At 38.6% G+C, this 288,358-nt stretch overlaps 1 protein-coding gene across 3 annotated transcripts; it reads left to right on the forward strand.

Annotated features, from left to right (window-relative positions):
* The first annotated feature begins 30,988 nt into the window (after positions 1–30,988).
* Positions 30,989–224,876, forward strand: LAMA4 (laminin subunit alpha 4). Of its 3 annotated transcripts, none has more exons than XM_036893544.2 (38): positions 30,989–31,573; positions 80,580–80,681; positions 89,089–89,213; positions 93,871–93,951; positions 106,405–106,619; positions 108,616–108,711; positions 116,754–116,905; positions 118,522–118,632; positions 130,506–130,617; positions 133,851–134,018; positions 136,302–136,495; positions 139,510–139,626; positions 164,327–164,475; positions 168,409–168,550; positions 169,154–169,250; positions 173,356–173,472; positions 175,054–175,233; positions 183,904–184,043; positions 186,184–186,360; positions 187,047–187,192; positions 187,684–187,846; positions 188,672–188,805; positions 189,282–189,453; positions 199,300–199,431; positions 200,552–200,694; positions 202,269–202,407; positions 202,872–203,009; positions 204,606–204,739; positions 205,660–205,824; positions 206,593–206,746; positions 212,740–212,927; positions 214,190–214,379; positions 215,153–215,308; positions 216,535–216,694; positions 218,455–218,585; positions 219,768–219,861; positions 220,396–220,515; positions 224,300–224,876. In XM_036893544.2, the coding sequence occupies exons 1-38, from the start codon at positions 31,367–31,369 to the stop codon at positions 224,443–224,445; spliced, it is 5,487 nt and encodes a 1,828-aa protein (XP_036749439.2). In that variant the 5' UTR covers positions 30,989–31,366; the 3' UTR covers positions 224,446–224,876. The 3 variants fall into 3 exon arrangements, with proteins under 3 accessions (XP_036749439.2, XP_036749440.2, XP_036749442.2); XM_036893545.2 differs by having other exon boundaries at positions 108,616–108,690; XM_036893547.2 differs by lacking the exon at positions 80,580–80,681.
* Positions 224,877–288,358: the final 63,482 nt, after the last annotated feature.

Below are 288,358 nucleotides of genomic sequence, written 5' to 3' on the forward strand. Positions count from 1 at the left end.
TATTGAAATAAATTGAGTTTTACTTCATTGAATTATATTAACTTGAATTAGAACAACTATTAGATACTGTCCCTATACTTAAATCTCCAATCTAGCTAAATAATTAAAACATAAATGCATGAAATTTTAAATAATGCAATAATGAATAGTAATATTCTATATACAACTACAATCTTATTTAATTTGAAATAATGGTAAACACATAGGAAGTTGCAAAAATGTTACATAGAGTCCCATGGACCCTTTACCCAGCTTCCATAGTCTCATCCTACATTTGTATTATACTGATAACTAGATTATAGACTGTATTGTTTTCAACTGTTTGTATGTGCCACTCAGTTGTGTGTGTGTTTGTGTGTGCTTATGTATGCATGTAGTTCTATGCAATTGAATCCCCTGTATAGAGTTGTATAACCACTACCATGATCAAGGTACAGAACTATTTCTTCATCACAAAGGGACTCCTTTGTTACCTCTTTGTAATCATACCCACCCCCTTTCTGTCTCTGACAAACACTAATCTTTTCTCCATTTGTAGTATTTTGTCATTTCAAGAATGTTATATAAGTAGAATCATATAGTAGTTGGCTGTTTTTCACTAAACATAATGCCCTTGAGATCAGTGTAAGTTGATGTATGTGTCAATAGTTTGCTCTTTTTATTGCTGAGTAGTAGGCCATGATATGGGCATACCAGTTTTGTTTAACCATTCACCAACTAAAGGAACTTGGGTTTCCAATTTGGAGTTATTATGATTTAAAATGCTATACAGAGCCATGTATAAGTTTTTGTCAATCTAAGTTTCCATTCATCTGAGATAAATGTCCAGAAACACAAATATTGTGACTAATGGTAGTTGCATAGTTAGTTCTGTAAGAAATTGTCATACAGCCCCACCAGTTATGTATGGAGAGATTCAGTTGGTCCACATGCTCTCCAGTATTTAATTTTAGTACTATTTTTATTTTAAACTTCAGCCATTCTGGCATGTGTGTAGTAATATATCATTGCGGTTTTGAATCTGCTTTTCCTCAGTGTACAACTACAATTTAAGAGATATTGCAAGAGAGTTAATTGATTGACAAGTTATATGAACTATCTATTTTGTTAGTTCTTGGTATTCACTTTATATTAAAATCCCCTAGGAAGTTTTAAAACCATCTCAAATTCCAGGCCATTCCTCAGATCAAACAAATATGATTCTCTTAGTATAGACTCAGGCATCATTACTTATTTGTTAAAAATACCCTGATCATTCTAAATGCAGATAAGGTTGAGAACAAGTGTTGAATCTAATTTCTGCACAGACACCAGAAATCTAGTCATCCTTACAACCCTTTGTTGACTCCTCATAACCTTTATTGAAATAAAACCCAAGCTCATTGGCAAGCTCCTTCATACCTTGCTCCCTGTTTATTCCTCCAACCTCATCAACCTCCACTTTCTGTATCACATTTTATGCTCTAGTAGTAATAAATTATTTGTAGTTTGTCACACATATCATTACATTTCATGCAAAATCTTTGCAGTTAGAACCTGAGAATGTGCAAGTATTGCAGTGATCCTGATGCATAGCCAAATGATAATATTTGAAGCATACAATACTTCTGCCAATTGCAAAGTGATTCACTTATTTGTTCATTCCTCTACTCTTCATTTATTCATTCATCCAACAAATATTAATTAAGTACCTAGTATATAACAGGCACTGGAGACAATAGCTTATCGTACAATGGTGGAAGGTCCTGCAAAACAAGTAGAAGAGTGACAAGTGAGTAGATAAGCACAGGAGTTCAGGTAACTCACAGGAGTGGCACCCCACCCAGCCAGAGTTCAGTAGATATAGCTGGAGACTTGAAGGATGAATAGGAATTAGGCAGGCAAAGAAAAGCAGATGAAGGACAGTTTTTCTAAAAAAGAAAACAGCATGTTTAAAAGCTAACAAAAAATTACATGCTTGTTCAGAAAATTTTAAGACCTTTGTGGTGGCTAGAGCATGAAGGAAAAGAAATAAAGATAAACATCCAGTATTCAAGTGTTCTAATTATATTACTTTAATGTCTCTAAAAAGGTAATATCAATAAATGAGAATCAAGGATTATGACTGGGTGAAGTCCTTTTTCTTAAGCAAAGAGTATTAATTGCAGCTTGAACGTCTTTTGAAGATTCAATTGGAAATAGCCCTCACTACTAAGAGCAATTTTTAAAGCTTCTGACCCTGTGCAGAAGAGGTTGACCTCAACTTCAGGGTCAAGAGAATTGCTTCAGGCACTTATTTCAGACCCTGACTTTCATGGGAACTAAGTACCCTCTCCTCATCCAAGTGTTCATCTCTGATGGAGGAAATTGCTCTGCTCACTAAATGGCAATAACACTTACTTTTCAAATATATGTCAACTGTGCTGCTGAGCATCAACAGCAGATGTCATTCTGCTGCTGCCTGCTGCCCTCCAGCAACATGTGTGACTTTGGGAGGGGGTGGCAGGGATTAAGACATAAAAATCCAAACCGAAGCACTTTAAATTACTAAAATTGCCACAAAACTACACTGGAACCAAAAGGAAATACATTCTTCAATTGAACTGCTGGAAAGTTACCAAAAAACTGAAGAGGGAAAGAAAATAAGTAAAATTTCATTTTCAAAGATTAACTTCACACACACACAAAAAGGGCAAGTCTCATCTCACTGGGGAGCTTTGTTGTTCCAGAATAATTTTAGGTTCACTTAGGGATATTTTAGCTTTCTTCGTGTTTGGCAAAATTTATGAGCTGCAGATCATTTCCTGAAAATAAGACATTCACAGTCACTGCCAACACCAGAGTAAATTTCACTTTATGCAGCAAATCTGTTCAGGCTCACAATTAAAAAAAAAAATCATCCCATATGCTGTAGAGGGAATTTTCTCCTTCTTCTGGGTTGCTGAGAATAACAAACTCACAGTATTCACTCGTGGGAGCAACTTTGCCACAGGTGACTCTGACCTGCTCATCCCCACAGACCAGCTATGAATTAGAACTTTCCCCAACCATCATCGCAAAGCTTTAAATAAGAACCTTTCTGAACATGAGGCCGTGTAATCAGATTAGCCATGGGGCAAGTTATCTGGAAAACTTGAAGGTATTTGGGGAGAACCACAGAGCAGAGCATCTAAAATCAGGATTGTCTTAGAAAATCTAGAGCATATATATTCATGACTCCTACTGAGACAGGGACCATGGGCTTAGAGTACGGTGAGGTCCTCGGGAAAAAGCAAGGCAAGACATTTACAGTCAGAGCAGTGTAACAATGTAAAGTCCCTATCAAAACTCTGTGTTCAGCATTATGCAAAATCAAGGTCCCACTAATTCTCTAGGGTAAAGATACTAGACTAGGAATACAGACATCTTCAGTGAGATCAGTTAAAGGTCAAAAGTCCTGGAGCAACTTTGCCTGGAATGTTTGAGTGTTCCGCAAGGGTATCTCAGCATAACCTGTGACTTCACTGTAAACAGCCCTAGCAAACAGACAATAACCCAGCCCACCTTGAGGGCAGAGCAGGTGGTACAAGTCCACACCCTAAGCCCTCAGTTCCCAAAAGTCCTCAACTGCCTATAAATCCCCTAGACAAAGCACAACCCTGGGCTCTCTTGTCCCCTCTTGGAGCAAGCCAGGAGCTCTGTCTTCTCACTGTATCTCTCAACAAAAGTCTCCCTGGCTCTCCTACCTTGACTGTTTGCTAAGTTCATTCTTTGACTCCACCAACAAGAACCCCAGCATCACTACCCTCAACTGGCTTATCATCTAAACCATGTTGACATGGGTGAAAATGAGGCCAAAGGAATAATAATAATCCTTGAACATGTAATAAGCATGGGTAAGAATTTATATTCTTAGCCAATTCTTTTTTCACTACCAGCAGCTTGCAAAACCTTTGCAGGCTCAGAACTATGTAATGGAAGGGGGCATCAAAGAGACCCCACTGTCAAGTTTCTCAAGCCACTCATCTTTGCCACTTTCTATAACAAGACTAAAACCAAAACTCTCTCTTGACCAGAATTCAAGTTAGAGGTGTGTGTGTTGGTAGAAGCCAGAGCATGAATACAACACTAAACAGATTCAACCAGGTGTTTATAAAATATCTTATTTATGACTGCTCTCTTCGGAAGGTAACTCTGGGAGAGGTCAGTTCTCAGAATATCAGCAACCCTGGTACTTCCCTGAGGAAACCCTGGGAGTAGCAGGGGCTTTCTCTGCTGTCATCAGTCCATGTTCAGCCAACATGGGTCCTTTGGTTAATGGAGCATTCAGTATGAAAATAAATAATAATATCCTCCAAATTACTGCCAACATTGAGGCAACTTGCCTTCCCCCAACTCCTATATTATGTGTCTCTTCCCCACCCATCTCAAAAATGAAATAGGACAGGCAGAGGAACAGCAAATCTCAAGCTAGTTCTTTCCTCCCTTCCTCCTCCCCACTGTCCAGTCCTTGAGCCTTTGTCCTCTGCCCTAAAAGCATCTTGTTTTCCACACCCTTGTCATCTGGCAGCCAAGAATATTGAATGTGGCTTGAAAAAATAACATCACATTATGGAAACATCCTTTTATTAAGACAGCTGACAACATATGTTAGTGCATGTACTCATTCTTTAGATTGCTATGCCATTTTTAGAGCATTTGGATGCAGTCTTCATGCTATTTTTCAAAGTTCATGTGCTATGGAAAAAGGCAAAGCTTGCCATTTTCCATTTTTGCATGTTTATGAGGATTAGGGAATATTTTCTCCACCCCATGATTTAACATAACTTTGGGAATTGCCTGTTAACTCCTAAAAAAGCTTGACTATTGTAAAGTTTTAATAATCTCTAAAAAGAAAAAACAAACTTATAAACTAGCTGTTCCTCCCTTTCCCTTCCCTCCTTGTCTCTTTTATGACCCTAACACTGCTCTTCCATAAGAACTAAGCTGCAGGATGGTAAAAGGAAATGATTTCCTCTGGGTTTAGATGAGAAGAGATGTAACTTTAGTCCCCAAATCCTGTAAATCAAATATGCTGTACAATAAAAACAGCTGCCAAGACTCAGGCTGAGCCTCCATAAGTTCCAGGGCCTAGCTTCCCAAGGGAGGGAGTCCCACGGGGTAGGGAGAGGGAAGAGATGGCCAAGACTTTCATCTTCATTATGTGTTAATAATTCTCCTTATCCTGTAGTTTTCTTCTTTTATTTTAACAGGAACATTTCTCTCTAGAGGTCTAGATGTTGCATGTTGCTCTTGCTTTCACAATTTATCTCCCCAAAACTCTAGAAAGAGGTAAAAAGACAACTAATCTACTCTACCTTGGATTGTACAAAATATCTATTTCTTAGATCATTGCATAAAAGGCTGCCTCTGAAAACTAATCTAGAAGCATATTCAGAAAATAAGATGCTTTTTAAAACTTGAATTTAAGAATCTATCCCAAGTCAGAAAACCAGTATTTTTTCAGGGGGAAAGGATATTGTAAGGCATGGACTAACTAAACTTATTCTTGCTCCTCATGTCATTCTCTATCTCCAGAGAGATTCACAGAAGAGGATATGCAGAATACACTGAAATGGCCTGGGGTTTAAGATCACAATAACACCCAGAATGGATGTTGGTGGGCTTCCAATTTGCAGTAGGGGAAATGGAGTCATCCTCTGGATTTATCAAGCCAACCTTCTTGGGAACACAGATTTGGGAATAGCTATGAACTTCCTACTTTAAATACTGATTTTGTTTGTGTGTGCCTGTAAATCCTCTCTGGTTGGAAATCTTTGAATATTTGCATATAACTCTATCTTCATAAAGAGAGGACGTTTGAATTATTTGAATTTTTTGATTACCAATGTCTTATTTTAAAAGTTTACCATCTGACCCACCTCTTTCTGTCAGCTCCTTTCCTTTTAACTCTCAAGGTAGAAGGCCTTGTTAAACTAGTCTATCCAATCATAGGATATGTACTGGGCTACCATTCAGTAGTAGGCAGAGTAGTTCTGTGTTAACACAACCAGGGTCCTTGCATTTCTTACAGTCTCTCTAGGGCTCTGTCTAGATGTATTTTCTCTCTGTCATTCTTAATCCAAGTGTCTAGTAAGAGGGTGCCTTAAATCTACTAGCTGGGCACTACATATACTATCCTAATAGATTTTATCACTAAACCTTCCTGGTAACTGATAAAGTATGTACTATTATAATTTTCATTTTACAGGTAGGAAAATTGAGTAGCAAAGAATGTCAGTAACATGCACAAGGTAAGTAGGGCACCAGCATCTAAAAGAAGGCAGTCTGTCTCCAGCCCTTGCTCTTGACCTCTGAACTATGCAGCATTTCTGACCTCTGAACTATGCAGCAAATTATCCCCAACTGCTGGGCTTTCTACATGAATACTGATATCCTGCCAAGTGTGCTCATGCCTAGTACTCCCAAGGAGGGAGGGGATGCTTTAACAGGCCACAGATAGCTGTGTTCTAAGTGGAAGCAGGAAGGAGGCTATGATCATGCACTTGGTTTTGTGCTGTCACGTGAGAGCCAAGCAACCAGCTCAGGTACTTGTCTTTTAAACTTCCTCATGAAAACTATCCTCAGCTCTACAATCACTGATCTTTCTATGTGCAAGTTACACATATGTGGAGCCAGCATAGGTACCAGTGTCAGAGGAAGACTCCGAGCCCTTCCTTCCCACTCTTTGCATGAAGGTACCCTTGCAAATTCACCTTCCTGGGTGGAGGTGGGAGAAGAGGGGTGTTAAAGAATGGATCTCATATAAATGGACTGCTGGACCTCTCACCTGCTAATTTACTAAAGATTTTCCCCTGATCCTCCACTGGCCTTTAGGTACAAAGAAATGGGTTCATTGTAATCATGTTTCATGACATATTCTCACCATTGATATATGTGTGTCCTGCATTTGGTGATCTAATTACCTATTTAATTAAATATTTTAAATTATTTAATAAGCATCTATGAAACTACCACCCCAGAAAAGCTAGATCTTTATAAATAACCTACATTTATCCATATGATTCCTCTTCATCCCCTCAGCCACCTGACACAAAAGTAACATTACCCTGAATCCAATGATCATTCCCTTGCTTTCCTTTGTAAAATAGTTTTATAACATTTATACACATTCTAAAACATATATTTTAATTTTATTTACTATACTATTAACTTTAGAGAAGGAGTATCATACTATCGGTAATCTTTTAGGACTCAATGTTTTTAACTTAATATTAGGTTATTAAGATTATTTCATTCATTTAAACTGTAATCTTGCCTCCTAAGAATAGACATAGTTTATTCTCCCTGACTCCTATTCATGGCATTTGGACTATTTTTGTGTACTCCCTGTTGTGAGCAGCACTGCCATGAACATACTTGAGGACATGTACTATTGCACATTTCTCCTGGGAATGCACAAGGGAGTGGAGTGACTGACAAATAACTTTGTAGCTCTGTGTGGGGATGGATGGTGTGTGGTGATGGACATTAGACGGATTTACTGTGCTGGTCATTTTGCAATATATACAAATACCAAATAGTTATATTGTATACCTGAAACTAATATAATGTTATGTCAATTATACCTCAATTAAAAATTAAATAAATAAAACTTGCTCCTGACACACACATACACAAAAATAAATACTTATCTTTGATATTTCCACACATTTTAATTTATTAAATTCTAGAAATCTTCTTTGATATGAAAAGAAACATAAAGTAATGCTCTAGTAGCAGTGAATATTGTTTCTGGGCCATAATTTCAGAGCTACATGCAGGCTAAGGCAGATATAACCAAACTCAGTTCTAGGACTTAAAGGAAACTGTAACATATTTGTTCATACATGTCAGTTTATAGTTAGCACTCTGTAAAAGCTGAATTTATCAATTTATTTGAATAATCTTGGAGCATGGTTTTTCCATTTTTTATTTATTATTTCCATGGAAATAATACCTTTCAATGGAAATTAGTAGATACCTCTTAAAAGATAACTCTTTGGTAAATCCAAGCAGGACCAGATTAGAGACAGAGCAAGATGTGTGGTGATTACTTAAAAGGATTCTGAGCCAGGGTAATACTGACTAAGCATGAAACTGTTTTTTCCCATTTTTTAAAATGCCTGTGCATCTGTAATTACTTTCACACTGATGAGGGAACTTGCCTGCAATAAACTGCATAGATGTTTAGTTTAGGCAATCAGAGATATCAGGCAAGAAGTCCACTACCCATTCTGCCTGGCTCTCACCAAACTTGGCCCTCTCATATAGCTCACTTCAGTGAAATGACACATTAAAACAATTGTAATAGAGGAGGAAATTTTTTTCTATGCTGATGCATTTGCCAAAATGTGTTGTTTCTTTACTTCCAGAGAGACCTCGATAGATTTTTCTTGAAAGAAGTGTTCCTTGGTCTAATGAGTAGAGAAATCCATAGGACCTGTGATTTATAATGTGTTAAAGAATGGACTCTGAGTATTATGGTTTAGTATTTTTTTTAACTTTGTTTAACCCATTATTCTGTAAGATGCTGGTTTGTAAATGCTGCTTTAGTAGAATCTACTGATGAAGCAATACATGGGAAATGAGGTTCAAGCAAAGGACAGTAGTAAAAAATTGTTGACATTTTGAGCCTGAATGACGGGAAGAATGGTGATTCTTTTAAGAAGACAGGAAAAATGAAGTTTTCCTGTGGGGGAGATGATGAGTTCTATTCTGAGAATACTGGGCTTGCTATAAAGGTCCCTTTTGGGGTATGACTGTCCATCAGTTGGAAAATAAGGACTAGAGCTTACTAGAATGATCCTGATCAGAAGTGAAGAATACACAATAATGTACAGAACCAATCATTAAAGCCATGGCAGTAGGTTAGACTGGGAAGAACTGATGAAGAGCAAGAAGGAATGCCAAAGGCAGAACATTTTCCTGGATTCAGGGATCCATCAGAAGTTATAGGAAAACAAGAGATGTATGTTTCTGTAAAAGCCAGGAAAGGAGCGAGTCATGACAAGAGAGAATTGCTGCCATAAGTTAAAAAGACTAAGACCTGAGATAAAGTGAATGTAGTGATTTGAGGTGACTGGGGACCTTACAAAAACATTATTGGCATTATGGTGAGGACTGAAACCTTAGGGAAAGGTTTAAAAATTAAAGGCTTGCAAAGAGAATGGTGGCCAGGAGCACTAACATTGGTGCTTGTTAGTGATGAAAGGAATGAGGAAGATAAGTTGGTTGGTGATTTAAGACTGACAGAATAGAAGGAATATTCACATTTCTAAGATGTAGGATGGCCAAAGCTTTGTAGGTAAACGAAGTGATTAACAATACATGTAAAAAAGAAGGCACTTATTAAAATTTCAGAGGCCGAGGACTGAGGTCAGGAATCTGATTGTTATTAGTAGAAGATAAATCGATACAGCCTTTTGAGAGAGCAATGTTACAATAACTATCAAAATTTTAAATGTGCGTACACTTTCATTCAAAAATGTCGCTAATATAATTCTGTCCCACAGAAAAACTAATGCAAGCGTGCAAGGTTATTTATTATAATATTAGTTATATATATAGGATATATATATATATATATATCCTTCAATAAAGGAATGTTTAAATAAATCATGGTAGACCTCTTCTATGAATACCATAAAACTACTAGAAACAATGAGGGAAATATGTTTACTGAAATGGAGTAAAGCTCAAATTATCTTTCTACTGGACTGTAACCTCAATGTTTCAGGAGCTATTTTTTTTCTCACCTTTATATACCCTTGCCCTAGCATAGAGCTTGGCCCATGGTAGGTGCTCAATAAAGACTTGTTGAATGGAATGTTGAGTTTTAAAAACATGTTACAGGATAACTTATCAAATGTGAAAAGATTCAGATTTGTTTCATATATACATATATGGATATATGTGTGTATATCTATATTTATATATGCATAGAAAAAATTCTGGAAGAATACTCAGCAAATTAAAGTAGTTATATTTGGAGAGTAGGTTTGGGTGGGAAGTGGAGGAACAGAAGTAAGTAAATTCATTTTTGTTTTAATTATTTCTGTATTCTTAAACTTTTACAAATGTGAATTTCTTTTGTAATTGTAATATGTCAATAAAAGATATAAAAGTACTGGAGAAAAGGGAAGAGTGCAGTAGGATAGATTAGTCTTGGCAACAGTCAAGCCCCTTTTCCTGCAAGACATTAGTGAATGATGGTGAAGTTACAGGAAAGAGGAAAAATAAAGAAAACCAATCATGTTTCTATAAAGTAGGAGCCAATGTCATCCATGACAGTGAGAGCAGTGGTGATAGCCTTGAATCTGAGGAATTTTGAGAAGATTTGAAACATGGACTCATTTTTAGAGCTGGTGAGGCCTTAGAGACCATTCAACACAATGACCCAGATTACACCAGGCCTTACCAAAGGACACACAATCTGGTGTCAGTCCAGTAGAACAGCCTCTAAAAATATGTAAAAGGAATTCAAAACATGAATAAATGAATTGTCAGGCATTTGTAAGGACCCTGATAAAGCAGAGAGAAAGGACTTTTGGTGTGGAGTCTGCACTACACTCTGACATTCCATGTCAATGATAGGCAACCTGTAAGCTGGAACAGAGGTGAAAAGCAGGCTGAGAATAAGCAAACCTGAGAGGAAAAACAGTGATGAATTCTGGGAGACCATCACATTGGTGACTGAGACTGGCCATTAGACTGACTCAAATGAGCATTAGTCTATTGAATTGCTACACTTTTATCAAAAGAATCATGGCTATGCTCATGTTACAATTAGGTAAGCGGACAGAAGTATTCTCCAATTGTGAAAACAGTACACACTGACTTAATGAAACGTGAAATCATGTCAGTGAATCAAAATGCCTGCCAGTTCCCAGAATCCTTGGGTTGGATCCTGACCTACCACTTTAAGAAGGTTAAGCTAGCAGCTTGGTCCTTCATTAAGGCAGTGGCTGATTAAGGCTAAACATCCTGGCAGTTGTTTCTGGAATAGAGGCTCAGCCACTAACCAGACTGTTGGATACCCTGTTAATATTGTGCCGTCTGCCCAGCTGTAACTGGCTTCTCCCAGACTGATGTCCCGCCACAGTGCAGTAATGGAATTGCCAGGATGGAGGGTAGACCACAGCATATGGTACTGTCTACTATTCCAAAAAAATTATCAAAGACAATTGTTTAAGTTATTAAAGAGGGAGGGGGTGAGGAGACAGAAGGCACAGATAATGTCCTGATCTTGTTGTGTTTGTTTTGTGTTTTAATGTCCCTGCCCTTTTACTTTTTCTTTATTTTTAACTATTTGCTTCTCTTTTGTCCTGTATTCTTTTCTTTTTATGATTTATCCTCATATCTGTGTCATACATGAAGTGACACAGGAAAGGCTGAGTTTGACTGTATCCTACTTTGATCATATGTGCTACTAAAAGCTACTTAATGATCTCAAATTCATTGCTGTTTTATTAGGTGAAACAAGAACATTTCTCATGAAAGACTGAGCTCTACTCAGTCTAAGTAGTAGATTACATAAAATCTGTGAGTACATAAAAAATCTACAAACCAAATTACATAATGTTAATTCTCTGTTTTCCTCAACATCCTGAATACAAACAGATGGTCCTTGTTCTACACAGCTCAGTCAGGCTTATGTCCATTCACACTTGGCCTTGTGCTTTTGAACTTCACATACATTTTGTCATAGTTTACCATTTTGCTTTTTACTCCTTGTAATGATACTTATAGCATCTTCATAAAGAGCAAGGATAAGATGATTGACAGATAATAAAAAATATGGACTAAGGAAAGGGAAGGGAATTCAACCTCACTGAATATTGTAACTCAATAAATACTTTTTAAATGGCCCTGCAGATGACCTAATGGCTGGAAGTAACTACCCAATTCTGCCAGGAGAGTCATAATTTCCTGTTGCAGTGTCCTGTTTAGTTTTCCTGGTCTTTTTCCATCTCCAGGATTACATGATTTGATGGCCTATTGTTCTAGGAGTATACAACATAGGGCAAGTGCAGGGCTGTATAACAGAGGGGAAATTGAGGACAGAAGACATATTTCCAAATTATTTTCCTTTTGTGATTCCCCAACAGCCTTATTTCTTTTCTAGCCTAAAGTTCTGAATCTAGCAGAGTTTAAAATAATAACATATTTCTTTTCCCTTTGTTAGTTTTGATTTGTTACATGAACTGTCCACAGGCTTTCCTGAGACATCTAAAATATAGCTTCAGGCACAAATTACCAGACCCTGGGCTTAATTATTCCAGCAGGGAAGGCCACAGAATATTCTTTTCAGCATTACTTTCTAAACCATCAATATTTTCTCAGTCATGGCCAGAACAGTCAATGTCTGAGGATAAATCCTTTCCTGGAACATGAGAGCCTTGAAGTTGAATGGGGACCCCAGGCTCATCTTGTCTCACTTTTCATTTTATAGAGGGAAAAAATGATGTCCAGGGAGCTTAAGAGACTAAGTCAAGCCTGTGAGGGGTGGCCCCAGAATGAGAATACCAGTGCTCCAGTCTCCAGTATAGAGCTTTTCCCCTCCTTATGGTCTTTCCTAGGCCCTCCATGGAGGTGCTGAGCATCACTCATCATTTCACCAGGTTAAAAATTGCACTTGACCTTTCCCAAAGGCTATCTAGCTGAATTAAGCACAGAAATATTATGGGCCCATCTTCAATAGCCAGATGGAAGAAATACTTATTTCAGGGTCTTTACTACATGCTTACAATTACTCAGAAGATCCTTTCCTTTAGAATACAAGCCTGAACTCTAGTAAGCTCAGTCCTTAAATTCTCTGCTCAGGTATCCCAGGTAATACAAAATGAGAGAGAATAATCTTTCATTTTTATCCAGTTGTTTAACAATGAAATATGTCTCTTTCCAAACATATGCTCCTTCTCTCCTCCTCTACCAAAATCAGTTTTTTGTCATTATTATTTTGTTTTTTTAATAAATATTAGTTTAAAAGTAATAAAGTGAATTTGTTTCTCAAAATCTGATGGACAGCAATCTTGAACACCATTCTTGCTGTATCCTTGCTGCCCGGCTAGAATTCCTTTGGGTTGTGCAAGTTGAAAATGTCAAAGGTTGATGACCCCAAGAGTCAGATGGAATGGGAAGAGATCCTGTCAGGATGAGAACATGAACACCAGCCTTTGGGTCACAGTTTGCTATTCACTTATGCTTCCTTCTGTCTCAGCTTCAAGTTAGATGATGATGATGCTTACTTCCCAGAGTTGTCAGGAGAAGTATTTAGCACAGTGCAGGTGACAGAAGTCTGCATACTCAAAATGATGAAAAATGAAAACCGATATAAAAAACCACAATTTTAAGAATGTTTGTAATTACAGAGTCTGACTTTGAGTGCCTGAGAATACCAGATGGAAATCATCCCCTAAATTATAGTCTAGTCCCTTAGAAAAGTCTGTTCAATTCTAGGCACTTATTCATAGGAAGTTTTACTATGTCTAAGTCTACAAATAAAAATTTAGATACAGAACTGAGTCAATTAAGGACATGATTCGTACTATGGACTGAAGAAGCCAAGTAATTAAGGACTGATTATTAGGTGCCATGAATTATCTGGAAAGGTCTAAGGGTTAGGATGCGACCTATAATGAAGAGATAAATGATGTCTTAGTTTGATAAGAAGACAATAACCATGTGATAGCCAGGGTAGCAGCTTCCATGAGAAATGTAAACAAGTATTAAACACTGTGTTGATAATGAATCATTTATAAAATAACTTACAGCTTCTGAATATTAAAATGACAAAATAAAAATACTTGCTGCATGGGGGGAAAAGATGGCGGCATGAAAAACAAGGGAGAAACCTCCTCCCAAAACAATACATAACAGGAAAATACAGCAAATACAACTAATCCTGAAAGAGCAACCTGAAGACTGTACAACAGACTGCATACAATTGGGGAAAAGAGAAGACCTCACAGAAAAGGATAAAGTAGCAAAGCCATGATCTGGCAGGACCCAAACCCTCTCCCGACCCCAACTCACAGGTGGGAGGAAGAGAAGATTAGTGGGGAGGGAGTAGAAGCCCAAGATTGTTAAACAACCATCCATGGAGTTCTGCTCTGGGAGCAGGAACCCACATTACATGGTTCTCTGGAGATTAGTGGGATTGGAAAGTAAAGACAGGCAGAATACTTGGAGAGACTGAGATTCCGACTATTTGTGGAGAACAGATATGCACAACCTGCCAGTCTGGGACAAAAGAAATGTGGGCACTTTAAAAGACTTCCCAACAGTGAGAGGGGTGCTAAATGGGCAAAGATCACACAGAGCTTGCTGCTCAGGAGAAAGAGCAGGTGGACAAAATCATCTCTGTATACTCAACCCAGAAGGTTGGGAACTTTCAGGAGCTTCAGACACTCATACCACTGGCTAGCAACACAGCCATGAGCCCCCCAACAGCAATATGCAGCACACCACTCCTTCCTCCCAGCAGGCACTGGCCCACACACCTGCTGCACCTGCCATGGCATCACTCCAGCCAGAAGGTGGCCCCGCCTACAGCTGCTATAGGGGCATAATGCAGAGGCTCCTCCATGCGTGCTAGGCCCACTTTACTAAGCAACAGAGACAGGCACTGCAGACAGGAAGCAGGAAAGAGCTTTTTTCTCACAGCAGGCAAAAGTGCCACTTGCCTGCAACCCCTGCCATTGCTCCAGATGCTCAGCAGCTCCAGGGAGTAGAGCTTCTGTATACCAGAGGGCACTGACTACACAGTCATTTTTCCACAGGAATCACTAGAAAAATGAAACGGCAAAATAATATTGCACAAATAAAAATTCAGCAGATGCCAGAAAGAGAGCTAAAGGAAACTGAAATCAAATCTTCTCAACAAAGATTTCAAAATAATATCATAAACACAGAGCTACAGAAAAATATTCAAGATCTTAGGGAGGACTTCAAGAATGAGATAGAAACTTTGAAAACTACAGTATCTGAAGTGAAACATATAATGGAGGGATTTAAAAGTATATTAGATGAGGTAAAGGAGATGATATATGAAATAAAAATTAGAGAATAAGAAAACAAAGAAGCTGAGGCACATAGAGAATAAACATTCTCTGGAAGTGAAAGAATAATAAGAGAACTGTGTGACCAATCCAAATGGAACAGTCTTCACATTACAGTGGTACCAGAAGATGAGAGAGAAAAGGGATAGACAGTCTCTTTGAGGAAATAATTGCTGAAAACTTCCCCAAACTGGGGAAGTAAGTAGTCTCTCATGTCATGGAAGTGCAGAGATGTCCAAAAACAAGGGACCCTAGGAAGACAACACCACGACATACAATAATTAAAATGGCAAAGATCACAGACAAGGACAGACTATTAAAAGAAGCCAGAGAGAAAAAAAGATCACATATAAAGGAAAGCCCATCAGGCTATCATCAGATTTCTCAGCAGAAACCTTACAGGCCAGAAGGGAACAGCATGATATATTTAGTGCAATGAAACAGAAGGGCCTTAAACCAAGAATACTCTACCCATAAAGATTATCATTTAAATTTGAAGCAGGGATTAAACAATTTCCAGATAAGCAAAAGTTGAGGGAATTTACTTTACATAAACCATCTCCACATTGTATTATAAAGGGACTGCTTTAGATGGATGTGTTCCTAAGGTTAAATAGCTCTATTGAGAAAAATAAAACCACAGTAGACTAATTAATTATGAAGTAGAACTATTACTAGTTCCATAACTAGAACTATAACTAATTAATAAAGACTAATTAATTACTAATCAAATGCAAAATTAATCAACTACCTCCAAAGTGAGTCAAGGATACATGAAGAGTACAGAATATAACACCTAATATAAAAGTAGTGGAGGAGGAAGAAGAAAAAGAAGGGAGGAAAAAGAAAAGAACCTTTAGATTGCATTGGAAAAGTGTAATAAGTGAGTTAAGTTACACTGTTAGGCAGGTGAATCTTTGGTAACCACAAATCTAAAACCTACAATGGCAATAAGTATATATATATATATATATATATATCTTTCAATAATTACCCTAAATGTAAATGGACTGAATGCAAGAATCAAAAGACACAGAGTTACAGAATGGATAAAAAACAAGACCCATCTATATGCTGTCTACAAGAGACTCACATCAAGCCTGAAGACATGCACAGACTAAAAGTGAACGGATGGAAAAAGATATTTCATGCACATAACAGGAAGGAAAAAGCAGGAGTAACTCTACTTATATCAGACAAAATAGATTTCAAAACAAATAAAGTAACAAGGGACAAAGAAGGACGTTATGCAATGATAAAGGCTCAGTCCAACAAGAGAAAACAACTATTATAAATACCTATGTACCCAACATAAGCACCTAAATATGTGAATCAAATACTAACAGAATCAAAGGGGGAAACAGACTGCAATGCATTCATTTTTTTTATTTTATTTTAAATAATTATTTTTTATTGAAGGGTAGTTGACACACAGTATTACATTACATGAGTTTCAAGTGTACAACACAGTGGTAGAACATTTATATACATAATTCTAGGTTCCAGCTATCACCCTACCAGGCTGTTACAATATCTTGACTATATTCCTTACGCTATACATTACATCCCGGTTACTAATTTATTTTACCATTGGAAGTCTGTCCTTCTTTTTTTTTTTTTTTTTTTTTTTGTGAGGGCATCTCTCATATTTATTGATCAAATGGTTGTTAACGACAATAAAATTCTGTATAGGGGAGTCAATGCTCAATGCACAATCATTATTCCACCCCAAGCCTAATTTTCGTCAGTCTCCAATCTTCTGAGGCATAACAAACAAGTTTTTACATGTAGAACAAATTCTTACATAATGAATAAGTTACATAGTGAACAGTACAAGGGCAGTCATCACAGAAACTTTCGGTTTTGCTCATGCATTATGAACTATAAACAGTCAGTTCAAATATGAATACTCATTTGGTTTTTATACTTGATTTATATGTGGATACCACATTTCTCTCTTTATTATTATTATTTTTAATAAAATGCTGAAGTGGTAGGTAGATACAAGATAAAGGTAGAAAACATAGTTTAGTGTTGTAAGAGAGCACACGTAGATGATCAGGTGTGTGCCTGTAGACTATGTGTTAATCCAAGCTAGACCAGGGCAATAAAACATCCACGGATGCAGAAGATTTCTCTCAGAACGTGGGGGTGAGGTTCTAAGCCTCACCTCTGTTGATCCCCAATTTCTCACCTGATGGCCCCCCTGCGACTGTGCCTGTCTTAGGTTGTTCCTCCCTTGAGGAATCTTACCCGTCTCTGGCTAACCAGTCATCTTCCGGGGCCATACAGGGAAATGTGAAGTTGGTAAGTGAGAGAGAAGCCTTATTGTTTGAAAAAGTTAGCTTTTTACTTCTTTGCATATTTATGCCCTGTGGCTTCTATGCCCAGCATTTGTCTTGAGGTATCTTTACCACTTGGAAGAATTATGATACTTGGTAAATTTGATATGAGGCACGAATTCTATTTAAGGGTTGTAATTAGGAAGGAAGAAGAAAAGCTATAGAAGTAGCAGGCGGAAGAAAACATGGGAAGATTGATTATTTCTTTGATATATCTTCTTGTAGAGTAACTTCAGCATGTATAGGTTTTAAGCTACTACTTAAATTGCACACACACATTAACATAATAGGAGTATAGTTACATAACCAAAGCATATCTGTAATTACCAGCCATCTGCAGTGAAACCAAGAAAACCAGTTAGGCACCCTAGGCATTTGTGAAAACCTATCCATGATATGGTGGATATTGTCCAACTGAACTTGAACAGTCTGAGAGAAATCAGACAAACTAAAACAACCCATTCCTGGGGACTGTTCACATGCCATATGTTCTTTTAACAGTAAATAGTTTGTAGTTGTAAGACTTTGGAGCGCTACAATTTGCACTTCTCCAAATTCTTGGTTGAGTTCCAACAGTATAGATCCAGTCCAATTTTGTTGTTTTACTGTATGCACAGGCCAGCTTAGATATCTCCTTCCTCATTCCCATGGCAAGTCCAGGAACTGGTGGGATGATTGCATCTACAGCTGTAGCAGTGCGTGGATCTTTGTTGGGGTTTTTTGATGATCATCTTCTGGCATGAGTCTTCCAGAGAGTGCAGATGTTGGAAGTTCTTTTTCATATCGTATCTTAGTTCATTTTCGGGGTAGCCCAATTAGGCTTTGATCCTCTGTATAAACACAAACAGACCCTTTGCCTACACTTTTATATGCCCTTTATACCCTTGTGTAGAACTCGTTGGAGGTTACCACACAGGAACTGCCCTTTTTTTTTTTTTTTTGCTATCACTAATCTACACTTACATGACGAATATTATGTTTACTAGGCTCTCCCCTATACCAGGTCTCCCCTATAAACCCCTTTACAGTCACTGTCCATCAGCATAGCAAAATGTTGTAGAATCACTACTTGCCTTCTCTGTGTTGTACAGCCCTCCCTTTTCTCCTACCCCCCCATGCATGTTAATCTTAATACCCCCCTACTTCTCCCCCCCTTATCCCTCCCTACCCACCCATCCTCCCCAGTCCCTTTCCCTTTGGTACCTGTTAGTCCATTCTTGAGTTCTGTGATTCTGCTGCTGTTTTGTTCCTTCAGTTTTTCCTTTGTTCTTATATTCCACAGATAAGTGAAATCATTTGGTATTTCTCTTTCTCCGCTTGGCTTGTTTCACTGAGCATAATACCCTCCAGCTCCATCCATGTTGCTGCAAATGATTGGATTTGCCCTTATCTTATGGCTGAGTAGTATTCCATTGTGTATATGTACCACATCTTCTTTATCCATTCATCTATTGATGGACATTTAGGTTGCTTCCAATTCTTGGCTATTGTAAATAGTGCTGCAATAAACATAGGGGTGCATCTGTCTTTCTCAAACTTGATTGCTGCGTTCTTAGGGTAAATTCCTAGGAGTGGAATTCCTGGGTCAAATGGTAAGTCTGTTTTGAGTGCAATGCATTCATTTTAGGAGACTTCAACACACCACTCACTCTAAAGGACAGATCAACCGGACATAAAATAAATGAGGAGACAGAGGCACTGAACAACACATTAGAACAGATGGGCCTAACAGGCAACTACAGAACACTCCAACCAAAAGCAGCAGGATACACATTCTTCTCAAGTGCACATGGAACGTTTTCATAGTAGATCACATACTAGGCTACAAAACAAGCCTCAAAATTCAAAAGGACTTAAATTCTACCAACCAGCTTCTCAGACCAGAAAGCCTGAAACTAGAAACAAATTATGCAAAAAAGCCAATATGCCCAGAAATACATGGAGCTTAACAACATGCTCCTAAATAATCAATGGATCAATGACCAAATAAAAATAGAGATCAAGCAATATATGGAGACAAATGAAAGAAACAACTCAACAAACCAAAACCTGTAGAATACAGCAAAAGCAGATCTAAAAGGAAAGTATATGGCAATATAGGCTTACCTCAACAAAGAGAAACAATCCCAAATGAACAGTCTAAACTCAAAATTAATGAAATTAGAAAGAAGAACAAATGAGACCCAAAGTCAGTAGAAGGAGGGACATAATAAAGATCAGAGCAGAAATAAATAAAAATAAGAAGAATGAAACAATAAAAGAATCAAACAAACCAATAGCTGGTTCTTTGAGAAAATAAACAAAATAGATAAACCCCTAGCCAGACTTTTTAAGAAAAAAGAGAGTGCACACACAAAAAACAGAATCAGAAATGAGAAAGGAAAAATCACTATGTACACCATGGAAATACAAAGAATTATGAGAGAATACTATGAAAAATTATATGCTAACAAATTGGGTAAGCTATAAGAAATGGACAACTTTCTAGAAAAATACAACCTTCCAAGGCTGACTCAGGAAGAAACAGAAAATCTGAACAGACCAATTGCCAGCAATGGAATTGAATTGGTAATACAAAAAAATGCATAAGAACAAAACCCCTGAACCAGATGGCTTCACCACTGAATTTTATCAAACATATAGAGAAGACATAATACCCATCCTCCTTAAATTTTCCATAAAGTAGAAGAGGAAGGAATACTTCCAAACTCATTCTATGAAGCCAGCATCACTTTAATACCAAAATCAGGCAAAGACATCACAAAAAAAGAAAATTACAGACCAATATACCTGATGAACCAAGATGCAAAATAAAAAATCATCAAAATATTAGCAAACTGAATTCAAAAATACATCAAAAAGATCATCCATCATGATCAAGTGGGATTTATACCAGGAGTGCAAGGAAGATATAATATTCAAAAATCTATCAACATCATCCACCACATCAACAAAAAGAAGGACAAAGAATCACATGATTGTCTCAAGAGATGCTGAAAAAGCATTTGACAGAATTCAACATCCATTCATGATAAAAACTCTCAAGAAAATGAGTATAGAGGGCAAGTACCTCAACACAATAAAGGTCATATGTCACAAACCCACCATCAACATCATACTTAACAATGAAAAGCTGAAAGCTTTTCCTCTAAGATGGGTAACAAGGCACAGATGTCCACTTTTCCACTTTTATTCAACATAGTTCTAGAGGTCCTAGCCATGGCAATCACACAACACAAAGAAATAAAAGACATCCAGATAGGTAAGGAAGATGTTAAACTGACACTGTTTGCAGATGACATGATGTTGTACATAAAAAACCCCAAAGAATCCATATTAGTTATAGAACTAATAACTGAATTCAGCAAAGTTTCAGAATACAAAATTAATACACAGAAATCTGTAGAATTCCTGTATACTAACAATAAGTTAGCAAAAAGAGAAATCAGGAAAACAATTCCCTTAAAATTGCATCAAAAAGCATAAAATACCTAGGAATAAACCTAACCAAGGAAGTGAAAGACCTATACCCTGAAAACTACAAGACAGACAGACACTCATGAGAGAAATTAAAGAAGATACCAATAAATGGAAATATATCTCATGCTCATGGATAGGAAGAATTACTATTGTCAGAATGGTCATCCTGCCTAAAGCAATTGGCAGATTCAATGCAATCCCTAGCAAAATGTCAACAGCATTCTTCAACAAACTAGAACAAATATTTCTAAAATTCATATGGAACCATAAAAAACCCTAAATAGTCAAAGCAATCCTGAGAACGAAGAACAAAGCTGGCAGAATTACACTCCCTAGCTACAAAGCCACAATAATCAAAACAATTTGGTACTGGCACAAGAACAGACCCATAGATCAATGGAACAGAATAGAGAGCCCAGATATAAACCCATGCATATATGGTCAATTAATATATGATAAAGGAGCCATGGATATTCAATAGGGAAATGTGGCCTCTTCAACAACTGGTGTTGGCAAAACTGAACACCTACATGTAAGAGAATGAACTGAATTATTGTCTAACTCCATACACAAAAGTAAACTCAAAATGGATCAAAGACCTGAATGTAAGTCATGAAACTATAAAACTCATAGAAGAAAACATAGACAAAAATCTCTTGAATATGAACATGAGCAACTTTTTCCTGAACACATCTCCTTGGGCAAGGGAAACAAAAGTAAAAATGAACAAATGGAACTACATCAAGGTAAAAAGCTTCCGTACAGCAAAGGACACCATCAGCAGAACAAAAAGGGATCCTACACTATGGGATAATATATTCATAAATGACTTATCCAATAAGGGTTAACATCCAAAATATACAAAGAGCTCACACACCTCAACATCCAAAAAACAAATAACCCAATTAAAAAATATGGATGGAAGACATGAAAAGACACTTCTTCAAAGAAGAAATTCAGATGACCAACAGGCACATGAAAAGATGCTCCACATCGCTAAGTATCAGGGAAATACAAATTAAAACCATAATGAGATACCACCTCACACCAGTTAGGATGGCCAACATCCAAAAAACAAGAAACAGCAAATGCTGGTGAGGATGTGGAGAAAGGTGAACCCTCTTACACTGCTGGTGGGAATGTAAAGTTCCACCATTGTGGAAAGCAATGTGGAAGTCCCTCAAAAAACTAAAAACAGAAATACCATTTGGCCCAGGAATTCCACTCCTAGGAATTTACCTAAAGAAAACAAGATCCCTGATTCAAAAGACATATGCACCCCTAAGTTTACCACTCATTTACAACATCCAAGATATGGAAGCAACCTAAGTATCCATCAGTAGCTGAATGGATAAAGGAGAGGTGGGACATATACATAATGGAATATTATTTAGCCATAAAACAAATCCTACCATTTGCAACAACATGGATGGAGCTAGAGGGTATTATGCTCTGTGAAATAAGCCAGGTGGAGAAAGAAATGATTTCACTCATTTTTGGAATATAACAACAAAGCAAAACTGAAGGAACCAAACAGTAGCAGACTCAACAGACTCCAAGAAGGGACTAGTGGTTACCAAGGGGAAGAAGTTAGGGAGGGTGGGGAGATAGGGAGGGAGTGGGAGATTAAGGGGCATTATAATTAGCACACACAATATAGGTAGGTCACAGGGAAGACAGTACAGCATGGAGAAGACAAGTAATGACTCTGTAGCATCTTACTATGCTGATGGACAGTGATTGCAGTGGGTTGTGGGGGTGGGACTTAATAATATGGATGAATGTTGAAACCACACTGTTGCTCATGTGAAACCTTCATAAGATTGTATATTAATGATACCTTAATTAAAAAATTAGAACTGATCAATAAGGAGGTGAAAGAAAATGGGTAAGAATGACCTAAAAGCTAAAGTAAGAGAAGAGAATATATTAAAAGAAAAAAGGAGTTCTAAAAATTACTTGCTGCATTGATTACTATAGATAACAGAATTCTATTAAGTTTATAGTTACCAACCTATCCCTCTGTTTTCTAGTTTCTACCAGAACACATTAGTCATATAGTAACAAATGATATTAATATCAGTAGTAATAATAAGAACAGCTAAAGTTTATTGAGTCACAATGTGCTGGGTATTATTTTGGGCAATTTATATGCATTATCTTATTTTACCCTCACAAAATCGCTTTGAACAGATTAACTTTCTGTTTGTTCAGATGTGGCAGCTGATGCTTTGATAATGAAATAACTTTCCAAGATCACACAGTTGGTAGGTAGGAAAATTGAGGAACACAGACAGATTAGCTGAATCTATAGACTGGGTTTTTCACAACTATATCTAACTTCTCTTTTAGTAACTGTGTACAGACTGAAAAACTAATGGAAAATCAATATATTCCATACATCAGTTTTGCTTTCCTGATGATCTCTTCCAAAATACTAACATTCCTACTCTGCAAACCATCTCCTTTTATTTCTCACTGATATATTCATCATAGTCTCTTTCAACAATCACATTTCTTAAATTTACATTGTTCTTGTATCAGAATAATTTTGGTTCTCAGTAATGGAAAATCTAACTCAAACTGGCCATAGAAGGTATTTCTTGGCCCATGAAATTGGAAAGTTCAGAGGTCAGTTTGATTCCACAGATAAACAACATCTTCCAGGACCCATTTTCTTCCTCTAAATCAGCCAATCTGCTCCTGCCCTTGCCTGAGAATGCATGTGTTTTTACATTCCTATACCTTAGTCTGTGTTGTTCCATTTGTCTGAAAGTCCCTTCTTCTTGTCCTTATCCCACCCATCTTTCCATGCCTCGTCCCTACACCTGTGTGAAGATCCACTTCAAATCTATAATGCCAACTCTTCTCTTCAAAATCAAAAGAATCCCCTCCTGCTTAAATCCTCAAGATATACCAATTTGTGCCCACCTTGAGGACCTACTAACTTTAATTATAGGTACTGCTATTACCTACATGCTCTAAACCTCCCTTTCTAGACTATAAGGTTGTCCCATAGTATCATCCATAGTATTATCCACAATGCCTTCCACATAGTAGATCCCAGTAAAAAGACAATTTGTACATTATGCATTATGTACTATGAATACATAATGTTTTAAAGACAAGTATTTTTTTTAAGGAAGGCATATAGTGTAAGGATCTGATCTAATAGTCATCTCAAAAAGAAAAAAAAAAAACTTGTCCCAAACTAAACCCTTCATCATCTCCATTCCCCTAAACTATTCTTCCCATTTTCCTTTCAATTTTATTAGTATTACCAAATCAATCATTCAAGTCTGCTCAGGCCAGAAACACAAATATCAGCTATGAGTCCTTTCTTACTCTCATTTCTCATACCCAGCAAATCTCATTTGTTCTACATTCAAAATAAATACAGAAACTGATGACTTCTCACATCTAATACTAGCATTGTAGACCAAGCTGCCATCACATCTCACCTGTACTATTTCAGAAGTCTCTAAAGGGTCTCCCTGCTTCTCCTTTGTCTCTTTTCCCACAGTCTGTTCCCCACATGGAAGATAAAACAAGTCAGATCATGTCACGTCTATGCACAGAACCCTCCAAATACCTTCCATCTCACTCAGGGCCAAAACCACTGTTTTAATAATTATTTCAAAGGTCTTACATAATCCACCCCACACAGTCCCTTAGCTTTCTGACTTCATCTCCAACTATTATTGACCTTAACCACATAATTCCAGCCTCTTCCTCAGAAAGGCGAGCACCCTTCCACCCCTGCAGCCTGCATGGCCGATCCCCCTTACTCTGCTTTATTTTTATTTTTTCCCACAGCACTTACATTTGATATATCATTCCATGCCTAATGTGTTCCTCGTGCTTGAGTGTTTATTCTCTCTCTCCTACTCTTGTCTCAGTTAGAATGTAAACTTCATTAATGCAGAAATTTTTCTCTGATTTCTTCTTTGTATTTCTAGAGCCTAGAAAAGTGCTGATTGCAAAATAGACATTCAAAAATACTTATTGAATGAATGGATGATGAATAGATCTTATTTAAAGCGTTAAATATCCAGGGGCTGCAGGCTACCGAAAGGAAATGGTGGACAGCAACACTTCAAAGTCTTTCTTCTAAAGGTCTGAATCTGTATATTTGAGATCTTATAATCTCAAATGCCTATGGTATCTGTTTTTTTTGTTTTTTCGGGGGGTTTTTTGGTCCATTACATTTTTTTTTCTGTATATGACTGTCTTTTGAATCCACATCTCTCCTCTGGAGTATTTTTTAAATAAATTTTTACAACAAAAAAAACACATCAGTTTCTCACTTGTTAGAGGAGCAATGACTGCACTTTGATTCTAAACTGTAAAGCATTGTTCAAATTTCAGGCATTATTATAATTATGCTCTTCCTAGTTCTGAAATTTTTTTCCAGAACCACTTGATTCCCAAAGTGAACATGTCCAGCATGCATTTTCTAGAGAATAAAGCAAGGGATGCCGAGCCAGATTACAGAGCTTCTGAATTAGAATCTTACAGATTAATTTCTGCAGTTGCTCACACAGAGAAGGTTAGAACATATTTTAACCTTCCACTCAGTTTATCAACCCACATGGTGACAAGCAATCATTTCTTCATCCTTTTCTTAAGGAATCTTCTCTATCTTTTGTGGTGCTAGGAGTAGAGTGTGTGCAGAGACACAAAAAGCCACTTTCTCAGATGTCCTCTTTTGAAAGCTGCTCAGTCCTCTTTAACTGTATCATTGCATTATCAAGTCCCAGAAGATCCTATTTTTTATTGATCTTCTCTCTGAGCTAAAGGACATTGACACATCTGTTCTTGCTTGATTATCTTGCCCCTAGACATCAATCACCTCCCTTCAGCCTGATGAAGTAATTATCCAAGTAGACCTAAAAGATGGCCACAGCCGCTGTGTTTGATAATTCCTGGTGTACCATTCTCTCTCTTCTATTTGCTTTACCTGTTTCTCCATCAAGCCAGCCACTTGGATCAGGATGATGTCCTTTTGCTGTTATCATTTCCAAATGCTTTCTGAGCCTTCCTCTTCACAGTAGGCCCCTTCCCATGGGGCTTACAGAGTCAGAAGGAGAGAAAAAGACTTCCCAGCCTCCTACAGGTCTCCCCTCACTGCCCTCTGGTCCAGGCCCCAACCACACCAGACCATCTTCCCAAAATGTGAATCTGAACACTGAGCTAATTCACAGTGACATATTGGAGTTCCATGGACATGGAGGAAAAGTTTTAAAATATTGTATGCATTTTAATTCACTTTTATAAGAAAACATAGATGGAATGTATAAAATGGAATATATAAAATATAAAAATAGATGGAATATATTAATACAGATGTAACAAAAGTCTGGAGGTATTTACCATAAACATTTTCAATGTTGTAAGTCATGCCCCAGAGTGGTACAATTCCTGGTAACTGTTGTTGCCTCTTTTTTTGATATCTGTAATTTCCAATTTTATTTTAATTATATATCTGGTACATTTTAAATTATTTAAGTGTGAATATGATCATGTCATTCCTAGGCCTGAATTTCTTCATTTAAAAAAAAGCAACGATTTTATGATGAGATTGTCCAGAGAAGCAAGCATGCTATGCCTGCCATGAGGTCTCTAACTGATAATCAAGTTGCAGAATGGAAAGGTGGAAGATGGTGTCTTTTTCTGACACTCCTCTCTTCACAGGCCACACTTCCCTATGAGGGGCTCTGCTGGGAGAGCAGGCCATCTGAGGAGGAGATGCAGTAAGTGTGTGAAGAAAGGACTGCCTTCTAAGTCGGTCTTTCTGAGCAACATTGTGTCTACAGACAACAACAGCACAGTGCACGCTGTACAAACAGTTAAGAGGGTAGATCTCATGTTAAGTGTGAAATTAAGAAGCTTTTTTATTTAAAAGAAGTCATTTTTCCTCCCATTAGTTTTGTCAGGCTTTCGTTCAGGACACAAAATGACTGTGAATAGCTCCCCAGTACACAGACTTGCAGGTGGGGAGGCTGTCTCTGTTGCGTACTGGCCTGGATCTGAGGGCAGAGAGACCTGTAGGAGGCTGGAAAGCCCTTTCTTGAGGCTTTGTCACAGACCCTGAAAGTAACGGCTGTGTGCTGTGAACTGGATATTCAAAGACCTTGGAAATCACATGACTTTCTCACCCATCCTGTGGCATGGGTTCCCTGATGCATTTTCCCCTCTGTATATGAGGATGCCCTGGAGTGCCATGCTTCCTCTCCTGCCATTGGTTATGATTCAGCACACTTGCCCCTTCTTCTGGAGCCTTCTCTGACTGCCTCTAGCCAAATCCCAGAAAAGGGTATGTTTGATATCTCTTCTTAGCAGTTTGTCTGGACTTGTCCTCTGAATATCTGTTAATCCCTTGGCATTCCTTAGAGTATCTTCTTGTGGTATGTCCCCCCAGACACTGAACACCTTGAGAGTAAGATCATGTTTTTTCCATTCTACCTTAACCAGCATCTACTTTGCTATACTGATATGTTCAATAAATGCTGATTAAATAAATGAATTAAGAATTGATTAATAAATAAATTAATTATATGATGGGTGGATGGATTGGAAAGGATGCCGGCAGCACATTCTAGAAGCATATGAGGCTATGACAAGTGTCATAGTCAAGAGAAGCATAGATAGCACATACTACCCACTTTTTGAACAAAAGCCTGAGAAAATTAATGGGAAAAAGAGCAACTTTTAGAAGGATGTCTTCTCCTAACACAATTGTGGCTTCTCTTCAGATAGCCTGCACTCTCAGCAGAGTCATTCACAGAGAAGCACAGGCTGAGAGGAGAGGAATGTCAGCAGAAAAGAAGCACCATCGTCCATGTTCCCATCGTGCCAGTTGATTATCAATTGGAGACCTCGTGGCTGAGGATAGCATGCTTGCTTCTCTGAGCAATCTCATCATAAAATCATTGTCACTAGTACACAGTCCTCACAACAATCCTCTGTCTAGTTATGTCTAAGATTAGCACCTAAAAATCCAAAATAGCATCTGACATAACTTTCTATTTACAGAGGGCACACGGGATGCATTAACAACACCCTCACTAGGTCCTTGGACATTGTACACAGGCCCACCAACCAAGTGCTGAAGGGAATGGGCAACCCAGATATTTATCTGCTGATAACTGCGCCAGGGGACTGAGAAGGGAATTTCAGAACCTTCTTTGATAAAGCCTCAAAACCACCAGATCTGCTGCTGTCAGCACTAAAACTAACTAGGTCTAGTTGGAAAAGGGTTAGTCTGGGAGCTGGAAAGGGTGGAGTTGCCATTGTGCATTAACTGGCTTAGTGTCCTTAACATTTAACCTCTTAGACTCTCCACAGGTTGGGACTTTCTTCTGTGCATTGGGATGATGGAGCCTCACTCCTTCAACCACGGGGCAGTGGGAGTCCCAAAAGAGGTAAAAGACCTGAAAGTATTTGGTGAATGCTCAATCTCAGGAGAGGGAGAGAGGGAGGGTTGTGGTAAGAAAGCAGTCACACTGGAGACACTCCCCAGTTGTAGTTTCAGCAAGAATAAAATCCTCCTTCACTTTGGTGGTCTGGGGTGGTCCTTTGGTGGGGAAATGATCCCATTTGTCTTATGCCTTCTAATTCACTTTAAAGTAGTTTGCCATGCTTCCTCCTTGCCTGCCTGCCCTGTTACTCTATGATCCATGACTGCCCCATTCATGGTTAATACAGGGAAGACCCAAGTAGCAGCTAGAAATGTAAATGGTTATTCTCAAAAAATGGGAGTTACCCAAACCACAGGATAAATAAGCAAGGTTATTTCTTGTCTTTAAAAATATTCTGTTCTTTTTTAAGACTTTAAATTATAATATAGTTAAATAGAATATATTGAGCACTGACTACATGCCAGCCCATGTTAATTTATTAAATTATTTCATTTATTATTCATAGAAATTCATTATTCAGAAGGATTAAGTTATGTGTCAAGCTTCCAGAACTTCTGTAAACAGACCTATAATTTGAACCCATTTTATTTCATACAAAACCCATGCTCCTGTGTATTATGCTGTTTTGCATCCAAAATAATAATAGTATCTGCAAAAAAAAAAAGAGGAGGAAGAGTTGGAAGCATATATTTAATCAAAAATAAAAATCCCATAGATCTTCAACAAATACACTCCTATCCTCACTGCTCAGGCTTCTCACTGAACTTGAACCCCTCTGCGGGGCAGGGATAAGAGGCAGTCGGTCAAATAAGAAGTGTGTGATTGATTGACAGTTAATGAAGAGCATGTTATAATTCTTCAGAAAACAAATGTGAATGGTTTTTGTGCACTAAAGGGCTCTATGTCTGAAATCAGAATATGAGATGTCCATTTATTATCATTACTGTCATTGTTGTTATGACTTAATGTTTTTCTAAAGGGAGAATAGGACAGGATGATTCAACGTTGTCTTTTCCTCTTTAGAGTCTGGCCACTTGTTTCCCAGCATTAGTCCCTTGAAGAACCAACCAAATCAACATATTTTTAGCTCTTTTACTTAATTTAGTGGGTTAACCAGTTTATGTGAAAGAAGATGACTATAATTTAGTTTAATGGTTCATTGCAATATAATTTTTATATCTTAAAATGGAAACACTATAAATACCTGAGGATATATTAAAACTTCTTGCTGCTGCCAGCTTTGGCACTTTCATATCATATCATTTTATTACTTAAACTGAATGACCTTACCATCAAACGTACCTGGTTCTAGTAGTACTTTTACCACTTTCCAATTATCAAATGTACACAATAATACCTACTTCAAGGGATTATATAGTGAAGATGAAATTGAATGAGATAGTTTATACAAATTTCTTGGTGAGGTATTCAAAAATTGGGAATGCCATCTCTTGTACCCTGAACACATGGCTTTTGTTTCATGAGTTTCAGTGTGGTGTAGATGTGAAAGATAGTTTTGAAATCAGCAAGACCAGGGTTCAAACCTCAGTTCAACTTTCTACCAGCTGTTTGACCTTAGGCAAATATTCTATTCTCTAAGAACTTCCTTTTCTCTTTTGTGAAAAGGAAATAAGTCCTATTTTCCAGGACTGCTGTGAGGCCTACAAATAACAAAGTATCTGACATACAGTAGGTTCAAAATAAATGACTGTTTTGTTTTTCCTTAGATAAAATGACTCTTCATCCTATAAAATAGAGTTAATGATTAGGCTTCATGAAAATGCTTCATTGCATGCTTGTGGGTGACTTCAAACATCCAGAAACTTATTTGGGTGTCCTTTTATGGTTGTCTCAGTTGTTTTTAAGTCATGTTTGGGTCTTGTGAGGATGTTTAAATCTCCATTACAAAACCAGTGTAAGCAACAGTACTTATTAACTGTAGTGGCCCCTGGCCATTCCAGTAGGGTACCCTGACATAATTGTAGCCCAACTTTGCTCCAAAGCCTTAGAAAGGTTACATGACTCAGACAGATGGAGAAGGCATACGATTACAGGCCAAGAGGAAGAAGTTGGGCTGTGGGCAGTGTATTTGACAGACTCACACACTGCAAGCCTTGTTCTGAGTCCTTACAAAGCACCTCTTTAAGATGAAAACAAGATGTTCTTTGTAAATAAAAGTTCATGCATTTGAGTAATGAAATCATTTTCCAGTTCTGCAGTGAAAGATATTCTTCTCCCAAGCTCTCTGTACGAGGACTATCCAGAGGAAGAGGGGTGGCCGGTCAGTCTCCAAGAAGATATAGTGCAAAAGGTGCAGCAGCCCAACTCTAGAAAAGGAGAAACTTTGCCCAAGAAAGTGGGTGCCCTACCCCTCTGCCTGAGACCATCTCCTTCTGGCTCCCACCCGTTTTTCCATTCTCTTTCCTGCAAACTAGTAGGGGCTACATAAAAGGTCTACATAAATATAGATAAGCCATCCGGCACCTTGACTAAGTAAATACGAGATGTGAGGAAGCAGTCACAAAGGCTGAGTATTCATCTGGGGCCCTTGGAAGGACTCCAAACCAACAAGGGGAGGGGAGGCTGAAAAAAGGCGGGACCTCGGTGTTTGGGAGGCCAGCTTGGACTGGGAGGGCCTGGAAGTGGAGGTAAAAAGGGAGTGTTGAGAATGGGCGTGGGAGGGAAGGAAGGAAAGCAGCCCTCAGTCCCCACCCGCCCCAGCAGGAGGGGCTGCGCTGGTCTGCGGGGAGGCCCTAACCCCGCCTGCCTTTGGATGCTCAGCTCTAAGCTGCATCCGTCTGCACGTCCTTCGCCAGAGCCTTTGGGGAGCGAGAGAGGGAACGTGAGAGAAGCAAAGAGGAAAGAAGGGAGACTGAGAGGCTCGATCACTTACTCTTCCTTTTTTATTACGTGGTGCTGGTTGGGTGGCCTTGAGTTCCCACATCTGGACACTGCAGACGCAGAGCAGGTTTAAAAAAAGCGAGGCACTGCCGCACCCGGTGGGGACCGACGGGGACCGACAGGGGCCGAGAGTTGCGGAGGCCCCGAAAAAGAGCCCTGGTGAATGTCAGAGAGGATGGTATTGAGTTTAGCCTGGCGCTCAGTCCTGCCTCTGTGGCTGCTCTGCGGAGCTGCCTGCGCTCGCGCGGCGTCCGGGGACGACAACGCTTTTCCTTTTGACATTGAAGGGAGCTCAGCAGTCGGCCGCCAAGATCCGCCTGAGAGGAGCGAGCCCCGCGTGGCCCCCAGAGGGCTGCCGCCTGCTGCCAAGGTACACTGTCCCTGCTTTTGTCACCCTGCTGGGGTAGCTACGCCCCGCGGGCTGGGTGTGCAACACGCGTATCCTTCTCTCTTCCCTCCTCTTTCCCTCCCCCATCTTCCTTGAGAGTTTACCCTGAACCATGTCAGTTCAGGAACTTGCAATAAAGAGTTTTACTTTGTAAGTTGGATTTGGACGTTATGATTTGAGAGTTGAGGCTTTGGAACATGTCACTATTCAAACGGACAAAAGTGCAGTGTCCTGGTACTCTAAGTGGGTCTGCCAGTGTCTCATCTATGATTTTCTGCTGCTTATAAGTTCTAGTAGTCATTTTGTCAAGCCACGACATTTAATGCATGTATCCTGTCACTGCTTTTCTGCTCCACTGTGATGTTAGGATAGTGGGAACAACACACAAAACCAATCCTTTTGTCGCAAATTACATAGAAGGTCCTCTAGGACAGGGAAGAGTGAGGGGGTGGGTGACAATGATAGGCACTATAGCAGCTGTTAGGAAACTGCAGAACAGATACCTTAAATAGACACAAGCAATTGTGTTCCAGAAACAAGTTACCATGAAAGTCAGGCTCCATCCCCAAAGTAAAAATGACCAGGATAGGCTGCTGCTGCTATGTTTGTTCAAAGAGCTGTTGTTTGAATACCTTACAATAGCTTTTATGCTGAAAGCACAACCAAAGTGTACAAATTGTGCAAAGGAGGGTGAATCCAGAGTAAGTGACTTAGGAGCGTCCTGAGCTGAGATGGACACATAGCACATCCAGTGCATGAGAGAAGCTAAGTAGGAGGAAAATGAAGTCACCTAAGTTCATGGGAAAGGAAGGAGCAATTGACCTAACAGCAAACACACACACGCGCACACACACACACACACACACACACACTCATTCACACATACACCCTGTATTGCAACAAATGAACCAAAGCAGGTGTGTGGATTGACACCATTTCTAACAGCACTGAAGTCTGGATTATTGCTATTAATTCTACTCTTTGTTAGTAACTGTGGTTATTAAAACTGTGGTTATTAATTATTACTGTTAAAATAATCTGCATGAAGATGGAGTAAACCCTACCCATGCCCAAAATAAGAGGAATGGTGGGTAAAGCCAGAGCATACCAACCTCCCATTGTAGTGCAAAATGTAACTCCCATTTACATTTTGAGAAAGAGGGGGCATGGCTTCCAGTCAACTTCAGATGCAGACTGGGGAGAAGCCAGAACAGAAGAGACTCCACACAATGGGAAGGATAACTTCTCTACACACTTAGAATTAACTCCCCCAGGAAGCATTATCTCCACCTGTTGCTTTGAGCATGGAAAGTCCCTGAATGAAATGTTTGACTTAAGGGTAGTGTTGTCAGAAAAAATATAAGATATCCAATTAAATTTGAATTTCATATAACAAATAAATGTTGGTTATGTCTTAAATCCTGCATGGAATATATTTTTACTAAAAAAATTGCTCACTGCTTTTTTGAAATTCATATTGTGTAGGAATCCTATATTTTTATCTGCGAATTCTTAAGAAACAGGTAACCATAACTTTTTGTAACTCTCATCCCACAAGAAGTAAGAAATAATTATTTGATTTCTGGGTAAGTTTAAATTTATTATTGAGACCCTGAGCAATTTCTTATATACTCATATACTCGGTGAAATAACAGGAAGGCTGCCCCGAGCATGTTTTAGATTGCAGGCTTTGCAACATTACACTCCCAAGTTTAAATTTCAACTTATCTGCTCCTTACCTTGGGCAAGTTATAGATGTCAAATTTGTGGATAAACTGAGACTTAGAGAAGTTTTTGATGTCTGCCTCATACTTCATACAGTTATTGTGATGAAATTAAATAAAATAAATAGAGTGTGTAACACAGTGACTGACATAGTATAGATGCATTATAAATCCTAAGTGGTATTATTATTATAAAATGTGTAGATGATTAGATTAAAGATGCTTATTTGGGAATATTTCTTAAAACTTTGTTCTTATGGTACTATTTTACTTAATAGTTCTATATTTATCTTTGTTTACATATTTCCGACCAGAAAGAATGTACCATGGTGAGTTAAATTTGTAATTCTGTCAGAGACTAATAGGTTCAGAATGCTAGTTGAGGCTTTTGGTTTAGGGAAACAGAAAGAAGCTATTAGTCATTCCAGGAGGGTCAAAGTATATGATGTAGACAGTGTGGGATTGGGGTAATTATGTTCCCACTACATAGTTTCACATAATGACTCCAGTTAGCCTGTGGTCCCACGGCAATCCCAAAGCCCCATTCAGGTTTCCCATGCTCTTTAGAGCCAGCAAGGAGACCTTACACCAAATACATTCTGGAGATTTAATAACATGGTACAACCACTCTACTGAATTGGTTCAGGAGATTGTATTTACATCTATGGAGAAAAAGAGACTATAGACATGTGATAACATTATTCGTGGGAGGTTCAAGATGTAGATGAGATATTCTAAATATATATTCATTTTATTTGAATTGGATTTATGTGAATGGTTATTTCTCAATTCTCCTTCAAAGGAAAGGAAGAAAAATACTAAGGCAAGCATGGAGCAGTGGAAGGCACTTGGCTGACAGCCTTCCTGAGACTCTCCCAAGCTCCTCAGCAGGGCTTGTGTCCTCTCCAGCCCTGGCTCTTCCACCCTCAAACAAACTCCAGTACACTGTGAGATTCAGTGTGAGTTTGGGGAGCAAATACATTAAATATGCACTGAATAGAAGAATAGAAAACATTCATCAAGAAGGAAGGCCCCTTCTCTCCTTCTAAAACCAGTCCAAGTCTCCCTAGGATGCAAAAAATCTTGAAAAGAGGAGTACCTGTGGATTACTGTGCTAGCTGGTAGGATTTTTTTCTACTTTTTGCTTTTTTTATAAGCAATCTACTGTGTCCATTACTGCTGAGTTTTTTTTATGAAAGCAATGATTCTCCGTGAGTGGGACAGGCAAAGGGGAGACTAGGTAGTTTCAAAAGGCATATTCAGTATTCTAATATTTCTCATTTAAGAAAAGAAAGTCATTATTTCATCATCCACACAAATGCAAGTAAAACTAGACAAAAGTCTTCTTGACCAGTATGGATATGCAGAAGAACTGGAGTGGGTGCAGGGATGGGATGAGAATAGTCCCTAGGGAGAGTATCAGTGTCCTCAGGAGGAGTGATGTTCTTGGCTGTCAAAAAGACGTAGGAGTTAAACAAGCTTGAGAACACTAGGTCAGAGGCTGACACTTCGTGGCTGAGAAGAAGCCGTGAAAGGAAAGTGGGTGGACCCTGCCGGACAGGCAAAATGGGAGGAGGTGCTGTTACTGCCTTTCTGGATAATCAAGAAAATAAGGGAATTGATAATATTGAGCAAACATCCCTGAGAGGGGAAACAGGAATTCCTCTCCTGGACTTTACTGGGTCCTGCTGTTGTTAGCTTCCTTCCAAGAGAATCAGTGCCCTATGACCCACATGTGCAAATGTACCCTACGCTGGACAAACTGACTTGCTTAAAAAATAGGACTACAAACAAGACTCATTCTGAGAGACTTTTCCTTTGGACTCTTCATCGCTGATACATGATCCCATGTTCCAGTAGGTAATTTCATGACCTCCCACCAGAGGACTGCAGAATATTTATTAAAGACAGTTAAGATCTCTTTCCTATCTGCTTTGCTTTTTGTTATGTCAGTCCCTGACTTTGAAAAAGGTCCTGTAGAATCACATTAAGGCCCCCAGCTACTGGCCTGCTATTCTGTAGTGTGACTAACTCCCTACATGCAGTATAGGGAGTTATTTAATTAAAGTGATATTTAATTCACTTAATATCACCCAATGAGAAGTTTGGAGCCATGCTATGTACAGAGCAATACAGCAGGCTCAAGGAGAGACAGGAAGAAGATAAAGTCACATCCCCACCCTCAAGGAGTGAGCAATCTAAGAAATAAAAATATGTACATTACCACTCTATAAAGTAGAATGAATTAACATTCTGAAAGAGTGGCTGAAAACTAAGTTCCATGGGTATAATGTGGAAAAAGTCCTACTCCTGAGCTAGACCAGTAGGTCACAATCAACTCCTTGCCAAACACCAAAGAAGGTCCCTGGTAAACATTATTTTAAAAGGACTGGAATATAATATTGGTAGTAGTAATAAAAATAGCATGGATTGTGCTAATATCATGTGCCAGACACTTTCCGTTAGTCATTTCCTTTAACCCTCATGGTAACTCAATTGGGCTGGTGTAGTTATTATCTCATTTGCAAACATGGAAACTGAGACACAGAGCATTTGCCCAGGCACCCTACCTGGTAAGTGGCACAACTAGGAAGGAGTTTGTGAAAGTAGTTAAATGCACAGGAAGATCTAGCAAAAAGTGGTTAGGTAAATAGAACCAACTGTAGGCATAATTTTAGTCAAAGTTTTGGGATTTTTCTTAAAATGAAAATGTATAAAATTCTATTCAAATTCAATTTATGCAGTGCTTACTAGATAAATAGTATAAGTTGCATAATTGGGATTAGTAAAAAATTGAGATAACCTCTGTTCCCTCTACAGTCTAATAACTACTTTTTAAACTATTCATAAAGAAAACAATTAACACTTACTGACTTCTGCTATGTCCCATGAGCCTACATGTATTGCCTTATTTAATACTCAATAGTAAAAGTTATACCTATTTTACAGATAAGCAAATTGATGTTTGGAGATTGAAAATACCTTGCCCAAGGTTTCCAAAACCCATTCTCTTTTCCCAGCATATCACTGGGTCTTCCTGATAGATTTCTTTCATTTTTTTTTAACTATAGAGTTTTTACATGTCCTATTTTCCTTTTATAAGCATATTCTACTATGTTCCCTCTATATGATGCTATGGTCTACATTTGAAGCTCCTGATTTAGATTAATAGGTAGAGAATTCAAAACAGCATCACCTAGAGAAACACATGACCTATCTTAGAGAATTTATTACAAAATTGTTGGAAAATAAAGCATTCCTTTTGCTACAGTTCTAGAGTTTTCTGATTTAACCAGAAGAAGGTTTTCCTTATTGTGGTAAAATATTGTCTTGCCAATGGGTTTCAGCCCCAGGCAAGTTCACTATGGATTCAGTGAGAGCAAGGAATGACAATCCAACATTTTTGGGGTAAAAGGGTTTATTATCTGGCTTGCTCTCCAGGCAATAGGTTGAGCACTAGAATTATGTCTGCATCCAACAGTCTGCACATCTATAATCCTTTTTCATCTTTGCATCCCCCCAGAGCACTGGGCAGAGCACTTTATGTAGTGACTCAGTCAATAATAGCTCATTGCCTAAGGTGTGGAAGCAGTGGCCTAGCAGCAGGCCTGTTACATCAAGTAGTTTATGTTCAGGTGAGGATCCTGGCCATAGGCACTTCATTTTCCCCACACCCCATTACCTTCTTCCCTCAGGCCCTGGCAACCACCGTTTCACTTTTCTGTTTCTATAACCTTGACTACTCTAGGAACCTCATGTAAGTGGAATCTACAACATTTGTCATTTTGTGCCTGGCTCATTTCACTTAGTATAATGTCTTCACGGTTCCAAATTTCATTCCTTTATAAGGCTGAATAATATACTATTGTATGTTACATTTTGCCTATCCACTTATCTGTTAATTGACATTTGGATTGTTTCCACCTCTTGGCTATTGTGAATAGTGCTGCTCTGAACATTGGTGTCCCCATGTCCATTTAAATCCCTGCTTTCAGTTCTTCTGTATATATATCTCAAAGTGGAATTTCTGGTCATATGATACAGAGAAAATTTTAAAACTCAGATTCTTATAGAGGTCAAACAAACAAACAATTATTGGGCAGTGAAAGGAATTCATGCTGTGAGTGGTAGGGATTCCAAGCAATAGGAAAGGAGGGGAGGCCTCTTCTAGAGGAGCAGGCACCTCTCAGCATTGCCAGATTTTCTATTTTTTCAAGAGAAGACAGAGTCTGGACTTTTAAGTGAAATTGCTGACTGAGCTTTTTTAGTGCACTGTTGGAAGTACATTTGATGGCAGGATTCAGCCTAAAAGCTGTTTATTTTCAGTCTCTGCTTTACATTTGAAATTCACCTTTCATCAAAAGCACAGTGTAGGCATCTAGTCAGTCAGATGTGCTGAGTCCAGCCCCATGACTTTTTAGCTGTTTGACTTTGGGTGAATTGGTTCATCTTTCAGAAGCTCAGTTTGTTTGACTGTAGAATGAATAGAAATGTATTTACCTTGAAATATTGTTGTGAAATTTCAGTGAATAATATATATAAACTGTTGAACTCAAAGTCTGCCCCTTCTGTGTCTCCCTACTATTCCTCCTTTCTTCCACTATCTCTTTCATCTACCTAAAAGTTAGGGTTTGTATTATCGGTCTCTTTTTATCTAAATTTTTACTTACTCTATAAAAGATACTTTTAAGCTTTTCTTACAAATTTGCTGATTGTTGGAGAAGATAATTAAAGAAGGAGACTGTAGTTCAGCTTTTATATCATTGTATCCAAATGGTTCTTTAAATAGTCTTACCTCATCAATAGGATGATCTGAATAGTTAAGAAAATGAATGAATTTTTCTAAATCCCAAACAAGCCAAATAAAAGGCCCAACACCTTTGATATGACAAAACTATAACCTTTTTTCCACAATAAATTCTCAAATCTGACTTGTCATAATTTTTTGAAATATGTGATTCCAAAAACACTCCTCTCCTTGCTCAAAGTAACCATGTAAATATAATGATGACCAGATGTAATTTTGAGACAGTTGATAATTAGATACCATTAAAATCAGGTACATGCTTTGACTTTAAAAACTTATCATTTCCAGACAATTACTTATTTGTTTTCTAAAACAAGTAAATCTGCTACTTCGTTGAGATATAGTGACCACATAGAAGAATATTTAAATCTACTCCAGTATTTGCCAAAAAATAGCATTCTTTTATCAACTGTTTTTCTTTTTTTCTCCTGGTGTGGTAGTTAAATTCTGGGAAATGGTTTACTAAAGGGAAGTTTAACCACAGATGTTTGTAATTCCAACTTAAGTTTCCCATCAAAGTCTTAATGAAATTCAGCTGCCAGAAGTTGGGCTCTGAATCTGAGTCTTTTTATCATGAGAAACTTGGGGAAAATAGCATTCCGAGGCTGAATAGTAGTAGGAAAATGTCCTTATTCAAGCCCAAATCCCCTGCATAAAGAACAAAAATAAATAAATAAATTCTGTTTTTAAAAAAAGGAGAGGGAGTGGGCAAATGTACTTTAGGTAAAATGCAGTATGACCCTGTTTTCACTTCCAGAACTTTCTTAGTTTGTGTGTTGTATTTTGGTGGAAGCTAGAGATCTAGTGTTTACTTAAATGGAGTAGAGCATTTACATTTATGATTCCATGAGAACTGATGAGTTGAAGAACTCCCATAACACTAACAGCTGCATTAGCACAAGTTTCTTACAGACCAGACCAGTAATCCATGTTGCATACCACAGCTAAAAGGACCTTTGAGCAGAGTGCAGACTTCGAGTATTAATATTTATTTTTTGAAATTATGCCTTCCATTAGATGGAGTAGCATGATTACTTTAAGCAAAATTAGGGCATCTACAGATCAGATATCCTCACTAAAACTTCCCTCAGACATGACTGTTACATCCAATACTGTTGTCTATTTACAAAGTGAATTGCCGTACAACATACTGAAGTAAGCAGCTCTTAGGCCAAATGTCAGCCCAAAGGAATACATAACATAGAACATCAGCAGAAAGCAAGAGAAATGTCTAGTGAGCCTCATACCATGGGATGTTAGGGCTGTAGAACCATCTAAAATCACAGCAAGGGCCAGAGTACAAATTTAGTGTTGGTCTCAGGCTTAAAATTGTGCTTGGCCTCTTCCATAGTAGGGTTATTCCATTGTGCCTTTCAGTCTTAGTGTGTACTTCCCCATAATGAACAGTGATTCAATTTGACAAGCTAAGAGGGCCCTAGTGTGTCCTCTCTTCCTGCCACTATCATGAGTTCTGGGAGCAGCAGAAAGGTTCTGTTGTCTGTGATTCTCAGTCCCCAGGTCACAGGTGAGGTGCTAAATGCCTGTTATTTGGAGACTGAACAGAATGCCTGGTGATGAGCCAGTGTTTTCTTTGTGGTGCATGAATAATTGCCTCATTGTGTATTGTTCCCTTGGAATTGTCTGTCATGATCAATGCCAGTGCACACTTGGAAATTCCATTCATAAGAGACAAGCCCTTTATGTCTTGTCTCTTATGTGTGAAGCCTTTATGGCAACAACACATAATTCAGCATCAAGGAGAATTGCTTGAAGGCAGAGCCAGTGGGTGGCTAGTATTAGATGTATAACTCTATTATACCTCACGGTGTAAACTGTAAACTCAAAGAGATCACAGAATGTTAGATCTAGAGGGGGAGTTCTGAGATTCAAACCTCTCATTCTGAAGGTGAGGAAGCCAAGTCTAGAGGCAGGAATGTGCTATTGGGACACAACACTCAAGGGCACAGAGCTCGAGTCAGCAGCAGGGGCACCAGGAACTTCTGACTTCTGGCCTTATGTTACTTTCAGATCATTTCAATAGACTTAATCATCCTTAGTTTTAGAGTTGGGGAAATCATTAAGTGAAAACACACACACATGCATATATACATATACATACATGTATTACACAAATATACACACACACGCTCCCATATTCATACATACACACACAATCATATACATACATATACACATACCCATATACATACGTATATATACATACACATACACACACCCATATACATACATACACACACATATACACTTCCAAATACATACATAAACACACATATTCCCATATATATACATATAAAACCCTCCCATATATATAGATATACACACACATTCCCATATACATACATATGCACACACACATATACATATATACACACATACATAGACATATACACACATACTCCCATATACATATATATGTGTATGTGTATGTATCTATATATGGGAGTTTGTGTGTTTGTGTATATACATATATGTATGTATATGTATCTTTAAGAGAAAAATTGTTTACTTCTAATATACCACTATTCACTTTATTCTTTATTTTCCGTTTATCCTTAAGCTGAATGATCAGTAGAGGAGTCTCACAGAGTTGAGTGGAGTGGGACAATCACTGAGCTGTGAGTCTGGAACTGACTTTCTGGCTCTTGGTCATACCACTGACAACCAGATCAACCTTTCCAGTTAAAGGAACCTGGGCAAGGCCCTTTACCTCCTGGGCCTCAATTTCTATAGCTTAAGAAGAACAAAACAAAACAAAACAAACAAAAAGCAAGGTTGCTTCTAGCCACAAAGTTCTGTGATTGTCTAATAAGTGGATCCAAATTTATAATAGTTGAAGGGAAGCTTGCTTAAGGAAGAAAATCACTCAGAGTCATAGCTGCTGCCCTAGTTCAAACCCCACAATTTAGGAGTCCAAGCCTGAAGGAAACACAGGGTCCTGAACTGGTGGAGAGATGGGGTGTGGGTGCCTTCATAGAGTCCTTTCCACTGCTTGCCCTAGCTCCACCTGTGTGGCCAAGAATAGTTTTCTGAATGGAGCACGGGCCCAGCCATAGACATGAGCCTTTCTGAGGGGATGGCACAGCCAAGGAGGAGGCTTCTCAGACAGCATCAGCTCCAGACACTCAAGTGTATCTGTCCTGTGGATGTCAGTAGTCTCCCATCGCAAGTTTCCTGAGTACTGCCACGTGCCCTATCAAGACCCTCCAGGTTATACACAGAGAAACAGGAAAGATGAAATGGGAGAGGTGAGGGACGTGGAGACCTACTGAGGGGAGGCTCATGTCAGTGCGGCTCATGGCAGCCAAGTGCCATGTGACAAGGGGATCCAAGAAGAGATGTATTTGCACTCAATGCAAAAAGAAGGGAAAGACAGTGACAATTATTGACTTGTTATCAATGTCAACTGACATCACTGAATTTAATATACCAGCAGAGCTGTGAACTGTGTTTTCATGATAAGGTAAAGAGGACACCTAATTTGATAACCTACTCTAGACTGGGCAAAACAACATTTAAAAGAAAATATTTTCAAGGACATTTCTAGAAGTCAGAATTGTCAGTGTGTGGGGACCCTGTGCTGGTGTGTGATTGCCCTGATTGTTGCTGGCTCTGGGAAGAGGGGTCTGAGTCATTGTCATCGAGGCATCTGGAGTTGCTGAAAAGATAACATCACTTCCTGAAATCATGGCCCCAAATAGGTGCTCAGGAAGGAGTTTTTAAGGAAAGACAGGAAATGTTAAGGAAGATATCCTACTTCCACCTACTTCCTAGCACCTGAAGCCTAGAAAAGAACTGCTGGAGACTCTGTGGCCTTGAGGGGAAGCGAGGAGAGACAGGAGGAATTTACTTATGAAATCTGCTTGAAAACAGGGTGTTGTTGCTCAGACTCTTCCAGAAATAGTGAGGTTGTAATATTTCTCTTGCTAACAAGAGAGGCTTTCTAATTCAGGATAACGTGTCTTCAGGGAGTGAGGAGTGTGGTCTGTGTTCTCGACTAGAAAGATAATGTTGAGAGATATGGAAGAGCTAGTTCCCCAAGATGAAAATTGCCCAGACTAATCCTCAAACTGGTACTTTTCTAGAGGGGTTGAGATCTGCAGGAAAGTGCTCGAGTCAGGGTCTGCACATCAGAGGAGGCATCTGCAACCTCCTGGCAGACCCCAGGTCAGCCCAGAGAGGGCCCCTTGCTATTTTATAATAGCAGCTCCAAAGGACAGCTATTCTCGAAGCCATCAAGACAGTTGACTGATTTTGAAGATCCTTTAGCTTTGATTTCTAAGCATTTGATGAGCATTTGCTGTGTCCTACGTGTTTTGGTGAGCACTTCATGTATATTGCTAAGAAAATTCCTCAGAAGATAATGAGGAAGAGATTATTAGTGGTACCATTTTACAGATTAGGAAACAGAGTTGAGTAACTTATCCAAGGTCACAGCTTAGGAAAACTGACTCCAAGTTCTTAATTTTTGTCTGATAATTACCCTCTAACATCTTTGTTTCTAAATCTTGGAGTGCCTTATAATTAGCTCAGCTAACAAAAGTCCCCAGGATCATCCAGGAATGCCAGAGTGGTCTTTGTAGTTGACAAGTCTATAAAGAATATTTAAATTAATGATATATTAATACTCTGACTTTTTTTAAGTTATAAAGTAAACTATCATCTCAGTAACAAACAGATTTTTCTTTAGACATAACAAGAATAAAAACTGACAATTTCTGAATGTATATGTGTTCATGTGTCTCCAGCTGTGCTAAGCATTAGTCATTTCAGTGGAATCCTGAGCTTTCTGTATGGACCTACAACTTAAAAGAACTTAATAGAAGGGTAAGGAAAGAACTTGAAATGTATTAAAAGCAGGACCTCAGGTGAAATGATTAGACAAAGTATGTCAGTCACAGGGAAACTGAGTGAAGTTTTAGAATAGTTTAATCTTTAAAAATTGTTCTCTATAAATGACAATATAAAAAGAATGGGGATTTGGCAACAGAAAGGATTCAAGTCAGACCTACAAGAAACATAGGCTGTTGACTCCTTTCCTAGAAATTTTCAAGCACTATGTAAAACAAGACATCTGAAAAAAGTGAGTCATTCATTCAGCACATAATGATCAAACGCTGCATGCTGAGAGGCACCCTGCAAGGCACACATGGCTCCATCTGGAGCAGATCCAAGTAGTCTCTGCCTCCTGGACCAGGAGAACAGCTGTGGGAGTGGCCTCTTGTGAAGTCCATTGTAATCCTGGAAGAAGGGAATGCAATACAGTGGGGGTCCTCCAAATTTTCACACCCTAGAATCTCTACCTTTTCTCCCACTCCCCTAGCCTCGTGTTTTGAAATAATTTGCTTACTGTATTCATTTGCTAGGGCTGCCATAGAAAGTATCACAGACTGGGTTAAACCACGGAAACTTACTCTCTTACAGTTCTCGAGGCTCAGAGCTTGAGATCAAGGTGCCATGAGGGTAGTTTGTGGTGAGTGCTCTCTTCCTGGCTTGTAGATGGCCAATTCTTACTGAATCTTCACAGGGCCGTTTTTGTGTGCAAATGCAGAGGTGGGGAGAGATCTGTGGTGTCTCTTCCTGTTTTATAAAAACACCTGTTCAGTCAGATTAGGGCCTTACTTTTAAGACCTCACTTAACCTTTATTATCTCCTTATAGGCCCTATATCCAAATGTAGTTACTTTGGGCATTAAATCTTCATCATCTGAATGGGGGCAGAGGGACATAATTGAGTCTGTAATAGCTACCAAATGAAGTATGTTAAGCAATAATTCATTTTTAATGAGGCCAAGTAATTTATAACTGCAAAAAGAGAGCTTCTGATAAAATAAAATACTCAGTGTTATTATTCTATAGTAATTCAGCCAAAAGCAAAAGTAAACACAAAATTCAGCCTTTCAGTTTAATTGTACATTCTATGAGTATGTCACAATTAATTTAATTAGATATTTTTGAAATATGCTATATATTATTATGTCAGGCCCTATATGGCCACCTGAATTCCTTAGGTGTGCAGGGATACTTGATTGATCAGCATTGATATCTTTGTTCTGTTACTTTTAAAAAGGTAACTGCTACCTCAGCAATTGTCAAGTGTGCTGCAAAGACTAATAAAACACTGACAAAGGGATATATGTCAAGTACACCAGTAGTGTAACACAACTACATTGGTATGTTATAAAAATTCTCAGATGGCTTATAAGGAAGGTTCACTCCTAGTAGAAAATTCAAAGGTGATATCATGGGAGAAGTGGAATTTGAGTTAGATCTTTAAAATTTAGGAAAATTCAAGCTGAGGGGACAAGATGAGTAAAGACAAAAGACAGAAGGTTTCCTCTAAAGAGGGATAGAGTCCCAGTTGGTGGAGTTGGAAAACAGGGAGACATTGAAGATTTCCAGCAGAAAAGAAACTCACTGAGAATTTTACCTCATCAGCATTAATCCGGAAACAGGCTATTCAACGAATCGGGCAGTGGAGAGCCTGGAATCAAGGTAACCTCCATCATGCATTGGTAATCATCCAGGAGAGAGTAAGAAAGGCTGGAATTTGGCTGGTGGACATGGTCTGGAAGGGAAAGGACAGATGCTGGAGTCACTGCCGATTCTATCAAGATAGCTTGTCATATGTTTCGAGAGCAAGGACTAGGGTGAAGTCAAGGTGATGTCCATGTATATAGAAACATATTACATCATGGGAAAAAAATCTAACAGACCTTTTAGCATAAGATTTACTGAATCAATGGCTTTCAAGCTGAGGTTTCATGGAAATACCTTGGCTATTACTTGGGGTAAAAGGCTGAGCAGCAGGAAGTTGGGGCTCCGCTTCCTTCAACCACAGCATCTTCTTTTTTGATTGTTTTATAGATGAATTCCATGTGAAAATTCACTGTGGAAAAAAAAGGATTTTTTTCTAAGCTCTAATTTGAGAACCATTATGCCGGGGACTCCTGAACTGATATTCTAAGTCAGGATAGGTCTCCAAAATGTTACCTAAAATCTCGTTCAAATCAGTGCCTCCTAGGCAGTTTCCCAGCAGTGCCAATGCCTGCCTCAGGGCCTTACCTGTGGCTGGCTGCATGGAGCTGCTCATGCTCTCAGCGTCACAGCACCAGCTCCAAACAGGAGCCAGAAATCTCTTAAACAATTGGTGCTCTCCTGAGAGATATTTTTATGCTTCCTGTTCCCTGTCTGATGATATTTTTGGACCTTTCCTAGGAAATTAGGAAATGCCACTTTTGTCTCAGTTATTACCTGAGAGTACTGAGGAAAACAGCAAAGGAGTTTTGGAAAGAAAATAAGGTGGTGATAGGTAGACCAGATAATTGTATCTTTTGATCCTCATAGGAATGGTGTTTGCTCAATTCTTATTTTTCTAAACCAATTATTTCATCATCATGAACACCATCTTATCCTAAAACCTAACCCACACTTTTTTTTACTTGCACCCTCAGCTAAAAAGATAGCTGTTAGTTTTACTCTTTGCTCCCTCAATGTGGAATTATACCCATCTCTGTTCCTTTATCTCCACAAGCCAAAGTACTTCCATATATATAGAAATTTTATATCTATTTAAAGGGGGAAAATAAATATTACAAACTGTATTTTATCTTTGCTTTTTCATTTGAATAAAAGTATGACACCATAAGCATTTCACAGTGTCATAGAGGCAAGCTGCAGCTTGTTTCATTTTGCCTTATGACACATATGCAGAACACTGAAGGAGGACTCATCTTCTGATGAATTAGGAAAGCTTCCTATGACTATTAACTCAGTTGAAAGATAATGTTAATGCTTCTAGAGCTTCCATGACTTACAAGGTATATTCCTACATATTTTCACCTTTATTTCTCAAAGCTATCCTACAAACCAGGCAGGCCAGTTGTTATTAGCCTAATATACAGAAACATGGAGATGTTAAGTGATTTGCTCAAAGTCTCATAGCATGTAACCTTATTGAGCCAACAGGAGTTTTATAGAATTCTAGACTGTTAGGATGGGAAGAGCCCAGAAATCACTGTGCCACTAATGTCATTGAATGAGGAAGAGACCAGAGCAACAAGTCCAGTCATCTCCTCGAGCCCCACAGCAGGTTTCCAGAACTAGAGCCAGAAGCAAGTTTGCTAGCTCTTGGCACAGTCCACTTGCCCTACCACATTGCAGCATGGATGCCAACTAACAGCAGGGGTGAGGAGCACCCGTGACCTGTGCACTGGAACACTGAACAAGGTGGATCAGACAAAACCATGTCCATAGTCACCTTCCTGTCATGTCCTATGTCACCATCCATGCCTTACTATTAAGTAATTCAACTACTACAACAATGTAAGCTCTCTTGGCCTTTTGGTCACTATATTTATCCCAATTTTTAAATTTAATTTATAATCACACCATTCATACCTTTTCTTTTACTTCAAGAATTTTTGCTTTGGCCCATATAACTATTGACCCACTAAGCTATGCTTTCAGTACCAATACTTGGAAAAAACTTTCAAGTGCAATAAAAATTCAGAATTTCTGGCCAGAGTTTTCTGATAGTCATATAAAAATAAACAACACATCCTGGATCTTAATAGGAAGAAAGAAAGCAAGATTCATTTCAAAAATGAACAATGACCCTTTTATTTTGAAAAACTAACTTAAAAAATTCCCAGAGCACGTCATATCTGCTTTTCCTCCTGTACATAGTCATTGTTCAGGTTTTCACATGACCTTAAGAAACTTCCCTGAAAGACAGAAACCGAGTAAGCACTGACTGTGCTACACTCGCTGCTCCTGGAGCAACTGCTTCTCTTTCTCCCTGTCACTCCACCATTCCTCTTTCTTTTCCTTTTATGTACTTGTTGTCCCTAAAACTTACTTAATTAAACCATGAACCATTATTTAAAACAAAAGAAACTTCCCTATCTTCTAGAAAAACAATTATAACATGAAACATGATAAATTAATGGAGAAGAAGTGTGTGATAGCAACAGAGTGGTCTACTCTGGCAATTCTATCCCACTGAGACCTTCCCAACCTGCTTCATAACAACTTTGAGCTCTAGCATCTCCATTTTATTTGTGGAGTTTTGTCACTAGTGGTTTCAAAGCCAAGTCACCTTTTTCCTCTAACAGCAAGGAAATATGTAATACCTGTTTCTCAACGAAACTCTGCCAACTCCCAGCAGAACTGTAGTTAGCAGAATCCAGAGACTACCCCACAAATATAGCATGTGCTTAGATGTGCCCTAGGTCTAATATATAAACATCAGATCACTCTTGTACACCTAAAACTATTATACCATTATGTCAACCATACTTCATTTTTAAAAAAGGAAAAGAAAGCAAGGCCCATTTACAGTGTATCAGGAACACAAAATACCTATACATGGAAAACTATACAGCCTTGCTGAATGAAACAGAAGAATATCCAAATGAAGGTAGACTGTGTTTATTTAAAAAAATAAGGAGAATTTCAAGGGGATGTGGTCAGCAAAATAGTGAGCTCTTTGTGAGGCAGGACAACATTAACCTGCTGGCCACCCAAAGATTCATTTTCAAATGAGGGATACATCATCCCTGTTCTCTCCTCTGATCTTTGATATGAGGAAGGTCCTCAGGATGTTGAGAGTAATATTGTACTTAAGGCAACAAAGATATCTTTGTAACGTCAGAGTAAAATAGTGCTTATGAGGGAAGGATAATACTCTTTGTAAGGTGCTTGAAATCTCTGGGTTTCATTAAATGGTTGGGCTCTTCCTACTCTCAGAGAGTGCATGTGATTATCTTGGCAGATGAAGCGCATTCTTCCTGGGACCTGTGTTTTTGGACCTGCAATATATCAAAATGTTCAGTGGAAATCAGTATTTTATTGTTTGATTGTCTCTTCTGTTCAGTTATCTTGGAAGCTAACAGGTGTGGGCCCCTTTTTTAGTTTTAAGACATTATATCTTCATCTCAATTATCCAAACTTTTTATTTTCTATCGACTACAATCTCTTTTCTTTAAATATGCTAACATAAGCTCTTATTCACTTAGAAAATGTACTTTCTCTTCAAATTCATGGGTCAGCATGGATTTCCTGTGATCTTGGTTCAAATCATCTAAGAAATTTATAATTTCCAAAAGAGGAAGAAAATGAAATAGTAGTTGAAGCTTTAAATGAGGAAAGTTTTTTGCTCTATTTCAGCTGCTAACTGACTGGGCTACTGCCAGTATTAAAAACCAAGTGCACCAAGTTCTCACTTTAATTCTTGATAGATTATAAGACAATTAAATCAATCTTGTAACTACTCAGCCACAGAACCAAGTATTTCTAGCACCATTCTTTTGCTTATCTCATTTTGGGCAAAATGCACTAGATAGCAGAATGAAAGAGGAGAAAATAAAAATATTCTCTTTTTATAGTTGAATGACATTATCCCTATGCATAAATTACAACTTGGAAATTACTATTAATTGCAAAATTCCTAACTTTTAAGCCACATGAGAGTCATTCATAGGATCCTGGTGACTACAAAGAATTAATAAGGCTTCTAGGCATACCTAACATTCATTTCAGGGATAAGGGCATGCCTCCAATATTATCTACAATGTGTTTGGAATGAAAGTGGTATCTCCTTATGAGTATACTGTAAGTCAGAAGGTTGCTGAACATGTCACACAAGTTTAATCACTGACATTAAACTAATTCTTCCAAAGAAGGCCCCAGAAAGTAGAAAGAAGAATCTCTTAATCTGTTGCTTTTATTGAAGATTACCAGGAGGGAAGGATGCCTGCTCTGAGCAATGAAACTACAGAAGGATTATAAATCTGAGCCTCTCTACTTTGCAAGGAGTGACTAGAAATTGCTCTAGGCTTCCCAGCCTTTAAGCTTCAGCTTTCCTCCTAGAAAACCCTGCACAAATGTTACCTTCTCCAAAGAACCATTCTTGGTCCCACCACTCACATTAAAGGTAATCTTTCCTTTTCACTCTCAGCATTTCTCTGTGCAGCTCTTATTATATTACAATTCTTAACACTCTCATATATCATAGTAAATTCTATATATACCTTAAATATTCTCACTGAACTCCTGGATTCAACAGTATTTTCTTGTACTCAAAATAATAGGTGCTCAAAAAAATAGTTTGTACATTCCTCAGCTATTTGTTGAATGACTGTTTTGTGCCACACCCTAAGCTGGAACTTGGTTAAACAGAGAAACAGAATGAATAAATAACCTGAAAGAGAGAAACAGAATGAATAAATAACCTTACCAAACATGAAAACGAAAACAGTGCTGAGTGTTCTGTTTGTGGCATGGGTACATTTTAACGTAATTCTGTTGTTCAGCTTGATATCAACAACAAACCAAGGTGCCCTAAGCTATTCATCCTAGCAGCTCTGCACTGTGGGTGAGCATGCCTTTTAAGAGCTAAAAGCTTTGTCTTTCCCACTGTATATGGAAAAATTGACCATGCACTTTTATGGAGAAGGTCTAGCTAAGAAATGTTTATATTGGAACAAGCCCCATCTCTAAATCTGGACTTGTTGCTGAATGGTATTTTGTTTCCTTGGATCAGGGAAGGGGTCTGGAAACATCTGTAACTAAAGTATTGTTTTAAAATCTGCACAATTTTCCCCCTCAAATGACAGATAACAGAGTGATTTCAAATCAAACACTCTCAGCCTTCTTCTCCATCACTTCCTTTCATAAATGTACGTTACTTTGTTGTCATTAAAATGGCAGTGCATAGAACAGATTTGCAGCCCACTAGGCATTGCCATCTCTTCTGCTGTCATATTCTTTCACATTAGTTTGTATATTTTACCCTGCCTTTTATAAACATGTTCTAACAGAACAGTTTTTTTGTTATGTAACAGTTATTTGGGGGAAAGATTTAAAAGTTACAAATAGAGGACATGAGATTATAAAGTGATTATGAAACTATCTTCAATAATTTTTACTAAAAAGAAGTGCACAGATAATTTATGCCACTTATAAATGTAAAATTGAATAAAATAAAGATTTTAATGAAATAATATTTTACCAAAATCACAAAATGAAATCTTCAGGGACGAAAGTTAGGGAGAAAAATAATGGGAAATAATCCCACGTAACAAGAAAACAATGGAAATTTTGTGCCAATTTTGAATATCATTTGTGTTCTAAAAATAATAGAAGTAGCTTATGAACAGTTCATAATATTGTAGCTAAAATCTTGTTAGTATAGATTACCACTTGTTGGGAATTTTTTTTTAATAATTGGCTCCCCAAATTAAAGAGTTAAATGTTCAGGATTGCAACTGCCTTTCTTGTTTTCTGTAAGTGGTTGGTGTTTGGTATATTTATTTATAAACTCTTTGAAAATAGCCCTATTATCAAAGCCCTTGAACAGTTCTTACCACTCTAAAATACTTTGCTCTTGACCTGAAGATTCATTCTTTGAAGACTTTTAGATGCTTGACATATAGTAGAGATGTAAAATATTTGATTAATGAACTCTACTGCTCACTTTTTGCAAATAAGAACACTTGGGGTAGAGTCTTGTTGTCATTTGTCTCATGAAGTACGTCAATGGCAGTATGTAGGTTCAACATACAATCCCAGGTTTTAAGCCAGTCACAAATCCTTTGTGTGATCTATCCTCCTTACTATTGAAGGACAGTGTTGGTTTCATGTCTCAGTCAAAATTGTAGTGATGATATTTTATTAGTACAGTTTATGGGTCATAGTTTTCCTGTTAGGTTGAAAGCAGACATATGTCAAGTTGTCATGCATTCTGCCTAACCAGACATCTGCTTCTGATTCATAAGGGGAAACACCTGCACACACACAAAGGGGCATCCATTCCCATAGCCCATTGTCAGATCCTTCAAATGGAACAGGGGAGGTGTCAGGAACACAGCTGGATTGTCATACGACCAGCTTCTAACAAGAGTTGACCTCTCTAATGAGTAATCTACAGTTGATTTCTACCTGCACTACATAGAAACTGCTAAAAATTGAAACACCAGCTATAAATTACCTTATTTAAATTAAGAATAATTGCCATATGCCAAACCAAGTAATTGTGGAGGGATGATGGGCAATATTTCCTATATTGACTGAGCTATACACTCAGAGAAAATATGAGCAAGGCTTAAAAGTGTTCTTCCCTATCAACTGTCCCCACTTATTCCTCCCACCCTACCCCTACCTCCATGCCTGGGGACTGGTATTAAGACCTTTTGATGAAGGTACTCACCTGTGAAATAAGGAAGATGGTAAAATGGAAAAACTTTAATGAGGTTCTTGATAAATCTGATAACCATGGGCAGCATTTATTTTTATCCCAGATATACCTGGCAAAGGCCAAGGTGGGCCTGTTTGCAGCCCCAGAAGAGGTAAGAGTTTCAGCAATTCCCCCTGCAATTCTCACCATCATTTTCTTCATTATCATCAAGAAATGTGGTTTAGTGGAAGGAGCTCTAAGAGTTACATTATCATGCTCAATGTAAAGGACTTTTGATTAGTCCCTTTCTTCTCTAGGTCTCAGTTTTACCAAATTTAAAATGAGGGATTAGACAGGGTAACCTCTGAAATCCTTGCCAGCTCTGGAACCCTGTGATTCTGTAACACCAAGATAAATCCAGTATGTATTCATTAAGCACCTGGTATGCAAAGTACTGAGCAAACAGTGATAAACAGATGAACCCAGTTTCTGTTCTTGGGGAGTTAATTCTTCTTGGGAAGACAGACAATGAACCAGTAACATCAGATTGCTGAGCTGTGTAGCATAAAAGCTCACTGAAAGTTACCAGTTAAAACAGATAACCCTGGCATAGACATATCTAAAAAGAAGGGAGAATGGTAATAGCTCTTGAACCCCTTATGTGGGACTTTAAATGCACTATATTAATTGATCTTCACAATCTCTCTAGAAGATAAAAGTGGTGATCATTTCTATTTCTTCAGAAAGAGAAACTGAGACCAAGAGTTAAATAACCTGAGCAAGATCACCCAGTGATAGAACTAGAACCAGAATCCTGATGATCTCATGCTTTCCACTGCTCCAAGTTGTCTCCAAAGGGCATACTCCTAGGGAACTGTGGCTGCTGTAAGGAATAGATTATAGTGTATCAAATCAATGAACATGGCAGATAAATTGTTGAGTTCTAGAAGCTGGGGGTATCCTAAGTGTAAGCATATTTGAAAGAGAAAATGATTCATTCCTTGAACAAATATTTACTGAACAGCTGCTAGATGCATAATTGACAAATGGGGACTTGAACATGGATACACATGTATGCATTTCTTAAAGTGTCAAAGAGTAGATTTTCATCATTTTCTGACCATTTAGTTGCAACTTCTAAAGAAAAATTACTTAGATACACATCACTGGGGCCATGGCTGCAGGAAAGGATTTGTAAACTGTTGGAAGAATAAGAAAATAAAGAAAACACATTTGAAAGGAAAATTTTCCCCCACCTATGAACTGTTCTTAATTTCCTTGATATAATGATTAATTTACTGCAATTATATTGAGAAACCTATCAAAATTAATTACTTGAAAGGGTTTCCATCTTTGGATACAAGCCCTTTTCCATTTGGATTCCCTAAAAATACACTCCATCAATTGAATAGGGAGAAATTTTGTCAGATTATTATAAATTATGATAGAAAAGTCCAAATATATGAAGTGCAATCCATCTTCAGATAGCACAATTTCAATCCCCAGGTGGATAGAATTCAATTTGTGATTTCTCTTCAGTCTGTTATTACTAGCTGTTCCAAAAACATGTCTTGTAGAAGGGGTTTTTGTATTCACGATTTTTCCTGACCTTGGTCCCTAATGGGGACACTTAAAAATCTGTTGTCACCATCAAATTCATGTTTAGAACAATTACAGCTAAAAAGAACTTTCCACTTCAACAAAGAATAGTTCTCTCCCAAGGGATGGTTACATCTATATGGATTGTAGAGAGTTGCTTTCAGAGTGTTGAAGGATAATGGGTGTTGTTATGGCTCCGTCTGTTTTCAGAAGCTTGTGCTGAGGAAGAAGGCTATCTAAGGAGGTGGGAAACACAAAGGAGATGCATGTCTCCATCAGAGACACAGAGGAGGGGGGCCACAAGGAAGGTATGATCAAAAAGAAGCTGGAGATTAATAATCCTAAACTTTTGGTCTAGTTGTAGCTCTGTCCATGCAGCCACAGAAATTTTTGTTATCATACTTAATAATCTTCTAACAGAAGCTGACTTTGCTTCTGTTCTAGGGTTTAAAATCATCCTGATTGGTAAATTTACACTTTTTAATGAGCCTTCAAAGATTTGGTAAAGGTGACTTAATAATTTGAAAGGGGTCTTGACTGAGGACTGAGAAAAATCAATCAGATGTCATTTTATACACCTACTGGGACACTGAAGAGTCCCCACATGAAGAGCTGGCAGATGAACAGTGTCCTGCTGCTGTATGAATTCCTCCTCCTGCCACATACCCTGAGGTGATGGTGTGCTGATTCCCTGACTCCCGCCCATCCTAGCTGGCCTTGCCTGCCTGCCTGGCTTGGCCCCTGCAGGGCCAGCTCCTGGGACTCCAGCACTCAGACTCTTTGGCTGAGCCAGAAAGTAGGAGAAGGGAGAGGTGAGGTGATTCTGCCTGTTTACTCTCCTCTTTAGCACTGCTTCTTGGGCAGAAGCTGTGGCCCCCATTGTGGCCCCTCCTCCATAGCTCTGGCTTCTCCATGGGTTACTGTAACAAGCTTTCTTTGCTCCTTGGGTCCTAAGAATGGTTAACTTTTGCTCCCATTGCCTGTCCATTCCTTGCTGCCTTTACCTGTCCACACTTCATTTAAACTGTCTGAAGTGAATTCTGTTTTTTGCTGGGCCCTTGTTTGACTGTACCAATGACAGACCCTCTGTTGAATGTCATGGATTTTTCCATTTCCTTTCAGGCGGGGGAGCACTTTACAAAAAAAAGCATTTGCTGCAATTAGCTGTTTTGATTCACAATTTTACTTTCATGTAAGGGAATAATGGAGAAGAGATTATATCAAAAAATGAGCAAACTGCAAGAGCAGAATCTTAAATTCCACAATTCAGATTCATTTGGATTGAATCATTGCACCATCTTCCCTTTATCCCCCTTTTCAACTCAAGGCCCTCTGGGAATGACAACCTTTAGCCTCAGCTTGTGGGTCACTCTGCCCTGTTTTGGCAATCTAAACTGACCAGAGATGGTTGGAGCTTCCACTTACCAGTTTAGTCCCTGAGGAGTTAGGGCTTTCTGAGTTTGGGCCCCAATTTCCCTCTTACTTGGATTTAATATTTCTCATTGAAAATGGTAGTATTGTGCACTAATTTGGAGAATCTTTTTCCACTGCCTTAAATTAGGAAGTCCCAGCTAGAATTAAATAAGCACCCTACAAGTCCCCCAGGTTGCACAGGTAGCTTGGTACATGTAGCTTTACTGCTAGAATGAATTAATAAGTGGAAGTCAAATGCAGCAGCCGTTTAAACATTTTAGAAGAATCTAGAAGCTAACACAAGCTTTAACTGAGACATGCATACAGACTCATGAGAGGCTCCAATGTGGGCAGAGATAGCTGCTGGCTGCAAGGTGAAGATAAGTAAGGAATATTCTCATGTTTATCTTTTAAATTGCATATAATGATAATGGTACATGCAGTGAATAACAAGGAAGTTAAGGAAATTATATATAAGCATCTGAATCTATTGTCAAGACCACATTAGTCATTTCCTACAGGTGATGTTTTAGAGACCTCACTAGGTCTAGACATAGAAATCCAGTATCCAGCCAGCCTAAATGGGATCTTTTTCTTTCCTCTTTTCTTTCTTCCTTTCTTTCTTGCAGTCTTGATTTCATTCTTTCGTGAGCATTTGTATCCTTTTTGTGTAGCCAATAAAATATTGCCAATATAGTTGAAGCCCACATATCCTTCCTTAATCTCATTCCCATCCCCATCCTTCACCCTTAAACGGCCTGGTTCTGGAGATTCACATGCATTTCTTAAACTATTTTTTATATGCATATATCCTTAAACAATGTATAGCATAATGCTATTTTGAATGTTCTTAAATGCAATATAAACGTACTGTTTCTATTTTGCAGTTAGCTTTTTTTCCTCAATTTCGTATTTAAAAATTCATGATTGAATATCTTCACTTGTGAAGTTTGCCAAATTGCTCTTCAAAGTTTTTACATGATTTGCCCTCACTTGGTTCATTCTTTACAGATTCAAATCCATTTCTTGAAGTAACATATTTTCAGCATCTCCTTGCTATTTGCTAATCACTCTAACAAGTGATGAGGATACAAAGATGAATGAGATGCCATCCCTGGTCTCAAGGAGCTCATGGTGATTTCAGAAAAATAAGAGTGTAAATTAAAAATTATAACATCATGCTCCATGTGCTGTAATGAGGTATGTGCAAATTGCCTCATGAACACAGGAAGAGCAACTGAGTCTGATACCGAGGAAAGGACTCATAGCTGATAAAGGAAAGAAAGACCCCTGAAGCCTCTTTACGCAGTATGTGCAAAATCAAGGTGGCCAAGAGAATGGTATATTTGGAGTATGGGGGCAATACATAGTTTAGTTAGAACAGAAGGGGCAGAGGTTGGTCCTAAAGATATATGTGGGGCTGGACTGCGAAAGAGCCTTGTATGTCATGCTAAGGATGTCATACATAAAGATGTATGTCATGCAGGCAGTAAATGAAGAGCCACTGGGAGTTTTGAGGTAGAAAAGTAGTATGGTGAGGTTTTTTTAAAAAAAATGGTAGTATAATAATCTGGCAATAATAATGGACTGAAAGGGAGAAAGCCTGATGAAAGTAGAGTGGAAAGTAGAGGAGAAATCATGATTAATAATCCAGGAGAGAAATGCCAAGATCCTGAAGGGGTATTGGGAACAAGGAGGAAGAATCACCTTGGAAAACATCTTAGAGAAAGAGTATCACCTCTCTGAAGGAAGAGTGTACAATGGGCAACAGCAGGTGAGAACAGTCTGACCCAAGTGGAGGCAAGGAGGGGCACGTTGTGTACAGAGAATTTTAAAACAGTAAACTTACCAAACCAAAGACAGTCTTCTTTTCATTATCACCATGTACTAGCAATTCTAAACAATATAAATGACAAAATTTTCCTCCCTGAGAAATCTTTTGTTGTTTAATTCTAAGCAGTTGCTGTGGTTACTGTTGAATTTTAATAGTATAATAAATATGTAAGCTTCAAATTAGCACATTCCAATCACTTAACTTTTAATAAAACATTGTATTTTACACAGAAATTAATTTGGGTAACTTCTAGTCTTGCAGTCCAATCCCAGATAATAATTAGAAAGTAACAGATAGAGATAATAGTTTAGAGAGTAAATTTATGACAGAACTGTTCAAAAGTTCAAAAGTGTGTATGATTATTTCTGATTTGGGACTCTAGCCTCTGTGGTACTTCATCTACCTTATTTAAACCAAAGATTTGAGTGAACAGTGACAGCTCAGTGATTGTGGATGAGGACAAGTAAGACTGGAAAACAAAGCCACGAAGACCTCATCCAGAAGCTCCCTGAATGCCCCTCCGGGCCCTGTGACAGATTTTCAGTGGCACAGTGGATGCAGAAGCCAGACAGTGGGTAGGAGCATGGATAGGCAGGAAGGAAGCAGTGCCAATGTGCCCACTCACAAAGTTTGACTGGGCAAGAGAGGAGGAAAATAAAGGGGAGGCAGAGTTGAGGGAAGGTGTTCTTAGAAACTGACACCAGTGACAGAAGTCAAGGCTCATTCAACCATCTTAAGACCCAGCATGTAATTGTACTCTGCCTCTCCTCATCCCTGTGGGTGCAGAGATAGATGGTGTGTGAGGGAGGGAGGTAAAGGGATGGAAGGCTTGTCTCTCCTAAGATGAGGAGCGCTGTTGCCAGGCAGCTGGGTCTGTGAGTCTCTCCCTGTGCACCAGGTGAAACCTCAACCTGAATGGGGTAGAGTTCTTGACTCTGAATGAGAAAGAATTCCCCAGCAGGTTGGAAGAGTGTAGGTAAGGAAGGAATTTAATAAAGTGAGAGTAGCAGGGAATGGCAGCAGCCTTGCAGGCAGCTAAGGGCAGGAAAGTGCAGAGGGAGAGAGCGAGAGGTTGCTGAACTTCTCAGCACAGGGAAGTCTCCCTGGCCAGCTCCTGAAGCCAAGGTCACCTGGAGTCTCGTGTGTGCTTGGATCTGCATGTCATGGGGTTAGCCCCTACCACCGCAGGATCTGGGGAGTTGTGGAGCATGGAATAGAGGGAGATGATATTCTGAGAATTTCCCAAAGAAGGGAGATTTTCAGGCAGGGTACTGTACCTGCAGGTCTCTCCGGGTCACTCAGGTGATGAGAACTTGCAGGCCCAAGTCTGAGCTCTCAGCAACCCTTCACTACTTACTGGAGTGAAGCAGAGGCTAAGTGAAGACATGGAAATAAAATGAAATAACAAAGAAACAAAGACACCATTGGAAAAGCACAGAGAGGTAAAATACAAGTAAGTTGAGCAGTGAGAAAGCTTTATTTGAAGTTATGCATTTAAAGAGAGATAAAGTGCAGGCGCCCTCAGAGAGGACATGCACTGAACAGCTGGGAGTTTCCTCTTTTAAGGATTTTTTCAAAGGGCGGGGTGGGGGGGTATAAACTTGTAAAGTGGTTTCAAAATGCTTATCTCCAGTGAGAGACATTAAGTCTCTTCTCTTCTATTATCAGTCCTCTAGGTAATTCTGTGAAATTAACTTACCAAAAGAAATTTACTTATCTGGTTCCTCCAGAGGATAGCAGGTTCCCTCTGGAAACATATCCATCAAGACTGCCCACCCTCCCCCCAACGTGGTTTGAGTTATTGTCTGTTTGGTAAAAAATATATTAGGAATCTTCCTTTGTAAGTTCCTGGTTTTCAAAATGGAATCTTAGCCTTAAGATGAAATTTTTCCTGTTCTTACCATACTGTTTATATCTCAGCTTTTTGGAAAACTAATCATGGTGCTTGTCTCCTGTCTCTGCCATCCATCACTACCTCCTCTGAAATGAGCAAAGGACATTAGTATGAGTCAAGATAAAATGAATTTTGAGAAGTGAGAGAGATACTGAGATTTTTCTACTCAATGATCTCTATTTTCTCATTGAAAGAGGAGACAAGGTTGTCTCCTGAGGTTCAACATGCATTTCTCCTTTCCTACTAATTCACAATAGCATTTCTTCGGTTATACATAAACCATGGAACAAAAGGAAAGAAAAACATATCCGGCCAGTCACTTTCTGCTTTATGTACTGAGTGATGCAGGGTGGGGGAAATACTGTAGTACACTTCAAGGCAGAAGCAGGCATTTACTAGCAATGGAAAGTGGTGAAACACCCCAATGTAAGAACTTGCCCAATTGCATTGCTGCCTTCCCTGAACACACTGAAGATAAACCATTGTAAGTTTGCAGGCAATTAAACCTTCCAACTTCTTGTAAAAAGAAAAGGCAGTTTACTAGGACATTTGCAAGACTGTGGGACGTTAAATGGTGATAATCAAATTGGAATATCTATAAAAACCACTTAGCTCAGTGTGTGGCATCTGTCAATAAATATTAGCTATTAGACAGATTCAAGATGGTGGCGTGAGAGATGAGACAGAGAACTCCTCCCAAAACCACATACAGTATGAAAATATGGTTAATACAACTAACCCTAAAACAGCAACTAAAAGAAGGCTGCACCAGACTGCATGCAGACCACACAAACAGAGCAGACCTCACAAAACAGGGTAATGTACCAAAGCATTGATCCGGTGGGACACAGGCCCTTCCCCTACCCCAGCTCACCTTCGGGAGGAAGAAAAATGGAGCAGGGAGGGGGTGGAAGCCTAGAAGTGCTGAAAACCCAGCCCTGGAAGTCTGCTTTGGAACACAAACCTACATTGTGTGGTGCTCTGGAGGTTGGTGGGCTGGGGAGCTGGGACAGGTGGAGTGCTTGAGAGGCTGAGATTCTGGCTGTTTGTGGAGGATGGCGATGCACATCTGGCCGCTCTGGGACAAAGGAAAGTCAGGTGGTCTGACAGACTTCCTAGCAGCGAAAGGGCTGCTGAGGGGGCAGGGTTTGGATGTAGCTGGCTGTGCCGGAGATGGGATAGGTGGACAAGGTAGTCAGGGCAAACTTGGCCCAGCAGGTTGGGAAGTTTGAGGAGCTTCAGGAGCTGCATTCCCCCTGGGTGGCTACTCAGCTCTGAGGCCCCCCACAGTGATATACTGTGTGCTGAGCCTTCCTCTAGGCCTGCCAGCACCAGCTCGCAAACCAGCAGTCACTGTGCTGGTGTCAGGCCAGCCAGATGGAGGCGCTGCCTACAACAGCTACAGATGCAAAGCATAGCAGCTTACATCTGTGTGCTTGGCCCACAGGCTCTGATACTACAGACAGGCACTGCAGCCAGGAATAAGGAAACAGCTTTTTACACCCCCAAGGCACCAGTGCGCTCTCCTACAAAACCCAATCTCACTCTAGGGGCTGAGCAGCTCCAGAGAGTGGGCCTCTGGGCACTAGAGGGCACCACATAGAAATATGAAATGGAACCTGGTTTGGACCAAAATCTCACAAACCCAAGAAAAAGAGCCAAATGAAACTGAACTCACCAATCTTCCTGAAAGAGAGTTCAAAATTAAAATCATAAACATTCTCGTGGATGTACAGAAAATGTTAAAGAACTCAGGAAAGAATTTAAGATGGAGATTCAATCATTGAGAAATTCCATATCTGAAATGAAACATACAATGGAGGGATTTAAAAACATATTAGATCTAGTAGAAGAGATGGTAAATGGAATAGAAATTAGAGAAGAGGAATACAAAAAAGCTGAGGTACAGAGAGAAAAAGAATCTCTAAGAATAAAAGAATATTGAGAGAACTGTTTGACCAATCCAAACGGAACAATATTCACATTATAGGGGTACCAGAAGAGGAAGACAGAGAAAAAGAGATACAAAGTGTCATTGAGGAGGTAATTGCTGAAAAATTCCCCAATCTGGGGAAGGAGTTAGTCTCTCAAGCCATGCAGGTGCACAGATCTCCCAACATAAGGGACACAAGGAAGAGAACATCAAGACTTATAATAATTAAAATGGCAAAGATCAAGGATAAAGACAGACTTTTAAAAGCAGGTAGACAGAGATAAAAGATCACATACAAAGGAAAACCCATTAGGCTATCATCAGATTTCTCAACAGAAACCTTACAGGCCAGAAGGGAGTGACATGATGTATCCAATGCAATGAAGCAGAAGGACCTCAAACCAAGAATACTCTACCTGGCAATGTTATCATTTAAACTTGAAGGAGGGATTAAACAATTTTCAGATAAGCAAAAGCTGAGAGAATTTCCCTCCCCCAAACCACATCTACAGTGCATTTTTGAGGGAGTGCTATAGATTGAAGTATTTCTAAGGCTAAATAGATATCACCCAAGGGATAGACAAAGAGTACAGAATATGACACCTAACATATGAAAAATGGAGGAGGAAGAAAAATTTGGAAAAAAAAACCTTTAGGTTGTGTTTGTAATAGCATACAAAGTGAGTTAAATTAAACTGTTAGATAGTAAGGGAATTACCCTTGAACCTTTGGTAACCACCAATCTAAAACCTGCAATGACAGTAAGTACATACCTATTGATAATCACCTTAAATGTGAATGGTCTGAATGCTCCAATCAAAAGACATAGAGTCACTGAATGGATAAAAAAACAAGACCCATCTATATGCTGCCTACAAGACACTCACTTCAAAACCGTAGACAAACACATACTGAAAGTAAAGAGAAGGAAAAAGATATTTCATGCAACTAATAGGGAAAAAAAAGTAGGAGTTGCAGTCCTTGTATCAGACAAAGTAGACTTCAAAACAAAGAAAGTCACAAGAGACAAAGAAGGACATTACACAATGATAAACGGGTCATTCCAACAAGAGGATATAACTATTATAAAAATCTATGTACCCAACACAGCATCTCCTACATATGTGAAACAAACTCTAACAGAATGAAAGGGGGAAATAGAATGCAATGCATTCATTTTAGGAGGCTACAACACACCACTCATTCCAAAGGACAGATCAACCAGACAGATAATAAGAAAAGAACAACGTATTAGAACAGATCAACTGAACAGACATCTACAGAACACTCCATCCAAAAGCAACAGGATACACATTCTTCTCAAGTGCACATGGAACATTTTCAAATTCATAAACTATAGATCATAAACTAGGCCACAAAAAGAGCCTCAGTAAATTCAAAAATATTGAAATTGTGCAAACCAGCTTCTCAGATCACAAAGATATTAAACTAGAAATGAATTACACAAAGAAAATGAAAAAGAACACAAACACATGAAGGCTTAGTAACATCCTCCTAAATAATCAATGGATCAATGACCCAATAAAAACAGAGATCAAACAACATATGGAGACAAATGACAACAACAATACAATACCGCAAAATCTGTGGGATGCAGCAAAGGTGGTGCTAAGAGGGAAATATATTGCAATACAGGCCTACATCAGGAAAGAAGAACAATCCCAAATGAACAGTCTAAACTTATAAGTAATGAAACTAGAAAAGGAGGAACTAATGAGGCCCACAGTAAGTAGTAGGAGGAATATAATAAAGATTAGAGAAGAAATAAATAAAATTGAGAAGAGTAAAACAATAGAAAGAATCAATGAAAGCAGGAGCTTCAAGAAAATTTAAAAAATAGATAAACCCCTAGCCAAACTTAGCAAGAAAAAAGAGAGTCTGCACACATAAATAGAATCAGAAATAAGAAAGGAAAAATCACTATGGACACCACAGAAATACAAAGAAGTATGACATAATACTATAAAAAATTATATGGTAACAAACTGAATAACCTAGAAGAAATGGACAACTTTCTAGAAAAAATACAACCCTCCAAGGCTAACCCAGGATGAAACAGAAAGTCTGAGTATACCAATTACTAGCAAGGAAATTAAACTGGTAATCAAAAAACTACCTAAGAACAAAACCCCTGGACCACATGCATTCACTGCTGAATACTATTAAAAATTTAGTGAAGACCTAATACCCAAAGTTTTCCAAAAAGTAGAAGAAAAGAAAATACTCCCAAAATCATTCTACAAGGCCAACATTACTCTAATACCAAAACCAGGCAAACACACCACAAAAAAAGAAAATTACAGACCAATATCCCTGATGAACATAGATGCAAAAATACTCAACAAAATATTAGCAATCTGAATTCAAAAATATATCAAAAAGATCATCCATTGTGATCAAGTAGGATTTATTCCAGGAATGCAAGTATGGTACAACATTCAAAAATCCATCAACATCATCCACCACATCAACAAAAAGGACAAAAAACACATGATCATCTCCATAGATGCTGAAAAAGCATTTGACAAAATTCAACATCCATTCATGATGAAAACTCTCAACAAAATGAGTATAGTGGGCAAGTACCTCAACATAATAAAGGCCATATATGACAAACCCACAGCCAACACACCTAACAGTGAGAAACAGAAAGCTTTTCCTTTAAGATCGGGCACAAGACAAGGATGCCCACTCTCCCCACTGTTATTCAACATAGTACTGGAGGTCCTAGCCATAGCAATCAGACAACACAAAGAAATAAAAGGCATCCAGATTGGCAAGGAAGAAGTCAAACTGTCTCTGTTTGCAGATGACATGATATTGTACATAGAAAACCCTAAAGAATCAACTCTGAAACTACTACATCTAATATCTGAATTCAGCAAAGTTGTCGGATACAAAATTAATATACAGAAATCTGTTGCATTCCAATACACTAATGATGAACTAGCAGAAAGAGAAATCGGGAAAACAATTCCATTCACAACTGCATCAAAAAGAGTAAAATACCTCGGAATAAACCTAACCAAGGAAGTGAAAGACCTATACTCTGAAAACTATAAGACACTCATGAGAGAAATTAAAGAAGATACCAATAAATGGAAACACATCTCATGCTCATGGATAGGAATAATTAATACTGTCAAAATGGCCATTCTGCCTCTAGCAATCTACAGATTCAATGTAATCCCTATCAAAATACCAACAACATTCTTCAATGAACTAGAGCAAATAGTTCTAAAATTCATATGGAATCACAAAAGACCCCAAATATCCAAAGCAATTCTGAGAAGGAAAAGTAAAGCAGGGGGAATTATGCTCCCTGACTTCAAGCTCTACTACAAAGCCACAATAATCAAGATGATTTGTTACTGGCACAAGAACAGATCCACAGACCAATGGAAGAGACTAGAGAGCCCAGATAAAAACCCAAGCATATATGGTCAATTAATGTATGATAAAGAAGCCACGGATATACAATAGGGAAATGACAGCCTCTTCAATAGCTCATGTAGGCAAACTGGACAGCTACATGTACAAGAATGCAACTGGATAATTGTCTAACACCATACACAAAAGTAAACTCAAAATGGATCAATGACCTGAATGTTAGTCATGAAACCATAAAACTCTTAGGAAAAAACATAGGTAAAAATCTCTTGGACATAAACATGAGCAACTTCTTCATGAACATATATCCATGGGCAAGGGTAACAAAAGCAAAACTGAACAAGTGGGACTATAACAAACTAAAAAGCTTCTATACAGCAAAGGACACTATCAGTAGAACAAAAAGACATCCTACAGTATGGGAGAATATATTCATAAATGACATATCTGATGAAAGGTTGACATCCAAATTATATAAAGAGCTCATGCAACTCAACAAACAAAATGCAACGAATCTGATCAAAACTCTGGCAGAGTAGCTGAACAGACACTTCTCCAAAGAAGAAATTCTGATGGCCAACAGACACATGAAAAGATGCTCCACATCACTAATCATCAGAGAAATTCAAATTAAAACCACAATGAGATATCACCTCACACCAGTTAGGATGCCACCATCCAAAAGACAAACAACAAGTGTTGGTGAGGATGTGGAGAAAGGGGAGCCCTCCTACACTGCTGGTGGGAATTTAAATTAGTTCAACCATTGTGGAAAGCAGTATGGAGGTTCCTCAAAAAACTAAAAATAGAAATACCATTTGACCCAGGAATTCCACTCCTAAGAATTTACCCTAAGAATGCAGGAGCCCAGTTTGAAAAAGACATATGTACCCTTATGTTTATCACAGCACTATTTACAATAGCCAAGAAATGAAAACAATCTAAGTGTCCATCAGTAGATGAATGGATAAAGAAGATGTGGTACACATACACAATCAAATATTATTCATCCATAAGAAGGAAACAAATCCTACCATTTGCCACAACATGGATTGAGCTAGAGCATAAATAAGCCAAGCAGAGAAAGAGAAGTATGAAGTGATTTCACTCATCTGTGGAGTATAAAAAGAAAGCAAAAACTGAAGGAACAAAACAGCAGCAGACTCAGAGAACCCAAGAATAGACTTACAGTTACCAAAGGGAAAGGTACTGGGGAGAATGGGTGGGAAGGAAGGGATAAGGGGGAAAAGGGGGCATTACGATTAGCACACACAATGTAGAGGGGTTGGGACATGGGGAAGGCAGTATAACACAGAGAAGACAATTAGTGATTGTATAGGCATCTTACTACACTGATGGACAGTGACTGTAATGGGGCATGTGGTTGGGACTTGATAATAGGGCAAGTCTAGTAACTATAATGTTGCTCATGTAATTGTACATTAATGATACAAAAATTAATTAAATAATTAATTTTAAATATATATATATTAGCTGTTATTGTTTATAAAAACTGAGTTGAAATGTCTGTCATCTTACAAAACTGATGCCTCCTAAGTGGTTAAGTAGTCATATAAAAAGTCCCCTTAATGCCAGTAACTCTGAAGTCATTTCTCTTTACTCACTGTTATAGCTAGTCCCTGTTGTCCAGATCTCTTCCTTTCTTGGAAATGAGTCCATGGCATTTTCCCCAGTAAATTCAATAAAACTGAGTCAGTTCAGATATTAGAAAAATATCTGGCAGATGCTATGTTGTGTAACCACAGCTTGGAATGTGTGGAGTGAAAAGAACAAGCCAGTTACATGAGGTGATGTTAGAAGGACCCAGAGCAAAAAGCCAGATGTTAAAAAGACTTTTTCCCAAGAAAAATCAAAGGAAAAAAGGCACCACTAAAGCCCCATTATGTTATATAAGTAGCAATTTCTACTATACATGAGCAACTTTTAAAAGTGTTTAAAATAACTTTTCAAGAAGAAAATTAAAGAAATTTTCATCACTATTAATGAACATAATCATCCCAAGTTCAGTAGTTCAAGAGGAAAGTCTTTATGGCTTTTAGGGCACTACACTTTCTTGCTTGATCCTTTTAGTTATACAACAAAAGAAAGCTATTTATTAGCAAGTGCATAGTACTTCATCATAGCCTGAGTCTATTGGTATCTACAGTCCAAATAAGCATTTGATCAAGTGCAGGGTTTGGAAATAGTTATTTGAGATCTTTGAATGGAGCACTGGTTTCCACACACAAGAGGATACCCACAAGGCCCACAGTGTGCTGTGGGATAGCCATATTAAATGCAAAATAAATGGCAATATCTCTCCACTCTTCAAAATTAAAAGACCTGGCTTAATGGTGGTTAAGGTAGCTCTGTGCTCCTCAGAGTTTCTCAGGATCTAGATTGTCTCAATTCCTTTGGTGATTAAATTGAGAGCTGGAGAGTTTTGCAAGTTAGCCAAGGCATAGCAGACATAGGAACTATAAGCAATAAGCACAAAGGTAACTCTAAAAGCCAACTAGGAGAAGCTAACACCATGGTTTGTATTTAGCTTTATTGTGCCTATCATAAGAAATACCTTTAAACTGATTAAACTCCTGAGGAATGCTGCAACCACTTTCCTAATAAGCTATGCTGAAATCACTGTCAGAATTTTAAAATTAATTTCTCCTATTGAAATGTGGAGAATTTCACTTACACAAACAAGAGTTTAAAGAGACCCAAGGGAGGACACATGGGTGATTCCATCCATATTCAAGGCAAATCAATCAAGAAGGCAACTTTTTGCTGTTACACACTGCATAATGCATTTCATTTATTTTGGCACTTTGACTATAGCTTTGTATATGAACAACAGGACATGTTAAGCCCTATCTGAAAAAAATACAGAAGTAAAGTTATTCATAGATTAATTCATGACTGCTTCCCATCCCAGATACTTGATCTTTTATTTTTATTTATTTATTTTTTTTGTAGATAATTATTTTTTATTGAAGGGTAGTTGACACACAGTATTACATTACATTAGTTTCAGGTGCACAACATAGTGATTCAACATTTATATACATGATAATTCTAGGTACCAGCTATCACCATGCAAAGTTGTTACAATATTTTGACTATATTCCTTATGCTATATATTACATCCCGGTTACTTATTTATTTTACAATTGGAAGTGTGTACTTTTTTGTTTGTTTGTTTGTTTGTGAGGGCATCTCTCATATTTATTGATCAAATGGTTGTTAACAACAATAAAATTCTGTATAGGGGAGTCAATGCTCAATGCACAATCATTAATCCACCCCAAGCCTAATTTTCATCAGTCTCCAATCTTCTGAGGCATAACAAACAAGTTCTTACATGGAGAAAAAATTCTTACATAGTGAATAAGTTACATGGTGAACAGTACAAGGGCAGTCATCACAGAAACTTTCGGTTTTGCTCATGCATTATGAACTATAAACAGTCAGTTTAAATATGAATACTCATTTGATTTTTATACTTGATTTATATGTGAATACCACATTTCTGTCTTTATTATTATTATTTTTAATAAAATGCTGAAGTGGTAAGTAGATACAAGATAAAGGTAGAAAACATAGTTTAGTGTTATAAGAGAGCAAATGTAGATGATCAGGTGTGTGCCTGTAGACTATGTGTTAATTCAAGCTAGACAAGGGCTATAAAACATCCACGTATGCAGAAGATTTCTCTCAGAACGGGGGGGTGAGGTTCTAAGCCTCACCTCTGTTGATCCCCAATTTATCACCTGATGACCCCCCTGCTACTGTGCCTGTCTTAGGTTGTTCCTCACTTGAGGAATCTTACCCGCCTCTGGCTAACCAGTCATCTTCCGGGGCCATACAGGGAAATGTAAAGTTGGTAAGTGAGAGAGAAGCCTTATTGTTTGAAATGGTTAGCTTTTTATTTCTTTGCATATTTATGCCCTGTGGCTTCTATGCCCAGCATTTGTCTTGAGGTATCTTTACCACTTGGAAGAATTATGATACTCGGTAAATTTGATATGAGGCACGAATTCTATTTAAGGGTTGTAATTAGGAAGGAAGAAGAAAAGGTATAGAAGTAGCAGGGAGAAGAAAACATGGGAAGATTGATTATTTCTTTGACATATCTTCTTGTAGAGTAACTTCAGCATGTATAGGTTTTAAGCTACTACTTAAATTGCACACACACATTAACATAATAGGAGTATAGTTACATAATCAAAGCATACCTGTAATTACCAGCCATCTCCAGTGAAACCAAGAAAACCAGTTAGGCACCTTAAGCATTTGTGAAAACCTATCCATGATATGGTGGATATTGTCCAACTGAACTTGAACAGTCTGAGAGAAATCAGACAAATTAAAACCACCCATTCCTGGGGAATGTTCACATCCCTTATGCTCTTTTAACAGTAAATAGTCTGTAGTTGTAAGATTTTGGAGCACTACAATTTGCACTTCTCCTAATTCTTGGTTGAGTTCCAACAGTATAGATCCAGTCAAACTTGTTGTTTTACTGTATGCACAGGCCAGCTTAGATATCTCCTTCTTCATTTCCATGGCAAGTCCAGGAACTGGTGGGATGAGTGCATCTACAGCTGTAGCAGTGCGTGGATCTTTGTTGGGGTTTTTTGATGATCATCTTCTGGCCCGAGTCTTCCAGAGAGTGCTGATGTTGGAAGTTCTTTTTCATATCGTATCTTAGTTCATTTTCGGGGTAGCCCAATTAGGCTTTGATCCTCTGTATAAACACACACAGACCCTTTGCCTACACTTTTATATGCCCTTTATACCCTTGTGTAGAACTCATTGGAGGTTACCACACAGGAACTGCCTTTTTTTTTTTTTGTATCACTAATCTACACTTACATGATGAATATTATGTTTACTAGGCTCTCCCCTATACCAGGTCCCCCCTATAAACCCCTTTACAGCCACTGTCCATCAGCATAGCAAAATGTTGTAGAATCACTACTTGCCTTCACTGTGTTATACAGCCCTCCCTTTTCTCCCACTCCCCCCATGTATGCTAATCTTAATACCCCCCTACTTCTCCCCACCCCTTATCCCTCCCTACCCACCCATCCTCCCCAGTCCCTTTCCCTTTGGTAACTGTTAGTCCATTCTTGAGTTCTGTGATTCTGCTGCTGTTTTGTTCCTTCAGTTTTTCCTTTGTTCTTATATTCCACAGATACCTGAAATCATTTGGTATTTCTCTTTCTCTGCTTGGCTTGTTTCACTGAGCACAATACCCTCCAGCTCCATCCATGTTGCTGCAAATGGTAGGATTTGCCCTTTTCTTATGGCTGAGTAGTATTTCATTGTGTAAATGTACCACTTTCTTTATCCATTCATCTATCGATGGACGTTTAGGTTGCTTCCAATTCTTGGCTATTGTAAATAGTGCTGCGATAAACATAGGGGTGCACTGATCTTTCTCATACTTGATTGCTGCATTCTTAGGGGAAATTCCTAGGAGTGCAATTCCTGGGTCAAATGGTAAGTCTGTTTTGAGCATTTTGATGTACCTCCATACTGCTTTCCACAATGGTTGAACTAACTTACATTCCCACCAGCAGTGTAGGAGGGTTCCCCTTTCTCCACAGCCTCGCCAACATTTGTTGTTGTTTGTCTTTTGGATGGCAGCCATCCGTACTGGTGTGAGGTGATAAGTCATTGTAGTTTTGATTTGCATTTCTCTGATAATTAGCGATGTGGAGCATCTTTTCATGTGTCTGTTGGCCATCTGTATTCTTTTTTGGAGAACTGTCTGTTCAGTTCCTTTGCCCATTTTTTAATTGGGTTATTTGGTTTTTTTTGTTGAGGCATGTGAGCTCTTTATATATTCTGGACATCAAGCCTTTATCGGATGTGTCATTTTCAAATATATTCTCCCATACTGTAGGGTTCCTTTTTGTTCTATTGATGGTGTCTTTTGCTGTACAGAAGCTTTTCAGCTTAATATAGTCCCACTTATTCATTTTTGCTGTTGTTTTCCTTGCCCTTGGAGATATGTTCAAGAAGAGATCACTCATGTTTATGTTTAAGAGGTTTTTGCCTATGTTTTCTTCCAAGAGTTTAATGATTTCATGACTTACATTCAGGTCTTTGATCCATTTTGAGTTTACTTTTGTATATGGGGTTAGACAATGGTCCAGTTTCATTTTCCTACATGTAGCTGTCCAGTTTTGCCAGCACCATCTGTTGAAGAGACTGTCATTTTGCCATTTTATGTCCATGGCTCCTTTATCAAATATTAATTGACCATATATGCCTGGGTTAATGTCTGGATTCTCTAGTCTGTTCCATTGGTCTGTGGCTCTGCTCTTGTGCCAGTACCAAATTGTCTTGATTACTATGGCATTATAGTAGAGCGTGAAGTTGGGGAGTGAGATCCCCCCTACTTTATTCTTCTATCTCAGGATTCCTTTGGCTATTCAGGGTCTTTGGTGTTTCCATAATTTTTTGAATTATTTGTTCCAGTTCATTGAAGAATGTTGCTGGTAGTTTCATAGGGATTGCATCAAATTTGTATATTGCTTTGGGCAGGATGGCCATTTTGATGATATTAATTCTTCCTAGCCATGAGCATGGGATGAGTTTTCATCTGTTAGTGTCCCCTTTAGTTTCTCTTAAGAGTAACTTGTAGTTTTCAGAGTATAAGTGTTTCACTTTTTTGGTTAGGTTTATTCCTAGGTATTTTTTTTTTTTGATGCAATTGTGAATGGCATTGTTTTTCTGATTTCTCTTTTTGTTGGTTCATTGTTAGTGTATAGGAAAGCCACAGATTTCTGTGTGTTGATTTTGTATCCTGCAACTTTGCTCTATTCCGATATCAGTTCTAGTAGTATTGGGGTGGAGTCTTTAGGGTTTTTTAAGTACAGTATCATGTCATCTGCAAATAGTGACAGTTTAACTTCTTCTTTACCAATCTGGATTCCTTGTATTTCTTTGTTTTGTCTGATTGCCGTGGCTAGGTCCTCCAGTACTATGTTAAATAACAGTGAGGAGAGTGGGCATCCCTGTCTAGTTCCCAATCTCAGAGGAAATGCTTTCAGCTACTCACTGTTCAATATAATGTTGGCTGTGGGTTTATCATGATGGCCTTTATTATGTTGAGGTACTTGCCCTCTATTCCCATTTTGCTGAGAGGTTTTATCATGAATGGATGTTGAACTTTGTCAAATGCTTTTTCAGCATCTATGGAGATGATCATGTGGTTTTTGTCTTTCTTTTTGTTGATGTGGTGGATGATGTTGATGGACTTTCGTATGTTGTACCATCCTTGCATCCCTGGGATGAATCCCACTTGGTCATGGTGTATGATCCTTTTGATGTATTTTTGAATTCTGTTTGCTAATATTTTGTTGAGTATCTTTGCATCTACGTTCCTCAGGGATATTGGTCTGTAGTTTTCTTTTTTGGTGGGGTCCTTGCCTGGTTTTGGTATTAGGGTGATGTTAGCTTCATAGAATGAGTTTCAGAGTATCCCCTCCTCCTCTATTTTTTGGAAAACTTTAAGGAGAATGGGTATTATGTCTTCCCTATATGTCTGATGAAATTCCAATGTAAATCCATCTGGCCCGGGGGTTTTGTTCTTTGGTAGTTTTTTGATTACCGCTTCAATTTCGTTGCTGGTAATTGGTCTGTTTAGATTTTCTGTTTCTTTCTGGGTCAGTCTTGGAAGGTTGTATTTTTCTAGGAAGTTGTCCATTTCTCCTAGGTTTCCCAGCTTGTTAGCCTATAGGTTTTCATAGTATTCTCTAATAATTCTTTGTATTTCTGTGGGGTCCATCATGATTTTTCCTTTCTTCTTTCTGATACTGTTGATTTGTGTTGACTTTCTTTTCCTCTTTATAAGTCAGCCTAGAGGCTTATCTATTTTGTTTATTTTCTTGAAGAACCAGCTCTTGGTTTCATTGATATTTGCTATTGTTTTATTCTTCTCAATTTTATTTATTTCTTCTCTGATCTTTATTATGGCCCTCCTTCTGCTGACCTTAGGCCTCATTTGTTCTTCTTTTTCCAATTTCAATAATTGTGACATTAGACCATTCATTTGGGATTGTTCTTACTTTTTTAAATATGCTTGGATTGCTATATACTTTCCTCTTAAGACTGCTTTTGCTGTGTCCCACAGAAGTTGGGGCTCAGTGTTGTTGTTGTCATTTCTTTCCATATATTGCTGGATATACATTTTGATTTGGTCATTGATCCATTGATTATTTAGGAGCATGTTGTTAAGCCTCCGTGTGTTTGTGAGCCTCTTTGCTTTCTTTGTACAGTTTATTTCTAGTTTTATGCCTTTGTGGTCTGAGAAGTTGGTTGGTAGGATTTCAATCTTTTGGAATTTTCTGAGGCTCTTTTTGTGGCCTAGTATGTGGTCTATTCTGGAGAATGTTCCATGTGCACTTGAGAAGAATGTATATCCTGTTGCTTTTGGATGCAGAGTTCTGTAGATGTCTATTAGGTCCTTCTGCTCTACTGTGTTGTTCAGTGCTTCCGTGTCCTTACTTATTTTCTTCCCAGTGGATCTATCCTTTGGGGTAAGTTGTGTGTTGAAGTCTCCTAGAATGAATGCATTGCAGTATATTTCCCCCTTTAGTTCTGTTAGTATTTGTTTCACATATGCTGGTGCTCCTGTGTTGGGTGCATATATATTTAGAATAGTTATATCCTCTTGTTGGACTGAGCCCTTTATCATTATGTAGTGTCCTTCTTTATCTCTTGTTACTTTCTTTGTTTTGAAGTCTATTTTGTCTGATATTAGTACTGCACCCCCTGCTTTGTTCTCGCTGTTGTTTGCTTGAAATATGTTTTTCCATCCCTTGACTTTTTGTCTGTACATGTCTTTGAGTTTGAGGTGAGTTTCTTGTAAGCAGCATATAGATGGGTCTTGCTTTTTTATCCATTCTATTACTCTGTGTCTTTTGATTGGTGTATTCAGCCCATTAACATTTAGGGTGACTATTGAAAGATATGTACTTATTGCCATTGCAGGCTTTAAATTCGTGGTTGCCAAAGGTTCAAGGTTAGCCTCTTTAGTATCTTACTGATTAACTTTGCTCGCTTATTGAGCTGTTATATACACTGTCTGGAGATTCTTTTCTTCTCTCCCTTCTTATTCTTCCTCCTCGATTCTTCATGTTGGGTGTTTTGTGCTGTGCTCTTTCTAAGAGTGCTCCCATCTAGAGCAGTCCCTGTAAGATGTCCTGTAGAGGTGGTTTCTGGTAAGCAAATTCCCTCAGCTTTTGTTTGGGAATTGTTTAATCCCACCATCATATTTGAATGATAGTTGTGCTAGATACAGTATCCTTGTTTCAAGGCCCTTCTGTTTCATTGTATTAAATATATCATGCCATTCTCTTCTGGCCTGTAGGGTTTCTGTCGGGAAGTCTGATGTTTGCCTGATGGGTTTTCCTTTATAGGTGACCTTTTTCTCTCTAGCTGCCTTTAAAACTCTTCCTTGTCCTTGATCTTTGCCATTTTAATTATTATGTGTCTTGGTGTTGTCCTCCTTGGATCCTTTCTATTGGGGGTTCTGTGTATTTCCGTGGTCTGTTCGATTATTTCCTCCCCCAGTTTGGGGAAGTTTTCAGCAATTATTTCTTCTAAGATGCTTTCCATCTCTTTTCCTCTCTCTTCTTCTTCTGGTACCCCTATAATACGGATATTGTTTCTTTTGGATTGGTCACACAGTTCTCTTAATATTGTTTCATTCCTGGAGATCCTTTTATCTCTCTCTATGTCAGCTTCTATGCATTCCTGTTCTCTGGTTTCAATTCCATCAATGGCCTCTTGCATCCTATCCATTCTGCTTATAAACCCTTCCAGGGTTTGTTTCATTTCTGTAATCTCCTTTCTGGCATCTGTGATCTCCCTCCGGACTTCTTCCCATTTCTCTTGTGTATTTCTCTGCATCTCTGTCAGCATGTTTATGATTCTTATTTTGAATTCTTTGTCAGGAAGACTGGTTAGGTCTGTCTCCTCTGGTGTTGTCTCTGTGATCTTTGTCTGCCTGTAGCTTTGCCTTTTCCTGGTGATAGGAATAGTTTGCAGATCTGGGATGAGTGACGGCTGGAAGAACTTCCCTTCTTGTTGGTTCGTGGCCCTCCTCTCCTGGGAGAACAGCGGCCTCTAGTGGCTTGTGCTGCGCAGCTGCGCGCAGACAGGGTTTCTGCTTCCTGCCCGGCTGCTATAGAGTTTATCTCCGCTGTTGCTGTGGGCGTGGCCTGGCTCGGGCAGCTACTCCAAAGTGGTGGAGTCGCGTTGGAGCAGGAGCGCCTAGGAGGCTATTTATCTCCGTAAGGGGCCTCCCTGCTCCTTGCAGCCCAGGGGTTAGGGTGCCAGAGATCCCCAGATTCCCTACCTCTAGATTAAGTGTCCCTCCCTGCCCCTTTAAGACTTCCAAAAAGCACCTGCCAAAACAAAACAACGACCACAAAAAAAAAAAAAAAAAATTGAAATTAAAAAAAAAAAGTGGCCGCTCGTTTTTCTTTATTCTCTGGCATCAGCCTCAGTCATCTGCTCACCGGTCTTGCTGCCCTGTTTCCCTAGTATTGGGGTCCCTATCCCTTTAAGACTTCCAAAAAGCGCTCGCCAAAACAAAACAGCAAAAAAAAAAAAAAAATTGTCTCTCACTTTTCTTATGTCCTCCAGCGCCCAGCCTCCAGTGCCCACTCACTGTTCTTGCTGCCCTGTTTCACTAGTATCCAGGGCCCCCTGGGCACGTACTGTGTCTGCACTCTGGCCCCGATGGCTGGGGCTGGGTGTTCAGCAGTCCTGGGCTCCGTCTCCCTCACGCTCTGCCTATTCTTCTCCCGCCTGTAGTTGGGGGGATGGGCGCTTGGCTCCCGCCGGGCTGGGGCTTGTATCTTACCCCCTTTGCGAGGCGCTGGGTTCTCTCAGGTGCAGATGTGGTCTGGATATTGTCCTGTGTCCTCTGGTCTTTATTCTAGGAAGAGTTGTCTTTTTATATTTTCATAGATATATGTGGTTTTGGGAGGAGATTTCTGCTGCTGTGCTCACACCGCCATCTTCCGATCTCCGATCTTTTATTTTTATAGAGACAGAAAAAATGGCCTGTAAGATGTCTACTCAAGTAACTAATTCATACATTCTCAGAAGTGATTCCTTTCTAGCGAAGGCTAAATTGATATTTTTGAATTGGTCTCTTCTAACACATCTCTGAGTACAATCTGATTCTTAAGTGTGCCAATGTTTTAAGCAGATGAAGTTAGCATTGTGCAGGACCCATACACTCAGAGGAAAGGCACAAACCTTTTAAATATTATGCTCCTAAGCGAGTATAATGTTTAATCTTAAGGTGACTTTTATCATTTATTTAAAAAAATAGGATTCACTAAAACAAATGAGTTAAAATCAGTGTTGCCTGGAGGCAAAGAAAATGTGGATACTATATACAAACAAAAACCTAAATGGAATGAAAATTGAGTGTGGGTGGTTGAATTTGAAGACTATTAATTTGTAAGATAACAATAAATCTGAATACAAGTGAATAAATTTGGAGAGATTTTTCTGTTTTGTTTTTAATGCTTTCCACATTGAGCCTCAATAAATTAAAACAAAGTTAACAAATTAAAATTCTAAAAGCCTAATTCAGAAAGAAACATGAGTCAATATTTATAAAATGGTTGTAAATGCTTGGTTGAAGATGCAGTTCAAATATCTATTACAATTACAGGTCAAATCCTATTAGAATAGGCACCAGGGATATAGAGTATGCTCTTTGAAATGCAATTTTATTATAATTAATTTATTGTCATTTGTTGGAGCTGGAGTTAGGGTCTGATTCTCTTTGGGACATAAGTACCTCCTTAGAGATCTCAAGATGGGTCTCACCCCCTCACATGACAACTTCAGACTCCTAAATCCAATTGCTTTTTGCCATTGTTAGTTTAATAGGTGATAGGGGACCTAGATTCCTAAAGAATGCTAGTTATTTAAATTTTTTAGTCAACCAGGCTTTCAACAGAAATTTGGAAGGGCTTGGAAATTCAGCCTCTATGCAAAAGTTGTATCTTGTGGCCAATTAATTAGCCCCTTTGTGGCAGTATTTGGAAAACACAGTGAGATTTTCGTGAAAGTTTTAAACCTAAAATGTTATTGCTTTTCTTGGTACTCGCTTTATTTACTAACTCCAAGTGACTTTGATAGGCGTGCTGCACACAAAGGATGCACACTGGACTATATTGCAGCACTGTTCAGGAATTTAGAAAAATTCAAAAATGTTCTGTGTGATGGCAGTATTGTTGGTTTAAGTCTAGGTCCTAAAGGGGACATCTTCAATTAGCATAAAAATGATCAATCAGCTATATAAATGTCACCCTTTTTGTTAAGAAACAGTCTTACATCACTATAATAGTATCTTATGAAACAATTCATATTGTGATTATATGGGACCTCTGGAAATAATGTCTCTGCCATGATACCAACATATTCTGTCATTCCCAGTTCCTTTAAGTCTAAATGTCATGTGGTAACACCATCCTAAATTACTTCTAAAGTTCCAACTAGTTCTTATTCCTATAAATGTACAATTAATCAAGTATACATACATTGAGTTTTACCCCAAGCCAGACATCACACTGTTCAGAACAAAGTAACCAAATGGTAATTTTGACTTTTATTCTTCAAAGGCAGAAGTAAATGTTACTGATTAGTGCAATCTTAGTGTGAGAGCAAGAGGCTAGCTGTAATGACAGAATGACTTAATAATGGAAAGCTTAAAAGGTTTAGAAATGATTTAGTGGAAAGTAATTGGTCACCAAATAATAAATTGCTTAAGAAGTAAATATTCCCACTTAACAGTTTTCATATATTAATAAAATCCATATTTTTTAAGTATGTATCTATTTTTAAGATTTTTTTTCTGGGTTATAATGGAGAGATTTCACGTTTTTATATCCACTTCAGCCCACTTTGGATTATTTATGACAGCAAAAATTTTGAAATAGCCTAAGGGTCCAAAGAGGGATTTGGTTAATATATAATAATGGTACACCAGATGGTTAAGAGCTCAAACTTGGGAGTCAAAAAAGGCTCTAAATCCTTGGTGCACTATTTTTATCTGCATTACTTGGTCTGGATAACAAATCCTGTAAGCCACAGGACTCATCTGAAAAATGAAGGTAGCAGAACCTACCTTACAGGCAATTGTGGGGTAAAATGAGAGAACTATACAACATGATGAAAACAGTGACTTAACACGGCAAATATTTATGTTCAGTTAATTAAAGGTTCAATTAAATAACTTTAAAAGCCTTTTTATCTATATTTGTTTATGAGGGGCAGCATGTTAGAGAAGGAACATGTTAGAGTTTGGATCAGTCTAAACCTCTTACAAAGCTGCGTGACACTGGATACATTTCTTATGTCCTCTGACCCTCAGTTTGTTCATTTCTAAAATGTGGAGAGTTATACCTAATTCACAGCATTTTTATGAAGAGCAAATACCACAATATGGATGATGCACTTACCATAATACTTGGTTTAAAGGCCCTTAATAAATGGTAACATTATCATAATTATCATCATCATCATTATTCTTATCCTTTTATTATTATTAATTTTTTTAAAGGCCATGCCACCATCCCAGAAGGTACAAATCCTTAGAAAACTCTCTAAAATCAGCCACCTGTGTGTTTATGCTGCAGTCTGCTGTGGATCAGTTTCTCATGTGGACAAGATGCAAGTGTGGCATCTGAAAATTGATTGTAAGACTTCTCTTGCTCAGGCACCACACATATATACATAAACACCATCTCTGTTTAGTAAATTTTGGAGAATATTCCAAAAGAAAGAAGATAGACACTACTTCCTCTGTGGGAAGACCATTCAGCTTTCACAGGCTTCTAAATAACACAGATCATAACATTACTAAAGCAAGAGGTTGTTAACCAGGAGTAAAGACTAAACAATAGCTCTCCTTTCATTCTTGAAAATATCTCCCTTTTAATATTATAACAAAGGTAATTTTAACAGTTCCTCTAGAGTTTCAAGAAGAAATTTAGATAAAAATTAACAGAACTTTCTGGAGCCATGACAAAATGTTTCTATATAAAAGAAACAACATTAAACAGTATCCTCTTCCTTGAGGATACTCAAACTTCTCTCAAACCACTTAACAATTTACCATTTCAAGGGATCCTCCAAAGTCCTACAACACAAGGGGTCCAAGGTATGCAGTGCAGGTGCTCTAGTAATGGCATCAAAGCTCCCCATGCCCAGGGCTCCCATTAGCCTACATGGTGCCTTTATGTGAATTTGAAAACATGATGCCTCCTTTTGGGATAGATGTATTAGGAAATATAATCCTTGCAGGTGTACAAAGTCCAGCAGAAAAGTCATCCAGGTGTCTACCTCGCTTACCCTCAGCAGGGGACCTAATGTCTACTCCATACAACCCTATCCCTGCCTCCCTTTTTCTCCCCATCTCCCACAGAGTGAGGATCTGCAACCAAGTTGCCCTTCACACAAGGGCTGAGCCTCAGCCTGGGGAGTGGGCGAGTGAGTGGTGACAGACTCTCAGAATGAAGTCTCCTAAACTTGGTATGACATGAAGATTTCATCCTGCATACAATCCAGCCTAGGCAGTGCTGCCTGGACTGTGTTGAGAAAGACTGGAGACCAAATCCAGCCCAATCAGAGAGCAGTGGCTGGATTAGCAGTATAAACCAGTGGTTTCCAGCAGCACATATGCCTCTGATTTCCTTTCCTGGCCCAAACCATTCAAAGCACAAGCATTAATTGAGCAATTGGCATGTACAAGGCACTGTGAAAGATGCGTTGAAGCAGTCCTTCCAAACCTCATCACAGATCGGAATCTTCAGGGGCTCTTAAAAAATACAGGTCCTTCATGATTTTTCTGTAAATTTAAAGCTATTCTAAAGTACGGAATTCATAAAACTTTTGTTGGGCTTTTTGGTGTTTTTCTGTGTTGTGATTATTTCATTTTTGTTTTCATAAAATAAGTCTCTTGATTTAGCCAGGGCCTCAGGGACATAAGGTATTAACTCTTGTCATACTCAAAATGATGCATTTATTCAGGGACAATCTTACTTTTCTTTGCCTTCTTCAGAAGAAAGAGCTGCAGAAATGCTTAAAAGACTTGAACTAATATCAATTTAAAACACTTTTACTGAAAATTGATTTCTTGGGCCAGAGGAAGATCCTTATTATCTGTAGTTGATGGTCAAAGGGTACAAACTTCCACTTGTAAGATTAACAAGTTCTGGTTATCTAATGTACAGCACCAAGATTATAGTAACTAATACTGTATATACTTGAAAATTGCTAAAAGAGTAAATCTTAAATGTTCTCACCACAAAAAAGAAGTGATAATTATGTGACATGATGACCATGTTAGCTAATGCTATGGTGATAATCATTTTACAATATATACTTTTATCAGATCAATATTTATACATTTTAAACTTAAACAATCTTATATGTCAATTATATCTCAGAAAAGGTGGGGGGTTAGAATTAATTGGTTAAAATAAATAAAATTTTAAAATACAAAATTATTTTATAAAAAATACATATTCTTTGGCTTCACTATTAGAACTACCTAATCAGAAGTGCCTCGGATATCTACAATATAGTCAGATCTTGGAAACGACGGTGTTGGAAGCTACTAAGATAACTAATTGTAGTTCCCTTGCTACTCTTGCTCATTTCTTTCATAGTTAAAACCCCCAAGTGTCAAACTTCAGGATTCAACACATTCATGGGTCTTCATATCAATTCTGTTTTATGATCAGGATACATTGTTATTTTGAAATAAATATTTAAAATATATTTTGAAAGAAGAGTGAAAAACATGTGAAATAGATTATCTAAATTAATGCTTCCAGCTACACTAATAGCACCTTTCTCTCTCTTTTTTCCCCTAGAAGAAACTGAGAAAAAGGCTTTTATCAACTACAACATAAACTCCTTTGTAAATTATATATAATTGGTGCCCTCTCAGCCTTACTTTTTGTCACTTAGAAAGTTGAAATTTCTTTGCCTTTTCTTCATGGGTAAATTTCATTATTCTCTATTAGACTTCCTCCAAGTGGAATATATTAGATTTCAGGTTTAGGATCCAAAAGCTAAAATGTTGTTTTTATACTGTGAATGGTGTCTAGTGATTCTTTCTTCATGGAGAAAAAGCAAGAGGAAATGAGTTTGCATAGTAGTCAGAAGGACTTTTCTGCCAGATACAATGAAAAATTTCCTGGTATCCAAGACTATAATGAGTCAGTTGTGGGGATGTGAAATCTACTCTGTTTAAGTTTGTGAAAACAACCCAGATTCTTATCTGTCTGGAATTATGTAAATCTGTCTGATGTGCAGGGAGTGGACTTCCAGACCTACATTTCTGTCTTGCATCATTGAGACATTCCAGGGAAACATAAAATGCATATTCATAAACCAAATCCCATGAACTAGAAACAATCTCCAAGTTTCTCACTTGGAGCACTAGTGACATTTGGGAAGAGCAGTCGTCATTGTGCAGGTCAACTGGTGCACTGCGTGAGGGCTTGACATCACCACAGTCCGCTGAGTACCTCTAGGCCTGATTATGTCATCACTAGAATGAGGGAAAATAATGTGTCCATCCCAGACTAATGAGGATAAATTAAATATGTGAATGGCGTACACAAAGGCCCTGATGAGCATAAGAACTCATTAACTTCCTTACCCTTCTTTTTAAAATTTAGGATGTGAAAAGAGAACTTTTTTAAGAGCCCAAGTTTATGAAAGACACATCTCTAAACTGTTATGCTATAGCTAATAATTTCTGAAATCATAAGTTTTTATAGGGAGCATGATGCAATTTCTCATCCTAATAGTCATGGTTTTGTTTGGTTTTGTAGGAAAACATTAGAATATTTCTTTCTCCTTTACTATTACCTAAAATCTTATTCTTTTTTGCAGCAATGGGACAGTGTTAAAGGTGTTACCATTCTCCTGAAAAGTGAAATAAGAGGGGGAAAAACAAAGAATATCGGGAATACATCACTTAATGGTAGTATAAATAGTTCATTTTAGCATGTTTTATAAAGAAATATTTAGACAGTTAATCATCTCTTCTTATTTGTCTCAGAAAACACTGACCAAAATTATCTTTTCCATAATGAAAATGCTTCTGTTGTATCTGTTCCAGAAATGTGGCACTGCATTCTTTCTCACCCAGTCAGGAGAATGTTTGCCCTGCAACTGTCATGGTAATTCTGACGAGTGCTTGGACGGCTCTGGATTCTGTGTGGTAGGTCAGGAGCATCTGTCACTTTCCACTTTATTTCCCCGGGGCCTTTGCATCTTGGGTGGGGACAAAATACTCCTCCTAGACATTTGAGTTACCTAGGAAGGAGCTAATTAGCTCTTGCTTTACCTTTCACTTTTCCTATAAACACCTCATATAAACTGCCTCTGACTGTAGGTAGCCACTACGTATACTTCTGAATGTGCATGTGCTCCTGAAGGTAAGTTCCTTCCCATCCTCAGCGCTGGTTTTCTGCTGCAGGCCAATGGTGATAGGACTGCAAAAAAAAACATGGAGGAGGAAATCACCCATCCGAATCCTTCTGTGATGGTGTAGTGTGCCTTATGTCTGGTTTCACTCCACATAAATCAGAAGAATAAAACAGTTGTTTCATAGCCTATTTCATAACTTAAGACAGGTCTATAGATCACAACTTGTTTAAAAAATTAGGTTTCAATCAAATAGCTAATAACAAAAAATAAGATTTGGCCTTGTGCTCTTTGTGATTGTGTGTTCAGCCGCCTGAAGACTTAACTGAAATGAATTCTCCAATACATTATTCTTCAGTGAAAACTGATAAAGGCTGAGAAGACTTGGAGCAAAAATATACTTGCTCCCTATTTCCCATTTTCACTGAAAGAACTGACAACTTAGTGAAAATGGGTATCGAAATGTTTACCAGAAGCGACTTCTGTATAAGTCGTGCGAGGCATTTTTAAGACTTATGTCCTAAGATCACGTTTTCCTTCATGAGCTGTACTACATAGCAGGAAAATAAGATTCTTCAAGTTAGTAGGAGGTAAAAGAGGCTTTTCAAAATTTAAAGAGTAGTTTTGCATAAACTATAAAAATACTTAATTATTTACCTCAAAATTAGTATAATTGTCCCCATTAAGTAGATAATTTAGATTATATGTGGTCTCCTAGGAGCACATGAAGGTATTATTTTACTCATGCATTACAGTAAGATGCAAATTAGAATGCTTTCATTTATTGTAAACCCAGCAGTTGTCATTTTTCTAGGGACAGACAGAATTAAGTGGCAAACACTAAACATTGCTATCTCTTTGCAGTATATGGCCTGGTGTTTGTGTGTTTCCCTCGCCCATCTTGAATGACTATTACATCCAGGATATCCTCTGTAGCCATGGGGGCACACACAGCTGCCAAAGTCTAACCCCTGCTAATGCTTCCATTTCCAGTTTTCTGTTGATTTAAACCCAATGACATTTGAAAAGAAAATCTCATGGATACACTGGAGCTAATAATGTACATCTCTGATCATTTGAACAATTAAAGACTCTTTGTTATCTGGTTTATTTTATTATAATAACAGACAATTGAGACTGGCAAGCCCATGAACTCCTGTTAGTCAGACAGTCAGTAAGATGGAGACTGGAATAAATTAAAAGGGAGCAAAGTCCCTCCTGCCAGCTCCTAGGGAGACCTATGATACAGACTCTTCCTTAAAATGACATTGTCAGAATAGGAGCTATCATGGTTTTATCTCTCCCCTAGTCTTGAGCTTCTGAGGGGGATAGTTATCACATGATTCCTTCACACTTTCTGGGGCATATGAGGTTCTAATAAAAGTTTAGGGGTAGTGTAGGATGTAAACTTATATATACACATTCAGAGAAGTTGCCAATCTTCCTGCAATTAATTTATTCCAAGAGAGACATTTAAAAAAAGAAAGAAATAACCATCTTAGTCATTTTAATGGTTCCCACAACCCATTCTACCCAGAGGGAAATACTTTTATTTCCCTGATGAAAGAAATACATGCTCAATGTAAAAGAAATAATAAAACATAAAAAGAACAATAATACTTATATATATTGTACGTGAAATTCAAAGTGAAAATCACTCACAGTCTTTTCCCTTAAAGTCAAATATTTATAGCTATATTCTTATCATTTAATTTAGAAAGGCCAAAAAACGATATAATTTGTATTTAATTAAATGTAAGTGAGGGAGCAGAAGCGGTTTGCCAAATTAGAAAGAATATCTTGTCACTTAGTTGGTAAATGTATTATCTATGGTGTCACACTAGAATCAAACTTAAATTCTTCTGTTTCCTTTGGCATCTCTCCTTCAGCCTACTGGTCAAGCAGGGCAAGTTCTTAGCTCCTGCCCACAGGCCCAGCTCGTTCTTGGTTCTCAGGGAGTCAGCAAAGCAGCAGCAGCTCCACAAGAACACTTCCTTGCGGTTTACTGTGGACACGAGTTTCAATCAGTTCCTACAGTTTGTCTGGCCTAATTTCTCCCATTTTCCATAAGCAAACAAAAATAAAAGGCCTTTTTAAATCTCATTTTGTTTTTGTTTGCTTTTACTTCGAAGGCTTATAATGCCTCTGCCTTATCCTTCCCTAATTGTTTCTAATTCTTCCTTCATTTCAACACACAATTTCAATTTTACCTTATATTTTACAGACTGATTTTAAAGAACTAAGCCATTTAATAACAAAATAGAGAGAGTAGACAAATTTATGCTACTGTTTTACACATAGAAACAAAGCTTAGCAATTTCTTCACAAGGGAAACACTACCTCTTTAAATGCAGAAAGGTGACTTGACTAATGAAATCCAACATGTATTGGGTATCTTTCCAAAGGGCCACCATGCATTTTATCAGAACTGGGAGGCATTAGGCAAGGGTCTTGGCTGAATCAGCTAGGCAAGGTCCCAAAGGTCAGGCAACTCTGATAGTCATGGCAGACTCTTCTAGGGAAGCTCCAGAAAGAGGCATGAGAAAGGGATCAAGGGGAAGAAACAGGTAGAAGCAGGCAGATGGCTGGCAGTAGGAATGCCTGATCACTGATAACCCATATTTTGTCCCAGGTCTAGAGGCTAGGTACAGAGAACCCAGAAGAAGCCATGACTAAGGTCAATTATCATCTAAAGAACTTGTACTTCATTATTGAGAGAAAGCCAGGATCCCACTGACCAGAACTAGAGTAAGATAAATCTGACTTGAAGTTCACCACTGGCACAGGTTCCTTGGGTTCTTTTGACCAAGGATTGGTTTATCTGTTGATTTCATTTATCCTTTTAACAAATAAGTTGAACACCACCTATGTGCCAGACAATATTCTAGATTCTGGGTTAAGTGGCTTCTACTGTGAGGGCTGAAGGGCTGTAGGGACAAAGTACCTCCTTGGAAATGCCAGTGGACATGACTGATGTGATAAAGCTCAAGGTACGAGGACCAGGAGAGCTTTAGAAACCCATATTGAAATCTGCATCTGCTCAGTGGTCATCAAATAAAAAATGAAAAAGATTTCAGGATCTGTGCCAGCATGGTAGAAACAGCATGGTAGAAACACAGATGGATTCTGGTTTTCTTCTTTTCATCATACCTGCCCAAATTTTCTACAACAGCCTGTAGTAATTTTATAACTAAAAAGATATTGATATTCAGATGGACATCTACCCCATCCTAAGCACAATGAGGAAAGTGAAGTAAACCAATATATTGAAGGCTGATGAATTTTTTATTACTCTCAAAGCCTTATCAAAACCTCACTCAGGAAAGCAAAGATAATTGCATCTTTAATTTCTGCAGACACTAGCATTTTTCTCATGATTTTCAAACTCTCATTTAATAAGTGCGTAAGGCAGAAATTAACCAATGGAAGTCCATGTAAGACTAATCATGTGTGATCAATAAACCCGCATTAGGTTTTTCCAAAAAGCAAGAAGAAATTGAGTTATAGAGACTTCTTTTGCCTGTTTTACTTGCAACTGTAAAAATTGTTATCTATATCAAGTGTAAAATTCTTATATTAAATTTTTGACAATTTTCCAATCTATTGCAAACTTGGAAAAAACCCAAAATTTGTGAATAGTGACAGGATTTTGTTCCATGCTAAAGTTTTGAAACAAAGTCAGAAAATTACATGTCAAAAGAAATTTAAGGATGGACAACTGAGGAGAGGTCTCTGAATGCAAGATTATGATGGGCACTAAATACAAATATATTCTCTATGCATTGTTTGGCTTCTTCTCCCAACCCTGAATGTGCTCCTCCTCTTATATTCCTCACTCCCGTGAATGCCAGCCCATTGTGCCAAACCCCCATGCTAACATGTACCAGATGGTTCATCAATTTCCTTTTCCTCTCCTGCAACGTTCAATTGGACACCAAATCTTGCCAGCTCAACCTAAGAGAAAGCCTCCTGTCTACTGTGCTGCCGCTCTGCCTTAATTCACACCCACAGCCTCCTTCTATGACTGCTACCATGGCTTCCCAGCTACTCATGCCCTGCTCCAGACTGTCCTTCCCCTGATCTGTCTCCCTCCTAGCGATGGAGTCATCTTTCAAAAACACAACCTGATCAAGGCATCCCCCTGGGCTTCTCACTGCCACCCAAACTAACTCTGTACTTTAATGCTCTGTCTGAACTTGTGTTCCCCTGCTCTCTACCTGGGGTTTCTTGCCTTTCCTCCAAGGCCAACTTCGACTGTCACCACCTCCTCTGAGCCTTCTCCAACTTTCTCAGGAAGAGTTTGAACCTTTCCCTCCTCTTTGTCTCATAGCAGGTATGTATTTTACACATACCTCAGTCTTTCATATCTTAACCCATACCTTAGCACCCAGCACACTGTATTATTGTTAGTTTCTCTGTTTCCTTCACAAGTCTGTGAGTTACTCAAAGGCAGGAACCAGGCCTTCTTCATAAAATGAAACATAATGACAAAATGACAAACAACCTGGTCTTTTCATTTTAATTACAGTCACAGCTCATTGTCATTATTATCACCTTAATCCAGGTTTGTTAAGTGAATTAATGGATAGGTTAATAAAATAACTAATTTAAATGCAGAAACCTTTCATCTTATAAATTACAAGACACTTGGGTCACTCTTTAGTGCAGTAAAATGTACTTTCTTGTTATGCTAAGAGACTCAGGGACTAATGCCGAGTAACTGGCAAACACTGTTTATTGCCTATATTAGGTGTTTCTCTCTAGACTCTTGCTTCTCAGAGTATAGTCTAGACCAGCAGCACTGGCCATACTTGGGAGCTTATTAGAAAAGCAATGCTCAGGCACTACTCCAGAGGTTCTGAATCAGAATCTGCATTTTCACAAAGTCCCAGGGCACTAGGGTGCAGGATGAAGTCCAAGCAGCACAGACCAGGGGTGTTCAAACTTGCTGGTCACATGAACCCTTAACACTCATAACAATTATTCAGGCTACCAAAGAGATTGTGTATATCTATCTGTATGTACTGCAATTGAAATTTAAAACTGAATTTTTAATAGTACTTTCTTATTGACTTATTTGAAAATAATCATAAACCCATTTCATGTTAACATAAATAAAGTTTTATAAAGTATACACATGTTTTACAAATTAAAAATATGTTTCCTTTCTGGCTTAATAAAAGGCATTTGGACCCCATATCTGACCCTGCATCAATCTGTAGTGATAGTTCCATGTTATGTAGCATCAGGAAAGCCCACCTTACATACTCGAAAGTGCAATGAAAGTGCAAAAGAGAAATAAAATCTCAGTATTGTTATGAAAATAGTTTTGATATGCCTGGACATACTTAGACAAACTCAGATTCTTCCCACATTATGCTGGTGCTGTGGCCAAGTAGTCCAGAGACATCATTTCTCATATGAAGGAGACACAGCTGGTGCCTAAAAGTCATTGCTAACTCTCATCTGCAATCAATTGTCTAGATGTAGCTTTCTTAATCACTGGCCAAAGATTCAGAATGCCCTTTTCATTTTTAGGTGGAGTCAGCTTATTAAAAAATAAATTATTTGTCCTCAACAACATAGTTAATTATTGTTGCCATTTTTCCTCCCTGTCTTTTAACTGTCAGGGCATTGAAGGTAAAGGTATATTTGCAATCTCAGAGTAAAAGATTTTCAGAGCCAGAAAAACCTTATAGGCCATATCTATACTGTCATTTCACAGTAGGAAATAGAGACCCAGAAAGGTCAAGTGACTTGTTCAAAGTTGACCAACTAGAAATCAGAAGAGCTAAGGACCTTTTTCCCTACCTCCAGCACAATCTCTGCTAACCTCCCAGATATGCATCAGTGCCTTTTAGGAAATTTCATAACAAACCCTGTTAAAGAAGGCACGTGAGGAAAGTCAGTATTTGCACTCTGAGCATGTAGAGGTTGGGGCTTTGCCTGCGAGGTAGTTGCTGCTCTGTGGCTGCCATGGCAGAATGAGAGCCCTGACAAACAATCCAGAGTGTCTGTTGATAGAACTGGGGACAGAATTGGCATTAGCTCATTTTTGCATCCCAATAGACACTTCAAGCACAAAGAATAGCCTAACATTTTACAACAGGCCTGTTTTTTCTGCACAGATGGCTCTCATCTGTTCAATAAGGATGTAGACAAATTTGACCCCAGTATCCGAACAGCCTTGCCAGATTGCTTATGGCTTAGATCCCTGGTAGTTGGGCAAGGTTCACTGGTTTTTCCTGGGAGGAGATCACCACCAGTTTGGAGCTGGCTTTGGGTGCATGTTAATTTCCTTTATTTGCTCCAGACACTAATTCACTGTTTCACCCTTTCCTACGCTTTCCTTCATTTTTTTCCAACAAATATTTAGTGAAAGCTGACTTAACACTAGACTCAATATTAAGAACCATGAGAGCAATATGTTAACACCCTGTTGTCTGTCCATCATACTTTATTTTTCAGTTTCTCATTGATCTGCAAGAAGTCTGAACTAGCCTCTAAATTCTATTCTGCTTGCATAATTCCAGTCAGGGACCAAAGATTGTCCATACATAATAGTTGCTCAAATGCCCAAAGTGTGCTCAACCATGATAGCTTGTTACCCACATTAGGACTCCTTCCTTTTGACTAGTATATATTATACTTCATTTGAAGCTCCAACTCTTAGTAGAATAGTCTGACCCCTTCTAATGCAGTCATCGTATGACTCCTTTGGAAAGGCCTTTTCTCTAACACATTGGAGAAGCAGTATAATATGGGATTAACAGCCTAGCCTCTGGAGCCAGAGTACCTCAGTTTGCACTGCACTTTTGACACACAGAAATGTGTGACTTTGGGTAATTTACTTAACCTCTCTGTGCTGCCTTCTTTTCATATGTAAAATGGGGGCAGGAAAGTAAGTTACCTTAGAATTATTATGATAATTAAGTTAGTTAATCCATGTAAAATATTTAGAACAAGATGTCACTATTACTTTATTTTGAACCTCAATATAGAACACAAAAATAAAGAGCTCAGAGTTCATATTACTACTGCTCCATCTTACATTTCTCTAGGTTCCATCTTAGAGCCCTGTTTGAAAAATCTGTGTGTGTTGGACCTCTTGTGTATGGATGTTACTATGGGGATTTATCAAACAGGAGGGTGCCTCTTCAGTGGCATGCTAATTCTAAGAGAAGAATTTTTCACTGAAAACCCTATTCAATTGTTATCCCACCAGTGAATGTAAAGTTGAAAATATCATAGCACTAATCCATTCTCATGTACCCCAGTCCAGGACAGTTGCAGAAAACTATCAGAATACTAGTATCATTGGCTCTCATAGAGTACCAGGAAGAAACTAACACCCAGCTCATCACTGCTGAGCACATGCTGTAGTCAACTTGATGGCATACAGATGCTGAAGGCACAATGTAGGAGAGGAGCTGGGAAGCTGGGAGCAAACGCTAATGTGGGTAGTGGAAGGAAGGGAGCATCAGGGAGAAATTCCTGGAGGTTTCAAAGCCTGGTACAGACCTTAAAAGGTCACCAGGCATTACAGGCAGAAGAGTCAGCCTGTTCTGTGCTTTTCGTCCAGTTATACTTACCACAAATGAAAAAAATCATACTGCTTACTATTTCTTGTATGTCACTATTATATGTCACTAAAAGTAATCCTGCTTACTATTTCTTGTATGTCACTATTCAAGATATCAGTTCATTTGTAGAATATTAGTTATCTACCTCCTACTCCATTTATTCTTCAATCTGACACATTTTGTTCTTCCAAGTCCATAAACCCTTAAATTGTTTTCATTGTCATGGGTAAGCACCAGAGGGATTTTATTTTTCATTTCATATTCATTCCAAGTCCATACACTGATGCTTCTAGAACATCCATAGTTTGGTCATTTTGATTATCATTCTGAACTGAAATGAATAACTGATGAATAATCCTCTCTTCATAGAAACTATGAAAAGCAACCCTAAGCTCTAGCATACACACTGGAGTCCAGGATGAGGTCATCCTCCATTGTGCATATTTTCTAACGTTGACTGGGGCCAGCACGGCTCCTTCATGCTGACCAGTACTGGCCATACCACCTGTTCTGCCAGGCTTAAAACCTCTTTGCTTGAAGTATAGCTCTTTTCTCATATTTTCTGTGTATAAAATTTCTTTTATGTCCTTGTCAATTTTCCTATCTTTTGTCTCATAGCACTGCAAGAAGAATACAACAGGAGAGCACTGTGAGAAATGTCTAGATGGTTATATTGGAGATTCCATCAGGGGAGCACCCCGGTTCTGCCAGCCATGCCCCTGTCCCCTGCCCCACCTAGCCAAGTAAGTCCCAAAGGAAGATGGTCTCTTCTACTGCTTATCTCTTTATTTATTCCAGAGTTCTAAGGTTTTTCTACAGTCAAAACTGAGTACCTTAGTTGAGATGAAACTGGGAAAGATATAGGAAAGGTCTCTAGCCTAAATACACTTTTAGGGAACTCTTGTAGTAGGCGATGACTCTGTTCCCTAAATATTAGGGTGCATCATAAGGTCAATGAAGTCTCCCAAATTTTATAAGCAAGGCTAGTCTCATCTTTTCTTGGCTACCCCTTGACCTAGAGAGATCCTCCTTTTTTTTTTTTCATTGTTGGTAATGCCAACAGACTCATTATAATCCAGTATTTTCAATAGCAGTATTTCTTCTGACCCTCACAGAGGGCATTTCCCTACCTGTGGCAGCCAACTAGACTTTTCAGTCAGAATTAGAACACAGATAACACAATACATACTTTAGGCTATTCAACTCACAGATTCCCAAGAAAACTGACACAACCGCCACCGCCACATCCCCTACCATGAAGTAAAAAATCTGTGTATAACTTTCAAGTCCCCCAAAACCTAACTATTAATGGCCTACTGTTGATCATAAGCCTTACCAACAATATAAACAGTTGATTAACACATATTTTGTGTGCTATATGTATTATATACTGTATTCTTACAATAAAACTAGAAAAGTATTATTAAGAAAATTAAAAGGAACAGAAAGTACATTTACAGTAGTACTACACACAGTACTTATTGAAAAGAATCTTCATGTAAGTGGACCCACAACTTGTGTTGTTCAAGGGATCAACTGTATATACTTGTTATTAAACTACAAGTGGAAAGAGAAATGAACCTAACTTCATATTCCTGCTTTGGAACATAATAGTTGTGTGATCTCAGACAAGGTGTTTTCTCTCTACATCTCGCTTTTCGTGGAATTTGGGGTCAAGGATTCTAGATTCAGATCTTGGACTTATTCATTGATTCCTGTACCTTCTCTAGATCTCAGTTTTTTCTTGAGTTAGTATAAGGATCTGCACCATAGGGTTCGATTGGGATGCCATGTGTGGAACATTGGGTTGATGCCCTATACATAGAAAGGTGTACAGTAGATGTTGGCTTTATTGAATGCATATTTCTATTTTTCTAGTACTTATATTTTGTTTACTCTGTGTCAGACACTATTTTAAGTGTTTGGATATAATATTTTGTTGACAGATATTGTAAAGACTAAATTAAATAATGTATATAAAATAACTTCAAAAAGACCTGTCTGCTCCCCCGCCACACACACACACACACACACACACACATACACACACACACCACACCACACTTTCTTTTACTGCAAAGAGAAGAGAAAAGGTGACAACCAAATCTCCCCTGAATTTTTTTTCTTAATTGAGCACCAATAACCATCAACATTTCATCTAAGAGCTTGTGATTTGTTCAAATCTCTGATGAGTTGGACAGTCAGTGAAGAAGTGAGATGTTTTACAGCCTCATCTTTCTTTAGGAACCATTAAATTGCCTCAACCCTTGTTTTGTGATTTTTCATGTCCAATAATGTGTGAAAATTGGTGGTGCCAAAAGTGAGCATTGAAAACTCAAACATTGAATGTTCTGTTATTTTTCACTCAAGTTTGTCCTGATTTATGGGCTCCCTTGGTCTCATAGAAGTATATTCTTTAATTATTAATTAATATTCTGCTCTCGAACATTAGTTTAACCATATCTGATGAGGTGTGCTGCATGACTCTCTCTGGCCGTGATAGAGTTCTTTTGTTAAATATATTTACCTCCAACTTTCTAATAATAGGTATCATTTATTCTCTGATATACACAACGATGTTATGTAGCATCATTGGTTTAAAACAGGTTTATAAGCTTTGAACTGCAGCTGCCTTAGAAACTAACAGATGAATTAGAAAGGCAATCCCTAATGTTTCTTTCTAAATTGTATTGTCCGCGTTTTACACTTTTTGCTCCATTCATATGACAAGACTTTCTTACCTAAATTATGTTTTGAGATATGAGACTTTTGGAAGATCATTCTATAGACTGAAAATAAAACCAACAAATATTTATCAAGCTCTTTTTATGTGCCGGCATATACTAGTCTCTGATCACAGCAGTGAATAAAATAGTCAAAAAGTCCTATCTCCATCAAAATGGTCAAAGTACAGCAGCATTTTGAGTCTCCTAAAGCAAATGACCTCATACCTTTTGAGCCAGATTATCCAGTATTTTGATTGATCAGGAAGCTCTTCTGAAGGTGTTAACTTTTTCAAATAATTGAGCAGAAACTTGCCAATTGGGTAATGAACATTCTGTGTTAAAAGAGGGATCAGTTGCCATAGGCACCAAGAAATACTATCTCCACCCATGTTCTTACTCTGTGGGTGAGCAGGTCCAGGTTCAAAAGAGCAATTGAAGGTCTTAGGGAATGTGCTCTGCAGTTAGGTACATATTCACAGATATGAAAACTGAAGTATAGACTTGAGGTTGAAAACTAACACTAAAGCAAAAATATACCACCGATAAGATCATATGGGAGTGTGGAGGAGTTAGGAAGGGTGCGAGACAATAGTTTTTGCTTTCTCTGTAATGACCATAGTTCTACTTCCTTAATACCCTGGGGGGAGTATTGGCTACAAAAAGGGGGTTGGGAAAGAGACTATTGTCACAGAACAGTACAAATTTGTCTGGATCCTATAAAGTTCTAGCCTTTTAGTATGGCCTTATTATTGACTTAGTTAATTTCAAATACTAATCAAATATCTTATCAAAACTCAAATGCCCATTGTCTTTACCAGTTTTTTAAATTCATACTGCCACTTTCTATAAAAATTAGAGGTTCAGGATTTTTATTTGAGCTCAGAAAGGCACCTAATATGAAATCCAAATTACACTTTGAAAGATCTTCTACTTAAGCCTATAGACCAGGATTTGGATTTCCAGTTACAATAGCCACATGAGAAAGCAAGAAAATAATGCCTGAGGGAGGTAAGCAAACAAACAGTGCTGAGTCTGTTTTTCTTCAGGTTCCATGAGGGTTTAGAAGAGCAAAAGCTTCCCTTCCGCTGGGAGAGGGAGCTGTGGTTGTTCATGTGGGCTGAGAAAGGCACAGTGTTTTCATTTCCCTAACCCAAAATAGGCTTTACCCTAAGACAAATACAATTAATGCTGGTAAGAAGCAAAAAAGGACCCTCAATGGCTGCTACTGCCTCTAAGTCCCCCTCCACTGAGACCAATGGCCACACTCATTCCCTGGGTCCATTTGCACAGAGTTCATTTATTTATTTTGGAGTTGGCCAGACATCCTCTATGTCTACTAGTAGTTATGGTAATCCCTCCAATTAGAAAATATCATCTGTTTGAAACAGCAGGACATTAGCTCAAGGCAGACAATTCCAGATGAACCGGCAGATGTTTTAGGCCTTGAAGCCGTGGGCAGGCTCCAGGGGGAGCGTCTTCAAAGAAATGGACATGAGGGTTTGTTCATCTTCGGGACTCTTAATTTACAGGTTTTTTTTAAAGTAGGCTAAAGAATAAGAACTGGGAAAATAAAGAGTTAAGACCAAAGAAATGTAATTTCATTGGACTGATTTTAGCCAAACTGTTAGAGACAATAAATTGTGAGGACTGCCTTTCACTGAGAAGCCCACATTGTTTTCTGACTGATTTTATAAACATCTTCAAACAAAGCAAACACACCCATTTGCTTTCCTACAGTGCCTGTTAGGGTAAAATTGTTGATACAGGCAGGAATGTGAGAACTGCAGGTCACACTCCATTGATTGTACAGTATCTTAGCCAAAACTAATTTGAAAGTCTTTAATATTTTTTCACACTCCTTTCATATGGATGGATTCATGTGTCAGTGTAGAATTTTCCAAATGTGTGGAGGGTAATATTGTGTTTCCTCTGCCTTAGTAATTAAGGTAGTTATTATCTGAAACAATATTTTATTACTTTTCTATCCTGTGTCCTAATTTCTATTATTTAAAAAATAATAGCCATGAGAGGGACCCATAGACTAGAATCATTTTGCTGTGGGTTCTATTTCTTACCTGAGTATTTGCTTTGTGACTTTGTTCAACTGATTCAGTCCCTCCACTGTTTATTCTCAATCTTTAATGTACATAAGAAAGAAATTAAGGTTTAGTGGAGATTATATAGTTTAGAATGGATTCATGACCTTGAAAAGTGGAAGGAATCTACTACAGAAAGAAAAGGGAAACTTTCAAATGTGTATGCAGAAAGTAGGAGGAAAAAGAGGAAATTCTCCTATAAATCTAAAATCACAGGCAAAATTTGATTATGTCTGTCTTTGAAATATGTGTTTTAGACTTACATATAATATATATGTGTGTGCGTGTGTGTATACCTTTGATGTTCTGTAAATTTTCACTGCTTCAAGTAAAAATAATGAAATATCTCTATGGAAAAATAAGTAAGGTGGACCTGGGAAATAGTCCTACCAGTGGACTGGCATTTTCTGTCTGAGCAGGCTGGTCTAAACTTTCCTGAAAGGAAGATTTAATTTAAATAAAGCAAGCACCTATTAGAACTTGACTTAGGACCAAGGTAGAGATGATCTAATCAAAAGTCAAGACAGTCTCTTCAGTAATGTATGAAATTAACTTCTAATATTCTCTTATAATTTTAGTTTTGCAGAATCCTGCTATAGGAAAAATGGAGCTGTTCGCTGTGTTTGTAAAGAAAACTATGCTGGACCTAACTGTGAAAGGTAGGCTAATAAAATACACTGTTTTCTGTGTAGGTCAAAGGAGACTTTCTGTTTCTTGCTTTCACTATGTTCCCATTCAGTAGGTCTCAAGAAGAGAGTGTCGGGGAGTTGCACATTTCAGAACCCTTGGGGAGCTTTCCCAAATCCCATGCCCCAGATACAGCAATCACAATATGCTCCCTAAGGGCCACATGTCAGGATAAATGGACAGGGAAAAGGGAAAATGAATATGTGCATTTTGAAAAGATTCTCTAGATAGTTTTGGTAACACTCCTCTCTCTCTCCATCTCAAGAACCAGTGGTGTAATTAATATAAAGAGTGAGGCTTCCTTAGTTAAAAAATTTTTTTAAAAGTGAATTCTATATCAGTCAACAGAGCAACACACTGAGAAAAAGATGAACCTATTATTTAGTCTATTCTTTACACAATCCCCTCCCCTGAAAAGTAAACAAATTCCATGAGAGTTTGGATTCTCTAAATTCCTGCCTGGCATTTACACCCAACACTCTATTTTAAGTTGTTCTGGGCTTTACTCAAATAAGAAAGGCTTTGGCAACTGAGGATGCAAACCTTCCCACTGAATGATTTTCTGGCAAGACATTTCCCATTCTCCCCACCTGTCAGCTGCTCACAGTTTTGTAAGACAAAATAGCTTTTGCCAAGAGTCTCACAGAAAGGTCGTCTTATTTTTAACATAAGTGTCATTAACACTGGCCTCACCTCATCATTGTGTTTAGGCAGCAGAATAAAGACAGGGAGGAAAGGTCCAGGGGAACTCCATCAAACTTCTGGTCCAACACTTGTGGCCTGCTCACGTTCAAGAGTATACTCCGCACTGCTCAGAGTGTGGCTCGCCAACTCAGCATGGGGCTCAACAGGCAAACCTTATATCATAAGCCATCTCATTTCCAAAGAAAACAACCTTCATTTCTCAAAGAGTAGCTCTGGGACTCTAAAAAGTCGTAGTGTCTATGGTACAGAGAAAATCTCTATACTTTGAGAGCATTGCTGTTATGATTATTAAATGTACAAAATGTGGCTTATTCTTTTACTAAGGAGTTGTGGGATTTTTCCCTTTTTTCCTATAAGGGAAGAGGGATCATGAAAGCTGAAGGCAATATGAATTTCCTCTTTTAGGAGGGACAGATGAGATGATCAGATTACTAGGGTTAATTAACATTTGTGACACACACATTCTGTGTTTCTTTATTTGGGGACCCAGGAATAAGGAACCTAATTTATTGATTTTCTGGCTCATTGGGGGCCTAAAGGGATTATTAATCAGCCAGGGTTGGAGGTTTTTCTCCTTAGTGTTTGAGGTTAAACCCCATTTAGTTTGATAAGGCTTGAGCAGTATCACCAGTTCATGGGCATTCAGAGCTCCTGGGTGGAAAATTAGTGGCTCTACGTAGAGCCCTGCTGACCAAAAGCAGGGCCTCCCAGAAGTGAGGTAATCTCTGTCCCTGGGGATTCAGTCCTACAGAATCACACAGGAGGGCAGATAAGGGTTCTGTCAGTGACAGCGGGGGCCCTGGCACAGGGCAGCCTGCCCACCTCAGACATGGGATTGTAGATGATAAATCTAGCCCAACTTGGAGGCTCCTGGGCCCTGCCATTGTTCAGGAAGGCTTGGCCAGATCTGGTGCTAATCCTGAATGCAGAATGGCAAGTATCAAGGAGAAAGCAACAGATTGGGAGGTGAAAGTAGTATTGAGGCCTGGCTGAGTTCCTATCTCAGCACTAGTCCTTTTTGAGCCTGCTGTGCAAGTTATTTGACCTCTGAGTGCCAATTTTCACATGTCCAGTGGAGAAAATGAAAATATCCACCTCACAGGACTACTGTGAGGTGCTGCTATGGAATGTATAGTATGGCACCTGCACTTAAGAAATGTTCAATAAACATTCCCTGTTGACAGTGTGAGTCATTGTGCAGTTTCCTCCATGGGCATAATGTGTGCCTGGGACATGCTGGCTCATTTCCCCAAATCTCAGTTTCCTTAGGAATTGTGGTTTTGAACTAAATAGAGCTCTTTTCTATTGTTCCCTGTGTCCTCCTTGCTTACATCCCTATCTCTCAACCTCATAACCACTCTGAGAGGAGGTCACATTTTATCATTTTGCAAATGAGGAAACTGAGGCTAAGGGAGGTCATGCGATTTGTCTGAAGTCACGTCACTGCTAAATGGGAGGACCAGGATTTGCAGTTTAGCTTAAAATTCTTGATTATTTCCCTGTTCCCATATTGCTTTTCCCAAATGTCTTCCTAAGCTTCTTCTACTTTAAACTTTAGCAATTATTGAATTAAATGAGTCTCTGATAGAGAAAAAATTTTAATCCATTACTAGATTCCCTTTGACAGGAGGCTGTATCTACAAAGGTGCTGGAACTAAGTGTCCCTTTTCAGGCCCCTCAGTCTGCACTGAGGGAAATGCCTCTGAGCAACTTTCTCTGCTCCATATCCTTCTCTCTCCTGTCCACCCTTCCTCACACTCTGATCTTTTAAAGGGAATGGACTGAGGTCTTTTACATTAGAAATTGACCCTGCAACCCAAGGGCCTTTACCTCAAAATGGAAAGGACCACACAAGCAGATCAGTGGAGGGAATAGGGATGCAGGACATCTAAGATATGGTCTTTGTCCTCACTAAAAGTAGAGGCTAGAAGAAGAGAGAAACTGAAAAACATTTATTAAAAGCCAGAAAAAACAGGAAATGCTAAATAAAAAGACAAGCCAAGGCTCTTCCAGAATGTAGCAGAAGGAGTGATTTCTTTCCCTTGGAGAGAGAGAGCTGGATCATCCAAAAGGAGGTGACCTAAGCTGCTTTGGATTTATGTTTCACCGTAGGACTGAGGGAGTTTCTGTTGTGAGTTTTAACAGCCAAGTTATTTAAGTTTTCCCAGTTAAGTGTCCTCTAATCTATGTTTTCAATGTATTTGTGAACTTGGATCTCTTCACAATATCTTTTCAAAATATGAGGCTGATTTGTTTGGGAATCTATTTCAAACAAAAATAAAAATTAGTCCAACCTAAGAGCACTCTAGTTTCTGTACTTAGGGGTCATCTAATCAAAGTGGATTTCAAATCTGACTATGTATATGTGTGTCCTGGAGACCACCGGATTCCTGAGCCCTCCCCAAATCCCTTCCATGCCCCACTGAAGAAGAACCTCTAGGGGTAAGACCTGGGACCTTTATTTTGATTCCCCAGTGGGTTTTCATGCCAGTCCTCTCCCTGCCTTGTGTCCTACTGCTCTACTTCAACCTTCAGTGCCACAGAATATAAAACAGTGTTTCTCAAACTGTGGCTTAAGAATCGCTGGAAACATTCTTAGAGGAAACGTTCTCAGAAACATTCATGGAGCTTTATGGGTTCTCAGTATCTTCTCGATTTTGTGTTTAATTTCAATGGCAAACTTGAGAAAGTTAACAGATTGACAGATGTTCTGGAATTTCTCTAGTACCACTTTATAATAAAAGGAGATCTGCCTCAGAGTTGAGGAGAAAATAACGACACACATTACAGACAATTTGGAGGCTGATGGGATTCACGTAAAAGCAAGCTGATCCTTCACACAACACATGACAGGATGTGTGCACTGAATTCAGGCAATCCTCTAACATATCATGTTGCAATTGGCCATTCAATCACAACACAACAATCCATTGTCTTGAATTAACACAGTTAATTTGAATTCGGAAAATTTATTTTGGTTTTCAAGGTGTATAAAAGTCATGGACATAGGGAGTTTCCAACTAGTTTTATGTTGGAAATATTTAAAGATTTAAATATAAGATAAATGAACACAAAAGAGATAGGCAATGAAAATGTTTTTTTCCTTTCACAGGAATTCACACTACATACAAGTTTGAGAAAGAGTGGTCTAAAGCATAAAATATGAACATCTTACTGTACCATGTAAAACAGCTCAAGTGCATTTGTGTTCACACAGAGTCCACATTTCTTAGCCTGCTCCGGCCCCTGCCTGGCTCTTTCCCAATGTCCTTCTCCCAACTCACAATTTAAATTCTATATGCTAGACTTGCCACTCCCCAATCTACTATATCATCTGTAAAGCTAACCACATTGTTAATGTCTTTAAATAATATTCATGATGATGATGACATTTGTCATTTATGTGCTTACTGTGTGCCAGGCACCTGTTGTAAGCAACTTACATACAATGATGCATTTAAGCCTCAAAAAAAAAAATCCTATGAGAAGCCATTTTCATCCTTCTTAAAGAAAAAGAAAGTGAGACATGGAAGTTAAGCAACTTGTTCAAAATCACACATTAGTTTTTAAAATCTCTATTAAACTATGAGCTTCTCAACAGAAGTAGCATCTAAGTCATTTCTCTATCCACTCTTCCCAGTCATCATATCTGGTGTGTGGTAGGCACTCAGTTATATTTGTTTGAGTAATACTTTCTTTTTTAACCAATAAACAATGACACTTTTAATTTACCCTTAAAAGGATATCTCTTGTAGTGATGAGAGTCAGCCATTTCTTGCCCCATTTGACCCCTACTTCCCACCCCATGCCAGGAAAATGCAGGTGGATGGCCCAGATTTGAGTGAGTCTTGTCACCACCCTCTGAATAGAAGTTGAAAATGGAAGTTGTTCTTCTGATGAAAATAATTGTAAATTGTACAAGCTTTGTAGGCAGGAATTTTGCAGTTCTCATTCTCATCCTAGTATGGCTGTCCCTCTTCTCCCAAGTTTTAAAGATGAGGATCCTGACATCCAGAGCCATGAGAAGACTTAATCTAAAGCTAGAAATAAGATTATGAAAGAAATAAAATAGGACCATGCTACTGGGCACCAGGTCTACAGTGCTAACTCTAAATCCAACTACTGGTCTTTTTGTATCCTTTTTACTAAGTTTTTGAGGGTAGAAATTGGATGCATTGGTAGCATTTGATTAATCATTTGTTATAGTCATTAAATGATTAATTAGTTAATTAATTAATTCCAGACTTGTGGAGTGGAAAGAGCATTAAATGTGGAGTCCAATAACAGGTTTGAGCCTTGTAGCAATAAACAAATCCTACGGCTTCTTTATGCTCTAGTTCCTTTTTTATTAACATAGGGGGCTATGGAGTGCTATGATTCAGAAGCCTTTGCATGCTCATTCTATAAAATCTGTAGGGTTGATGTGTGGACTATAACTTCAGAGTTGCCTGTGAACCTACCACCAAAAGCTGTCCTTAAAATTCAAAGGAAGAGGAAGAGCCAAGATGGTGGCATGAGTAGGGCAGCAGAAATCTCCTCCCAAAACCATATATATTTTTGAAAATACAACTACTCCCAACAGAGAGACCAGAAAATACAGTACAACAGCCAGACTACATCTACATCTGCAAGAACTCAGCATCTCAGGAAGGGGGTAAGATACAAAGACATGACATGGGATGTGAGCACTCCCCCCACCCCAGCTCACCCGTGGGAGGAAAGGAGTCAGAGTGGGGAGGGCGTGGAAGCACAGGACTGCTAAATAACCAGTCCTAGAAATCTGCACTGGGAACACAGACACACATTGCATGGTGTACTGGATATCAGAGAAATGGAAATGTAAAAGCTGCGAGCAGGTCCCCACAGCCGGCTTCCTGGGACAAAAGAAAAGCGAGTGCTTTTAGAAAGTCTTAAAGGGACAGAGGCTTAAGAGCTGGATGGAATCATCCCAGCACATTCAGCCTAGCAGGCAGGGAATCCTAAGGAACTTCAGGCACCCTAACCCCCTGGGGGGCAATGTAGTTTTGAAGCCCTTTATGGCAATAAGCAGCCTGCCATTCAAGCCCCCCAGCTGGTGCTGTCCTGCTGCAGTGGTCAAGCAGCTGGAGAGCGGCCTGGCCAAGGGAAAATGCCCAGAGTGTCCTCCCCGGCAAGCTACCCGGGCCAGACCCAGAGGCTGCCGCTGGCATGAAGATGCCTGGCGCAGACAGAGGAGGCTGGAGCAAGGTGAAAAGGGGCGCCATTATAGCAGGAGAGCACACCCGGTGCACCTGCCATGCCCTGCAGGGCTCTGGGCTACCCCGAGGGCTGCCTCACCATGGAAGCTCAGGGAATTAACCCGGAGGCTGCTCCTAGTGTGCAGGTAACCGAAAAAGGCAGTGGAGAAGGGCAAGGTGACCAGCAGGCAGGAAGGGACTTTTTCCTCCCAGCAGACATATGCACCACCTGCCTACGACTACCTCTATCGCCATGAAAAGGCAGAAGAATTTTGTCCAGTCGAGAACCAGGCAGACAACGCCCAAGAGAAGGCCTGAGGAGATAGATATAACCAATCTTCCTGAAAAAGAATTGAAAATAAAGGTCATAACTATGCTGATGGACCAGCAGAGAAATAGGCAAGAGCTAAAGGATGAAGTCAGGAGGGAAATTACAGAAATAAAACAATCTCTGGAAGGACTTAAAAGCAGAGTGGATGAGGTGCAAGAGACTGTTAATGGAATAGAAATCAGAGAACAGGAATACAGAGAAGCTGAGGCAGAGAGAGATAAAAGGATCTCCAGGAATTAAAGAATATTAAGAGAACTGTGTGACCAATCCAAACGGAACAATATTCTCATTATAGGGGTACCAGATGAAGAAGAGAGAGAAAAAGGGACAGAAAGTGCCTTTGAAGAAATAATTCCTGAAAACTTCCACAAACTGGGGGAGGAAATAGTCTCTCAAACCATGGAAGCCCACAGATCTCCCAACACAAGGGACCTAAGGAGGACAACACCAAGACATATAATAATTAAAATGGCAAAGATCAAAGACAAGGACAGAGTATTAAAGGCAGCCAGACAGAGAAAAAAGATCACCTACAAAGGAAAACCCATCAAACTTCTCAACAGAAAGCTTACAGGCCAGAAGAAAATGGCATGATATATTTAATGCAATGAAACAGAAGGGCCTTGAGCCAAGAACACTGTATTCAGCACAATTATTATTTAAATATGAAGGAGGGATTAAGCAATTCCCAGACAAGCAAAAGTTGAGGGAATCTGCCACACAAAAACCACTTCTACAGGGTATTTTAAAGGGAAACCTCTAGATGGAAGCACACCTAAGGCTAAATAGATGTCACCAGAGAAAATAAAATCACACCAAACAAAGCAGACTAACCAAATACTAACCAAGGCAAAAAAATAAAATCAACTATTCACAAAAGCAGTAAAAGGAAACAAAAAAGAGTACAGAATAAAACACCTAACAGATAATGAATGGAGGAGGAGGAATATAAGAAGGGAGAGAAATAAAGAATCATCACACTGTGCTTATAAAAGCTTAATAAGCGAGTTAAGTAAGATGGTTAGATTGTGAAGAAGCTACCCTTGAACCTTTGGTAACTATGAATCTAAAGCCTGCAAAGGCAATAAGTACATATCTTTCAATAAGCACCTTAAATGTAAATGGACTGAAAGCACCAATGAAAAGACACAGTGCAATAGAATGGATAAAAAAACAACACCCATCAATATGCTGCTTACAAGAGACTCACCTCAAACCCAAAGACATACACAGAATAAAAGTGAAGGGATGGAAAAAGATATTTCATGCAAACAATAGAGAGGAAAAAAAGCAGGTGTTACAGTACTTGTATCAGACAAAATAGACTTCAAAACAAAGAAAGTAACAAGAGATAAAGTGAAACAAATACTAACAGAATTAAAAGAGGAAATAGAATGCAATGCATTCATTTTAGGAGATTTCAACACAACAATCACTCCAAAGGACAGATCACCAGACAGAAATAAGTAAGGACACAAGGCACTGAACAGCACACTAGAACAGATGGACCTAACAGATATCTACAGAAATCTACACCCAAAAGTAGCAGGATACACATTCTTCTCAAGTGCACATACAACATTTTTCAGAATAGACAACATACTAGGCCACAAAAAGAGCCTCAGTAAATTCAAAAAGATTGAATTCTATGAAACAACTTGTCAGACCACAAAGGTATAAAACTAGAAATAAATTGTACAAAGAAAACAAAAAGGCTCACAAACACATGGAGGCTTAACACCATGCTTCTAAATAATCAATGGATAAATGACCAAATTAAAATGGAGATCAAGCGATATATGGAGACAAATGACAGCAACAGCAAAAAGCTGCAACTTCTGTGGGACACAGCGATGGCAGTTCTAAGAGGAAAGTATATAGCAATCCAGGCCTTTTTAAAGAAGGAAGAACAATTCCAAATGAATAGCCTAAAGTCACAATTATTGAAACTGGGAAAAGAACAAATGAGGCCAATAGTGAGCAGAAGGAGAGACATAATAAAGATCAGAGAAGAAATAAATAAAATTGAGAAGAATAAAACAATAGAAAAAATCAATGAAACCAAGAGCTGGTTCTTTGAGAAAATAAACAAAATAGGTAAGCCTCTAGTTAGACTTACTAAGAGAAAAAGAGAAACTACACACATAAACAGAGTCAGAAATGAGAAAGGAAAAATCATGACAGACACCAAAGAGACACAAAGAATTATTAGAGAATACTGTGAGAATCTATATGCTAACGAGCTGGAAAACCTAGAAGAAATGGAGAACTTTCTAGAAAAATACAACCTTCCAAGGTTGACCAAGGAAGAAACACAAAATCTAAACAGACCAATTACCAGCAATGAAATTGAAGCAGTAATCAAAAGAATACCCAAGAACAAAAACCCCAGGCCAGATGATTCACCACTGAATTTTATCAGACATATAGAGAAGACATAATACCCATTCTTCTTAAAGTTTTCCAAAAAATAGAAGAGGAGGGAATACTTCCAAATTCGTTCTATGAAGCCAGCATCACCCTAATACCAAAACCAGGCAAAGACCCCACCAAGCAAGAAAATTACAGACCAATATCCCTGATGAACATAGATGCAAAAATACTCAACAAAATATCAGCAAACCAAATTCAAAAATACATCAAGAGGATCATACACCATGATAAAGTGGGATTCATCTCAGGAATGCAAGGATGGTACAACATTTGAAAATCCATCAACATCATCCACCACATCAACAAAAAGGACAAATATCACATGATCATCTCTGTAGATACTGAAAAAGCATTCGACAAAATTCAACATCCATTCATGATAAAAACTATCAACAAAATGGGTATAGAGGGAAAGTACCTCAACATAATATAGGCCATATATGACAAACCCACAGCCAACATTATACTTAACAGCGAGAAGCTGAAAGCTTTTCCTCTAAGATCGGGAACAAGACAGGAATGCCCACTCTCCCCACTGTTATTCAACATAGTACTGGAAGTCCTAGCCATGGCAATCAGACAACACAAAGAAATACAAGTAATCCAGATTGGCACAGAAGAAATCAAACTGTCTCTATTTGCAGATGACATGATATTGTACATAAAAAACCCTAAAGAATCCACTCCAAAACTACTAGAACTGATATCGGAAGTCAGCAAAGTTGCTGGATACAAAATTAGTACACAGAAATCTGTTGCTTTCCTATACACTAATGATGAACTAGCAGAAAGAGAAATCAGAAAAACAATTCCATTCACAACTGCATCAAAAAGAATAAAACACCTAGGAATAAACCTAACCAAGGAAGTGAAAAACCTATACCCTGAAAACTACAAGACACTATTAAGAGAAATTAAAGAGTACACTAACAAATGGAAACACATCCCGTGCTCTTGGCTAGGAAGAATTAATATTCTCAAAATGGCCATCCTGCCTAAAGCAGTCTACAGATCCAGTGCAATCCCTATCAAAATACCAACAGTATTCTTCAATGAACTGGAACAAATAGATTTAAAATTCATATGGAACCACCAAAGACCCTGAATAGCCAAAGCAATCCTGAGAAGGAAGAATAAAGCCAGGGGGATCTTGCTCCCCGACTTCAAGCTCTACTACAAAGCCACAGTAATCAAGACAGTTTGGTACTGGCACAAGAACAGAGCCACAGACCAGTAGAACAGAATAGAGACTCCAGAGATATTAACCCAAACATATATGGTCAATTAATATATGATAAAGGGCCATGGACATACAGCCTCCTCTACAGCTGGTGTTGGCAAAACTGTACAGCTACATGTAAGAGAGTGAAACTGGATCACTGTCTAACCCCATACACAAAAGTAAATTCGAGATGGATGAAAGACCTGAGTGTAAGCCATGAAACCATAAAACTCTTAGAAAAAAACATAGGCAAAAATCTCTTGGACATAAACATCAGTGACTTTTTCATGAACATATCTCCCTGGGCAAGTGAAATAAGCCAGGCAGAAAAAGACAGGTATCAAATGATTTCACTCATCTGTGGAGTATAAGAACAAAGAGAAACAGAAGGAACAAAACAGCAGCAGACTCACAGAACCCAAGAAGGGACTAACAGTTACCAAAGGGAAAGGGACTCGGGAGGATGGGTGGGAAGGGAGGGATAAGGAGAAAAAAGGGGGGGCATTACTATTAGCAGACATAATGTAGGGGGGGTTGCACAGGGAGGGCTGTACAACACAGAGAGGACAAGTATTGATTCTATAGCATCTTACTACACTGGTGGACAGTGACTGTAATGGGGTATGTGACTTGGTGATGGTGGGAGTCTAGTAAACATAATGTTCCTCATGTAATTGTAGATTAATGATACCAAAAAAAAAAAAAAAAGAATAAAGCCTGGAAAAGCATATGCAAAATCTTGAACAGAAATTTTGCTAGGGTCTTGAGATTACAGGTGTGATTTTTTTTCATTTCTCTATTTTTCAAATGCTCTGAATTATGATTCTCTTACTTTAAATAGATGTGTGTTTTTTTTAATGCTGTGTCTTATTATTACTGGCGAGGTTTTCATTATTTCCTTGGGAAGTCCTCCCTTTCTTTCCACTTCCAAGGCCAACACCCCAGCCCAGGCCCTCCGTCCACCACACTGGTCTCTGCATTCCAGCCTGCATTCCACCCTGAACTCTGAAAACAGCACTGGTTTCCATCACTATCACTTTCACTGTGCTCAAAAACCTTAACCAGCTCTCTTTCTTTTTCTCTCATGTTAGAACTTACTCCTGTACCTTACCTTCAATCCCATGATGGTGTGACGGCACATTCTTTCTATTCACTAAGCATCTTCAGCTCCAGTTCTCCTGGCTTCCACACTAGCTTTGCATCCACAGCAGAGAGGAGGCAATAGGCAGTCAGCAAATAGGTGTACTTTGGCTCATACAGTATTCTTACAAAGTTTGAGCCAAACTTTAAAAACTGAGATTCCACATAAAACTCCAGATTTCAACTGCATGGAGAGGGCTGTGCAACACAGAGAAGACAAGTAGTGATTTTACAGCATCTTACTACGCTGATGGACAATGACTGTGAAGGGGTATGTGGGGGGAACTTGGTGAAGGGGGAGCCTCGTAAGCATAATGTCTTTCATGTAATTGTAGATTAATGACACCAAAATAAAAAATAAATTAAAAAATAAAAATAAAAAAAGGGAAGATCTGGCAATACAGATACTTCATTCCCTCAAGGCTACCATGTGGCAATGGTTGACAGGAGCCAACTAGAAGCTGTGCCTTAGATGAGGCCTGTAATCCCACATCACAGCAGAGCTTCTACTGGCTCACAGGGCATCTCTGGGAAAAGCAGAGAAATGCATTTTCTTCTTCTGGGCAGAGGCAGCCCCACCCAGAGTGCACAGCTTAGCAAGACAGGCAAAGGCTATATGGATTTCAGTCTCCACCCTCCAACTGGGCTGGCATCTCTCATTAGGGTCCCAGGCAGCAGGACCATAGTTACCAACTCTGCCTCCTCCACAACAAATGTAGTTAAGTGCCTGGCCCCATAGGATCACATGTCTAAAACTTCCAGGATCATGGCCATCTGGGCTCCAATTCCTTTTATCCATGCTATCTGCCTCTTTATTCACCTGCACATGGCACAAATGCCTTCCCACAACCTCAAACAGGAGCCCCAGGCTGTACTCTGATTGAATCACTCCTGAGCCAATCTATTTTGGCCAGAGCAGTGCCAGGCACTAATTGGCTCAGGTTTAGGTTATCTGAACACTTCACTATGACAAGGTGGGGGCTGGTTTATACCAATGTTTCCCAGTAAAGGTATTATCAACATTTTGGCCAGAACAAGTCATAGCTATGTCCTAGTGGCTCACCTCACTGCATCATATTTAACATATCTGGCACCACCAATCACATGCCAGCAGTGCACCCAAGTCACTGGGATGACGAAGATGATCCCAGATACTCCTGCATCTAGAGGTCTGGCTGAACTGAATGGACTACAATACAATTTGGAGGGGCAATTCCTTAAAAATGAAGTCTAGACTTACTAGGAAGATGGAAATGTGGGAATAAATTCTGGTAGAGCAATCCACATATATTCACAAAACTTTCTTCTTGTTAGCAAAGAACATGAAAACGAAGAAAAACTATGGCCACTAAATTTTTAACATATGATTCCCTTTCAGATGTGCTCCTGGTTACTATGGAAACCCTTTGCTGATCGGAAGCACCTGTAGGAAATGTGATTGCAGTGGAAATTCAGATCCCAACCTGATCTTTGAAGATTGTAATGAAGTCACTGGCCAGTGTAGGAATTGCTTAAGCAACACCACTGGATTCAAGTGTGAACGCTGTGCCCCTGGTTTCTATGGGGATGCCAGGATAGCCAAAAACTGTGCAGGTACAGTACTTTAAATTCTAAGTCAGCTACCTGGCCAACACACACTGAAATTAGATGGATTTACCTTGGGGAAATATTACAAAGTAATACAAAAGTACCCCTTGTCACTTTTCCAGAGCAATGATATCCCCAGGAATGTGTATCCCAAACTCTCCAGAGGCAGATATTATTTTCAAGGCTACTAATGTAACCTAGCTCTTGGGTAGAATGAACCAGAAGACATGGATACAAATGGACTTTCACCTTAACATCTTATATCCTTCCAATTTTGATCAAAGAAGTAAATCAGACTTCCATGGATTACCTATCATTGACAAGAATTCTGAATGAAAACTTGCACGGTTCACATCAGTTTTGTTATTCTGAAAGCTAAATCCCTCTGCTTAGTTATGTTTGGTAAACTGACATTTAAGTGAAATAGAATGCAAGCCAAGGGTACAGTTTAATCATCCCCCCAGTTCCTCAAATTGTCACAATAGGTATTCCAGAGATAGTATAAGAAATCTTTCTGGTTAAATGTCAGTTGGACTGAAGTATACAAATTTTGTTCATAATTTATCCAGTCCATTTGCTGCATAAAGTAAAACTCCTCAGAAGTAAAGCTAAATTGCCTTCCTCTAGGAGTAAAGGAAAGCTGAACGGAATAGTTCTTTGTCTTTTGTGTCTCTGAGACGGCAGGTGTAGAGGCATTGTGCTCCTGTGGCATGCTTCTATCAGAAACCCCCTTCCTGAGACAGATTCCCACCTGAAAAGATTTTAAGAAGTGAAGAGTTGAACATTGAAAAGGAAACATATATGATCTGCAGAAGTCACAATAAAAGTAAATGTGTCTTCAAAAACGTGAAGTGCACATTAACACTAAATATGACAGAGGAAAGAGGGGAGCCCTGTGTCCAGTCAGACCAAAGAAAGAAAGGAGGCATCAGAAAAGTGTTGGCAAAAAATCAAAGCCTTAGATGTTGATGTTCTCTGATTGGCAGAATATTTACTAAACTTCTTTTTAAGCTGCATAGATGCAAATCACACTTAGACAAGAAGCTAATGTTAGAAGCAACAAAGCGTGATCTTGCTGAATTGTTTAATGAATCTACATTTTATGGAACATTAAATAGCTGAAATATATTGTTAAATGTGTGTGTCCCTCTTGAAGCTAATTTTTTTATGATTATTCTACAAAGACAATTATGAGGTGGGAGGAAATTCACAATTCTGTTCTAGCTTATTGCTAGCATAGATGGTTTAGGAAATCCTTTTTAAGTATTTCAAATTGATTTCCACCAAGAAATTCAGTAGCAAACGAACAGTCTGTTGAGACTGGGTTTTGTTTTGTTTTGTTTTTTCCAAAAAGTATTCTTGAAAATAATCATTAGAGTAGTAATGGGCTCTTTAGTCCCCTAAATTCATGTAAATTTGTTCCTAGTTCTTTCCATGACCTTATTCCTAGCCATCCCACTGATCACTATCATTTAGAGGTTTAGAGTCAGCCTTGCCAAGGGTCAAGCACAATGGGAGCCAAGAATCATTCTTGGGCCTCCACACTCTCCATGGGCTACTCCTCCATCAAACCTGGCAATGATGAACCCTAGAACTGAATTAAACAGGAAAAGCTGTCTGCAGTGAAAACGTAACTTTAGATTGTAGCTGAATGATGGGCTCGATGATCTTTGTGTACCTTGTGAAATTTACCAGGCAAAGTCTTTTTGGACTGAAGTAGTCATATTGGAATCCAAAAATGTTGGGAGAGGAGTCCTAGAAAATTTAGATTCACTTTTGCCCCAGAATAATCTTTGAAAATCTCACTGGGCTGCGGCTTAATTGGGTGAGGGGCATAGTCTCTGGATCGTAAGGAAGATCATACGGTCTTAAGGAAGAATATAATTAATCCCCATTGAAGAATTATTTACTGACAGCCAGTATTTACAGAAACCAGGAAAGCATTGCCATATTTAAGCATCAATAAATTAATCCTTAATCTCTTTGTTTTTGTTTCCCACAGAGTGCAATTGTGGGGGAGGTGCCTGTGACAGTGTAACTGGAGAATGTTTGGAAGAAGGTTTTGAACCCTCTACAGGCATGGACTGCCCAACCATAAGTAAAAATAACACTACATGATTGATTGACCCCACTTTCTCTAATGTGCTGCAGCTGTAGGATTCAGAGGAGCTCTGCAATACCCTCTCTCTAGAAACTGCCTAAATCCCCTCTGGCTTTAACCCTGTGTGTGCCTCAACCAAATGGACCCTAAACAAAAGATATTCAGTGGTCTACTTGATTGCAATCAACAAATAGGTGATTTACATTTAAATAGCTCCATTTTAGAAAACTTATTTTATCAAGTCTTTAAATTAAGCATTCTACCCAGAAGGAAAGGCAGTCAGAAAAACCATTCCTAATGACTGAGTTCATTTTAGCTCCCTTTTCTATATTTTCACTTCAAGTCCTCAGATACTGTGATAAATAAACAATGCTGTACAGCACTGGGGAAACTGAGATACCAGGAGATTTAAGTGGGTTTTTCCAAATCTGAAGTGGTATCAGAAATAAATCATTCAGGATCTACAAAATGGAGCTGTTGTCACTCCTGTCAATCAAATCATAAGCAGTGCAGATGGTGCAAGAACTTGCCGAAACATTTTGAAACAAATATCCAGGGCTGTCTCAGTGATGTCTCAAGCATTCTTCAAGCCCTTAATCTAGAAAATCCATGATTAATTCTTAGAAAGACTTAAGAAAAGATTTACCTTAGAAAGCCTTCTATTAATAAGGTACCTAATATTTACTTTTAAGTAGAGTGGTTTAAAAACTATTTTAACATTAGGTATCCCGTCTCCCAAACCAAAGGATCTTGTCTTCTCAGTCCCTCTGGGCACAAGAGATTAATATTACCAATGACTCACACCTTGAGGATGGCACAGGAAGTGCGGCTCAAGCAGAGCAAAGCTTATACATTGATAAGTGAGGTCACTTTGAGGACAACAAGCTGCCTCCCTGGCCTTAGGCATTCCCTCCACCAGCTGTCAGGGGAGCCATTCCTTTGAGAGCATAGAAGTAAGACCACTGTTAAACTTCAAATAACATATTAACATATTAACAACGGTTAACACTTCTGTCTCTATTATCAGTTCTCTACAAGAGAGAAAAGCAGCTAATAATGTAGATAACTTACAAAAAATGAGAGAGAAGAGTACAGTCTGAGGGGGAGAGATTGGAAATGGAAACATTTCAGAGTGGTCAAGACAGGTTTCAAAGCATGGGCAGCTGTCCTTATGAGTGTGGTACAAGGGGGCACAGGGGCTCTGGGGGGTGAGAACAGTAGTCAGAGGAACTCAAGTGAGAAGTTCAGGGAGTAATGAGATCACAACCACCCTCACCACCTAACCATCTTCACCAGACATCAGGGGGCAGTGTTCACAAGTAGTGATATTCTACAGACTTCCTGCTGAAGTGTGCATCCAGACAGGTGGTCAGGCTATGTGGGGGTGGTGAGCTTCCTCTGGGTGAGGTGAAGTCAGGGCGAGAGGACCTGAATAAAGTGGGTAAAGCCACCTTCACCAGTGGGTAAAAGGCAAGACCCAAAGTCCAACATGAAAAGAGTTATCCCAAATGGCTGTCCTACCCGTGAAGAAAATTGAAGGCAGAGGGCTTCTCACCACACATCTTTCAGATGACTTGCCCTTTTGTGATTCCCTTCTTCATCAATCCAGCATTTAGTGTCCATGCCAACCTACTTACCCTGTCACAGGTGTTTGGTTTTTTATGCTTTTCTTATGTTTTTTTTTTGTATCATTGATCTACAATTACATGAGGAACATTATGTTCACTAGACTCCCCTCTTCACTAAGTACCCCCCACATACCTCATTAGTCACTGTCCATCAGCATAGTAAGATGCTGTAAAATCACTACTTGTCTTCTCTGTGTTGCACAGCACTCCCCGTGCCACCCCCCACATTATACATGCTAATCTTAAGGCTGACTGACTTCTTCCCCCCACCTTCTCCCTCCCTTCCCACTCATCCTCCCCAGTCCCTTTCTCTTTGGTAATTGTTAGTCCATTCTTGGGTTCTGTGAGTATGCTGCTGTTTTGTTCCGTCAGTTTTTCCTTTGTTCTTATACTCCACAGATGAGTGAAATTCATTTGGTACTCGTCTTTCTCCGCCTGGCTTATTTCAGTGAGCATAATACCCTTTAGCTCCATCCATGTTGTTGCAAATGGTAGGATTTATTTTCTTCTTATGGCTGAGTAATATTCCGTTGTGTATATATACCACATATTCTTTATTCATTCATCTACTGATGGACACTTAGGTTGCTTCCATTTCTTGGCTATTGTAAATAGTGCTGCGATAAACATAGGGGTGCATCTGCCTTTTTCAAACTGGGCTGTTGCATTCTTAGGGTAAATTCCTAGAAGTGGGATTCCTGGGTCAAATAGTATTTCTATATTGAGCTTTTAAGAAACCTCCATACTACTTTCCACAGCAGTTGGACTAATTTACATTCCCACCAGCAGTGTAGGAGGGTTCCCCTTTCACCACAACCTCACCAACATTTGTTGTTGTTTGTCTTTTGGATGGTGGCAATCCTTACTGGTGTGAGGTGATATCTCATTGTGATTTTAATTTGCATTTATCTGATGAATAGTGATATGGAGCATCTTTTCATGTGTCTGTTGTCCATCTGAATTCCTTCTTTGAAGAACTGTCTGTTCAGCACCTCTGCCCATTTTTTAATTGGATTATTCACTTTTTGTTTGTTGAGGTGTGCAAGCTCTTTATATATTTTGGATATCAACCCTTTATAGTATCTGTCATTTATGAATATATTCTCCCATACTGTAAGAAGCCTTTTTGTTCTATTGATGGTGTCCTTTGCTGTACAGAAGCTTTTCAGCTTGATATAGTCCCACTTGTTCATTTATGCTTTTGTTTCCCTTTGCCTGGGGAGATATGTTTATGAAGAAGTCACTCATGTTCATGTCCAAGAGATTTTTACCTATGTTTTTTTCTAAGAGTTTTTGGTTTCATGGCTTACATTCAGGTCTTTGACCCATTTCGAATTTACTTTTGGGTATGGGGTTAGACGATGATCCAGTTTCATTCTCTTACATGTCACTGTCCAGTTTTGCCAACAGCAGCTGTTGAAGAGGCTGTCATTTCCCCATTGTATGTCCATGGCCCCTTTATCGTATATTAATTGACCACATATGTGTGGGTTAATGTCTGGAGTCTCTATTCTGTTCCACTGATCTGTGGCTCTGTTCTTGTGCCAGTACCAAATTGTCTTGATTACTGTGGCTTTGTAGTAGAGCTTGAACTTGGAAAGCAAGATCACCCCTGCTTTATTCTTCCTTCTCAGGATTGCTTTGGCTATTTGAGGTCTTTGGTGGTTCCATATGAATTTTAAATCTATTTGTTCCAGTTCATTGAAGAATGCTGTTGGTATTTTGATAGGGATTGCATTGGATCTGTAGATTGCTTTAGGCAGGATGGCCATTTTGAGAATATTAATTCTTCCTAGCCAAGAGCATGGGATGTGTTTCCATTTGTTAGTGTCCTCCTTAATTTCTCTTAAGAGTGTCTTGTAGTTTTCAGGGTATAGGTTTTTCACTTCCTTGGTTAGGTTTATTCCTAGGTGTTTTATTCTTTTTGATGCAGTTGTGAATGGAATTGTTTTCCTGATTTCTCTTTCTGCTAGTTCATTGTTAGTATATAGGAATGACTCAGATTTCTGTGTATGAATTTTGTATCCTCCAACTTTGCTGTATTCTGATATCAGTTCTAGTAGTTTTGGAGTGGATTCTTTATGGTTTTTTATGTACAATATCATGTCATCTGCAAATAGTGACAGTTTGACTTCTTCTTTACCAATCTGGATTCCTTATATTTCTTTGTATTGTCTAATTGCTGTGGCTAGGACCTCTAGTATGATGTTGAATAACAGTGGGAAGAGTGGGCATTCTTGTCTTGTTCCCAATCTCAGAGGAAAAGCTTTCAGCTTCTCATTGTTCAGAATGATGTTAGCTGTGGGTTTATCATATATGGGCTTTACTACGTTGACGTACTTGCCCTCTATGCCCATTTTGTTGATAGTTTTTATCATGAATGGATGTTGAATTTTGTCGAATGCTTTTTCAGAGTCTATGGAAATGATCATGTGATTTTTGTCATTCTTTTTGTTGATGTGATGGATGATGTTGATGGATTTTCGAATGTTGTACCATCCTTGCATCCCTGGGATGAATCCCACTTGGTCATGGTGTATGTTCCTCTTGATGTATTTTTGAATTCAGTTTGCTAATATTTTATTAAGTATTTTTGCATCTATGTTAATCGGGGATATTGGTCTGTAATTTTCTTTTTTGCTGGGGTCTTTGCCTGGTTTTGGTATTAGGGTGACACTGGCTTCATAGAATGAGTCTGGAAGTATTCTCTACTCTTCTATTTTATGGAGAACATTAAGGAGAATGGGTATTATGTCTTATCTGTATGTCTGATAAAATTTCGAGGTAAATTAATCTGGCCCAGGATTTAGCTCTTGGGTAGTTTTTTTATTACCGCTTCAATTTCATTGCTGGTAATTGGTCTGTTTAGATTTTGTGTTTCTTCCTTGGTAAGTCTTGGAAGGTTGTATTTTTCTAGGAACTTCTCCATTTCTCCTAGGTTTTCCAGCTTGTTAGCATATTGTTTTTTGTAGTATTATCTAGTAATTATTTGTATTTCTGTGGGGTCCGTCGTGATTTTTCCTTTCTCATTTCTGATGCTGTTGATGTGTATAGATTCTGTTTTTCTTTTAAAAAGTCTGGCTTGCGGCTTATCTACTTTGTTTATTTTCTCAAAGAACCAGTGTTTGGTTTCATTGATTTTTTTCTATTGTTTTATTCTTCTCAATTTTATTTATTTCTTCTCTGATCTTTATTATGTCCCTCCTTCTGCAGACTTTAGACCTCATTTATTATTCATTTTCCAATTTCTATAATTGTGTCTTTAGACTATTCATTTGGGAATGTTCTTCCTTCTTTAAATATGCCTTGATTGCTATATACTTTCCTCCTTAAACTGCTTTCCCTGCATCCCACAGATGTTGGGGCTTTGTGTTGTTGTCTTTTGTCTCCATATATTGCTTGATCTGTATTTTGATTTGGTTTTTGACCCATTGATTATTTAGGAGCATGTTGTTAAGCCTCCATGTGTTCGTGAGCCTTTTTGCTTTCTTGATACAATTTATTTCTAGTTTAATACCTTTGTGGTCTGAGAAGTTGGTTGGTAGAATTTCAATCTTTCTTAATTTACTGAGGCTTTTTGTGGCCTAGTATGTGGTCCCTTCTGTAGAATATTTCATGTGCACTTGAGAAGAATGTGTATCCTGTTGCTTTTGGGTGTAGAGTTCTATAGATGTCTATTAGGTCCATCTGTTCTAGTGTGTTGTTCAGTGCCTCTGTGTCCTTACTTATTTTCTGTCTGGTGGATCTGTCCTTCGGAGTGAGTGGCATGTTGAAGTCTCCTAAAATGAATGCATTGCATTCTATTTCCCCCTTTAGTTCTGTTAGTATTTGTTTTACATATGCTGGTGCTCCTGTGTTGGGTGCATATATATTTAGAATGGTTATATCCTCTTGTTGGACTGAGCCCTTTATCATGTAATGTCCTTCTTTATCTCTTGTTACTTTCTTTGTTTTGAAGTCTATTTTATCTGATACTAGTACTGCAACACCTGCTTTTTTCTCCCTGTTGTTTGCATGAAATATCTTTTTCCATCCCTTGACTTTTTGTCTGTGCATGTCTTTGGGTTTGAGGTGAGTCTCTTGTAAGCAGCTTCTAGATGGGTCTTGCTTTTTTATCCATTCTATTACTCTGTGTATTTGATTGGTGCATTCAATCCATTTACATTTAGGGAGGTTATTGAAAGATATGTACTTATTGCCTTTGCAGGCTTTAGTTTAGTGCTTACCAAAGGTTCAAGGTTAGCTTCTTTACTATCTTACTGTCTAACTTAACTCACTTATTGAGCTATTATAAGCACAGTCGGATGATTCTTTATTTCTCTTCCTTCTTATTGCTCCTCCTCCATTCTTTATATGTTAGGTGTTTTATTTTGTGCTCTTTGTGTTTCCTTTGACTGCTTTTGTGTGTAGTTGATTTTACTTTTTGCTTTTAGTTAGTATTTGGTTGGTCTGCTTTCTTTGCTGTTATTTTATTTTTTCTGGTGACATCTGTTTGGCCTTAGGAGTGCTTCCATCTAGAGCAGTCCCTCTAAAATACCCTGTAGAGTTGGTTTGTGGGTGGCAAATTCCCTCAACTTTTGCTTTTCTGGGAATTGTTTAATCCCTCCTTCATATTTAAATGATAATAATGCTGGATACAGTATTCTTGGTTCAAGATCCTTCTGTTTTATTGCATTAAATATATCATGCCATTCTCTTCTGGCCTGTAAGGTTTCTGTTGAGAAATCTGATGATAGCCTGATGGGTTTTCCTTTGTCGATGACTTTTTTTTTCTCTCTGGCAGTCTTTAATACTCTGTCCTTGTCTTTGATCTTTTCCATTTTAATTATTATGTGTCTTGGTGTTGTCTTATTTGGGTGTCTTGTGTTGGGAGTTCTGTGTGCTTCTGTGGTTTGAGTGACTATTTCCTCCCCCAGTTTTGGGAAGTTTTCAGCAATTATTCCTTCAAAGACACTTTCTGTCCCTTTTTCTCTCTCTTTTTCTGGTACCCCTCTAATGCGAATATTGTTCTATTGGGATTGGTCACACAGTTCTCTTAATATTCTTTCATTCGTGGAGATCCTTTTATCTCTCTCTGCCTCAGCTTCTCTGTATTCCTGTTATCTGATTTCTATTCCATTAATGGCCTCTTGCACCTCAGCCATTCTGCTTTTAAGACCTTCCAGAAATTGTTTTATTTCTGTATTCTCCCTCCTTAGCTCTTGCATATTTCTCTGTAAGTCCATCAGCATGGTTGTGACCATTATTTTGAATTCTTTTTCAGGAATATTGGTTAAATCTATCACCCTAGGTTCCCTGTCACAGGAGGATGTGTGTGTGATTCTTGTCTGAATCAAATTCTGCTGCGTTTTCAAGGTGATAGAGGTAGTCGTGGGCAGCTGGCTCGTGTGTCAGCTGGGAGACCAAAGTCCTTTTCCATTTGCTCCTCGCCTTCCTTTCCTGGGAGAATGGTGACCCCTAGCGGCTTGTGCTGGGCAGCTGCGTGCTGACGGGGTCTCTGATTCTTGCCCAGGCCACTGTGGAGGAAGCTCTGTGTGGCTGCTGTGGGCGTGGCCACTCTCAGGCTGCTGCTCCACTATGGCGGGGCCGCGCTGGAAGAGGAATGGGCAGGAGGCTGTTTATCACCGTGAGGGGTCTCAAAGCTGTACTGCCGCCAAGGGTTTAGGGGGCCTGGAGTTCCCCATGATTCCCAGCTGCTGGGCTCAGTGTGCTGGTAGGCTTCCGTCCAGCTATGAGGCTTCTGTCCCTTTAAGACTTTCAAAAAGCACTCGCTTTTCTTTTGTTCCATGGGTGCTGGCTGTGGAAACCCACGCGCAGGTTTTACTGTTCCATTTCCCTCGTATCCAGCGCACCATGCACAGTGTGTCTGCACTCCCGGTGCGAATGACTAGGGCTGGGTGTTTAGCAGTCCTGGGCTCCCTCTTCCTTCCCGCTCCGACTCCTCTCCTCCCACCAGGAGCTGGGGTGAGGGGCACACTTGGATCCCCCTGGGCCGCAGCTTGTATCTTATGCCCTTCGTGAGGCGCTGGGTTCTCACAGTTGTAGATGTAGCCTGGCTGTTGTCCTGTATCTTTTGGTCTCTCTTTTAGGAATAGTTGTATTTGTTGTATTTTCAAAAATATATGGTTTTGGGAGGAGATTTCTGCTGCCCTACTCACGCCGCCATCTTGTCTTCTCCTCCAGTTTTTTAATGTTTTAAGCAAGGATAGTACCTTATGTAAAGTTTAGCTTATCTTTGGCTTTACTCTGCTTGGAGTGTAATAAACAGTTCTGTGATCCAGAACAGCACCTTAGGAAACAAAAATACAAATAACATTAACCAAGGAAGTATACATTATGATCTACTTAAAGCAGCATGCTTCCCAGCTGACTTCTGATTTTGAAGAAATGACATTCCCATTTTCCCTCCAGACTGTGATAAATGCATCTGGGATCTGACAGATGACCTTCGTTTAGCAGCGCTTGCAATTGAAGTAAGTAAATCCGGCATGTTGAGTGTGTCATCTGGTGCCGCTGCTCACAGGCATGTGAATGATATCAACTCCACCATCTACCACCTCAAGGTATGTAGAAATGTTCCTCCAGCTGCATTTTCACTCTGGTTGTTCAGGGTCACTCCTAGTAACTCGTGTCCCTTTTGGTATCTAGACCCATGGCTGTACTACAGATTCTTACACCTAGGAAAGTGTGAAAACTTGATTATAACCACAAGCTTCAGCCTAAACCAAGAGCTGCCATCTATAAAAGAAGTTAATATGGAAAATGAAATGACTAAAAAAACTAGTATCTATGTACAATCTATTGAAGAAAGAGAAGCACTCTTATTCCCCTTTGAAGATATACATTGGTTATTCAATTCTTTACCACAAACTTACCATTACCTTAGCCCCCTCCCCCACTCTAGCTCCTACCCTTGCTTTTCCTTCTCTCTGACTCATTCTTTCTTACTTTCTCACACTCACACACACTCAAATACAAACATTCACATGCTCTGTTTCTCCTTATAGGTTTAGTGGCTAATACCTAATAAACAAAGGCAGGCAACAGTCAAAAACAGTATACTATAACAATGCTTAAATATCTTAGCTTTAAGAGGGACTTTTTTCCCTCTATATCATGGGCTTCTGCACAACCAATAGATATTTTTTTAATAATAGTAATTAATTGAAAGGACAATATAATTAATACCAGCACACTTTTTTACTTTAGCATGATGGCTAAAAGCATAAATCTTGAAACCAGATTGTTGGTATTCAAAGCCCCGTTCTGACATTTATTAGATATGAGACCTTGGGTAAATTATTTAACTTCCTCATCTGGAATTGAGGATAATTATTGTACCTATCTCATGGGTTGAGAGAATTCAGTGAGTTGATATATGTAGAGCTGTTAGAACAGTCCCTAACATAGAAAGTGCTTATTTCTTTACTTTTTGGGGGTACAAATAATATCCACAGCAACTGGTCAAATATACTAAGTGTAAAACAAAACAAAAATGGCAAAATTGTAAAGCTGAATGGAAGCTTAGTGGGCATTCTATTCCAAATATAGTAATTGTTGTTGTCCAAATACATACGAAGTCTCTAATTCTCAGAAGGACACCCAGCTCAGGCCTCTCGACACCACTTGAATCCTCTCTCCTCAAAAGCACAAATTCAAGACAGGCACCATTGTAACCTACAGGAAGGCAGTGCTAGGACTGAAGGACGTACTACAAAGTAATCCAAGGAAATGCACATTTGGACCGACTGTCTCGAAAATGGTAAAGAAAGAACAAATGATCTGAATAAAAAGAATTGCTGTCTTTATACCAGAGGAAAATGAATTTCTAAATTCCACTTACATTGATTCAGGTGGATTGTTGTTTCCTCCAGGGCCTGCCAACACTGAAATTTTTAAATTCAGACACCCAAAGCCCCACCGGTCTTTTCTGTGCCTTTGTTTGAACTAGTGAAAGGTGCCCCTTCCCCTTGGCCAGTACATCTGGAGCCTGGGTCTCAAGTCCTGTAGCCCCCCTGGCAAATCTCAGCTTTCAGACTCATTTGCAGCAGAGTTCAGACCCCTCAATCTGGGGAACAGAGACACACTCTGAGTCCTCTTACATTGAATAAATTGTATGTGTACTTTTTAAAACCTGGTGTGCACATTTACCAATTATTTTCAAAACACTTTTTTACAGACAAAATTGTCAGAAAGAGAAAACCAGTATGTCCTAAGAAAGATACAAATCAACAGCGCTGAGAACACAGTGAAAAGCCTCCTCTCTGACGTGGAGGAATTAACTGAAAGGGTATGTATTCAGTTTCTGGGACTGCCTTCAGAAAAAGGATTTAGCTGGTCTGAGCCTGGCTGGTCACCAACTAGTGAGGCTTAACACAGGCCAGAAAAAAATGCAGTGACCCATGTGCCTTAAAATAAATCAAGACTCTGTGGAGAAAGTTACTATACTCTGGGCATTTGTTTTGCAATATTTCAGCAGGTTCTTGCACCACAGTATTATTGTCATAGTCAGAAGGATGTTATTTTTGGTCAGAATCAATGCAAACAGCTGAGAGTCCTTGGAGCTTCACCATTCAGCCTCCTGCTTTGGAGATCTGCTCCTGTTGCCCAGGAGACTCTTCTACTGTGATGTCACCTCCAAGCTTGTGTTATTTCCTCCTTACCATTTTACCATCTCTTACCATTTTGATTGGTTTCCTTGAAAAAACTATGTTTATGGGGAACTTCCACAGTATTTACTGCTGGTTAATATGGTTGATATATGTTTCAATTAGGATAGTCATTCATCTGTTTGCCTTAATATTCTATGGCTTAGAGGTATATAGAGCCTAGAAATAAACTTTACTATATAGATTATAAATTTAAATGTTTGCTCAAGGATGCATTAAATACCAAAAGGAAAGAAGAGGAATTGTGCTGAGAAAGCAATTTTGCAGTTTGGCAGGAAAAAAATCACTTTTCACATTCACTTTACACTATATACTAAAATAAATTCCAGACAGATTAAAGATGAGTTTAAATCTCAAATCCACAAGAAAACTGAACTAAATAATTATTAAACCTTGAAAGGAAATAGCAGTACACTGAAGTATAACATGAAGAACTACAATAGAAAGAGATAATAGATTTGACAAGATAAAATTTCAAATACCCAATAAAGCAATTAAATACATTAAGAGTCAACTAGACTGAAAAAAATACTGGGAGAAATATGACTTGCAAAATCTCTCACAAGTTAACAAGAAAAACATTAAACCATGAGCAGAGTCAATGTGAGAGTCTATTAAATACACTCTCTGAGAGCCTAATGGAAAAAATCCATCCTCTGTAATAAAAAAAATACAACTAAGCCACAAGGCACCATATTTAACATATTAAAATGCTTAACACATTTTTTTTCCCAATTACACTCTGCTAGTACTGTCCAGATGTTCTGGAATTTCTGCTTTCAGATACTGGTATCTGGCATTTAAAACTGTTAAGTTATCTTCAAAAACAATTGTCATTTTCTACAAAGATAAAGTTAAAATAATTCCGATAATATTTTTTGATATTGGACCTGTTATACTTCTAAGAGATTATTCTTTTAAAAATGGGAATTACACTAATTGGATCCTTGGAAGATTCAGCTACTCTGAAATGCATATGAAAATTGTGTCCCTCATTCCTGTGCAATGGTGCATATTAATCCAACCACAAGCATTTGAAGATCAGTGAGATCTATTAGGTTTCAAAGAAAATACCAAGAAAGAAATTATTGTAAAAAACATTATTTTGTTTTGTTTCATTTTCATTTCATTATCAGGGTTGGAACTTGCCTAAAGTGTCTCAATCCTTCAAGAAATGTTTTCACCAAGATTAGTTCCTCCTACAGCTCAGACAAGGAGTTACTGATCCTTTTGTTGTACAGTATTCCCACTTCCAATATAAGTTGAATGCAGACACTCATAAGAAGGAAATAACACAAGCTTGGAGGTGACATCACAGTAGAAGAGTCTCCTGGGCAACAGGAGCGGATCTCCAAAGCAGGAGGCTGAATGGTGAAGCTCCAAGGACTCTCAGCTGTTTGCATTGATTCTGACCGCAAATAGCATTCTTCTAACTATGACAATAATACTAGTGGTGCAAGAACCTGCTGAAATACTGCAAAACAAATGTCCAGAGCTGGTCTTAATGATTTCTCAAGTATCCTTCAAGCCCTTAGTCTATGATTAAGTCTGAGAAGGATTTATGAAAAGCTTTGTCTTAGAAAGTTTTCTATCAAGAAAGTAGCTAATATTTGACTTTAAGTAAAGTGAAGAATTTCACTGTAGTTTCCCACAGTGATAAAAAAAATCATAGTAATGTTGCTCACAAATATGAATATACCTCTGTTTGCAAATTATCTCTCACATGAATTTCATGTGACCCAAGTCTCACAATTAACAACCTAAAATTACCTGTTTTGTCTCAACAACCATATTAGAGTCCTCTAGCTTCCTTTTGGAAAATCCTATGGCCCCATCTGGGAACCCTCTAAAGGATGTCCATGAGTTTGTGTTCTCTGATAGCCTCTCCTCAAAAGGACCTCATATTTGCTGCTGCTTACCATGTCTGTAATGAAAGTACCAAAAACTATGTCAAGATTCCACTTCCCCATCTTCCCAAAGTCACCATGCTCAAAGTCAGAGCAGTACTAGAGATATATAGAGTGGCTATAAGAAAAATTAAAAATGGTGACCCTCTCTCTCTCAATCACTACTGCCAACTGGGTCTTAAAGTTACACTATGGAGTACAAGTACATGCCACCCCAGGCTCCAAGGGCTGGCACAGGAAAGTGCTGTACCACCCCCTCCACTTCTCTACCTCTTGCATTTCCTCCCTACACCTTTAGCCACAGCCAAAGCTCCCTGCATATCAATGCATCATATAGATCTTTAGGACTAGAGGAAAAGTCAGTCACCTCCATACATTAAAGGCATCTGAGCAACATATCTGATCCTGACAAAAAGGTAGGATAAAAAATAAGAATGTCTCAATTCCAAAAGCATTGATTAACACCTAGTGTAAAACAGTGCTAGGGGATTCAAGATGGCAGCATGAGAGGTGAGATGCAGAACTTCTCCCAAAACCACATACACTATGAAAATATAGTTAATACAACTAACCCTGGAACAGCAACAGGGGGGAAGGCTGCACCAGACTGCATACAGACCTCATGAAGAGAGAAGACCTAATGAAACAGGTTAACATATCAAAACCTTGATCTGCCAGGACCCAAGCCCTTCCCCCACCTCAGCTCACTGGTGGGAGGAAGAGAAATGGAGCAGGGATGGGGTGGAAGCCTAAGACTGCTGAATACCAAGCTCTGGAGGTCTGCTTTGGAACACAAACCTACATTCTGTGGTGCTCTGCAGGTTGGTGGGACTGGGGAGCTGCAACAACCATGTGCTTGAGAGACAGAGATTCTGGCTATTTGTGAAGGACAGGGGTCCACATCTGGCTGCTCTGGGACAAAGGAAAGTCAGGTGGTCTGACAGACTTTCTAGCAGTGAGAGGGCTGCTGAGGGGGCAGGGTTTGAACATAGCTGGCTGTGCGGAAGAAGGGATAAGTGGACAAGGTTGTCTGGGTGCACTCTGCCCAGCAGGTTGGGAACTTTGAGGAGCTTCAGCCGCTCCATCCCCCTGGCTGGCTACTCAGCTCTGAAGACCCCACTGTGACACTCAGACTGCTGTACCTTCATCCAGGCCTGCTGGCACCGGCTCACAAACCAGCAGTCACTGCACTGGTGCCATGCCAACAAAAGGGAGGCCCTGCTTACAACAGCTAGAGATGCAAACCACAGAAGCTTACACATGTGTGCTCAGCCCACTGGCTCTGACACTGGAGACAGGCACTGCAGCTGGGAAACAGGAAACAAATATTTCCTCCCCCTAGGCACCAGCACCGCTCCCCTACAATGCCCAACCTCACTCTAGGGGATGAGCAGCAGCAGAGCTTCTGGGCACTAGAGGGCACCTCATACAAATATGAAACGACAAAAGAGCCTGGTTCAGACAAAAATATCACAAACCCCAGTAAAAGGGCCAAATGAAACTGAATTCACCAATCTTCCTAAAAGAGAAGTCAAAATAAAAATCATAAACATGCTCATGGAGGTACAGAAAAATATTTAAGAACTCAGGAATGAATTTAAGATGGAGATTCAATCATTAAGAAATTCCATATCTGAAATAAAACATACAATGCAGGGATTTAAAAGCAGGCTGGATGTAATAGAAGAGACAGTAAACAGAATAGAAATTAGAGAAGAGGAATATAAAGAAGCTGAGGCCTGGAGAGAGAAAAGTGATCTCTAAGAATGAAAGAATATTGAGAGAAATATGTTACCAATCCAAACAGAACAACATTCGCATTATAGAGGTACCAGAAGAAGAAGAGCAAAAGGAACAGAAAGTATCATTGAAGAGGTAATTGCTGAAAACTTCCCCAACCTGGGGAAGGAGATAGTCTCTCAAGCCATGGAGGTGCACAGATCTCCCAACACAAGGGACCCATGGAAGACAACATCAAGACATGTAATTAAAATGGCAAAGATCAAGGATAAAGACAGACTTTTAAAAGCAGCCAGAGACAGAGAAAAAAGATCACATACAAAGGAAAATCCATCAGGCTGTCATCAGATTTCTCAACAGAAACCTTACAGACCAGAAGGGAGTGCATGATATATTTAATGAAATGAAGCAGAAGGGCCTCGAACCAAGAATACTCTACCTGGCAATGTTTTCATTTACATTTGAAGGAGGGATTAAACAATTTTCAGATAAGCAAAAGCTGAGAGAATTTACCTCCCCCAAACCACCTCTACAGTGCATTTTGGAGGGAGTGCTATAGAAGGAAGTATTCTGAAGGCTAAATAGATGTCACCAGGGGAAAGGAAACCACAGCAAAGTAGAACAATTACTTACTAAACAGATGCAAAATCAAATCAACTACCCAAAAAGTCAACCAAGGGATAGAAAAAGAGTACAGAATATGATATCTAACATATAAAGAATGGAGGAGGAAGAAAAAGGAGGAAGAAAAAAAAGAACCTCTAGGTTGTGTTTGTACAGCAAACAAGGTGAGTTAAATTAGACTGTTAGATAGTAAGGGAATTACCCTTGAACCTTTGGTAATCACAAATTTAAAGCCTGCAATGGCAATAAGTACATACCTATCAATAATCACCCTAAATGTAAAGGACTGGATGCACCAATCAAAGGACATAGAATCACTGAATGGGTAGAAAAACAAGACCCATCTATATCACATATAATGGATAAAAAAACAAGACCCAACATATCATATATGATGCACTTCAAACCCAAAGACATATACAGATTGAAAGTGAAGGGATGGAAAAAGATATTTCATGCAACTAATAGGGAGAAAAAAGCAGGAGTTGCAGTACTTGTATCAGACAAAGTAGACTTCAAAACAAAGAAAGTAACAAAAGATAAAGAAGGACATTACATAATGATGAAGGGGTCAGTCCAACAAGAGGATATAACTATTATAAATATCTATGCACTCAACACAGGGTCACCTACATATGTGAAACAAATACTAAAAGAATAAAAGGGGGAAATAGAATGTAATGCATTCATTTTAGGAGACTTCAACACACCACTCACTCGAAAGGACAGATCAACTAGAAAGAAAATAAGTAAAGAGACAGAGGCACTGAACAACGTATTAGAACAGATATACCAGACATGTACAGAATGCTCCATTCAAAAGCAACAGGATACACATTTTTCTCAAGTGCACATGAAATATTTTCAATAATAGATCATATACTAGGCCACAAAAAGAGCCTCAGTAAATTCAAAAAGAATGAAAATGTACCAACCAGCTTCTCAGATTACAAAGGTATGAAACTAGAAATCAATTACATAAAGAAAACAAAAAAGCCCACAAACACATTCAGGCTTAAGAACATTCCCCTAAGTAATAAATGGATCAATGACCAAATAAAAACAGAGATCAAGCAATATACGGAGACAAATAACAACAATAATTCAACACTGCAAAATCTGTGGGACACACTGAAGGTTGTGCTAAGTGGGAAATATATTGCAATACAGGCCTACCTCAGGAAAGAAGAACAATCCCAAGTGAACAGTCTAAACTCATATTAACAAAACTAGAAAAGGAGGAACAAATGAGGCCCAAAATCAGTAGGAAGAGGGACATAGTAAAGATTAGAGCAGAAATAAATAAAATCAAGAGGAATAAAAGAATAGAATCAATGAAAGCTGGAGCTGGTTCTTTGAGAAAGTAAACAAAATAGATAAACCCCTAGCCAGACTTATCAAGAAAAAAAGAGGGTCTACACACATAAACAGAATAAGAAATGAGAAAGGAAAAATCACTATGGACACTACAGAAATATAAAAAATTATGAGAGAATACTATGAAAAATTATGTGCTAACAAACTGGATAACCTAGAAGAAATGGACAACTTTCTAGAAAAATGCAACTTTCCATGGCTGACCCAGGAAGAAACAGAAAATTTGAATAGACCAATTACCAGCAAGAAAATTGAATTGGTAATCAAAAACTACCTAAGAACAAAATTCCTGGACCAGATGGTTTCACTGCTTAATATTATCAAACATTAAGTAAAGACCTAATACACAAAGTTTTCCAAAAACTAGAAGAGGAGGGAATACTCCCAAACTCACTCTATGAGGCCAACATCAATCTAGTACCAAAACCAGGCAAAGACACCACAAAAACAGAAAATTACAGACCAATATCCCTGATGAATATCGATGCAAAAATACTCAAGAAAATATTAGCAAACCAAATTCAAAAATACATCAAAAAGATCATCCATCATGATCCAGTGGGATTCATCCAAGGGATGCACATATGGTACAACATTCGAAAATCCATCAACATCATCCATCACATCAACAAATAGAAGGACAAAAACCACATGATCATCTCCATAGATGCCAAAATAGCATTCGACAAAATTCAACATCCATTCATGATAAAAACTCTCAACAAAATGGGTATAGATGGCAAGAACCTCAACATAGTAAAGGTCTAATATGACAAACCCACAGCCAACATTATACTGAACAGCGAGAAGCTGAAAGCTTTTTCTTTAAGATTGGGAACAAGACAAGGATGCCCACTCTCCCCACTTTTATTCAAAATAGTTCTGGAGGTCCTAGCCATGGCAATCAGACAACACAAAGAAATAAAATGCATCCAGATTGGCAAGGAAAAAGTCAAACTGTCCCTGTTTGCAGATGACATGATATTGTACATAAAGAATCCAAAAGAATCCACTCCAAAACTACTAGATCTAATATCTGGATTTACCAAAGCTGTGGGATACAAAATTAATACACAGAAATCTGTTGCATTCCTATACACTAAAGATGAACTAGCAGAAAGAGAATCAGGAAAACAACTCCATTCAGAATTGCATCAAAAAGAAGAAAGTACCTAGGAATAAACCTAACCAAGGAAGTGAAAGATCTATACTCTGAAAACTATAAGACACTCATGAGAGGAATTAAAGAAGATACCAATTAATGGAAACACATCCCATGCTCATGGATAGGAAAAATTAATATTGTCAAAATGGCCATGCTGCCTAATACAATCTACAGATTCAGTGCAATCCTTATCAAAATTCCAACATCATTCTTCAGTGAATTAAAGCAAGTAGTTCTAAAATTCATATGCAACCTAAAAGACCTCAAATAGCCAAAGCAATTGAGTGGGATTTGTTTGGAAGTAGTGGGAGAAAGAAAAATAAAGTTGGGGGGAGTTACACTCCCTGACTTCAAGCTCTACTACAAAGACACAGTAATCAAGACAATTTGGTACTGGCACAAGAACAGACCCATAGATCAATGGAACAGACTAGAGAGCCCTAATATAAACCCAAGCACATATGGTCAAATATATGATAAAGGAGCCATGGATATACAGTGGGGAAATGACAGCCTCTTCAACAGCTGGTGTTGGGAAAACTGGACAGCTACATGCAAGAGAATGAAACTGGGTTATTGTCTGATCCCATAAACAAAAGTAAAGTCAAAGTGGATCAAAGACCTGAATGTTAGTCATGAAACCATAAAACTCTTAGAAAAAAACATTGGCAAAAATTTCTTGGACATAAACATGAGCAACTTCTTTACGAACATATCTCCCCAGGCAAGGGAAACAAAAGCAAAAGTGAACAAGTGGAACTATATCAAACTAAAAAGCTTCTGTACAGCAAAGGGCACCATCAGTAGAACAAAAAGACATCCTATTGTGTGGGAGAATATATTCATAAATGACATATCTGATAAGGGGTTGACATCCAAATTATATAAAGAGCTCATGCAACTCAACCAACAAAAAGCAAATAATCCAATTAAAAAATGGGCAGAGGATCTGAACAGACACTTCTCCAAAGAAGAAAGTCAGATGGCCAACATGAAAACATGCTCAACATCGCTAATCATTAGAGAAATGACAATTAAAACCATAATAAGATATCACCTCACACCAGTTAGGATGGCAACCATCCAAAAGACAAACAACAAAAAATGTTGGTGAGATTGTGGAGAAAGGGAAACCCTCCTACACTGATGGTGGGAATGTAAATTAGTTCAACCATTGTGGAAAGCAGTATGGAGGTTCCTCAAAAAACTAAAAATAGAAATACCATTTGACCCAGGAATTCCACTCCTAGGAATTTACCCTAAGAATGTAACAGCCCAGTTTGAAAAAGACATATGCACCCCTATGTTTATCACAGCACTTTTTACAATAGCCAAGAAATGGAAGCAACCTAAGTGTCCATCAGTAGATGAATGGATAAAGAACATGTGGTACGTATGCACAATGGAATATTATTCAGCCATAAGAAGAAAACAGATCCTTACCATTTGCAACAACATGGATGGAGCTAGAGAGTATTATGCTTATTGAAATAGGCCAGGTGGAGAAAGGCAAGTATCAAATGATTTCACTCATCTATGGAGTATAAGATCAAAGAAAAAACAGAAGGAACAAAACAGCAGCAGAATCACAGAACCCAAGAATGATCTAACAGTTACCAAAGGGAAAGGGACTGGGGAAGATTGGTGGGAAGGGATGAATAAGGGTAAAAAATAAGCGTTACAGTTAGCACACATCATGTAGTGGGGAGGGACACAGGGAAGGCAGTATAACAGAGAAGACAAGTAGTGACTCTAGCATTTTACTATGCTGATGGACAGTGACTGTAATGAGGTATGTGTTGGGGACTTGAAAATAGAGAGAGTCTAGTAACCATAATGTTGCTCACGTAACTGTACATTAATGATACCAAAATTAATAAATAACAAATTTAAAAAAAACAGTGTTAGGTGCTAGGAATACTGCAATGAATATAAAAAGGCCTCTGTTCTCAAAGAGTTCACAGTCTAGCAGGAAAAGTAGCATTCAATACCAGAGGCATGGTACAGGCTAAAGAGATAAGTCTAAGGGAGAAATAACAGACTCTTTCACCAAGGCTACACTTAGGAAAGGCTCATTTCGGAGAAGGGTATTGACCTACATACTGTAGAATAATTAGGGGTTAATCTAATAATTCCAAGTAAGGAAAAAGTACCACCCTAGCAGAGAGATGTGAGACAACATGTTGAGTTACTGGGTCAAGAAGATCTTTGGTCTTGGCCTTGTTGGGTATTAATCATCAGCCAAAAAGCAGGAAATACTGCTGGAGAAGTTCTGGGAGACCAGGCCATGAAGAGCCTTGCCCACCATGCTCAGGATTGTGTGGACTTGGGAATATGCTGAAGCATTTACCTGTAATGATGAGCTGACCAGATTTGAAATTTCAGACACATTCCTCAATACTGTGGATGATAGATTGGCAAGTGAAGACTCTGAAGATACGGACACTACTTAGTTGATTGCATGGTAGTTCAGAAAAGAGTGGTTGGTTGCTACCTTCCCTTCATTTGAAAATAATTTGCAAGGATCATTTGAGAATGTGGTAGCAGGAACAGAGAAGTCAGGATGGCAAGTGCAAGAAAAACAATTTGTTTCCCAACTGGATATGAGAAGTAACAAGAAGGGAAGGTCTGGCTTGGAAAATGACAAGACTAAGATTACAGAAGGAATTACTCCGGCCATTTTAGAAGTGAGGTACCTGTGGATACCCATAGGGCAGCTAGAGATTTGAGTCAGTAGCTCAGAGGAGAGATCAAATCTGGTAAAGTATTTAGAAGTCCTTAAGCCATTTGTAATGTAAACCATTAACCGGTTTATAATTGTGAGGTAATTTTTTTTAATTTTAGCTTTTCTAAATGCAAGGTACACCTGTTTTACTATGTACCCATGTCATTAATTTCCTACCATAAGCAAAGTTGTAGAAAAAACAAAACATTCAAATAAGACATCACATTATATCTAGTAATTTTGAAATGTAAGGTAATAGATGTTTCATACAAGCGCCCTCTAGTGTTTATCACAAAGAAGAGGTTAGAGATAAGGCCTCCAGCTTTCATTGCTTCAGTTTAGTTTCCATATACAAAAATAAGTTAAATGAACACAGTAATAATAATGAGCCTTTTCCCTTGAAGGATGAAGCCAAAGTCATAAAAATTAGTGTTATGCTTTTGCAAATATAATTCACACTGAATCAATAATCAACTTGTTAAAATGTTTTAAATGTTTTTCACATTTGAGTCCACATTTTTTAAAAGCAGGGAGGAGTAACATCAAAAATAAGACACATCTTATTTTCTGTCACATAATTTTTAAATGACCACAAACCTTGTATCTCTGGGAAGCATAAGAACAAGCCAAGCAAAAGACTGGAATTAAAGGAAGGAGCATAGTGCTACTTGGAAGGTAGCAGACATTCAGAGAGCCCACCTTTCAGGGAAGGGCTTGACAGCCTCATCACTGCCAACATGGGGATCTTTGCACAAAAGGAATTTTGTACTTACTTAATAAAAAGGGCATGTGTTTGCTAATACCATTCCTGCATTCTCATCCTTGATTAAGGGATACTTGCTTAGGTTATGCCTGGGAAGTGTAAAAGCATTCCAGTAAAATCATAACATAACCCTCAACTAGAACACTGGATGAAAGGGAGCAACTTTGAACAGCTACTTTCCTGTCCTAGGAAACAAGTAATTCTGCCAGCGAGTGCTCTGTGGGCCACATCACCCCACTGTCCATTCAGGTACTACAGCTCTTTGTTTCAGAGCTGAGCCAAAAAAGTGCCATGAGGTAAGTGGGCACCTACCAAAAGCCAGACTGAAGAATTCATCATCCTCTTCCTAAATATAACCCAGGAGTCAATCAATTTTTCCAATGCCAAAAGAAAGTGATTATCCTCCATGCTATGTATATAGGCCAGTGTCCTAGCCTTGTACCATTTCTTAGATTAGCTTTTCTCCTTACACACACACAGAAATATGCACATACACATACACACCCACACATTCTTTCTTCAGAAGCCACAGTTGAGTTGGGATTTCATTTTGACAAATACGGTTTGGGAGCTCTGAAACAGAAGCTCTCAAGTTGAGAGAGTGAAGTTAACTCCTTGGAGACTAGCTCCATTCACTGTGAGCCAAATCTGCTGGAGCAATTATTTGTGCACAGGTGCCATTGATGTTTATGGGACTTTAGCCCAGGGAGCATAACCCTTTTAATCTCTGCAGTAAATCAGTTTTAGTACTGGTTGGACCACCCAGGTGCCACTGGATGCATGGAACATTTCAATATCTGCCTTCTTACTCAACAATTTTTCCTATGAAATTTTCAGCTCTTCAGTTCAATGTCAAACTGATCAGCAGACATATGTAATTTCCTAGTTTAGCATCTTGAGATACAGTAAAAATTTGAAGAGTAAATTACATATGAAAGTCAGTTGCTTTAGACTGAACTGGGACTGGTTCCATATGGATAATATCTGATTTTATAGCATTCTGTGATTCTAAAGCTGAACATCACATGCCTTCATGCATGATTTCTGGGACTATTTTATATGTTACAGAATTCTCATATGCCAATGAAATTTATGTTTATGGAATATGTTATGCCTATCTCCTCATATACATGTACATATACAACATTCCCTTCTCATAAATTCATGCTGGTGTTTCCATGGATTATTTATAGGAAACTCAAGTCTCAAGAAAGGGTGAACTGGTTCAGAAGGAAAGTATGGATACCATTAACCACACAACTCACCTTGTAGAGCAAGCCCACAATATGAGGGATAAAATCCAAGGTAAATATATTATCTTCTGACGCAGCTTAATGTTAAGGAATCATTCATGTTGTTAACAACAATAAAAATAATGGCTACTGTGAGTGCTTACAATATGCCAGGAATTATTGTTAGAGTATTGCAGGTTTAAACTTACATAAGATCCTCAAGTCCATTTATCTGAGATTTCTGAGCACTCATCCCTACTTACTCTCTGTTGATTTCCAAGAATAAATGTACAGAATCATTCCTTTCTCAGGCATTTCACAGAAGTGGAATGCCACAATACCTTTCCACAGAGGAAATTCAATGGTATATTGTCTTCAAAATGCAAGTATTGAGTAGGAGTCATGTTTTTCTTGATTATTTGCAGCAAAAACATTGCCTTTAGAGTGGCATTAAATTGCCCACTAATCCAAATTGTCATAAGCTGTCTCTATGATACTTTCCCAAGGACAAGGACTGGTCCCTAATCCAGAGGAAAAGTGGACAGAGGCATGTAAGATTTATTTGCCTTAAAGCATAATGGCAGATTTTACCTTGCCTCTTGGAGTATTGCTTATTTGTGCTCTAACTTCTGTTTAAGTGTATGTTGCATTTTGAAGACTATTTAATAGCCCACTGAAAGCCAGCCTTCAATTTACCAATAGAAAACAGGCAATTTCAGATAAAAAGAGTTTTCTTGGGCTACAGCCTTCTAAGAAGTATTTGTGTGTTTCCATACCTTTTATTCTCCTATATGCTAAGAGTCAAATGACAACAGTAAGTGCATCTCAGAGCACATTGGCAGTAAAAGAGACCCCACAGTAGAAGATTCTTATCTTTATACTGAGGTATGGGGAACATGTTCTAGGCAAAGGAGTTAAATTGAGCCAAGATTAATATCACTTGCTACTTTTCTTTGGTGTCTATCATACACAGCAAGAATAAATGGTACGCATTTCCAACACTCCTTAGTCCCATCCTCACTGTCTCGTCCCATCCCACTGTCTCATGCTTTTGCTTCTACCAATGAAATATTCTTTTCCTATAATATTTAGAGTTACTATTAATTTGTTCAAAATGTAAGATTCAACCTAGATTAGCTGATCTCATCTAATTAAGAAATAAATGTCCATCTAGGCAGCAAGTAAAGCCAACATTCTATAAATCCATTCAGAGAAAATAACTCACCTTTGCTATTGTAATGCAAAGAAAAATTTTGACTCGAAGGTGTTTCATTTGAAAAGAATCTAAGCCCTCTTATTTGATCCTTTAAACACAGAAAAAGATTTTAAACATATAAAAAATGAAAATGAAAAATGATTTTTATGTTATTACATTTTCTTAAATGTATGAACAGTCTCCAAAGACCAAAGGCAAAAATGTTATTGTCCATATTTCCTTTTTCTAATCTATACGAGACATGGTTAAAATAAAACAGGCCAAAATCTAACCATAATATTTGCATTAAAATGCTAAAGAATTAAGCATTCCAAGGGCTAGATCTCTGCTTAGTTTTTTCAGGAATTATTATTTTGAACTTTACTTGAAAAGTGAATATTTAATACCTTCATTAGACTTTTTTGAATTAAGGTATAATTCACATACAATCTTATGAAGGTTTCACATGAGTAACATTGTGGTTTCAACATTCACCCATATTGTTAAAGTCCCCCCCGACCACCACATTGCTACCACTGTCCATCAGCATAGTAAGATACTATAGAGTCACTACTTGTCTTCTTTATGCTGTTCTCTCTTTCTTGTGACCTACCTATATTGTGATTGCCAGTTATAATGCCCCTCAATCCCCTTTTCCCTCCCTCCCCAGCCACCCTCCCCCAACCCTCCCCTTTGGTAACTGTTAGTCCCTTCTTCAAGTCTGTGAGTCTGCTGCTATTTTGTTCCTTCAGTTTTGCTTCATTGTTATACTCCACAAATGAGGGAAATCATTTGGTACTTGTCTTTCTCCACCTGGTTTATTTCACTGAACATAATACCCTCTAGCTCCATGCATGATGTTGCAAATGGTAGGATTTGTTTTCTTTTTATCGCTGAATAATATTCCATTGTGTATGCCTTCATGAGTTTTTTAAGTATATCTTGGTTTCTCTATAACTTTTGAAGTAATATTTATAGCATTAACATCCTCTTCCCCTGTTTATCTCTTCTTTCAGAAGTCAAGTATGTTGCACAATACCAGTAGGGTGTCATTTCTTATTCCCAACCATGTTTAAAGTAACTACTGGTGAACTTTAAGCTATTATCCTTATAAAATACAAGCCCTATCCCAGTGTGATTTATATGACACCTATGTTTGTTTACCCATCTTGTCTGGCCAACCACATAGATCATAGTAGGCCACAGACACAATTTCATTTATGCCAGGAAGATAAGGTGTTTCTTTTAGGAGCTGTTGTAGGACAAGGTGGCAATTATATAGCTTTTGTCTGACCATGTACAGTAGGAAGAGGGAGTCAGAGAACTATTCAGCCCTGCTCATATTTAGATAATTCATCTAGTTCCTCTGAGCCCCAGCAGTCCCTCCAGTTCTAAAATTTGTGCTTTAACTTGTTAAGTGCAGGCTGTTAAGGGTTTATGAAAGTGGGGTGAAAATGACCCAGAGTCAAAACAGCCCACTCTTGACAATCAGTCACACTACTGAAGGCTGATAGCAATAGAAAAAATTATATACTAACGACCAAAAGCTCACACTATACTGTAACAAGACTTTTTATATCTAATCTATAGTATAATCTGAAAGACACACTTGAACAACTATCTGTATTATTTCATTTTGGCTTAAAACTTTGGTCATATTTGTAGCTAAAATATGATACCTCCCACACATCCTATATATGACAGAAGATACCTCAGAACATTTTCTCCAAGTTACATATTTAATATAAATTTTAATCAAAGAACTCAGCTTTGTGTGCCTTAAATATTAGCCCTCTGGAATCACTGTAGAAACCAGACACAGCTGGAGTCAGGGCAGGCTTTGTATTACTCCCATTCCCATTCTGAAAACACCAAATGGAAAGCAGAGTGATTTCTTCAGGTTTTACTTCTCCCTGGAATAGATGATGAGCTCTGATACTGACACCCATTTGAAGTGTGCACATCAGTATGCTGTCTTTGAATGAGACCCTTTCCATTTGGGGATCACCCCTGCCGTTTGCCCTCACTCACCCATATTTTTTTTGGTGGCATTACTAAAATGCCCAGACATCTCTCCCTGCTGCTTTCATTCACCATTTCCTTCCTTTCAGAGATCAATAACAAGATGCTCTACTATGGGGAGGAACAGGAGCTTAGCTCTGAAGAAATCTCTGAGAAGCTGGTGCTGGCCCAGAAGATGCTTGAAGAGATTAGACACCATCAACCATTCTTCACCCAACGGGAGCTCGTGGATGAGGAGGCAGATGAAGCCCATGAATGTAGGTGTATTCAGTTCCTAGTGTCCAGCACAAGTCTACTTTCTCTGTGGTCCAGGAGAGGACACTGAGCTACAGGGCAACATTTGGTCAAAGCAACCAATTCCCAATATCCAGAGTTATTTGGAATGTATCTGTGGCCTCAGGGCTACTTGACTGTACGACCAACATATTTAGATCCAACATTTAGAGCTTTTGAGAAACAGCTGAAATCCCACAAGGAATCTGTAGAATTTTACTCCTGAGGAGAAGAAATAGGAACTCAGCAGTTGGTAAAAACATATAAAGCAGGGGAATGAAGGGGAAGGGGAACCGACTCCCACAGCTATGGCAGGAGAATCTCACTGGGAAGGCAGTAAAAGAACAAGCCCAGAGACATTCACGCACTGAGGCCTGTGAGTGACTGACTGTTAATTACTTTAAACCTCCAACAGAAATTTAACCATTTCCTTTAATGTTGAAAGTAGGCAACAAACTACAGCAGTATTAGTGAACCTATGACTTGATCACTTTAGCAGTTATCAATTACTATCTAATAATCCCCACCAAAAGGATTCATTTAAAACAGTAACCATTTATTTGCTCATGATTTCAAAGGTTGGTGGTTTGGGTTGGGCTTAACCTGGGCAGCTCATCCCTGGTCCATATGGCATGTGCTGGGCTTATGCATACATCTGTGGCCTTAGCTGAGATGGCTGCATCTCTCCCTCTGTGTAGACTCTTGCCCTCAAGGAGGCTAGTCTAGGCTTGTTCATATGGCAGCAGCCTTCCCAGAAGGCAAAAATAGGAATTACAAAATCTCTTGAGGTCCAGGCTGGAAACGCAATGATTATATCCATTCTATTAATCAATGTAGTTATAATCCATTCTATTACAGTTATATCCATTCTATTGGTCAAGACCAGACCAGATTCAAGGCGTAAGGACATAGACTCCATTCCTGATGGGGAGAACTGCAAAGACTACCATATCATATTCTAGCTGTTTCTCTTATCTCACAACATTAAGTTCATCAATAATTCAAAATTATAGTAATTATTCACACCTCTAAATATCGTTATTTAATGCACTAATAAATAAGCACATATCTTTTACATTACCAATTTGTTTTTTAACAGATTAGTCTTCTTTTTTGTTCTATGTATTTTATTTTGTGGATTTTAAAACACATTATAAGAATGGGTCTGAAGCCTTCACTAGATTGCAAAGGGTCCCTTGGCACAAAAAAGGGTTAAGAATGCCTGCATTTTAGATAATTTTCCTACAGTTGTTACTATCAATTTCTTCTAACAATTATTGTGAATACTCTAAAAGATGAACATTCTTGACCTAAAGGTGTATTACAAGAACAAATGTATAAAGTCTTAGAAACAGAAAGAAGTAAAGAAACTCAGGCCCCATTTCTGAGCTGGAAAGAGACCAGAGGTCAAGAAGGGTGGAGTTCTAAAGTCACAGCCAGATGCTTCCACACTTCCTTCCTGTTTTGAAATTTAACTAGACTGCCGTGGGGAAATGGGACCAGTCACATTTCCTACTTACCTGCCTTCAACCACTTTCTTTATTCAGCTATGAACTTATATCTTCTGCTGAAACTTGAGCTTTTTAGAAACAGCTGAAATCCCACAAGGAATCTACAGAACTTTTACTCCTGAGAGAAGAAACAGGAACTGTGATGAAACAGTGTGTTCACTGTGATGAAACAAAATACAAAACGTCAATAAGACAGATTGACAGTCCCTGGAGGAAAATAGAATGCATGTAACTTTGATAAGGGAATTAAATAATACAAATTTAAGAATATATCGTTACCATTTAGTCTTTATTCTGCTCAAAATAATAATTATTACTTAGGTTTGACCTAAAGGAGTTCACTAAAAACAAAGATTGCAGAAAGTGAGTGGTTGTGAAAATCATTTGTCAGTAATATAACAATATAACTTTGGTTATTTCTAATAGCAAAACTACAGCATATGTAAATCCCCTTTTTATGGCAAAATTACTAATAATCTGAGTAATAATAAACATAGTACAGTGACATGGTTTACACATAAAACTAACCTTGATGAGAAAACTTAAACCCTTCTTTTGGCTGATGATCATCCAGGGCTCTAAACCCTACAAAAGAGTATTTTTTTTTACCTCAAATATAAAACATGGGGCTATTTTGGTAAATGACAGCTTCAGTCCCTATTGCTGACTACAAGTGTGAATCTTTGTTAAGTGCTGGATGGAATTGGAGGAGACAAGAGAAGCCCAGACTGAGTTTCTGTGTCCATTTCTTCCCAGTGTTGAGCCAGGCTGAGAGTTGGCAGCGGCTCTACAAGGATACTTGTTCTCTGTTTCCTGTTGTCCTGGAGCAGCTAGAGGACTACAATGCTAAGTTGTCAGACCTCCAGGAGTCACTTCACCAGGCCCTTGATCATGTCAGGGATGCTGAAGACATGAACAGAGCCACAGCAGCCAAGCAGAGTGATCATGAGGTACAATGGACATGTTAACTGTGAATGCATTTCAGGCATATACAACCTGAAATCATACCAAGAAGGGAAAGTTGGTATGGAATTTTTAAATTTAAATATTGATACACTTAAATATTCATATTTTAAAAACATCTGTACATTTTTTCCACTGCAATTTGCTAATATTAGTATGTACCCCTAAAATCAAGTTGAAACCATTATAATTGTTTAGTTTTGCACTGTTCTTTGTGCTTGAGCCATGCACATTGATGTGTTGCTATTGCAAGTAAGTAAGCAATGTGCTACTCCTATGCCTAATTTTTTGTATATGGAGAGCACTAGAGCAGCCAGCCACCCCTGAATATGTTCTCATAAGGGTATGTGTAATTTTTGGAAAGGCATGATAAACAAATCTCCCCCTGGCTGGTCAGCAGCTACAGAGATACGGAGTCTAATTCAAGTCAAGGTCATGCAAATATAAAGAGGTGAGAAAAATTCCTAGACAAGGCCATAGCTCCCAAAGGCAATCATCCCTATGGGGCCAGGATTTGTGCACACCTACACCAAGAGGGCTTAAAACTGATGGTAGTTACATGTCTGCTCCTAGCAATGCATGCATTCCCTACAAACATCATTGAGAGAAGTAATCTTCTGATAGGAAGACATGTGCCTCATTGGATATCTATAAAGATTAGAGTGAAATAGCAATGTCAAAAAATAAGAAACAACTGAGAGTGAATTCATTGATTCAATTATGTTTATTTTTATTGTTGCCAAACCAACCAAAATTAGGCTCTCTGTCATGATTTTTAGTCATCACTACTTCTCAGTAAATCGTTGTAAAGTTTCCTAAATAAAAGTGAACTTATGGCCAGCATTTTCTAACAAGAGTAATCTTTTAGCCAATATTTTTTAGAATAGTAATGGTCATGATAGCTTTCTTTGTTAAACAAATGCATGATTATCTTACACCACAAAATTATAAGTGTAACACAAAATAATGATTTCTGCAAGCACATTTCAAGAGTGTTATGGGACTCATTTTTATTCTTGCATTTTCCCTTTTTCCTCACCCCAACATCTAGTCAACCACAGAATCCTGCCAATCTTAAAATCGTAATATTTTCAGCTCTCTTCCCTCTTTTCCATTTCTCTATAACTTCTCTAGTTTGGGCCCTCATCGTTTCTCAGCCAAAATAACCTCTCTCCCCCAATTCCATTCTTGTTCCCAATTTCAATTCATCCTCCCCTCCTGAGTGGTCTATCTTAAATCACACTTCTGACAGTTCTTGCTGTTATTAAAACCCTTCAATTTCTCCTTATGCCCTGTAGCAGGGCCTTTGACACTACAGCTGGGGAGCCATTTAGTGAATCATAAAATAAGTTTTGAGGGCTGTAATCAGCATTTTAAAGAAAAAAAAAGAAATGAAATAGGATAGAAAATATCAAAGTGCATCACCTATAGTAAGTTATGGTTTCATTACATTTCTGCTTTAGTTATATATGTGTGCTGGGTGGCAACATAAAATATTTTTTTTTTTACTGTGCTTCATGGATAAAAGCATTTGAAAGACACTGTCCTATAGGATAGTCTCCACTCCTTGATGTGGCATGTGGGACCCTCTCTGATCGGCCAGTCTCCTTGGCCTCAAGTTGGGCTGGTTCCCTTCAGGAATTTTACTCATTTCTATGTAATGATTCAATATGTATATGATAAGTGGGGAAACTCTTTAACTTGAAGCATATGATTTTCCAACTACTGTGAATGAACATATCATTTAGTACTCTTAGCACCCTGCTTTGAAGTCTGGCTATGACTTCAGGGTGTGAGCTATGTTCCTTAAGGTGACCAAATACAAAAGCTTTCAGAAAGGGTCATATTTCAGGCTTGGTAAAAGGAAAACTGTTCTGCAAGAGATAAATAATACCAACTATTTTTAACCTCCCTTCCTTATATAATTTACTGTACATACTTTAAAATATTGCTTTTGTGTGTAGCTGTATAACTCTCTCTCCTTGTGAAGATAAGAATAATTAACCCCAGGAAGTCACACTGTATTAAGCTTGATAGATTCTAAAGGAAAAGTGATTTATTTTAATGTTTTTATATTAAGAATATGTTCAAATGGGATTCTTTCCTGGCCCTCAGTCTGTGTCTCCCCAGAGTGCTGTATTTGGAGAAGATGGGTTATCTTCCTTTCCACCAAATTAAGGAAGACTACAGGGAGCAAAAAGGCATTAAGATGAACTTAGAAAGCTTAAATTACTGTTTCTGAAATAACTTCAATTCAGTTTTTACTCAGACTATAAAATGAATCTATTAATTTTCCCCCTTAAAGTTGCATTCTGTTTTGCTTTCAGACTTTGAACTCCATAATATTTCTTCAAAATCACAATATGCTTGCCTCTAGAACCCAAAAGTAAAAGTAGAAATTAAAGCATTCATCAAAGAACATATTAGCACTTGGGCAATTTCCTTCCTCAATATTTCTGAGCATAATGACCTTGGAGTGCTAGGAAGCAAGATCACAATTTTATGCTTTGATAATAGGGCCATTTAAAAAATTTAAAAAAACACTGTTTTGTATACACTTTATCCCTGTCTAAATGAGCTATTGTTGAGTTAATACACGATAAATACTTTTTCGAATTAGTTCATTTCCAATTACTGCAAAGATAGAACCTACGTTCAATCCTGTATGCATAGTCCCACTTCCCATTTATGGAGAAAAAAAAGCCAAAGGCCCTCACTGAAGCATTCCGTCTTTTTGAGATGATGACATTCTAGGTATGGGTCACAATGAAATGCTTCTAGGCTCCCAGGGTGCTTACTTTTGTTATCTGTATATTATAAATGAGAAAACAGCAGGGACAGGAATAATTCCCCAAAGACCTGCAGAAATTAGGATGGGGGGCTGGGACATGAACCCAGATTTATCTGAGTGCAAAGACAGCAAGTTGACATTTATCGGTCTCCTGGGTGCTTTCCCTAAAGAGACCTTCACTTCCTCTCCCTCTTTCCTTCCTTCCTGCAGAAACAACAAGAGAGAGTGAGCGAACAGATAGAGGATGTAAACACTTCTCTGAGGACATCTTTGGATTCCCTGACAACACCTCGTCTCACCCTCTCCGAACTGGATGATATAATAAAGGTAAGGACACCCATGACTTGTTCAGGTTTGCATTTATAGCAGGTTTGAACAGCGTCTCAACATCACAAAATGATTGAATCCAATTAAAATCTATCAAGTTAGCTCTCATTATAAAAATAAGATAAGGCAACTGAATTTTTCCATTCCTCTCATTGTACGGTGTCCACTACCCACATACAGCTACTTAAATCTAAATTTAAGTGATTCAAAATAAAATAAAAATTTTAATTCCTCAGTTACATTAGCCAAATTTAAGTACTCAGTAGTATCACACATGGCCACCAGCACTGCGCAGGTAACGTCACAGGAACACCTATTCCAAGGGAAGATCTGGATACTACTCACTGCATTCCCTAGTTGTGTGTTTAATAAAGCTGGCATTCAAAATTAAAAGATCCACATTTTTTAAAGTGGAAATTTTCCAATAAAATGCAATGAACCAAACCATCATAAAATTACTCTTAATAAAATTACATTTTTATTACCTTTGAAAGGATATCATAAAGTCATCTGATCATAATATCATAAAGAATCAGATCACATTATTTCTCCCAATAGTCAATTATTTGACCTCTTCAGCACCAACTGCCTGTCTCCCTTTCAATCCCTTTTCCCATCACTATCCTAGAAGACATGAAAATCCAGATGGATGAGCCTACCAGCTCTCCGATCTCTGGTCCTTTTTTCCTCCTGTCCTATAAGCTTTCCTTCCAGTCCATCTGTGTTATCTCCTATGGCTATACCCAGATCTTGTCATCAAAAAACAGTAACTCCTCCAAAATCCCAGTATCAAGCACCTCCTTCCCTGAGCACCATTTCTTATCTCGCTTACTTGAGAATGCCCACGCAACACTTCTGTGACCACATGGAGATCTCCACCTCATTATACTACTCCTCTCATAAACTTTTTCTTCCTTAAGCAGCTAAAATTATCAGTAGAGTAGGCTCCCCTTATCCACAGTTTCACTTTCCATGGTTTCAACTATCCACAGTCAACCAGAGTCAACTAAAGTTCCAAAGCAGATAACCCTTCTGAGGTATTGTCAGAAGGCCAGCAGTAGCCTAAATGCTACACATCACAACACCTACATCACTCACCTCATCACACAGGCATTTTATCATCTCACATCATCACAAGAAGGGTGAGTGCAGGACAATAAGTTGTTTTGAGAGAGTCTGAGAGGGAGATCAATTCATATAACTTTTATTACAGTACATTGTTATAATTGTTCTATTACATTAATAGTTATATTCCCTTACTATGCCTAATTTGTAAATTAAACTTTATCAAAAGTATGTGTGTATAGGAAAAACATAGTATAAGTAGGGTTCAAAACTATCCAGTTTCACATACCCACTGAGAGTCTTGGAACATATCCCCCACAGATAAGGGGGGTCACTGTGTAATCTCTCTTTGCAAACACCCTTAAGTTCTATGCCACCTCTTCCCCTGCTGTGCTCACCTGAGAGTTCCAGCCCCATACCCCGGCAAGCCCAGTGTCCCCAACATCATGGCCATCCAAGAGAAGCCACCATGCCTGGTGAAGCCACCTCCCCTTTGGCCAGTCTGGCTGGTGAATTGGCTTCACGCTTCACTGAAAAACTAAGAACAAAAGAAGAGAACTTCCCTATCTTTCCCCTCAATTTTGCCAGCCCACCTGCATCTGTGTCCACACTTCTACCTTCCTTCCTGTTATAGTTAATGAAGTGTCTCTTTTTCTGTCAAAATCCAATCCCTCTGCCTGTGCTCTGAATCCCTCCCTCCTCAGGTCGAAAACGGGGTGACAGCTTTCACCCACTAAAGTATGCCCTCTTCTGTTTCGTCTGATTCTTACTCTTTACTGGATCATTACTGCCAACATACAAATGTGCTGTAGTGTCTCCTATCTTTAAAAATTAAACGTAAAAAGCCCTTATTTACATCCCCTCTATTCTCTGTTCCATTACTCTACTAAGCTTCATGACAAATAACCTCAAGAGTCACTTACAGTTGCTGTTTCTACCTCCCTGCCCCCTACTCTCTACTGGATTCATTCCACTCCAAATGGGATTTCTTGACCCTCCACTGAGACCATTGTTGTCCAGGTAACTGGCAAACTCAGCATAGCAAAAGTATGGTTCCTTCTGTCTCCTCAGCCGTCTTATTCTCAACACTGATTCACCTTTCCTCAGAACTTCCATCCTGGCTCCCAGGATGGCCTGCTCACCTGGTTCTCCTCCCACCTCACTGGCCATTGATTCCCAGCCTCCTTTGCTAGTTTCCCCTCTGTACATCCGCTAAATAGTAAATATTTTAGGCTTTACAGTCCACATATAACTGCTCTCACTAGATTCTTTGTTTTTCATTTGTTTTCATTATTTTACAACTCTTTAGAAATGTAAAAAATTAAGGGGCATTATGATTAACACACATAATGTAGCAGGGGGGTGTGGGGAAGGCAGTATAGCACAGAGAAGACAAGTAGTGATTCTATAGAATCTTACTACACTGATGGACAGTGACTGTAATGGGGTTTGTGGTGGGGACTTGATAATGGGGGGAATCTAGTAACCAGAAAGTGGCTCATGTAATCATATATTAATGATACAAAATTTTTAAAATAAGAAATGTAAAAAATATTCTTAAGAAGACTAAAGATGGCAGCATGAGAGGTGAGACAGAGGCTTCCTACTAAAACCACATATAATGTAAAAATATAATTAATACAACTAATCCTGAAACAGCAACAGGAAAGAGGACTGCGCCAGACTGCATACACCTGGAGAAAAGAGCAGACCTCATGGAACAGGGTAACATACCAAAGCTGTGGCCCAGCAGGACCCAAGCCCTTCCCTCACCCCAGCTCACCAGTGGGAGGAAGAGAAACAGAGCAGGGAGGGAGTGGAGGCCTGGGACTATTGAACACCTAACTCCAGAGATCTGCTCTAGGAGAACAAACCTACATTTCATGGTGCTTGCATGATACTCTCGAGACTAGGGGGTTGGAAAGCTAAAACAGGCAGAATTCCTGGAGAGACTGAGATTCCAGCCACTTGTGGAAAGCAGGAATCCATATCCAGCTGCTCTGGAACAAAAGAAAAGCAGGCAGTCTGAGAGACTTCCTAACAAGGTAGCACTTACCAAGAGGGCTGCTAAAGGGGCAAGGATTGCACAGAGCTTACTGCTCAGGAGAAAGGACAGGCAGAAAAAATTTTCTGGTGCACTCTGCCCAGCAGTTTGGGAGCTTTCACGATCTTCAGGTGCTCCAGCTCCAAGGACTACCTCTGTTATATGCAGCCTACTGTGACTTTCTTGCAGCTAGCCCCACCTGGCTCGCAAACAGGCAAACCCTACCCTGGTGTTAGGCCAACCAGAGGGCAGATCTGTATACAGCAACTACAAACACAAAGCATATAGAGGCTTATACCTGTGTGCTGCGCCCACTGATTCAGGCAGTGGAGACAGGCGTAGCAGCCAGGAAGCAGGAAACAGCTCTTTCCTCCCCCAGGCACCAATACCACTCCCCTGCAACCCCTGACATTGCTTCAGGGGCTGAGCAGGTCCAGAGAGTAGAGCTTCTGGGCACTAGAGGGCGCCATATACAAATATGAAATGCCAAAGGAACCTGGTTCAAAGTAAAATTATTACTACAACTCCTGATTAGATTTAAATGACATCATCCTCATGAATCTTCCTGAAAGGAAGTTCAAAATAAAAATCATTAACATGCTCATGGATATAAGGAAAGATATTCAAGAACTCAGGAATGAATTCCAGTTGGACATCCAATCATTGAAGAGCACAATGGAGGGTATGAAAAGCAGGTTGGATATGGTGGAGGACATGATAAATGAAATAGAAACTAGAGAAGAGGAATACAAAGAAGCTGAGGCACAGAGAGAAAAGCAGAATCTCTAATAATGAAAGAATATTGAGAGAAATATGTGACCAATACAAATGGAATAATATTCGCATTATAGGGGTACCAGAAGAAGAAGAGAGAGAAAAAGGGATAGAAAGTGTCCTTGATGAGGTAATTGTTGAAAACTTCCCCGAGCTTGGGAAGGAGATAGTCTCTCACACCATGGAAATGCACAGATTCCCAAAATAAGGAACCCAAGGAAGACAACACCAAGACATACAGTAATTAAAATGACACAGACCAAGGATAAGGACAGACTATTAAAAGCAGCCAGAGAGAAATAAGATCACATACAAAGGAAAGCCCATAAGGCTATTGTCTGACTTCGCAGCAGAAACCTTGCAGGCCAGAAGGGAGTGACATGATGTATTTAATGCAATGAAGCAGAAGGGCCTCAAACCAAGAATACTTTATACTGGCAAGATTATCATTTAAATTTGAAGGAAGGATTAAACAATTTTCAGACAAACAAAAGCTGAGAGAATTTACCTCTCACAAACTATCTCTACAGTGTATTTTGAAGGGACTGCTATAGATGTTCCTAAGGTTTAATAGCTGCCACCAGAGGAAATAAAACCACAGCAAAGAAAGTAGAACAGTTAATTACTAATCAAATGCAAAATTAAATTAACTATCCCCAAAGTCAATCAAGGAATAGACAAAGAGTACAGAGTATAATACCTAATATATAAAGAATGGAGGAGGAAGAAAAAGGAGGAGAAAAAAAAGAACCTTTAGTTTGTGTTTGTAATAGCATATTAAGTGAGTTGTTAGACTCTTAGATACTAAGGAAGTTAGCCTTGAATCTTTGGTAACCACAAATCTAAAGTCTGAGATGGCAATAAGTACATACCTATTGATAATCACCCTAAACATAAGCAGACTGAATACGCCAATAAAAACACATAGAGTCACTGAACGGAAAAAAAAAAAAACAAGACCCATCTATATGCTGCCGACAAGAGACTCACTTTAAACCCAAAGACATACACAGACTAAAAGTGAAGGAATGGAAAAATATATTTCATGCAACAAATAGAGAGAAAAAATCAGGAGTTGCAATACTTGTCTCAGACAAAAAAGACTTCAAAACAAAGAAAGTCACAAGAGACAAATAATGATATTACATAATGATAAAAGGGCCAATCTAACAAGAAGATATAACCGTTATAAATATCAATGCTCCCAACACAGGAGCCCCTACATATGTGAAACTAATACTAACAGAATTAAAAGAGGAAATAGAATGCAATGCACTAATTCTAGGAGACTTCAACCCTCCACTCACTCTGAAGGACAGATCAACCAGACAGAAAATAAGTAAGGAGACAAAGGCACTAAACAACACATTAGAACAGATGGACCTAAGAGACATCTACAGAACTCTATACCCAAAATCAGCAGAATACACATTCTTCTCAAGTGCACATGGAACATTTTCAAGAATAGGTCATATACTAGGCCACAAAAAGAGCCTTGGTAAATTCAAAAAGAATAAAATTGTACCAACCAGTTTCTCAGACCACAAAGGTATGAAACTAGAAATAAATTACACAAAGAAAATGAAAAAGCCCACAAACATATGGAGGCTTCACAACATGCTCCTAAAAATCAATGGATCAATGACCAAATAAAAACAGAGATCAAGCAATATATGGAGACAAATAACAATAATTCAAAATCCACAAAAACTGTGGCACACAGCAAATGCCATGCTAAGAGGAAAGTATATTGCAATACAGGTCTATGTCAGGAAATAAGAACAATCCCATATGAGCAGTCCAAACTTACAATTAACAAAAGTAGAAAAGGAAGAGCAAATGAGGTCCAAAGTCAGTAGAAAGAGGGACATAATAAAGATTAGAGCAGAAATTAATAAAATCAAGAAGAATAAACAATAGAAAGAATCAATGAAAGCAGGAGCTGGTTCTTCGAGAAAATAAAAGAAATAGATAAAGCCCTAGCCAGACTTATCAGGAAAAAAAGAGAGTCTACACACATAAACAGAATCAGAAATGAGAAAGGAAAAATCACTATGGACACCATAGAAATACAAAGAATTATTAGAGAATACTATGAAAAATTATATGCTAAAAACTGGATAATCTAGAAGAAATGGAAACTTTCTAGAAAAACACAACCTTCCAAGGCTGACCCAGAAAGAAAAAAGAAAATCTGAACAGACCCATTACCAGCAAGGAAATTGAACTGGTAATCGAAAACCTACCTAATCACAAAACGCCTAGACCAGATGGCTTCAATGCTGAATTTTATTAAAAAATTAGTGAAGACCTAATACCCATCATCCTTGAAGTTTTCAAAATTGTAGAAGAAGTAGGAATACTTCCAAACTCATTCTATGAGGCCAGCATCACTCTAATACCAAAACCAAGCAAAGACACCACAACAAAAGAAAATTACAGACCAATATCACTGATGAATATAGATACAAAAATACTCAACAAAATATTAACAAACCAAATCCAAAAATACATAAAAGGGATCATTCATCATGATCAAGTAGGATTTATTCCAGGGATGCAAGGATGATACAGCATTCGAAAATCCATCAACATCATCCACCACATCAACAAAAAGAAGGACAGAAACCACATGATTATTTCCAAAATGCAGAAAAAGCATTTGACGAAATTCAACATCCATTCATAATAAAAAAAACTCTCAACAAAATGGGTATAGAGGGTAAGTATATCAACATTATGAAGGCCATATATGACAAACAGAGCCAACAAAATTTTTAACAGCAAGAAGCTGAAAGCTTTTCCTTTAAGATTGAGAACAAGACAAGGATACCCACTCTCCCCACTGTTATTCAACATAGTACTGGAAGTCCTAGCCATGGCCATCAGACAACACAAAGAAATAAAAGACATCCAGATTGGCAAGGAAGAAGATAAACTGTCCCTGTTTGCAGATGACATGATATTGTACACAAAAAACCCTAAAGAATCCACTCCAAAACTCCTAGATCTAATATCTGAATTCAGCAAAGTTGCAGGATACAAAATTAATACACAGAAACATGTGGCATTCCTATACACTAACAATGAAATAGCAGAGGGAGAAATCAGAAAAACAATTCCATTCACAACTGCATCAAAAATAATAAAATACCTAGGAAAAACCTAACCAAGGAAGTAAAAGTCCTATACTCTGAAAACTACAAGATATTCATGAGAGAAATTAAAGAAGATACCAGTAAATGGAAACACATCTGTGCTCATGGATAGGAAGAATTAATATTGTCAAAATGGCCATCCTGCCTAAAACAATCTACAAATTCAATGCAATTCCTATCAAAACACCAACAGCATTCTTCAACGAACTAGAGAAAATCGTCCTAAAGTTCATATGGAACCACAAAAGAACTCGAATAGACAAAGCAATCCTGAAAAGGAAGAATAAAGCAGTGGGAATTATGCTCCCCAATTTCAAGCTCTACTACAAAGCCACAGTAATCAAGACAATTTGGTTCTGGCACAAGAACAGACCCATAGACCAATGGAACAGACTAGAGAGCCCTGATATAAACCCAACCATATATGGTCAATTAATATATGATAAAGGAGCCATGGACATACAGTGGGGAAATGAGAGCCTCTTCAACAGCAAGTGTTGGCAAAACTGGACAGCTACATGCAAGAGAATGAAACTGGATTATTGTTTAATCCCATACACATAAGTAAACTCAAAATGGATTAAAGACTTGAATGTAAGTCATGAAACCATAAAACTCTTAGAAGACAACATAGGCAAACATCTCCTGAAGATAAGCATGAGCAACTTCTTCCTGAACCCATCTCCTAGAGCAAAAATAGACTCATGGGACTACATCAAACCGAAAAGTTTCTGTATGGCAAAGGAGACCATCAACAGAGCATAAAGGCATCCTACAGTGTTGGAGAATATATATGTAAATGACATATCTGACAAGGGGTTAACATCCATAATATATAAAGAACTTACATGGCTCAACACCCAAAAAGCAAATAACCAGATTAACAAATGGGCACAGTATATGAAGAGACAGTTCTCCAAAGAAGAAATTCAGATGGCCAACAGACAGATGAAAAAATGCTCCATATCACTAATCATCAGGGAAATGCAAATTAAAACCACAATGAGAAATCACCTCACACCAGTAAGGATGGCCAGCATCAAAAACACAAAGAACAACAAATGCTGGCAAGGATGCAGAGAAAGGGGAACCCTCCTACACTGCTGGTGGGAATGTAAGCTAGTTCAACCATTGTGGAAAGCAGTATGGAAGTTCCTCAAACAACTAAAAATAGAAATACCATTTGACCTGGGAATTTCACTCCATGAAATTTACCCAAAGAATACAACTTCTCAGATTCAAAAAGACATATGCACCCCTATGTTTATCGCAGCACTTTTTACAATAGCCAAGATATGGAAACAACCTAAGTGTCCATCAGTAGATGAATGGATAAAAAAGATGTGGTACATATGCACAATGGAATACTATTCAGCCATAAGAAAGAAACAAATCTTACCATTTGCAGCAACATGGATGAAGCTGGAGGACATTGTGCTCAGTGAAATAAGCCAGACAATGAAAGACAAGTGCCAAATGATTTCCCCCATTCGTGGAGTATAACAATGAAGCAAAACTGAAGGAACAAAATAGCAGCAGACTCAGAGACTCCAAGAAGGAACTAGTGGTTACCAAAGGGGAGGGGTATGGGAGGTCATGTGGGGAGGGAGGGAGAAGGGGATTGAGGGGTATTATGTTTAATACACATGGTGTGGGGGATCACGGGGAAAACAGTGTAGCACAGAGAAGGCAAATCGTGACCCTGCAGCATCTTACTACACTGATTAGACAGTGCCTACATTGGGGAATGGGTGGGGACTTGGTAATATGGGTAATTGTAGTAACCACATTGTTTTTTCATGTGAAATCTTCATAAGAGTGTATATCAATAATACCTTAATGAAAAAATTTAAAAAATATTCTTAGCTGGGAACTATATAAAACCAGACTTCAAGTCATACTTGGCATTGCACTGTGTTGATGCTGATAAAAAATGATTCACTTCTCAGTCCTAGGCTTTCTTACCTACTTTTACTCCCTTGCTAGTTGATCCCATTGAATCCATGGCTTAAAAGAACAATTATAGTCATAATTTCATAATTTATACCTCCAACTCCAATACTTCCACCAAGTTCCAATCTCTTGTATTCAAATGCTTACTTGATGTATTCAAGTAAGAACTCAGTGTGGCATATAGCAACTCATAATTTCACCTACTCCTTAGATGTGTAAAAGGCATATCGAACTTAATATTTTGCATAAAACTTGTGCTTTCCCAAGCCTCCCTGTCCTGCCAATGGGTTTCAGCCCCAGGCAAGTTCACCATGATTTCAGTGTGACCAAAGGAATCGACAGCAAAACGTTCTTGGGAAGAAAGGGTTTATTACCCGGCTTGTTCTCTGGTGGTAGGTCGAGCACTAGCAACTCTCCTCTGCCCACAGTACTGGTCCGAGCTTTCTATATAGCACAACAATAGCTTATTGCCCACAGGTGTGGAAGCGGCAGCCCAGCAACAGGCCAGTTACATCATCAGGTGGTTTAAGTTCAGTGAGGATCCTGGCTGTAGGAACCCCAACTTCCCCACACTCCACCCCTCCAGGATTCTTGCCTTACAGTCTACATGCTTTCAATCTTCCACAATGGTCCCTGTGTGAGAAAGCTGGAGCACTGTAACCAGATTCCACAATAGCAACAGAGGATAACAACAACTTAGAGATAATAACAAAAATTAAGGTACAGCAAGATTTTGATACAAAAATTATAATAATCCTCAAGCCAGAGGAGGTTCCTAATAACAAAAATTATAATAATCCTCAAGCCAGAGGAAGTTCCCAATCCACAAAGACTTTAGGGGCGATAAGACACATGTTTTAATGCCACCAACATAGGCAAATCTTGTCCATCAGGTAGGATGCATGCAAGAGAGTGGTCCTGTGATAGGACTGTAGCAGGAAGGGAGGTCCTGCTACAGCCAGCCATTGTTGGTCCATGTTTCAAAAGGTCCAAGGCCACGTCCACTCAATGGAGTCTCTGGGGTTCAGTGCAGTTGGTGCTGGCAGCAAGATGTTATTCTGGTGACCAAACCTCGGCTTCAGTGATTCTTCCTTGGTTTGCACTTGCAGTTGTATGGGGCAGGCAGCCATATGTGTTAACATGTCTATGGGGCTCAAAGCTCCCTTTCGGGGTCTCTCATTCAAACACCATAGTACAGTCCATAAGTGGACTGACCATCTCTGCAGACTATTGGTATCTGACTTTAGTCCAGATTTTAATAAGCCTTTGTGCCTCTCTATCATGCCTGCTACAGTAGGACTGTATGGTACATGAAACTTCCACTTGATTCCCAGCTGTCATACCCATTCTTGCAGTGTATGTCCAGTAAAATGGGTGCCCTGATCACTTTCAATCACCTGTGGTAGGCCATAGGCAGCAAAGAGATGCTCCAGGCCTCTTTTGGTCACCTGCTGGTCTGCACAATGGGTAGGAAAAGCAACCAGAAGTCCAGTAGCTGTGTCCACACAAGTCATCGCATACCAATATCCTTCTGATACAGGTAGAGGCCCAATATGGTCTATCTGCCACCTGACGAGGGGTATAGGACTCTTAGCTATTGTTCCATGTCACTGTGGAACTCGGTGTAAGCCTCTTTTGGAGCACATGACACACTCCTGTCAGGCTCTACTAACTTGTTCAAAGGTCAAAGGCAATCCCCTCCAATGGGCTACAGCCCACATTGTCTTTTGCCCGGCATGCAAAAAACGCTGATGTAGCTACTGGGCTACATCAGACGCAGGCTTTCCTTCTAACCAACATATCTGGGCCAATTTATCTGCCTCATCATTTTCTGGGGATGCTAGTGGCAAATGACCTGTCACATGGTATACTGTAATTATTTTGGTCTGACCACAGGCCCATAAGTCTTGCCATAATTCTTGTCCCCAAAGGGGTCGGTGACCAACCAGCCAGTTGGCATGGTACCAGGTTGGTAGCCACAGGGTCAAGCCCCAATAGACAGCCCAGCTGCCAGTGCAGACACTATAGGGGAGGGCTCCTGGCTGATCACAAGCCACACAGCCCACAACTCTGCCCATTGTCTGCTCTTCCCTTCACCATCTTCCATCCATATTATCTCAGTCTTAGGATGGAAAGCTATGACCCTGCATTTTGGGGGCTGCCCACGGCTGGAGCCATCTGTGTACCATGCATCTTTGGGAAGAGGGGTTCTTCCCTCCTGATAGGGACTCTCTGCTACTAATGGTTCAAAAGCAAGTTCTTCCTGCTTTTCACTAGTATATGTCAACAGCCCCAATAAGCACTGGAGTTCTTCACTCAAGTGGCTAGTAGAGAGGGCACTATGCTGCTGTAGGTAAGCAACCCTCTTGGCCAATGTGGGAGTTTGTGCCACACCACTCCCTGGCTTTTGTGTCCAGTCTTGTACCCACCCCAAGATGGGATAGGTGGTTATTACCTTTATTGGGGCCATTCCAGTGATGGGTTCTGTAGACAGCAAGGCATGATACATGGCAGCCTGTTTTTCTATCAAAGTGTATCGTACCTTTGCCCCCTTCCAGAGTTCTGACCAGAATCCAACAGGTTGGCAAGTTCATTCAAGCCACTGCCAGAGACCCCAGCCATAACCATCTTCAGTGACATAACATCCAGCTGACAGGGCCTTGATGGGTCTGTCACACTCAAGGCCTGTATGGCCTTGACTTCCCATTTTGCTGTAGTAAAGGTAGATGCACATGTCTCATCCCAGTCCCACCTGACGTCCTTTCGTACCAACCTGTATAAGAGCTTCAGAATTTGCACCGAGTGTGGTATAAACACTCTCCAGTAGCCTAGAATACCCAGAAATTCCTGTAGCAATGTTACAGTTGAAGGGGTAGGAAAGGCCTGGACTTTGTCTATAACTGCTTCTGGTATAACTTTGGTCTTACAAGACCAGACGACCTGTAAGAATTTAACAGACAAACCAGGTCCCTGAACCCTGGTGCTGTTTACAGCCCATCCTTTCTCTTGTAAATGTTGCAGCAGCCTAGGTGCTGTACCTTCTAGATCTGAAAGGGAATCGGATATGAGCATGACATCATCAATGTAATGGTACAGCCACACCGTTGGCAGTTTCTGCCATGTAGCCAAGTCCTGCGCTACAAGTCCCTGACAGATGGTGGGCCTGTGGAAGAAGCCCTGTGGGAGGACGGTGAAAGTCCATTGCCATCCCTCCCACATGAAGGCAAACTTTTCCTGACTTTCCTGCCCAATTTCAATAGAAAAGAAGGTATTAGCAAGATCTACCACATAATGGTATGTTCCTAGTTCATGGCTGAGGGTATCCATCAAGCCTGCAATAAAGGGGACAGCAGCACGCATAGGGGGTATGACTTTATTCAGTTCTCTATAATCCACAGTCATATGCCAGGAGCTATCCAGCTTTTTTACAGGCCACACTGGGGAATTGAAAGGACTATGGGTGGGCTTTATAATACCCACCTTTCATAGCTCCTGGAGAGTTTCTGCAATCTCTTTATACCCTCCAGGCAGTTTGTATTGTTTGGTATTAGTCACCCACTGAGGCACAGGCAAAAGCTATGGGTGGGTGCCTAGCATGTCCCCTCATAACTGCCTTCACCACACATACTCTCAGTCTGAACTCACCTGCAGTGGTCTGCAGCCATAGACCCTGCAGGATATCAATGCCCAAAATAAACTCAGGAATAGGAGATACATACACAGTATACTCTTTTGGGGGTAGATGCCCTATTCCCAAAGGGATTTGGGATTTTTTCACCCTGATAGCCTTCCCCCTGTATCCATCTGTGATAGTGGGGATCCCAGGGAACCACTCAGGGTTACCATGAATCAGTGAACATACAGCCCCTGTGTCCACCAGAGCCAGGACACGTTGTATGTTCACTTGGGACCAATGGATAGCTATCTCAACATGTAGCATTAGGTCCCTCACTGGTCCCTCAGGGTAGATACCTTGACCTTTCCACTCATTCAAATTGTGCTCCCCAATTACCTTCCTGTGTGGGCTCAGGTAAGGTTGGCTCGTTCTCCAGCAGGAAGTCTTGTAAACACACAGGCCAGATTCGTGGCTTTGTCTCTGAACTCTGCCTCTTTGGTCTTAATGGCTGGAAATGCTTCTCTGGTTTCAGCTGTTGCCATAGCTTTAGTAAGATCCTATTTGACTTCTGATCTAATTTTCTTCCATCTGCCCCTGCTCATATTAAATCAACCCACATCTGGGTCCTTGTAACCTTCATGGGGCCCTGTAAATTCTTCTTGTAACAGATGGTATTTCTTTCTGATTCTTATTGCTTCAGCCTCTCCTAAGTCTGCTACTGTATGTGTCACCTCACTTATGGGATGCCCTAAGTGAGGGGAAAGAATGGCCACTAGAGACCCCAAGAGGGATGTAGGAGCCATTTGAAGTACAGTGTTTCTCATCCCAGTAGTGAAAATCTCTTCATATGGGTTATAATTCTCTGGACTATAGATGGCATTTCTTATGCCTAGCTCTCATAACACCTATTGGAGCTCAGCATATGTCTGCCATCTAACAGGATAGGATGGCAGATCACCCAGATTGGGCCACACAGCACGAAGTGCAGCCATAAGCCAATCGAGGAGGTAGTGACTCCCTGGGGTCTGATGTGCATTTTGCAATCACTGCCTCAAGGCAGGCTTCACTGTCAGGGAAGACAGCTTTCCCATCTCTGATCCCGACAGAACAATTCCATCCCTCCTAAGTCCCACAGATGCAGGAACCAAGCTGATATTGACTTCTAGGGCTTGTGCCTAAACCGGAGCCCAAATCCACCAGCTCAGCCTGAGTATAGGGGTGGTCCATAGAGTGCTCCACGACCTGGGGAGGTGGCTGCTCCTCTCCTTGGGGAACTTTCAGCTGCTGGCTTTTTATTTTCTTTACAACCCCTGGGCGTGCTTTCAATACAGGAGGAGCCAGTGCCTCTGGCACCAACCTTTCATCCTTCTCTAGCTCCTTCATTTCTGAGGCTGATGGCACCTTTCTCTCCCCTCCCCCGAGTGCCTCCTCTGCTACAATATTTACCTTTTTTACTGTGCCTCGCAGCAATGCTACCTCGGTCTTCAGAAGGTCTCTTACCTTCAGTTCAATGCTTTGCAGCTGATGTTCTTGTGCCACCTCTGCCTGTGCTTCCCTCAGGAGTTCTTCCTTTCCTTGATGGCCTCTTCCTCCTTCAGAACACCTGGCAGTGCTGCTGTCTCATCTCCAATGGCACCTTGCTGCCAGCACTCTCGTGCTGCATCCTCCCACATCAAGGCCATCTCCTTCCTCAGGGAATCCACAGAGGTTTGCAGCTGGCGTTCTCATGCCACCTCCTCCCACATCAACACCATTTCCCTCCTCAGGGCATCCACAGAAGTCTGCAGCTCGCATTCTCATGCCACCTCTTGCAACAATTCCACTTCCCTCCACAGGGAATCTACCGAAGTTTTCAGCTCGTGTTCTCACACTGCCATTTCTTCGGTCTCCTCTTTAAGCCTTTTTAAGACTGTGAGAAGCAGCCAACCCACAGTCCCCGCTGCCTCCCGGGCACTCTGCTTCTCAAAGGATCTGCTTACTATACCAAGGGCTACCCCTACTGCTTCAGGTGTCACCTCCACTTGCTTCCTGTCCTGGGGTGGGACCTAGTTCTCTAGGAAGCAAGCCACCTCAGACCACATACCCATTGGGGGATGATCCACTGTCTCCCCATTCACAGGGGCAGCCCACTGAAGTACCCCTCCCATAAGGGAAGCTTGTCTTTTCCCTTGTTCAACAGTGAACCCTGCCGACTTTCACCAATTGTCTTGCCACCAATGGGTTTCAGCCCTAGACATGTTCTCTATGGATTCAGTGTGACCAAAGAAATTGACAGCAAAACGTTCCTGGGAAGAAAGGGTTTATTACCTGGCTTGTTCTCCAGCAGTAGGTAGAGACTAGTGTCTGCCTCCACCCAGAGCACTGGGCCGAGCTCTCTACATAGCGGAACAATAGCTTATTGCCCACAGATGTGGAAGTGGCAGCGCAGCAACAGGCCAGTTACATCATCAGGTGGTTTAAGTTCATTGAGGATCCTGGCCATAGGAACCCCAACTTCTCCACACTCCCCCACCTCAGCAATTGGCACAACCCAATTTCTCAAATAAAAACTCTGAAGTCATTGCTGATTTCCCCCTTTGTCCTCACTCTCATTTCAATCAGACATACTGACCCTATTTCCAAGATGAGCCCTGATGTCTGACCACTGTCCTCATCACTGCTGCTGCTCTGTAGTCCATATCATCTTGTCCCCAGTGTGGACAGCCACAGGAGCCTCCTAAGTTATTCAGTTCCTCCACTTTTGCCCCTTAAGACTGATTCTATACACAGTAGCAGAATAATCCCTTAAAAATAAAATCGGGGGGGGGGGGTAGAACCATGATGGCAGCCTGAGTAGAGCAGCGGAAATCTCCTCCTAAAACCATATATATTTTTGAAAATACAACATATACAACCATTCCTAAAAGAGAGACCAGAAGACACAGGACAACAGCCAGACTACATGCACACCTGCGAGAACCCAGCACCTCGTGAAGGGGGTAAAACCCAAGCCGCAGCCCTGTGGAACCTGAGTACCCCTCACCCCAGCTCCTGGTGGGAGGATAGAAGTCAGAGGGAGGAGGGACAGGGAGCCCAGGACTGCTAAACACCCAGCCCTAGCCATCCACACCAGAGTGCAGACACATAGTGCATGGTGTGCTGGATACTAGGGAAACGGGACAATAAGACATGTGAGTGGGTCCCCACAGCCAGTACCCCTGGGACAAAGAAAAATGAGTGCTTTCTGAAAGTCCTAAAGGGACAGGGACCCCACCGCTGGACAGAAGCATCCCAGGACACTTAGCCGAGCAGCTGGGAATCCCAGGGAACACCAGGTGCCCTAAACCCCTGGGCAGCAGTGCAACTTGGAGGCCTCTCAGGCAATAAACAGCCTCCTACCTGTTTCCCCTCTGACATGGCTCCGCCATATTGGAGCAGCAGACTGAGGCTAACCATGCTCACAGCAACCATGGAGCTAAACTCCACAGCGGCCGGGAAAGAATCAGAAGCCCTGTCTACACACAGCTGCCCAACACAAGCCACTAGAGGTCGCTGTTCTCCCAGGAGAGGAAGACCACAAGCCAGCAAGAAGGGATGTTCTCCCAGCCGACACACGTGCCAGCCCTGCACATGAAAAGGCAGAAGAATTTGATACAGACCAAAATCACAGAGTCAACCCCTGAGGAGACAGACCTAACCAATCTTCCTGAAAAAGAATTCAAAATAAAGGTGATAACCATGCTGATGGAGCTGCAGAGAAATATGCAAGAGCTAAGGGATGACATCCGGAGGGAAATTACAGAAATGAAACATCTCTGGAAGGATTTATAAGCAGAATGGATAAGAAGCAAGAGGCCATTGATAGACTAGAAGCCAGAGAACAGGAATGCATATAAGCTGACACAGAAAGAGAGAGATAAGAGGATCTCAAGGAATGAAACAATATTAAGAGAACTGTGTGACCAATCCAAAAGGAACAATATCTGCATTATAGGGGTACCAGAAGAAGAAAAGAGAGAAAAAGGGATAGAAAGTGTCTTTGAAGAAATAAAGTCTGAAAACTTCCACAAACTGAGGGAGGAAATATTTGATCGGACCACAGAAGTACACAGAACTCCCAACAGAAAGGACCCAATGAGGACAACAACAAGACACATAATAATTGAAATGGCAAAGATCAAGGACAAGGAAAGAGTTTTAAAGGCAGCTAGAGAAAGGAAAAAGCTCAACTACAAAGGAAAACCCATCAGGCTATCGTCATACTTCTCAACAGAAACCTTACAGGCCAGAAGAGAATGACATGATATATTTAATGCAATGAAACAGAAGGGCCTTAAACCAAGAATACTGTATCCAGCACGATTATCATTTAAATATGAAGGAGGGATTAAACAATTCCCAGACAAGCAAAAGTTGAGGGAATTTGCCTCCCACAAACCACCTTTACAGGGTATTTTTGAGGGACTGCTCTAGATGGGAGCACTCCTAAGGCTAAATAGATGTCACCAGAGAAAATTAAATCACAACAAAGAAAGCAGACCAAACAAATACTAACTAAAGGCAAAAAATAAAACCAACTACACACAAAAGAGCAGTTAAGGAAACACAAAAGAGCACAGAATAAAACAACCAACATATAAAGAATGGAGGAGGAGCACTAAGAACGGAGAGAAATAAAGAATCACCAGACACTGTTTATAAAAGCTCAATAAGCGAGTTAAGTTAGACAGAAAGATACTAAAGAAGCTAACCTTGCACCTTTGGTAACCACGAATCTAAAGCCTGAAATGGCAATAAGTACATATCTTTCAATAATCACCCTAAATGTAAATGGACTGAATACACCAATCAAAAGACACAGAGTAATAGAATGGATAAAAAAGCAAGACCCATCTAGATGCTGCTTACAGGAAACTCACCTCAAGCCCAAAGACATGCACAGACTAAAAGTCAAGGGATGAAAAATGATACTTCATGCAAACAACAAGGAGAAAAAAGCAGGTGTTGCAGTACTAGTATCAGACAAAATAGACGTTAAAACAAAGAAACTAACAAGAGATAAAGAAGGACATTACATAATGATAAAGGGCTTAGTCCAACAAGAGGATATAACCATTCTAAATATATATGCACCCAACACAGGAGCACCAGCATATGTGAAACAAATACTAACAGAACTAAAAGAGGAAATAGAATGCAATGCATTCATTTTAGGAGACTTCAACACACCACTCACTCCAAAGGATAGATCCACCAGACAGAAAATAAGTAAGGACACAGAGGCACTGAAAAACACACTGGAATAGATGGACCTAATAGACATTTACAGAACTCTACATCCAAAAGCAACAGGAAACACATTCTTCTCAAGTGTACATGGAACATTCTCCAAAATAGACCACATACTAGGTCACAAAAAGAGCCTCAGTTAATTCAAAAAGATTGACATCCTATCAACCAACTTTTTAGACCACAAAGGTATAAAACTAGAAATAAATTGTACAAAGAAAACAAAAAGGCTCACAAACACATGGAGTCTTAACAACATGCTCCTAAATAATCAATAGATCAATGACCAAATTAAAATAGAGATCAAGCAATATATGGAAAGAAATAACAACAACACAAAGTCCCAACTTCTGTGGGATGCAGTGAAAGCAGTTCTAAGAGGAAAGTATATAGCAATCCAGGCATATTTAAAGAAGGAAGGACAATCCCAAATGAATACTCTAATGTCACAATTATCGAAATTGGAAATAGAAGAACAAATGAGGCCTAAGGTCAGCAGAAGAGGGACATAATAAAGATCACAGAAGAAATAAACAAAATAAAGAAGAATAAAGCAATAGAAAAAATCAATGAAACCAAGAGCTGGTCATTGAGAAAATAAACAAAATAGGTAAACCTCTAGCCAAACTTATTAAGAGAAAAATAAAATCAGCACACATCAACAGAAGCAGAAACAAGAATGGAAAAATCACGACAGACTCCATAGAAATACAAAGAATTATTAGAAACTACTATGAAAACGTATATGCTAACAAGCTGGAAAACCTAGAAGAAATGGAAAATTTCCTAGAAAAATACGATCTTTCAAGACTGACCAAGGAAGAAACACAAAATTTCAACAAACAAACTATGAGCAAATAAATTGAAGTGGTAATCTAAAATCTACCCAAGAACAAAACCCCCAGGCTAGACGAATTTACCTCAGAATTTTATCAGACACACAGAGAAGACAAAATACCCATTCTCCTTAAAGTTTTCCCAAAAATAGAAGACGAGGGAATACTCCCAAACTCATTCTATGAAGTCAACATGACCCTATTGCCAAAACCAGGCAAAGACCCCACCAAGCAAGAAAATTACAGACCAATATCCCTGATGAACGTAGATGCAAAAATACTCAACAAAATATTAGCAAACCGAATTCAAAAATATATCAAAAGGATCATACACCATGACCAAGTGGGATTCATCCCAGGGATGCAAGGGTGGTACAACATTCGAAAATACATCGACATCATCAACCACATCAACAAAAAGAAGGATAAAAACCACATGATCATCTCCATAGATGCTGAAGAAGCATTTGACAAAATTCAATATCCATTCATGATAAAAACTTTCAGCAAAATGGGTATAGAGGGCAAGTACCTCAACATAATAAAGGCCATATATGATAAACCCACAACTAACATCATACTGAACAACGAGAAGCTGAAAGCTTTTCCTCTGAGATCAGGAATAAGACAGGAATGCCCATTCTCCCCACTGTTATTTAACATAGTACTGGAGGTCCTAGCCACAGCAATTAGACAAAACAAAGAAATACAAGGAATCCAGATTGGTAAAGAAGAAGTCAAACTGTCACTATTTGCAAATGACATGATATTGTACATAAAAAACCCTAAAGACTCCACTCCAAAACTACTAGAACTGATATCGGAATACAGCAAAGTTGCAGGATACAAAATTAACACACAGAAATCTGTGGCTTTCCTATACACTAACAATGAACCAATAGAAAGAGAAATAAGGGAAACAATTTCATTCACAATTGCATCAAAAAGAATAAAAAACCTAGGTATAAACCTAACCACGGAAGTGAAAGACCTATATGCTGAAAACTATAAGACACTCTTAAGAGAAATTAAAGAGAACACTAACAAATGGAAACTCATCCCATGCTCTAGGCTAGGAAGAAATAATATTGTCAAAATGGCCATCCTGCCCAAAACAATATACAGATTTGATGCAATCCCTATCAAATTACCAACAACATTCTTCAATGAACTGGAACAAACAGTTCAAAAATTCATATGGAAACACCAAAGACTCCGAATAGCCAAGCAATCCTGAGAAGGAAGAATAAAGTTGGGGGGATCTCACTCCCCAACTTCAAGCTCTACTACAAAGTCACAGTAATCAAGACAATTTGGTACTGGCACAAAAACAGAACCACAGACCAGTGGAACAGAATAGAGACTCCAGACATTAACCCAAACATATATGGTCAATTAATATATGATAAAGGAGCCATGGACATACAATGGGGAAATGACAGTCTCTTCAGCAGATGGTGCTGGTAAAACTGGACAGCTACATGTAAGAGAATGAAACTGGATCACTGTCTAACCCCATACACAAAAGTAAATTCGAAATGGATCAAAGACCTGAATGTAAGTCATGAAACCATAAAACTCTTATAGAAATACATAGGCAAAAATCTGTTGGACATAAACATGAGTGACTTCTTCAAGAACATATCTCCCTGGGCAAGGAAAACAAAAGCAAAAATGAACAAGTGGGACTGCATCAAGCTGAAAAGCTTCTGTGCAGCTAAGGACACCATCAATAGAACTAAAAGGCTTCCAACAGTATGGGAGAATATATTCATAAATGACAGATCCAATAAAGGGTTGACATCCAAAATATATAACATGCTCACACACTTCAACCAACAAAAAGCAAATAATCCAATTAAAAAATGGGCAGAGGAGCTGAGCAGACAGTTCTCCAAAGAAGAAATTCAGATGGCCAACACACACATGAAAAGATGCTTCACATTGCTAGTTATCAGAGAAATGCAAATTAAAACCACAATGAGATATCACCTCACACCAGTAAGGATGGCTACCATCCAAAATACAAACAACAACCAATGTTGGCGAGGTTGTGGAGAAAGGGGAACCCTCCTACACTGCTGGTGGGAATGTAAATTAGTTCAAACATTGTGGAAAGCAGTATGGAGGTTCCTCAAAATGCTCAAAATAGACATACCATTTGACCCAGGAATTCCACTTCTAGGAATTTACCCGAAGAATGCAGCAGCCCAGTTTGAAAAAGACAGATGCACCCCTATGTTTATCGCAGCACTATTTACAATAGCCAAGAAATGGAAGCAACCTAAGTGTCCATCAGTAGATGAATGGATGAAGATGTGGTACATATACACAATGGCATATTGTTCAGCCATAAGAAGAAAACAAATCCTACCATTTGCAACAACATGGATGGAGCTAGAGGGTATTACGCTCAGTGAAATAAACCAGGTGGAGAAAGACAAGTACCAAATGATTTCACTCATATGTGGAGTATAAGAACAAAGAAAAACTGAAGGAACAGAACAGCAGCAGAGTCAGAGAACCCAAGAATGGACTAACAGTTACCAAAGGCAAAGGGACTGGGGAGAATGGGAGGGAAGGGAGAGATAAGGGTGGGGAAGAAGAAAGGGGGTGTTATGATTAGCATGTTTAATGTGGGGGGTAATGAGGGGGCTGTGCAGCACAGAGAAGACAACTAGTGATTCTACAACATCTTGCTGCACTGATGGACAGTGACTGTAATGGGGTTTGTGGGTGGGACTTGGTGAAGGGGGGACCCTAGTAAACATAATGTTCTTCATGTAATTGTAGATTAATGATAACAAAGAAATATATATATATATATATATATAATCAGATCATATTATTTCTCCCACTTTAAACCTCCAGTGACAAAAGCTTTTTTGCCATAGTCCGTGAAGTCCTAAGCGAACTGGCTCAAACCCACCTCTGATTTCATTTCCCATTCTCTTCCATTCCTCTTTGTTTTTCAAACACACCATCCTTTCTCTTGCCTCCAGACCTTTGCACCTGCTGCCCCCAAAGCATCAAATGGCTGGTGTCCTTGTGAACATTCAATCCAGCTGAGGCTCTTAGACGTCTAAAAGCCTCAGATGTGTAAAAGCCTTAGATGTGTAAAAGTCCTTTCTTCTCTGAGTCATCTAACTCCTCTCCCTGAGACCATTCAATCCAGCTGAGGCTCTTAGAGTAAAATGATTCTCCAACCCATCCCACTGTATTTTATTCAAAATACATTTGACTCCCTGAAATTAGCTTGTTTGCATAGTTGATCACTTGTTTATTATCTGAATCTTCCCACTAGATTGTAAACTCCTTGAGAGCATATATTGTGTTCATAGCTTTGTATTCTATTTCCTAAAAGATTACCTGTCATATAGTAGGGATGCAGATATATTTGTTGAATGAATTATTAAGTAAAGGTAGAATGTCTAAGGTATTTTTTCTGCTTATATAATTAAATGTAATAAAAAATTTTTAAAGAATTTTTCACCATATGACCAACAAAATGGGTAGAAGCTTAATACTCCCTCCATAAAAATAAATTTTATTGGCTAGGAATTGTGCTACATTCTGGGAATACAAAAATAAACCAGAAACACAGTTCCTGCATTTTAAGATTATGTAATCTGGTGCATAGAATAATCATGTAAAATGATTAAAGTGGTGTGACATGTGGATAATAGAAATATGTGGTGACACTAAACTCACCCTGGGGAGGTTAAGGAAGGCTTCATAAGGAAATAATATTTGAGCTGAATTTGAACAGAAGAACAGAATTTTTCCAGCTGCATCAGACAGAAAAGAAAGGAAAGTTATTCCAAACAGAGAAAACATCATGTGAAAAGCCACAGGGCCCAGAAAAAAAATATGGCGCATTAAAATTCAGTTACTCAAGTTTGGATTGTGAGATGTAGTGGGGTGCAGAGTGTGAGAAGAGATTGGTGTGAGAGAGATGGGGCAAGAGATGAAGCCAGTAAATAATTAGATTTGTTCCTGACAATCAATTGGCTGATTTTGAAAAGGAAAATAAGGCAATCACATGTGTTTAGTATAACAATCACCATTCCTGCAGGCTGGTTGAAAATAGATTAGAATACTAAAACATTGGTCTCAGGGAGAGGAGTTAGATGACTCAGAGAAGAAAAGACTGAGTCAGGCTCTGCAGAGCACCAGCCTCTGAGGTCTTCTTCCTGGCCAGGGAGATAGGAGGCTCAGGAGACAACAGGGCCACAGAAGCTAGGGCAAAGAGTTTTAAGGCAAAGACAGTGACCAACACTGTTACAAACCAGAGACAGATTCCATAAATAAAGATGGGAAAGTGTCAAACGGATTTGGCAATGTGTCATCTGACACTGAAGACCTCAGCAGCAACCATTTCTGTGGACTGCACTACATCAATGCAAGACAAGAAGGTGAAGGGGAAGCTAAAGTCAAGGAATAGGTTTTGTTTGTTTATTTGTTTGTTTTTAATGGGAGAAACTTTATTAAAAGACATGCTTATATCTGAGAAGAGCCAGCAGTTAGAAGAACAGAAAACAGGGGAGCATACCTTATACAGAGAAAGAACATTTTTTTTCCTCTTAATATATAAGGAAGATGTACTTACAGATGTAGCTATAAGTGAGTGTATAGGGTTTGGGTTAGGGAGGGCTGGGGATTGGTAGCAAAGAGTTAGGAAAACTCCCATCTGTTGGTGTTGGAGTCTCTGAGAGGACTACCAACAATAGCACACTTTTCAGCACCCAAGTTCTAAGAAAGTTGAAGAGTAATTAAAATAATTAACATGAAGACCAAAAACATCATGTCCATTTCTGATGCAGCTAAACTGAGAACACGACTTTGGGTCTCTTAGAAAGTGGGGTTCCCAGAATTAGGCAACACTGCCCATCCTGACAGGCAGGACTGCAGAATCCATGTGGGGGTTCTGCCCAGGACAACTTTGTTTATGGATGAACATAGGAAAGCAGATTTTTGCTAGCAGCTTGTTCCCAAGAGGCAGAAGGTAAGCTGAGAAGAGCTTGTACAGTTATTCCCCCAAAATTTTCCAATGAATTAATCACCCCCCTCTCAGAAGTAAAGCTAGGAAAGGGGTAGAGAGGTCTGGAGTTTCACTAATTGAGCTCCTTTCATGTGGAGGAAACATCACGGGTGCAGAAAAAGTGTTCCCTGCTGCTAGTTAGTTTATGTCTTCTAAAAAAAAAGAAAAGAAAGTGATCTGTTTAGAAACAGGTGGAAATGAGGAAAGGCAATACTATTGGCTTGAGAATGGTGACAATGTTTAGAGTCTCTGTTTGAGTGACTGGGAGAACAAATTTCTTTTCCACATTGAAGGTCAGCAGAGACTGAAAGTAAGAGGTTTGCAGAAGCACCCATGTGTGTGGTTGTGTGATCTTTAGCCAGGATGATACATCTATGGTTGGACTGAAAACCAAGAGAGATCTGTCACAGAGTGGGTTTCAAGGAGAGAGTAGTCAACTTCATGATATGCAACTGAGAGGTCAGATAAGATGAGAACTCAGTGATACCCATTAGATTTAGTAACTTAAATATCATTAAGTGAATTTCACTTTGATGGGATACTAAGGCAAAAACCAGACTGGAAGAGGTCAAAAGGGTGAGTTAAAAAGTGATAAAATAAATGCATAAACATCTTTTGGGGGGATTTTGTATGAAGGGAATAGAAAATAGGGTGATAACATTAGGGAGATGTGCAGATAGTGGAAAGTTTTTGTTTAGTTTTGTTTTCATATGGGAGATGGTAGAGCATGTCTAAATGCTAGAGAAGCAATCAGCAGAGAAGGAGTTAAAGATGCAGGGAAAGTATGTTAATATATACTTACAGTATTTTAGACTCATGTAGACCCAGCCTGAAATTAACTGAACTTCATAATAAGAAAGAATAGAGTTTATTTTTTGGTGCTCCCTGGGAAAAAGATTTTCAGTTATTCTAAATTCCATTCATTAAAAAAAATATTTTCTTTAGAATGCATCAGGGATTTATGCTGAAATCGATGGAGCCAAAAATGAACTACAAGGAAAACTGTACAACCTAAGTAACCTCAGTCCTGATTTAGTCCAAGAAGCTGTTGACCATGCACAGAACCTTCAACAAGAGGCTAATGAACTGAGCAGGTAATATTCAGATTTTAGAAATGCAAATATATACATAGACTGAATAACTTATTTTTATCCAGTTCCAAATGCCAGAGTTACTGGGATATAACACCAGCAGGTTGCTTTTAGGATTGGGTTTGCTTGTGTCTTGTTTGGTTGGATGGTCAGTCTGAGAGCTAATCATTGTTTATTCCAATTGCTTTGACGAAACAGTTTTTCAGTTTTAAAAAATCTGTCAGATTAGAGACTTATGTTGTGGGGATAGTTCTGTTCCACAGTTATTAATAGGATGGCCTAAGGCATGTAAGTCAGGTTCCTCTACAAGTTCTAAATCTACCATCACCTCTTTATTCCCTAAACAGCATTAGCTTTCCATATAAAGTATCTTAGGTAAAGTTGGTTGGAAGTTAGCAATAGAACTGACTTCTAGTAAACACTCTGGGTACTCCACAGTGCCCAGCAGGAACTGTTTGATTTCAACACCTGTTAAGAGAAAATCAATTGACAGTTTTCCTTACAGCACCTAGAAGAGTCATGCTCCAATTGGACATTCAATTAATGTTAATTGAAATGTACTGAAAGATTGAAATTGAGTTCATGACCCTGAAATAATAAGTAAATAATGAGATAATTATAGAGAAATACTACAAATCTGTCAGTTAGAAACAAGGATCAGTAAAGGTCACAGATAAAATAAGAACTAGTACCATCTTCTCTTCAAAGCTTAAATCACCTTTTGCTTCCTGAAACCTTTCAAATGTCCATCAAGACCTCCTGAGAACTGAGAGAGAAAGGGAGAGAGAAAAAAAAACACAGACAGGGAGACAGAGAAATAGATGGCATGTGAAATCCAGGTATGAATGCTGGTGTTACATCCAACTCAGTGTCATACTCCCAGGAAATGTGCTTTTGATCAAGCCAGTAAAATAGAACTTGGATACAGTACTGCTTCTGGTAATACACTGCACTGGTAGAGTGTCATTTTCGAGATTCAGCCTATGGCTCTCTTCATCATATCTGTTGACTGGAATCTCAACATACACCTTGTCTAAATGCCTCCCTGCAACAAATGGTGTTCTAGAATGATTCTAAAGAAGCTACCCCATGCTTTGCATGAAACATAATCAGAAATAATCAGAAGTTCCTTTTACATTTAGGATATTTCCAACTAAACATATTCAGAGAAAAACCCAAAATGATATACGTCTTCCCTCTGAAATGTGAATTTTCTTCAACACCTATCTGGTGTATCCAGTGATTCACTTGTACCTCAAACAGAGATAAACATAATTCATTGAGAAGCTTCCATTTCAAGAGCACTTTTTTATTTTATATATTGATGTAGTACCTGTTTTGTGCCCAGTAATGAAAATAGAGTAATAAAAGCTTTGTTTCAAGCTTTTTGGTAATATCTTTTTACAATCTAGCCAGCAAATTTTTTACATATTAATAAATATTCATAACATTTTCATCCCTTTCATCCCTTTCTCTTAAAACTTTCTTAGGTTTTACTCTCTGGGCCATTTCTAAGAAGAAGGGGTTGTGGGGAGAAACAAGTAGCAAATATTAGGACTACAGTTACCTCTGCAGAACAGGGCTGCGTTATGCCTTTGACAGGTCTTAGGTACTTTTGCCTCAGTGGGCCCCTTCCACCATAAAAAAATTTAAAATTATATGTCATAATTGCATTTATATATAGACTAATATAATCATTATTATTCTCGTTTTTCTTCTGATTTAAAAAAATTAAACATCTCTGTGAGCTTCTATTATGCCCAATAGGTAAGTCAGCCCTGGTGCAGAGGTGCCAGAATGATGGCAAACTTGGGCAAAAGGGAAGGAAGCAGCTAAGGAAATACAGAGGAAGTAGTTGTTCTGAGCCTAGGACTGCAGACAGATGTTACCGGATGGTGGATTGTGGAATTTCACTGTTTTTGTATTCTTAAAGGAAAGAATTAGTCAAGAGACCAAAAGAGAGTTAAAGCCTCAGAGGTTTTCTTAGTAGAGCAAAAGGAAAGTTTGCTTCAGAGACAGGAGGGGGCTGACCCCAAGGATGGGTAGCTGCTGACTGGTGTTACATTGTGTCTTTCACGGAGGTTTATTTGGTTTCCTCCCTCCCCTTTTTCCATTTTCACTATCTTTTGAATCTGTCTTGTTTCTTACCCTTCAGTCTCTTTGGGAGAGTTTGTGTTGGTCATTTCTCTTATGAGTGTCTAAGTGATACCCACAGTGGGGCCAAAATGGCAGTGTAAGTGGTATTGTAATGCCCTCAGGGTCATTAGGGCAAGGTCTTCCTTAGGTGCATATGCTCTAAAATCAGGAAGGTCCCAGTGACCCAAACTCTTGCTTGTCAGTTTGTTCTGAAACACAAAAAGAATCGGTCTAAGGGAAACTGGTTGGTGTCCAGATGGGGACTGGGTGGTCTGCTGCCCTTCTTTCTCCCCTCCTGCTCGTGTCTATCTAACTGCTTACTCTAAGACAGGGACTGAACTGGATGGAGGAAACTGAGAAACAACTAACTGAACTCAGTTGGTCAGGGAGGTTTGAACAGATGAGCCAGTGGGATCTGAAATGTCATACACTGGATCAGACAGTCTTCTGGAAATTACTAATGAATAAAGTGATACTAATCATCAATGTTTAGAACTGAGGAAAAAATATGGAACTGTTGGATTTAAAACTGATAAAAACTGAGACAAAAGATTCAGGGTTAACTGTAGAAGTGGGGAGTGGAGTTTGTACTATGGAGGCTAAGTTAATAATATGAATTATTTGTGTGGATACACATATAGTTTGAAATTGCAATTCAGGAAATAGTTTAGGCATAATAATAAACCTTGATACTTACTGATGCCAAGGCACAGTACCAAGCACTTCACATATTTTACCCTTGCTGTACATCACATCAATCCTCTGAGGCATATACCATGATAGGCCCCTGTGTGAGAGCACCCAGTGTATAATGGGTACTCAGTAAGTGTTAAATGACCCTTAGGAAGCCAGCAAGGGGCAAAGGCAGAGAACATGGTGTGTAGAGCAAGGGTGGGAATGGGTGTGAGTGGGCCTTTTTATGTAACAGAGGCACATGATCCTCAGAATGAGAACAAAGCATAACAACGTGCCCTGAGCATGTTATGCACCTCTCCTGGAGCCCTGTTTCCTTATATGAAAAGGAATAACAATGTCTATGCTGCGGGTGTGGTAAGAATTAAAGACTAATATATGGAGTAGGGCTGGCCTAGTATCTCCACATAGATACTCAGTACATGTACACTCCTCCTTTTTCAAATTTTATTATCTCCTGTATTGAGGTACAGACAATAAAATGCACAAATCTTAGTGTACAGTTCAATGAATTTTGACATATGTATATACTCATGTAACCTTCAGCCAAATCAAGATGTCACACATTCTCACTAATTTTTCCTCCTTTTCAGGAAAATATGATCTGTTATATAAAGTGAACCAAAGAGGAAAATAGGGTTGAAAAAATAGTGACACCAGCTAATTCCTAACACCATGCTGAGGTTAAACCCTCTCTCTGAGAGCCTTGGTTTCTTTTATGGAAAAGGCATAGCCATGCTGATTTGGTAAGCAGTTAGGGGGATGATCATTGGCTCATTCCTGACCTGCACCACATAGAACCTTGCCTGAAGAGGCCCAGAGTGCTGTTTTGAAATCACCATTCCCTTTCCCTGTGGCCACTGCCAGGCAGGCAGCTTCCATGGAGCCAAAATGGGATGAAATCTTGGGGGCACCAAAGGCAGAGGAATACAAAGAAGATGTGCCCTTAGGAAAGGCAGTTCAGAAAATCTTTGCCAAACCAGGTCACCTTGAATGACAGGAAAGAAGTCACTGGGGTCCCAGAAGTATTCAACTCAAGCCCTAAAAATGGGCCTATTTCCCAAGGATGTAAAGAGGAGAAATAATGACAAGTTTGTTCATTAACAGGAATTTGCACAGTTCAGATATGAATGGATTGGTACAGAAGGCTTTGGATGCTTCAAATGTCTATGAAAATATTATCAGTTACGTTAATGAAGCCAATGAAACAGCAGAAGTGGCTTTGAACATCACTGACCGAATTTATGATGTGAGTATTATGCTATATTAAAGTTCATTTATATGTTGCCTTTTCCCAGTTTTGATTTTTCTGTTTCTAATGTCATGTCTTGAGCTTCCAATGTAATGCAAATGGCAGAAAGGAAAGAAGAATTAAGAAAAGCTCATTTATTTATGCACAAAGGTTTGAATAGTGCAAGGTCTTCAAGATGTGCCATATTCCAGTCACAAATGCCAGTTTTTTTACAGCATTTTGAAGCTACCAGTCACTGAATAAAACATGTTTAAAAACTAGTTCCTGCTGATAGAGAAGATGCTTTATGCATACATTCAGATTTTCTTCAACTCAAAAATTATTTATTGAGAGGCTTCTGCACAATAAGCACTTTAGTGAGGTCTTGGTAGGCACTGTTCCAGGTTTACTGGATTATCCTTGAAAAACATTTACCTTGAAAATGACAAGAACATTATTTTTTCATGTTCACACTTGACCCAGATTTTGGGCTATGAAGATGAAACTATATGAATTTTGCTCTCTGTTTAGCACATAAACTGTGTCATTTAAATCCTATATCCATGATAAGTTGCTTTCTTCTGCTGTCATTCTTTTTCTCTCCACTCAATTCCTTTGTAGGCTGTGAGTGGGATTGATACTCAAGTCATTTACCATAAAGATGAAAGTGAGAACCTCTTTAATCAAGCCAGAGAACTGCAAGCAAGGGCAGATTCTAGTAAGTATTTTCACTTTCCTATCCTCCTCCTGATTTATAGCTGCTACCCTCTTTCATACAGTATTTCTGTACATAGACAGAGATTCCAAAATTCTAGGATTAAAGAACAAATGATATTTGAACCAAATAATATATGAATAGTTCCTACTCAGAGTCAAAGTATAAAGAAATCAAAGACTGGATATTTTTAAATAAATTATGGTTTTAAAAACCTTCCATATAGTAAAACATTTGTTGAATATTCTTGGTATTCAAGTAGGCTAGTTAAGAGGAACTTACTATAAACACCAATTTTTAAGGAGATAATGCCATAAAATATGTTTAACACTACAACTACATTGCACATTAATCTGTCCTGGAAAGTTTAGAAAACGCTTTAAAATTTTCCTGTGAAGCAATGGTTGGCCCTGTGAGAATCAGGAGAGGGTACCACAAAGCACTGGCTTGTAGTTTGCAGTCTACAAGTCTGCTGTATTGAGGATGAGCCCCATGACTGTATGAGAGGAAACTCCCCAACACTAGTGTTTGCATCTGCTGAAGCAAGCACATCCAAGGGTGGGAGAGGGAGAAAAAATAAAAGAGAAATCATTTTACTCAATTTTGAATCTTATGAGTCTCTCTTAAAGACAATCGAATTGACTAAGAATTTCACTAAATATTACTCGTCTCTGATGTAATGAACTCATTTCTAAAGATAACTGAGAATTAACCGAAGTTGAAAGTCCATTATCTAGCTAATTTCTAACTACCACTTAAAAACAAAGCCAAGTTTGAAACTAAAAACTTCATGTAATTTTATCAAAAACATTAATCTCAAGTCTGTGCATTTTCCTTTTTGTTAGAGACAATCAATATAGAAAATAAGTGCATTTGTTTTTCAAATGCAGAATAGTTAATTACAACAAAACAGCTATTATTTTATGTTTTTCTGGATAAACAAATACAATAAAAAAACTAAGACTCTCTACTCTAATTAATTTATTATATAAGTCTAATTATATATAAGTGCAGTCTTGAAAATACTCCTTAGAAAAAAATTCGAATATTAAAAGTAAAGAATCAGAATATTAATAGTAAAATATTTCTGAATAAATGTTGCCATGTCTATGGGTTGCTTTTGTTTCTTGTGATGTGCAGACCAGAATATGCAGGTCTTCATGATGAAATGACATAAATATTTTATTCTCCTTGAAAATTTGCAATGTATTTTCTCAATCCTGTCATTATTAAGTTATCGAATCTCATGAAACAATTTTTCTATTCTGTTAATGATACCTCTTCAAAGTTCCCTATTTCATGGCAGATAAATCTCTCCATGTTGGTCACTTTGAATATTTTGCAGATCTGGTCACCCATTCATTATCTTGATTGGTTAAATCCCTTCGTATATTTATTTGGACAAGGGACACAAGTGGGGAGTTAGGACTGTGTGAATCAAAACTTTAGACAAGACTTTAGATCAGAACTTTTGCATCGCTGTAGACAATACACATATTTGTGATATAAATTCATATTTTCAAATCAAACCATATTCATCTACTGAGTTACATTATAACTTCAGATTACTGTTAACTCATTTCCAAGTAACTTTTAATGATCAGTAATCTTTATTTCCCAGATTTCCTTTTCTTCATTATCAATATCAAGACAGCAATCCATAATGAACTCAGGAAGCTGCTATTTAAAGGTGTCTTCTGAATTCATTTGTAAAATGAAAACTTTTTATGTAAGACAGAAAGTTCCAAATAGGACAGACTTTTTATAAAACATCCAGCCCAAAAGAGATTTTCTTTCTCCTATTTTTATCAAGAGCACCAAATATAGAGTATATTTCTCAGTATATCAGTCTGCTTTTTTGAGTCACATGACCCAATAAGAAGAGCTAAAAAGATTGTTTTTATTACAATATTCAAAAATTGAAACTAAAAGAGGAAGAGAAAGTACAACACAGCTAACAGTATATCTAAGCCTCTCCTTGAATTCTGGGAAGTTCTCCATACTACCTGGAGCAAGGAAGAAAGTGGTTACATTTGGCCACATTATGCTTGGTGACAGAATCTACTAACACTACGCACTGCACACTCATTATACACATGTATGGGGGAAAATGATAACTGAGCAATAAACCAAGCACACCAAGACTGTAATAGAAAAGAGAAAGTACACCATGAGAGAGTATATATTTACAAGCCCACTGGAGAGAAAAAGTGCATAATGGGAAGTGAAGAAGTTATTTTACTGTTTGTCACGAAACATAGATTTCCTTATGCTTTGGACATAAGAAAGCCCAAACCAAGAATTCTTGGGTAAGTAGATCCTTCAGTTCAGATATTATATCATGATTTGTTTGGATTTGCTCTGAGATAAGCCTACTTTAGGGCTATGCTATAAGCACACTTTCAAGAATAATTTTGTAAGTACATGGCTATCAAAACTGATACAAGAATAAATAGAAAGTCTGATAAAACTGTATGTACACATATATATATAATAGATTTAATCAGTAATTAAAACCTTACCACAAAGAAATCTCAAGGCTCAGATGGTTTCAAAAGTGAATTTTTCCAAGGATTTAAAGAAGAAACATCACTCATATAATTTCTCCCAGCAAATAGAAAAAGAGGAAATACTCTCTAATTTGTTCTATGAAGTCACCAGAATTTATATACCAAAACCTGATAAGGACATTATAATAAAATTATAAGCCAAATTCTCTCATAATTGGGAATGTGAAAATCCTAATTAAGGTACTAGCATCATAGAAATAGCAATACACGACCAAGGTAAGTTTATTCCAGGATTTCAAGGATACTTTTAAAACCTCATAGTAATTCACCATATTTACAAAATATAGGAGAAAATTCATATGATTATCCTACTACATATAGGAAGATCATTTGACAAAACCCAATAATTATTCATGTGTTTTATAAAAAACCTCATAGCAAAGTAAAAATAAAATGGAGCTTCATAATCTAATAAAGAATAATGAAATAATATTCAGCAAACATATTAATACTGAAATACTGAAAGCTTTCCAACTAAGATTGGGAATAAGACAAGGATGCCCTACATTACCAATTCAATGTTTACAAATTTGGTCTAATTCTATGTACAATTAGAAATTAACTTTTAAAAATAACACCATTTGCAATAACATAATATACTTAGGAATAAGTCTGATTCAAGATGCTAAGATCTCTACACATAAAACTAATATTCTACTGAAAGAAATTAAAGGTGGTCTAAATAAACAGAGATCAAAGTGAGAATTTAGACTAATGAATACAGTAAAACTGTCTTCAATAAGTGGAAGACTCAAATTTGTAAAAATGATGATTCTGCCAAATTTTACCTATAGATTCAATATAAAGTACCAGAATTGTATATACATATACAGGATAATTCTAGAATTTCTATGGAAATGGGGGGAGAAAAAAAAAAGCAAGAATAGCTAGCACAATCTTGAAGAATAAAAACAAAGCTGAGAGATTTAAGCTACCAGATACCACTGCATTACTCCTTTAGAAAGAGACGCAGCCTGCAGGCGGATGTGGGGCTCTGAACCGCAGTCATCATTGGGTGATCACAGAGGCCCCAGAAAACTGTGGGTGTGCTTGTGATGCTCTATTTTCTTGACCTGGACACTGGTTATTCAGTTTGTGAAAATTCACCAAGCTGCATGCCTCTTTTTGAGATGTATACTGTCAATTAAAATTTTATTAAAACCATTAAGAAAAAGAATTATTCTTCTATTACCAGTCATCACTGTAACTATAGATAGATCTTTTCAGCTGCTCATCAGTTGTACTGCTGGGTATTATTAACTATAGCAGTGCTGTGTTTTTCAATCCAAGAAATTAGCCATTATCTCCACACCATTTCTGAATCACTTTATGGCATCCTAAGTCACTCCCAAGCAATGTTACAAGTTTTCTGCAATCCTGTGCCTCTTATTTGAAATGCCACTTTCAGGAATTGGTCTTCTGTGTTCATATTATATTCAGAACACTGCAGATCAGAAAATCAGAATTTTCTTTGTTGAAATGGAGATTTTTTTTCTAGTATCTGAGCCCTACAGGTACATTTTTCGGCTTCTCCACAGGCAGTGATGAGGCACTGGCTGATACCAGCAGGCGTGTGAATGGAGCCCTAGAGAGGAGGAGCGCCCTGAAACACAGACTGAATGACGCCCTGAAGCGACTACAAGCCACAGAGAGAGGTAAGGGTCGCAGACAGAATTTAAGCCTTATGTGTCTGTTCACTGGTGTTAAGATAAACCTGTGAAGAAGAAATAGTAGATTCTTTGTAGATAATGGTTTCTGAGGACAAAAGAAATTGTATTCATCACACACACACACACACACACAAATCCTAGAAAATAATTATAAAACCCATAATCCTACCACTTAGGAGTGTCCATTAAATTTGAAAGTACTTTCCTCCAATCCTGAGTGTGTGTCTGTGTGTGTTTTCATGGGAGCATGTTCTTATACTACTTGGTAACCTACTTTCTTTTGAACATCTTTTTTAACAAGCATGCTCTACTATGGTTTTGGGTTCCTCTGGCCCCAACTGTAAACAGCTGCCCTCTGTTCTATGTCCCATAATTTTTATAGTGCAAGCAGAGAGACCAATGAGCCAGACAGAGAAACAAGAGCACTCGTCTTTCCTAATCTAGGACTCCAGTGCTATGTCAGAAAGATGTGATTGGAAGCAGAGGTATCTGCCCCAGCATTGCTCACTGCTGGATATGAGTGCTTTATGACAAGGAGCAAATCCAGATACTATAGTCCTACAGGGCCACAAAGCCATAGCCAGGAGGGTGTCATTCAAGGAGAATCCTTGTCATCAGCATCATCAGAGCTATCACATTCAAGGCACTGGGCTGTGTTTTACATACATTATCTCATGTGGGAAAGAATACCCATTGCCTTTAGACTGATAGGAATCCTGAGGCTTGTCAGTAGGGAGCTTGCTCCAAAAAGAAGCTGACCCAGCATTCAAAGCTACATCTATCAGAGTTCAGAGCATGTGAGGCTGAGTTAAAAGTTTCTCCACTTTGAAAAAATTGAAGTTAAAATCTTAATTGAACCAATTTTTAAATGTAAAAACATTTAAACCCTATAAAAATCACAGAACTAATACATGACCATTATAGAAAAATTAGAAAATACACAAAAGAAAAAAGAAAGAACAAGAGAAGGAAAATCTTTTTCAGTCTTGTTACTTAGGGGAAAAAAGCATTTTTGCTGTAAATTTATATTATTTTTATCTTAAATGCATAACTTTTTAATAAAAATAGAATTTCACTATATATACTTTTGAAACTTCCATTTCTTATTTAAAAAAATATATTTCCTTATCAATTTGCTTCTGAACTAAAGCATCATTTTTCTGGCAAAAGGTGATCCACATAGAAGAAGGTCATATTTACAATGAATTTCAGACAGTTTATGAGTTAAAATCTCATATGTATTTTCTGTGGCTTTCTCACCAATTCTCTAACCTGAAGAAATACTAATTACACATTTTTTAAATTTACCTCTAATTTGAAAATGATTTATGTGAGCTACATAATTTTAATGAGTCATTTGGAGTCTTTGAAATTCACATATTACTACTACTTACAATATTCTTGTGCACCTAATTTATACCATAATTAACATATATAAAGATCTTAGTTTGGCTTAAAACCCCAAAATTTGAGCTCCATTTAATTTTAGTGATTGAATGGATGTTAGTGTTCTCCACAAATGTCCTGCCTCTCTGCAAAGTAAATATCCTTGTCCTCTGTGTGAAGGTGACGCTCAGCAGCACCTGGGTCAGTCCAAGCTCATAACAGAGGAAGCTAATAAGATGACAGTGGAATTCCAGAAGGCAACTGCCCTGATGGCTAACAATCTAACCAACTGGTTACAGAATCTTCAAAATTTTGATTCTTCTGCTTACAACACTGCGGTGGACTCTGCCAGAGATGCAGGTAGTATCATTTAGAAACCTCACAATTTGCATCCAGTTGAGGAACTGGACATTAACCTCTACACATCTTTTGTTAAGAAGCAAGTTTGTTCATTTGGGTTTTAGATTGGATTATAGAAGTTAGCTTAGAAAGGGAGAAAAATTTTTGCTCAGTTCATCTATCAATATACCTGGGTGTATCTGTATAAACATATGAAGTATATGTATTTCACATAAATAAACTAGACAGATTAGTTAAGAGTAATAATTTTTTTCTGTGTGAGATAAAGGAGCCCTTGTTTTTTATCAGTGTAAGATTGATATTCAGAGGTAGAAAGTCAATCATGTGTTAGAGTAACTAATATTAAGAAAATATTGGTATGCTTTTAGAGAAAAGAATTACTAAAGAGCATTGCTTTTTCCTTACCCCCAGGTAAAGCAGGTAATCACAGACAAGGAGTGAATATGGCCAAATATACCTGAAGAACAGCTGTTGGCCAACTTGAATAAAAATTTAGAGCAATGAAAATGAAATCTTTTGGTATCTACTGAATTTATGTAGTTATACATAGATGTTAAAATCACATATTACTTGAGAAATTTCCTTTTTTTTAGTTTCATATATATATTTTTTATTAAGGCATCAGTGATACACACTCTCATTAAGGTTTCACAAGAAAAACAACGTGGTCACTGCATTCACCCCCAGTACTGAGTCCCCCACACACACTTCATTGCACTCACTGTCCGTCAGTATAGTAAGATGCCACAGAGTCCCCATTTGTCTTCTCTGAGACACACCATCCTCCCCGTGACCCCACACACACCACATGCACCAATCATGATAACCTGCAATCCCTCTCTCCCTCCCACCCAGCTCTACCCCCTACTCCCTCTGCCCCTCTTCCCTCTCCCACCTGAAAACCACGAGTCCCTTCCCAGAGTCTCCAAGTCTGCTACCATTTTTTTCCTCTCAACTTTGCCTCATTATTATACTCTACAAACGACGGAAATCATTTGGTATTTGTCTTTCTCTGCCTGACTTATTTCACTGAGCATAATACCCTCCAGCTCCATCCATGTTGCTGCAAATGGTAGGATTTGTTTCTTTCATAATGCTGAATAATATTCCATTGTATATATGTACCACATCTTCTTTATCCCTTCATCTACTGATGGACACTTAGGTTGCTTCCATAGCTTGGCTCTTGCAAACAGTGCTGAGATAAACATAGGGGTGCATATGTCTTTTTGAATCTGAGAAGTTGTTTTCTTTGGGTAAATTCCTAGGAGTGGAATTCCTGGGTCAAATGATATTTCTATTTTTCATTTTTTGAGGAACCTTCATACTACTTTTCACAATAGTAGAACTCCTTTACATTCCTACCAGCAGTGTAGGAGGGCTCCCCTTTCTCTTCATCCTTGCCAGCATTTGTTGTTCCTGGTCTTTTCAGTGTTGGCCATCCTACCTGGTGTGAGGTGATATCTCATTGTTGTTTTAATTTGCATTTCCCTGATAATTAGTGATGTGGAGCATTTTTTCATGTGCCTGTTGTCCATCTTAGTTTCTTCTTTGGAGAAGTGTCTGTTCATATCCTCTGCCCATTTTCTAATAGGGTTAATTGCTTTTTGGGTGCTGAGGCACGTGAGTTCTTTATATATTTTGGATGTGAACCCCTTGTCAGGTATGTCATTTACAAATATATTCTCCCATACTGTAGGATGCCTTTTTGTTCAGCTGATGGTATGCTTTGCTATACAGAATCTTTTTAGCATGAAGTAGTCCCATTTATGCATTTTTGATTTTGTTTCTCTTGCCCAAGGAGATACATTCAGAAAAAAGTTCCTCATGTTTATATTCAAGTGAGTTTTGCCTGTGTTTTCTTCTAAGAGTCATGGTTTCATGACTTATATTCAGATCTTTGATCCATTTTTAGTTTACTTTTGTGTATGGGGTTAGACAATAATCCAGTTTCATTCTCTTGCACATAGCTGTCCAGTTTGGCCAACACCAGTTGTTGAAGAGGATGTCATTTCCCCATTATATATGTATATATCCATGGCTCCTTTATCATATATTAATTGGCCGTATATGCTTGGGTTTATATCTGGGCTCTTTCATCTGTTCCATTAGTCTATGGGCCTGTTCTTGTGCCACTACCAAATTGTCTTGATTATTGTAGCTTTGTAGTAGAGTTTGAAGTCAGGGAGCAAAGTCCCCCACCCCCACTTTATTCTTCCTTCTCAGGATTGCTTTGGCTATTCTGGGTCTTTTGTGGTTCCATATGAATTTTAGAGCTATTTGCTCTAGTTCATTGAAGAATGCTATTGGTATTTTGATAGGGATTGCATTGAATCTGTAGATCACTTTAGGTAGGATGGCCATTTTGACAATATTAATTCTTCTTATACATGAGCATGGAATGTGTTTCCATTTATTGGTATCTTCTTTAATTTCTCTCCTAAGTGTCTTGTAGTTTTCAGAGTATAGATCTTTCACTTCTTTGGCTAGGTTTATTCCTAAGTATTTTATTCTTTTTGATGCAGTTGTGAATGGAATTATTTTCCTGATTTCTCTTTCTGCTAGTTCATCATTAGTGTAGAGGAATGCAACAGATTTCTGCATATTAATTTTGTATCCTGCAATGTTGCTGAATTCAGATATTAGATCTAATTGTTTTGGAGTGGATTCTTTAGGGTTTTTTATGTACAATATCATGTCATCAGCAGACAGTGACAGTTTGAATGACTCCTTACCAATCTGGATGCCTTTTATTTCTTTGTGTTGTCTGATTGCTTTGGCTAGGATCTCCAGAACTATGTGAATAATAGTAGGGAGAGTGGGCATCCTTGTCTTGTGCCCAATCTTACAGGAAAAGCTTTCAGCATCTTGCTGTTAAAAATATTGTTGGCTCTGCATTTGTCATATATGGCCTTTGTAATGCTGAGGTACTTGCCCTCTATACCCATTTTGTTGAGAGTTTTTATCATGGATGGATGTTAAATTTTTTTGAATGCTTTTTCAGCATCTATGGAGATGATCATGTGTTTTTTGTCCTTTTTGTTGATGTGATGGATGATGTTTATGGATTTTTAAATGTTGTACCATCCTTGAATCCCTGGAATACATCCAACTTGATCATGATGGATGATCTTTTTGATGTATTTTTGAATTCGGTTTGCTAATATTTTGTTGAGTATTTTTTTTTGAGAAGACATCTCTCATAGTTATTGATCAAATTGTTGTTAACAACAATAAAATTCTGTATAGGGGACTCAATGCACAATCATTAATCAACCCCAAGCCTAATTCTCAACAGTCTCCAATCTTCTGAAGCATAACAAACAAGTTCTTACATGGTGAACAAGTTCTTACATAGTGGATAAGTTCTTACATGGTGAACAGTGCAAGGGCAGTCATCACAGAAACTTTCGGTTTTGATCACGCATCCTGAACTATAAACAATCATGTCAGATGTGATTATTCATTTGATTTTTATATTTGATTTATATGTGAATCCCACATTTCTCCCTTATTTTTTTTAAATAAAATGCTGAAGTGGTAGGTAGATGCAAGATAAAGGTAGAAAACATAATTTAGTGCTGTAAGAGGGTAAATGTAGATGATCAGGTCTGTGCCTATAAACTAAGTATTAATCCAAACTAGACAAGGGCAACAAAACATCCACGGATACAGAAGGCTTAGAATCTCACCCCCCACCCTGTTTTGGAGAAATCTTTTGTTGAGTATTTTTGCATCTATGTTCCTGAGGGATATTGGTCTGTAATTTCTTTTATTTTGTGGTGTCTTTGCCTGGTTTTGGTATTAGAGTGATGTTGACCTCATAGAATGAATTTGGGAGTATTCCCCTCATCTACTTTTTGGAAAACTTTAAGGAGGATGGGTATTAGGTCTTCACTAAATGTGTGATAAAATTCAGTGGTGAAACCATCTGGTCAAGGGGTTTTGTTCTTCAAAATTTTTTGATTACCAATTCAAGTTTCCTTTCTGGTAATTGGTCTTTTCAGATTTTCTGTTTCTTCCTGGGTCAGCCTTGGAAGGTTACATTTTTCTAGAAACTTGTCCATTTCTTGTAGGTTATCCAGTTGGTTAGCATGTAATTTGTCATAGTAGTCTCTCATAATTCTTTGAATTTCTGTGGTGTCTGTAGTGATTTTTCCTTTCTTGTTTCTGATTCTGTATATGTGTGTAGACTCTCTTTTTTTCCTGATAAGTCTGGCTAGGGGTTTATCTATTTTGTTTATTTTCTCGAAGAAGCAGCTCCTGTTTCCATTGATTCTTTCTATTGTTTTATTCTTCTCAATTTTATTTATTTCTGCTCTAATTGTTATTATGTCCCTCCTTCTACAGACTTTAGGCCTCATTTGTTCTTCTTTTTCTAGTTTCATTAATTATGAGTTTAGACTGTTCATATGGAATTGTTCTTCTTTCCTAAGGTAGGCCTGTATTGCAATATACATTCCTCTTAGCACAGCCTTGGCTGCATCCCACAGATTTTGCAGTGTTGAATTATTGTTGTCATTTGTCTCCATATATTGCTTGACCTATGTTTTTCTTTGGTCATTGACCCATTGATTATTTAGGAGCATGTTATTAAGCCTGAATGTGTTTGTAGGCTTTTTCATTTTCTTTGTGTGATTTATTTCTTGTCTTTGGGTTTGAAGTGAGTCTCTGATAGGCAGCATATAAACAGGTCTTGTGTTTTTATCCATTCAGTGACTCTATGTCTTTTGATTGGTGCATTCAGACCATTTACATTTAGGGTGATTATCGATAGGTATGTACTTATTGCCATTGCAGGCTTTAGATTCGTGGTTACCAAAGGCTCAAGAGTAATTCCCTTGCTATCTAACAGTCTAATTTAACTCACTTAGTATGCTATTACAAACACAACCTAAAGGTTCTTTTTCTTTTCTCCTTTTTCTTCCTTCTCCATTCTTTATATATTAGGTATCATATTCTGCACTCTTTGTCTATCACTTGATTGACTTTGGGGGTAGTTCATTTGATTTTTATATCTGCTTAGTAATCAATTGTTCTACTTTCTTTACTGTGGCTTTATTTCCCCTCTTGACAGCTATTTTGCCTTAGGAACATTTCCATCTATAGCAGTCCTTCCAAAATAGACTGTAGAGATGGTTTTGGGGAGGTAAATTCTCTCAGCTTTTGCTTATCTAGAAATTGTTTAATTCTTCCTTCAAATTTAAATGATAATCTTACAGAGTAAAGTATTCTTTGTTAAAGGCACTTCTGTTTCATTGCGTTAAATATATCATGCCACACCATTCTGGCCTGTAAGGTTTCTGTTGAGAAGTCTGATGATAGCCTGATGGGTTTTCCTTTGTATGTGTTCTTTTTTCTCTCTCTAGCTGCTTTTAAAAGTCTGTCTTTATCCTTGATCTTTGCCATTTTAATTATTTTATGTTTTGGTGTTGTCTTCCTTGGATCCTTTGTGTTGGGAGATCTGTGCACCTCCATGCTCTGAGAGACTATCTCCTTCCCCAGATTGGGGAAGTTTTCAGCAATTACCTCCTCAAAGACACTTTCTATCCCTTTTTCTCTCTCTTCTTCTGGTACCCTTATGATGTGAATATTATTTCATTTGGATTGGTCACACAGTTCTCTCAATATTCTTTCACTCTTAGAGATCTTTTTTTCTCTCTGTGCCTCAGCTTCTTTGTATTTCTCTTCTCTAATTTCTATTTCATGTATTGTCTCCTCAACCATATCTAATCTACTTTTAAAACCTTCCATTATGTGTTGTGTTTCTGGTACTGTGTTCGGTAATGATTGGATCTCTGACCAGAGTTCATTCCTGAGTTCTTCAATATTTTCTGTACCTCCATGAGCATGTTTATGATTTTTATTTTGTAATCTCTTTCAGGAGGATTCATGAAATTGGTTTCATTTGACTCTTTGTCAGGTGTATTTTTTATTTTGCTTTGAACTAGGTTCCTTTGATGTTTCATATTTGTATGTGGCACCCTCTAGACCCAAAAAACTCTAGTCTCTGGAGCTGCTCATCCCCTAGAGTGATGTCGGGGGTTTCAGGGGAGTGGTGCCAGTGCCTGGAGGGAGAAAAGAGCTGTTTCCTGCTTCCCAGCTGCAGTGCCTGTCTCCACTGTCAGAACCTGTGTGCCAAACACACAGGTGTAAGCCTCTGTGCTTTGCATTTGTAGCTGCTGTAGACACAGCCTCCCTCTGGCTGGCCTGATGCCAGGGCGGGGACTGCTGGTTTTCAAGCCAGTTCCAGCAGGCCAGGAGGTAGGCACATCAGGCTGCATATCACAGTACAGGGCATTGGAGCTGAGTAGCTTGGGGAATGGAGCACCTGAAGCTTCTGAAAGTTCCCAACCTGCTGGGAAGAGCACACCCAGACAACCTTGTCCACTTATCCCTTCTCCCAAACAGCAAGCTCCGTGCAATCCCACCCCTTCAGCAGCCTCTTCCCTCTAGGAAGCCTCTCAGAATGCCCACCTTTCCTTTGTCCCAGAGCAGCCACATTTGGATCCTCCACAAATGGCTGGGATCTCAGTCTCTCCAAGTGTTTTGCCTGTCTTAGCTTTCCAACCCCACTAATCTCCAGAGCACCATGCTATGTAGGTTTTTGCTCCCAAAGCACACCTCCAGGGCTGGGTGTTCAGTAGTCTTCCACCCCCTCCCTGCTCCATTTCTCTTCCTCCCACTGATGAGCTGTGGTGTGGGAAGGGCTTGGGTCCCACCAGAAAAAAAGCTGTAGTACGTTACCCTGTTTTGTGAAGTTTGCTCTGTTTTCCAGGTGTGTGCAGTCTGGCCCAGCCTTCCTTCCTGTTGCTCTTTTAGGATTAGTTATATTAATTATATTTTTGTATAATATGTGGTTTTGGGAGGAGTTCTCTGTCTCACCTCTCATGCCTCCATCTTTAATTTCTCTCCCATTCTCATGTTTTTATTTGATCTCTTCATACTTGTTAATCAATGCCTTTGTCTTGACTAGAATTTTCAGTCTCCAACATGATTTTGCAGACCATATTACCTTAACTTCCATCTGAATTAAGAAACAATTCTATTAAAAGATAGATGATCTGTCTGTCACTAGAAATTTTATCCTAGCTTAAAAATATCCATTCCCATAACAGAAATATAGCTCTTTTATATTCATCTTTTAAATATATACTCTTGAGTTCTTTCATGTAACTGCTCACTTTATTGCTTTTAAAACTTTATCTTTCAAAGATTTGCCTATCAGACATACAACATTTACATATCTGAAAACATTGCCACTGGTATACCTACTAAATCTGTGTTAAATATTTTTCCTCCTTTTTCAGTCCTATTGGTGATCCCAATAAAGTCCAGCACTAACACTGATTGGGATTGTGCAGGCTACTGTGTTTTCCTCAAATAGCATTCTGTGTTCCATAATCAGTACCCAAAAGAGCATACCATAATATAAGAGACTTTTATAAAGACTCTAAAAATGGTGGTTCCCTTTCTCTGCATGAATTGAAGACAGGGTAACCCTGTCTTATATACATTTCCATAATCAAAATTTAACATAATGATTTCAATATACTTTATTACCTCTAATTTTTAAAGACTATTAAACTTTATAATGGCTACTGTGATTAGTGATCTGAACAACAAATACTTACCTCTGTATTAGCAATATAATAAACTGTTAGTTGCTATTATTTTACTTAATTCTATTCCTTGTGCTGAAGAAGCACCTTGTTTCCTAAGTACAGAAAATAGATTATTTCCTGCATCTTCACTGACATACTCTCCTGAATCCAAGTTGTTTGGCTCCAGTAGAGGCTTGCTGTTGTTCAGCTGCTAACTCTCTATGACAGTGACCCTGCCCTTCTCTTGAATATTCAAAAGATATTTATTTTCTTGCCCAGTGGGTCTGAACCATTAGTGTGCATCTGCATCATCTGGGCCACACTCGCAGTTTCTGATTCAGTAAGTGTGGGATGTAGCCAAATGAATTTGCATTTCTAACAAGTTCCTTGTGAAGCTAATGCTGCTTGTCTGGGGACCACACATAAGGATCACTGCTCCAGACCATGAAACTTTGCAGAAAGTTATGCCATTCTCTGTATTTTGGGTTTCTCTCATCAAGCCATATCCTTACAATTTGTTCTCTTTTCTATGTGTTATATTATGCAACCAAAAAATAAAAACCTGGAAAAAATAGGTATGATCTGTTCATACTGTTGCCCCCGTCTGGGCCCAAAAACCATCACTTTGGCACAAATGCCACTTTTCTGGGTGCTACCTTATTTCAGCCATATAGCTCTACTGGGACTATTGCAGCAGCAATGTGATGCATAAATGGGAATCCTGGAAAACAACTTTTCTACCTGCTTTTGTCCAGCATTCCTTTTGACCAGTTAGTTATAAAGAAATGCAGGATATATGCTATCTGGTGAAATGGACATCTGTGTATTTGTCTTTAATCCTGCCCTTTAGAAATGTGCATTATAAGTCAGATAGCTCTGCATTCAATTTATAGAATGATATGTATTATAAATGCCACAAAAAAATGAAAGTATTATGCTCTGGGCTTAACAATTAATTTGCAGGATTACAAATAGTTTCCTAAAGTTCTAACAAAAGTAACCATGTGTCTGTTGTCTCTTCATCTGATTCCTTAAATATATTTAATATGATTTTTATTATCTGCAGTGAGAAATCTGACAGAGGTTGTCCCTCAACTCCTGGACCAGCTTCGTACAGTAGAACAGAAGCGGCCTGCAAGCAATGTTTCTGCCAGCATTCAGAGGATCCGAGAGCTCATTGCTCAGACCAGAAGTGTTGCCAGCAAGGTAACCAATGAAAGGAGTCATCATCAACCCCTTGGTGTTAATGATGACACAAAGCTGAGCTCTGACTCCGTGGGCTTCCAGAGCCTGGAATTCACTAGTTCTCAGTGCCATCTGTTCATTAGAATCATATGAGCAGCTTTGAAAATTAACCCAATACCAACTTCAAAACTAACCTGGTCCCAACTTCAAATTAACGTATCAGGCTGTCTAGAGAAAGGGCTAGGCACCTGTAGTTTTAAATCACAATGATCCTAATGTGTAGCTACAATTAAGAACCACTGAGTTAACCTAGTAAACAAAGCTCAATGAGCAAAAGATATATCAAGGAAAGCCAACCCCCCCAAAAAAGATTCAATTTATTATCATTACTATTATTAGTCATTTTAACAGCTGTTGGAGTGCAATTACTATATGGAAGAATCTTCCCCAGATACCTTTTCAAAAAATTATCTGGTACAACGTAGGCATGAAGCTTTTACTGACACTTCCAAGGCCTAACTGAGGAATCACATGCAGCTGAACTAGGCAACTTGTTCTGAGTTGGCAGCACCATAACCAGGGCCAGTTAGTAGGAACATATCCCGACACGATGATTAACATTTTCAGGATGGCAAAACAGGATGCATTCTTGGCCCTCTTCTAAAGTTGTTTTGATACATTTCCAGACCAGCATCATTTTTTACAACCAAATTATGTGGTTTTATTTTCTCAATTGGGAATTAGCCCAAACAGACTATTGTCCGTAATTACTGGCAGAAATAAGAGTTGAAAATCAACTGTTTCATAATGAAGGAGAATATTATTGGTAAATAAATCCAGTTTTTAAATGATTCATGATAATTGGTCTCATACCACAAATTATCTTTTTTAAATACCTTAGAGAACATTTCAAAAAAGATTTATCATCAAGAAATAGCATTTCCGAAGCTAGGGTTCTGTTAGTGCTTTCTGGAAGTTTTATTTATATGGAGTATATTTGAGGGCTTTAATCCCCTAAAGCCATTTTCTAAAGAGAATCTTGGCAATGCCTCTGGAAGTTTATTCAGCTCCCCAGAGTGATATGCTTTCTGTGCAGATATACATCCTTCTTAGACTCTCAACTTTTACAAAGAGATGTTAATCCCATACACTCTTGACTGTTTGTTAAAATGTATTGCTCTTTCCACAACTGAGAGTGTAGGACAGCTGCATTCTAAGCACATGTAAATATAATCTTAGCTCACTGACCATCAGTATTAGCCAAATTAATTTATGTAAATATATGTAATTTTTCAGAAATATTTGCATGAATGGCATAGATATACACAGTCATTCCACTTCTGAAAACTCTGAAAATCACACAAATCAGACCAGTTTAGCATATCATACTGGGCCTCTGAAATATGCATTTACTGAATCGTGCTTTGTTGTGATGCCTCTCTGAGAATCATTTTAAGAAACATATTAATGAATTCATCATTACAATTATTATAGTGATAGAACCAGGCATTAAAAAGCACTTTATAACTATCAACTTATTTCATCCTCATGACAAATTTACTGTCCTCATTTTACAGATGAGGCAACTGCAGGTCAAGTGACCTAGTCATGGTTGCATAGTTAGTAAAGTAACCTAGCTAGGTTTCAAGGCTGTACCTAAGACTTCAGAGCTGGTTCCAGACCCCTCCCAACTGCCCAGATGTGGTCAAGGATGTGGCTCACAGCCTCATTCCATCTCCTCTTTTGAAGACCCTGGAGAGAAAATCCTAGCTATATTAGTACCTAAGATTAGTTATACTTTTCCTAATCAATTTGTTGTTAATTTTATAAGCCTTGTGAATTATATTACTGACCAGATAGGTATCTCTTCAACCTATTTAGTTCATTGCAACCAAGTATTTAGTTTATGGTGAAATTCATATTTATTCACATTCTTGAACCTACTTTGTCACCCTTTTTAGCTTTCTTTCACCCTACTTTAAACTATCATATTATAATCTGCCTTAAATCTTTCTCCAACAAGTGAGGACATAGGTAAGCAAAGGTATGGAGGGGAGCTCAAAAGATCCATAAGGAATGAGTGAAGCCCATTAAGAACCATGAGAAAGCACTGTGCCCATTTCTGCACAGTAGTTTTAATGGAATAATTTTGTAACTCCAGATCCAAGTCTCTATGATGTTTGATGGCCAGTCAGCAGTGGAAGTGCACCCCAAAACCAGTATGGATGACTTAAAGACTTTCACATCCCTGAGCCTGTACATGAAGCCCCCTCCTGTGAAGCAGCCAAAACTGGTTGGGACTGCAGATGGGTTTATCCTGTACCTCGGAAGCAAAAATGTAAGAGTATGAGGTTTTAAGAGAGGGAATAATAGTAAAAGGAAAGATAGGTGATTTTCTCTTGCCTTAAAACAAAGCCACTTGTGCAAACAAGCAAAATGTCCAGTTTGGTAAATCAAAGATATAGATCATTTTAATGCCTATTTAAGACTAGAGTAGTGCAATCAAGATAAGTAATTCCTTCTCTCTGTGAGATATTTCTGGGGTTGCTTCATATTATATCAACCTCACATTGCTAACTTTGAAGAGTCTGAATGCGGCATTGAAACTGAAGTGCTTCAGAATACAGAGGCCTGTTATGTTTGATACTGACCTTGTTTGAAAATGCATAGCAACCAGTATTGTCAGGCTGTATCGTACCCCTGGATTAACCAAACAATGTTAGCACACTCCTGGGAGACATCAAATGTCTACAAGCCTGCAGTTGCTTGTTCAGGGTGCATTTAGGCAGGCAGAGGGGAGTGGATAAAAGGGTGGGGAGGGCTGATGTGGACTGATGCAATCATAGGGAGGTTGGAAGGGAAGAGACACTGGTCAGTCTAACAGGAAGTTGGGTAATAATTCAGGCCAGAAGTGCCTTGTATACAGCCATGTATTTGGATTGCTGACTGCTCTTTAAACAAATCAAAACAAAAGATGACATTCATTCATAAGGACTTTATTTAAGTAACTTTTTGACATTTCAGGCCAAAAAAGAATACATGGGTCTTGCAATCAAAAATGATAACTTGGTGTACGTTTACAATTTGGGAACTAAGGATGTAGAGATTCCCCTAGACTCCAAGCCCGTCAGTTCCTGGCCTGCTCACTTCAGCATTGTGAAGATAGAAAGGTAAAGTCGATCCATGACACAGTGTTTATAGTCACATTTTGTAAGGAATCTATATTGAATGCACTCAGACACACATGTACTCATGGTCTCCTATTGATGTTGTAAATAGCATTTTCTTCTCTTTATTCTTTCTCCTCTTTCTTCCATTATTCCTGTATTCTTCAAAATATCTTATTAGAAAACAAAAGAGTAGAAAAAATAGTCATCATCTCTAAATAGCAATCTGATTATTAAATCTTTTTATTTGACTAATCCATAAGTTAATTCCAAATGAAATGTCATTTTTCCCCCTTCCCATTGATTATTGGGAATTAATCCCACTGATATTGATTATTCTATAAATATATATATATATAGATATATGAATGTGATAAAATCAAATCATCAGTTCTGTGATGTGGAACGTTTATATTTTGATATTTAAAAAAACAAAAAACTTTTTTCTACAAATTATCTGGCTAATAAAGAGTGAAAATTCTTTATCTAAACAGGGTAGGAAAACATGGGAAGGTATTTTTAACTGTCCCAAGTCTAAGTAGCACCGCAGAGGAAAAGTTTATTAAAAAGGGGGAATTTGCGGGCGATGACTCTTTGTTGGATCTGGACCCAGAAGACACTGTGTTTTATGTTGGTGGAGTGCCTTCAAACTTCAAGGTAAGCTATCTTGAAGCTATATTTTGTGTTATTACAAATCTGCAGATGTTTTTAAAAATCCATAAAATCTACAGTGGTTTGGTGATGGAGTGGAAAGCTTGATATTTTAAGAGCTTAGCTCAGTTGGTGGTAGAACTCTAACCCAGTATCTATAAATCTAGTATATAAGTCCATTCTCTGCTTTCAAGCCAAAGCTAACACTTGAATGTCAATTCATTTCATTCTGATACATGCATATATAATTGATATTCCTCCCTCCTACTGCAGGAGTATTCTTTGTCTTGTGGGTTTGCATCTAGTCTTCAGGTTCACAGATGACAGCTCAGTTATCTCGACTAACATTTGGCTTGAAATTAAATACCTGGGATAAGGGAGGAAGTTGAATCTCTGTTGGAGTATGAGCCCTCGTAAAGGGCAGACAAAGGAAATGCCCAAGAAGGTAGGGAGCTGATCAAGGATTTCAGTTCCAAGACTATTACATATGAATTAAAGGCATATTATTGAACCTCTCTGAGAATTACTTTCCCTCTCTTTATATGAGAAGAGGAATAAGTACATTACAGAGCCGGGGTAAGGATTGATTTTGGTCATGAATTCACCATCCAGCATGTACTGCAGATAAATATGGTCAATAAACACCACCCTCACTGCTAAGATATACACAACAGAAAAGTTGTTTACCTAAATGATTTGTCATAGAGTTGACACAAAGTTAGGTCTAGAAAGACATTCATATCAATAGGTAGTTCCCATTGACCTGCCATTTGTTTCATTGCGTATTATGTGTTGTCTGGGTGAAATGACTTTCTTTTATCTGTGGCACAGCTCCCTGCCAGCTTAAACTTGCCTGGCTTTGTTGGTTGCCTGGAATTGGCCACTTTGAATAATGATGTGATCAGCTTATACAACTTTAAGCACATCTACAACATGGATCCCTCTAAATCAGTGCCTTGTGCCAGGTAAGAAAGTATAAGGGTACTAAAGACTTTGATAGCCATACAAGAGCAGCAGGTGAGAAAACTGGGGGTCAGTATTCATTCAGGTTCTCAACATTTTCTTTGTGGAGACCAGTTTTGAAATTGTGTAATAGTCATGACTGCAACAACTTTTCAGTTCTTCTCTACCATAGGTGAACATGCACAGTTATTAAAAATGTCCAACAATTTGTTTGCAGCTTTCATTTATCACTGCAAAGACTGGGGTTTCTCTAGAGATTTCTGTTATCTTAGCACCTAGGGTAGAGTAGAAACCAGTTAAAAACAAATCATTTAATTTACCTATAAATACTTCTTCATGTCTCCCATGCAGACATCAGACATAATTTAAATGCTGTAAGGTCCATGGAAAATGTCACATGAATGGGTTGAAAAGGACCTCATATGAAAAGCATAACACAAACTGTAACGTTCATATAATTCTTGCATTTTTATTTCAGAGATAAACTGGCCTTCACTCAGAGTCGGGCTGCCAGCTATTTCTTTGATGGCTCTAGTTATGCCGTGGTGAGGGATATCACAAGGAGAGGGAAATTTGGTCAGGTGACTCGCTTTGACATAGAAGTTCGAACAACAGCTGATAATGGCCTTGTGCTCCTGATGGTCAATGGAGTGAGTAAAAATAAAAGTCCCCTACATCTTTGCCTTTATTCCCTTTACTTTCTGCTATGCATTACTAGGTTCCATCCCAGGTTGAGTGTGTCATACCATCAAACCAAAGTTTCAATTTAAAAAGCAAAATTGGATTATTTTTTCTTTGGGGAAATGTTGTCAGCCAATAGTAAAAGCATCCCTGAAAAGCATTTCTCCGCACTACATTTTGCACGTGTATTAAATATATCCCCTTTATGAACCAAGGGAATTTTGATGAAAATCAGCACCAAAATATAGATGAGCAGTGTGTCTTCAAAAATTTAAATGACTTTAAATCATATTACCCAATCAATAAAAAAAAAGTCTTCATGCTTACCTTCCCTTTTCTAATTGATGACAAACACACAGTATATAAAGATACACTATTCAAAATTAGGAATAAAAACTATATAAATATAAAATATTGAATAAAAATACATATAATTTAAAGATAAAGATGAAACATAAAATTTTCATTTGTTAACAAAATTATTAATAGCAGTATTACTGAGAACAATGTAATTAACTATACTTAAGTATTTTAGAAAGTCTTGTTAAATTCTTTGTGATAAAGTGATTCAAAAGTTGTCCAAGTCCACTTTATTTCAGTTCTGTTTTCTTGGCTGTCATAACTGGCTATCATAACAAGATACCTCATAACAATAAAAGTATAAGAAGTGTATTATTGGCCATGCTTATTAAATCATGATACCATATTTCAATCTCACTCAGCAACTGGCAAAAATTGTCTTTGAAATTTGGCTGGTACATTTTTGTCTTTCAAGATGTCAATCAGTTCTTGCAAGCTAATCAGATATATCATTTGTAAACTTTAAAAAAAGTGTTCAATACCATTGAAAATCTTCATTTGAAAGATTTTTTAATAGGTTAGTAAAACCTAGCATCACTTTAATACCAAAAACAGACAAAGACATCACAAAAGAAGAAAATTATAGACCAAAATCCCTGATGAACATAGATGCAAAAATACTCAACCATATATTAGGAAACTGAATTCAAAAATACATCATAAGGATCATCTGTCATGATCAAGTGGGATTTTTTCCAGGAATGCAAGGATGGTACAATATTCATAAAGCAATCGATGTCATACATATTAACAAAAGAAGGACAAAAAGCACATGATCATCTCAATGGATGCTGAAAAAACATTTGACAAAATACAGTGTCCATTCATGATAAAAACTCTCAATAAAATGCTTATAGAAGGTATGTACCTCAACATAATAAAGGCCATATTCAACAAACCCACAGCTAACATCATACTTGATGGCAAAAAGATTTTCTTCTAAGATCAGAGACAAGACAAGGATGTTAACTTTCACCACTTTTAATCAACATAGTACTTAGCCATGGCAATCAGACAAGATAAAGAGATAAAAGGCATCCAAATTTGATACAGAAGAAGTAAAACTGTCACTGTTTGCAGATGATATGAGAGTATATGTAGAAAACCCTAAAGACTCCACCAAAAAACTATAAGAACTAATAACTGGATTCAGCAAAGTTGCAGAACACAAAATTAATACTCAGAAACCTGTTGCATTTCTATATACTAAAATGAACTGGCAAAAAGAAATAACACGGGAGGAGGAGCCAAGATGGCAGCATGAGTAGGACAGTGGAAATCTCCTCCCAAAAACATATATACATTTTTGAAAATATAACAAATACAACTATTCCAAAAAGAGAGACCAGAAGATACAGGACTGTAGCCAGAATACACCTACACCTGCGAGAGCCCAGGACCTCATGAAGGGGGTAAGATACAAGCTGTGACCTGGCGGGACCTGAGCGCCCACTCTAGCTCCCCACCGCGAGGAGAGGAGTCGGAGCTGGGAGGGAGAGGGAGCCCACGACTGCTGAACACCCAGCCCCAGTCATCTGGACCAGAGCACAGACACACAGTGCATGGTGTGCTGGATACTAGGGAAACAGTAAAACCTGTGAGCGGGTCCCCGCAGCCAGTGCCCCTGGGACAAAAGAAAAGCAAGTGCTTTTCAAAAGTCTTAAAGGGACAGGGGCCTCACAGCAGGAAGGAAGAATCCCGGCACATGCAGCCAGGCAGCTGGGAATACCAGGGAACACCAGGCGCCCTAACACCCTGGGCGGTGGCACAGATTTGAGGCCCCTCATGGTGATAAACAGCCTCCGACCTGTTCCTCGTCTGGCGCAGCACCACCAGAGAGGAGCAGCAGCCAGAGAACGGCCACACCCATAGCAGCCACGGAGAGCCTCCTCCACAGCCAACCAGGCCATACTCAGAGGCCCCATCAGCATGCAGCTGCCCAGCACAAGCCACTAGGGGTTGCCATTCTTGCAGGAGAGGAAGGCAACAGGAAAGCAGGAAGGGACTTTGTTCTCCCAGCTGACACATGCAACAACTGCCTACGACTACCTCTATCACCATGAAAAGGCAGAAGAATTTGATACAGACAAGAATAAACCAGACATCCCCTGAGAGGGAACCTGGGGAGATAGATTTAATCAATCTTTCTGAAAAAGAATTTCAAATGAAGGTCATAACCATGCTGACTGACTTGCAGAGAAATATGCAAGAGCTAATGGAAAAAGTTGGGAGGGAGAATACAGAAATAAAACAATCTCTGGAAGGACTTAAAAGCAGAATGGACAAGGTGCAAGAGGCTGTTAATGGAATAGAAATCAGAGAACAGGAATGCAGAGAAGCTGACACAGAGAGAGATAAAAGGATCTCCAGGAATGAAAGAATATTAAGAGAACTGTGTGACCAATCCAAATGAAACAATATCCACATTATAAGGGTACCAGAAGAAGAAGAGAAAAAAATGGATAGAAAGTGTCTTAGAAGAAATAATAGCTGAAAACTCCCACAAACTGTGGGAGGAAATAGTTGCCCAGACAACGGAAATACACAGAACTCTGAACAGAAGGGACTCAAGGAGGAAAACACCAAGACACATAACAAATAAAATGGCAAAGATCAAAGACAAGGACAGAATATTAAAGGCAGCCAGAGAGAGAAAAATGGTCAACTACAAAGGAAAACCCATCAGGCTATCATCAGACTTCTCAACAGAAACCTTACAGGCTAGAAGAGAATGGCATGATATATTTTATGCAATGAAACAGAAGGGTCTTGAACCAAGAAAACTGTATCCAGCACAATTATCATTTAAATATGAAGGAGGGATTAAACAATTCATTAAACAATGGATCAAGCAAAAGTTGAGGGAATTTGCCTCCCACAAACCACCTCTACAGGATATTCTAGAGAGACTGCTCTAGATGGAAGCACTTTTAAAGCTAAATAAATGTCACCAAAGAAAATAAAATCACAACAAAGAAAGCAGACCCATAAAATACTAACTAAAGGCAACAACTAAAATCAACTACCCACAAAAGCAATCAAAGGAAATACAAAGAGCACAAAATAAAACACCTAACATATAAAGAATGGAGGAGGAGGAATAAAAAGGGAGAGAAATAAAGAATCATCAGACTGTGTTTATAACAGCTCAATATCAACTTAAGTTAGACAGTAAGATAGTAAAGAAGCTAATCTTGAACCTTTGGTAAACATGAATCTAAAGCCTGCAATGGCAATAAGTACATATCTTTCAATAATCACCCTAAATGTAAATGGACTGAATGCACCAATCAAAAGACACAGAGTAATAGAATGGATAAAAAAGCAAGACCCATCTAGATGCTGCTTACAAGAAACTCACCTCAAACCGAAAGACATGCACAGACTAAAAGTCAAGGAATGAAAAAAGATATTTCATGCAAACAACAGGGAGAAAAAAGCAGGTGTCACAGTACTTGTATCAGACAAAATAGACTTCAAAACAAAGAAAGTAACGAGATAAAGGACATTACATAATGATAAAGGGCTCAGTCCAACAAGAGGATATAACCATTATAAATATCTATGCACCCAATACAGGAGCACCAACAGATGTGAAACAAATGCTAACAGAATTAAAGGAGGAAATAGAACGCAATGCATTCATTTTAGAAGACATCAACACACTGCTCACTCCAAAGTACAGATGCAAAAGACAGAAAATAAGTAATGACACAGAGGCACTGAACAACACACTAGAACAGATGGACCTAATAGACATCTATAGAACTCTACACCCAAAAGCAACAGGATACACATTTTTCTCAAGGGCACATGGAACATTCTCCAGAATAGATCACATACTAGGCCACAAAAAGAACCTCAGTAAATTCAAGAAGATTGAAATTCTACCAACCAACTTCTCAGACCACAAAGGTAAAAAACTAGAAATAAATTGTACAAAGAAAGCAAAAAGGCTCACAAACACATGGAGGCTTAACACATGCTCCTATATAATCAATGGATCAACGTCCAAATCAAAATAGAGATCAAGCAATATATGGAAACAAATGACAACAGCAACACAAAGCCCCAACTTCTGTGGGATGCAGCGAAAGCAGTTTTAAGAGGAAAGTATATAGCAACCCAGGCATATGTAAAGAAGGAAGAAAAATCCCAAATGAATAATCTAAAGTCACAATTATCGAAAATGGAAAAAGAATAACAGATGAGACCTAAAGTCAGCAGAAGGAGGGACATAATAAAGATCAGAGAAGAAATAAATAAAATTGAGAAGAATAAAACAATAGAAAAAATCAATGAAACCAAGAGCTGGTTCATTGAGAAAATAAACAAAATAGATAAGCCTCTAGACAGACTTATTAAAAGAAAAAGAGAATCAACACTCATTAACAGAATTAGAAATGAGAAAGGAAAAATCATGGTGGACTCCACAGAAATGCAAAAAATTATTAGATACTACTATGAAAACCTATATGCTAACAAGCTGGAAAATCTAGAAGAAATGGACAACTTCCTAGAAAAGTACAACCTTCCAAGACTGACCAAGGAAGAAACATAAAATCTAAACAGACCAATTACCAGCAATGAAATTGAAGCTGTAATCAAAAAACTACCCAAGAGCAAAACTCCCGGGCCAGATTAATTTACCACAGAATTTTATCAGACATACAGAGGAGACATAATACCCATTCTCCTTAATGTTTTCCAAAAAAATAGAAGAGGAGGGAATACTCCCAAACTCATTCTATGAAGCCAGCATCACCTTAATACCAAAACCAGGCAAAGACTCCACAAAAAAAGAAAATTACAGAACTCTATCCCTGATGAACATACATGCAAAAATGCTCACCAAAATATTAGCAAACTGAGTTCAGAAATACATCAAGAGGATCATACACCATGACCAAGTGGGATTCATCTCAGGGATGTAAGGATGGTACAACATTTGAAAATCCATCAACATCATCCACCACATCAACAAAAGAAGGACAAAAATCACATGTATTCAACAAAACTCAACATCCATTCATGATGAAAACTATCAACAAAATGGGTATAGAGGGCATGTACCTCAACATAATAAAGGCCATATATGATAAACCCAGAGCCAACATTGTACTGAACAGCGAGAAGCTGAAAGCTTTTCCTCTAAGATCAGGAGCAAGACAGAGATGCCTACTCTTCCCACTGTTATTCAACATAGTACTGGAGGTCCTAGCCACAGCAATTAGACAAAACAAAGAAATACAAGAAATCCAGATTGGTAAAGAAGAAGTCAAACTGTCACTATTTGCAGATGACATGATATTGTACATAAAAAACCCTAAAGACTCCAAAACTACTAGAACTAATATTGGAATTCAGCAAAGTTGCAGGATACAAAATTAACACACAGAAATCTGAGGCTTTCCTATACACTAATGATGAACTAATAGAAAGAGAAATCAGGAAAACAATTCCCTTCACAATTGCATCAAAAAGAATAAAATACCTAGGAATATACCTAACGAAGGAAGTGAAAAACCTATACCCTGAAAACTACAAGACACTCTTAAGATAAATTAAAGAAGACACTAACAAATGGAAACTCATCCCATGCTCTTGGCTAGGAAGAATTAATACTGTCAAAATGATCATCCTGCCTAAAAGCAATCTACAGATTCAATGCAATCCCTATCATATTACCAACAGCATTCTTCAACATACAGGAACAAATAGTTCAAAAATGCATATGGAACCACCTAAGTCCCTGAGTAGCCAAAGTAATCCTGAGAAGGAAGAATAAAGTTGGGGGTTGGGATCATGCTCCCCAACTTCAAGGTCTACTACAAAGCCAGCGTAATCAAGACAATTTGATACTGGCAAAAGAACAGAGCCACAGACCAGTGGAACAGAGTAGAGTATCCAGACATTAACCCAAATATTTATGGTCAATTAATATATGATAAAGGAGTCATGGACATACAATGGGGAGATGATAGCCTCTTCAACAGTTGGTGTTGGCAAAACTGGATAGCTACATGTAAGAGAATGAAACTGGATCATTGTCTAACCCCATACACAAAAGTAAATTTGAAATGGATCAAAGACCTGAATGTAAGTCATGAAACCATAAATCTCTTAGAAAAAAACATAGGTAAAAATCTCTTGGACATAAACATGAGCGACTTCCTCATGAACATATCTTCCCGGGCAAGGGAAACAAAAGCAAAAATGAACAAGTGGGACTGTATCAAGCTGAAAAGCTTCGGTACAGCAAAGGACACCATCAATAGAATGAAAAGGTATCCTACAGTATGGGAGAATATATTCATAAATGACAGATCTGGCAAAGGGCTGACATCCAAAATATATAAAGAGTTCACGCACCTCAACAAACAGAAAGCAAGTAATCCAAGTAAAAAATGGGCAGAGGAGCTCAATAGACAGTTCTATAAAAGAAGAAATTCAAATGGCCAACAGACACATGAAAAGATGCTCCACATCGCTTGTCATCAGAGAAATGCAAATTAAAACCACAATGAGATATCACCTGACACCAGTAAGGATTGCCACCATCCAAAAGACAAACAAATACAAATGTTGGCGAGGTTGTGGAGAAAGGGGAACCCTCCTACACTGCTCATGGGAATGTAAATTAGTTCAACCATTGTGGAAAGCAGTATGGAGGTTCCTCAAAAAGCTCAAAATAGACATACCATTTGACCCTGGAATTCCACTTCTAGGAATTTATCCTAAAAATGCAGCAGACCAGTTTGAAAAAGGCAGATGCACCCCTATGTTTATAGCAGCACTATTTACAATAGCCAAGAAATGGAAGCAACCTAAATGTCCATCGGTAGATGAATGGATAAAGAAGATGTGGTACATATACACAATGGAATATTATTCAGCCATAAGGGGAAAACAAATCCTACCATTTGCAAAAACATGGATGGAGCTAGAAGGTATTATGCTTAGTGTAATTAGCCAGGCAGAGAAAGACAAGTACCAAATGATTTCACTCATATGTGGAGTATAAGAACAAAGGAAAAACTGATGGAACAAAACAACAGCAGACTCACAGAACCCAAGAATGGACTAACAGTTATCAAAGGGAAAGGGACTGGGGAGGATGGGTATTTAGGGAGGGATGGGTGGGGGGAAAGAAAGGAGGCATTACAATTAGCATGTATAATGTGGTGGGAGGCATGGGGAGGGCTGTGCAATACAGAGAAGACAAGCAGTGACTCTACAGCATCTTACTATGCTGATGGACAGTGACTATAATGGGGTTTGTGGGGGGGGTACTTGGTGAAGGGGGTAGTCTAGTAAACATAATGTTCCTCATGTAATAGTAGATTAATGGTATAAAAAAAGAAATAACACAATCCTATTTACAATTGTATCAGAAAGAATAAAATAACTAAGAATAAGCCTAATCAAAGAAGTGAAGGACCTGTACTCTGAAAACCATATGACACTTATAAGAGAAATTAAAGAAGAAAAGTACGTGCTCATGGATAGGACGAATTAACATTGTCAAAATGGCCATCCTGCTGAAAGCAATTTACAGATTCAATGCAATCTTTATCAAAATACCAATGGCATTTTTCCATCAACTGGAGCAAATAATCCTAAAATTCATATAGAACTACAAAAGACCCCACATAGCCAAAGTCATCCTAAGAAAGAAGAACAAAACTGGACATTATGCCCTCTGACTTCAAGCTATACTACAAAGCTACAGTATTAAAACAGTATGGTACTGGCACAAGAACAAACCATAGATCAGTGGAACAGAATAGAGAGCCCAGATATAAACCCAAACATATATGGTCAATTAATACTTGATAAAGGAGCAATGGGGAAAGACAATCTCTCAAATAAATGGGCAGCTACATGCAAGAGAATGAAACTGGATTATTATCTAACTCAATTCACAGATGTAAACTTGAAATGGATTAAAGACCTGAATATATGACATGAAACCATAAAACTCTTAGAAGAAAACACAGTGAAAAATCTCAAACATAACTATGAGCAACATTTTGTGGACACATCTCCTCAGGCAAGGGAAACAAAAGAAAAAATGAAGAAGTGGGACTACATCAAAAAAAGCTTCTGTGCAGCAAAAGACACCATCAATGGAACAAAAAGGCAACCTACAGTATTAGAGAATATATTCATAAACAATTTATCTGATAATGGGTTAACATCCAAAATATATAAAGAACTCATATTACTCAACACCAAAAAAAAAAAAAAAAAACAAAGAAAACACAATTAAAAAATGGGCACAGGTCCTGAACAGACATTTTTCCAAAGAAGAAATACAGATGCCCAACAAGCACATGAAAAGATGTTCCACATAGCTAATCATCAGGGAAATGCAAATCAAAAACACAATGAGGTATCTCCTCACACCAGTCAGAATGGCCACTAACCAAAGGACAAGAAGTAGGGAGTGCTGGCGAGGATGTGGAAAAAAGGGAACCCTCCTACACTGTTAGTGAGGATATAAGTTGGCACAGTCATTGTGGAAAACAACATGAAGGTTCTTCAAAAAACTTAAAATAGAAATACAATTCGACCCAGTAATTCCACTTCCAGGAATTTACCTTAAAAAAAACCCTGATTTGAAAACATATATGCACCCCTATGTTTATTGCTTTATTATTTACAATAGTTGTGATATGGAAGCAATCAAAGTGTCCATCAATAGATGAATGGCTAAAGAAGAAGTGGTGCATATACACCATGGAATATTATTCAGCTATAAAAAAAAAAAAAAAAAAGAAATCCCGCCATTTGCAGCAACATGGATGGACCTAGAAGGTATTATGCTAAGAGAAATAAGTCAGGCAGAGAAAGACAAGTACCACCTGATTTCACTTACTTGTGGAATCTAAAAACAAAATGAATAAAATCTCAGTAGACTCAGACACTCAGACATCACTTGTGGTTACCATGGAGGAAGAGTTGGGATGGGTGGGTTGGGAAGGGGAGGGGGATAGAAAGGGACACAAAATTTTTCAATTGTAATATAAATTTGTCACAGGGATGGTAGTATAGCATGGAGAATTTAGCCAATGCTTCTGTAACATCTTCCTATGTTGACAGATAGTAACCGTTCTAGTTGGAGTGAGAATTTAATAGTATGGGTAACTGGTGAACCACTGTATATACATTTGAAACTAATATAAGGTCATATATCAACTGTACTTCAATTTTTAAAAAAGAAAGAATAAAATACAGTTTCAAATTGTGTATAAATATGAACACTTTGATATAGAAGTAAATAAGAGACATAATTGTGGATGCTGTGATTTTTATTTCATAATAAGAATTTCATGAGAGATCCTTACTGTTCAAATTCAGTAATGAAGAATGCAGTGTTATTTATCAAATTCAGCTAAATCTGCATCTTCATAATAGCAGATTGTCACATCTTATAACTTCTCTCTCTCCAGAGTATGTTTTGCAGCCTGGAAATGCGCAGTGGCCACCTCCATGTGTCCTATGACTTTGGGTTCAGCAATGGCCCTGTGCATATTGAAGACACACTGAAGAAAGCTCAAATTAATGATGCAAAATACCATGAGGTACAAATTGTTGCAGTTCATGTGCTTTGTTTTTTGTTTATACATAGATTTACTGACCTAATCAGATGGTTAAATCATCATCAAATGAGATAGATGGGAAAGTAATTAAACTGAACATCTTCACAGCTAAAGACAAGCAACCATAGGGTCTTCATCTATCCAACTCAAGGATAACATTTGCTTTAAAAGAATGGATGTTTTTGTCATATTGACGTTTCTAATAAAATTTACTGAAAGATTCATCTTAAATGCTTCATTGACCAAAAATCTCCTGTTAGGCTCAATAATTGATTACAATGACACTCATGTAGAATACTTCCATGCATATATTGAAAATGCCAGAGGGTATACACAGCCATTTTCTTACTTATTCTGCAAGCCCCACTAAATGTAAGAAAGAGTAGCTTTATTATAAGTAAGTGGAGAATTTCCTCTTAAACCATTTGTCTAGAACTTGGAAAATACTAACAGATTTCCTTATAAAGAGAATCCACAAAGAATGTTCTTTACTCTTGAAACAAGTGTGCATGTGCTAATAGTATTCCTCATCTACTCTCATTAACAACTGCTTTTTTAATGACTTAATAAAATGTATAAAATGTGTAATATCTTTTAAGTTGAACAAAAATGCAGAGAGTAGGCTATATTTCTTTTTTCAGTTCAAAGTCCATAGCTTACATGAGGATGGTTTACAATAAAAGAAAATTTTAACTATTTCTCTGACTAGCATTTTCACAGATTCATTAAAAGTTCTATGTCACCAAAAAATGACAGTTGGTAACATGTAATTAGGGTTCAGAAGGTACCTGTTTATAGTTCTTTCCCAAATCCCCTCAAAGGGGTAAGAGAAAATGGTTGATCTCATGATAAACTCTTTCTTGGGCTAGTTCTCTCTATATATGGAAATCCCTCTCCAGGAAATGTGAACTTCTGGTTATATAAGTAAGATTTTTCATGTCTGTGAGTTAGAAAGGAAAATCTATTCCCCATTTTGTGAACAAACAAGTTCAAGGACATGGAGGCCCAGCTGTTATAACCAGAATAGCTAAAATATAGAGTAGTCTTCAAAAAATTGATTGTTAAGCAGTGTTTGAGACTTACTATATATTATTTCTCCTAGATCTCAATCATTTACCACAATGACAAGAAAATGATTCTGGTGGTTGACAGACGACATGTCAAGAGCATGGACAATGAAAAGATGAAAATACCTTTTACCGACATATATATTGGAGGGGCTCCCTCAGAAATCTTACAATCCAGGCAAATTTCTTTTTAAGTAGTTGTTTGTTTTCAACAGTTTACTGAATATTCAACATCCAGGAGAGGCCTACTAAAAGGATAAATACTTCCACTTGCCACTTCTACGTACATACAGCTGTACATGCACACACATTCATGCACCCTCTTCAGTCTGTCTTCGTGATTTCCTTAAATTAACATCTACTAGATATGATCTACAGGTTTCTTTAATTATTGTGTTACTCTTAGAATATAGTCTAGTGAAATATTTCTTATTGGCAAGAGGAAAAATGCATTGTGTGAAAGTAAAGCAGCAATATGTCCCTTTACTTTTATTTTAGTTGTAATTTAAATTCATTTGAACTTTCAAATAGCATGTCAGAATACAAAAATGTGTAACCGTATCTAAGGAGTTGTGGATTATGAATAATGAAACATTATTCAATGTATTCAAAATGCAACTGTCTCTTATTACAATCAATTCATAGCCTCAGAGACCCTTAAAACTTAAAAACAACTTTAGGATATTTCAGTCCAGTCATTCTCAATCCTGGATTAAATTAGAATAACCTGGAGAACCTCTATAAACACTTTTGCCCATGTCCACTCTCCAGAAATTCTGATTGGTCTGGGTAAGGTAACAACATCAAGCTTCCTTTCCAAACTTAACACTCTCTTAAGTTCCTTCAACCATGCCGCATGGAACCTTAGGCTATTATAGTTGTCTTTATATGCACCCCAGTCAGTCAGTCAGCAAGGTCCTCCAGGTGTGCTCTTTACATAGTGGGATATGGTGGGACTGTTGCCCCTTAGATTGGCCAGTATTCATCACAAATATATTGAAACCATTGTAATTTGATCCAACTAACTTCATAGTCTTTCAATATCCAGTAACATATTTTTGGGAACTTCCCATGTCTTAGGCACTAGGATTACAGTACTGAGCAAAATGCCAACCCTGATCTTAAAGATAAAGGATTTCTTGCTTTCACATTGATCCAAAAGCCCAACATTCACTCCAACATTTCTCTAGCCTTAGTTGATTACAGAGTGTTACAAATAAGGCTAAGAAGATGAGTCTATGACCCAAGTGAATTAGTGGAAGATTGAAGACCTAGGTTCAAATCCTAATTTACCAGTTGTGACCTTAAAAATAAAGAAAAAAAACTTAGTTATCTTAGTATTTCTTAGTTTCCTTTCAAAAGTTAAACCATGTGAAAATCCAAGAGTTGACCATTTTTTACCATAAATATGTCATTTCCCTATTGTCTAACCTGTTTATCATCTGTAAAAGAGAAGTAATAGTATCCCCATCTATCTCACCTAATTGTTATAAACATAAAATAAGCTAGTGTAACTTAAAGGATCTTGAAAATTATAAAAGTAAATGAATTGGGTCGGTGCAGAATAAAGCTGTTCTTTAGACAAAGATTAGACATTAGTGTATGCTTAGGAAAGAAAGCATGAGAACATGAATGATTATAAAGCCATTAAAAATAACTATAAATAAAATCAAATTTCATATCCTATGTATTAAGGACATTATCATTATCATCATGATGACTATATCAATGAAGACTAATTTTTTTTTCCAGGACACTAAGGGCACACCTTCCTCTAGACATCAACTTCAGAGGATGCATGAAGGGTTTCCAGTTCCAAAAGAAAGATTTCAATTTATTAGAGCAGGCAGAAACCCTGGGGGTTGGGTATGGATGCCCAGAAGACTCTCTTGTAAGTACCAGTCAATCAAAAGCTTTTTAATAGATAGGAAACATCACTCTCAAAAGCTGCAAAATCTCTCTTGAGCTTCTCTGTGATTCAAGGTACTCCTTAGGCTCCTTTCTGCCACCAGCAGAAAAAAAGCATCATTAACTAGAAAGACTTGTGGGATTCCTCTGTGACTTGGCCAGGTGCTTCAGTTTTTGATGATTGGGCTTCCAAGCCCAGAGAGGCTGCATGAGCATCTTCACTTACTCAGGGTGGCGGAAGCAGAGAAGCAGAAACCCCATCTGCTGGAGGCTGAACAAAGTTCGATATGCCTGAATTCCAGTATCAATCAGAAGTTAAAACATAAACTATGAATACAGAAACTATATTCCTATGAAACCAGACAAGACATTTGTTATATAAGACATTGACATTTTAAGCACTTAATAATTATCACAAACAATCTATTTGCTTTTCTTGGCACATAGATATCTCGCAGAGCATATTTCAAAGGACAGAGTTTCATTGCTTCAATTCAGAAAATATCATTCTTTGATGGCTTTGAAGGAGGTTTTAATTTCCGAACATTACAGCCAAATGGGCTACTATTCTACTATGCTTCAGGGGTAAGTATTTGTTTTTTCACATGGAAACTTCTTTTTGATAATCATTTTGTCTATTAAAAATGATTTTTAATTCAGATTAATTTTGACTCACATGTACACACACAGAATGCCTCATTTTCAGACACTTTATTAAACATTAAACATATTGTATATCAGGAGTTCTTAACCTTGGCTTCATAGATCCACCCCTCAGGGCTTCCTGGAGGGAATTCAGTGGGTCTGCGGACCAAGGAGGGAAAAAATTACATCTTTATTTTCTCTAACTAAACTTAAGCATTTTCTTCAATGGTGAATGTGAGCAACAAGCCACAATATGAGCAGCATCTGTGCCTTTTGTTATTAATTGAAATCACAGGTATTTTTCATTTCACATTACAGTTGTCACAGTTATCTCAAAAATGTCATTTTTTCTCCTTGTTACTTCTAAATTATAGTGGTTATTAGATCTGTTACTAGATTTTATTATTTAGTGCCTTAATAGAGAACATATATTACTATTTTATTGTTTTAATATTTTGAAACTGTATTTCAATGTAATTGGTTTCCTTTGTATTCCTAGATATTTTGTTGCATGCATTTATGAATATTGTGTTATGAAAGGGCCCATGTATGCCACCAAACCGCCAAGGGAGTCCATGGCACAAAAAATGTTGAGAACTTCTGTGTATATATACAAAAAGAAGTGTTATTTAATTTATAAAATAGTAAGAAGAACATACTTCTCTCTTCTATTTGCTATAGAACACTTGAGCTTAGCTTATAAAAATACACTATTTCAAGAATAAAATATGTAGAGGTTTGATGACTCCAAGATCCAACTGATTTATCTCTAATCACCAATATATATACTGAGAGACTTGGTCATAATAAACTTGTAAAAGCAGCTTTCACTTTCCATACTTATTACCTTGTATCTGCCACATTCATATCAAATTTAAGTCAGTAGCATCTGTAAGAATTTACCCCAAGCACTCTGTAGGATGTCTGCCACCAAACCTTCCTCAGGTTACCATGGTTAACTAAATAATACTTTTTGTCCACAAAACCTAGTTATACTGAGGGCTAACTGTAGATTTTGGTGTCCATATAAGGAAAAGGTAGCAAGATAATCATTTTGCCCAATATTTTAAGATAAGCAATAAGCAAATTCAGGAAAATTAATGTTAACTTCTGTTATTTTTCTCTTCTGTCTCTATGGATGAAGAGTGAGGTATTTAATAAGCCAAACTAGCAAATTAGCCCCTGCCTAGTCATTTACCTACATCCCCAAGGAAATTCAAATATTGCCTTTTCAAAAGTAAGACTAATGACAGAATAGAAATGCCTGAGTTAGGAAAGAAACTAACACAAAGACAACTTTTATCATGACAAAATCACCAGAAATTTTCAGTTCAAAATATAGGAGATTCCTTTTTCCACTGAAACAGCAACACAAGCAATAGACATTTGTTGTTGTTATTCATAGAAATTACTTTATAAACAAACTTCCAGCACAATGGGTATTCCTTTAGGCAATACTATTAAGTAAATGCTGAAAATGTGTCCATCTTTTGGATCTCTGTCCTCCCTACTTAAAAACCTGGGCTTGCATTTCAGTCAGATATGTTCTCCATTTCGCTGCATAATGGTACTGTGATCATGGATGTAAAGGGAATCAAGGTTCAGTCGGCAGATAAGCAGTACAATGACGGGCTTTCCCACTTGATCATCACCTCTGTCTCACCTACAAGGTACTCTTCTCACTTTATATTCTTTCCACCAGATGGTTTTATTTGTAGGGTATGATTCTGTCAAATGACCACTATGAATAATAGTTGATCCTATTACTTTTCTAGTGTTTAAAAAAAAAAATGGTAGAAGGAACAACCTACCTTCATTTTTAAAAAGATATGTTAATTTTTAAGACATGCCAAGTAAATCACTTTAAAATTACTTAACAGGAATAATATGAAGTTCCTTTCTCCCCTGGTAAAACCATAGTCTATAATCTCCCTCAAGGAAGTACCTACACATAATACTTACTGAATGGATTGTAGTGTTTTGCACTCTGAAGCAGTTGAGCAAATATTGATTTCATTTAGATTTTAAATTAAGCAATTAAGAATGCTATACATTTAAATTTAAAAAGCTCTAACTTTACCCTTAAAATATGTAATACTGAATTTCTCCTTCATAAGAAGAAAGCTTTCTGGAGTAAGAAATAGATTTCAGTTGTAACTTCTGTTCTTCCATGTCCACTTCTGTGGAGCCCAACCATCAAAACAAAACATGAATAGGCCATTCTAGATTCAATTCCCATGAAGATCAAAACCATTCAATGCACTTTACAATGAAAATGGTCTCTCACAAATGTGGCTAAATGATCACCAGGAGTTATGTTCTGTTTTTTCCATCAAAAAACCCACAAACCAATGCTGATGACTAGTCATCTGAACTTGCTTTTATGGATTTAAATTCTAATCATGGATTGAAGAGTCTTTTCTGCATATAGAAATATTCCACTATTTTATCCTGGGCTTCATGAAAAGTCTGGCAACTTGTTATCTTTTCAAAATCAGATATTCCATTTCAATTCTTTAAGAAAACCTGAAACGTAGAATAGAACTCATGGTAAAATGCTAGCTGTGTAAAGAAGCTTTTTTCTTTGCAGATATGAACTGGTAGTAGATAAAAGCAGACTTGGGAGTAAGAATCCCACCAAAGGGAAAGTGGAACAGACACAAGCAGGTGAAAAGAAGTTTTACTTCGGTGGCTCACCCATCAGTCCCCAGTATGCTAATTTCACTGGCTGTATAAGTAATGCCTACTTTACCAGGTATAATATTTTTGTTACTCATAACAGCATGACTGACAAAAGGTTATGTCAGTAATGTAAATATTTAATTATTAATACTGAGAACTATGGCATTTATCAGAGGCATTAGAAGGGTGATAATTAAAAGCCTGAGCAACTAACATACTTGGGCTTGGGTGTAGGTTTTTACCTTATAATTTCGGTATAACCTTGGCTCAGTAAGTTTTTATTTCTTCACCTGCAAAATGCAGATAAAAATATCATCTGGTAGCCTTCTTCTGAGGATTAAATGAGATAATGCACATAAAGTACCTGGCATACAGCAAATTATAAATATTAGGAGCAATTATTTCTGTACTCAATATTAGCAGCATAGTACAGAACATTGAATCCTTGTTAGAGGTTTAAGAAGTCTTGTTAATTTAATGCATGACTTTAAACAAAGCTATTAATCTAGGTCCTTAACAAAGACAAAGAGGGATCCCTGAATACAGGAACAAGTAAGGGAGGAATTTAATACAGATTAAGTAACACAGAGGCAATCCCAGTCCTCCAGAGTATAGTGAGGGAAAAGATGTTCATTTGTCACAATGCGCTGTTGCCAGGCACAATGTTATTATTTAATTGTTAAATGGTCTTTTAAAGAACTCTGATTAAGATAGTGGTTGATTGATGATGAACCATCACACACACACAAATTTTAATTGCCAAAGTTCTTTGACTCTCATAGTTTTCATTATATAGTTGTGAACAGTATTTTTAAGAATTTTTCCCATCTATTACAAACAGGTTGGATAGAGATGTGGAGGTTGAAGATTTCCAGCAGTATTCTGAAAAGATCCACACTTCTCTTTATGAGTGTCCCGTTGAGTCCTCACCATTGCTTCTCCTTCACAAAAAAGGGAAAAATTCCTCAAAGCTTAAAACAAGTCAGAATAAAAAGGTAAAAACTTCCCTACTGCCATCATATTCTGTGCACACCACTCTAGACACTGATGCTTTATGGCATTTACTCTAGTTTGCAACTACGTGTGTATGGAAGATAGGATTCTTCTAGTATCAGAAACTAGTTTACCAGCTTTGGTGCATCAGTTCTTGTTCCCAGAGAAACAGTTTGAACCAGCTTTTACTCATACTTCCAACTACTTTTCATTACAATGGCTTCGTACTTAACAATCTGTATATAATATACATTATTCAGTGCTATAATCCTCTAGTGTCACCTGCTTTTGAGGAACAATCTCAGGCTTCTGTCACAATCTTACCCTTAAAGTTCCTGATATTACCCTCTTTTCCCCTCCTTCATCAACTTTTACTTCAACTATTCACATGCACAGTTAATCTGTGGTATCAACTAGACCTGTTCTAGCATCAAAATACTGAGTTCTTAAGTTGAATTCTCTACTATTCTTTCTCATTCATTTATTCCCAGCATGTACATTATTTGCCTTCATTATGAGTAAAACTTGTAATTCCTTCTGATTCTTTCAGTTTACCCTCCCCACACCTTTCCTGTTCCAATTGTAACAGTACATCCAGGTGCCAGTGTTCCCACCCTGGTCTAAGACCCATCACTTCCCATCTGAATTATTTCAATAGCCTCCCAACATGCCTCCGTGATTCTACCTTGTCCTACAATAGTCTACTCTCAATACAACAGCCAGGTCCCTAAAAACATGTACTTTGCTCATCGTGGCCCCCCACCACACTCAGAGTGCTGAAATTCCTACAATGTCATAAGAGCCCTGTATTACCAAGGCCCTTTCCGTCACTCAGCCTTCTCTTCCTGCCTATTCCTAGAATGGGCTATGTGCACCTTAAGGTCTTTACTCGAGCTTTCCTTCTGCCTGAAGCACTCTTACCCCAAATATCTGCACAGTAGGATTGCCTAACTCTCAACTGCTCAGTGAGGTATACCTTAACCCCCTGTTTAATATCACAGCCTGCCTCTTGCTTTCCCCCAGCACTACTACTGATCTCTTTTGTCTTTGTCTAGTTGTTATTTTTTCCATAGTACTTATCGCATTTTAATTTATTATGTTTATTATTTACTGTCTGTCTCCTCTGCTAGAATACAAGCTCCTTGTTTTGTTCACTGATGTTTCCTGAAAACCTAAAACAATGCACATAATATTCAATAAATATTTAGCTATCTGCATCATAGTTGCTGGATTAAATAAATTAATGCAGGAAATGCTCTTAGCATAATGCCTGGCATAAACATTCAGTGAATATTAGCTATTATATTTCTAAAGCCTTGAGTGTTTCTAAAGGATCCTAAAAGTAGAATTCCTTGGCTTTAGGGGGTGTACATTTTCAGTATTAAGGCAATACTAATTTAAACTCCCCTAAACAGCACTTGAAGGAACGTGTTGTCCTTCACAATTGCTAACACTGGATATGAACAATATAATGGACAAATATTCATCTCATTGCAGTTTAATTTGCATTTCCTTGAATGCTAGTAAGATTGAGCATCTTTTCTGGGAAAGAACTGATTCCTTCCAAGGCTAGCCTCTGTAAAATCACCAGGAGGGAAGCACCCCATCAGCTTCTCACCTCTGCTGGCTTTATACTGACAGTTAGGTCTTGAGCACTTCCCCATATATTTCAACTTTTATGAGGACCACTTTTTAGAATCCCCATGAAATTTGTCTTTTGTTCACATGTGATTTCTTTATCAATACTAATAAACTAATTTTGTCATGTATAACCAAACATTAGTAATTTTTCAGGATCCCTTCTTGAATTTTATTTGGAAGACTTTTGAAAGTGATTCAGGGAAAGAGATAATTTCATTGATTTTTATGAAGGATTTTTCAGAGGAGACTATGAAATTCTGATGGAATCTTATTGTCACCTTCATATATTGATGCTACAAGGTTTATCCTGAGAATGTTTAGCTGGGACCTAAGCATCATGGGCTAACATCATAGGCTGCTGAGGAAGTTCAACCTTCTGATGCAAACACAGTTTGCCTCTTTAAGTGAATAAAGTTTTCTATATGAAGCTGTCTACCAAATGTAGTTTCCTGACTAATATCCATAGTTTCAAGATTACAATCAACAGCTCTTGGAATTATTAACAGAAACGTTTTTTATAGGAAATCTTTTAGCCTTTCTGGTAAAAAAAATCTTAGAAACTCAATTTTGTAATAACAAGATACAGAATCACTGTAGATTTCACTTATACTTTTTGGTAATTAGAATGTCAGTATTTGCTAATCTTCTCTTGTATTTATCCTTGTTATCAATAGCTTTCAAAATAGATACCAAGAAAAACTTTTAACCTCTGGCTTAAATTTTTATCAAGGCTGAATCATAGCAATTTGGGTTTATAACAATTTAGTTTTATGACAACTTCCTCATATTCCATTTTATACATTTATTATAATTCATTTAACCATTAATTTTAACCACTGTAATAATTAAATTAATTTAAATAATTCAATTAAATTACTAATTTAATTTAGTCATTAAATGACTCAGTTGTTTCCTGTTTTTCCCTTTTATGGATAAAGATCATTGTTAGTGTTTTTCATGTTTTAATTGAAATACAGCTGATATACAATAACATTGGTTTCAGTTGATTGTACATTTGATCATATTGCTGAATAAATCTTTTGGATATATTCCTAAAAGGTAGAATTACTGGTTCAAGGCAAATTACTTTGCAAAAAGGTAACACTGATTTAAATTATCTCATGAGTATTTAAGAATACCTGTCTTACCACCTATGTTGCAGCCTGAAAATTTCTCATGATTTTTATATTTTCAAATTTAATTGGGAAAGTAGTTTCTCACTTGGTGTTTAATGTGATAATGAACATTTTATACATTATAAGAGATATCATTTTGGGGTAGCAGACCAACCACTGCCTTCTCTGAGAACTGATTCCCTATCCACCAGGGAGATCCAATATTTAGGTATATAACCTCATCTACCTGAATATATGTGACTGGACCAGGGTAGATCATATGTAATTTGGGCCTTCATATTCTCTTTTTGGGGAATTTAGACCCAGAGAGACAAGCTGGGTTAGTCTTTCTGAATAGAAAACTTGTAAACCTAAGAGCCCTGTGTTACCATTGCACCATGAAAGAAAACTACCTTACAGAAAGAGAAAAGGGCAGAAAGCTGTCCTATAAAGAAAGTGAAATCAGACACTCTAACAAAAACAAAGCTGAAATACCAGAAACATCCAGAAAAAGAGTGCCTTATTGTGCCTAGTTTTCCAATTCCTGATTCTAGCCCCTGGTAGGACCCCACTATTCTATATTCTCTGAGATTGTGTAAGATACTCCTATATCCATAACACATTGCCCTCTTTTTCTTAAGTAGCTTAATTAGTTTGGCTGTTTTCTGAAACAATTAAACCTTGCTAAATTAAAATCGGTACCACAAATAGGATTCCAACTAACAGACGATCAGGAAAAAAAAAAGCGCACTGGTCAGTGACTGGGGCTTAGAGAGAATCCATACACACATACCCATTTTAGGGTAGGAAACTGAGTCTCTGTGCTTTATGTTAGTGAAGGAATTAAGTTGTAACTTGTCTTTAGTATATGATTATTCAGATCATATAGCCACAGAGGGTTTTAGTTCCCATATACACAGATACCAGAGTTTATTAATTTTTGTAGCATACAAGAGAGAGATCTTAGACTAAGTATTGAAGCAGAGAAAGTCAGGGCTGACAAATTGAGACTGTGGTGATCCAATAACCCCATACTTTGGCGGAGCTCCAATAGTCTAATTCACTGCTGCTCTCTTCCCATAGCTAAGTGGATACATTGATGGAGAAAGAGTGAAAGCCTCTCCACAGGAAAAGGAAAGAACATTCGAAGGAGTAGTCAGAGTTGGAAAGTCCTCAACCCCCCACCAGTCTCTTATCCCCCACCTTCCATGCCCAGTGCAAAGCATTTCCAGCTGTGTCCCTCCATGAGACAAAGATCTCCCATTATAAAGCATGTTACTCCACTACAGTGGGAATACAGTATGGGATTGAGGAAAAGAGCCTCCTTAAGTCCCCACTCTGGCTCATTCTGCCTACCCTTGCAGTGAAGCTCTGGCCATTATTTGCAGGTGAGGGACTGGACCTAAAAATACTAGTAACTAGGTGTATTTCCTCCATCCAAGAAAGAAACCCAGTTTTTGTAGCAGTGAATCAGATTCTGAATCCTGGCGACTAACGTGAGGAAGGAAAGAGGGGCTCAAGTGGGCTTTTCTTTGGGGTATGCAAGTCTCTGGAGCTCCATCTTGCTTTCTCCAACCTAACAGCAACTGTAAGCCTCTGCTGCCAGCGCCCGGCTGCCAGAGCTGCTTCCCTGACTTCCCTGACAGCAGGTTCCTGGCACAGTTGGTCTGCCTGTAATTAGTTAACCTGCTCTCTGTACACTATACCGGGATTTTGAGGGCAATTCTGGATTCGCTTGAAACACTTTTTTGGAGGTTTTGCCATTTGCCCATGTGAAATTAAGGGTTTTGTTAGTCTGTTTCAGTTGTATTCTATCTTCCAGAAATTCCATACTGCTTTGTTCTGCTAGATTTTTAGGACTGCTATGGATTTATTTCTGCATGTATAGTTCTTCTGACATTTTGATGGTAATTAGGGAGGGGGACAGCTAAATGTGTACATTCATTCAATAACCCCAAACCATAAATTGTCTTTTCCTATTTAACCTTGTATCATACCCTGACTCTTGCTGTGTTCCCCACTTCTCCCTCTACCAAACATTTCCTCTCCTATCTGCCCTTCCTTTATTGCAAGTTTTCTTCCTAAGTGGGTCAGGTCAGCCACTCCATGCTTTTAAAACCTGCATGGCTCCTTAAAAAGCAAAACTTCATTCTCTAGCAAATCATCTAAGGTCGTGTCTATCTGGCCCAACTTGTCTTCCAATCTGTCAAATACATGCCTGTTCTTGCAGAGAAGACAAGTAATGACTCTGTAGCATCTTAGTACACTGACAGACATTAACCACAATAGAGGGGGGGAGGACTTGGTAATATGGGTGAATGTTGAAACCACTGTGTTGTTTATGTGAAACCATCACAAGACTTTATATAACTGACACTTTAATAAGAAAAAAAAAATACATGACTGTTCTTCCAAATCAATTTTCAGTTCCTTAAAAGCAGGAACCAGTTCCCACTCACCTTTCTATGCCCTAACACACATTGTCCATGGAGGGCATGCCGAAATAATGATTTCTCACCTTTCGTTTCTACCTATTAGGTACTCAATAAACATTTACTTGAATAAATGAATAACTGGTTGAATAATAAGATTTATTTGAATTTACTTTTATTTTTGCTTCAGAAATTAAGACTAAATAACCATTAAATATTAGCCTATATTTTCACAACTCTAAATTTTAAAATTAGTAGTACAATTTTAAGTGTACAAGATAATCTTTAAGTACTGTTCTATATCCTGTTACATTAAAGTTTGCTACATATCATATCACCAAAAATATTATTAAATATTTTGACAGTGTCACTAAGCATGTTACCTTCTTGCACAGCATGTATAATTTGTGTGTGTTAAAGTGATATTTTACCTATGAGGGTAATATAGATTCAGGGTTATTTTTTGCCAAGGTTTCCATTTTACATCATTGGTTAATGCATTTAAATGATAGTACAGTTACCTTGACACTTCAAATTAGCTCTGCCAAAAATCCACAGACTAGGACTTGGGGTTTGTTAACATACTGTGGTATTGTTTATCATTCCTGCTGCAGCAGCTACTATAACCACCATCACTAGCTTATGGTCATAGAGGAGGCAAGGGAGGGGCCTAAGGTTTCATAAGTGGAAAATGCACAAATGCACACTTTAGTTATTACTGATATTATTAACGATAAATCACAAATGAATTTTTGCTACTATATGTCACTTTTATCCCTTAATGTGACTTATTTCCTGTTCTTATAGGGAGGGAAAAGTAAAGATGCACCTTCATGGGATCCTGTTGGCCTGAAATTCCTAGAGCGGAATGTCCCAAGAGATTCTTACTGCCACCTTTCCAATAGCCCTAGAGCGATAGAGCATGCCTATCAGTATGGAGGGACCGCCAACAGCCGCCTAGAGTTTGAACACTTAAAAGGAGATTTTGGCGAAAGGTAATGTAACACACTGTCCTTCCAGAAACTTATGGAAGTGACTGAGCTCAACCTTCTTTGCCATGTCATCTTTTTCCTATGATCTTTCCTTTCTTTAACACCTTAAATCCTATTTTTTTACCATCAAAATAAGTTCTAAGTAGTACATTGTTCATGCTTTCCAGTAAGTTATATTCTCTGTGACTTTCTTCCCAAAGTAAGATCCATAAACACAGCATTCTCCTAAGGGTTTGTTGTGTTTTATAAAAACAAAAGACAAAGAAAGAAAGATGGGGCAAATTTCAAATGACTCCTTATTTAGCCTTGATATTACCTTTCCTGTCCCATACAAACTGCTTTCAGGTTGTAAATGGGAATACATCTAAATTGCTGGAAGGTTAATAAGACACTAAAAGTACAAATACACTTTTGTATCTCTATTAGCCCTCAAGCTGTCTCTAAAGCCATCACTTCTTCCCAGTATTTCATAAATCTCCAGGTTACTTAATAATATTAAAGATTTCTCCTCATAGTGTTAACACCCAAATATTCCTATAGAGGTCATATACAGTTCTTTCAAACATTCATAGAGACATTGCATTCAATAAGAAAACTCAAATGATTTCCAATTTGCTATTTGCCCAATAAGCTAATAATTTCAATTAGTATTTTGCATTTTTCAGGAAGAATTTAAAATTAATCAAACTAGAAATTAGCCTAATAAATATACCATATCTATGGCCTAGAGCTAAATTTCCAGAAAGTTTTATTTAATTTCTGATGGTTATTTTTAACACGTGATATCTATTATTTAATTTTTACTGGGAAAAACACTGAATCTATATTTTAGATAGTACATGAATTTGTTGCTATGCAAATTTCTATATGCATTTTAATCACTGACTAGTATTTTGTCCATATAAATAAGCCTCCTTAACATATAGATTTTTACTAAACTGATTGTAACTGTATTTTCAAAACAATTCCTAGTATGAACCTTAAGTGAAACAAAGCGTCCTTCAATGTGGAATATATCCCCGTTGCATAAAGAAGTAGAGAAGAATTTACATTTTTGAACTAGTCATGCTTACTCTTATAATGCTTATAATGACTAACCTTAGTCATGCTTATCCCTTAATAATACTGCAGGATAACTAGAAGTTAACATTGCTTGAGATTAGATACAATGGCTGCTTATTTGTTCTTCCTTTCATTGCATTGTTTTAAGAGATCACCCTCAGTCTTATCTCACAGAAAGTAAGCTTTTTATTTTCACTTACCAGATCTCAGTTTTCCATTCGTCTGAAAACTCATTCCTCCCATGGAATGATTTTCTATGTGTCAGATCAAGAAGAGAATGACTTCATGGCTCTATTCTTAGCCCATGGCCGGTTGGTTTTCATGTTTAACGTTGGCCACAAGAAACTGAAGATTAGAAGCCAAGAGAAATACAATGATGGATTGTGGCATGATGTAAGTCGAAGGCAGAGACTATTGTCAGCAAATATCTGCTATTGTCAAATGGGCTGACATTAATGCCCACTGTTGGTCCTCTAGAAACATCAGTTTTAAAATTATGTTGCTATATGCAGAGTGCAATTTCAAATCTTTAAAAATTCCTTATAAAAATCTTGAAGCTTACTATTTAAAAAGAGATAATTTATTTTTGAAAGATCAACTTTCATTTTGTATTTTTTGGGGATAATTAAACGAAAGGATCAATTGCAAATATAAACTAAAGTTTGGTTTCTAATGATCTTGCACTTGACTTTTTTTCCCACTGCATGGAAGTTTCTAAATTTCAACATCACTGAGTGCCCTTTAGAGGCTAAACTGTGGAAAATACAAAGTGAAGAGTAAATCTGTTAGGAAGACAGGATACCACAGGAAGAATATCTCAATATTGAGGTAAATCAGTATGTAATAGAAAGAGCAAGCAGTGTAAGATTCATTATAATTATTTATAATAAATTTATGAGATGGACAAAGCATGTGAACTGCCAACTGGGAAGAGCTTCATAGAGAACTCTGCTAAATATAAGCTGCATTCAGAAATTAGCCTGTAGCTTTAAATGAAGCTTTAAAGGAAAAGACAAAGTACTGGCTTTCAGAGAAAGGACTGCCTTTTTAAAGAACTTGTGCGAGTTTCCCACAGTTTTGCAGCAGCGAAATTAGGCCAGGAATACAGCTTTTCCCCAATGTGGGAATGTACTTGAGATATACTATTTGTCCTTCTCTCCACCCAGGTAATATTTATTCAAGAAAAGAGCAGTGGCCGGATGATAATTGATGGGCTTAGAGTCCTAGAAGAGAGTCTTCCTCCTACTGAAGCTGTCTGGAAAATCAAGGGCCCTATTTATTTGGGAGGTGTGGCTCCTGGAAGGGCTGTGAAAAATGTCCAGGTAAGCTGGGCATGACCAGATAGAGCCACTGACCTTTAGAGCTGGAAAATTTAATCTAGGCCCTTTTCAATTAGGAAATTGGCGAACGTAAATTGTAGTTCAGCGTATATAAGCTATCAAAGTGAGTTTTGTTCTAAGGTATGTCTGTCTGCCCTGTGTCATTACAGTCAGGAGTGATCTTTTAATTCAAAGTTAGGAATGAGATGAAAAATGTTTTGAGGTGTGAATTGTCATGAACAGTTATGTCTTAAGGAGATGCTTGGTTCAGCGAGTACCCATGCTTTTAGTATAAAAAATACCAAAGAAAGCAAGCAAGTCATTCTGTTATACATTATTGAGTGGGGGAATAAAACAGACTTTCAGACCATTATATAAATTATGACCTTATTTTTATATCTTACCCCCCCCACACACACACACAATTTGTAAATGTGCTTACTCCTGGAGAGAAGTGAAGGTATAGTAAGAGGCAAGTTATTTTTGTAATTTTAAGGTTTAAAAAATTGTACCTTTACAATAATTCCTAGCAATAAAGGGAATGACTTAAAGGACTACATTTTTCTTAACATAAATACAGATTTTACTTTAGCACAAAGAATTAATACACATCTATGATTCATTAATATATGTGGATAAAACAAAAAAGGGGGGATTCATGTTGTAATTAGATTTTAGGTAAGTAGCTCCAATTCCATGACACACTCTTTAAAAGAAATATTTCCAAAGCAGCATGAAATCAGATGTCTAAAGTGGCCCAAGTTTCACATTTCTTTGTATAATAAATGTTCGATTACAAAAAAAATAGTGAAGCCAAACATGCAAGCTTTCTGCTGTTTATTAAGCAATGCTGGATTTAACAGTTAAGAACTTTGCTAGCCCTCATTGGTATCAGGTGATCTTGGGTACCACTGTCATTCTTGAAGGAAAACAAACCAGGATACTTCTAATATTCAACTTGAAAACCACAGTACGATTTATTTTGCCATATGGTGGGTGTAAAACTTCCTATAGCTGCATGCTGACATTATCAAATACCAAATCCCAGCATCAAAGAACTAATTAAAAAACAGCTACCTGGAACACTATGGATCATTCAGATAGCCAGGATAAATAAGACAAGGAATTACTGGGTTCCTCTCATGGCTCAAATCCCTTTATTTTGTTTCCCTTTGGTACATCTGTGAGTGTTGAGAAAATAGATTTTTAAAAATGTCTTCTTCTCTCAGATAAACTCAGTCTACAGTTTCAGTGGCTGTCTCAGCAATCTTCAGCTCGGTGGGGCCTCCGTCACCTCTGCCTCACAGACATTTAGTGTGACTCCTTGTTTTGAAGGTCCAATGGAAACAGGAACATACTTTTCAACAGAAGGAGGATACGTGGTTCTAGGTAACAGAAACTTATGTTGAAAACACGAGTCATGAAATACTTCTTTCCTGGAGGTGGTTAACAGGGATATAGGACCCAGAATTGATACTTCAGAATGCCGATCTCACTCAGCCCTAGCAAATGGCCTGTTTCCACAAGGACCATCCTTCTCCCCTCCTACCACTCCAATACCAAGTACATGTGCCCATTCCTGCTTGCTTTCCCTGACCAGAACTTCTCCACAGCTGCCAACCTCTGGAATTAGACCATCTTGGCCCCCTTAGAATGTCCTGTGCTGCTCCCTGGTCTGATCCACATCTGCCCCTGGCCACTTGCTCTCCGGGTCTTTCTCTGCCCCTTCTTAGTGTGACCCGCTGTCCCTGCTAAAGGAAGTTGCACTTCTTCCATTGCCCTGAAGCACTGGCATACAATCCTGTTCTTGAGAAATTTTATTTCTGGATTTTTGTTCCCCTCAACAATTTCTCACTCATTCAACAAAGTTCTTATTGTATGCCTCTGGTATGACAGTACCTATGCCAGCTGATGAAATATGAAATATAATAGTTCTAAAAAACAAACAAATAAATAAAATCCTACACACAATAATAAATCCTACACAAAATGAGTAAATCAAAGTCTACACACAATCACCATCGAAGACATTTCAACAAACATTCTATAGAGCGACCATGAAGTGCAAGAAAGGAACAGGGAAAAATGCCAGGAGAGATGATAGGAAAAGTGCAGAAAGCCACCTGTTCCCTATCTTCAACAACCCTCAAATAAAGACATTACAGGGCAACCAAGTATAGCTTCTTAAACATCCCCCATGTTCAATAGAATAAGCAGGGTAATATTTATTCTCTTTGTCTAGCTTGTGGTTTTACTTTCCTTTTACCTCCTTTATCCCTAATAAAATACCTACATTCACGTCTCACCCTTCACTGGATTTCAGTGATAAGAACTCAAAAGCTTGGACAGATAGAAATTTATAGTAACCTGCACAATTTATGTTCCCCGTAAACATTAACTAATAGCAGGAAAAACTAAAGTGATTTATAAGGAGACACATAAGCCCAGGTTTGCAATGAGGCTCTTGGAGTGAACACAACTATTCTAAGAATTCATTTTCTTGCATCAGTGCAGTAGCAGCTCCTTTTGCTGCTCTCATTCCATCTTTCCTGTGAAATGCTCTGCATCACTGGCACTGGTTATCTTTCCTAATGATTATTTTTAAATCCAGATCTGATCAAGTTGGCTCCCTTGCTCAGTGACTACAAAATAAAGTCTATCTTCCATCTTTGAGCACTTAGAGCCCTTCCCAGTGTGGCTTCTGCTGGTCTGCCCCACTCACCAGGTCTCCCGCTACCCTATCAGGGGACAATCTAGCCTCACTGGCCTCCATAGTGCTCTTCAAATGTTCCAGACTCTGCTTGTGCTCAAACTACTTCCTTGCCCAGTGTGTTCTTTCCTCCCTCTCACTTTTGAAATAGTGAATGGTCCTGCTAGCTGGGAGCAATTTCTCCTCCTCTGAGCTCCCATAGTCATGTTGTAATTTCAGCATGCTGTCCCCACCCCACACCAGGAGTAGCTAGTTATCTAAGACCCCCACAGGGCTTTCCACTGTGTGTTTGACATGGAAAATGTCTCTTTGTACTTACCTATTGAGAAGTGCATCAGACTTTCAAAAGCAGACACAAAAATATATGATTAAAAAATCACACCATAGTTATAAAATTTAGGTTGCTGTTCTTGTAAGCTAATAAAATTTCTTCCCACAGATGAGTCTTTCAATATTGGACTGAAGTTTGAAATTGCATTTGAAGTCCGTCCCAGAAGCAGTTCTGGAACCCTTGTTCATGGCCACAGTGTCAACGGGGAGTACCTAAATGTTCACATGAAAAAGGGGCAGGTAGTGTGTTAAAAACTGTTTATAGTCTGTTTCCTCTGACTTTGGATTCTAGATCTGAAACAGACTTATTTCACAAATTATTTCATCAGTCTTTCCTAACTGGGTGAGGGTTGGGGGGAAACAGGGAAGCTATAACATGAAATTTAAATGCATACAATATTTGGATACAGAGACATATGTTGGGAATTGATTAAAGTAAAGAACCATGAAAATGTGGCAAAGCTAAAAAAAAGATCAGCAATAACAACATAATTTAACAGAAGAATTGGGTTTTAATAGAAGAATGAAGAGACCTTTTCTACAAGAAACAGAAGCAGCAAACATACCCAACTATTAAAACCAGCAAATATCAAAACATTTATCTTTCTGTCCATAATATATAGGCACACCATTTGTGTGTATATGTACATGTGTGTGTGTGTATATATATATATATATATGTACATTCATATTACTTTCAATTACTAGACATGAGAAAAAAACCTGTTATAATTAAATACCACTTTCATCCTTAACTAATATTACTAAAGAACATTCATGAAAGTATTCAAATAAATATTAAGGAAAAAGTAGTATTATCACTGTTGTCCCTTATTTAACTGGTTTTCATTTGAGTTCCAATAAATTCTATTAAGCCATATAATAAAAAAGAAATCCTTACGTGGTACTTACTATGTGTGAGGTACTATTCTCAGTGTTTTATATGGATTAATTCACCATATTCCCCCCAACAGCTTTGTGAGGGGGTATAATAATAGGCATTATTATTACCACCTTGTTTTACAAGGGAGAAAACAAAGGCATAGAGTCAGCTAAGTGGTCGTACTGGGTGTGAACAGGCAGTCTGGCTCCAAAGTCCATGCTCTTCACCAGTACCTTAACCTCCTTTGTTTATCACACTGGATCTTTAAAAATTAAACAGTTTATTCTGTTACCTTATTGTTCCTCTCCCCCATCTTCTCTCCTTTGTCAGCATTTTGTTCTCTCTCCTAGAAACAATTTAAACTTTCTATAGCCTATGGAAGAGTGACCCCTTGTGTTCAAATTGCAAAGCTAATCATGTGGATGTTAAAGTACTGCTTTCCTGTGGTGAATTTAAGAAGTTAGTTTCACCACAATGAGGATGACTTAAATTAAATTATATAATGTACTAAATTATATAATGTACCCTCTCTTTTGCAGGTCATAGTGAAAGTCAATAATGGCATTAGAGACTTTTCGACCTCAGTAACACCCAAGCAGATACTCTGTGATGGCAGATGGCACCGAATTACAGGTGAGCAAAGCTGGTTCTGGGTTTCCTTTATAAAGAAAGCCTACATACACACCTGGGGGATGATTGCTTGGAAGAACTTGGACTATAACTTTATGATAGAACAGGCGATAGATGATAGTCTAAAAGTGTCCAAGAAAAGAAATCAAATAAAATCATATATTTTATTATATTTTATTACTTACATATTAATATTATATCAATTAATATATATTATAATATATAATATCATATATTACTATACTGAAATGTATAGATTGAATCCACATGTGATTTGAAAATATGAATGCTGCCAAAATAGTCTTAAGAAATTGTTTAAATAATTCATAACTTATGAAACAAAGAAGTAGCAGAAAAGTATCCTAAATATTCTCCCTTTCAAAGGAAAATATTACAGAGATTGCTTGGTTAGACATTTATATTTTCAGTAATATAGAAGAAAGTGTGGAGTTTACTCTGGAATAAATAAAATCCCTTTCATGCAAAAATTAATCACTCCAGTGCCAACTTATGACCAGCCTTTGTCCTGTATTTCAGTTATTAGAGATTCAAATGTGGTTCAGTTGGATGTAGACTCTGAAGTGAACCATGTGGTTGGACCTCTGAATCCAAAATCAGTTGATCACAGGGAGCCTGTATTTGTTGGAGGTGTTCCAGGTAAGAGTTATTTAAAAGGGACAAGATTCCAAATCCAAAAATAACCATAAGTTCTCATAATTGTTTTTATAGTGTTAAGAACTGAGCCATGTGTTTTCATAATTCACCTAATCACTCAAAGGATTTTATATACAATGTCCTTTCATAGGAAAAAGTATGCTGACAATTGTGATGCCTTATCCAAGGATCAAAACAAAGTTAACACATAAGAACTACACTCCAGAATTCTGCCTGCTAGATGTTACTTTCCCCTTGCCCTATATGCTTATTTTTTTCTCTCTTACCTTTACATACCCTCCTCACTTACACACTGTGAAACACGTGCTCTGTTTTATCTCTAAAAGAAAGAAAACTCATTTACTAATACTGTTCTAATATCTGAGAATCTTGGAGGACTAAAAGTCGGCTGATAATTGCTCCCTTTCCTTGCCAAGAAGAGAATACATAGTTCTCCCTGTCCAGGATTAGTCTGAACTGTGAAAACAGCTGCAGACCTTAAGTTCTTCTTGTTCCTATGTAGTGACATTCCCTTAAGAAGGCACCCAGCTTCAGTCCTGTAAACACCATCAGTAACATCACTGCTGTCACCTACCAAGGATGGCATATAATCCAGGATGGTGATAGGAAGGCACTTACGGACACTCCACAATTGTTTTAAACTTCTGAAGCAGGGACCATGACTTTATGCTATTTCACTAACTTGGTAAAACAGTGTATTACAGTTAGAGAGGGATATAAAAAGGAGACAAAAACAAGCGTCTAAATCTGGAATTTGGTGGAGATTTTAAGGAAAAACTTATGATTTTTCCTTAAGTCCTAACTAGGTTATTTTAGACTGACCCATGTAAAGGCAAATAATGCCTTAATTAAGAGAATGAGAAAGCACAGATAAAATTAAACATCTGACCTTGGATACTTCCAAAATGGTAGCAACTAAGCTCTGCTTTGTAATGTGAATTTTTCAAACACCAGTACTGACAATATCAGTAACTCACTGATGAAATGTTTGAGAGCCTCAGAAAGCAACCCTTCCCCTCCTTTACTTCCACTATCTACTCCCATCTGCATTCTACAGTCCTCTCCACCTGTCCCTAGCTTCGGTTCTGAAAGGTATTCTGCCACCATTGTACTACATGCAGGTGTTGAATGGAAGATTTATCACATCAGTTTTTATATTTCTGTATATTACTTTCTTCCTAGAAATCACAACACAGTTTTAAATATTTTTTAGGTTACCAAGGGCTTATAGGGTCATCTGGCCCCTTATTGCCCCTGCCTCTGGGGTCTCCCCACACCACCTAGGGCTTGCAGTTCTCCAAATGTTCTATGATATGCTCTTTGCTGCAGGCCTTTGTACAAGTGTACAGGGCCTCAATTTCTGGAAAATGTTCTTCCTTTCCTCCCTAGTACCTTTTCAAGGAGCAACTTCTCCCACTCCTCCCCGAACTTAACTAATTAACCTTTGGACTCAGCTCACACTTCTGCTTATACACTTATGCCTCTCTTTCCCTAGAAGGTGCTATGCATTCCACTTTTCTAGCACTTACTTACCATAGAATATTATTGAAGTTAAATAGCATACTTCCTGTTTCCAGAAAACATGACTTCATTCAGCACACAACGTTAAATGAGTACCTATTAAGCACTGAGCTAGGCTCCAAAATGAGAACAAAACAAACATGGCACTCCCTCATGGAAGTAACAGTATTTGTTCATTCTTTTGTATCCAAAGTGTTCACTTTGTCATTCAAACAAACACTGTTGCTTTGAGTTCTATTTGTTCTCAGTCCCATCCCAGTGTCACACACTGCTATCACCTCCTACTAAAAGCTGCTAAGCTCCATGTAGCATGTGGGCAAGATGTATCTGAAGCCAAATTCAACCTGCCTGAAGCATATAATAAATAGCAAATTATAGCTCATGAGCCAGCACACAGGAACTACCAGGCCAGGGGGGCCTAACCAGCCCATTGTACCAGGGCAACTTTTAATTCCACCTAAGAATCATACTAACAAGCCTACAACAAAAGCAATTGTAATTTAAGCTGAATGTCATTAATTACATCATTTTGAGCTGCTCAAGATTAATTCCACTAAAATCACATCAGAAACATGGGTATTAAAAAGAATAACTGAAGGAAATTAGGCATAAATAAAATTTCTATATGTACTAAAGTCTCTTGGAATCCCAACCAGTTCTCTTATAACAAGCAGAATCCTGGTGACATTATTTCTCTCAGTAAAAAGTTGATATATTGAAATAATGAACTACATACCCAAAAATATAACTTTACTGTATGATGATTTAAAAATCAGAATTAGAAGTTAAAGAATTTAAGTTAATATAGTTCACACATATACATTGATCTGACCATTAGTTCCTCTACTGAAAAGCCTGCATTTTTTTATATATAGTCAAGCTTTCAACTTAAGGAATGTTCACCCTTAAAATCATGTGTTGATTTTATTAATCAGTTCCTTAGGGTTCTGGAACACTTTACTCTCACTACCTACAATAAATGATGTGGTGAATTATGCTGTCAATAATTTCTATATGAATTATATCCTCTAGAGAAGATCCTCCATTGAACCAAAGGGTGGTAAGCATGGACAGAATCAAAATCCATGTTCTAAATCTAGTCTCCAAAATGGGCAGAAGAAATACATGTTTCTACCTTTTATATTCCTTTCTTTCACTCATTTTTATTCTAATGATGAAGTACAGTGAGTAGGTTTCAAGAATATATATATTCATACTAATCTAGAGACAAAGGCCCATTCCAGGTTTAAAACTTCATAATTATCATTTTAAATATGAAATGCCATTTCCGTGATTCATTTTCAGTATAAGGCTTCTGCATATTCTTAATCTACATTGCTTAGAAAACTTACTACAACTGTTTGATAATGTTTAACTTGCTATCCTGTTTTATGTTCCTTCCGAGTTCTTGATTTCTAAGTGTTTTCCATCTTTTATCTGCTACTGCTCATTCACATAGCTATTTGTATATAATAATCTTTGACTAAATACATTTAAATTTCATGATATTTCTAACTCTCTAAATTGCATTAAATTATATTACCTCTATTGTCCTGATACATTTGATTGTGTCTGTACAATTAATAAGCATAAGGCTTCCTCTAGATCTCTTCTTAAGGGGAGAAACTTCCCCTGGCATACCACAGGGCACCTGTGCCCACACAGGTAGGCTAGCTGTCATCATCCTATTTATAATTCTTAAACCATGAACTCAGAAATATTAAAATTTAGTGTATTTGAATTAATTATTTTCTCATTATATTTTATAAGATTGGCAAAAATGTGGACACTTTAAGAGTGAAGGGTAATGATACAAATTATAAAAAATATTAACCAAGTCCAAAAAAAGTGTGGACATTAAAATTTCTTTCCCCTTTCTCAGTAAATCACACAAAATAAGTAAAGAGTAGGTGAAGTTAACTCTAAAAAGCACAAGCATAGGTAAATACTGAGAATTCTGAGGCTTTACATTTAAGTGGTAAATTTCAACCTTGGAAGACAGCTGAAATATAATCAGAAATTTGATCATAGAAAAAATGGCAAAACTTTTAAATGACCATATGTTCATATTATTTCAAAAGCAGATCATATTCCTGAGAGAATGAGTAAATTGTAACTATATTCCATTTTTTACATGTAAATCATCCTGATGATATAATTATTATGTATATTTTTGCCACAAAGTAATATTTGGGCTTGGAATACCTCAGTTGCAATCTTCATTTTCATTTCTTTATTTTTTCAGAATCTCTACTTACACCACGCTTGGCCCCTGGCAAACCCTTCACAGGCTGCATCCGTCACTTTGTGATTGACGGGCGCCTGGTGAGCTTCAGTAAAGCAGCCCTGGTCAGTGGTGCTGTGAGCATCAACTCCTGTCCAGCAACCTGACACAGCAGAGCAAAGCTGCCTAAGTACAAAGTTTTTTGGAGCAGTGAAAGAAACCTGAAGTAGGGGGACAGCAACTCTCCCTGCCAGTAGAAGCTTTCATCTGGTTGAGTAGGACTTAAATGAATCATCAGGGACTGGATGATTATTATTTCTCATTTGAATTCTTACCTTGGATCCAAAATGTCAGCAATGGACAACAATCAAAGGAGTGTTAAACTTGTATTTTGTTACTTCCTGCTGGTGAAATTACTGTTCCTGTTTCTAATAAAATAGAAAAGATTCTAAATAAACACTGGCACACATTTTTAAAGTGTGTCCAGATTCTCAAATTCATCTGAGATACTTTCAATCTATAACAAAATCTCTTTGGTATAGTTTTCTTTATCCTGAGAAGGCTTACTAATTTAAATAAAATCTAAAGTTAGATGATAGATTTGCTTTTAGCACTTTTGTCTGACCCATCAGTACAAGAGGAGTATTTTAGGTTTATAGTGATTATCACGATTATTTTAATGAAGTACACTTCTAACAAATTATTAGAAGAAATGGAAGTACAATTGAATTTTTTCTAGATAAGAAAAAAATAAATTCAACAAACTACTCTTTCCCTTAAATATTTACAAGAAAAAGAAAATTGTGCATGAGGGGTGGCTCTTATAGGGTATTATTACTGTATGTTCTATAGGAATCATAGAGGACATTACAACAAAGGAAGTAGGACAAAAATCATAAAATTCCTTTTGTTAAAAGTTTTTCCCCCACATACTTGCAACACAACTAGTCTTATTTCTAAAATTTTATAACCTTTTTTGAGGTATCTCTATTAATAAAATGTAGAAAAAAATAGGCTTGACTAGGTGGTGGAATATTAAACTACAGAAACTGAAATAAAAGAATTATACATGAAAAGATAATCAACACTGAAGACAAAATGAGAGAAAATAGACCCTCAACAGGATTATAGGTATATAAAAGGAATAACGTAGGGAGCAAGGGAAGGGAAGAGGAAGTATAAAATATTTTATGAAATTACTAAGTGAATAAAATAACCTGACTTTGAAATATATATATATAATATATATATATATATATTTGTATTCCCCTGCTTACCTTGCTGTCTCAGGTATTTAAGATATCAATGAAAATAGCTAATATCAATTCGTGGAGGATAACAGACTTTTGGATGAGTTTAAAGATAAGGACTTTTTACAGTCTCAGATTACTTGTTGATGGTGATTTTTTCCTTTTTTTTGCAATAGTGAGAAAAAGCTAAAGTTGGTAAGAGGAGTGCTATTTAACTGGGTAAAGTAAGATTCTTTCTCAGTTATGTCTGAAGATCTAAGATAACAGCTGCCAATTGCTGCATTCCAAAGTGAAGGGCCAAATCATTTACATACAAATCATTACAGTGACTGGCTTTGAGCTGTTTTGTCTCTCATCCACCTTGAGGATTAAATGAAAGAAAGAAAGAAAAGGTGGAAATCAAAGAGACCTGGCTGAGAGTATTTGACATTTGGAGGAGTCACTTGGAGAGAGTGTGCATGCCGATTCCCACACTATTTGTCCCCACCAGTTTGGAATGGGATGTTCCTTCACTATAAACAATAGTAGGGGGCCTCAAAGATGTCAGGCAGGGAATTTGGTAAGTGATGCCCTAAAGTAGAGGAACTTGGTGGACTAGGGTCTGACTCATTCCTGAAGCAGCCTGTGGCATCAGAAGGGAAGCCTACACTTCCCGTCTGACTTGGGAAGTACCTGCACTTCCTTCAGTATGGCCCAGGAGATTATACTTTATGGGGACCCTATATGGAACCCAAGAAATAAATGTCAATTGGGGATCATCTAAAATTAATCTTGCCAGGAGAGATTCTGCCAGGGGCAAGTCCTCCTCAGCAGAAGAGGCTGATTATCCTCAAATGTGGAATTTGAGGGGAAGTCCCTGTACCAGTTACCCAGGTTAAATGTCTACAGGGTTTTCTTACATGCAGCGCATATGGGAAGAGCATCTTGGAAGATTAGAAATGGGGTTTTAAACAAATTGATACTCAGGAAAACAGGGAATAAGAATGGTAGTATGAAATGAACATCCTGTACACACATTAGATATTTTTTATTTTGCCATTTGACTCAAGCTAGATTTTATTATGCAAATTAAATGGAAATATATATATACACATATATATATGTATATATATATTTCAAATTAAATGGAGACATATATATATCTCTCAAAAAAAACTTTAAAATACATGGAAGTACTTTTATAAATTACCTACTCTTATGTCAGGTTATCAACATTCTTAGACCAAAGTGACTTTTCACATTAAGATAGTGTAGGATTAGGTTTGCCTACATGCAACAGAAGCCACAAATCAACAGTGGCCATTCATGTAAGGTTTTATTCTTTCACATAAAAAGTCTGGAAGATAACAGGCCAGGACTGATATGGAAGTTCCACAAATGTCTTGCCAATGGGTTCCAGCCCTGGAAAGTTCACCATGGATTCAATGAGACCAAAGAAATGACAGTGGAACATTCTTGGGGTGAAAGGGTTTATACCCAACTTTATTCCCATGGTGGCAGTTCAATCACTAGAATCCCATCCACTCAGAGCGAGTCTGCATGCAGCAAGCCAGTCTCTGCCTCTGGGCCTCTCTGCCCCTACAGCCTTCTCAGTCTCTGTCCTCTGTGCTGTCACCACTCCAGTCTCTGCTCTCTTGCAGCAATGCAACCGTGTTGCCCAGGGCACTGGGTGGAGCTCTTTATTTAGAGTCAATAACAACATATCACCCACACGTGTGCAGTGAGCCAGCTAACCAGGGCCAGGTGAAAATCCTGGCCACAGGAACCTTCACTTTATCCACAGTCACATACCCACTCCTAGCTTTCTGCTCTGTCATCCTTTGTGTAGCCCTCAAGTTGGCTGCTAGAAACCTGTCATTATATGCAACAGGTAGAATAAAATAGAAGCAGGACTTTTCCTGGAGGTTGTATTAATTCTATTTAAGTCCTGTTGTCCAGAACCAGTCGCTGGTCATATCTAAGTAAAAGGGAGACTAGAAAAAGTAATCTAAAATACCATATGCCCAGCTAAAATTTGGAGGTAGTGATGAAGATGGGGAGTCTAATATTGAGGGATAGCATTTGCCTCTGATACAGAAAACACAGGTTTTAAGAGTTGGCTCTGGAGTCAGATGGCTTCCCTTTCTTTGACTCCATGACTTACTAGATTGAAATTTTGGTTGTTTCAAACTTGCCACATCTTTGCTTCCTCAGGTGGAAGTGGATACAGAGAAAGTGGAAGTTTCATGGTCAGGATTCTCACCTGACCCTGGTCTGCTTACCCACTGTGCACGTACAATGCTTGTGGGTACAGGCTTACACACATTTGGGCAATAAGTTATTACTGACTTGATATAAAGAGCTCTGCCCAGTGCTTGCTGGGCTTCGTGGTGGCCAACAGGCCCAGAGGCAGAGACTACCTTGCTGCATGCAGACTTGCCCTGAGGAAGACAAGACTCTACCACTTGACCTGCCACCAAGAGAATTAAGCTGAGTATAAACACTTTTACCCCAAGAATGTTCTGTTGTCATTTTTCAGGCTCAAACCAGAGTGAACTTGCCCAGAGCTGAAACCCTCAGGTGAGACAATACGAATAGTATAATTTTCATGAGAATTTAATATAAAGACATTTAGAATGGTTTGTGGCCCTTTGTTGTTGTTACCATCACCCTCTGATTTACTGCAACTCATTAAGCCACAGGCAGTATAGCCTCTGGAGTTTATTTACTACTGTGCCCCTAGAACACAGAAGACTGACTGGAACTTCACAGGTGAGGGGAAGGGAAGGATGGGGAGGGGAGAGGAGGGGAAAGCGTCGGAACGCATGTTTTAAATTGTGGGACTTCCGCTTTCTTGCTGACTTACCTGGAGGTTACTTAATTCCTTTCAGCCTCAATTTTCCCTTCCTTAAATTGAAAATAAACTATGCCCAGTGTTCTTCCTCTCTCCGTCCAGATTCACTCCCTACCCTTCTCAACCCTGCTCTGTGCCAAGGAGGCTGATGGCAAGCCCTTGCAGAGCTTCTTTGCCCATTGGCTTCCTGTTGGGATTGGCCTGTGGAAGGCACTGACAGGTGATCAGAGGTGGGAAAAGAGTTAGCTTGGACATTTATTGCTATGTTGTCCTCCCTGCAGGGCCATTGTTTGGCAGTGACAGTGTACTATAAACTGAATGTTTGTGTCCCTGCTAAAATTTGCATGATAAAATCTAATCCCCAATGTGATGAAATTAGGAAATGGGACATTTGGAAGATGATTAGGCCATGAAGGTGGAACCCTCAAGAATGGGATAGTGCCCTTTATAAGGCACTTTTATAAAGAGACCCCAGACAGCTCCCTCCCACCTCTTGCCATGTGAGGATATGATAAAAAGACTGAAGTCTAGCAACTAGGAAGTGATCTCTCATCAGACACTGCTGTCACTTTCATCTTGGACTTCCCAGCCTCCAGAACTGTGAAAAATAAATTTCTGTTGCTTATAAGCCACTCAGCCTGTGGTATTTTCAATGGCAGCCCAAATGGACTAAGACACTTATGTAATTCTAAAAACCACAGCTATCAAGTGACCCTCTCTTTGCAGTTGTAGGTCTTTCTGGATTCCAATAACTGCCCTACCCTATAGCTCCCCACTATTGCTATCCTCAGAGTGCTTCAACATTGTTGATTTTCTAAATGCTGGTCATACTTTTACAAAAAGATACTTCATTAAACTCCTCTCAGTTCCCCATTTGATTGTTCTTTCCTTCTGTGGGTATGATTGGTATATGGCACTCAGCATTTCTTTGAGTATTTAATAGAATAATCTATATAAAGTCCTTAATATAGTGTCTAATACAGAATAAGCACTCAATAAAATTTAGATCCACTAATGCTATGAGTTTCTTTTATTCATTATTTCATGTTTGGCAATATCTTTGTTTCATAAATTTTCAAAGCTGTTGATTAATTTATTGAAATATTTTTACTGCAAAAAATGAACAGAGCATATCTAAGGTTAATTTTGGGGTCAATCTTATGCCTTATAGTGGTACCTAGTAACTTCTTCCTCAAAAAATATGTCTTATTTGGTTAAAGTATGTAACATGAAGCCTAATACAATATTTCCTACCACTGACTTGTGAACCTGAGAGTCTATGAGGAAAAGTGGCTGAGCTAAGATTATAGAAGTCAGAGCTGGGAAACTGGTCTGGGAAGCTGCTGATTCAGGAGGCTGTGGTCTTACAGAGCAATAGTCCAGGAAGCCAAGGCTCTATAGAGACATGGAGAGGACCAGGGAGCTAGAACTAGAGTCTATAATTAAAATTTCTTTGAGTAGGGTTAAATTACTAGTTATAATAGAATCTTATGACCAAAAATTGGACTATAGCTCTCATACTCTGACAGTTGAAGTCTCCACATTTCTAAACAGTGGTTTTTCTTTGTTTAAAACAAAGTCTGGTAGGATTAACGTCATCTGGGGCTTCACTGGATGTCTTGAGGAAGCTAGTCTTCAGGTTTGGGGAAAGTAATGAATTCTCTTGGTGGTGGTGAGCTCTTACTCTCTTCTGTGAACTTCCACATTCGTGATATTCCAGAGTTTTGTATGGAAAAACACTGTTGAATCCTCAGCATCCATTTTATTTCTAAGATCCCCTAGATGTTCCCCATGATGCTTCTGCAATTGGTTTGAGTACTTCTTACAATTTGCAGGTTTTTCTCATTGTAGTAATTGCTTGAATATTCACTGAGTTATTGTCATCTGTGACAGAGAATGGATTATGATGATGATGATGGTATCTGAAGTCCTATGCAACTTACAAAATAATTGCTAGGGAATTACTTACTTATGTAAGTGAAAATATACTACCCTTGAGAAGGAAACAGAAGATAGAGTTGGTGTTTAGTTGAATGCAGCATTCCATTTTACAGAAACAACCAATTTGATTTTTCTCTTCCAACAACACATAGTAAGGAATTGTCATTTTCACATATTTATGATGAAACAGTTGACTGCTCTGAGATATTTTTTTAATGTTGATGGAGTCAACAATCAAAATCAGAATGCACTTCAACAAAAATTTATTTTAGTAACTGACCATTTTTGGCAGTTTATTTTTCTCATATGTGGCTTCTATTTTTCCAGATTCGGATATCAGAAGCACATGACCAAATGGCTGAATTAAAGAGCAAGGCTTTTTTGAGTGAGGGCACCATGAGCTCCGGGGTCATTGATACACATGCAGGAAAGGATTTAAGTAAGTAGTGAAGAGCTACAGTAGCCCCAGCCACACATTACAGGGACACATCAAAGATTACAATGAACACATCTCAAGCTTCCGTAGTTTGTGTTCATGCCACTCCCTCAGTTTGAAATCCCCTTTCTCTCAATTGTTTGCCTTCAGCACTACTCATTCTGGGTCCAACTAAAAGATCATTTCCTCTTCACGTTTTTTTTTTTTTCCTGTTCAGGGTTCTATCTAGGTTGAATCTCAGCTCCACAATTATTTGTGAAAGTTTCGTGATGTATATAATCCTGTTTTTCTACCTGTAAAACGGGAATTATAAAAGTATCTACTTTCATAAGGTTTTTCAGAAGTTTAGATAAAAAGTAATATCTTACTACACTAATGGACAGTAACTGGAATGGGGTATGTGATGGGGACTTGATAATGGGGGGAAATCTAGTAACCACAATGTTGCTCATGCAATTGTATATTAATGATACCAAAATAAAAAAATAAGATTAAATAATAAAAAAAGTAATATGAAATGTGCATACGAATGCAGTAAGAATTAGGTAAACTGTAATTAATCAGAATTAATTGCTCTTATATTCTTGCTCTCCGAGCATTTTCTTGTGTTCTATGAAACGGTTGCACTTAACATTTTAGTTATTTATATGGAAGTGTGTTTCTCCTGAGATAGTTTCTTGAGGGTAGGAAATGTTTCTTAGTCATATCTAGCCCTGCAACCTGGCACAATGCTTTTCCATGGCAGCAGACTTTGATTTATACTGTAATTATTGGAAAATGTAGTCAAAACAGTTCTAAAATGCTAAAATTTCCATCTACTTGTTGGGATATTTTATTTTTCAAAATGCATAAGAATTGCAAACATGAAAATCCTTTAAAAAATGATTATAAAAAAAAAATTCAGTCCCAAATTAGTCTTATATGGCTTTGAGAGCTTATAAATGTCAGTCTGACAGGTTTTTCAAAACTTGTTATCTTGTTTCCAAGGACACCGGATTGCCTGCAATAGGCTTTGGAGCTCTCTTTACTAGACACCCACCAGATTGGTGCAAATATTAGTAGTTCCTCAACCACTGCAGATTGCACAAAATGTTTCTTAGTGATTCAGGAGGTTTGTTAGCAGGGGTGAAGTGATGAGGGGTGTGCCAAGGTCAACAGAATGCCCTTTTATGTGGCATCTTGCAGACTTCTTTCCTTTAACAAAAATTTTTTTCCACCAATAAACAAACACTAGTAATAAGAATACAGTCAATCCTCATTGTTTATGCATTCCATATTTCAAGCTCTCCTACTTGCTAAAATGTATTTGTAACCCCAAAGTTGACACTCAAGAGTTTTGCACTCATTCATGCACATTGAGTAGCATTAATTTGAGCCAACCAACAGGCTAGTTGAGGTGAGGAGATTTCTCCTTTTGGCTCTCATACTGTACATAAATTTCCTTTTCAAGGTCTATTTAGTGCTATATTTTCTGCACTTTTTTTTTTGCATTTTTTTGTTGTTGGGAATTTTGCTCTTTGAAATGGTTCCCAACTAGAGTGCTAAAATGCTGCCTAGTGTTCCTATGCACAAGAAGGCCATGATGTGCCTTATGGAGAAAATATGTGTGTTAGATAATCATATTGCAGGCATGACTTTTAGTGCTATTAGCCATACCCAACTCTGATGAATCAACTATATTAAATAAGTTATCTTTAAAATGAAACACACATACAATCAGGTTATGTATTGATTGATGAAAATGTTATGACCAAAGGCTCAAAGGAGCCTAACCCTGTATCTCCCCTAAAAGCAATGGTCCACTGTTTGCTAATTCAGTGTTCACAGCAACTTTACAGAATATTGACTGTAGAGAAAGAGATTGCTATTTTTTACTGATAAAAGAAATAAATTTATTTGGGAGGCAGCATGACTAGTTACTACAGAGAAGAAACTTCTTCCCACTTATGTTTCTAAAGAAGACAAATTTCAATAATTTTTTAAGGGTATATAGACAATGGATATGGAAATATAGGGACTTAGAAACATTACAAAATTTTAAGAATTGGACTGTGCATTACAAAAATTGAGTACATCTCACTGTAACCAGCAATTTAGATGTTTTGCTTCCTTTGAGAACTGTCATTAGAACAAGCTATTTTTCAGAATCTTCCCAATTTGGGGGTGGTGAGTGCCCTAAATGATAATGCCCCTTCCCATTTCACAGACACTTGTAACTGGCCTGGTGTTTTAACCGTGCTGGTTCTAACCCTGATTGCTCCAGCAAGGGTGGCCTGGACTCTTTCTCTCACAGTCTGCTGTATCATCTCTAAGTGGGCTGCAAGGTCCACTGGGAATATCCTTAGGATGATCTTTAAGGAGGATGGGCTTCTGGCTGTCATCAAGGCAATGAGCTAAAAACATCCTGCTGACTCCCTTCTCTGAACTGAAATCTGGAAATTTCAGCATACATGGGAAGGCGGTATGAATCCAGAGGCAGACTTTGACAGCTGCATCAAAACTCTTGAGAAATTCTAAGGAAAATGATGGACTAGAGTGGAAGAGGGCTGGTAGATGGGAGGGCTTCAGCCTCTAGATCCAGGGTGGGAACTATAATCTCAGTGGGCCAGGCTTACATAGGAGCTGAAGGAATCTTGTATATTGTGTTTACAAACTTGGATTATAAGCTTACAGTTGGATATTTCTGCATCGACTTTGACTGCTGTTTTCAATCCAGAGAAGAAAATGAGACTTTCAGGGCTCTACATAATAGAGGATTCAATACCAACAACTTACCTTCCAAAGCTCTGATCTCAGCATTACGATCTGTAATGTCAGCCACAGATAGGACCCTGAGTTGCCTCCCCCAACTCCAATTAAAGCAGTCTTGGATATAGGAGAACTGGGCAATGCATCTTAGGAGAAAAGAAATGCCAGGAAAAATGAGTGCAGTCAAGCCCAAAGAAGTGCAGTCATTATGTCTCACACTTACAGGTGAAGATGCCAGCTGAGCCTCACTTTTCAATGGGTCACATATGCAGTCATCAAAAAGAGGCAACTGGTAAGTCTCAGGAATAACACAGATGATGTCCCAGTCAAAAAATTCATTTTTTGATACAGCTAAAGAATAAAGGCACAGTGAAGAATGACAAGATATAGGTAACCTGTTCCAGAAGAAGCAGATCTGACGGAACATATGGAACAGGAACTTAAAGCTCTATTAGTTAGGGATAGAAAGGAGAGAGTTGCACACATAAGGCAAAATAAAAATCAGGTTAACATAAACTTTCCAACAGCAACACTGGATGCAAAAGCATAACATTAAAGTGTTGAAGGAAAATAATTTTGTACTCAGAATTATATAAATGTGAGGGTCAAATAAAATATCTCCAGGCATACAAGGACTGGTTTCAGACTTACTATCCTACCCACCATGAATAACCATAAAACTGGGAAAAATATATTGGGCAATTGTTGTTGTCACATGTTAGACAGCAACCAGTGGGGCTCTGTGTTCCTGGGGATGGGAGGGGAGCATCATACTCTCCCCTGACTTACCAAGGACATCTTTCCTGACTGTAGAGCAGGGAGGTGAGCCCAGATGCAGAACAGTGTTCTTGCTGAGTCGGAAGGCAGGAATCAGAGGTTACAGCTTCTGATGTGACTAACTTGTAGGACAGAGTAGTGGAGAGAAGGAAGTTGTGTGTGGAGGTGCGAACAGAAGTCTGCATGAGGTTCTCCTCGGGTTCTTGGTCATGTGCAGGGCTCTGCATGCACTATCAAATTAGTATATATTCCTGGTTTCAAAAAAATCAAATAGAACTGTTTATAGTATACTCTGAAATTTCCCAATGGTGGTCCTTTTTACATGGTAGTATTGTGGGCTCTGTTACCTTCCTTCAAATCCTGGCTCTGCCACTTATTAGCTACATAATCTTGGACAGTTTGCTTAGCCATTTTATACCTCATTTCTTCACCTGGAAAATTGGAATAATAATGATTAAGACACCCATGTTTTAGGGTTGCTGTGATAACTAAGCAAGTTAATACATGTAGAGAGAACAGTAGCTAATGAACCCAAGGTAAGAGCCATGCAAGGCTGCTGGGCCCTGCACACTTTGTGACATTTTCAGTGTAGAAACTCACATCTATCAGTTCAGGGAAATATTCTTAATTTATTTAATTGGCAATTGATACCTTCCATTTTCTTTACTCTTTATTTTTTGGAAAACCCTTTATCTGGATGTTAAGTTGGTTGGCCTTGTTCTCTAATTTTCTTGTCTTTCAATTTTATTTTTTGTCTTCTACTTTACTCTGTTTCTTCAACCCTGCTATTGATGTCTCTTTTTGTTTGAGGAATCCCTCTGTTTAATAGGATCTTTCTTTTGGCTTCATGACCACAATATTTTCTCTTATCTATTTGGAGACGTTAATGATGATTTGTTTTTCTTAAGTTTTTCTGTTTTCTCCAACATACTTTTTTTGTTTCTGCTTGCTTTTCATTTGTTTGTGCAGTACCCATCTTCCATTAGAGGCTTCCCTCAGATGTCTGGTAATCAATCCTTGGTTTTCTGCTCATGATTAAGAGATGAGGTTCAGAGCCTATGAATGAAGTGTGCTGGCTTAGAGCTTTAGGGGCTGTCTCTTTTGAGGAAGCTCCCCTAATTAACCACCTGAAAGGTGAAGGATTGGCACCTGTGTATTTAGAGAAAGCAGGGCAATGGGCTGGAACATCAATATTAATTCTCCATATGTATGGTCACTGGACTGTGTTGATCAGTGAATTTCTCCTTTACCCTTTCCAGTGAATAAGTTCCTAGCTTCCTGCTGGATCAAGGGAGGGGCAGTTATCCAGCAATTGGAAGTAGTGGAGGAGCCTGGATCTCTAAGCTGCTCCTCAAACAGCTCTCCCTTAATCCTCCTCTGCTGATTTAGTATTTATTCAGCTTTCTGCTAAGTCAGAGACCACTTATCCATCTTCTCTAAAGCTTCCAAAATTTGTTTCTCTTGTCCCTTTTCCTGTTCCTCTTGTTCTTGTGGGCTTATTAAATTTCTTTAATGTTGTTTTAGTGGAGCTTCTGGAAGAAGCAAGATGCAATGTGTTCATTTAATTTTAACTCTGAAGTCATCAAATCTAACGTGAAATGCCATCTCCTCCAAAGGACCTTCCCTTCCTGCTGCCATCCTCAGTACTCAGGGATGACTTGTCAGGTACCTTATCCATAGCTCTGCGTGCTTCTCTTATCTTCACACCATTCATCTTGCTTTTACAATTACTTGCATTCTTGTTTGTCTTTCTTACTCAGCTTAATGCTCTTCAGGGCAAGCCTGTTGCAGCTCAACTCCCAGTGCCTAACAGAAAGCCTGGCCAATAGCAGATACACAGTAATTATTTCTTCAATGAATAAATGAATTATTTCAAATATTGAACACCAAACTACAATGGAAAGGGAGTATTACTCATTCCTATCTCACTTAGGGCTTAAAGGACTGTAGAACCAAGAGCTCTCAGTTCTCTAATGATAAATGCATTAGAAGACATAGTCATAGAAAATCAGTCCTAATTAATTGAAATTGCTAGAATTACTTGTTCACTTTATTTGATTTGTGAGTATTTCAAGGAGATAAATACATGAGCCCCTTCAACTGTCCTCAGCTAATTCCACATGTGATTCTTTTAGTTAATGTAAAGTAATTACAAGGTGTTCCATACAATTGAATACTGTGGGGTTTTAGTATCTGCTCTCTTAAATATTAAATATTCTTTTATTTACAGCTTTTTGCCAACTGTACAGCTGTGGAAGTTAAATATCAACTTTAAAGGCATTAAGAATGAGTTTTCTCAATGGACCAAAATAATGTGGTTCAAACTTAGAAAAGCTGCAATCATAATTTAAATTTAAACTTCAGGCTACCTCTTAACAAAAAAAGTCAGGTATAGCAGGTATAGCAGGTACAGCTTTATTAAGGAGAAATTAGCTGCATTTATCTTAATTTTTAGATAACATCCATTATGTTGTGATGGTACTTGACAGTATATTTCTTTTCTAACAACTCAACTGATAGCCAACCTACTTTATTCTGGACCAATGTGAAGAAGACACAGCACCCTTCCTCCTTAAACTAGAAGAAAATATCTCTGGAACATACTGAAAATTAGGAGAACTATAATCTTTGGCAAAACTGGACTTACCACTCCTGACTTTAGCTAAAGAAAAGGGCTCTCTGGATAATTCTTTCTGTATATGTCACAGAATGAGATATAGTCTAAAAACAACTGTAATATAGGGAGCAGTAAGGTTGAGGCTAAAAGTAATATCCTTGACTTAAACTTTAAAAATGAGATTTATATACATTGAGGCTAGCTTGAGCTCTTCCAGAACTGGAGTTACTGTCTCTCTTTAAAATTAGTCACATTTTCAGCAGTGAGTTTCCAAGAAATTGACACTCACCAGTGATGGAAGGGGTGAGAGTCAAAGAGGCCTAAAAATGTGGTAGACATCAAAAGTGTTCTTATGGTCTTGGATGGGCACAGTTGCATGATTAGGGGGTCTCTAACACACTCCACTTACTACATGGGCAGAGACATTAAAGGTATAGAAAAGTAGCAAGAGACACTTTTCCTTTAAGGCAATGTGAAAAAGTAGACACAACCATGAATCTCATTAGTAAGTTGATTTGAGAGTCTTTCTTTGCCCTCCTACATTGTGCTCAAGAATCCTCAAGTAATTTTCATTTAATTTGGCATCTCTTAAAAGCCCTAGATATGTAATAATCTCAAACATATTTATTTATTTTTCTTTATTTTTATTTTGGTATCATTAATATATATTTACATGAGCAGCATTGTGGTTCCTAGATTTCCCCCATTATCAAGTCCCCACCACATACAGCATTATACTCATTGTACATCAGCATAGTAAGATGCTGTGGAGTCACTAGTCTTCTCTGTGCTATACTGCCTTCCCCATGGCTCCCCCCTGACATTATGTGTGCTAATCATAAAGCCCCTTATTCTCCTATCCCTCCCTCCCTTCCCACATATCCTTCCCAGTCCCTTTCCCTTTGGTAACTGTTAGACCATTCTTGGGCTCTGTGAGTCTGTTGCTGTATTTTTTTTCATATTAAGCTATGATTGATATACACTCTTATGAAGGTTTCCCATGAAAAAAAATGTGGTTACTACATTATGAAGTCCCCAACCATACCCCAATGCAGTCACTGTCCATCAGTGCAGCAAGATGCCATAGATCCACTATGTGCCTTCTCTGGGCTACACTGTTCTCCCCTTGATCCCCCCACACCATGTGTACTACACATAATACCCCTCAATCCACTTCTTCCTCCCTCCCCACCCGCCCTCCCACACCCATCCCCTTTGGTAACTGCTAGTTCATTCTTGGAGTCTCTGAGTCTGCTGCCATTTTGTTTCTTCAGTTTTGCTTCATTGTTATACTCCACAAATGAGGGGAATCATTTGGCATTTGTCTTTCTCCGCCTGGCTTATTTCACTGAGCATGTCTTCCAGCTCCACCCATGTTGTTGCAAATGGTAGGATTTGTTTCTTTCTTATGGCTGAATAGTATTCCATTGTACATACATCTTCTTTATCCATTCATCTGCAGATGGACACTTAGGTTGCTCTCATATCTTGGCTATTGTAAAAAGTGCTGTGATAAAAATAGGGGTGCACATGTATTTTTGATTCTGAGAAGTATTATTTGGGTATATTCCAAGGAGTGGGATTCCGGGGTCAAATGGTATTTCTATTTTTAGTTTTTTGAGGAACCTCCATATTGCTTTCCACAATGGTTGAACTAGCTTACATTCCCACCAGCAGTGTAGGAGGGTTCCCCTTTCTCCGCATCCTCGCCAGCATTTGTTGTTCTTAGTCTTTTCCATGCTGGCCATCCTTACTGGTATGAGCTGATATCCCATTGTGATTTTAATTTACATTTCCCTGATGATTAGTGATGCAGAGCATCTTTCTCATGTGTCTGTTGGCCATCTGAATTTCTTCTTTGGAGAACTGTCTCTTCATATCTTCTGCCCATTTGTTAATCTGGTTATTTTCTTTCTGGGTGTTGAGCCATGTAAGTTCTTTATATATTTTGGATGTTAACCCCTTGTCAGATATGTCATTTAAAAATATATTCTCCCATACTGTAGGATGCCTTTTTGTTCTGTTGATGGTGTCCTTTGCTGTACAGAAACTTTTTAGTTTGATGTAGTCCCATGAGTTCATTTTTGCTTTTGTTTTCCTTTCTTGAGCAGATAGGTTGAGGAAGAAGTAGCTCATGCTTATATTCAGGAGATGTTTGCCTAAGTTGTCTTCTAAGAGTTTTATGTTTTCATGACTTACATTCAAGTCTTTAATACATTTTGAGTTTACTTTTGTGTATGGGTAAACAATAATCCAGTTTCATTCTCTTGCATGTAGCTGTCCAGTTTTGCCAACACCAGCTGTTGAAGAGGATGTCATTTCCCCATTGTATGTCCATGGCTCCTTTATCATATATTAATTGACCATATATGGTTGGGTTTATATCAGTGCTCTCTAGTCTGTTCCATTGGTCTATGGGTCTGTTCTTGTGCCAGTAACAAATTGCCTTGATTACTGTGGTTTTGTAGTAGAGTTTGAAGTTGGGGAGCGTAATTCCCCCTGCTTTATTCTTCCTTCTCAGGATTGCTTTGGCTATTCGAGGTCTTTTGTGGTTCCATATGAATTTTAGGATGATTTTCTCTAGTTCATTGAAGAATGCTGTTGGTGTTTTGATGGGAATTGCATTGAATTTGTTGATTGCTTTAGGCAGGATGGCCATTTTGATTATATTAATTCTTCCTATCCATGAGCATGGGATGTGTTTCCATTTATTGGTATCTTCTTTAATTTCTCTCATGAGTGTCTTGTAGTTTTCAGAGTATAGGTTTTTCACTTCCTTGGTTAGGTTTATTCCTAGGTATTTTATTCTTTTTGATGGAATTGTGAATGGAATTGTTTTCCTGATTTCTCTCTCTGCTAGTTCATTGTTAGTGTATGGGAATACCACAGATTTCTGTGTATTAGTTTTGTATCCTGCAACTTTGCTGAATTCAGATATTAGATCTAGTAGTTTTGGAGTGGATTCTTTAGGGATTTTTATGTACAATATCATGTCATCCACAAACAGGGGCAGTTTGACTTCTTCCTTGTCAATCTGGATGCCTTTTATTTCTTTGTGCTGTCTGATTGTCATGGCTAGGACCTCCACTACTATGTTGAATAGAAGTGGGGAGAGCAGGCATCCTTGTCTTGTTCCTGAACTTAAAGGAAAAGCTTTCAGCTTCTTGCTGTTAAGTATAATGTTGGCTGTGGGTTTGTCATATATGGCCTTTATTATGTTGAGATACTTACCCTCTATACCCATTTTATTGAGAGTTTTTTTCATGAATGGATGCTGAATTTTGTTCAATGCTTTTTCAGCATCTTTGATCATGTGGTTTTGTCCTTCTTTTTGTTTCTGTGGTGGATGATGTTGATGGATTTTTGAATGTTGTACCATCCTTGCATCCCTAGAAAAATCAACTTGATCATGATGGATGATCTTTTTGATATATTTTTTAATTTGGTTTGCTAATATTTTGTTGAGTGTTTTTGCATCTATGTTCATAAGGGATGTTGGTCTGTAATTTTATTTTTTGAGGTGTCTTTGCCTGGTTTTGGTATTAGAATGATGCTAGCCTCATAGAATGAGTGTAGAAGTACTCCCTTCTCTTCTATTTTTTGGAAAACTTTAAGAAGAATGGGTATTAGGTCTTCACCAAATGTTTGATAAAATTCAGTGGTGAATTTTGGTCCAGGTATTTTGTTCTTAGGTAGGTTTTTGATTAACAGTTGAATTTCATCGCTGGTAATAGTTCTGTTCACATTCTCTGTTTCTTCCTTAGTCAGCCACAGAAGGTTGTATTTTTCAAGAAAGTTGTCCATTTCTTCTAGGTTATCCAGTTTGTTAGCATATAATTTTTCATAGTATTCTCTAATAATTCATTGTATTACTGTGGTATCCGTAGTGATTTTTCCTTTCTCATTTCTGATTCTGTTTATGTGTGTAGACTCTCTTTTTTTCTTGATAAGTCTGGCTAGGGGGTTATCTATTTTTTTTATTTTCTCAAAGAATCAGCTCTTGCTTTCATTGATTCTTTCTATTGTTTTATTCTTTTTTTTTGTATTTTATCATGTTTGCATTTTTTTTTAATTTTATTTTGGTATCATTAATCTACAGTTACATGAAGGACATTATGTTTACTAGGCTTCCCCTTCACTAAGTCCCCCCCACATCCCCGTTCGCAGTCACTGTCCATCAACATAGTAAGATGTGGTAAAATCACTACTTGACTTCTCTGTGTTGCACAGCCCTCCCAGAGCCCCCCCACACTATACATGCTAATCGTAATGCACCCTTTCTTTTTTTCCCACCCTTATCCCTCCCTACCCACCCATCCTCCCCAGTCCCTTTCCCTTTGGTAACTATTAGTCCATACTTGGGTTCTGTGCTTCTGCTGCTGTTTTGTTCCTTCAGTTTTCTTTTGTTCTTATACTCCACATATGAGTGAAATCATTTGGTACTTGTCTTTCTCTGCCTGGCTAATTACACTAAGCATAATACCCTCTAGCTCCATCCATGTTTTTGCAAATGTTGGATTTGTTTTCTCCTTATGGCTGAATAATATTCCATTGTGTATATGTACCACATCTTCTTTATCCATTCATCTACTGATGGACATTTAGGTTGCTTCCATTTCTTGGCTATTGTAAATAGTGCTGCGATAAACATAGGGGTGCATCTGTCTTTTTCAAACTGGTCTGCTGCATTTTTAGGATAAATTCCTAGAAGTGGAATTCCAGGGTCAAATGGTATGTCTATTTTGAGCTTTTTGAGGAACCTCCATACTGCTTTCCACAATGGTTGAACTAATTTACATTCCCACGAGCAGTGTAGGAGGGTTCCCCTTTCTCCACAACCTCGCCAACATTTGTATTTGTTTGTCTTTTGGATGGTGGCAATCCTTACTGGTGTCAGGTGATATCTCATTGTGGTTTTAATTTGCATTTCTCTGATGACAAGCGATGTGGAGCATCTTTTCATGTGTCTGTTGGCCATTTGAATTTCTTCTTTTATAGAACTGTCTATTGAGCTCCTCTGCCCATTTTTTACTTGGATTACTTGCTTTTTGTTTGTTGAGGTGCGTGAACTCTTTATATATTTTGGATGTCAGCCCTTTGCCAGATCTGTCATTTATGAATATATTCTCCCATACTGTAGGATACCTTTTCATTCTATTGATGGTGTCCTTTGCTGTACTGAAGCTTTTCAGCTTGATATAGTCCCTCATGTTCATTTTTTCTTTTGTTTCCCTTGCCCAGGAAGATATGTTCATGAGGAAGTCACTCATGTTTATGTCCAAGAGATTTTTACCTATGTTTTTTTCTAAGAGTTTTATGGTTTCATGATGTACATACTTTTGTGTATGGGATTAGACAGTGATCCAGTTTCATTCTCTTACATGTAGCTCTCCAGTTTTGCCAGCACCACCTGTTGAAGAGACTGTCATTTCCCCATTGTATGTCCATGGCCCCTTTAACGAATATTAGTTGACCATATATGTTTGGGTTAATGTTTGGAGTCTTTATTCTGTTCCATTGGTCTGTGACTCTGTACTTGTGCCAGTACCAAATTGTCTTGATTACTGTGGCTTTGTAATAGAGCTTGAAGTTGGTGAGTGAGATACCCCCCACTTTATTCTTTCTTCTCAGTATTGCTTTTGCTATTTGGTTTCTTTGGTGTTTCCATATGAATTTTTGAACTATTTGTTCCAGTTCATTGAAGAATGCTGTTGGTAGTTTGATAGGGATTGCATCAAATCTGTATATTGCTTTGGGCAGGATGGCCATTTTGATGATATTAATTCTTCCTAGCCAGGAGCATGGGATGAGTTTCCATTTGTTAATGACCTCTTTAATGTCTCTTAAGAGTGTCTTAAAGTTTTCAGGGTATAGGTCTTTCACTTCCTTGGTTAGGTTTATTCCTAGGTATTTTATTGTTTTTGGTGCTGTTGTGAATGGAATTGTCTTCCTGATTTCTCTTTCTATTAGTTTATTGTTAGTGTATAGGAAAGCCACAGATATCTTTGTGTTAATTTTGTATCCTGCAACTTTGCTGAATTCTGATATTAGCTCTAGTAGTTTCGGAGTGGAGTCTTTAGGGTTTTTTATGTACAATATCATGTCTTCTGCAAATAGTTACAGTTTATCTTCTTCTTTACAAATCTGGATTCCTTATATTTCTTTGTTTTGTCTAATTGCTGTGCCTAGGACCTCCATTACTATGTTGAATGACAGTGGGGATAGTGGGCATCCCTGTTGTGTTTCCGATCGCAGAGGAAAAGCTTTCAGCTTCTCGCTGTTCAGTATGACGTTGGCTATGGGTTTATCATATATGGCCTTTATTATGTTGAGGTACTTTCCCTCTATACCCATTTTGTTGACAGTTTTTATCATGAATGGATGTTGAATTTTATCGAATGCCTTTTCCGCATCTATGGAGATGATCATGTGGTTTTTGTCTTTCTTTTTGTTGATGTGGTGGATGATGTTGATGGACTTTCGAATGTTGTACCATCCTTGCATCCCTGGGATGAATCCCACTTGGTCATGGTGTATGATCCTTTTGATGTATTTTTGAATTCGGTTTGCTAATATTTTGTTGAGTATTTTTGCGTTTACGTTCATCAGGGATATTGGTCTGTAGTTTTCTTTTTTGTTGGGGTCGTTGCCTGGTTTTTGTATTAGGGTGATGTTGGCTTCATAGAATGAGTTTGGGAGTATTCCCTCCTCTTCTATTTTTTGGAAAATTTTAAGGAGAATGGGTATTATGTCTTCTCTGTATGTCTGATAAAATGCCGAGGTAAATCCATCTGGCCCGGGGGTTTTGTTCTTTGGTAGTATTTTGATTACCGCTTCAATTTCGTTGCTGGTAATTGGTCTGTTTAGATTTTCTGTTTCTTTCTGGGTCAGTCTTGGAAGGTTGTATTTTTCTAGGAAGTTGTCCATTTCTCCTAGGTTTCCCAGCTTGTTAGCATATAGGTTTTCAGAGTACTCTCTAATAATTCTTTGTATTTCTGTTGGGTCCATTGTGATTTTTCCTTTCTTATTTCTGATTCTGTTGATTTGTGTTGACTCTCTTTTCCTCTAAATTATTCTGGCTAGAGGCTTGTCTATTTTGTTTATTTTCTCGAAGAACCAGCTCTTGGTTTCATTGATTTTTGTTATTGTTTTATTCTTCTCAATTTTATTTATTTCTTCTCTGATCTTTATTATGTCCCTCCTTCTGCTGACCTTAGGCCTCATCTGTTCTTCTTTTTCCAATTTCGATAATTGTGACATTAGACCATTCATTTGGGATTGCTCTTCCTTTTTTAAATATGCTTGGATTGCTACATACTTTCCTCTTAAGACTGCTTTTGCTGTGTCCCACAGAAGTTGGGGCTTAGTGTTGTTGTTGTCATTTGTTTCCATATATTGCTGGATCTTCATTTTGATTTGGTCTTTGATCCATTGATTATTTAGGAGCGTGTTGTTAAGCCTCCATGTGTTTGTGAGCCTCTTTGCTTTCTTTCTACAGTTTATTTCTAGTTTTATGCCTTTGTGGTCTGAAAAGTTGGTTGGTAGGATTTCAATCTTTTGGTATTTACTGAGACCCTTTTTGTGACCTAGTATGTGGTCTATTCTGGAGAATGTTCCATGTACACTTGAGAAGAATGTGTATCCTGTTGCTTTTGGATGTAGAGTTCTGTAGATGTCTATTAGGTCCATCTGTTCTAGTGTGTTGTTCAGTGCCTCTGTGTCCTTACTTATTTTCTGCTGGTGTATCTGTCCTTTGGAGTGAGTGGTGTGTTGAAGTCTCCCAGAATGAATGCATTGTGTTCTATATCCTCCTTTAATTCTGTTAGTATTTGTTTCACATATGTTGGTGCTCCAGTTTGGGTGCATATATATTTATAATGGTTATATCCTCTTGTTGGACTGAGTCCTTTATCATTATGTAATGTCCTTCTTTATCTTTTGTTACTTTCTTTATTTTGAAATCTATTTTGTCTGATACTAGTATTGCAACACCTGCTTTTATCTCTCTGTTGTTTGCATGAAATATCTTTTTCCATCCCTTGACTTTAAGTCTGTGCATGTCTTTGGGTTTGAGGTGAATCTCTTGTAAGCAGCATATGGATGAGTCTTGATTTTTTATCCATTCTATTACTCTGTGTCTTTTGATTGGTGCATTCAGTCCATTTACATTTAGGGTGATTATTTAAAGGTATGTACTTATTGCAATTTCAGGCTTTAAGTTTTTGGTTACCAAAGGTTCAAAGTTAACTTCTTTACTACCTTACTAACTTAACACACTTACTGAGCTATTATAAGCACGGTCTGATGATTCTATTTTTCTCTCCCTTCTTATTCCTTCTCCTCCTTTCTTCATATGTTGGGTGTTTTTTTCTGTGCTCTTTTTAGGAGTGCTCCCATCTAGAGCAGTCCCTGTAAGATGCCCTGTAGAGGTGGTTTGTGAGAGACAAATTCCCTCAACTTTTGTTTGCATGGGAATTGTTTAGTCCCTCCTTCATATTTAAATGATAATCGTGCTGAACACAGTATTCTTGTTTCGAGGCCCTTCTGTTTCATTGCATTAAGTATATCATGCCATTCTCTTCTGGCCTGTAAGGTTTCTGTTGAGAAGTCTGATGATAGCCTGATGGGTTTTCCTTTATAGGTGACCTTTATTTCTGTCTGGCTGCCTTTAATACTTTGTCCTTGTCTTTGATCTTTGCCATTTTAATTATTATGTGTCTTGTTGTTGCCCTCCTTGGATCCCTTGTCATGGGAGTTCTGTGTACCTCTGTGGTCTGAGAGGCCATTTCCTCCCCTAGTTTGGGGAAGTTTTCAGCAATTATTTCTTCAAAGACACTTTCTATTCCTTTTTCTCTCTCTTCTTCTTCTGGTACCCCTATAATGCAGATATCATTCTGTTTTGATTTGTCACACAATTCTCTTAAAATTCTTTCATTCCTGGAGATCCTTTTATCTCTCTCTGCATCAGCTTCTCTGCGTTCCTGTTCTCTGTTTTCTAGTCCATTAATGGTTTCTTGCATCTCGTCCATTCTGTTTTGAAGTCCTTCCAGAGCTTGTTTTATTTCTGTATTCTCCCTCCTTAGTTCTTGCATATTTCTCTGCAAGTCCATCAGCATGGTTATGACTTTTGTTTCGAATCCTTTTTTAGGAAGACTGGTTAGATCTATCTCCCCAGGTTCCTTCTCAGGGGAAGATGTAGAAGATGTCGAAGCTTTCTGGGTTAGTTTGGTCTGAATCAAATTTTTTCACCTTTTCATGTTGATAGGTGCAGTGGAGTGCTATTGACGCATTTACCAGCTGGGAGAGTCAAGCCTCTTTCCACTTGCTCCTGGCCTTTCTTTACTGGGACAAATGCGACCCCTAGTGGCTTGTGTTGGGCAACTGCATGTATACTGGCTCTCTGTATCTTGCCTGGCTGGTATGGAGTAAGCTCCCTTGCTTTGGGCATGGCCAGCCTCTGGCTGCTGCTCTGCTATGGCGTGGCCCCAGAGGGCTAATGGATGAGGGGCTGTTTGGCTGTTTACCTCCGTGAGGGGTCTCAGAGCTGTTGCCCAGGGGGTTAGTGCACCTGGAGTTCCCTGGAATTTCCAGCTGCCTGACTGTGACCCGGGATGCTTCCATCCAGCTATGGGGTCCCTGTCCCTTTAAGACTTTCAAAAAGCACTCACTTTTCTTTGTCACAGGGGCACCGGCTTCGGGACCTGCTCACAGGTCTTGCTGTCCTGTTTCCCTAGTATCCAGGATCCCACGCATGCACTGTGTCTGCACTCTGGTGTGGGTGGCTGGGGCTGGGTATTTAGCAGTCCTGGGCTCCCTCTCCCTCCCTGCTTCGACTCCTCTCCTCCCTCTGGGAGCTGGGCTGAGGGGCGCTTGCGTCCCACCGGGCTGCAGCTTGTATCTTACCCCTTTCACCAGGCGCTGGGTTCTCACAGGTGTGGATGTAGTCTGGCTGTTGTCCTGTGTCTTCTGGTCTCTCTTTTAGGATTAGTTGTATTTGTTGTATTTTCAAAAATATATCTGATAAAATTCCCACTGTCCTACTCATGCCGCCATCTTGGCTCCACCTCCTATTGTTTTAATCTTCTCAATTTTATTTATTTCTGCTCTATTCTTTATTATGTCCCTCCTTCTACTGACTTTAGGTCTTACTTGTTCCTTTTCTAGTTTCGTTAATTGTGAGTTTAGACTGCTTATATGGGATTTTTCTTCTCTCTTGTGGTTGGCCTGTATTGCAATATACTTTCCTCTTAGCAAAGCCTTAGCTGCATCCCACAGATTTTTTTGCAGTGTGGAATTATTGTTTTCATTTGTCTCCATATGTTGCTTGATCTGTGTTTTTATTTGGTCATTGATTCATTGATTATTTAGGGGCATGTTGTGAAGCTTCCATGGGTTTATGGGATTTTTCATTTTCTTTGATTGATTTATTTCTAGTTTCATACCTTTGTGATATGAGAAACTGTTTCATACAATTTCAATCTTTTTGAACTTACTGAGACTCTTCTTGTGGATTAGTATGTGATCTATTCTTGAAAATGTTCCATGTGCACTTGAGAAGAATGTGTACTCTATTGCTTTTGGGTATAGAGTTCTGTAGATGTCTGTTAGGTCCATCTGTTCTATTGTGTTGTTCATTGCCTCTGTCTCCTTACTTATCTTCTGTCTGGTTGATCTGTCCTTCAGAGTGAGTGGAGCATTGAATTCTCTTAGAATGAAGGCATTGAATTCTATTTCCTCTTTTAATTCTGTTCCGTTTGGATTGGTCACACAGTTCTCCCAATATTCTTTCATTCTTGGAGATCCTTTTTTCTCTCTGTGCCTCAGCTTCTTTGTATTCCTCTTCTCTAGTTTCTACTTCATTTATCACCACCTCCACAATATTCAACCTGCTTTTAATACCCTCCATCATGCTCTTCAACGATTGTATCTCCGACCTGAATTCATTCCTGAGTTCTTGGATATCTTTCCATTCCTCCATTAGCATCCTGATGACTTTTATTTTGAACTCCCTTTCAGGAAGTCATAATGTCCATGTCATTTAAATATTTCTCTAGAGTTATATAAATTTTACTCTGGATCAGGTTCCTTTGGCTTTACATATTTGTATATGATGCCCCCTAGTGTCCAGAAGCTCTACTCTTCAGCTGCTTAGCCCCTGAAGCCATGTCAGTGGTCTTAGGGGAGCGGTATTGGTGCCTGGGGGGAGGAAAGAGCTGTTTCCTGCTTTCCATCTGCTATTCCTGTCTCCACTGGTTGAACCTGTGGGCCAAGCACACAGGCATAAGCTTTTGTCCCAGAGGAGCTTGATATGGACCCCTGCTTTCCACAAGTGGCTCGAATCTCAGTCTCTCCTGAAATTCTGCCTGTATTAGATTTCCAGCCCTGTAATCACATGAGTATCATGAAAGCACCATAAAACATAGGTTTGTGCTCCCAGAACATATATCCGGAGCTAAGTATTCAGCAGTTCCAGGCCTTCCACTCCCTCCCTGTTCCGTTTCTCTTCCTCCCACTGCTGAGCTGGGGTGGGGGAAGGTCTTGGGTCCTGCTGGGCCACAGCTTTGGTATGTTACCTTGTTCTGTGTGGTCTACTCTTTTCTCCAGGTGTATGCAGTCTGGCACTGTCCTCTTTCCTGTTGCTCTTTCAGAATTACTTGCACCAACTATATTTTCTAATTGTATACGGTTTTAGGAGGAAGCCTCTGTCTCTCCTCTCATGCTGCCATCTTTAATCCTCTCCATCTATATTTCTTATTTGGTAAAATATTTTTTCAGGTCTTCCATCCATTTTTGTGGGGAGGGGAGGTTATTTTTTATTTTTGTTTTGAGGTGTATGAGTTTTTAATATATTTTGGATGTTAACTCCTTTTCAGATAAATCATTTACAAAGATATTCTCCCCTACTGGAGGTTGCCTTTTTGTTTTGCTGATGGTGTCCTTTGCTGAAAAGAAGATTTTAGTTTGATGTTGTACCTCTCACTTATTTTTTATTTTGTTTCCCTTGTTTGAGGAGATGTGTCTAGAAACAAACTACTCATGCTTAGGTTCTAGAAATTTTGCTATGTTTTCTTCTAAGGGTTTTATGGTTTCATGTCTTAAATAGAGGTCTTTGATCCATTTAGAAATTACTTTTGTGTATTGAATTAGACAATAATCCAGTTTCATTCCCTTGCATGTAGCTATCCAGTTTTCCAAACACCATTTATTGAAGAGGCGTGCTTTTTCCATTGTATAATCATGGTTTCTTTATGATACATTTATTAACCATTACGCTTAGGTTTATATCTGGACTCTCTATTCTTTTCAATTGATCTATGGGTCTGTTCTTGTACAAAATTGTCTTGATTACTGTAGCTTTGCAGTAGAGCTTGAAGTCAGGGAGAATAATACCCCAGCTTTGTTCTTTCTCAGCATTGCTTTGGCTGTTCAGGGTCTTTTGTGGTTCCATATGATTTTTAACATTATTTACTCTACTTCATTGAAAAATGCCACTGGTATTTGGATAGGGATTCTGTTGAATCTGTATGTTGCTTGTTCAGGATGGCTGTTTTAACTATGTTTTTTTATCCATTAGCATGTGATTTATTTCCATTTATTAGTGTCTTTAATTTCTCTCATGAGTGTTTTGTTTTCAGAGTACAGGTCTTTCACCTCCTTAGGTTTATTCATAGGTATATTCTCTTTAATGCAATCATAAATGTAACTTTTTCCTGATTTCTTTTTCTGCTATATCATTGTTTGTATACAGGAATGCAACAGATTTCTGTTCATTAATTTTATATCCTGCAAATTTGTTGAATCCAGATACTAGTTCCAGTAACTTTTTGCTGGAATGTTGTGAGATTTCTCAATATAATATGTCATCTGAAAATAGTGGTAGTTTTTTTTGCATATTGTGAATTTACTTTATGTTCTCAAAATTATGTAGAACACACTTAGAAGAAACTGGTGTTTGAAAATATATCTTTAGAGCTGCTATAAACATTCTTTTATTATGAAAAACTTAAGTAAACAGGGATAAAGTGTACTAAAATGAACCAGCAATGATCACTATCTTCTTTCACTTCACCTCAAATACATTTTTATTCATAAATATTTAAGAGTTAATTTGGACTCCCATTTTCACTTTTAATTTCACAGTATGCATACCTGAGATACAAGGACTTCCTTTTTCTATCAACTAGCTTGTCATTATCACAATTTTAAAAAATATTGGGAAAACTATCAGTATTTAAGGTTTTTTTTAAGCAATCAGTTTGCAGATTACTTGATTATCCTTTTAACTTTGGTTTCTCCAATTGGCAGCTCATACATTATTAGAGGTGCCCTTTGCCAGTAGGTCATCCATACCTCTATGCCTCTTCTATGGACATTCATTTATTAAACAAGAGGTGAGCATTCTAATTCAAATTTGATTAGTGTGTTTTTACCTTTATTTATTTATCCTTGCATGTTTATTCCCTTATAATGAATGTCATGGTCCTTTTCTCTCTGGCTCATTGAAAATTCTCTTCTTTATCACTTGTTTTGACAATCTGTGACATGCTTTGGTGTGGTTTTCATTGTTCTTGTGCAAATATTGAGTTTTACTTTTTCCTTAGGAAGTTGGATGACATTTATCTGTTTAGCTTGTTTGATTGCTGTGGTTAGGACCTCCAGTTATTATATTAAATAAAAGTGGTAAGAGTAGACATTCTTGTCTTCCTACTGATCTTTGGGGAAAAGCTTTCAGTTTTTTTGCCATTGAATATGATGTTAGCTGTGAATTTTTCATTTACATGCTGTATACCCATTTGAATGAGAATTTTTATAATAAATGGATGTTGAATTTTGTCATATGCTTTTCAGCATCTACTGATTTGATCATGTGGTTTTTAATCCTTTTTGTTGATGTGGTATATCACCCTTATTTAAAATACTGCACTGTCCTTGCAATCCCTGGAATAAATCCTGCTTGATTGTGGTGGAAAATCCTTTTGATGTAGTGTTGAATTCAATTTGCTAATATTTTGTTGAGAATTTTGCATCTATGTTCATGGGGGATATGGTCTAAAATCTCCTTTTTTGTAGAGTGTCTGGTTTTGGTACGAGACTGACACTGGTCCCATGAGTTTGGAAGTATTCCCTCCTTTTCTACTTTTGGAATACTTTAAGAAGGATGGGTATAAGGTCTTTACATGCTTGGGAGAATTCAGTGGTAAAGTTGTCTAGTCTGGACTTCTTTTTTGGGATTTTTTTTACTACCAGTTCACTCTCATTACTGGTAATTGTTTTGTTCAGATTTTCTGTTTCTTCTTGGGTTAATCTTGAAGGGTCCTATTTTTCTAAGAATTTGTCCAGTTTATTGGCATGAAATTTTTCATATAATTCTCTAATAATTCTTTGTACTTCTGTGGTATCTATTATTGACTACTTTTTTTCATTTCTGATTTTCTTTATTTGTGTTCTCTTTGTTTTCTTGATAAGTATAGCTAGGGATTTGTCCATTTTGTTTATGTTCTCAATGAGCCAGCTCTTTGTTTCCTTGATTCTTTTTCTATTTTGTTCTTTATTCTTCTCTGATCTTTACTATGTCTCTCATTCTACTAAGTTTGGGTTTCATTTTGTCTTCTTTTCCTAGTTTAATTGTGTGTTTAGACTATTTATTTGGGATGTGGTTGCTTCTTGAAGTGAGTCTGCATTGTCATTTCTTTACCTATTTGAGCCACTTTTGTGGCATCCCACAAATTTTGGATTGTTGCATTTTTGTTTTCATTTGTCTCCAAGTATTGCTTGATTTCCGTTTTTATTTGTTTGTTGATCCATTAATCATTTCAGAACATGTGTAGCCTTCATGTGTTTGTGGGTATTCTGTGTTTTTTTTTTCTAGTTTTACTCTATTGTGGTCTAAGTTGCTTGATACAAATTGAGTCTTTTTTAACTTAGTGAGGCTTTTTTGTGACCTTGTATGTGATCTACTGGAGAACATTCCATGTCCACTTGACAAAAATAATAAATCCTGCTGCTTTTGGGTGCAATATTCTGTAGATATCCGTTAGGTTCAGTGCCTCTGTTACCTTATTTACTTTCTGTCTGGTTGATCTGTCAGTTGATGTAAGTGTCTTGTTAATGTCCTCTCATATGAATGAGTTGCAATCCATTTCTCCCTTTAGTTCTGTTAGTATTTGTTTCTCATATTTATGTACTCCTATGTTCAAGTGAAGATGTTTATAGTTGTTATATCCTCTTGTTGGGATGATCCCTTTATCATTATGTAATATCCTTTTTCTCATTATGTTCCTTATTTTGAAGTCTATTTTGTCTGATACTTCATAAAATCCCCTCCTCCAGAGTTATTGGCACTAGACCTGCCATGCAGTCCCATAGACCCCAGGAGAACCCCACATCTGTGGCCCATAGGCACTGAGCCTATGGTGCAGCAGTGGAGCAGGTATGCTTCCTACAAGTGGCCCACCACTAGCTCCACACACACACTACAGCCCCAGGGTCAAGTATGGTCCCTCAGAAAGATTTGTGCCCACAGCTACTGGCTCTTGAGTTCAAGTCCATGGTGCATCAGCAGGTCAGCCTTGCAGAAATGACTTTCTCCAAGGAATCCCCCACCCAACAGCTACTGGGAAGGAGCCCTCAGTGCAATAGACACCAGGGTGTGCTGTCCAGGGGTTAGTGGTAACTGGCTCTGTGCCCTTATGGCAGCTGCAGCCCAAGTATTCTCTGTGGCTGATGCTTCCAGATGTGGGCAGGGGTTGGGAAATAACCTATACCAAATCTGAAATTGGTATGTACACTTTAACACTGCTCCCCTTAGTTCTCAATATCTGGTCAGGGAGTGCAAAAGGTGGCCTCAGACTTGTGATCTGGAGATTTTCTTCCATTCCCCTGATTAACAGCAAGCAGTTTAGTTCTGTAAATTTTTTTCCACTTATACTCCAGAGGTATATCAAAGGGGTGGCCTTTTTTATTTACAAAGAGAGGGCTGGCTGTTTTCCCTCTGTTCCAGTGCAGGGATTCTGCATCCATGTTATTCATAAGATCCCTTCCTGAGGCTGTGGCTGACTCCATGCCCTCAGGGCACCTGTCACATGAATGTGCCCTCATGCATGTTCTCTCAGGCTGATGGATTTGGGCTGGGGAAGTCACCTAGACCAAGCATGAAATAGTGTGTGCACCCAAACCCTGCTTCCCATAGCACTTTTAAGGTGAGGAAGGAATGCAAAAATTGGCTCTCTTCATAATTCTGATCTGGAGAGTTTTAACCATTCCCCACCAAACAGCAGGTGCTTTGGTCTATAAATTCTGTTTTCTCACTTATAGTTTAGATGCACTTTAAAGTGTGACTGTTTTCTCCATCTCAAGACAGAGAATCTACATCCAAGTCCTTCAGGGCTATCCACCACTTCTGCAAATAGATACCATTACTGTGTACCTGTCTCTTCTGCCAATTTTTATATGATCTTTCTATTCCTCATTGTGCAGAAAGTATTCACTCAGTCCTCAATTCTTCCTGAAGATGAAGTGCTCTGTGTTCAGGTGTAGATTTTGTGTGACAGTGAGAGGTGGTGGGTTCAAGTTTTCTCTATGTCACCACATTCCAAGAAGTCTATGTCCTTTATTTTGTTGATGGGGTATATAATACTGATTGATTTGTATATGGTGAACCATCCTTGAATTCTGGGATTAAGTCCCACTTCATCACAGTATATGATCCCTTTAATGTATTGTTGAATTTGGTTTGCTGATTTTTTTTCAGGATTTTGGATCTATAGTCACCAGGAATACTGGCCTAAATTTTCATTTTTGTGGTCTTGTCTGGTTTTATTATCAGGGTAATGCTGAACTTATAAAATGAATTTAGAAAACATTTTATTTTTTCCAATTTTTTGAAGAGTTTAGAAAGGATTGGTATCAATTCTTCTTTGAATGCTTTGTAGAATTTACCAATACAGCTGTCTTCTCCTGGATTTGTGTGTGTTGGCAGGTGTTTGATTACTGATTCAATCTCCTCACTAGTAACCAGTTTGTTCATATTTTCTATTTCTTTATGATTCTGTCTTGGAAGGTTTTATGCTTCTAGTAATTTATCCTTTTCTTCTATGTCACCCAACTTGATGGCATGTGGTTGTTTATGATCCTTTGTATTTCTGTAGTATTAGTTGCAAAGTCTCTTTAATTTCTGATTTTCTCTGAATCCTTCCTTTTTTTCTTGGTGAGAGTAGCTAATGTTTTAATATTCTTTATATTTTCAAAACACCTTCCTCAATGAAGAACTTCACACTTTCTGGACTACAATTCTGACATCACCAAACTGATGACCTGTCATTGGCCACATTCCACCTGTTGATGCTCCTCACCAGGGGATCATTGGAATCTTAGAACCTGTTGGAATTACTGAAATTTTGAAATGTCTTTAAAAGTAAGGCATTTTTATGTGATCAGAGAAATGTGGGGTCTCTCCACTTACACCACCTTCCTTCTGAGCATGATCTAAGATATTGCCATTGGCCCCAGCAGTCTCTTCTTGGTGAGGTTTAAACATAAATGTATAAGTTACATCTTATATTCCTTCTACTTTTGCTTTCTCTGTATGACTTTTGGTAATACCCTGATCTGCTCTGCTGCTTCTCCCAATGTGACCAATATGCTAATTCTTAGTAAGCAAGCTCCTTTTCACCCATAAGCATATCGACAGAGGACTTTTTTATGTTGCCATTAATCAGGAAATACACTTTTTTAGAAATTACATTGATGTGAAGTGCCTACATGGTATTACTTTTGTTCAAACATCAAAGAGTGTCCCAGTACCTTCTCAGCCTGAGCTTCTCATGAATAAGCTCTCTAGAGAAAAGGGCCACCCCAAGCATCCTGCTGCTTGTGAGTTTCCTTGGGGTCATGTACTGGGTGGAATTTCCATGTCATCTTTCTCAATCCTTTTCTGGATAGTGTGTGATACACACATCCTGGGTGCCCAGTCTTGTGGTCAGTGCCTATATAAACTGTCAGTCCTTTGGTGCCAGTTAGTTCTGATAAAAGTGTAATTAATATGATGCAAAATATGTGGCAAAAGTGCCAATAATTTTTAACAATTTTCTGAAAAATAGACAATTCTGTTATCAGTGAAATCATTCAACTAGCACAGTTTGAGCTGATGTAAGTCAAATGTATGGAACTTAAATTTGGATATCACTAATTTTGAAACTGGTGCTGCCAACATCTCTGTGGGTTCTTTAGTCCAATGTCCATTGTGGGATTCTATTACCATATATTTACAATGTCCTTACTTTGATTTTGAGATCTAGACCTTCAGACAAAAAGACTTCTTTGTTCTTGAAGTGCATGCTGAATATTTCATTGGTTATCAAATGTCTTAGTGCTGTCTTCTTTGGTTCCTTCTTCCTTTAAAGATACTTGACTAGGTATCCAATTCTGACAATATTTAGTTGTCTCTTTTCCAACTTCAATCAAGGCTGTAAAGATTTTTCTCTCCTCTTGTAGTTTATCTCTTACTGTTTCTAAGTTTATGCCCTTTCTTTGGAATTATGCAATTTGATTATTATTTCTAATGTGTATTTTTTCTTTTCTGACACAACGCATTTCCTATTTCAAAATGTGTCTAGATTTTAATTGTAGAAGAGTAATGATCACTTTTTGATTACTGTGCTCTAGTGAGGCAATGTTCTGTTTTCATTATTATCTCTATATAAATACATTTGCAATTTCTATTTCATTTTTTATTGTATTTGCAGATTGATTATGCTCAATAACCTGATGCAGTATTTCTCTCCACAGCTCAGTCTAATTTAATATTTAACCTATGTATTATATATAAAATTGTTTTAGTTTTCAATTGTTCAATTTACATTTTGCTGGGGGTCTTTTTTTGGTATCATTAATCTACCATTACAGAAAGAACATTATGTTTACTAGGTTCCCCCCTTCCCCAAGTCCCCCCCACATACCCCTTCACAGTCACTGTCCATCTGCGTAGTAAGATGCTGTAAAATCACTACTTGTCTTCCCTGTGTTCAACAGCCCTCCCCGTGCCCCCCATGCACTATACATGCTAATCGTAATGCCCTCTTTCTTTTTCCCTGCCCTTATACCTTCCTTACCACCCATCGTCCTCAGTCCCTTTCCCTTTGGTAACTATTAGCCATTCTTGGGTTCTGTGCTTCTGCTGCTGTTTTGTTCCTTCAGTTTTCCTTTGTTCTTATAGTCCACATATGAGTGAAATCATTTGGTACTTGTCTTTCTCTGCGTGGCTTATTTAACTGAGCATAATACCCTCTAGCTCCATCCATGTGGTTGTGAATGGTAGGATCTATTTTTTTCTTATGGCTGAGTAGTATTCCACTGTGTGTATGTACCACATCTTCTTTATCCATTCATCTACTGATGGACATTTAGGTTGCTTCCATATCTTGGCTATTGTAAATAGTGCAGCAATAACATAGGGGTGCATCTGTCTTTTCAAACTGGAGTGCTGCATTCTTGGGGTAAATTCCTAGAAGTGGAATTCCTGGGTCAAATGGTATTTCTATTTTGAGCATTCTGAGGAACCTCCATACTGCTTTCCACAATGGTTGAACTAATTTACATGCCCACCAGCAGTATAGGAGGGTTCCCCTTTGTCCACACCCTCACCAACATTTGTTGTTGTTTCTCTTTTTGATGATGGCTATCCTTACAGGTGTGAGGTGATATCTCATTGTGGTTCTAATTTGCATTTCTCTGATGATTAGCAATGTGGAGCATCTTTTCATGTGCCTGTTGGCCATCTGGATTTCTTCTTTAAGGAACTGCCTATTCATCTCCTCTGCCCATTTTTTAATTGGATTATTTGCTTTTTGTTTGTTAAGGTGTGTGAGCTCTTTATATATTTTGGATGTCAATCCTTTATCGGATCTGTCATTTATGAATATATTCTCCCATACTGTAGGATACCTTTTTGTTCTATTGATGGTGTCCTTTGCTGTACAGAAGTTTTTTAGCTTGATATAGTCCCACTTGTTAATTTTTGCCTTTGTTTCCCTTGCCCACAGAGATATATTCATGAAGAAGTCAGTCATGTTTATGTCCATGAGATTTTTGGCTGTTTTTTTCTAAGAGTTTTATGGTTTCATGACGTAAATTCAGAACTTTGATCCATTTGGAATTTACTTTTGTGTATGGGGTTAGACAGTGATCCAGTTTCAGTCTCTTACATGTAGCTGTAAAGATTTTCCAGCACCATCTGTTGAAGAGACTGTCCTTTCCCCATTGTATGTCCATGGCTCCTTTATCATATATTAATTGGCCACATATGTTTGGGTTAATGTCTGGAGGCTCTATTCTGTTCCACTGGTATGTGGTTCTGTTCTTGTGCCAGTACCAAATTGTCTTGATTACTGTGGCTTTGTAGTAGAGCTTGAAGTTGGGGAGCGAGATTCCCCCACTTTATTCTTCCTTCTCAGGATTGCTTTGGCTATTCAGTGTCTTTGGCAGTTCCATATGAATTTTTGAACAATTTGTTCCAGTTCATTGAAGAATGCTGTTGGTAGTTTGACAGGGATTGCATCATATCTTTATATTGCTTTGGGCAGGATGGCCATTTTGACGATATTAATTCTTCCCAACCAGAGCATGGGATGAGTTTCCATTTGTTAGTGACTTCTTTAACCTCTCTTAAGAATGTCTTGTAGTTTTCAGGTTATAGGTCTTTCACTTCCTTGGTTAGGTTTATTCCTAGGTATTTTATTCTTTTTGATGCTGTTGTGAATGGAATTCTTTTCCTGATTTCTCTATTATTTCATTGTTAGTGTGTAGGAAAGCCTCAGATTTCTGTGTGTTAATTTTGTATCCTGCAACTTTGCTGAATTCCGATATTAGTTCTAGTAGTTTTGCAGTGGAGTCTTGAGGGTTTTTTATGTACAATAACATATCATCTGCAAATAGTGACAGTTTGACTTCTTCTTTACCAATCTGATTCCTTGCATTTCTTTATTTTGCCTGATTGCCATGGCTAGGACCTCCAGTACCACGTTGAATAACAGTGGGGATAGTGGGCATCCCTGTCTAGTTCCCGATCTCAGAGGAAAAGCTTTCAGCCTCTCGCTGTTCAGTATGATGTTAGTTGTGGGTTTATCATATATGGCCTTTATTATGTTGAGGTACTTCCCCTCTATGCCCATTTTGTTGAGAGTTTTTATCATGAACAGATGTTGAATTTTGTCGATTGCTTTTTCAGCATCTATGGAGATGATCATGTGGTTTTTGCCTTCTTTTTGTTGATGTGGTGGCTGATGTTCATGAATTTTCGAATGTTGTACCATCCTTGCATCCCTGGGATGAACCCCACTTGGTCATGGTGTATGATTCCCTAGATGTATTTTTGAATTCGGTTTGCTAATATTTTGTTGAGTATTTTTGCATCTACGTCCATCAGTGATATTGGTCTGTAGTTTTCTTTTTTGGTGGGGTCTTTCCCTGGTTTTGTGATTAGGGTGATGTTGGCTTCATAGAATGAGTTTGGGAGTATTTCCTCCTCTTCTATTCTTTGGAAAACTTTAAAGAGAATGGGTGTTATGCCTTCTCTGTATGATAAAATTCCGAGGTGAATCCATCTGGCCTGGGGGTTTTGTTCTTGGGTAGTTTTTTTTATTACTGATTCAATTTTGTTGCTGGTAATTGGTCTGTTAAGATTTTTTGTTTCTTTCTGGGTCAGTCTTGGAAGGTTGTATTTTTCTAGGAAGTTGTCCATTTCTCCTAGGTTTTCCAGCTTGTTAGCATATAGGTTTTCAGAGTACTCTCTAATAATTCTTTGTATTTCTGTGGGGTCCAACGTGATTTTTCCTTTCTCATTTCTGATTCTGTTGATGTGTGTTGACTCTCTTTTTCTCTTAATAAGTCTGGCTAGAGCCTTATCTATTTTGTTTATTTTCTCAAAGAAACAGCTCTTGGTTTCATTAAATTTTTCTATTGTTTTATTCTTCTCAATTTTATTTATTTCTTCACTGATCTTTATTATGTCCCTCCTTCTGCTGACCTTAGGCCTCATTTGTTCTTCTTTTTCCAATTTCGATAATTGTGACATTAGACTCTTCATTTGAGATTGTTCTTCCTTCTTTATATATGCCTGGATTGCTATATTCTTTCCTCTTAAGACTGCTTTTGCTGTGTCCCACAGAAGTTGGGGCTTGTGTTGTTGTTGTCATTTGTTTCCATATATTGCTGGATCTCCATTTTTATTTGGTCATTGATCCATTGATTATTTAGGAGCATGTTGTTAAGCCTCTATGTGTTTGTGAGCCTTTTTGATTTCTTTTTACAATTTATTTCTAGTTTTATACCTTTGTGGTCTGAAAAGTTGGTTGGTAGAATTTCAATCTTTTATAATTTACTGAGGTTCTTTTTGTGACTTAGTATGTGGTCTCTTCTGGAGAATGTTCCATGTACACTTGAGAAGAATGTGTATCCTGTTGCTTTTGGATATAGAGTTCTGTTGATGTCTATTAGGTCCATCTGTTCTAGTGTGTTGTTCAGTGCCTCTGTGTTCTTACTTATTTTCTGTCTGGTGTATCTGTCCTTTGGGGTGAGTGGTGTGTTACAGTCTCCCACAATGAATGCATTGCATTCTTTTTCCTCCTTTAATTCTGTTAGTATTTGTTTCACATATATTTGTTCTCCTGTATTGGGTACATATATGTTTATAATGGTTATATCCTCTTGTTGGACTGAGCCCTTTATCATTATGTAATGTCCTTCTTTATCTCTTGTTACTTTCTTTATTTTGAAGTCTATTTTGTCTGATACTAGTATTGCAACACATGCTTTTTTCTCTCTGTTGTTTGCATGTAATATCTTTCTCAATCCCTTGACTTTTAATCTGTGCTTGTCTTTGGGTTTGAGGTGAGTCTCTTGTAAGCAGCATATAGATGGGTCTTGCTTTTTTATGCATTCTATTACTCTGTGTCTTTTGATTGGTGCATTCAGTCCATTTACATTTAGGGTGATTATTGAAAGGTATGTACTTATTGCCATTGCAGGCTTTAGATTCGTGGTTACCAAAGGTTCAAGGTTAGCTTGTTTACTACCTTCCTGTCTAACTTAACTCGCTTATTGAGCTGTTATAAACACAGTCTGATGATTATTTCTTTCCCTTCTTGTTCGACCTCCTTCATTCTTCATATTTTGGGTGTTTTGTTCTGTGCTCTTTTTAGGAGGGCTCCCATGTAGAGCAGTCTCTATAAGATACCCTGTAGAGGTGGTTTGTGGGAAGCAAATTCCCTCAACTTTTGCTTGTCTGCGAATTGCTTAATCCCTCCTTCATATTTAAATGATAATCATGCTGGATACAGTATCCTTGGTTCAAGGCCCTTCTGTTTCATTGCATTAAATATATCATGCCATTCTCTTCTGGCCTGTAAGGTTTCTGTTGAGAAGTCTGATGATAGCCTGATGGGTTTTCCTTTGTAGGTGACCTTTTTCCTCTCTCTGGCTGCCTTTAATACTCTGTCCTTGTCCTTGATCTTTGCCATTTTATTATTATGTGTCTTGGTGTTTTCCTCTTGGGTCCCGTCTCTCGGGAGTTCTGTGTGCCTCTGTAGTCTGAGCAACTATTTCCTCCCCCAGTTTGGGGAAGTTCTCAGCAATTATTTCTTCAAAGACACTTTCTATCCCTTTTTCTCTCTCTTCTTCCTCTGGTACCCCTATAATGCGGATATTGTTCCTTTTGGATTGGTCACACAGTTCTCTTAATATTGTTTCATTCCTGGAGATACTTTTATCTCCCTCTGTGTCAGCTTCTATGCAATCCTGTTCTCTGGTTTCTATTCCATCAATGACCTCCTGCATCTTATCCATTCTGCTTATAAATCCTTCCAGAGTTTGTTTCACTTCTGTAATCTCCCTCTGGACATCTGTAATCTCCCTCTGGACTTCATTCCTTAACTCTTGCATATTTTTCTGCAGCTCTGTCAGCATGTTTATGATTTTTATTTTGAATTCTTTTTCAGGGAGACTGGTTAGGTCTGCCTCTGCTAATCCTTTCTCAGGTGTTGTTTGAACTATCTTGGACTGGACTAAGTTTTTTTTGCCTTTTCATGGTAATAGCTGTGGCTGTAGGCAGGTTGTGGGCATTTCAGCTAGGAGAAGAAAGTCCTTTCCTGCTTGCTGGATGCCTTGCCCTTCTCCACTGCCTGTGATGGTTACCCGCACTCCTGGTGCAGCCACCAGGTTAGTCCCCTAAGCTGCTGTGGGTGGGGTCTCTGTCAGAGCAGCACGGAGCCCTGCAGGGAGTGGCAGGCATACCAGGTGCACTCTTCTGTGCTAGCAGCACCCCTGCCGGGCAGCAGTGGTCTTTGGGTCTGGCCCAGGCGGCTGTGCATTGGGCTGGGGTTCCAGTTGGCTGCTGGGAGAATGCCTGCTCCCTCTGGCTCCACTGCAGGTGCACATGGGGCTCTCCTTTGTGGGCCTCTAGAGGGCTCCTCTGGCTTCACTGCCATTGGTGTGTGTGAGCCGCGCCCGGGCTCTTCGGTCGCGCCGCTGCGGGCTTGCACAAGCCTCTCCTCATCCAGTCTGGTGCTGCTGGTGCACAGATCTGCTCCCAGTCCCTTCCAGCGCTGCCATCCCCAGCACGTGCTGCCACTCTCCCACTACTGGGTTGGTGTGTCGGGGTACGCACCAGTTGGAGGAATGACTGGCAGGCTGCTTAGTGCTGTGAGAGGCTTCAGAGCTTCACTGCCTCCTGGGGGTTTAGGGCGCCTAAGTTTCCCTGGGATTCCCAGCTGCTGGCTGTGTGTGCTGGGAAAACTTCGTCCAGCTATGGGGTGCCTGTCTCTTTAAGACTTACAGAAAGCACTCGCTTTTATTTTGTCTCGGGGCACCAGTTGTGGGGACCTGCCCACAGGTTTTGCTTTTCCATTTCTCTAATATCCAGCACCCCATGCACCTTGTGTCTGCGTTCTGGGTGCTGATTTCTAGAGCTGGTTGTTTAGCAGTCCTTGGCTTTCACTCCCTCCCCGTTCTGACTCCTTTCTTCCTGCCAGGTTTTGCAGTGGGGGAGAGTTCAGGTCCCACCTGGCCGCAGCTTGAATCTTACCCCCTTCGTGTGATGTTGAGTTCTCACAGATGTAGATGTATCCTGGGTGTTGTACTGCATCCACTGGTGTCTCTTTTAGGAATAGTTGTATTTATTGTATTTTCATAAATATATATGTTTTGGGGAGGAGATTTCCTCTGAACTACTCATGCCACCATCTTCCCATGATCCTCCATTTTGCTGGTTTTCAAATATGCTTTCAACTTTATATTTTCCTGCTCTTATTCCATAATTTTTCTGTTTTTTAATTTTTTTGACATACCTTCTATTAAGGTATCATTGATACACAATATTATGGTTTCACATGAACAACATCATGGTTTCAACATTCACCCATATTATCAAGTCTTCATCACCTCTGCATTGCAGTCACTATCTGTCATTGTAGTAAGATGCCACTGAGTCATTACTTGTGTTTTGACATTTTAAGTGCAATTCCAATATTCAAGATTTATGTGATATCTAATAATGTGATACTTCATTCTGGTAGTTCAGATCCTTCTATACTTCATAATTCATAATCTGTTTCTTACATTTGGGAGATATATTTTAGATGTTATAAATCAGTACATTTACTTGTTTGTTCCGGTTGATCTAGGATAAGATGGTCAGAATTGATCTGTGACCAGCCAGTTTCCTGAGGAAAGTTTCCTTCTCAATTTGATTAGTTCTTTGAATCTGTCTCTTGACTCATTTCTTTGGTCCTGGGAAGCTCTGATGTTTTCCTTTTAGTTCTGTGGCCCAGTTAAAGTATTCTTAAAATCTTTGAGGCTTTCACTTCCCTGTAAGGAAAGTTATTGGAATTTATATTTTCTCAAAAAGCACAAGCATCCCTATTCTCATGAGTTAAATACTTCTCTTAGACATTTTATTGCAGAGAACTGCCTCATGAGATGTCCTGAGTTTCTTGATTTGAACACCCCTCCCAATTTTACCATATATTATAATTTTCATAGTGTAGTTTTCTGAATATTAAAAAGTATTTTTATGTTTTTAATACATTTCTGAAGTCATAGTCTTCTACTTTAGTGAATTTATTGCAAAGATGTTTTCATGTAACAGTAAGTTAATATTGGTGTTATTAGTTAACATTAATGAATATCCTTAGATCCAATCACTATGATTCCTCTTTCACACTTCACTGACTCTTTAAGACCACGAGTTTGAATTTTAATTGAAATCCAAAAGTTATTTAAGATAATTTTTAATGAAATTTGTAGGTTCCTAGATATTGTTGGTGGCATTTTGTTTCTATTGTCATTTCATCATCCAAGAAAATATGACATAGGCTCCTGATTTCCTAGTTAATGACCCTTTTTTGACTTATACCTTGCATTTAAAAAATCTCTGATATTGGAAAACAATGTATATCTTGTATTTACTGGTCAAAATAATTTCAATTTGTCCATATTTTTAACTAGTAAAAATTTTCAATAAATTTACATAACTCTATATTCATTTATCTGCTATATACTTATACAATTCATTTTTATAATGGTGTTAAGATCACTAAATATGTTTTTTTCATAACAAGAACTCTTTGGAAAGAAACCAGTTCAGAGACACAGGGAAGTCAGAGTGAATGGTAAGGAATTAATTAAAGCAAGAATATCAGAGAATGGCAGCAGCTATGCAGGCAGTAGAGTGCCAGGGAAAACAGAGGGAGGAGAGGGAAGCTTATTGAACTGCTTGGTATGGGGAAGATCCCCTGCCAACTCCTAAAGCCAGGGTCACCTGGAGTCCAGAGTCTGCTTGAATCTGCACAGCCTGGGAATTGAGTTCCTACCAACCCAGGACTTGTGGGAGCTACAGAGCATGGAATGGAATGAGATGATATTCTGAGAATTTCCTCAAGGCAAAGAAAGATTTTTGGGCAAGCTACTAAGGAGATGATCGCACAGCTGCAGTCCTGACTGGGACACACAGACAACAGGAACTTGAAAGCCCAAATCAGAGCTCTCAGTTGCCCCCTCTTACTTGACTGAAGTAGGACAGAGAGAGTAAATACTTGTGCTTAAGTCTAGAAAATGGAATGGAATAACAAAGTAACAAAGATGCTTACCACTGGAGGAGTGCATAGACAAAACACAGAAAGTTGAGCAGTGACAAGTCTTTATTTAAGGCAAAAAGTACACACTCAAGGAGTGTGTGAAACTTCAGAGAGGAGATGCACTTAAGGGTCTAGGGCCTGAGGTTTTATAGGGCTTTTTGAGTAGGAGTCAGCATAAGGCATGATGTGTACAGGTGATTCCTGGTTCCTTTGAAATTTTGTCTTAAAAATAGGTTTACTTAGGTGACTCTGAGGGTTCAGATCTCACCATTCTTTATCCACATACATTTATTTACACTTTGGAGGTCTATGTCCTATCATGGTTACAAAGTTACTTGATTAAGGGGTTGGAATTATAGGAAGAACAGCATACAGATTAAGTTACAAATTAAGCTGGGCCTTTTTCATAGGCTAAGTAGATTTTACAGTGGCATGACCCTTGTCCCATTTCCTTGACTACCTAGGGCAGAGAAGTCCCTGGGGAATTGTTTTTCATCTGGGAATATCCAGACATTGCAAGTTAGTCCTGGCCTTTGACACTTCAAGTAATTAACTAATTAACTCTGTGAGTTCTTTCTGGCTCTCTGGTTTTATCTGGTTAACTCTTTGAGTCCCTTTAAATGGGTTTCACTGGCCTTGTTTTCCCTTAACATTCTCATATCTGTCTTTCTGCCTAACCATTTCAGAACAGTTTCAGGTACATAGCAAAATTTAAAATTAAATAGAGGGATTTCCAACTGCCACCACACATGTAGTTTTAATCATTATTAACATCCCAACCAGATGGAAATTTGTTACAACTGATGAATCTGTACTGACACATCATAATCACCCATATTCCATAGTTTACATAGTTGTTCTATGTTAAAGTTAAAATGTCTGCTTTGTAAAAGGCAATGATAAAGGAATGAAGACTCTCAGATTATGAGACACATTTATAAGACATATGGAAAAAGACATGTATTGAAACATATGAAGGACACAAAAAACACAAAACACAGTAATGAGAAAAGCACTCCAGATAAGTGAGTGGTGGGTCAAACAGAGATCTCACTAAAAAAGATAAGGCAAACAAGCTTATAAATTCAAATTCAAAAACAGCTGTAATCAGGGAAAAAAGAATAAAAGCAATAATGAGAATAATCTACACATACCAATTTGAAAACTAAAATGCAAAAACATAAAAACAATAAAAAGCAATTACTGGCCAGAATTTAGAACAAAAGGAACACATTGCAATTGGGAAGATAGAGTGATGCTGTCACTGTAAAGGGGCATTAACAACTTCTTGAAAATGTAAAGATAACGTTTATCAAGTATGATCAGTCATTCTTACTCCTATGTATTCATCCAAGTGTTTTAAGAACTAATGTGAACATAAAAATCAGCATATAAATAGGTGCTGCACCTTTATTTATAATAAGCCAGCATAAGCCCAGATGCCCCTCTTTAGGTTACCAAATAATGAAACTGAGGTTATATTCATGCAATAGAATGTTATCCAGTGATAAAAGGGAATATGAAACCCAAATTCGTACTGGTAGGTGAAAGCAGCCAGTCTTAGGGTGATGGCCTGTATGATCCCATTCATAAGATATTCTGGAAAGATAAAACTATTGTTGTAAACAGATCAGAAGTTTCCAGGGGGTCATATCAGTGGAGACAGTTAGTGCAAGCTCTGTATCACTTCAGTTTGGATACTTGCCACTCTGCATTTCATGAAATTTCTATAACCTTAGTGTTTCTATATTTAATAAAAAGCAGTTAAGACATCAAAGGATACCAAGATGGAATGCAAATGTGACTGAAGAATGTTACCTGTATTACAAGTATATAAATCTAACTCACTCCAAGAGCTGCAGAAGGAGGTGCTGACCTGAAGAACTTTGGGAATCCTCAGCACAGCAGGGTATCATCACTGGGCACTCACTGATAACATTGCCCTCCAGGGCTGGGTAACCTCTGTGAAACCATTTTACATGTGCAATGGAAGTGAGCAAGTAATTAAATAAATGTTAGAAACTAGGAGACAGGTTTGTCACTGCTGGACCAAGAACTCTCAGATATGTCAGGGGAGAAGGCTAGGAGGTTCAGTGTAGCAATGGATTAGATGAGAGCATTCATTTAAATTCATAGGTTAAAATAATAAAACAAGTGTTTCCTGTTAGAAATATTGATAGTAGTTAATGTTAAAATACATTTTAACATTTCTATAATATTTAAATACATTATAGAAATAAAAGCATTCATTTCTATAAACTGCCAGCTAAAGGGGCTGAGAAGGAAGGACACATGGGTAACTTTTCAGAGGCAGGGACATCCCCCAAATAGAGCTTGTGTGACTGGGTACCATCAAAGGCTGAGCAACTGTACCTATGGAGACCCATGATGATTACTGAGCCATATCTATTCCCATCTGAGTCTTCATTTTGGATCCAGGGTCCTCTGTCTTTAAGCAAGATGTCTTCCCTAAATCTGGCATGTAACCACACACCATGATGATCTTACACCTATCTAACATCAGCTCAGAGATCTGGGCACCAATGGGAGGGTACAGGAGAAGCAAGAATCTGGAGGATTGGCTAGTCTGTGGTATGAGATCTGAGCTATAGGAAAATCTTCAAAGAGCTATTAATCCTCCAAATTTTCATGAATAAACTCATGAGGAGATAATGACACATTGGACAGCTGGTCATTGGCCATTCCCTCCTCCTCTAATCCACCTGGGCCTAGTCATGAAACTGGTGTGGGGCCACTGGGAACCAGGTAAGTAGGTTCTGACAAGGCCCACAGGGGCTCACTAACTATATAAGAAGTGATGGGTTGTGAGTGGTGTCTCCTTCTGAAAGCAGGTCAACACTTTACTCAAATTTCATAGCAGGAACCAGACTGAGGAAAATTGGGTTTCAGGGACAACTCTGGCCCTGAAGGAAAGAAGGGGCACCGGCCATTTTCCTTGCTCTCCACAGAAGGATTTCCCTCCTGCCCCACTATCCCAGCCCTCAGTGGGGTTGCTCCTTCTGAGGGAGCCCCAGTTTGTTGTTCAATGATTGATTCTCCTCCACTAGGGCAAGGTCTGTAGAGCTCACTACCGTGTCAGTACTCCACATTGCACTGGAGAGATCCAGCTTGGTGTTGGGTGTTAGGGGAAGCTCATGGCCCACAGGAGCTTTCATTTCAAGGCCTACTCCATTGGTAGTGTTGGGGACAAAGTGACCACAGAAACAATCAAAGCAAAATGCAACTTCAGCCTCAACCAGGGCAAACCAAATCAGATCAATCTTCCTGCTAAAGACAAAAATGGGATGAAATATAAAAACCACATTAAGAGCCTCAAAGAGCTAGCCAGAGCAAAATGTCTGAAAGAAGCCCTGGCAACTCTCCCTCCTCAGCCATCAGGGCCAGAGAGAGGAAGCTTTTCCTCACCATGTTGTCCAGAAGTTGAGGTGCCTTTCCAGTTGGTCCTGAGAGTAACAGTACTCCAGGCCTTGAAGCAAACATGATACTGGCATCCACAGGCTGAACAGGCATGGGCTCAGTGCTGGTCAGATAGGGTGGGTGCGCCCATGCCCTGCTGGCCACTGTGAGGACGAAGGGAAACTAATGCTAATGGTGGGGTAGCTTTCCCTCCAGGCTGGTGGAGGCACTCACTGAAAGCTAGTATTCACATTATTCAGCGCCATAACTTAGAATGTTCTTGTTGAAATCCTGCTACTATCCCATAACTTGACTGCAGTAGATGGAGATAAAGCAGCAAAGTACACAGTCCCCTCTATGTAAGCAGCAGATGATTTGAATTTGAAGTTATAAAAATGTTTTACTATAACTCCAAAAAATGAAATCATTAGGTAAATGTGAAAACATGTTCAACTCAGAATTGAAAATACAATCAAATATAATAAGTAACAGACAATCTGAGTAGATGACAATTCTGTCAAGTTGATCTATACTGATTAAAATACCATTAGGCTATCACACATACCTAGACAAAATGTTTCTACAATAATACTGTAGACAAACAGCCAACACAACATGGAAAATAGCAATGCTGGAGAACTTTCATGAAAAGGAACATAAGGGTAGCACAAAGTATCAAACATATAGGTGAATGAAATAGTAAAGGAAGCAACAAAACATGCTGATATAAATAATCAAGTGTTTTCTGTAAAATCAAATGCCAGTTCAGTAGAGGAAGGACAGTCTTTTCAGTATTTGGTAATAAGAAATAGGACAACCACATGGAATAACATGAAAATAGACACAAATTTTCACAAAAAATCACTCCATATTCATCCTGTTAAATGTAAAAGCAAACAAAAGTTGTAGAAGAAAACAAAGGAGAAAATTCATCTGATCATGTATCTGTTGAAAAGTTCTAAAACACCGAAATCATAATCTATGAAAGAAAATGTCTATGATGGATGCTATGACAAAATTTATACTGAGGAGATGAAACTCAAGCCACAGATTGGGGAAAAAATAGCAAAGTAGGTATCTGTAAAATAACCTGTGTGAAGAATCTGCAGACTCATGTAAAATAAGAATAAAACAGTCTAACAAAAAATGGGAACATATGTAAAAAAGCACTTCACCAAAGAAGATATACATAAGGAAGATTAACATACAAGACCTTCAACATTGTTTGAAACTAGGAAAACATGTCAAAACAATGAGGTATTGCTACATACCTCTAGAAATTGTACCATGTATGTGTTTTTCATTTATATATGTAAATTAATATTTGTGATTTTAAATGTTTAATCAATTGATTTAAATAAAAATACACTTACCTTTTTCATTAATTCCATATATAATTTTTATTACAAATAAATCTATTATGTATCATATATGAGAATATATGGCAATAAAGTCAATTGCCCATTACATATGAATCACAGGAACTCTCATTCATAGCTGGTTTGAATGCATAAGATAGAGCCACTTAGGAAAATTGTTTTTGGCAATTTCTTTCAAAGATAAATGGAATGTCTGGTTGCTTCCAAATTTTGGTTGTTGTAAATAATGTGGCAATAAAAATAGGGGTGCATATACTTTTTGAATTGGAAGTAGATGAATGGATAAAGATGTGGTACATACAAAATGGAATATTTTCAGCCATTTGAAAGACAGAAATTCTTCCTTTTGTGACAACTTGGAGGGACCTAGAGGGTATTTATATACTAAGTGAAATAAGCCACATGCAGAAAGACAAATACCATATTTTTCAACTTGCATATAGGAAAAATGAACAAAACTGTAGATGCACAGACACTGAGGGGCTGGAGTGGGGGGATGGAGGGAGGGGCTAAAGAGACCCAAAATAATTAGTTATGGGGATGAAAGTGCATCATAGAGAATATAGTCTGGTTCTGTGATATCTATGTTGACAGTAACTGTACTAGTTGGAGTGAGGATTTAGTAACGTAGAAAACTGTCAAATCATTGTGTTGTATACTTGAAACCAATATTATATTGTACATCAACTATACATCACTAAAAATTATCCAAAGAAAAGATAAACAGAATCTCACCACACAACTCAGCAACAGTGTTCCTATATATTTATCCAACTGGTTTGAAAACATGTCCACACAGAAACCACCACAAACATAGTTAAATAAGCTTTAGAGTGGTGCACAGATAGAAACACCCAAGACGTTCTTTAATTTGTGAATTGTTAACCAAACTCTCTATCACCATACAAAAGAATACTATTCAGAGATGAAAATAACTGAGCTCAGTAGCCACACAAAGGTATAGGTGATGCATATTTACAAGTGAGAAAGTCATCTTGAAAAGAGCACTTGCCCTAGCAGTCTGTTCATGGGCTGTTCTCAAAAGACAGATGAGACAAGGTAAGCATCTAGCATCCCTGGACCAACGAGGATGAGTAGGTGAAGCATTTCACAGGGTTTCTTGATGGCAGATACCTGCTACTAGGCATGTGTCACAACCCATAAAATTTTATACCATGAAAAGTGAGTTGTAAAATATGCAGATGAAAAGTAAGCATTTGGGAGGTTGATGAATCCAGAACAAGTGCAGAATGTGTCAAAACTTCAGTGTTTTACAAATGAATGAAGTAATCTCATTGTAGGTTCTGTGATGAATGATACAAGTAAATTTGGAAATGAGTCAAAACTGTAACACTAAAGGTGAAAGAACCACAGATAAACTCGGGATTCTGACAACATTCTTTCTCACAACTGTACTAGTTAAGAACTCTGAACCTGCTATCCATGCATACTGTATACTGGAATTGGACAATTGATAGATGGCAGATGGAGGGTTCCAGGGGTCCCATGGAATAGGAGGTTAATGACAGAAAAAGAAGAGAAGCTAAAATAATCTGTGGGATCCTGAATTAGCATTAGAGACATCAGTATACAGATGATTCAATTTAGAAATACTTATATTTACTATATGCCCAGATTAGGATATAAACAAAGATTTTTGGTACCACTAGATTGGGCCAAGAATCAGTATCACCTAAGTAACAGCACACAACTCCCAGGTTACTTAATTGTTTAGTGTAGGTTTGTAATACCATTCATCAATAAAGGAATCATGGTTCTTTGGAGAAATGACTGATAGTTGGATTAGAGCAGAAAATATCCGGAAAGACCTTGGAGAATCCAGGAATGTCAGAAATTAAGAAATGATTTTAAAAATCTACAAAGTTGGAGTGTTTTAAAAATCTACAAAGTTGGAGTGTTTTACAGGAACAGTGGCACCACAAAACAGAAAGGGTTATAATCCAAAGTGGAATATATATATATATATATATATATTTATCATGCCCTGTTATATACATTATGAAATATGTAAATAAATGGTAGCCAAGAAAAATCACCCACAGAGAAGATTCCAAGTAATTGGCAGTCAGCCCTAGGTGGAGAGTAACTCTCCTCTACTTAGGTGTGGGCTGCCCCAGTGATTTCCTCCAAAGGGTAAACACTGCAAGGACTAGGAGAGGGCAGGTTTCTGGAGGAGAAACCTGTTAACCAGTCCTGCAGCGTGGAGGCTTGGGCAATCACCCAGTGTTCTAAGTTCAGAACTGGTGCCCTGGGCATCAACTGGTGAGACTGGTTCTTTTCTCCTGAGGTTTATCCCCAAACACAGCCAAAGTCTGATCATGAGAAAATCACCAGGTCTGTCCAAACTGGGAGACAGTCCACAATAAACCTCAGAAATGTCAAGATTATTAAAACCAATGTAGTTTAGAATATGTCAGTCAAGGGAAGCCTAAGAGGGCGTGACAAGGAAGTATGATGTGTCCTGGATGGAACTGTAGGATAGGAAAGAGTAAAATTGAGGAATCTGGGTAAAGAATGTATTTTAGATAAAAACTATATTAGTTTTATTACAAATGTACAACACAAGTGTAAGATGTTACAATGGACCCACCATACGGGCTACATTAGAGATCTCTGCAATGTCGTCACAATTTTTCTGTAAAAATGAAACAGCTCTAAAAACAATGTTTATTTAAAAATATTGTCATATTTTTCCTAAGACTTTGTGGTTAAAATTGTAACATTTCCAGAATATCTCACCTGGCTTTAGTACATCTACATATCAATAGGCCTTCAGAGGTAGAAAGAAGTATGGCTTTAGTGTATTTGCATCATTCCTCAGGGGTGGAGAGAAGTTCATCTCCATATCAATGGGTAATTACCTGGGCAAGGATGGCTTATCTGTACCTGAGAGGTGAGGGGGAGGGCCGTTTTTGCTGCTCCTGGAGCAGGAGAGAGAGATGGGCTTGACTATAATTTTGTAAGCAATAAACGGACTTTAAACTTTATTTCTCCCTTTGACTGATTTTGGTTTTTAGAGGAATTTGCCCCTGGATTTCCTCCTCCTGGACTTACAGACATTTTATTTTATTAAGTTATACTAATATAACACATATTTGCCACTACTAACTTATCATATTATAGTTCTAATTAATAGCAACTTTTGTAACAAAGATTACTATGTGTAATAATATGTTATCAAATAAGCATATACTTCAAATATTTTATGTTAAAATAATACTGTATAATTTTTTATAATATCTTACTATGATGCTATAGACTGGGTGGCTTAAAATAGAGGACTTTATTTCTCACAGTTGTGGAGGCTGAGCTGTCAGCCAATACAGCTCCTGAACAGCTCTCTTCCTGATGTACAGGTGGCTGCCTTTTCTGGATATCATGGCGTTTCCCTGGTTCCTGAGCACAGACAGAGAACAGTGAGTGCTCCAGTGTCTCCTCTTATAAGGACACTAATCCTATTGGGTCAGGGCCCTACCTTTATGATGTCATTTAACCCTAATCCCTCATAGCCTTTGGTTGATTGAGGGTGAAGAGAATACTGGCCTTGGTGAGTGAGTTGAATGAGGAGGGGATTGAAGCTGTAGTTTGCTTATAAAAGATGAGCTCCTAGGTTCCTCAAAAAACTCAAAATAGAAATACCATTTGACCCAGGAATTCTACTCCTAGGAATTTACCCTAAGAATTCAGCAGCCCAATTTGAAAAAGACATATGCACCCCTATGTTTATTGCAGCACTATTTACAATAGCCAAGAAATGGAAACAACCTAAGTATCCATCAGTAGATGAATGGATAAAGAAGATGTGGTACATATACACAATGGAATATTATTCAGCCATAAGAAGAAAACAAATCCTACCATTTGCAACAACATGGATGGAGCTAGAGGGTATTATGCTCAGTGAAATAAGTCAGGTGGAAAAAGACAAGTATCAAATGATTTCACCCATCTGTGGAGTATAAGAACAAAGAAAAAAACTGAAGGAACAAAACAGCAGCAGACTCACAGAACCCAAGAATGGACTAGTAGTTATGAAAAGGGAAAGGGACTGAGGAGGATGGGTGGGAAAGGAAGGATAAGGGGAAAAAGGAGGCATTACTATTAGCAGAAATAATGTAGGGTGGGGCATGGGGAGGGCTGTACAACACAGAGAAGACAAGTAGTGATTCTATAGCATCTTACTACGCAGATGGACAGTGACTGTAATAGGGTATGTAGGGGAGACTTGATGATGGGCAGAGTCTGGTAAACATAATGTTGCTCATGTAATTGTAGATTAATGATACCAAAATAAAAATAAATAGATAGATAGTTGATAGATGGATGATAGATAGATAGATAGATGATAGATAGATAGATATAGATAGATAGATAGATAGATAGATAGATAGATAGATAGATAGATAGATAGATAAAAAGATGAGTTCCTAAACAAGTTTTAATCTTTTTTATAAAGGTATCATTGATATACAATCTTATAAAGGTTTCACATGAGCAACATTGTGGTTATTACTTTCACCCATATTATCAAGTTCCCCTCCACAAACCCCATTAGAGTCCTCATCCATCAGCATAGTAAGATGCTGTAGAGTCACTAATTGTCTTCTCTGTGCTATACTGTCTTACCTGTGACACCCTGTACATTTTGTGTGTTAATAATAATGCCCATTAATTCCCTTCTCCCTCCCTACCCACCCACCCTCCCAACCTTATCCCCTTTGGTAATCATTAGTCCCTTCTTGGAGTCTGTGAGTCTGATGTTGTTTTGTTCCTCAGTTTTGTTTTGCTGCTATACTCCACAAATGAGTGAAATAATGTGGTACTTGCTTTCTATGGCTGGCTTATTTCACTGAGCATAATACCCTCCAGCTCCATCCATGCTGTTGCAAAGGGTAGGATTTGTACTCTTCTTACAGCTGAATAATATTCCATTGTATATATGTACCACCTCTTCTTTATCTATTCATCTACTGATGGACACAGGTTGCTTCCATAGTTGAGCTATTATAAATAGTGCTGCAATAAATATAAGGATGTATATGTCTTTTTGAATCTGTAATATTGTTTCCTGTGGGTAAAATCCTAGGAGGGGAATTCCTGGGTGAATGGTATTCCTATATTTAGTTTTTTGAAGAACCTCCTTACTGCTTTCCACAATGATTGAACTAACATACATTCCCACGAGCAGTGTAGAAGGGTTTCCCTTTCTCCACATCATCTTCAGCATTTTTTTGTTTCTTGCTTTTGGATGTTGGCCACCCTAACTGGTGTGAGGCAATATCTCTGTGTGGTTTAAATTTGTATTTCCATGATAATTAGTGATGAGGAGCATGTTTTCATGTGCCTATTGGCCATGTGAAATTCTTCTTTGGAGAAGTGTGTATTCATATCTTCTGCTCATTTTTAATTCAGTTATTTGCTTTTCAGGGATTGAGACATGTGAGTTCTTTATAATTTTGATATTAACCCATTGTTGGATATGTCATTAACAAATGTATACTCCCATACTGTAGAATGACCTTTTATTCTACTGATGGTGCCCTTTTCTGTACAGAACACTTTTAGTTTGATGTAGTCCTATTTGTTCATTTATGCTTTTGTTTCCCTTGATGAAGGAAATGTGTTCAGAAAAAAGTAGTTCATGTTTATATGCAAGAGATTTTGCCTATGTTTTCTTTTAAATTTTTATGGTTACATGATTTACGTTCAGATCTTTCATTCATTTCAAGATTACTTCTGTGTATGGATTTAGACAATAAGCTGGTTTCATTCTCTTACATGTAGCTCTAAAGTTTTGAAAACACCAGTTGTCAAAGAGGCTGTCATTTCCCCATTGCATATCCATGATTCCTTTATCATGCATTACCTGAACACATAAGCTTGGGTTTCTATGTGGGCCCTCTATTCCCTTCCATTAAGAATAATCTCTAACTTGATCTAACACAGCATTGAAGACCCTTCAGTTACTTCATCCTAACACATACAGAATTAGATGGTAAAACCTAGGTGCACAAAGCTATTATGTGGGTATGCACTATAAATAAAAAAGGTGAGGTTGTTATGAATAGGACATCTAGCTACCTTTAAGTGAAGGTGTTCCTGGAGGTTATTACAAATGATCATCCAATCATACCAAAAAGCACAAGCCTATGCCTGAGTTCTCTCTGGCTGACTGAGAAGTTTACAATGAGTAAACTGGCATGGAAGTTTAAAAAGGGCCATTTTTTCCCCTCTTTCCTGGCTGCTTCAGAGGCTCACTATAAGCCATTTGCTATAAGAGGGGAACTCTGGGAACCAGGTGCACATTATCTGGGATGTCCCAAAAGACATGTCAGCAATAGGTCTGTGGAAGTCTCTTCCACAACCAGGTGGGGGATGGGTGTTAAATCTTACAGCAGCAGACAAACAGAGAAAGCTCTGAGGCTTCCACCTGCCCAGTGATTTGCATCTTAGACATGCCCACCATCATGACTAAACATTGCTCTGGCAAGGTGTGCTATAAATATATATATATTTGAAATCCCAGACACAAGTATAATGTGAAGAGGTCTTCTGCTGAGCCTCAGAGGAAGAGACAGAGCAAATTCTTTTATGCACAACAATGGAAGCAGGACAGATGGGCATTTCATTCAATTGGCAAAATCAGGCAGCACCAGAGGACTCTTTCAAGTAAACTGCTTTTTATGGATAGTGAAGCTGAATTTAAACCTGCCCTGGTAATTGCTCCTCTGAGCCTAAGCTCTAACTTGTCGATCTAACAGTGCACCAAATGCCTTTCAGTTCCTTGTTGCTTACACATACAGATTGGGGTGACTAAACCCAAGTGTACAGACATGTCCTCTGTCTATGTTCCGTAAGTCCAAAATATAAGTGTGTTGTGAATAGGACTTCCAACAAGCTTTAAGAGAAGATGTTTCTGGGGCTCTTTCCTCCTGATCATCCATTCATCCCTACAAAGTGCTAGTCTGTCCCGGAGTTCTATCTGCCTGAACTAAAGCTGTCCAGGACAGCTCTCTCTGTGACCTGCAGGGAAAAAGAAGCATGTTTTATTTGTCTTGGGCTAAGTACTCTAGTTCAGGCCCAAGACTGTGACATTCAAGCACACTGAAGAAACCTCTCATTCTTGGGTCTTTTTGTCACAGGTTTGCAGTCCTCGTGTAGGGCCTTTTTTTCATCAGGCCCTAGAAGACAATGCACAGTGCAGCCTCCTCCACTGTGTGAAATAACGATGCCCTGAAGATGTCCTTTGTAGTAAAGTGGCAGAAACAGTTGCAGAAGAGACTTTTGCCATGCACTGCTGGGGAAAGAATCCACCATGCACTGAGGTGGCCTGCCTGAGATAACAGTAGGCTGCTTTCCCCTTGCACACAACTTGCTCTTATGTGATATGGAAAACTTAGTAAACATTGCTGTAGAAGGCTGTCCTCTCTACATGCCCTCTATCTCCCAGAGATAAGTGTGCTGTGAATCAGACTTAGCAATAGCCTCAGAAGAAGGTGCAGAACAAGGTGCTTTCAAAAAAGAGCAGTAGAATCAAGTCAGATTGGGATTCATCTTTCGTGGGTAAAAGAAGACAGTACAGGATGACCGTTTCAAGTAATCATTCAAGTCATCCTAGTGTATGCTGAAACTGAGCTTTCAATTTGCCTTCTGTGTATGTCCTGTGTTCCTGCAATCTAACTGCCTGAATGAAGTCTGCCATGAACAGCTCTCTTGCTGACCAATAGATGCTCAAATTGATAGGGAAAATTTGCACAGACAGCAACTTACAATGACAGCAATTTACAAGGACAGCAGTCTAGCCCAAGTGGCTCCCCTCTGTCTATCCCTTCTCAACACAAACAACAAAAATACTCCTTTCATTTCCCTCTCTGCCAAGCACCCGTCCCCAAGTTCTACTCCCTGAACTCCCTCCCCCTTGCCTGCTCACTTGCTGTGCATGTAGGATGTTATAGATACAGAAGCAGAAAGGTATATATTGCTCCCTTTGCCTTTGTTCATGACTCAGACTTTTGGGAGATTACTCCCCTCCAAGCCTGCTGGTGTGAAATGAAGTCTCAACACTCCAAGACCTCCGAGTGCTGCTTGGTTCTTCCATCAGTGATCCCAGTCCAGGCTTTCAAGTGTTTTCCATAACACTTGGTTCTGACAGGGAAACCCAACTGTGCTTTGTTGCCACTGGTTTGGTGCAAATGGCAGAGTGGTGAAAGAACAGGTGATTGCAATGCATAAAGTGTACCCTGCCTGAACTTTTGGCAGTCTCAATCCCAGTCACCCTGGGCCGGCCCCACTCCACTGTTCCCACCGGACTCAAGGAGGCTTGGCAAGAGAGAACCTGGTTCCAATGGCAAATCTGTAAGGCCCCGGGGCCCCTGATCCTGCCAGTCCCACCTGTTGGATTGGAAGAAGAGCCTGATCACCTCCCAGAGACTTATTAGAAATCTCACAGGTAGACATTCCCGGTGGGGGGAATGTTTAACTCTGATCTGAGTGTGTGAGTGAGTGTGCAGGGCAGCTGAAGTCATTCAGTCTGCACTGAATCTGTGGTTGCACGGCCTGCTCTACAGAATCTGAGAGGGCCCTCATCCACTTTTGTCATCAGCCTTCATGACATATCAGTGATGCAGCTTCAGTTGACCTGGCCTGGGACTTACACAGGTGCACCTTAGTCAAGGCTGACCAAAGTCTCCGAGAGGAGTGTGAACAGACAGGCATATGACTGGTCTCCTCTCTAGAGGAGGCACCCCTCCCTTGTCTGTTGTCATGGCACCATCCACGAACACGTCATGGGGTCAGGGCACAGTCCTTGACACTATGATCAAGAATTTCAGGAAGAGATTTTCAGAAGACTGTGGAGTGAAATTAACTTCTGGAAGTTTAAAAGCCTTCTGTGAATCTGAATGGCCCACCTTCAGTGTAGGGTGGCCTCTGGAAGGGTCTCTAGATGTTCCAACAGTCTTCCAGGTCTGGAAGGTCATCACTGGATATCCAGGTCATCCTGACCAGTTCCCATACATTGTCTCCTGGTTAGAACTGTCTAGACTCTTCCCCTTTGGGTGCAGTTCACTTGCAACAGGCAGGGACAGGGGAGGGCCTTAGTTGCCTTAACAAAGAAGCCTGCAAAGAATCAGCAGAAACCTAAGCCTCCACAAATTTTTGCTGGAGACCCAGAGGAAGAGCTAATATTGCCCCTGCCTTATGTGACTCCAAGGCCGTCAGCACCCAGCCCTCCAGTCCCATACACCCAGCCACCATTGGCGTCCCCACCACCTCCAGAACCAGTGGACCCACTCTCTCCTAGACCAGCAGCTGGACTGCACCCTTGGCCAGGAGCAGGTGCTTTTCAGATGCTGGTGCAAGAGACACGGGAGCCTGAGTGGAATGATGAGGATGGGACCACCCAGCCAGGCCAGTCCATGCTTTACTACAAACCCTTTTCCATGACAGACCTCCTCAGTTGGAAACACAATACCCCATCATACTCAGAGAAGCCGCAAGCCTTGATTGATCTAATGGAATCCCTCTTCCAAACCCATCAGCTGACCTGGGAAAATTGCCAACAGCTTCTCTGCACCCTGTTCAACATGGAGGAGAGGAGGCAGATTATAAAAGGGGCCCACCAATAGAAGATCATGCGCCAACCGGGGCCCTTGATCGAGGGGCATGGGCTGAAATTGCTGTCCCTGAAGAGTACCCTGAGTGGGACTTCACCAAACCAGAGAGACAGCACCAGATCCACCAATATCAGGATGCTCCCCTCCAGGGGATCAAAGCCATGTCCAAAAGGCCTATGAACATGACTAAAGTTTCTTCAATCACTCAACAACCAGAAGAGTCTCCTGGGGACTATTATGAGAGACTGTGTGAAGCTAATCACATCTACACCTCTTTCAACCCTGAGTCACCAGGGAGCCAGCAGATGGTAAACACCTCATTCATAGCCCAAGCTGCCCCAGACATCAGACAAAACCTCCAAAAACTTGAGGGCTTCACTGGAATGAATATCACTCAGCTGATTGAAATTGCCAACAAAGTACACATGAACAGAGAAGTTCAAGCTGACAGGTAGGCTGAAAGAAGAATGAAGAAAAAGGCCAGTTTCCTGGCATCTGCCTGAAAGAGAGAGATGGGCAGAAGGCAGAGAGAAGCCAGCCACCAAGAGAGGGGAAGCCCAGGACCCCCTTAGTCAAAGACCAGGGTGCTTACTGTAAAGAAAAAAGGCCTGGGAAGAACAAATGCCCCAACTGAGGCAAAGCTCTGGGGCCCAGTCTCTAATGGGAGGAGCCTTATGGGGAAAGCTTCATTAGCCTGGCAGAAGCAGACTCAGATTGACAAGGACTGAGCTCTCTTACACTCAGCACCCATGAGCCCATGGTCAAAATGAAAGTGGGGGACCCAAATGTGACTTTTATGATTAACACAGGAGCAGAACATCTGTGGTCACCCTTCCTATAGCCCCTTTCAGTAAAAAAACTGCAACTATTCTCAGAGCAACTGGGACTAACGCAGTCCAGCAACACTTTTGCCAAGCCCACCAGTGTGAACTTGGAGGCCACAAGGTTCAGCATGAGTTTCTTTACTTGCCTGAGTGTCCCATTGCCCCCCCCTCAGCCAACACATACTCTCAAAGCCCAGAGCCCGAATAACTTTTGAACTAACTGGACACACCAGCCTCAAACTAAACCCAGGCCAAGAAGAGCCAGGGACCCTCTTACTGGCAGTAACCACACTCAGGGAAGAGGATTGGAGACTATTCTGTGTCCAGACACTCTCAAGTAGCCCACCTGAATTCAGAGCTGACTTCCCCTCAGTATAGGCTGAACACAACCCACCTGAACTTGCTCATAACTGAGCCCCTGTCATTGTAAAGGTGACTTTAGGGATCAAGCCACAAAAACAGAGACAGTACCCCCTCTCACAAGAGGCAAGAGCAAGCATCCAGGAACACCTGATCAGACTCAAAGAAATAGGTATTCTAATTGAGTGTCAGTCACTCTGGAATACCCTGCTTCTACCAGTCAAGAAGCCAGGAGGAGGGTACCAGGTGGTTCAAGACCTGCAAGCCATTAACAAAGTGACTGTTTCTTTACACCCAGTGGTCTCAAACCCGTACATCCTCCTCAGCCAGATCCTAGGTTCACTTGCCTAAACTTGAAGGATGCCTTTTTCTGCCTTCAGCTTGCCCCTCAAAGTCAGCTCTTGTTTGCCTTTGAATGGACTGAACCAGACACAGGGCAGCAGATGCAGTTAACCTGGACATGGCTTCCACAAGAGTTCATGAACTCACCCACTCTCTTTGGAGAGACATTGGCTGCCTTGCCAGCTTTCTGAGGAAAGCTGCATACTACGCCCTCCTCCAGTATGTAGATGACCTCCTCCTTGCCAGTGACATCCAAGAAAATTGTGTGGAAGGCACAAGGGCCCTCCTGCAACTCCTGTCTGACTCAGGATACTGAGCCTCATGGAAAAAGGCATAAATTTGGCAATAGCAAGTCTGGTACCTTGGCTTCCTCCTCACCCAGGGAAAGAGGGCACTAGGGCCAGAGAGGAAGAAGGTCATTATGTCCTTACCCCAGCCCCAGACAAAGAAAGGCATACAAGAGTTTTTGGGAGCCACCAGATTCTTCAGAATCTGGATTCCTGCATTTTCAGCAATGGCAAAAACCCTCTACAGTCTCCTGGGGGGGCCATAATGAGAGGCCCCTTTCTGGACAGAAGAAACAAGGGCCGCCTTTGTGGAAATAAAAACTGCTTTAGGACAGGCACCAGCCCTAGGTTTGTCAGATATAGAAAAACCCTTTAACCTCTTTGTACATGAAAAAGACAAAGTAGCCAGTGGGGTTCTCACACAGACTTTCAGACCTTGGCAGCAGCCAGTTGCATACTTGTCAAAGAGACTGGACCTTGTAGCAACAGATGGCCACCCTGCTTCAGGGCACTGGCAGCCACAGTTCTACTCATTAAGGAAGCAGTTAAACTCACTCTGGGACAAGAACTAAATGTTAAGGACCCCCATGCTGTCATGTCCCTCTTGAACACGCAGAGACACTGCTTCCTTTCCAACCCCTGGCTGGCACAATATCAAGGGCTTCTATGTGAAAACACATGAGTCACCTTAGAAACAGTGTAGACACTGAATCCAGGAAGTGTCCTACTCTCCAAAGAGGGAAAACCGGATCATGACTGTTCTGAAGTAATTGATGAACCACATTCTGATGCCTCCAGATGAGCTGGACAGGTTTATGCATGCTGGTCTTCCTCACCCCCAATATGTCTGCCTGGTCTGACCAAGAGGATGAACAAGCTCTCAGCCCCTTTACAAGAATACAAAAGCAGGCAGCTCTACGCATGATTTCATTGGGCATGGGACCACTTGCAGGAATTGGAGCCGGAGCAGCTAAGGATCTTTGCTACACTTCTATCACAAATTTTCTCAAGAACTAAAAGGGGACTTGGAAAAGGTTGCAGACTCCTTCTTTTCCCTGTAAGGTCAGATTAATTCACTTGCAGCAATCACACTCCAAAACCGCTGATCCCTAGACCTGCTCACAGCTGAAAAAGGAGGAACCTGTGTATTCCTAGGGGAAGAGTGCTGTTATTATGTAAACCAATCAGGAATAGTAACCATAAAAATCAAAGAACCAAAGGAAAGAATATTAAAAAGGAGAAAGGAATTAGAGACAGGGAGATCTGGGGAATCAGCCAGTGGTCCTCCTGGTTACTTCCACTGGCTGGGCCCCTCATATCCATCCTTCTTGTCACTATTGGCCCCTGTGTACTAAATGCCCTCATAAAGTTCATAGAAACACTGTTACAAATCAAGCCACCATTCATATACTGGCTTGGAAAGGCTATCGGTCTGTCATAAATCAGGATGATGCTCCCTGAAAATGAAGTGTTTGAAGGGACATCAGAGGAGGGAGTAATAGGGAAAATTTACAAGGACAGCAGTCTAGTCCAGGTGGATCCCCTCTGTCTCTCCCTCCTCAACACTAACAACAAAAACACTCCCTTGATTTCCTGCTCTGCCAAGAACCTGTTTCTAAGGTTCCCTCCCTAAACTCACTCCCCCTTGCCTGCTTGCTTGCTGTGCACATAGGAATGTTATGGATACTGAAGAACAAAGATATATATTGCTCCCTTTGCCTTTGTTAAGGGCTCAAACTTCTGGGAGATTATTCACCTCTGAGCCCGCTGTTGTCAAATAAAGTCTCAACACTCCAAGACCTCCAAGTGCCACTTGGTTCTTCCATCAGTGATCAGGCTTTCAAGTATTTTCCATAAGAGCATATGTATCCATTTACCCTGAGGACTTGCAGAGGTAGCCTGGCTTACAGAAAAATGCTTCCATACAATGAATTCAGCTTTGAAATTTAGAAAGGGTCTTTTCTTTCCTTTTGTCTGGCTGTTTCAGAGAGGCCCACATTAAAGAGTTCACTATAAGCAGACCACCTTTTCAGAGACTGAGCCATGGAAACTAGGTGCACGTTAATTTTGAGGTACCAATTGACATGTCAGCAATAGGTGTGTACATGTCTCTTCTCAAGCCAGGTGGGGGATGTGAGCTAAACCTCAGAGCAGCGGTCCTGCAGAGAAAGCTCTGCAGCTTCCATCTGCCCAGTGATTGCGTCTCAGACATCCCCACCATCATGACTAAACACTGCTATTGCAAGGTGTGCTACACATATATATATTTGAAATCCAAGACACAGGCATAACGTGAAGAGGTGTTCTGATGAACCTTAGGGGAAGAGGCAGACCAAGTTGTTTTCTGCACAACGATGGAAGCAGGACAAATGGGCATTTCATTCAATAGGCCCAAAGCAGGCAACACCAGAAGCCTCTTTCAACTAAGCTGCTCTTTATGACTAGTGAAGCTGAATTCAAACCTGACCTAGGAAGTGTACCTCTGCGCCTAAGGTCTAACTTGCTGATTTAACACTGCACCAAACACGTTTCAGTTCCTTGCTCCTTACACATACAGAATGGGATGGCTAAAGCTAGGTATACAGACGTGTCCTCTGCCTATGTCCTTAAGTCCAAGATAAAAGTGCACTGCCAATAGGACATCCAAATAGTTTGAAGAGTAGATGTTTCTGGGGCTCCTTTCTTGTAATCATCCACTCATCCCTAAAAAGTGCTCGTATGTGCTGGAGCTATATCTGTCTGAACTAAAGCTGTGCACGACAACCCCGTCTGTGACCTGCAGGGAGAAGGAAGCATGTGTTATTTGTCTTAGGCTAAATGCTTTAGTGTAGTCCGAAGACTGTGGCATTCAAGCACACTGAAAAAACCCTCATATTGTTGGGTCTTTTCTTCACAGGTTTGCAAACCTTGGGTAGGGCCTTATTTCATCAGGGCTCTAGGAGATGACGCTTAGTGCACCTCCTCCACTGTGCGAAATAGCAATTCCGTGAAAATGACTGTGTAGTAAAGTGTTAGGAGCAGCTGAAAGAGACTTTTCCCACACACTGCTGGGGAAAGAATCCACCGTGCACCAAGTAGGCCTCCTGAGAAACAGTAGCCTGCTCCCTCTTGCATGCAACTTGCTCCTTTGTGATATAGAATACTTAGTAGACATTGCTGTAGAAGGCTGGCCTCTGTACATGCACTCTATTTCCCAGAGATAAGTGTGCTGTGAATAGGACTTAGCCATAGGCTCAGGGGAAGGTGCATAACAAGGTGCTTTGAAAAAAGAGCAGTGGAAGTAAGTCAGATTGAGATTCAGCTTTGGTGGGTGCAGAATGCCCCCATTAAAGTAATCATTTAAATCATCCTAGAGGAAGCTGAAACTTATATTCCAATTTGCCTTCCATGTCTGTCCTGTGTGCCCCCACTCTAACAGACTATTTGAAGTCTACCATGAATGTCTCTCTTGGTAAGTGCAGATGCTTGAAAGTGTGGTTGTTTACCCTGAGGCCTTGCTGAGGTAGCCTGGCTGACAGAAATGCTTCCATACAATGAATTCATCTTAGATATTTTAAAAGGGCCTTTTCTTCCCTTTGGCCTGGCTGCATCAGAGAGGCCCACAGTAAAGAATTCACTATAAGCAGGCCCCTCTGCCAGGGATTGATCTCTGGAAGCTGGGTGCACATTAGTTTTGAGGTCCCAAATGACATGTCAGCAATAGTTCTGTGCAAGTCTCTTTCCCAGCCATTTGTGAGATGTGTGCTAAACCTCAGAGCAGCAGTCCTGCACAGAAAGTTCTGTAGCTTCTACCTGCCCAGTGATTTGTGTCTTAGACATCCCCACCATCATGACTAAACATTGCTCTTGCAAGGTGTGTGACACACATATATATATTTGAAATCCCAGACACAAGTATAACGTGAAGAGTTCTTCTGCTGAGCCTCATTGGAAGAGACAAAGGAAGTTGCTTTCTGCACAAAAATGGTAGCAGGACAGATGGGCATTGTATTCAATAGGCCAAAAGCAGGCACCACTGGATGCCTCATTCAATTAAGCTTCTCTTTATGACTAGTGGACCTGTATTCAAACATGCCCTGGTAATTGTATCTCTGAGCCTAAGGTCAAACTTATTGATCTAACACTGCACCAAATGTGTTTCAGTTCCTTGCCCCTTACATATATAGAATGGGATGGCTAAACCTAGGAGTACAGATGTGTCCTCTGCCTATGTACCTTAAGTCCAAGATGTTAGTGTGCTGTGAATAGGACGTCCAACTAGCTTTAAGGAAAGCAGTTTCTGGGGATCCTTCCTCCTGATCATCCATTCATCCCTACAAAGTGCTGGTCTGTGCTGAAGCTCAATCTGTCTGAAGTAAAGCTGTGCAGGGCATCTCTCTCTGTGACCTGCAGGGAGAAGGAAGCATGTGTTATTTGTCTTAGGCTAAATGCTTTAGTGTAGTCCTAAGACTGCAGCATTCAAGCACACTGAAGAAACTCTCATATTGATGGGTCTTTTCTTCACACGTTTGCAATCCTTGGGTAGGGCCTTCTTTTGTTGGACCCTAGAAGATGAAACACAGTGAAACCTCCACCACTGGGTGAAATAGTAATGCCCTGAAGATACCTTTGTATTAAATTGTCAGAAACAGCTGCAGCATACTTTTGCCTCACACTGCTGGGGAAAGAATCCACAATGCACTGAGGAGGCCTGCCTGAGAAATACTAGGCTGCTTTCCACTAGCATGCAACTTGCTCCTTTGAGATACAGAATATTTAGTAGACATTGCTATAGAAGGCGGTCCTCTATACATGCACTGTATTTCCCAGAGATAAGTGTACTGTGAATAGGAATTAGCAATAGCTTCTGGGGAATGTGCATAACAAGGTGTTTTCAAATAAGAGAGGTGGAAGCACGTCAGAATGGGGTTCAGCTTTGGTGAGTAAAAGAAGGCAGTTCAAGATGCCCCATTCAAGTAATCATTCAAGACATCCTAGAGAAAGCTGAATCTGAGACTGCAATTTGCCTTCTGTATCTGTCCTGTGTGCCCCACTCTAACTGCCTAAATGAAGTTTGCCACAAACTTCTCTCTTGTTAAGCAGCAGATACTCGCATGTGTGGCTGTATGGCCTGAGGTGTTGCTGAGGAAGGGTGGCTTACAGAGAAATACTTCCATACAGTGAATTCAGCTTTGAAATTTAAAAGGGACATTTCCCCCTGTTTAATGGCAGCTTCAGAGAGTCTGCAATAAAGAGTTCACTATAACCAGGCCCCCGTGCCAGAGGCTGAGCTATGGAAACTAGGTGCACATCAGTTTTGAGGTCCCAAATGACATGTCAGAAATAGATCTGTGCAAGTCTCTTCCCCAGCCAGGGGGGGATGTGCACTAAAACTCTGAGCAGCAGTCCCGCAGAGAACAGTTTATGGCTTCCTCCTGCCCAGTGATTTGTGTCTAAGACATCCCACCATCATGACTAAACATTGCTCTTGCAAGGTGTGCTACGCATATATATATATTTGAAATCCAAGACAGAAGTATAACATGAAGAGGTCTTCTTCTGAGCCTCATGGGAAGAGGGAGAGGAAGTTTCTTTCTGCACAACAATGGAAGCAGGACAGATGGACATTCCATTCAATAGCAAAAGAAGGCAGCACCATAGGCCTCTTTCAAGTAAACAGCTCTTTATGACAGGTGAAGCTGTGTTCAAATCTGCCCTGGTAAGTGAACCTCTGAGCCTACTATCTAACTTGTTGATGTAACACTGCACCAAAGGCCTTTAAGTTCCTTGCTGCTTACACATACAGAATGGGAATGCTAAACCTAGATGTACAGATGTGTCCACTGACTGTGTCACTTAAGTCCAAAATATAAGTGTGTTGTGAATAGGACATCAAACTAGCTTTAATGGAAAATGTTTCTGGGGCTACTTCCTCCTGATTATCCATTCATCCATACAAAGTGCTGGTCTGTGCTGGAGCTGTATCTGCCTGAACTAAAGCTTTGAAAATAGTTCTCTCTGTGACCTGCAGGAAGGAAAAAGCATGTGTTATTTGTCTTAGGCTAAATGATTTAGTTATTCCTGACACTGTGGCATTCATGCACACCAAAGAAACCTCATGCTGTTTGGTCTTTTCTTCACAATTTTGCAATCCTCGGGTAGGGCCTTGTTTTGTTGGTGCTCTAGAAAACTATGCACAGGGCAGCCTCCTCCACTGTGCAAAATAGCAATGCCCTGAAGATGCCTTAGTAGTAAAGTGTCAGAAATAGCTGCAGGAGACTTTTGCCATGTACTGCTGGGGAAGATTTCACCAGGCACTGATGAAGCCTGCCTGACAAAGCACTAGAGTGATTTTCCCCTTGAATAGAACTTCCTCCTATGTGATATAGAAAAGAGTAGGAAAGGAGCCAAGATGGTGGTGTGAGTAGGGCAGTGGAAATATCCTCCCAAAAACACATATTTTGAAAATAAAACAAATACAACTATGCCTAAAAGAGAGACCAGAGGATACAGTACATAACAGCCAGGCTACATCTACATCTGCGATAACTCTGCATCTCATGAAGGGGGTAAGATACAAGCCGTGGTTTGGCGGGACCTGAGAACTCCCACCACCACAGCTCCCAAGAGGGAGGAGAGGAGTTAGAGATGGGAGGGAATGGAAGCATAGGACCGCTAAATAACCAGCCCTAGTAATCTGCACCAGGAGCGCAGACACACATTGCATGGTGTGCTGAATATTAGGGAAATGGAAAAGTAAAATTTTCGAGGAGGTCCCTGTAGCCCACAACACTGGGACAAAAGAAAAACGAGTGCTTTTTGAAAGTCTTAAAGGGACATGGGCTTCACAGCTGAACAGAACTGCCATTGCACACTCAGCCCAGCCGGCTGGAAGTCATGAGGAGCTTGGGGTGCCCCAGGCCCCTGGGAGGAACCACAGTTCTGAAGCCCCTCATGGCAATAAACAGCCTGCTGTTCATTCCCCCAGTGTGGCCCTGCCATAGTGGTGGAGCAGCCTGAGAATGGCCACACCCACAGCAGGAACCCAGAGTCTCCCAGTGCACAGCCACCTGGGTCAGTCCCAGGGGCCACTGCTGGCATGCAGCTGCCCTGTACAGGCAGAGGAAGCTGGGGAAAGGGGCAAAGGGGAGGCATTCTCACAGGAGAGTACACCCAGAGTGCTTGCCACTCCCTGCAGGGCTCTGGGCTTCCCCGACAGCTGCTCATGGTATGGGAGTAACAGACACAGGCAGCAGAGAGGGGCAGAGCAACCAGAAAGAAGGAAGAGAATTTTATCTCAAAGCTGACACATGTATCACCTGCCTACGACTAGCTCTATTGCCATGAAAAGGCAGAAGAATTTGGTCCAATCCAGAATTACTCAGGCAACCCAGAGAGAGGGCATGGGGAGACAGATATAACCAATCTTCCTGAAAAATAATTCAAAATAAAGGTCACAACCATGCTGATAGACCTGCAGAGAAATATGCAAGAGTTAAAGGATCAACTTAGGAGGGAGAATACATACATAAAACAGTCTCTAGAAGACTTAAGAGCAAACAGGATGACGTGCAGGAGACCATTAATGGAAGAAAAATCAAAGAACAGGAATACAGAGAAGCTGAGGCAGAGAGAGATAAAAGGATCTCCAGGATTGAAAGAATATTCAGAGAACTGTGTGACTAATCCAAACAGAACAACATTCACATTATAGGGGTACCAGAAGAAGAAGAGAGAAAAAAGTGGATAGAAAATGTCTTTGAAGAAATAATTGGTGAAAACTTCCCCAAACTGGGGGAGGAAATAATCACTCAGAGCACAGAAATAAACAGAAACCCCAACAGAAGGGACCCAAAGAGGAAAACACCAAGACACATAATAATTAAAATGTCAAAGCTCAAGGACAAGGACAGAATTTTAAAGGCAGCTAGAGAGGAGAAAAAGGTCACCTACAAAGGAAAACCCATCAGGCTATCATCAGACTTCTCAACAGAAACCATACAGGCCAGAAGAGAATGGCATGATATATTTAATGCAATGAAACAGAAGGGCCTTGAAGCAAGAATACTGTATCCACCATGATTATCATTTAAATATGAAGGAGGGGTTAAACAATTCCCAGACAAGCAA

Source organism: Manis pentadactyla, chromosome 12, assembly GCF_030020395.1.
Source record: "Manis pentadactyla isolate mManPen7 chromosome 12, mManPen7.hap1, whole genome shotgun sequence".
Lineage (NCBI taxonomy): Eukaryota > Metazoa > Chordata > Mammalia > Pholidota > Manidae > Manis > Manis pentadactyla.

Excerpts from the sequence above, each read along its gene's own strand:
- LAMA4 (XM_036893544.2), top strand. The coding sequence starts at position 31,367 with ATGTCAGAGAGGATGGTATTGAGTTTAGCCTGGCGCTCAGTCCTGCCT. Across the intron at positions 136,496-139,509 it reads CCAAGCAGAGTGATCATGAG|AAACAACAAGAGAGAGTGAG; the intron begins GTACAATGGACA and ends TCCTTCCTGCAG. Across the intron at positions 186,361-187,046 it reads TGTACCTCGGAAGCAAAAAT|GCCAAAAAAGAATACATGGG; the intron begins GTAAGAGTATGA and ends TTGACATTTCAG.